Genomic DNA, 281,841 nt, shown 5'->3' with positions numbered 1-281,841 from the left:
GCCCTGAAAACCATGGACAAAGTAATGGGAACATGATGTGCAGACGAGTGTGCTCCTGCTCAGAGCCTGGGAAAGGGCTGAGTCCAGCAAAAAAGGAACCACGATGCTTTTGCAGGAGCACTGCTGCCTTCCCAGTGCCCACACCACACACCAGGGTTCCGGGCTGGGAGCCCGGCTGAGGAAGGGATGTGTGTGAGCAGAGGGTGACAGTGACATGCGGATCCTCCTTATCTGGCTGCTAATGCACTTTTTATCTCCTCCCTCAGGTGCGAGCGCTGTGACAAGCCTCGTACTTGAGCGACCTTCAGAGCAGCCTCCTGAGCTGACGGTGCTGTCCTCACACATGGCAATTTATTGTCCCTCATCGCCAGGTTTGGGGGCGTTAGTGTGGCTTGGGTTTCTGGTAATAACCCTGAAACAACAACCCCAATCCAGCGCAGCCTGGAGGAGACTGAAGTCAGACCTCATCAGGGGCTCCAATTTCTGTGAGCAACGACAGCTCCCAGGGAAGGGCTGGAGCTGAGCCAGGGGAGGATCAGGTTGGATTTTGGGAAATGTTCTTCCCCCAGAGGGTGCTGGCACTGCTCAGGCTCCCCAGGGAATGGGCACGGCCCCGAGGCTGCCAGAGCTCCAGGAGGGCTTGGACAGCGCTCCAGGGATGCCAGGGTGGGATTGTTGGGGGGTTTGGGCAGGGCCAGGAGCTGGGCTGGATGATCCCCGTGGGGATCAGGATATTCCATGATTCTGTGGATAATAACAACAGCACAAGGCAGAAGTGCTGAGTGTTCCCAGTGGACCCTGAGCAGGTTGCGACTGGTGGCAAACGGGAGCTGCAGCCAGTGCTGCAAAAGGTCAGAGAAATCAGTGCCTTTCTCAGAGGCGAAGGGAAGAGCCATCTCGCTCTGTTTGTTCCCAGAAAACACTCAGACACACTCACATTCCTGAGGAGGGCGAGTAGCACACGGAGCAGCTTTCCCAGCCCTCTAGTAACAGGGAGGTTGCTTCCACCTGAGCAGGTGCAGTGGGAACCTGAGTGCAGGGGCCGCACGTGCAGAGCTGCTGCTGCCAGGGCAGGGCCCCCGGGGCAGGAGCTGCACAAATCCCACTGTACAAACCCTCCTGCACAGACCCTGCACAAACCCCATTGTATAAACCCCATTGTATAAACCCTCCTGCACAGACCTTGCACAAATCCCACTGCACAAACCCCACTGTGCAAACCCTCCTGCACAAACCCCACTGTACAAACCCTCCTGCACAGATCCTGCACAAACCCCACTGCACAAACCCCATTGTACAAACCCTCCTGCACAGACCCCACTGTGCAAACCCTCCTGCACAGACCCTGCACAAACCCCATTGTATAAACCCTCCTGCACAGACCCTGCACCAACCCCATTGTATAAACCCTCCTGCACAGACCCTGCACAAACCCCACTGCACAAACCCCATTGTATAAACCCTCCTGCACAAACCCCACTGCACAAACCCCACTGCACAAACCCCATTGTATAAACCCTCCTGCACAAACTCCACTGCACAAACCCTCCTGCACAGACCCTGCACAAACCCCATTGTATAAACCCTTCTGCACAAACCCTCCTGCACAAACTCCACTGCACAAACCCTCCTGCACAGACCCTGCACAAACCCCACTGCACAAACCCCATTGTATAAACCCCCCCCCTGCACAAACCCTGCCCTTTTTCTGCAGCTGGGCCACAATCACGGCCCTGACTGATCAGAGCAGCCTCCTTTTATCTCCATCTTCTCCCACCACTGCTCCAGCAGCCACCAGGCTGTCCCCAGGAGGAGGAGGAGCCCCAGGCAGGTCACATCATATCACTCACCCACAGAGATAAAACCCCAAGAGGGCACCCAGGGGAGCTGTGTGGCACCTTCCCATTTAAATCCCACTGGTCACTGCCTGGCCCCTCTGGGACAGGGCTCTCGGGAGGCACTGCCCCAGCTGCTGGCACGGCACAGAGGTTCAGAAGATGATGTTCTGGGGCAGCTGTTGGCAAATCCCTTTAATCCCTCCCTGCATCTTCCCCCCATAAAAGAAGGATAACACCACTCAGGGAGGGTTGGATGGTTGGTATTTAAAACTGGCCTAAAGTGTCGTGAGTAGGGAAAGGGTTATCAAGCAACACATCCCCCAAAACAGCCCCTGCATTATCCTGGACTCTTCCTGTGTCAGGGTCATGCTCTGGACACAAGCCCAATCAGGTTAAATTTTCATAATGTTTTTTCCATGGCTGAAATATCACAGGGAGCACAGATTTCCCAAGGAGATTTGGAGCCAAAACGCATTGATCCTGACCTGAAGAAAAGCTTTTTTACTCCAGGCAATCTGGCTGGCAATGACCATAGTAATGATTTTTTTTTTAAATCACAAACATCTGTCTCTGCTGAGAACTGAGCTGAGGTTCGCCCACTCACTCCATGCCAAGACCACCAGGCAGGACTAACCCTCAACATGTGTTATTGGCCTGGAACCAAAACCCTTCAGCAAAGAGAGGTTTAATTCCCTTAAACTCCCCCCCCTGGGCTCTAGGGACAGAGGGTTTGCACTGTGAGGTGGCTGGCAGGGCTGCATGGGGCAGCTTTCCCAGAAGAAATGGGGAGGAAGATGCTGGTTTGCATTCCTCTCCTCTCCTTTGCTCTGCAGGCCCTGGAATAACCCAATACATGGAACACACAGAAATGAGAGCAGCCCCTGCAGAGGCAGAGCCCTGGTGAGATTGCCAGGGCACATCTGGGCCCAGCAGGTGCCTGTGCACTGCCAGGGGCTTGTGGAGATGCCCTCAACATTCCCTGTCCCCCTGTGCTGCCAAAAAGGTGCAGGAGACACCCTGCATGGAGCAGCGTGGAGCAGCAAGGATCAAACCCTTGCCAACACAGTGAGATTTTTAGTTTTTTCAGTCTGATCCTCAAAAAAAGAAAAAAAATGTATTTTCCTTCCCAAAACTCTGATAAATGCAGTAAGAGCAATAACAATCAGCTGCTTTTGTAGTTTTATCAGCAGATCTCAAAGCATTTCACAAACCTCAGCCCCCAGCCTGGAGGGAGCCCAGTCCCCAGGGAAGAGGAGGAATAGCCATCACAGTGGCTTAGAGGCTGTCCTGGGACAACGCCCCACATTTCCCAGTGCTCAGACTGGGTTTGTATCCCACACCTTTGGGGTATGTCCCTGCCCAGGGCAAGGGCCTGCAACTAGATGGTTTTTAAAGCCCATTCCAACCCAAACCACCCCGTGATTCTATGATCTCACCCAAAATTTGGATGCTCTGAGTGCCTCCCCCTCCGCTCTGACGATGCTACTGAAGAGCAAAGAGTTCCATTTTAGTCACTTCCCATTTTTCAGTGCACAACTCCTTTAAGGGCCACTTGCAAAATAACAAAACTTTGCTCTTTCTGTGAAGAACTGCTGAGTGATGTGACAGATCAGCACAGCTGATTCAAGTGAGGCTCCCTCCAGCATCACTTGAATCCTGACCTCGGATGACTTTGCCAGGCAATGTTCTTCCCCTACTTTTCCAGCATTTTCTCTCTCTGTAAAAAGCAGGTAAGAACACTGAATTCTCCCCTCAGGATGCTGAGGGAATTAAACAGGCAAATGTTTTTAAGGAAATTAATGCTCTAAAAACACAATTGTAAGGACTGAGCAACTCGATTGCAGCATCACTGCTCTCATTAGAGACAATATAATAAATTATGGACCCCCTCGTGCTGGGCCTGCAGAGACACAATCAATGCCTCTGCGTGGAACTTTTCACAGAAGCACAGAATCATTGAGGTGGGAATAGACCTCCAAGATTATTGAGTCCAAGCTGATTTGGTGATCCCCAAGGTGATCCCCACCGTGTCCCCAGCCCAGAGCACCGAGTGCCGCCTCCAGCCCTTCCTGGGACGCTCCTGGGACGCTCCAGGGATCCAAACCTCCCTGGGCAGTTCCAGGGCCTGAGCACCCTTTCCATGGGGAAATTCCTGCTGCTGTCCACCCTGAGCCTGCCCTGGCCCAACCTGAGGCCGTTCCCTCTCCTCCTGTCCCTGTTCCCTGGGAGCAGAGCCCGAAGCCCAGCTGGGGGCTGCTGTTCAGCCGCTGTCTCCAGCAGCCCCAGGTTCTTCTCCCAGGGTTTTCCAGGCGCTCTCCTCCCCGGCAGCGCCGCTGCGGGAATCCCCCGCTAGAGGGGAGCTTCTCCCCACGAACAGCCCGGGCTGCAGCGCCAGGAGCGGCGCATCCCGGGCTCCGCTGCGAGCGGGATTTACAAGGCTCGGCTTTCACAAAAAACGGTCCTGGTCCTCTTCTCTTCACACAAGAGAAGTTTTCCTCTCGGTTTAGCTGGCGGGAAGGGGCTTGCGGCGACTTCTGGTGGTTCCACGCACGCCCCCAGCCCTGCTGCTCCTCCCAGTTCATCTCCGGAGAGGAATCACGATGTTCTGGCTGCACAGAAACGATGGCAAGGCAGCCAGCAGCGGCCGAAAAAGGGTAACATCCTTCCAGCGAGCTTGTCCACGGTCCTTCCCAGACAAAGCTGAACGCTTTGATGTCATTAAAGTGTTTTGTAAGATGTCCGGAGTAACCACCGACCCTGCAGAGGGAGGGGATGCTGTGCACACATCCCTCCCCGTCTGCCTCCTGTGAACAACCTTCCCCGGACCGGAGAGGGCAGCGAGGGCACAAACGCCCCTGCTGGGGCCACAGCTGACCTGTCAGACACCGCGGGCAGCTCCACACACACCGAAATGTCATCCGATAAGGGCACGGAAAACCAAAAGGAAAAGCAAACCCGCGTGTCTGTAACGCCACGCGAAATGAGATCACTGGCAGTTCCCCAGCCTGGGCCCAGAGATTTGTCCCCAGAGCGGTCTGGAGCCGCGGCAGCCGTGGCCCAGCCCGGCAGAGGGCACAGACACACGGAGCACAGCCATGCAGAACCCTAATTACAGACGCGGTTCATCAAGTGGTACCCGACACCTCCCAGCCACAGCTCCAGGATTTACGGGGCTGAGCACCACGGGGCGATGTTTCTGTGTCCCTTTCCACCCCAGAGCTCGGTCAAGGCTGGCCATGCCCATTCTGGCCTGGGAGTTTTGTGTGGAGTGGATGCAGGCGGTGCACAGGCGCTGCCCTGAGGGCTCCGTGCACTCCCTGCAGCCTGTCCACAGCAAGAGACACTCCTTGGACCATTCATCCAATTCCCTCATCCACAAAAAACCTATCAGGCAGCTCCCCACGGCCCCACTATTGTGGCCTCACAACACCCAGGAATTCAGAGATGAGTGTCCCTTAAATTCAGCCTGGAAGAAGATTTCTGTGTAGGAAAACAGATCTTTACAGAGAGCACAATGAGCCAGGTAGCCTTACTGAAACTCCTGGCAGCTATTTATTTACTCATTTTGCCACAGCTATTTTAGAGTTTGTCATATGAGATGGAAACTAAAATAAAAAGAAAAAAAACCAAAAAACTTCTGGCTAATGTGGCAGCAAAGCTGGACAAGATGAGTCTCTCTGATTGTGACTCTCATTGACACAAGTTAAATCACACTTATGGAGGTTCTCAACTACTTTTCTACCAGAATGAAAATCCAGGTGTGCCATTTTCTCATCGTAGCTAGAAAATGTTGTTTATTACACAAGATACATCCCTCAGTGCCATGGAGGAGTGGGTGGTGCTGCAGGTTTCAGGGCTAAGAGTCAGCAACAGTTTGAAATGGGGCTGGAAGTCCAGATGTGTGAGGTGTCTGAGGGCAGCTCCTGCTTTGGCTTAGCATGAGTCACTCCATCACTCCCAGAAGCCACAAGATTTAGTGGACTCTCGTTTCAAATGGAAACAAATGGTGGAAAATGTGCTAAGGAATATTTCAGAGTGAGTGGAAGCTGCTAAAAGCACTGACGTTTGGTGCCTGGGGCCTGGCAGGGTTACTCAAGCAACCTGAGCCTGACTTCTTTCCATTTCCATCCCTCTCTCTCCTTCATTGACTCCTGGGTGATTTTTAACAGGTTGCTCCATGACTCAGTCCTCTCTGCCTTTTGTGTGGACGTGCTGGACACTCAGCTCCTTGATAAGGCACAGCAGGTTCTGCAGCAGATGTGACTTTGGTGTGAATAAGCCTGAGCTCACCGCTGGCCACCGCTGACGCAGCGTCTCCCTGGGTGACATCGAGTGACACCGTGCTCACTGCCACACCAGGCACTGCCCTGGTGGCCCAGCACCACCTGCCTGGCACGCCCAGACACCCCTTCACACCAGCACACCCCCTCAGGTGGCAGAATTTTGGTTGAAAAGAACCACCTGGGTTGGCTTTTTCCATCCCTAACTCTCTTTTCTCTAACAGGCTCCAGATGGCCGGTTAAGGTCCCATCGCACTCTGGAGGTGCAGGCCAGTGAGTCACAACCTGGTTTTCTCCTCCCTGGCTCTCTCTGCATCCAGGATTTCACTGTGAGTTGTCCAAGCTGTTTCCCAGAGCCCTGGGAACACACAGCTCCAAGAGCCCTTCAGTGACAAAAGTGACACAGAAACAGCACAGCCGGGACAGACCTCCCCCAGGGCTGAGGACAGGGCTTTGCTTTACCCAGAAAACGCCAGAAAAGTCCAGAAAAAAAGATCAAGCAGCAAATAAAATTAGCACTGTGGGCTACACATAACCTGCCAAGAGCTCCCTCGGTGTGGGAAGGGGAAGTGCTGGAGGTAGCACGACCAAGGAATGTGGGAGGAGGCCCAGAAGGAAAGCTGACCCATCCTCCTGCTTTGCACTGCTTCAAAATGAGAGCTGGCAGTCACTGCGTGCCCAGTCAGCCCAGGAGCACCAGGAGGACTCAGCTGTGTCTGCAGCACTTTGCCAGCCTCAGGATGCATGGCCAGGAGGGTCAGGAGAGCTCAGAGGTGCGAGCACATTCTGAAAGCCCTGCCTGGGCTTTTTCCTGTTAGTAATTATGAGAGCATGAACCTCAGTCCTGCTGCATGGTCACTCCTGGAGCTGTCAGCTGGACTGGTCAGGGCTGCCTTCACCTCCCTCCCTCCCTCCCTGGCCATGTTGTTCCCACTCCCAGCACAGGATCCAGGGTGAGGACTCCCTTCCCTGGCCCACTGCTGCCACTCTCTCATTGTTCTCTGGCACCCCAAAACCCTGCTCAGGCTTCTCCCAAAGGCTGTACAGAGGATGAGCAGCTTCCCTGTGCCCAGCCTGCACGTAGCCAGGGATCTGTCCTACAGCTCTGATCCCAGTTTCCTGGCTCTGGACGGAGCACTGGTACCACGGGGCTGGCAGGAGGTGCAAGGCAAGGTGCTGCCCAGGGAGGGCTGTGTCCACCCACACAAGGTCTTGTCTTTGTGGGTCAGAGTCCCCTCCTGAGCTCCCTCAGGCCAGGATTTGATCAGGATCCCAGGCACAGACACCCAGTTGGGCCCACTGCAGAGACAGATGTGACACAGATGGGGGTTTACGTTTCCCTGGAGCTCCCTACAGCTTTTCCCCTTCTTCTGAAGTGAATTCCAGGACTTAAAACCCCTTCAAGGCCAGGTTGGCTGGAGATCTGAGCCAGCTGCTCTAGCGGAGGTGTCCCTGTCTGTGGCAGGGGGGGTGGGAATGAGATGATCTTTAAGGTCCCTTCCACCCCAAACCGTTCTGTGGCTGTGAGCCCCGGTCCTGTGGAGGCTTGGGGGGACAGCAGAGCTGTGCCCAGAGGCTCCAGGCCGTGCCCAGGTGCAGAGAACAGGTCAGAGCTGGCAGGGGAGGAGGCAGAGCAGGACGGGCAGCAGCGAGGCTCCTGCCCTGCCTGCACAGCCGGTTCTGGGGGCCAGCAGGGCTCCCCGCCAGCCCAGCCCAGAGCAGCACTGCCTCAAACACTCCCTGATGAAAGGGGTGGGATTTCTCAGAGCATCCATAATAACCCTTTCACAGGCCCTCATCCATTTCCTGGAAGCTTTGCCCTTTTTTTCTGCGCTGTGAAGCCCAGGCAAGCCTGAAGAACCCGTTTGCTTTAGTTTCCTGTTGATTTTGTAGGATTTTTCCCCCCCAGTGGCCGGTGCCAGCGCTGCTGTGCCGTTGCTATGTTTGTGGTGGTTAAGCACAGCACAGCACGGCTCCCGGTGCCAGCACTGACGTGAACCCTGCGGCTCTGGAAGGACTCAAACCGGCCCCACAGCACCGCAGGGACAGCGTGGGGCCACCCCTGCCCCACAGCCCCCTCCCCACACCCCCAGAGAGCCCGGCAGGGGAGAAACAAAGAGACTTCAAAGAGAGCCCAACTTTTCAGGGAAGGCTGTGGCCAGCAATGACACCAAAACCGCTGCAGAATATCCACAGGAGTTCAGCTCAAAAACTTCCCAAGGGAATTTTTGGACCCTCCAAGCTGAGGCTGGGGTAAGGTGGGTGCAGCAAGGTGGGGGTTTGGTCTCTTCTCCCAGGGAACGGCCTCAGGCTGGGCCAGGGCAGGCTCAGGGTGGACAGCAGCAGGAACTTCCCCATGGAAAGGGTGCTCAGGCCCTGGAACTGCCCAGGGAGGTTTGGATCCCCATCCCTGGAGTGTCCCAGGAAGGGCTGGAGGCGGCACTCGGTGCTCTGGGCTGGGGACAAGGTGGGGACGGGGCACAGCTGGACCTCAGAGCTCTTTTCCAGCCTTCTGGATTCTGGAATTCTCTGAGACTGGAGAGCATTCCCATGGCTCTGGTAACCTGTGGGGACACAAACCCTGTCACCCAAAGCGCTCAGGGCTGCATTTTCTGCTCCACAAGGCAGAGACACACCACAGACCCCCGAAGTGGCTTGGGACTGACGCAGAGCAGGGTGCTGGGCTGTGCCCCCCAACCCTCCTCGCCCCATTGCCAGCACTGTGGGATGCCTGGGGCAGCTGGAAGGGGCTGGGGTGCTCCCCCAGCAGCTCCCTGTGTGTCAGGAGAGGCACAGGGCTGCTGCTGCTGCTGCTGGGATTGCAAAACCCTGGCCGTGTTTGAGGCTGGTTTTTGCCAGCGTTACCAGGGTACAGCAGTGACTAATTCTCTCCGAACTTTCAGTTTCAGCCTCAAGTACTGCATTTCAGAGGGACCTGGTGTGTGTTGTGCGGGGGAAAAAATCCCTCAGACAGCTCAGGGCTGTGGCTATCTAGGGCAGAAAGAGCCAGATCCAGAGATCAGCCTCATCACCCCGGTGCTGCACTGAGCTGGCAGAGCCAGACCTGCCCCACGAGGCAGGTGGGGCAGGGATGAGCACACTCTCCCCTCTCTGACTGTCCTACAGCTGCTGAAGTACTGCTGGCCAAAAACATCATCTGTGTTCCTGCAAAGTAAATGAAAAATGCCGCAAAAATGAGAATATTTGCCGACTGAAAGCGGAGCAAAATGCAGTAAGCAACAGATTTTTTAAAGTCACTTGTATAAAAGCAATCTCCGGACATTCATTAGGCCTTAATCAGCAATTAAGGAGCAGCAAGAGGGGTGAAGGCACAAGGACATGGATGCTTTTACTCGTGGGGAACCTGTGTTCAAGCACCCACCTGTGCATCCCTCCTGCTTTTCCAGGAGCCCTCAAGGAAGCCGTGGGGCTCTGTCCTGCACATTCTGGAAAAGTACAGCTGCTGGGAGAAGGCTCTGGATGCAGGCTCCGGGGCAGGGAGGGGGGGTTTGCCTCCACCCCTGGCGTGTGAAAAGGAACAGGGGCCTGGAAAGGTGCCATGGAAATGGTTTTCAATAACAGCCTCTGGAGAGGGAGCGGGGAGGGGACAGGGCCCCGCAGAGCTATGGCAGGAATGTCCCCTCAGGAACTCGCTGTTCCTTCCTGCAGCACCAACGACGTCACCGCTGGGCAGCAAGGCTCACAGAGCCCCTCTGCTGCAGGGATCCTGTGAGCTCAGCCCCACAAACACAGCCCCTTCTCCGGGGGAACAGGGGAGGAAAAGGAAATGCCTGGACGCAGGCAGCCAGCTGCTCCCCGGAGCTGATGTGTGAGCTAAAGAGAGGCCAGGGGTGCTCACACTGCTCCCAGAGATGGGGCCAAGGGTCTTGTAAAGCCCCCCATGGGTCATGTGGGGGGTTCCCAGCACAGCCAACACCTCCTGGCTGTTGGTGAGCATCTCCTCCAGCTTTACGTGAGAGGAGAAACCCAACACACCCGGCTGGTTCTTCTCCCTGCCGCTGCATCCTGGCAGAGGGGCGGGGTGGGCACCGGTCTGACACTTTGTCTACGTGGGCAGCAGGAGGAGGCTGAGGGGTCCCACACACACCCAGCCACGTGCAGGGGGAGGAAGGAGCCAGCCACGAGCTCCTGGGCAGGCGGTGATCCCGGAATCTCTGAAAATCAAATCCAGCCTGTGCCACATCCCCACCTTGTCCCCAGCCCAGAGCACCGAGTGCCACCTCCAGCCCTTCCTGGGACGCTCCAGAGATGGGGATCCAAACCTCCCTGGGCAGTTCCAGGGCCTGAGCACCCTTTCCATGGGGAAATTCCTGCTGCTGTCCACCCTGAGCCTCTTCTGGCACCACCTCAGGCCATTTCCTACTGTCCCATGTCACTCGCTCCCTGGCAGAGGAGCCTGACTCCCACCTGGCTGCACCCTCCTGTCAGCTGGGAGGGATAAGGTCACCCCTGAGCCTCCTCTTCTCCAGGCTGAAGGCTGCTGGCACGGGCAGCACCTGCAGAGCTGCCCCCGCGGCACCCACGCTGCCCAGCCAGGCTCTGCAGCCCCGCAGGCAAAGCTGCTCCCACGGAGTGCTCAGCACAGCAGCTGGGCCGAGCCGTTTTATAACCAGAGAGCTCCAGCGCCTCTCCTGACCCCGCAGCACGAGGGAACAGCAGCTCCTGCAGCTCAGGGAGAGGATAAACAGATCACAACAGCCGCCAGGACACGGGACAGACAGCGCAGCCCCTCTGCAGACGCCGCCCCGCGCCTTTGGCCGTGACAAGCAGCAGCTCAGCTGCCACCACACTCTCCTTGCAAAGCCATTTCTCATCTCTTCAGCTACCTTTCAGAGACCCTGGCTGCAGGGGAGGAGGAGGATGAAGAAATTGATATCTCCAGGATTGGTGATTTGGTAGAAAGCCAGGTCAGAAGGGGACCAGCCCAGAGCAGCTGGTGCCACTTGTGACGTGGTGATATTTTATCTGCACTTATGTCACGGTGGGAAGGGCAAAACAATGGGGAGTTAGCACTTCTTATCCAAGGGTTAAACTGCGGCCCTGAATGGAAACTGGCTCGTGCAGGGGAAGGGGGAAAGGCAGCAACAAGCCAGCCAGGGCTGGTGAGTGGCCTGGGCAGGCACCATGACAGGTTTGAGGCTCCCCAGTGCCTGGATCCTTCATCCACCGACATCAAACTCTCGGCTCTGCAGCTTCACCTGCACCCAGCTGCTCCTCCCCTCTGCATTGCTGTGCCTCCCCCTTCCACGAGGAACAAAGTCTCAAAAGCTGGAAGTGCTGAGGCGCCACGTGCAGCACCTGCCCGTGGAAAAGTGTCCCAGATTGCTGTAAGAGAGGAGAAATCCATCTGCAGCACTGCACAGCTCAGCATGGAGCACTTTGTTGGGAATGGAGACCTCCCAGAACAGTCCTTAGAAACAGAGAACTCCCTCCCTGAAGGAGCCTGGCTGGACATGAGTGCCTGGCTCTAGGTGAGAACACAAGTCAGAAGCATTTCACCCAGTCTCAGAACCACTGAAGATTCCTCCAAAAGAACATCACAAAGAAAAAAAGCTGTCAGCTTTGGAAATATCAACTATTTCCACTTTGAATTTATGGCTGAGGAAAAGCCCTTCCTGGTGCACAGGTGAGTGGAGGTAAGAGAACAGCAGCTTTCAGGAGCAGGACTTGGATTAGCACCGTGACATTTTTTGTGCCACTTGTCATTGCAGCGTGGGTTCTTAGAAGGCACTGAAAAAGTTAAGAATGGCAAATTCTTCTTAAGCCTTGAAGAAAACTCTTTCACATCCTTTTCTATCTTCTCAGAAGCCCTTGTGTCACCACCAGCCCACCTGTGTGTCAGAACAGGAAACACTCCAGACCTCCAGTTTCAGACGTCGCACTGGCAGAACCCTCAGCCACGAGGAGTCCAATCCATGGCCCTGCACATCCCTTTCTGCCTGGGGAGCAGGTTCCTGCAGTGAACAGCCTGGCAGGGCCTGCTCCATCACCTGGAGGCAGGAGCAGAGCTGTCTTTTGCTACCCCAGGAATGTCACATCCCCTCTCTACAGCAGCCTGCAGTGCTGTTCGGAGCCTCTTGGGATCGCTACAAGGCGTGCAGTGAACCAACAACTCCTTTTGATTCTTTCCAGGAATTTCTTTGAGCCCTGGTGGACAAATGGCATTCTGCTCCTCCTGAGACCTGGAGTGAAAAACGGGTCCAAAATTGGCGAAGGCAATCAGGGAGTTTATGGCTCTGCATTTAGCATCCCTCTTCATCCCTCGCAGCCTCGTTAAATGTTTTGGAATCTCAAACTTGCCCAGCAGCCCATTTCAAACAAATGCAAAGCCCTCCAGCGTCCTCAACAAACCCCAGCTGCAAACCAAGCCCAGGCCTTTCTGATTCCTCATCCATGAGCAAACCACTGGCAGGGAGCACTGGAGAGCAGCGCTCTCCCTCTGGACCAGACCTTCACGGCCACCAGCTCTCCCTGCTTCTTCTCGTGCTCCTTTTCCAGCTGTGCCCAGCTGTTTCTCTCTCCCCCTGCCTCCAAACCCATGAGTCTCGTACAAAAAAAATCCCCCCACCTCCCCCCCACCCAGGAAGATCATTTTGCACCAGAAATAGAGCTCGCTATACTTGGGATGCAGCCCGGGCGCCTTAAAAATAGCAGCTGGCGGTGCCAGGCGGGGCTGTGCCAGCTGCCAGGACAGACGGACAGGGTGCCAGGGGGCATGTCCTCCCCTCGCAAGGCCATAAATGACCATGGCGCTGCCCAGCAAGCCAATTGCCTGGCAGGGACAGCAGGGTGGGCAGCGCGGCGCTGCCGGCTCCCTGCCGCCCTCGCCGGGACCCCTCTCCCCACGCTCCACATTCCTGCGGCTCATGGAAGGCATTAACACCAGATAAAAGCACACGGGAGCCCAAATGGAGCATCCTGACGTCAGCCATCCCCGAAAGCCTGGAAGGGAAGCTGTAAACAGAGGAACAAAAGGAGTTCTAAACACCCATCTCCACTGGCGCCTGCAGACAGGCGTTTAAAGGATCCGGAGAAACGAGGGAAAGGTGCTGAAATTTGGGCGCTGCTCAGCGCTGGGAGGAAAATCTCCTAATGGAGTCGGAAGTGCGAAAGAAAGACCGAAAGGATTTTTTTTTTTTTTCCTCCTTGCAAACAGCTTTGTTCCCTTCTGTTCCTCCCCGTCAGTAGGAAAGGGTGGGAGCTATTGTTCGATCCCGCTGCTCAGCTGGCTGCTCGCACAGCTCCCAGGGCAGCCAGAAATCCTTGGGCTCGAAGCGTCCTGGTGACGCAACAGAGGCTCCAGCCGAGCTGCAGCAGCCAGGAGAGCTGCAATTTTCGCCAGTTCGGCTGTTCCACTCACCCTGTGCTGATCTCAGTGGGTGCTACAGATGTATTTATGCACCTTGGAAAGCCCTGAGCGCTCGGGTTCCTCATTCTCAGCATCAGCGAGGACTAAAGGTGTTTCCAAAGGTCATCTAAAGGTGTTTTCTAGTGGTCGTCTCCTGCCCTGAGGTGCTGGTGTGACCCACCCAGAGCGGGGAGTGGGAGAAGTGGCCGTCACACAGACATGGTTACAGGGGCATAGAACGGCCTGGGTTGGAAGGGACCTTAAAAATCATCTCGTTCCCCTCCTGCCATGGCAGGGACACCTCCCACTAGCCCAGCGTGCTCAGAGCTCCACCCAACCCGGCCTTGGACACTTCAGGGATCCAGGGGCAGCCACAGCTGCTCTGGGCACCCCGTGCCAGGGCCTGCCCACCCTCACAGGGCACAATTTCTTCTGAGTAACTAACTGCGCTAATTTTCCCCTCCAGGCTGGCATCCAGACCACCAGCAGGAGCCCTGCTCCCCCAGCAGAGCCCAGTGACACGGGGCAAATGCCACATGTGCCAGACACCGCCCGAGGTCACAGCTGATGCTATCGCGGCTGACACGTGGAGGACTCCAGACTTTGTTTTAACAACAAAGACCAAGAAAACATCCTGTAATGTAACACTGAAACCAGCACCTACGCGATTGAAATAGAAAGACCCACCAGCCACAGAGTTTATGCCACTTGTTTTTATCAGCAGCGCCTCTGGCGAATGGCAATGAGTGCTGGGCACTTCAAAGCGCAGAGATCCCATCTTTCCGTCCTGTATTTTATATGCAGGATGGATTCTTACAATCACTGAATATCCCGAGCTAGAAGGGACCCACAGGGATCTCCTGGCCCTGCACAGACCCCCCCAAAATCCCACCCTGGCATCCTGTCCAAGCCCTCCTGGAGCTCTGGCAGCCTCGGGGCCGTGCCCATTCCCTGGGGAGCCTGGGCAGTGCCAGCACCCTCTGGGGGAAGAACCTTTCCCAAAATCCAACCTGAGCCTCCCCTGACACAGCTCCAGTGGTTCCCAGGGTCCTGCCACGGAGAGAAGACTGGACATGCCTTTGGGACAGCAAACAATTGATATAACTTTTTGGTCATCACCCAAAAATCCCTGAAATACATCTCTGCAATCATCAAGATTTCATTGCAGAAGACGAGAAAGGACAGAAGTTACCAGTGTTACAGAGTATCAGGAAAGACTGTCAGAGTTAATGCACATGTGCAGTTTATATCTTTCCTAAATTAGCAAAACCTGCCATTAAAACCACATGGTGCTATGACCCAGCTGCCAATTAACAAAACCTTAACAAGATTTGAAAGAAGAACAAGATACCGATGTGTGAAAATCTTACCACAGATCATATTTTGACAAGAATTTTGAGAATACACTGAAAATAAAACACTTCTTCCCGGTGTGTAAAAGACCTGAAAAAAGCCATTGTTAGCCATCTCTACCACAACTGCTGGAGAACAAAAAAAAAATTCCTTTCAAATAAAATTAAATTGTCTCAGAAATTAGAAATCTAAAAATGACACTGTATTTTATTATTTGAGTAGAGGTGGGAGTTAGATTTGGCTCTGAGACAGTCTGCAATTCAAAAAAAATACATTGTGTAGTAAGAACCTGATAATTTGTAGCCAACTGGTTACTGAGTTAGAAGGTAAGTACATCATCTCAGAGTGCTCTGGGAGTTTCTTTTTAAAGATAGCCTATAGTTTAGGGATGAAAACGTATTGATATGAGAGGGGCTGGTGTCACAGAGAACCCTTTGATGAGAAATAAAGCATTTTCTGTGGCCCTCGTGCTAGCCCGACATGGTGTGGACAATGAGGAGACTGGAACGCACGGGCTGATGAAATTTCTGTTCCCACAGCCTTGACTCACCCAGTCTGAGCACCAACCAAAACCCGGGTGAGATCTAACGGGGCTCCTGATGCCCAGGGTGCTTCACCCCCTCCCATTCCCCAAATACCCCCACGAGCATCCTCTCTGCCGGCTCCCAGGACACCTCCAGGCCCCAAACCACAGCACGTGGTGGCTGAGTGCCCACCTGGAGCTCAGCCGTGCCCGGAGCTGCCCACGGTGTCTGAGCTCACCCCCTCCCCTTCGTGCCAGGGCTGCGAGGGGAAGCCCAGGGCGAGTCATCAGGAAACGCATGCAAATGCTGCAGCTTGAGAAGCCCGCTCAGGAAACCCCCAGCCCAACCTCCCCGGGGCTCTCAGCCACCCTCAGCCCCTTCTTGTGGCCCAGCACAGCCAGCCTGGCACTGCCAGGGGGCACAGCAGCCTCACAGGGCAGCTTCAGAGCCCTGGGAGTGAAAACTCCCACGGCATGGGGGGAAAAAAAAAAATAATCAAACCCACACCTGGAGGACAGGCTGCTCACACCATATAAAGACAAAAAACTGCGTTCTGTCCTGGTTTTGGCTGTTTTTCTTACAATAACAGAGCCAACTCGCTCTGTGCCAGGCTAACAGTGTCAGGTCCAGGTGGGTCCTTGGCACTGCTCTCCAGACAGGCACAGGTTTGTGCAACTGCACTTCCAAAGTGGGAACCAGCTCTCCAAACCTGGAATTCTTCACCCAGCCCAGCAGCAGAGCAGCTCAGCTGCTTCCCTCAGGTACCTGGGTTCATCTCTTGGAGGTTGTGCTCAGGGTCGCAGGGCCACAGCTTTGGTCAGGCAGCTCCAAGTCCTCACAGCAACGCCAGAAAATTCTGCTTCTCCCCAGTCTTTCCTTTAATACCTTGGTCCCATTTAACCTTTCACACCCTTGATTGGTGCTAACAGGACCCACCTGGGCCGTGCCACTCCTGGATTGCCAGCCTCCATCAGCTGTGGCCTCTGGCACTGCCCTGTAGTAATCAGAGTGTTGTGAGGAGCCACACACGGCACAAATCTCACTCATTTGTTCTGTCAGCACCAGTGGATTTGAGCCCGTGTTTGAACTGTTTTCCCCAGCTCCCACCAGCTTGGATGGGAGCAGGTTTGGGGAAGCCAAAGCCCTGGGCAGAGTCTCCCTGGCTGCACTGAGTCTGTCACAGGCGCTGCTGCTGGAGCAGCAAAAGGATAAGGAAGAGGTTTAGATGGGGTTTGAGGTGTCGTGATTTCTCACCACACTGTGACAGTCACACACCACGACCTTTTCTCCTTCCCCATCCCGCTGTGACTGTGGAGCTGGGGAGTGGGCTGCACTTAAACATCACCTCCAAACAGCTCTCAGTGCCCTTTCTGCTACCCTGGAGCCAGGCAGAGGAAAAAACCCAGGTGGTAACCAGGCCAGTAAGAGTTGCCTCTGTGTGATCTGGTTGTAATGTTCTTTTTTTTTTCAACGTGATGGCATCACACATCCTTGTGGCCCTGCGAGTCTGATCCTGGGGTGACTAATTCAGGATAGTCCCTAAGCCTGAGTACACCCTGCACCTCTGCGGTGCTGATGACAACAGGCCAAAGCTTTGAGACAAGGGAATTACCCAAGACACATCTAATCTGGGGCTCTGTGCCTGTTTGTCATGTGATAACTGGGTAGGCTGTGTCCCCTGAGTGTTGCATCTTGCTGGGGGGAGTACTCAGGGCTCCTGTGCTGTGTCCCCATGGGGGCTGGCCGGGGACACCCCTGGGCTGGGGGGACACATCTGTGGGTGCTGTGCTAAGTGCTGCCACGACTTGTGTCCAACTTGGGGTGTTTTGGTGGCATTTTGGGCACCCGAAGGGCTCGGCTGTGTGTCCCCATGGCCGCTCCGCAGGGCACAATGGCCATTGTTTGCCTTCGGGGCGGGCGAGCAGCCTCTGGCTTGGGAGGAACAAAGCCCGGAGCCAGTTCCTGCAGACACAGAACATGCCTTTTTATCACTTCGTGACAAATTGGTTTGTCAGCAGCAGGAAGTGATGTTACCGCCGTCCTCAGCGAGGGGAAACTCCTCGTGGTTTCCATGGGGATGTATGCAACTGGAGAGCTACAGATTTACAGACTGAAAGCCCCACACACGCCTGCTGCGAGCCAGGATTCTGGGGATTGGATACCACGGGATAGTCCCAGCTGAGTTCTGCTAGCACGGGGGGGACAGCCAGCTCATGTTGGAGGCAGAGAAATGGGAATTTAAAGCCCTAAACCGGGGTGAACTGTGTGTCTTTAATACTCCAATCAAACAAAGCAGCAGAGCTGGGAGAATAAATAAGGGGTGGGAAGTAAAGATGCTTCCACGAAGTTTCATCCTGGCTGTGCCACCAAGGCATCCTCCTCCTCTGGCCCTCATCCTGCTCCTTCCCCATCCCTCCCAGCAAACCCCCCGGCTGATCCCATCCATCTCCCCAAAAGGGTCCCACTGAGGTGACATTTGGCAGTCTCACTCTGATCTCTCTCCCCCCCACATCCCCCCCCCTTCACACCGGGAGCAGTTCGGGATCTGGGTGCGATCCCATCCACAAAAAGTCTGCAGGAGTCTGAGACTGGGCAGCGCCAGAGTCGGATTACAGGGAACAGCAGAGGGATCCCGATAAAGACTTGGAAAAGGGCAGTGGATGTCAGAGCTGGAGGCGCTCGGTGCTGGCTGCAGGGACCGCAGCCCTGCTGCCCGGGCTGGCTGCTCGCAGCAGGCTTTGTGCTGAAGCAGCTCTCTTTTGCACCCCTCTGTCAGGTGCCTGCTCAGGTTCTAAAAGCTGATCTGCTGCCAGGTAATGAGTTTTATTGTTCCAAGAAACACATAAACAAGCTCCCGCGGCTGTCAGGGAGCGGATTTCTGTTTGAATTGCGATTAACAGGCAGGATTTTTTTTTTTTATCAGTTGCATGGCCAGGGCTGCCAAGGTTGTATTTTTCCACTGAACAAGCTCTGCTTTGCTTTGAAGGTGAAAGTTTGTTCCACCCTTTACTGCAGGTGCAAAAAGGCTCACGTATTCAGAGACAGTCTTGCATATTTAATCAGGACAGCAATGGCAGGTTCAACGTGCCAAGGGATTTTCCATGGACAAAGGGGTTCTGTAGGATTCGCAGCACGGGACAGGTTTTGGGGAGGACTTTATTTTTGAGTTTTGGGTGCACTTCAGGAAGATATGAGTTTCTAACGTCACTTCTCAGTGCCCAGGGATCTCTCCTCTTTTAGCTGCTCCATTTTTCCCCCTCCCTCGGTGTCAGGTTGAAAGTCGGTGAGGGCTGACGCGCGGCGCTGACGACAGAGCTGCTGCTTCGGAGGGGCAGCTCACGTGGAAGAACTTCAGAGGCAGCAGTGCATCATCCCGTCCTTCAAGGGCACCTTCTCCCAGGAGAACAGTCCTGGATTTTAGCACCATTAATACCCCAGGTAACTTGCAGGATTGCAGCAGGAGTTTGTGGTGCTTTGCTCATCTTGCTGCGTGACGAGAGCACAGCTGCTTTATGCTCACAAAAACCTTCACCTGGTACACTAAAGATCACAACTGCTTAAATTCCTTGATTTTACAGTCACAGCCTGCTGTGTGTGCCCGAGCACAACCCTTTTTGATGGGTCAAACGTTGGATTTGACTCTTTGAATATCAGATATGCAGGAACTGGTAGCTCCCTTCCGGGGTGAGAATGGGAAAGCCAAAATCCTGCTGCTCCCCCAGCATCCCTCTCCCTGTTACCAGCATTGCCCTGGTTATGAAATCAAGCTTCCAGCTGCATCCCACAGCCCTCAGCTTCCCTGGGAAGGGGCTGTCACAGCAGGGATGCTGTCCTGCCCCACAGAGCCCATGAGAGGTACAGTTCTGTCACAGGAACCCTTTGCTGCCCATCTCCCTGCTCCTGCCCCCAGAGCTGCTGCTGGAGCTCCCCTGGCTGGCTTTGGCTGTGTTACATCACCTCTCCTCATTGCCTCAACAGAAACACCAGGTCCCAGTCACTCTAGTGATAATCTCCAGCAGGAAAGAATTTATTTGGGTCTGGGCAAGAAAAATCAGCGAGTTGCTGGTTACCCGATCCCTTGCCATGCCCCGATTTGTTTACAGAGATAGCCCAGCCAGCCAAACACTTCATTCCAGGCATCAGAGGCAGTTTGAGTTGCAAAAAGGATTTAAGGAGGTGGGCCAGAAAAGCACTTTGTGAGTTTGTGCCAAGCCTTAGAGATCTGTTACTAACAGGTTAATTTTTAGACTTAACCTTTCAAGCATTAGAAGTAAACAAGGAATAAGGAAGCTTATTCCTCCTTCTTAGGAGAAGCACTATTTTAAATTCACTGTAGCCCAGTGCCCAAGTCTCAGCTGGTTCTAACTGTTACAGCCACCAGGGCAGCCAAACCCACTCCCAGCTGAGAAGCCAGCCTTGGCTCCCTGCCACTGCACACAATTACATGGGGACAAAGAAAAGCTCAGGTTAAGAACCTGCAGTAGTTTCTAGTCAATTATGTTGTTTAAATCCATTTTTCTCAGTCAAGACCCGAGGCCAGAAGAGTTGAAAATTAAAGCTCCTCACCCTGGAGCTTCACATGAGTTTTGTAACTATGAAATGCAGTATTTTAAAGAATATCTAATCCAGGTGAATAGAAATATCATAATTTATTCCGTTTGTATAAAAAAAGTTATAATCATGTAACAAAACTATGTCTTCATAAGAAGAAATATATTATTTCACATCATAAATAAATCAGCAAACATACAACCCTTGGCAACTCAAAAAAAAAAAAAAGCACTCGCCTGGTGCTTTCATGTCAGTGCTTGGGAAACAAGAAGAGCTGACAGATATACAAACACAGGATTATTGTACCAAAAAATACTGAGGTATTTGGTTTCTCTAGAACTGAAACTTTACGTTTGTGAAGGCAAAAAAAAAAAAAAAAAAACAAAAAAACCCAACAACAATGCACTAATGTAAAAATAAATAAATAGGACTGTCATATAAAAGGGGACAGCATCAGTGTTGCTCAAAGTGTCCAGGAATGGGAATACTGGTGAGCATGCTACTAAACACAGAGCAGGCTTGGGACAGACAGAAGACAAGGAGGGACAGCTCAGGAAGAGCTTTTGATCTCTGTGCAGACATCCAGACGTTTGCTTGAGAAGTCAGAAACACCTGGTTTCTCTGGCACTGGGTGAGCTCCTCTCCACTGACGACACCGGTCTGGGACACGCAAATGACTCCCCACAAAACACGAGTGACACTGTCCCTGTCGTTATTGCACATCTGAGACAGCAAGTCTGAGAGCCCTGGCCACGCTTTTCAGCTGCTTTTTCAGCAGCTCGGGGAAGTAGTGATGGGGCTCTGAAGGTAGTTTAAAGCACTGGACGTGGTGTGAACCGGGATGGAGACGGGGAAGTTGAAGACCGTGGTGGTCGATGCCCCTCTGTCCAACACTGACATCGCGGGGCTCCCGGCTTCTGCTGAGCAGTTGGGGGCCAGGACCTGCGACTCGAACTGAAGCAGCTGCCCCATGAAGCTGAAATTTGGGGAGATGATGCTTCTCCTCTGCTTGACAAACTCGAAGGCTTCGTCCAGTTTGACTCTGTTGGTCCTCATGAGATAAGCGAGGCAGATGGTGGCTGAGCGGGAAATGCCAGCCTGGCAGTGCACAAAGACCCTTCCTCCCTCGTTCTTCACAGAGTCTGAAAGAATCAAAGCACACAGTTAGCAAACAAGTCCCACTGCTTCCAGAGGTGGGAAAAAGCACAGACTGCTGTTTTACATTTCTTTAATCCATCCCTTCCTTAGCCTAATAGGTGCACCCGGAGCTTTTGAGACAAAGGGAGTCTTTGTCCCGAGGAAAGCAGCTATTTTCACTGTGGGCTCCAATTCCAATTATACTAATAGCTCCTCCAGGTCACTTTAGCAGTCTTGCAAGATTACGTTAATACTGATCCGCTTAAATTCACTCTTTCCTGCAAGACCAGTGCCTCTCGAACCAAGATTTCCAACCGCTTTACAAAGCTAAGGTTATGCCTGTGAGTAGGATTAAACTAATGGAAACGGTCCCCGAATTTATCTTCCCACTGGAATGCTATTCCCCAATCTCAAGCGGAGGATTTACTGAGGAAAAGCCATGCCAAAAAAAAACCCCAGGGGACATTAACCCAGAAAAAAAGCGCGGATTGCAAAAAGAGCTCATTTACCGATGAAATCGATCGCCTCGTTGAACCAGGAGCTGATATCCGCCTTGTGGTTGTCCTCCACGGGGATACTTTTATACTGGTAGTGCCCCTCGAAGTGGTTGGGGCAGTTGGCCGAGACGTTGATCAGCGCCGTGATCCCCAAAGCGTCCAGCATGTCCTTGCGGGAGGCGTGATAGGCGCTTCCCAAGTACAGGAACGGCAGGATTTCCACGGGCCCGCCCTGCAACAGAGAGAGGAAGAGCCCCGGTCACGGCCGGCCGGCGCTCCGCGGCAGCGCCCGCTCCGCTCCCCGCTCGGCGCGGCGGCGGCTCCGCTCCCCGCTCCGCTCCCCCCGGCGCTCACCTGGTCGTAGAGCGGCGTCCCGCAGGAGCTGCAGCCCGAGTCGGCGCTGCCGGGCGCGGGGCTGGCGCTCAGGGGCAGGCTGAGCCCGGCGGGGGCGGCCGGCTTGGTGCAGAGCTCGGAGCAGGCGGACGCGAAGGCTTCGTAACCTCCTGCGGGGGCAGAGCGGAGAGAGGGGCGCGGGGTGAGCGCCGCGCGGCCGGGGGGCGAGCGGGGCGGCCCGGCCCGGCGCCCCCGTCCCCTCCGGCGCCCGCGGGGCCACTCACCCTTGAGGAAGCAGATGCGGGCACCGCGGGCCTCCCTGCACAGGGTGCCGAGCGCCAGCAGCATGGTGCTGTCGCGCTTGGGCGCTTCCAGGTCGGCGCTGCGCTCGTCCAGCAGCACCACGGTGTGGAAGAGCCCCTGGCGCAGGCGGGCGCGGAGCTCCTCGTTGGGCACGACGTGCTCCAGAGCCAGGGCGCCCTTGGCGCGGCGCCGCACGATGGTGCTCAGGCGGACGTTGCAGGAGCCGCGGATGTGCGCGGCGTTGAAGGAGAAGAAGGAGCGGCAGTCGAGGACGAGGCACTGCGCGCCGCGCTCCTGCAGCAGCGCCCGCAGCGCCTCGCACTCCAGCGCGCACACCCGCAGGTTCACCATGGCTGGGCTGGATGGATGGATGGATGGATGGATGGATGGATGGTGGGAAGGGAGGGAGGGCAGAGTGCGCGGAGGTGCCGCTGTCCCCGAGTGTCCCGGTGTCCCGGCCGCTCCCGCGCTTATATCGGGGCCGCGCCGGCGGGACGGCGTTTTCTCAATGGGGCCGCGTCACGTGGGCGGGGGGGCGGGACGGGCTGGGTGACGTCACCCTGGCCGCGCGCCAGCGCGGGCGCGCCCGGCCCCGCCGGTGTGACGTCATCGCCCGCGAGGCGGCCGGGAGCGCGCCGGTGTGTGAGTGTGAGTGTGAGTGTGAGTGTGAGTGTGAGTGTGAGTGTGAGTGTGAGTGTGAGAGAGTGAGAGAGAGAGTGAGAGAGAGACCCCCCCACTGCACACCTGCACACACCTGCACACACCTGTACACGTGTGTCTGTGCGTGTGAGTGAGAGAGAGCCCCCCACTGCACACCTGTACACACCTGCACACACCTGCACACACCTGTACACACCTGTACACGTGTGTCTGTGTGTGTGACAGAGTGAGAGACCCCCCACTGCACACCTGCACGCACCTGTACACACCTGCACACACATGCACATACCTGTACACACCTGTGCACACCTGTACACGTGTGTCTGTGTGTGTGAGAGAGTGAGAGACCCCCCACTGCACACCTGTACACACCTGCACACACCTGTACACACCTGCACACACCTGCACACACCTGTACACGTGTGTGTGTGTGAGAGAGAGAGAGAGTGAGAGACCCCCCCACTGCACACCTGCACACACCTGCACACACCTGTACACGTGTGTCTGTGTGTGTTAGAGAGTGAGAGACCCCCCCACTGCACACCTGCACACACCTGTACACACCTGCACACACCTGCACACACCTGTACACACCTGCACACACCTGTACACACCTGTGCACACCTGTACACGTGTGTGTGTGTGTGAGAGACCCCCCCACTGCACACCTGCACACACCTGCACACACCTGCACACACCTGCACACACCTGTACACACCTGCACACACCTGCACACACCTGTACACACCTGTGCACGCACAGACGTGTGCACGCACAGCTGTACCACACACACCCCGCCGATATAAATGCATATAAGTATAAAATATTATATAAAAATATAAAAATAACAATACAGATATATAAATATTTGAATAAATATATATTTATATATTTATATATAAATATATATTGTATTTTTGTGTTTCTATATACATATATATATATATAATGTGAAAATATGTTTTATATGTAAATATATATAAATAGATAAATATAGAAGAACATATAAAATATATAAATGTATAAAATATGTAAATACACAAAAGTATATAAATATATATGATACATACATATACATAATATATACATGTATATATACATATATACACATGTGTAAAGATATACATCTACATTCACATATACATGTGTATTTTTATATATACATTATGTATTAATGTATATATAATGTTATATATTAATTAAGTATATAATATAATTATATTAATAATAATATAATCATTAATATAATGTTATGTATTAATAGGTGTGTGTATGTATATATGCCTATGTCTATGTGCATATGTGTGCCTATATATTTATAAATATGTATATATATATACATATACCTGTATATGTATCTGTATGGGGATATATATATGAATAATTTTGCATTTTAAAACATATTTGTATATTTATATAATGTATAATTATCTATGTATAGATATATTTATATATTTTTATATTTAATATATAATTTTATATTGTATATATATATATAAAGTATATATAAAGTATATATATATATAAAGTATATGTAAAGTATATATAAAGTATATATACCTCTATACATATAAAAGTATATACAAAGTATATATATGACTATATATATAAAAAAAAAATATATATATAGATATATAAGTATATATAAAGTGTATATATATATAAAGTGTATATATATATAAAATGTATATATATATAAAGTGTATATATATATATATATATATATATATATATATATATCCTAAGAAATCCCCCGTGCCCTGGGCTGATCCCCCAGCCCAGGCAGCAGAGGAGGGGGGGATTCTGCCCCTCTCCCCGCTCAGGTGAGAGCGTGGCACAAGATGATCTTTAAGGCTCATTCCAACCCAAACCAAGCTGAGACTCTCTGAAAAATCCCATGTTCGCACCCGCGCGCTGTGTCCGGCCCCCGGGGCCGCAGGGACGCGGTGTGGCGGGGTTTGATGGTTGTACTCACTTCTCTCGGGGGTGTTTTCCGAGCTGAACGATTCTGTGTCTCCGCACTCAGCCCACCCAGCACGGCAGCGCCCGGGCTGCGTCCCCTCCCTGCTGTCCCACGGCTCCATCCTTCCACCCCCCAGCACTGGCTGCTCCCTCCTTTCCCACAGAATTCAAGGCAAGGAGCAGCAGCGTGGGGATGTCGAGCTTTGGATGAGGGTGTGATTATTCTCCTAAAATATATGTATAAAGGAACGAGCATGCACATACATACATTTGTATTCGTGCATAGGCATATCTGCATGTACAGACAAACCCACACACACATAAATATATATGTGTACACATATATTTGTGTATATATTTATAATGTAAACACATATTTGAGAGTTCCCATCATGTTTCATGGCTATAGAAAAAAAAAAAAAACAAACGTAGCAGACCCATACAAAGTTCATTTTTCCCCACTGAGAACTCCCCCAGGGGTCAGGGCTGCCCAGTAACCGGCAGGGCGCTGGTGGGAGCTCTCTTTTTTTTCCCCCACTCTTTGGTGCATCAGCACTTCCCAAAAGTTTTCTTTTTTTTTTCCCGTGGATGACTGACTTCCACCGAGCCACTCGGGTGTTTCTTACTCAGGGCTTCCAGTCAGCGCTGCTGCCACTTCCCCTGCTCTGCTCTGTGGGTCCCCTCTGGGTGTCCCCAGCCCTCCTGGCCGCTCTCTGCCCATCACCCCGTCCCTTTCCCCAGCAATTCCTGTTCCCCCCGCACTGCCCCGCTGCTCCCAGCTGCTCCTTCCTCGCCCCATTCTGCAGTTCTGTGTTTTCACTTCACCCCCCCTCCAGCTGCTCCTTTTTGGAGGAGACCTCTGCGCCCACCCACCCCTCACCGCAGGGCTCCTCTCCCCCTCCTGCCCCACCAGGCTCCCACTCCTCGCATTTTCTGTCTCCCCCAAGTCCCCCCGGCTGTGACCACCTCAGCCCAGCTGGGCTCTGTGTCTAACTGACATCTCCAGGGTTTTCCAGGTGCCCAAGGGGGTCCAGGAGGAGGGGGATGGACAAGGGCACGGGTGGGTGAGTGCCAGCTCTGGCTCACCCACAGGATTGTCTCTGCTCTGCTGAGCACTGGGTTTTTCTGCCAGAACTGCAGCCTCAAAATGAATCTGTTATTTCAACACGTTCCTTTAAAATAAACACAGGATTGCACTTTTCATTCCGTTTATTTATTGTTGTTCTTTTAGCGGTGGGCTGGAAGCAGATTGCAGGAGGAACACTCACACACTCGGGTGCTGGGAAACGACTCCTCTCCATCACAGCAGCCCTGCTGGCAGAGGGACCCCTCAGGACCCACCAGCTGGGCAGGTGACACATGTCCCACCACAGGGACCTCACCCCTGGTGGCAGCAGGCCCAGCTGCCCTCCTTGGATGTGCTCCCAGCCAGCACCTCAAAAGATGAGATATCACCGTGCCACCGAGCTCTGGTGACCTTGCACATCATCTGTCCAACACCAGCCTGCCCAGATTGCTCTAAGGAGATGAGCAGCAGGAATTCTCCACGATGGATTCCTTGCCAGCTTCTCGCAGCACAAGCCAGCACCACAGATGGCCACGGGACAGGGCTGTGTTCATCATTTTTCCCGGAGGAAATGGACCTCAGACACGGAGCTTTCTGTGGGCCTGTACCCAGAAATTGTTTCACGTTTCTCCTTTGGAGTGTGATGTGGGAGCGATTTAAGGCATCTCCTGGCAGGGGCACGGGAGAGGCAAAGAGTCTGTCCAGCCACAGTGGAGAACCCCTGTGGGATTAGGAACTGGGGACATCCCTAGAATAATGAAATCACAGAATGGTTTGGGCTGGAAGGGAATAAAGAGCCTCTATTCCACCCCATGTCTGGCTCACAGGTATCCCTGTGCCACTGACAGGCTTTTCCCTCCTTGTCCTAAACCCTTCTCAGTGTCCCACAAATCTGAAAAACAGAGATATTTTATCCCCGAGTCTGGCATCTTCAATTCTTCCCGAGTTTAAAGAAATTTCCAGGCCTGCCACCTGCCCAGCCAAGGGACTCTCAATGACATCCACTTCTCTCACCATGATGTTAACCAGCACCACACGAACGTTGAACACGAGCCAGGGGCCTGGGCCAGGTACCTTGGCTGCTCTGAGCCAGTGCAGGGATGACACCCCACGGAGGCCTTTGCACAAAGGGAATTTATCTCCACAACAATGATAATTGCTTTTCGATGCACTTATGTAACTGTGAGGCTTTGGAATCTGGTCTTGTTTATACCCGGTGTAAATCAGGAAGAAAAAAATTCATCACATGTGGCAGTGTGTACTTAATCACTCACAATCCTGGGCTGGCTATTTCCTTGCTTTATTTTTGTTTTCTTTTCTTAAATAAACCTGCCGAAAGAATGCAAGAAAGCAGAATACAAAACAGGCCCGAAGTGGCTTTTAGAAGCTCATACCGCCTTGAATGACTTGCTAAAGGGTTCATTTTCCTGCCCTAACAAAAGCCAGGAAACACAAAATTAACCCCTTCCTCCCAAACAATCCCTTTTGCGCTGGGGCCAGGACGCCTTTGTGAGGGTAAGAATAGAAACATGAGCATGGAGTGTGGGGGTGGGAGGTGACGCTTTTCTGCGAGCAGATGGGACCCACTCCCATTATCCCCGGGGCTTAAGCAGTTCCCTGTTCCTCTGCCAGAACATGTCCGAGGACATGAGGACATGTGAGCATTCAGGACTTCTTGGGAAAATGACTTCATGGATCATGGCGCAGCTGAGTGTGGGTTTTTTTTGGTCTCAGCAGGACCTGAGACCTGTCCTGGCTCCTCCAGGGACCAGGGGTCTCCCAGTGCAGCCTGGCTGATGTTTTTTTGGAGGTGACAGAGCTGCAGAGAGCTCCTGCTCTGCCTGACAGCGATGCCAGTTTGTCCCAGCTTGGTGACAAGTGAACCAACCCCTGGCCTGGAACGGGCCCATTGCACAAACCAGTTACCCAGTCCCACTGGTTATTCAGGCTTTTTAACCAGTCACCCATGGCCAAAATCAAATGGAAGCACTCCAGAATTACGGCACCCCTGGAACAGACCCCAGCCTGGATCTCGCTGCCTTTTCAGTGCAAGTTTTGCCTGAATAAAGGTACGAAGTATCAAGCCCCAACACTTGAGACACAGGACAAAAATGCATGTGGGAACATTTGGAAACCGTGCTGGATGCATTTCTTCAGCATGTGTAACATTTTCTCTGAATTCAGTTTCACAACCCAGCATTTCCTTTTGTAAATATTTGGACAGATTTTACAGAGGCACGGATTCATAAGAAACAGGAGGAAAAAGGAAGGAAAGATACATAGGGAGAGAGAGAAATAAAAAGAAGCGAGTGAGCAAGGAAGGAAAAATGGAGAGAAATAAAAAGAAAGAAAGGGAAACAAAAAAAGGTTTCAGAGATGAAAGGTCATGATAAAGAGAACACAAACAATATAGAATTACTGATGACTCACACTTCAATGAAAACATTCTTTTTTATGCATTTAAATCCCAAGATTTAACCCTTTGGCCAGGGTTTGGCTGAGCTCAGACTGCCTCAAATCCTTGTTCTCAGAGCTGATGAGAAGGGGGAACAGGGTGGCAGGAGGGTAAGTCCTAAGAGCATGAAAAGCAGCTCTGGGTTGAGGTCTCATTCCTGGAGAGCCTGGCTGGAAAACCTGGTACGTTTATTTCTGTGGGCCACGAGTGGAAAGAGTTGGCGTCAGAGCTTGGATATTTCAACTGGGGACACATCTGGACCCTGGTGGACTTTGGGGAATATGGAAAACCCCTTTGTCCCAGCCCTGCCTGAGGAGATCTCAGCTCCCTGCTCTGCTGGCTGCTCCCAGGGGCTGGCACAGCCGGGGCTGGCAGCACTGGGTGCCAGTCCTGCACAGAGAGGAGCACAGGGGGCACTGCCTGGACTCCGGGCTCCTCACCACGAGCTGCCTGGAGCTCCCATCTCGTCCTGACGCTGCGGGCAGAGAGCTCCAAACGCTCCAAAACGTGAGGCTCCCGGAGCTGCAGCTGGGCTTTGCCACCAGCTGTGCCAGCAGCCAGCGCCGTGTGACCCTGGACCCGTGTGTTCGCCTGTCACAGCGCCCACCACATGCTTGTCACGGCCTGAAACGCAGGATTTGCAGCGTGGACAGTGCCCCATCCCAGTTCTGCAAGGCTCCACTCTGCTTGAGCAGCTCCTGCAAGGCAGAAGTTCTGCTTTCTCCTGCGTGACTCACCGAGCTGCCTCGGGCAAGTTGCTTAGTGCTGCGTTTTAACATGATTACAGGCATTACAGAGCCAGCCTGGGATACCTGGATTTGATATTCAAAATCCTTAAATACCTGCCTGCAAAGGAAAATCTCCGGGAATTAGTGGCACTGATACACTTCACAACCCTGGGATCAGCTTAGTAGGGCAAATGGTTTAGGCAATTTAATCTTACATTTAATTGCCTCTATTAATCTGCTGTGAATCATGCCTTGCACTAGGCATAAGGGTATTTATTCAATAAAATCGCTGTATTTGTAAAGTTCTCATACTTCAAGATGAAAGGCATTAGATACACAATAAAATACACTTATGGGAAATTATTCTTCCTATCGCTGGGACGGGTATTTTCTCAATAACATCTCTTGATGGCCGGTAGGGCAAGGCAAGGCTTCCGTGGGAGGAGGCTGAATTTGAATAGAAAACAAATGACGTAGCTCGCACCAAGGAGCAGGGAGAGGCGTGTTCTCCTCCCCAGAAACATGAGCCTCGGGTTTATTGCCTGTCAGGTGATGTCAGCGTTTTGTGGGCGCAGTGACTCTGTAAGAGCTTCAGATTCCCAGAACCATCCATTCTCATAAAGATTGAGATAAGAGCTGCTGAGGCACTGCCATTTGTTCTTCTGTTCTTGTTTCCAGCGAGGTGAAGGCTCCATAAACGGACGTGGCACACGAGAGGCTGGTGTTGAGCCTGGAATTACTCTGCCCATGAGGACAGGACAGAACTGGAAGGGGTAGAGCTGGAGTTTGGCCTCTTTCCCCTGTCCTGGAGCCGCCACAAACCTGTTCTCCACTCGTTTGTAGCTTCCACCAGGAAGGGTCTGTAGAGCCAGTGACCAGCTGCTGTGAGAAGGAATTTCATGTTCACACAACACACAAATAGCTTTAGGTGGATAAAGCCACCTTGAGATAATACAGGAGTTTTAGGGCTGAAAGCTGCAGAGCTGATGGAAATGGCATTTCTGTCTCCTCCTGAAGTCCCGTGCTAAGTGCAGGAGTCAAGGGAAATCCTCCTGCTGTACTTCCACTGCTCATCTCTGCCACTTCTGCCACCCTCCAGGTCTAAATTTGTCCCACATCTAATGGTGTTCAAAGGGGACAGAAAGGGAGGATGTAACAGCAAAAGCAACTGGAAACTGTCGGAAATAAAGTGAGGTTTCTGTTATCAAAAAAACCACAATTCCTGCATTCCTGGACCATGGAGTAACTCAGTGTGGGGACCCAAGAGTGACCCTTCACGAGAGCACATCAAAAAGTAAAGAAACTTGTCGGGAAGAAGGCAAGGCACAAAGAAATTCCAGTGGATATTACACTGCACATGCTCCAGCTGAGTCCCTTTGTTACTCTTGGTCCTTTTTCCTTGCTTTTTTTAGTCTGAGCTTCCAAGGTGTTTATAACCAATCGTGGTGTTTAAACCATAAGCGTTCAAAAATCTCCCCCCCTGTGTCGGTAAATCCAGAGCTGCTTATTCATTCTGTGCCCTGCAGTTTGTGACAATGTTTGCAAAATGACACGGTTCCCTCATGTGATGGAGGGAGGTGGTGAGTGTGTAATAGCGGTCAGTGAAAACACAGCATTACTCATAGGGGAGAAGAACACTTGGCTCTTTGGGACATGAAAACCTCCAGGCTGTGGAAAAAGCCAAGCTTTGGCCCACGGTGTTGTTTCCAGGAGCACACACGGGGCAGGGTGAGTCACCTCTCTGCCACTCGAGGGGGACAGGGTGTGAGATGCAGGGGGGATGGATCTGATGATCCATTTCTCTGTCCCTGAAATGCCTTGTCATGACCACTCCTGACCCTCCCACGTTGCTCATGGGCCACTTGATAAAACGCAGGGCTGAGCTGATGTCACGGCCTTGCTGTGAAACCTCCAGGTGAGGCCAGGTTCGTGCTGTCCTCTGAAGTGTTGGACAGAATGTTTCTTGGTGGGGATGGATGAGGAGTGAGGTCACACAGCAGCATTGGCTCAAACGAATTTGCCCAAACATGGGACGTTTCTCCTGAGGGGTGGCCACATGTGTGGACAGATGCCCCGTGGCTCTTGGAGCCTGTCTCCAGCTGTGATTTCACCTTGGCCGCCGCTCAAAATCCAGAGCTCTGTTTAGAGAGAGGCCCAGCCCAAGGGATGCTCTCACGAACACACTTCTGCGAGAGGGCTTCTTACAGCTGCTGTGCTGTAAGAACTCCATTGCCATTAAAATCCCAGAAAAGCCACCCCTAAAAGCATGAGGGGAGCCCTAAAATGGAAATGGTTGAAAACTGGGGGAGACTTTCCTTTGAGTGAGGCATCTCCTGGAGGGCACGAGCAACCAGAGAGTCCCACGATGGTCCCAGCCTCGCCTGGATCATCCCAGCCTCACATGGATGGTCCTAAACTCATCACCTGGATCATCCCAGCCTCACCTGGATGGTCCCAGCATCACCTGGATGATCCTAAACTCATCACCTGGATCATCCCAGCCTCACCTGGATCATCCCAGCCTCACCTGGATGGTCCCAGCCTCACCTGGATGGTCCTAAGCTCACCTGGATCATCCCAGCCTCACCTGGATGGTCATAAGCTCACCTGGATCATCCCAGCCTCACCTGGATGGTCCCAGCCTCACCTGGAGGGGGACCCTGGTTCTGGTGAGGCTGGCAGTGAGAGAGGGAAGGCAAGAGATGCTCTCTGAGTTTAAAACTGATCTCACCACTGAGAAGCACAGTGTCTCATGGAAATTGAGGACAAGAGTCCAAGTGTTTTCCCACAGCCTGTCACAGTTATTTCCTTACGTTTTTATGTATCTCACAGCCATCTCTGAGAATGCTCTCGTGTAATCAGGTCAATCAATAATTAACACTGCCATCCCCCAATTAATGGGTTGAGCCTGTCACAACTATAGCCAGGCTGGAGAAGAAACAAATTTGAATTGAATAACTGAATAAAATAAGGGAATTCTGTCCAATATGCAAAAGGAAAAAAAAAAAAGTTATACTGAATATGTTCGAGCACATTTATTCCAACACAGCCCCTGACTTGAACACACAGGATTTCAAAAATGTGTGAAATTTGTGCCAGGGGCTGAACTTCTCAATTTGGCCTCTGATCAATTTAATAATCCAAGGCATTTTTTTCCTCTTTTATTCCTGTCTGTCCAGTTCAGGTTTAGCTCACCTGCCATGCTCACCAGTGGGATGTGCCTCATCGATCAGCAATCGCTTTTGTTTCTTCTTCGTTTTGTTTTTCTTGAAAAAGAGGAACAAGAAGTGAAAATAGCTGAATGAGTGGGGCACATTCTCAAATGGTAAATACAAGAGGAGCATGAATCATCCCCTTATAGAAATGACGAGAAAAGATGAAAAAGGTAACGGTTTGGGAGAAGCAAGTTATGTTCTACATGGCTGATTCAGCTCTCTGGAGTGAAAATGAATCATCAGAATATTTAAATCATATTACCAGTATTAACACACACAAAACCCCCAAGCTCAGGAAACCTTTGTTATGAAACAAATTTGATAACAGGCAACAGAAGAACAAAGGAGCGCTGGCTAAAGCCCCGTGCTCAGTTCTGCTGCGTGTCCCAGCCCACAGAGCCTCGGAAAATCGGAGTTTGCAGCAATTGCCATCACAATGCCCCACTTAAAGCAGAGCCCTGAGGAGCCTCACAGCCCCAAACCCTTCAGAAAAAAACCAGACAGACTCTCCTGTACCTTCCAGAGCTTTTACACTGGGGCAGTGACACGAGGTTTTTCAAATGAAGGAATTACCCAGTGGAGAGTGCATTCTGCGGGGTAATTACTGCTCAGGAAGGATTCATTGCACCAGGAGTGGATGGTTCAGACAGCAGCTCCCAGACCCGAGCAGGAGGTTTGACACCTGAGCTTTTCTTATCTAACTGAACCCCAGCCCAAGTTACAGCCTTAATGAAGCTGTAACACATCAGATTTCAGGCAGGCTCCAGGTGGAGATAACAGAAAGGTCAAAGGATGGTTTTAAATCCCTTTATTTTCCTCCCACGGTCTGGCTCAGCTTAGCTTGGCTGGGACAAAAAGTGACCCGTGTGTGTGGGGATGTTTTCTTTGCATAGGAAACAGGCAGTACCAGGATATGTCACAGCAGAGGCAGCAAAGCAAACCACAGGACTCCTTTACATAATGATTTGCAAAGGTTTTCTAGCGAGATACCTTGTTCAGCAAAAAAGTACATTTGTGTATTCCGTAAACGTTTGTCACATTTGAATTTCTCAATACCAAAAGGAATGTGTCTGTTCAATAGCTGGAATCCTCAGAGGGATCAAGATGAGGTAGAAATCCATCTCCAACTGATTTCTGGTTTGTTTTTTAGTCTAAATCCTGTAGCTTCTTTCTCAAATCTCCAATTTTGTCTTTCAACCCTGGCACTAAGGAACAAAAGCTTTCATTCTCTGCTGGCAAGCAAGAACCCTAACGAAGATTAGGCAAAAAAATCCTGAGCAGCTATTTTTAACAAAAAAAACTTTTTACTGAAGGAATGTATATTCCTGAAGCAAACATGGACAGGAAAGGCAGAAAGGGAGATGACAGGCAGGGAGACAAACTCTGCTCCACAGAGGAGCCTCTGAAACATCTGGAATGTTGCAGTGAAAGGTTATTTACCAGCAACGTCAGCCAGGCCCAGTGCAGATGGTTCTCATTAGTCTGAGATCAAGAGACCAGCAAGGCTAAAAATATGTGTTTGCTTTTTTAGAAACTGGACTTGGTTTTCTGTGCTTCAAAAATAATAATCAGCCTTACGCAACTCCTGTAACTTAGAAGTATTTTCTTGGAATATTGTTTGGCACGCTGGTTGGGATGCAGACTCTGCCATTGCTATTACTCACACAGCCCTTCCCCCTGAGGGTTTGGTGATGTATCTTTTACTTAGAAACAGGAGGATGGCACATTACGCTGAAAAACGATGACTTTTGTTTTTAAAGTGACAAAATAGCTGAATTTCTGCTCTGGACCAGGCTCTTGCCTGGAGTAAATGTGTGCAGCTTCCCTGGAATCCAGTGGAATATTGGATGGAGTCACTGTGGGGGCCAGAGAGCCACTGGCAACAGCACATTCCATGCCAAGCACTGCACCTGGAGCAGGTCGGGAGTGCTTGTGGTTTTCTTGGGAATCTGTTTGGAAACAGTTGATTAAAATTGATGGGAAAATTTAGAGTTGCATCAGGCAGGAGCCTGGCTCAGTGAGAAGGAGAGCAGGCAACTGCAATTCCAAGGGGAGATGAGAGGTTCTGATTTCTGCTGGGTAATGAGGCCACCTCCCCAGAAATCCACCTGCCCTGCAGGCACTGGGGACTTCAATAAGAGAAGCAGCTCTTGAATTACCCATCACAACACTTTTTGTCCTGGAAGCTCTGACTGTCAGCCAGCAAAGCACGGGGAGAAGGAAATGTCAGAGGTTCTCAATGGGCTTTTGCAGCTTCCATTCAGATTTTGAAACCATGGGAAAAGAAGGGAAAGGAAAAGAAGGGAAGGGGAAATGTGAATGTGGTCTAATGAACAATTCTTAATTAAAAGATTTGAGCTCTCAGTGAAAATACCAAAGAAAATTGTTCACATCTTTCTGATACAGCCAAATTGAAAAAAACAGGTTGTGGAAGAATGCGTTTGATGAAATGGCTCCCGCTGCCATGGGTTGTCCAGTTGTGACCAATCCAGAGCAGAAGAAAGGCACAGGGCCTGCAGGAACCTGTTACTAAATCCAGTATTTTAGCTTGGGAAATGGAATTTGGGATGACACAGACTTAAATTTTAAGCCTGGGTACAGCAAGGTAGTGTGACCACCAGCAGAAAGCTGATCAGATGATGGATGAGTGCACTCTGTCACTTAGCTTTGAATCACTTCCTTTTTTTCGTTTGTTTCCTTGCGGTCAGCACTGCCAGAAAAAATAATATTGTGAAGGGGAAAAGTGTGATCACTGCTTCTCTCATGGGATTTCAGTTCGTGAAGGATGATTTCTCAGAGAGGCTGGCAGCAGTGGGAGATGCTGTGAGGTTTGTCCTCCTGGACAGGAGAGGTACAAAAATGACTTTGTGGGCTTTTAGTAGAGTTTTTGGGGTTTGGACTTTTTTTCTGAGCAGGGCAGTAGAAAAAGCACCCCTGGTGTCTTTCTGTCAGTGAAGAACAGTTCAAGCAGGCTGCAAGGAGAGCAGGGAACTCTCTTGTCTCCTTTGGAAAGCAGGGACAAAAAGCAATGGATAGAAACGGATACACCTGAACACGAGGAAGGAGTTTTCCTGTGCAGTGCCCAGCCCTGAACAGAGAGCAGAGAGGGGATGGAGTCTCCCTCACTGTGGATCTTCCAGAAGTTTCTGGATGCAGTCCTGTGCCCTGTACCCTGGGATGGCCCTGCTGGAGCAGGGAGGTGGCACCAGGGACCCTCTGTGGTCCCTTCCAAGCTGGGATTTCTGTGGAATACCAGAGGCAGCCCCAGCAGGCAGAGCAGGGGGAATGTGTCCCTGCCTGGGCTGGATCTCCTGCGAGAGGGAGCACTGGGGATGTAGGGATGTGTAGGGATGACTTCTGTCACCTCCCAGCAGCATCAAACTCACCTCAGGACAAGAACAGAAGCAGATGCAAAGCAGGTGAGAGTCAGAGCTAGCAGGAGCGTGATCAGAATGAGTAAACAATCCCTGAAGTATTCAGTGACAAATTCCGCTCTCATACACAGAACTATTTTTTTTTTTTTTACTATTATTTTTTGAGCCTGGCACTGAGCATTTCTTGAAATAACATCAGCCCCCCTGTCCAGGGCTGTGCTCTGCTCAGCAGGGCTGTCAGCTTGGCAAGTGGGCGACCTTCTGTGTAATGTATAATTCAAGTATCCAATACACAAATGATTGCAGCAGAGGCAGAGAACATGCAAATGATGTCCCATATCCTGCTGTTAGTCATCCTCGGGGGGGAACTCACCCCTCCAGAGCCAGGATCCCAGAACACACTGTATGTTTGTTAATCCTCACTTTTTAAAGTGTTTCGACAGCAGCAGCAACCTCCCAGCCCTCCTCTTGAAAATGACTGTAACCTAAAACTCCTGGAGTAAAAGACTCGGTCCTTTCCCCAAAAATAGCAAATGAATTATCCATATTTCATTTTCCTGCTGCAGTTAGAGGTATTAATTTAAAAAATGGTAGCAAATTACACAGAATCTTTCATCAGAGGGGATCAAAGCACTTTGCATATTAATTACATTTCAGAATAAGTCTCTGAGCTAAGCTTTATTACAGGAGATAGTGAGTTCTAGGGATTCATCTGGGTGAGAGGAAATCAGGACACCTGGGATTTACTGTCTGTGACGCGCTGCCTAACCTTCCTTCAGATCCTCTGTGCCTCAGTTTCTCTGTCTGTAGAGGAAGAATGGTTATATTTAACTTTGTTTTCAAAGGCTGAGGAAGAAAATCCTCTGGCATCAGTGATGTCTGAGAGTTTCCGTGGCAATTACAGCACCAGAGCAGTCCATGCAGGAGGAAGGGAGGTGGAGTGACAGATGTACCCAGTGGAGTCCTAAAGCTGCTCTGTCTGCCAGGAAATTTCCCACTGGGGCTTCCTTGGAGGTGCCAGGATCACTCCTTGCCCCTTCCTCTGTCAAATATCCTGAAGGCACCACAGGGGCCACCCGAGCAGCCCTCACACTCCCAGCCCTGAGCATCTCCTGGCCTTGGGAAGCTGCCACTTTCACTGTGACCTTCTAGGAGATAACCTTCTGTTTCTATCTGACAGCTCAGTGCACTCTAAAGATGAGATCATCCAGGTTTTCAGGAGCTATCAACAGGAAATGGGTAGCAAAGCTCCTCCAAAATTTCTAATTTCAGTTGAGAGGGATCTACAGGCTTCAGGCTTGTTGCTCTGCTTGTGCTCTGTGTGCTTGAGAAACCTTTCTAGAAGAGACCAGAGGGACAAATCCTGCTCATTTCTTAGAGTATCTGGGACAAAATAATTCATGAGAATGAATCTAGAGTCACGTTCTAGCAATAATGACACAAAAAATCATCTCATTTTACAACACTGATAATCAGCAGCTTGCAAAAAAAAGAATCAAGAGCAAATACCTTGAACAAAGGTTGTTTTCCTTTATACACAGTTTAAATAGGCCATGTGGAATGGCAGATGTGACTAAACCTGAGAGCTGCATGTCACGAGACCAAAGATAAAATGATGAGAATCAGCAACAATAAAGCAGCCCAAGAGTGAGAGGATGGGCCAGGCAGCATTTGGTTCCTCGTTATCAAACATGTCAAGAATAACCAAAACAAACATTTAGAAGAATAACCAAACATAACATTTAACAAACCCAACCTTGGGTGAGTACAGGATTAGATAGGAGAGTGCAGAAGGTTATTGTGATCCCAAATCATGGCAAATACCAACTTCCCTTTGGACTTTAGCAGGAAGGATGTTTTTGAGAGTTGCCTGTGTGCCCTGAGAGGTGCTGGACTCTGTTTGCTCTCACACAAAGTCCACGGGCTGGGGGGAGACCTGCCCTGCAACTGCCAAAGCCAGGTTATCTTGCTTAATCATTTACTGGAATTCAATTTGGTGCTGCCTGCAGTGACAAAGGAAGGGATCCTGTGGACAAGCTAGGGCACTGGGATGGGTTTGTTCCTTAGAAAGGAACTGGGATGGGTTTTTTTTCTCTTAGAAAGGAACTAGGATGGGGTTTGTTCCCTTAGAAAGGAACTAGGATGGGGTTTATTCCCTTAGAAAGGAACTAGGATGGAGTTTGTTCTCTTAGAAAGGAACTGGGATGGGTTTATTCTCTTAAAAAGGCACTGGGATGGGGTTTGTTCCCTTTGAAAGGAACTAGGATGGGGTTTGTGCTCTTAGAAAGGCACTGGGATGGGTTTGTTCCGTGGGAAAGGCACTGGGATGGGGTTTGTTCTCTTAGAAAGGAACTGGGATGGGTTTATTCTCTTAAAAAGGCACTGGGATGGGGTTTGTTCCCTTTCAAAGGAACTGGGATGGGTTTGTTCTCTTAGAAAGGTACTGGGATGGGTTTGTTCTCTTAGAAAGGCACTGGGATGGGTTTGTTCTCTTAGAAAGGCACTGGGATGGGGTTTGTTCCCTTGGAAAGGCACTGGGAAGGGGTTTGTTCTCTTAAAAAAGAACTGGGATGGGGTTTGATCCCTTTGAAAGGAAGTAGGATGGGGTTTTTCCCTGGGAAAGGCACTGGGATGGGTTTGTTTCCTCAGAAAGCAGAATGGCCTGTACAGCACATGGGAGGAAGGGGAGCACAGTGGGTCCCATTTTCCTGGGAAGAACAGAGCCAGTGGAAGCTGAGGGACTGGAAGGAAAGTGTTCTGGGGTGCGCCCAGACTTTTGCAACCAGTGCAGTGCTCCCCACGGGGCTGCCCTTCCTCTTTTCTACGTGGCACTGCCAGCAACAGGAAAGGCACCAACGTCACCGTGGATGTGCTCCCATCCCGTTCAGCACTTGGCACAGAGCCCCCTCCCCAGTGCTGCATGGCTGGGGCAGGTGATTTCTGCAAACTTCATGAAGAAGCCCTTGGCAAAGTGCTCTGGCAGAGCTCCAGTCCCCACTGGAAGCAAACAGATCCACTCACTGACCCCCATCTCTTCCCTGTGCCCCCCTTGGCTCATCCCCATGCAAACAAAGCACAGCAGGAGCAGAAAAGGAGAAACCTGGAGGCTCCTGGGCTGCCACTGCCACCAGTGTCAGCACTTGACAGAGCTGTTCTGAGATTTGGCTTGCTAATGTCCAAGGAGTTGAGATGAGAACGATTATGGAAATGAGAGACAGAAGTCTGGGACAAATGCTGATGGATTGCTTCTTATGGGGCATGTTCTCATCTGCAGTCCTTTGTAATTGCAAAAAATGGTGCCTTGCAGATACCTTGAAGGGACTGGAGACAGACAGATGCATCTCCTCATCAGGAAGTCTGTCCTGATAGGCAGCCAAGATCCGAGGGGAGTGTGCACTATTTGCCATTATCATCATCATCACCATCCCTAACCTCATTTCCCTGGAGATTTGACTCCAGTGGAAATGCATGAAGGGCTGTCCTGGGGTTTAGGCTGTGTTTGTCAGCCATGCTGCCACACAAGTCCTTCCCATGGAGTTTGTGCCTAAGGGATGGGTCACACACTGCCCAAAGCCCCCTGAACGTTGCTGGGTTTTTACTGCAAGCTGCACTTGAAAGCCATAAGAGAGCAAAAAACTGGGAGTGCTGTGAAACACCTGGCTCCCCTCAGACACCAGCTCCAGTGGAGGAAAGCAGGACAGCAGAAAATCAGTAGCAACGAGCAGAAGTTGTGTTTGTGCCAAAACGGAATGATGAACCCTTTTTGCATATTGCATGTGCAGGAACATGATGTCAACAGCTCCGTGCTGCAACAGGAAACAGAAGATAAGACTTGGTGAAGCTTCAGCTCTTCTGAGAACTGACCTGCCACTGTTTTCATTTATGTTGTGCTTTACAAAGCCGAGGTTACCAACACAAATAATCTTTTTTGGCAACTTCAGCCTTACTTTTATTTTCCAAATACATTTTAGGTGATAAATTTAAGGTGATTGCCAGTATGTCTTTTATTTCTAAATACTTGCCTGATTTTGAGAAAGATATGTGTGTACAAATGCTGCTCCATCTGTAGTTTGGGCTGTACAGCCACAGCGTGGAACTTCTTGACTGGATGACAAAGAGGAATAAAAAAGAAAAGGAAAAATGATGTGCTAGTCATAATTACTAGGCATTCCAGAATATATTTCTGGAGAAGTTATTTGTCCTAAAGATTCATAGGCCTGCTTTATAATTGCCAGATGACTATGCAAACATTAGCAGTGACATGACAACAAATGACATCCCCCCACGTATGGAAATGAAGTGAAATCTAAATTTACGCACCACTCATTTTCATTATTCATCTAAGCCTAATCACAAGCACTGGGAAATGTCACTGTAAAATCCAGTGAGGTTTTGTTTGTTTTTTTTTTTTCCTGAAGTGAAAATCAGAGGGCTGTTTCTTTACTCTGACAGCTCACTGAATTTAGCACCTGCTGCCCCTGTGTGCTCTCAGCCAGGGCAGCTGAAATTCCTCTGAGTTTGTGGGGCACTGATGCCTGAGAGCTCAGAGAGTGATGCTCCACGAGGAAAACTGCTCCTGAAGGGAACAGAAGCCGGCACAATGGAGCCACTGATTAAGGAGAACAATCCTGGAGGATTTCCTATTATGCCAAGCTTCGGGAGGAAACTGCGAAGCAACGCAAAGGAAATGAGTGCATTCGCTCAAAATGAAAAGGTCAGCCAGCCCCAACTTTTCAGCTTTGATATACACGTACCATTCCAACTCCCATTTTTATCGCAGATTATAGCTTCCCAAGGCCCTCAGGAAGTTGACAGAGAGATTGTGAGGTTATTGGGTGGTGTGAGAACGGAACTACCTATGATTTGCAAACTTGTCATTGCAGCACAGCCACTTCTGTGCAACGAAGAACAAAGCAACCACCCAACAGCATCCCTTTTGCATCCTCATCACACAGCTTTAAATAACAGCTGCAGTCAGCAGCAGAGAGATTCAGACTTCCCCCTTAAAACCCTCTGCAAAGGGAGTTTGACAGAATGCAACGTGGACAGGCAAAAGCTGGTGAGCTGCAACTCTCCACAGATTCTCCCAGATCTCCTTCGCATGGACATTGCTCAAAGTTAAACAGCAGTGACTGTAAATCACAGCAAAATCTTTGATGTAAAATATTGTTCCATTTGGGAAAAAAAAACATGAAGGACTCCTGGGTTCCATCCACAATAATCCCATTGCCTCCCTATCACAACTTCATCTCCCCTAAATTTAATTCCCTTATTTATAAAATAGAAACAATAATATTTAACTTTCTGTCGTGGGCCATTGTGAAGTGGTGAATTTTCACTGCTTGTCTGAAGGAAAACCAAATTATTACTGCCTGAACAAATGGACTATTTCTATTAATGCAATTGAGGCAATGGGATTCATATTATTTCAATTATGCCTCAGCTTTCTCAGCTTTTGTACAGCTTTGAAAATCAACTCTCAGCTCTTTATGTCTGTTGAAAACAGATGCTGAACTTGCTGATGCAGGTGTAAAAGGGTTTTTATGGGATTTCAGCTAAGGAAGGACACAGCACACAGAGTGAAACTGTGGCACTGCTGAGGTTAATGGGAATACTCACAGCATATAATACAAACCAGCTCCTTGTACAGCATCTTTTGTATCTCAAGAGCCTCACTGAGACATAACTAAAATACCAAATCTAAAAGGCTTCCAAACACTACCTAAGACGAGACTGGTAGAACAAAATTTCAGCCCATGCTACTTGAATGTATAATGAAAAATCCATTAGTGACTCACTTCTCCTAAGGATAGAAGGCAGCATCCTTATGAGTCAGCTTTCTGCTGAGAAAAAACTCCTGCCTTCAATGGAGCAGGAGCCACACCACTGAAAAGAGCTCAATTATCAGTCATTACACTGTGGGACAGAGTGGGGAACAGGTAATGAAAGGAGCAAAATCACACGAAGGACTTAGCTCATGGAGGACCTCTCAGCATTATAAGACTGACCTTTAAATTCAGTGAGAAATGAGAGTTGCATCAATCCATCACCTGCCTGGGAAGTTCACTGCAGACCTCTCTGGAAGTCAAAGCACACATGGGTGCTGTGGCTGCACTGCTAACAGGGGTGCGGTTAAAATAGGTGTCTGAATCAATTAAGGGAAAAAAAAGGGTAATTAAATTAAATGTACTGAGCATTATCAAATTTGGATGACTGTAAGGGATGAGAAAACTTTTGTAGAGTGTGACAGATAACATCTACAGATAAACAATCCTATGTAAGAGGAAATGTGTTGAATACTGGCCAAAAAAAAGGTGATATGGGTTCTGAAATGATTTAAAGAAAGTTTCTTGCATGTCTTTTAGAGTAAATGAAGGGAGTCACTTCTGTGAGCAATGTACCAAGGTACATTTCATTTTTCATCTCCCACTTCAGGTCCTAAGTCCTTACTCAAGCAAAACTCCCACTGGAGTCAATTAAATCTTCTTTCTGATTTGAAACAACTTAACCAATGCAAGAGAAATCCTTTCAGGCTTGTCAGCTTTTTCACACCTCTTGGCTGCCTGCAGTCATCTGCAGCAGTGCTGCGTCCACATGAATCACAGCACCTCAGAACCACACAGCCACAGGGGCCAGCCTTTTGGAGGCTGGCATTCTCCCTCAGATTCATTCCACACTAGATTAATTCCACTGTCTCCAGTAAACTTCAGTGTGATTTTTGTGGGGGTGAGTCAGACAGTTTGGTCCTCCACCTGAAATAATATTTTCTGTGGTTTTGGATGGACACGATTCCACTGTGCTGCTTTTTCACGCTTCCACTCCTCCCCCTCAGTGCTCCTGCCTAGGATGTGCTGCCCACACAAGGCCACCAGGACAGGGACTGCAGCATCGTGCCACTCAGCAGCAGGACCTTTCTTTATTTATTCCCAAATAAGTTTCTCAGCTGTGTCACAGACGACCCATAAATCTTACTAAAACTGACTGATTTCACAGCGAGAATTCTTTACTTCCCCCTTCTCTGGCTCCCCCCCAGCATTTACCATCAGTGGCTCAATCACTTTTGTAATTAGCAGCAAAAGGCAACAGCAAATTTTCTCCAGGCACTGCTGCTGGGAAGGAACTTTCCCTTCCAGGGGGTCACTTTCAGCTTCCCACCAGTTTTGACCAATTATTGCCCTCTCTGGGGCAACCACAGCCACCTTACCCCATTTCCCTGCCCCGCCTCAGCGGGGACATGGGAACACAATGTCACTTACGTGAACTTTACGTGGCCCCACGGGCAGCAGGGGAACACCAGAGGTTCCTCATTTACACAAAGCAGCTCCAGCCATGACTCATGTCTGCCTTGTCACTGTGACGAGGCTCCTGATGGCTGCGTCCTCCGTCACTCCCGTGTCCCCAACGTCCAGGCTCTCGCAGAGCCTGCAAGTGGGGAAATAGCAAAATGTAAAATGTGCCTGGGAAATTTCCCTGCAGCGTGGGAAAGCTGAGCTTCTCCTACTTCATCTCCTACATCTCCTCTGCAAGGCTCTGCTGGCTGTAGCTTGGTGTCCACCAAGTGTCCGTCAAATCTCTGTCCTCCTGGAGAAAGGTCTTGTGTGAATTAACATCATGGTTTACATCATTTCCCATCCATCAGCCAAGGCTAGAGGACTGCTTAGAAGATTGGAAGAGGGCTGAGGGATGTTGTCCTGCACCATAAACCAGTGGTTACTCAACTGAGAACGTCCTTCTCCATGTCAGGAACAAGTCCACAACATTGGGATTGGGTATCTGACTGCTGTGACTCCCCTGAACAAGAGTGGGTTTCAATCTCTTTAAGATTTGGAGTTTTAGGCTCAAGGAGTTAATCTCTGTGGACAGCCTGTGTCCTCCAGGGTTCTGACTTACCTCTGGAGGAGACCTTTTCCTGCACATAGGCTTGAGAGGGAATCCAGGAAAATCGGTTTCATTAGGCTAATGTTAGCCTCAGTGGCTGCCTCTGTAATGAAGTTTTCTTCTTCCTGATGCTGTTCACACCATTGTCACCAGCAAAAAAACATCCACTGATATGGAAAAAGGACATCAGGGAAATTCCATTGAAATAAGGAGAATTGGAAAGTTTTCTTTTCTTTTTTTTTTTTTTTTTTTAATAGGGTTGTTCCCACGATGATTTCAGGGAAGAGAGTGAGTGAGTAAGAAGATGAGGAAGGGGCAGGGAAACTCCAAACACTCTCAGTGTACGCCCACAAACAGTGAAAGAAATTTGAAACCAGTAGAATGGAAACATTTGGGATGAAGAATGGAAGAAAGTGAAACACAAAGGATGAGAGACTAATGTTTCAGTGCTGGAAAAGTCATGATGAGCAGGACAGTCATTTTTACGTGTTTGTTATACCCATACAACGAAGCCAACCAAAACAGAGGGGGCTAAATATTATACCCAATATTCCAAGGTTTATTGCCTACAGCTCAGAACTGGAATAACCAGAATCTTTGTACAGATTTCAGAGTTAGCAAAGGCCAAAGAATTTCCCTGGGCATCATAACTTTGGCAACCAAGATTGCAGAATGCTAAAACGGGAACTTCAAGAGAACACGTTAGGGATGTTTTCTAGACCTTCTTCCTCCCAGAACCTCATCCAGTGCCTGCAGATTGCATGCCAGGCAATCACAATCTGCCCAAAAGCCTGACATGTTCCTCTTAGTGGCCTCTGACACCAGAAATGAAAGGTACAGACGTATTTACACCATAGGATGCACCAGAGCCAAGGTGCATTAGCATATGGCAGCTAAGATGAATGTTTGGAAGTAGCCCAGTCTCTGAGTCAGACTGATCCTTTCCGTTCATAAACTTTAAAGTGCCAGGAAAAAAGCAAAAAAGTCCAATTAAAATAAATCCTGGCTAACTCCACTGCTGGCTTATCATCGCAGTGTGAGGAGGACAGGATTTTGTTCTTTCTCCTGTGAGAAGCTTGAGCAAGAAGCCATGAAGTGGCCTCAGCAGAGACAGGGTGAGAGGAGTGTTCTTTGGTGGGGGAGAAGTCTGGAGACTGCTGGGCCTGTGCTCTTCTGAAGGCTGGAGGAGTTTTCTGGAAGGGTTTGTTTGTTGTAGTGTTTGTTTGGTGTAGTGATTTCTGATTTTGCACGCCATCATTTGAAAGGAACCTTTCACTTCATTTCTGACCCTTCAGCTCCCCCAAGCACATCTCCTCTTATCTTCTGTCTTAAGCTGGATTTATCCTCACCTCCAAGTTCCTGCACAGGCCTGCCTACATGTGTGGTCTGTTTGTTCCCAGTTCCCTTCTGCTGGGAATTCCCTTCTCCAGCAGTTTCTCTCTCCATTTATTCCTATCTTTCCACACTCCCTTGCATGCTCTGTGTCTTACAGCACTCTCCTCACCCCATCTCAAGCCAACACTTTGAGACAGTTTGGAGTCTCTGTTTGGCCAAGTGGTGATTGCTGGAGCTGGCACCAAGGTTGGATTGGGTCACAAGGCATCTGGAACTGACCACCAAAACTAACCCCACTCCAAATCTGAGGATAGATACTGTAGTGACAGGACAAGGGGGAATGGCCTCAAACTGAAAGAAAGCACGTCTAGATGGGATATTGGGAAGAAATTCTTCCCTATCAGGGTGCTGAGGCCCTGGCACAGGGTGCCCATAGAAGCTGTGGCTGCCCCTGGATCCCTGGAAATGTCCAAGGCCAGATTGGATGGGGCTTGGAGCAACCTGGGACAGTGGAAGTTGTCCCTGCAGACCAAACAAGGCCAGAGAGAATGATTTCTGCCTTAATTCATTAGAGGGTTAATAAAACATCTTTATAAAATATTTTTCTTTGGCCACACCCTGATTTCTGCAACAGATTCTTTAGCACTGACAAAACCTCTCCAATCCACTGACCATCACAGCAGTGCCAAGAGACCGAGTGAGAACAAGGAGAACACAGGTCTCATTTGCAGCAGAGGCCGCAATTAAAAATCCATATCCTTACTATGAAAAAGATGAAAAAAAAAAAAAAAAAAAGGTATGTATTTCTTGTCTGTAATGTCCCATTGGGCTTACTCAGCTAGACAATATCTGGAGGAAATCGCTGAGAACGCTGATAAGGCAGCACAGAGGACATGCCAAAAGCAAGGCAGGGAAGTGCAGTTCAACATCTCACGCACAGGGCTGGCTCCAGAGGGTCAGAGGATGGGAGAGAACCCACTAAGCTGCAGTAGCAGGACTGGCTGCCCACAGCAGGAGCTGGCAAGTCTTCCAAGGAAACTTCCAGAGCCTTGCTTGAGAAATTCCTCCTTGTCAAGCTGTTGTTTGGGTTCACTTCTGTGCTACCTGAGGGCCTTTGTGATGGCCTAGCGCTGCTGAATCCTCCCATGCTCGTTCTGCTGTAAAAAGCTCATTTCCATGTCTTGCTGGCCACAGCAGAGCCCGACAGAGACCTGACCTTGCACCTGGGTGCCTGAGCTGGCTTGCACAGCTCCCACCTGGGAAGAAGCCACCCATTCAGGGAGGTCATTGAGGCACAGCATCCCCATCCCTGCTGAGCCTCAGTGCCCACTGCAAGCCCGCCCGTGCAGCGGCGCTGGGAGGCATCCAACACAGCACTCAGGCACCAGAGTGCAACTTCTGCAGACTGCTGGCGCCTGTGCTCGTGAGAGCAGCCCAGGAAAGCTCTGCCTGCCCTGCTCAGCTATGTCAGATGCTCTAAGTGCCCACAGCTCCTGGGGAACGCTCCCCGAGGCGCCGCAAGGTCTGGCGCCTTGTCGTGCCCCACTGCTCTGGGTGGGCTCAATTCCCTCAGCTGCTCCTTGCCTCCTTGTCCAGAAATCAGCTGGGGCTTTTGTCAGGAAGCCCTCCAAGACCCAATTTCCCAGGCATGATGTAGGCACCAGAAAGGAAGTCTCAGGAGTGCTTGCAGGTACTGAAAATCAGTGAGTCAGGGACCCCTCCTCCAGTATCCAAGCACAGTCACTGTTTCCAAGGTAAAAGCCCTAATTCAACTCCAGAAATTCTGCACTTGTGGTTACACAGTGGCTCAGCCTTCAGGGGCTGGGCAGAGCACATTTTTCTCCCTTCCCCTGATGCCCTCAAGTTTCTCACACACTCTGTGTCAAAGGTCCACACCTGTCTTCCAGGGAAGGGCTCTCCAGCACTCGGTGAGTATTTAAAGCAGAGGGGTGGCTCATCTCCCAGGCATATTTTCACTGACAACACTAATTTAGATGTGGATGCCAAATGTGTTGTCTGAGCCCAGAAGCAAACAATTTGTGGCCCTGTATGAGTTTCACAGTGAGGTATTCAGAGGTCCCCTTCTCCTGAGTATTTCCCACTGGCTGATGTAGGAATCTCAACCATCAGTGTACAGGCTAAGGGCACTCGAGTCCTTCAAGTCCTGGTCCTGAACTATTCCTCTCCAGTGTAAAGGGAATTTAAGGCATTTAACTCACTACAGAGCATTTAGAATCAGGTGTAATCCTCAACTCTCCTCTGCTGCTAATCCCAAATCTCCTTGAGATCCGGCCCTCTTAGTGTTCAAAGTCCTCTCTCCAGGATTTCACCCTGGTTAACTGTTAACTTGCATCTCCCTTTGGCCATGACCTCTGGTCAGGTGTTTGCAGTCTCCTGAACCACACTGAGCACTCACCACCACAGGGGTGCTGTATAAAGCATGAGGTAAGCCTGGGACAGGGGCTGCAACTTCCTTGTGGCATTCATTTCCACAGTGGAAAAAGAAATAAAACACAAAAATACGAAAAAAAAATGTTCTGCTAGCTGTGACTTTCCCATAGTAAATTCCTGGCACCCAAAACGTGCCAGGAAACAGGCTTGAAAACAGGCAGTTTGTATTAAAAGCAGGGTAAATTTTCTAGGGGCTTTAAGAGTGGCAGATTCCCCTGAGCATTTGCCCACTGTCACAGGATAAGGGAGAGGCCATGTGGCTGCACAGATCCCCTTCTCCACACTCATAAACATCAGCTGTACCCGTCCCTGTGACTGAAAAATAATCAGATTATTTCTTCTGCCTATTGAACAGGAAGAAGAGAGGTGGTTGTTTGTCTTCTTAAGGAAAGAGTGTAGCTATTCAATAAAGAAGGAACTTACACAGTAAATTCAGTAGATATTCATTTATTCTATTGTGTATTTTAAGTCCAATCTCGCAAAAATAGCTGGACAGCATTACATGTGGTAATGATAAACAAACCACACTGCAACAAGACTTTAAGACAACATTTAAAGCTTGCTTTTTGTTCCCTGGAATTTGGGAAGTACTGCCAACACGTAGCTTATCCAAATCCTAAGAGGAAGGGCTGAACTTTCATTACTGATTATACTTAGCACAGCACTTGAATTTGAATTCTTCACCTCCACGCGCATCCTGTTCCTTCGGCGAGATTTCCTCAAACGCCGTTATTTATATTTTGAAAACGCTTTATACCATTTTTTCTCTTCATTCTCCGCAGTGTTTTTTCCTTTTCCTGAAGGGCAGTTGTGCTCAGGGCTCCAGGCCACACCCTGCAGAACACAACACATACTCGGGGGCACCCGCCCTGCGGAGCAATGCGCTCACTCCGATTCCCAGCCCACCCCGCCACAGCAGCGCTGCAAACCGAATAAAATCACCCGGGGCAATGGCCTGGGGTGGGCCCTGCCTCACAACGTGCCAAACAAAAGCCACGGGGCAGCTTTTGGTTGTGTTTTTACACACCTGTGTAGCAGAAGGGGAGTAAGTGAATAAGCACTGCACCTTCCTCAGAGTCACGGCACATTCCCCATTGATGAACGAAGCCCAGCTGACCCGAAGGATGAGTGTGTGTAACTCATCTGGCTTTACCTTTGGCAAACAGTGCTGCTCATGACCCAGTCACAGCACCCACACTAAGCTCCCAACGCAAGAGCTGTGGCAGGAGCCAGAGGCTGAAACAGAACTCAGCCCTGTGTAAGGAATCACAAACAGAACAAAAAAAAGGGAATCGTATATGTGAGTGTTACAGGATGTGAGATCAGCCCAAACCGTGCAGGACAGGTAAGGATTGAGGCTGCACTTTTCTGGGAAAGGGAAAACTTTGAGAGTACAAAATTGAGATAAGTGAAATCCAGAGAATCATTGAATATGCTGAGTTGGAAGGGATGATCCAAGTCCAGCTCCTGTCCCTGCACAGACTCCCCAAAAATCCCACCCTGGCATCCCTGGAGCTCCGGCAGCCTCGGGGCCGTGCCCATCCCCGGGGAGCCTGGGCAGTGCCCAGCACCCTCTGGGGGAAGAACCTTTCCCAAAATCCAACCTGATCCTCCCCTGGCTCAGCCCCAGCCCCTCCCTGGGTCCTGTCCCTGTCCCAGAGATTGGAGCTGTCCCTTGGGAGGAAGCTCCAGGAGACCTCCCCTCAGTCTCCTCAAGGCTGAATTATCAAGGATTAATATAAACTCTGTAAATTGACTTTATTAATGTTAACTCAAAACTTTAAAATAGCATATCAACTGGAGATGAAGAATATCCCAGACACCTGGACATGAATCATTTTACCTGCAAAAACAAATTTATTAAATAAATAACCAAGAAGATTGCTCAAATAAAGCACTTTTTGGCCACTATTTTTTTCATAGGAAGGAGGTACCAGTTTTGTTGTTGTGAGACATTAGTCAGGAATTCAGATAGACTCATCCATGATCTGATTTATCTGTAACAAAGTGATCTGGAATGAGAAAAATGCTCTTTTTTTGCAAGAAGAATTATGAACATGAATTGGGACCGAAGGGATTTGTTTGCTAATTTAGAACTGAAGCTGATCTTACTCTGTAGTCTTAGGTGAGTCAATTCAACCTCCTGCTTTGGTTTCTTGGTTGTTGAAGAGGTCTGAAAATATTGGTGTACTGGTTTCAGAGTAGCAGTTTGGCTCGATGAACACTCCCAATGCAATTTGGAGAGAAATGATAATTTTAAGGCTGCTGTTGTCAGAAGAAGGCTGACTTATTGCTCCCATGAGAAAGAAAGTTAACTTTTCCATCAGTTGTCAGTATCAGTTCGCTCATTCCAGTTCTAATGGTGGGACAAGCACCTCAAATGAACCCCTTGCTTTTGGTTCCCATTCTGACACACACCATGAGCTCAGCTGCCCCACCCAGTTGGACTGGGGACAAATTCCTGTTCTTATCTCCAGCTCGATGGAAGCCTTATGCAATTAAACAATATTGTGACGAGGGTCTTATCTCAGGGCATTAACTTCTTCTTCCCTTGGCAAGGATGTGAGCGAGCTGCAAAGCTGCTCTGAGCCCATTGCTTTCCCCAGTTTGACCTTTTAGTGGGAAAAAAAAAATAATAAAATCCCCACAACGCGAGCTCTTGCTGCGCTGTGTTCTTGAGACTCGAGCTTGCAGGAGAAGAACTCTTCAAGGCCACCTCCAGATTTATCTGCTGTACAAGTGAGGAGTTTTAGTAAACCCTTCAGCACTCTCTTGGCTCCTGAGAGCTGATGCCTCTGCACAGGACAGTTAATAACAGCTAATGATGTGGGGGCCTTGCCAGGAGCACTCGGTTGTGTAACCACCTCGTCAGGCACTGTTTGTTTTGGTTTTTTTCCACAACGATCCTCCCCCCCTGGCTATGCCTGTGCAATGGCTTGACCTCATGAGAGATGAGAATTGTCTCATTAATTTTACTGGGCTGCTCAGTTTTGGAGCACAGTGTGAAGTGCAGCAGGATTTTGTGGCTGATCTGTTAGCAATCTGCTGAATGTGCTCGCACAATGCAGTCGGATAATTTAGGTGTCTGACATCAAAAAAAACCCAAAAAACCAATTATTTTTATCTATTCCCTGGGGGCTTCTGGGGAATAATGCTGTGTTATCTCATACTTGGGATTCCTCCAGTTCAGTTTCTCATATTCCCAGCATGAATTATTATCTCTTTCTTTGAATGAAAATGGTATCGATTAACAGCTCTGACTCTTCAGTAGTTTTGCCCTGCTTGTTTCAATCTGAATTTCTTTTTGTTCTAACCAGGTATGGGCCTAGTTTCTGTGCGAAGGGGAAAAAATGGAAAGATGTGAATCTCTAAGTAAAGAAATGATGACAGCAGGAGGAGGAGGAAGAAAGGTACAGAATCAATTAGAAAAGCAGTATATTGCATACTCAGATTGCTGTCATCTCACTCTTTCTCTTGCCCTGCTTTTAGACATAAAGGCAAGAATAGTTGTATTTTGTTCCTGCAGTGCAGTCTAACCTGCACTGCTTGTGAGTGACAGCGATTGTGAACACAGCAGCAGTCACACTACAAAGCATCCCTGAGGGATACTGCTAGCTGGTGACAGAATTACGGCAAGGAGCAGGGATGGTGCATGGAGCAGGACAGGATTAGCCTCGTGCACTGCACTGGACCTGCCAGGGATGCAGCCAGAAAAAGGCATGCAGGCAAAACGGGAAGACTGGGGAAATGCCTCATCTAACGAACGGGGAGCTTTTTCTAACTTTAATCCCTTGTCTCCAGTAAAATTGCACAAAAAAAAAAAAAAAAAGAAAAAGATTTTCAAAAGCAGGTGAAAGGGCTGTGCTGGCCCTTAAAGGAGCTTATCATAGAATCATGGAATGGTTTGGGTTGGAAGGGAGATTAAAGCTCATCCAGTGCCACCACTGCCATGGCAAGGACACCTTCCACTGTCCCGGGCTGCTCCAAGCCCTGTCCAACCTGGCCTGGGGCACTGCCAGGGATCCAGGGGCAGCCACAGCTGCTCTGGACACCCTGTGCCAGGGCCTGCCCACCCTCACAGGGAACAAATTCTTCCTAATATCTAAGCTAAACTGAAAAGGTGCCCAGGGATGGATGGGTGGCTGCTCTTCCTTCCTTTGAGGGCACTTGGAGGTGTGAGACCTTCCCCTGTCTGTCACCGGGGCCAGTGAGGCAGCCCCTGACACACGCGGTATTAGCGTGATGCTGAGAGTGCAGAAGATGCTGGACAAAGCCTGAAACACCTCCACACTCCGGCCTGGAGCACCAGGAGCAGCTGAGGGAGCTGGGAAGGGGCTGAGCCTGGAGAAAAGGAGGCTCAGGGGGGCCCTTGTGGCTCTGCACAGCTCCTGACAGGAGGGGACAGCCGGGGGGGTCGGGCTCTGCTCCAGGGAACAGGGACAGGAGGAGAGGGAACGGCCTCAGGCTGGGCCAGGGCAGGCTCAGGTTGGACAGCAGCAGGAATTTCCCCATGGAAAGGGTGCTCAGGCCCTGGAACTGCCCAGGGAGGTTTGGATCCCCATCCCTGGAGTGTCCCAGGAAGGGCTGGAGGTGGCACTCGGTGCTGTGGGCTGGGGACACGGTGGGGATGGAGCACAGCTGGGACCCGATGATCCCGGAGCTGTTTTCCAACCGAAAGAATTCCGTGATACCGCGCTGCCAGCGCCCTGAGAGCCGCGGGGGCTGAGCGGGCCACGGCGAGCGGACCCTGCAAACTGCGGCATCCCGCATCCCTCACCCCGGATCCCGCATCCCTCACCCCGGATCCCGCATCCCTCACCCCGGATCCCGGCTCCCCGAGCGCGGTGCCGCCGCTCCGTAACCCGGCGGCGGAAGCCCCGGCCGGCCCGGCCGCCCAATGGGCTGGGGCTGCGCGGCGCCGGGGCCGGGGCCGGGGCCGTCACTTCCTGGCCCTGCAGCCGCCGGCAGCGAGGCCACAGCCGGGGCCGGGGGCGGCGGCGCCCGCAGCCCGCCCGCCACCACCACCGCCACCACCATGCCCTTTGACTTCAGGAGGTGAGTGTCGCCGAGAGTCGCGACAGAGCCCGCCCGCCCCGCGGGGACCGCCCGCCGCCGCCCCGCGCCGCTCCCCGCCCGAGGGTGCGCGTGGGATGGGCGGATGGATGGATGGATGGATGGATGGATGGATGGATGGATGGATGGATGGATGGATGGATGGATGGATGGATGGATGGATGGATGGATGGATGGATGGATGGATGGACGGACGGACGGACGGACTGTGCGCAGGGAAGGGAGCGGGGAAGCTGTACCCAGCTCCATAATGCGGTTCCACCAAGCCAAAAGGGGTGTGTGCACTTTGGGTTGCCTGGGCAGGACGGAGGGAGCAGCAGGACCTGCGGGGTGATGGATGCGGGTGTTGGGGTGAAGGTGCTGGGCTGCTGCTCCTCCCGCAGGTGTCCGGGGGTCTCACTTTTTGTGAGAGGGGTCACTTTTTGGGGTGGGGCTCCTGCAGCACCTTTAGAAGGTCATGGTGCAGCTCCTACGGCAGCTTTAGGGCCATCATTCCTTACAGTGGCGTTCCCACAGCAGCTTTAGAGGGTCATTTCTTACGGTGGGGTTCCCACAGTAGCTTTAGGAGATCACAGTGGGGCTCCCACAGTGGCTTTAGGGGGTCACTGCTTAGGGTGGAGCTCCCAGAGCATCTTTAAGGGGTCACTCTTTGCAGCAGGGCTCCCACGCGAGGCTCCGTGTGCCAAAGCTGTGCCATGTGTCTCATGGCTGGGGACCAACATCGACGCCTCCACCTCTGGTTTTGCCATTTTGAGCAGGTGCAAGTTGTAGGATTGGCCTTTCTGCGTGGCTCCTTCATCCTCTGGGCCATTGCAGGCAGTGTCAGGTACCAAAGCAGAAGTGAAAAAGACCCCTCTGACTTCACTGGAGCCGAAATAGCAACTGCAGGTTCATCTTCTTTTTTGAGCTTTTCTTGAACCAGCAATTTGCATCTTTCCAAGTTCAGAGATGCCAAGGGGAAGATGCACAGATGAGTTTTCTAGTACAGATTTTACTACAACGTTAATAGTACAATAAAAAATACATTCATTTTTGGGAATATGCAGTTAACTACAGTTAACAATATGCAGTCCTTTCCATGTAGGATCATTTTGACCCCTACATGTGCACCCCTTTGAGATGGGAAATGGTGATAGTGCAGTGTTTTATTATATTCTTGCTGTAATTCTAAACCAGGCCTCTCATTTATACAGGCTAACAGGATCTTGTGTGATCCATGGGGCATTGTTGAACATGGAGGCAGTTGCTTCTGAATGAAAACTTGCTGAAGCTGGAAACAGCATCCTCTGGATCATGTGGGATCCGGGGCCCAGAGCCTCGTTTCTGCTTTTGTGTAAAATTTGATAGAAAAACTCTTCTTTGGAGACATTCTGCCAGCTGCGAATCCTATTGCCATCCATTTTCAGACTTGTAAAATACATGAACAATAAGAGATCCTGGGCTGTGGCTGTCACTTTGTAATAGCAGATAAAGAAAATGTTATTTCTGATGTCTTTGAAAATGTAATTTCTGTTGGGTCTCAGAATGTGCGTGTGGAAACACTGGCTCACCAAGAGCATAATCATCTTAAGAGACAGCACTAGTGCTTCACTTTGGAATGGAAAAAAGATGTTCAGTAAAAGCTGAATTGCAGGGTTTGTGTTAATGAGTTACGAAAACAGAGACATCAGTTCAGATCTGCATTTTAAAGATTCACAATTGCAAATAACTTCTTTGTCATTCAGAGTGGAGGATTAGAAATAGACACTTCAAAGCTCTTTTCTCAAATAACATAAGCTCACTGAACTTCAGCTTTTCTGCAAGGATGAATTTTTCAAAAGCTGCCATTGATAACAGGAATTTCCTATCTAAAGTACAGAGGAGCTATTGTCACGTGCAGCAAACCACTTTCCTGTTTTAGAAGCATGAACAGAATTCAGGACCAAAAGGTTTGAAAAGGTTAGAGCCCTTTTTAGCTGTTGTGGGTTTTGTTCATAGTGCAGGCAGTGGAACAAAATCTGCTGAGGCTGGAAAATCTTACTGTTGTAGGTAAAATATGATGCACACATTAAAAAACCCACACAGGTACTTCTGACAACTCTAGAACTTGCAATACAAAGCTCTTGGAGAAATAAGGTCACCACCCTGAGTAAGTTTCTGAATGAAGAAATGACATTTTCACTGTATAAATTTCAAAGTTTTTCTCTCAGAGTTTTCAGCAGGATGTTCCCTTTGGCAGGTACAGTTTCTACCCTGCCTTTTACATGCCTGCGTGTGACTAGAGGTTTGGATTGTTAAGAAACTTTGAGAAATGCCCCTGCATATCTTCTAGAGTCCAGAATTCCATGTGGAAATTCCATGTTGTGTTCAATTCCATGTGGAAATTCCATGTTGTGTTCAATTCCATGTGGAAATTCCATGTTGTGTTCTTCTGGAGGCCACACATTTCACGTTGCATCTGAAGGAATTCTGGCCTTAGCTGCTCTGCCGAGGACATTTGGGAAGGCAAGGTTTTGTTGTTTCTGTATCCTCCCCTTTCCTAGAGCTTTATTTTTGGTATTTTAGGGTGGCAGGATGTTGATAGCTGGCACCAGGTTTAGAGAGGGCATTGTAGAGCAGCTGCAAGTTCAGGCTTTGAGCTCTGTTTCCACACAAAGTAGCTCTAGGAGGAATAGGTTGCCCAAACCTCATCTGGAGATGATGAAGACACAAATGACAAGTAATTAAAGCAGCCCAGGACAAAAATGTCCCTTTTCTTCACCAGCTAAAAGTCAAAGAAATAATTTACTTCCATGGGACTCAATCTCTTTGCTCTGTCTTAAACTTAGCTAGATTGAAGAACTGAAATGGCTTAAAAATCTTTCTTGGAAGTTGTCTCCATCAGCCAGTCTGATATGGAAGTAGCTTGGTTTGTTATATGTACTTTTTTGGTACAGTTTTTTTTTTTTTTCTATAGGACTTCTGTTTTCTTGGCTTATCAGTGGTTCCCTTTCCTACTACAAACTTCATTTAATTCATAAATAAACCAATATTTTCACAGTAATCTCACATGAATAATAATTATTCTGTGTCAAGTATCTTTAGGGTTTTAATAGTACTCAGAATTTACCTAATGCTTTTCATTTTTCAAAGCATTTAATTCAGACTAATCCCCCTAGTCCTGCTGTGATATTGGTACAGAACCAAGTTTTCAGCTTCCAGATTGAAGCCTTCAGTACAGGTCTGCTCAGTGCATGTCACAAGAACCCAGCCCTCCTACAGAACTACTAAATCAGTTTGTATTTCCAGAAGGCCTGCTTCTTTCCTATTTTTTAACACCCATTTGGCTGAAAGAGAGAGACAGATTTTTCCCTTCTTTCCCATGTCCTGGTTTTTAGAACTTGTGTCAGCAAAGCAGCTTTGCATGTGTTTGATGGGGGGTTTTGAGTTCTCTTACTGGAGCTGAAAGAGTATTTCCCCTTGGAGCCTTTAAGGTCTGGTGTCACCTGCACACTTGCAGCCTCTGAGGATGGTTCAGATCATAATTAGATTAAACTCTAAGCCTGGGTCATCTTGAGTGGTGATTGTGAGCCAGCCAGAAGGGATCCCACATGTTGTGTGATCCCCTTAGCAGGAGGCTGAGCTGGTGCTGGGACTTCAAACTGCTCAGGTGTTGAGAATGGCACAACTAAAAATGAGAATTACAGCTGCAGGAATGCAGTGGAGGAGGACACGGTGGGGAGAAGCACTGCTGTGAGTTCTCTTGACTCTCTCTGGTGGCTTTTCTTTGCACCTGCCTATTTGCATGGAAGAGTTACTGATGGGTTTGTAAGATACTGAAACTTCTGAACCATCTTGGTCACTTTAGTTGGTTACACCAAGAAAAACTAAAATAGACCATTCTGAAGTCAAGTTTTTCTTCTAATCCTGGGTAATTCACAGTTGTGCCCTGGCCAGGTGTTTCACACAGTGGCAAATGTCTGTGAATCCTTATTTTTATGTTTAATTGAGAACTTCAGGATTTATTTCCCACACTTAATCATTGTGATGTTTTCATTAGGTTGTTTTTTTTTTTTTTTTTTTTAATGTTGTTCCTTGTTTGGTTTTGGGGTTTGGTTGGTTTTTTTTTTCACAATGTGATAAACCTGTATGAAGTAACAATGTGCTGTACCCGGATTTTAGAGGTCATGGGAAAGGAGCCAGGCTTAGAAAGGATTTAGATTTAAATGCTGATCTAGAGTAGAAGGCAAAAACTTTTATTCCATCTGCACAGTATGACAGGCTCCCACTGTCAGCTGTTCTTTGGCATATCTGTGATAAATTATATTTTAGTGTGGGTGTGCTGATTCAGACCTATGGATCATTTTTATTGTTTTGGGACACAGGCAGGTCTTTACTTTAGTTCCTGCAGGTTTTCATTTAAATCAAATTGTTCAATCTTAACCAAAGCTGACACACTCCAACCTTCCTGCTCTTAGCAAAGGGAGTTTGTTTGGTTTTAAATTAGACCTAAGCGTTGTGGTGGTGAATAGACAAACTGATGCTCACTCTTGTGACCAGGCACAGTTGTGAAATCAATTCCTGACCAAAAGAAAAATGAGGCGACCATGAAAGACTATTTTGTTCCTTCTGTTCTGAAACCCAAAGACTAAAATCAAGTTATTTGCCTTAACAAGTGAATGAGGAGGTGTCTGAGGGGTGCTTAATTTGGAAAAGATTTTTCTCTGTAGACTCAAAATCACCTAAAATGCCCTGGTTTGTGCTCATTAATCTGGGCAGGAATCAATTTCACAACTGTGCCAGGTCACAAGTGTGAGCATCAGTCTGTCCATTCCCCATCACAACTCTAAGGTCTAATTTAAACCCAAACATACTCCCTTTGCTAAGAGCAGTAAGGTTGCAATGATTTTGTCCAAAATACTGATTCCTGTATGTGATTGAGCTGGTAGCCATCACTTCCTAAATTAATGTCTGGGGGCCGTAGCACAGCTCTGTTTGGGTAGTTACAGATGTACAGAATTACAGAATGACAGAATATTCTCTTGGAAGGGACCCACAAGGATCCGACCCCACAACCTTGGCATTATTAGCAGCATGCTCTGACAAACTGAGCTCGTTTCAGCAGTAACTGCATTTCCATCCCCACCTGCAGCCACGTCTGGAGCCTGTTCCAGTTCACATTGTGCAATGCCACTGGTAAACAACCCTTGCAAGTGGTATTGCTGCCACCTTACGTAATGACCAACGTGGATTTGGGTGCCAAGCAGTGCCATGACTAACTTTGGCTCAACAATAGCCCTTTGAGGGCACCTGAGAAATTATTCTGCAGTCACAGCAGTCAGATGGGCAGGCAGAGCTGTACAGACAGAGTCTATTGATGTTTGTGCCACAAATAACTGATTATACATGGTGTGCATGTATGTAAATATTTCTTTCTAAGTGCCCCTAGTGCATCATTTCTCTCAAAATACCAGCGGAGCAGAGATTTTTTCCCTGAGTAAGTAGGGAAATATTAAAGTCTGGCTTTGTAGGAAAGTTTTGCATTGTTCCTTGTGAACTTTAACTGTCCTCCTTTGTTCAGTCCTTGGTGACACAGATGCTTCCTTCATGCCATCATGGTTCATTGCTGTGAAAATGACTGAATCACACTGTAAACAGAGCTGAAGCAATGCCACCAGCCTGGACGGGGAGCTGTGGACGTTGTTGAGCTCGTATTTTGAAGTGTGCTGGTGTATTTTTTAGGCATGTAGTTCAAATGGTGGAGGTGGTGAGGAAAGAATAGTCTTGCAATGAACGAAGGAGTGGGGAATCATCTGTTTTTCTTGTCTTCTGTCCAAGTACAAGCCCTGAAGTGATGTCTAGGTATTCCTGTACAGAGCCAGCTGCTCTCGAAATGGAAAACTTGGTCTGCCAAAAAATTAACCGCAGCCTTGCCACAATCTACAAAATCTTCCTTATACTGAAATGCCTGCGTATTTTAGTAGTAAATCTTCTTTTTACTGAAATGTCAGAGTATTTCAGTAATAATCATGGCAGACACACAAGATGTAGTTGGCCAGTGCAACTCACTGAATTGTGTTTGGATGTTTGCTTTTCTGTTTGGTTTTTTTTGAAGGATGTTTCCAAATGAGATGTATTTCATTTAATTCAGAGATGCCAGAAAGATTGGCATGTAATAGCAGAGCCTTCAAAATGCTCTGTTAAAATGTGCAGGCTTGTATTACTGCTGAGAGGATTTCAGGAGGTCATGATTCCATAGTGTTTTATTTAATTATATCCTAAAGCAGATCACCTGGCTTCCAAACTGTCCCTCTCTGCAGACCACTGTGTGCCCCTTAAAACATCAGTAATGTAAATGTGACACAGTTAATCAGTTGATGTAAATGTAATTGTTTTCTGATAAAGGTGAAGTCTTTGAGCCTTGCTTGGATTCTGTCTCATTCTAAATGAAACATGGCCCAGCTGCACTGAAATCTGAATGTGGCTGCTGCATTATAACTGGTTATATCTGGACCAAAAACCAGTGGTAAACCTGCAAGTGGCAGCTCTTGAGTCTGTATCAGTTATGTTTATTTTAGTGAGCATCCATACAGGTATTTCTGGGAAATTGTATCAAACCAGGGACTTGACTTGGAAGCTGGGCAATGCAAAAGAGTTGTACTTGCTTGTAGGTAACACACTTAAATGCAAATAAAAAGCAGGACTGAGTTGTGGAAGCTTGTACAGAAATTTTTGTCTTCTTGGATTGGAATTTAAATAGGAGAACCTGAGCTGGTCACTGCAGAGTTACTGATATTCTGAAAAAGTACAATATATTTTAATCCTTTGTATGGGATAGGAGTTTCTCTTGCTGATATGGAGAAGTATCTCTCTGCAGTAGGTATGGATTGGCCTGTGTGTTTTTGAGGGAAGCCTTATGAATATGGAGTTGTTTTCTTCACATATCACCCTCTCCCCCTTTTTTTCTTGATTCCCCAGATGTTATATTTGTTCATGCTCTTTTGTACCAGTCTCTGATTTTTGTGCTGAGCAAGTGCAGCTGGCACTTAAACCAGAAAGTAGCTTCCCCAAGTAAAACCTGCACATTTCTGATGCTAAAATATTTGTTCTCAGATCTTGTCCCAGGGTGTTCAGCAGTGCAAGGCAGCAGCAGAACCTTAGTGTTTTGTGATTCCTGGAAGCTGTGGGAAAGACTATGGTACAGCTCTTTTTCCATAGCTCTTTGGTTGTGTGCAGGTAAATTCTTGGAAATCACAGTCCAGCTTTGAATTTTGTTCAGTGTCTGCTGCAGATCAGGACTTTTGTTTATTTGTGGGACGGGAATGTTGCAGGAGGTTGAGGACCCTGAGCTGGCAGGTGTCCCACTGGGAAAAGGAGAAATGTTCACCACCAAGGGTGGAAGTGCTGGGGAGCTGCAGGAACCAGGATCTCTGAGCTGAAAAGGCTCTGGGCCAGGAAGGTTCCAGTCAGCTGATGGCATTCAAGTATCTGAAAATCTGCTTGGATTGGGGAGCAGCCATATATATGTGTTTCATGCTCTTCCCCATTCTCTGTGTTCTCCAGAAATGCTGCTCCCACTCAGCAGTACAATGGCTCTTACAGTCCAGCAAAGGGCTGGATCCCTTTAAATACCAGTCCCCTTACTTGAGCATTTTTATTTCGTGACACTTGCCTCCTGTTTTGATGAAGCAAAGTGTAATTTGCTCACTTTATTAAAAATACATTTCTCTTCCATCCTTCATTTTGACACCTGCTTCACTGCCTAAAAGGAAATAAAATGCTTGCTGGCAAGACTCCACCTTTGAGTATTTGAGATTATACTTTCCTCCTCCTCCTAATTGCCTTTGGAATGTGTTTGAGCCTAACATTTTATTTTGAAGGAAAAAGAAAAGTGATGTACCGCTTCCTGTCTTCCATCCTTCAGTGTCACCTAAAATAGTTGCACTTTTGGCATATTGCAGCAATACAATTGCTGAGTATACTCCTGAGAGAACAAGGATATGCACTGGAAGAATAAAACCACAAAATTTGGCACGTGGTTGACAAAAAGGTTTTCTGCAGGACAGCATAATAGAACCACAGAGCAGGCAGAAGGGAGGAGAAAAGAGAACTGGAATCAATCTAAGTGTGAGCAGAATGTATGAATTCTCGTGCCTTTTTTTTTCATCAGCTGCTGTGAGAATTGGAAGTGTTTTGTCCTAGAAATAGATGGGTTTGTTTTTCTGTCCCTATGCAGATCCTGTACCTGCTAAGTAACCAGCAGGCCAGATGACATAATGTGCTCAGGCTGGTGCCTCCAAGGTTCTCTCAGCCCCTCTCCCTAAATGTCCAGTTACCCAAAGGCTGGATTATATAATTAATGACAGTCCTCCTGGCCTAACCTTGTTTTCTTGTTCTCAGTACTCCTCCTTGTTTCAGACACTTCCTCTGTTGGTTTCATTATGTTCTTGGAACTGGAATTAAGAGGGAGGAGCTGGCTGGCAAGGAAACCTATTCCAACATTTCACTCCTGGGTTTGTAAGAGTGGAGAGCCAGCAGGTCAGAAAAAAAATCCTGCTTGCTTTGAAAACTGGTGTGATGTTGTGAGTGAGAAGTCAGTCATACAGCACTTGAAAAATTGCAGTCTTCACCTGCTTGCAGTCCAGATAAACTGGTTTAAAACTCCATCAGCCCCTCCACCTCCTGTCTGGTCCTTCTCATATCAGAGCTTGCTCAAAGTAATTGAGGATTAAACAGTTTCTGATGTAATTCTGAAGCCTTGAGAGTTTCTCCAGTAAAGCTGAGGTTGTGCAGTGTGTGTGTGTTAATGTCCCATTGTGTGTAAATGAGGCCTGGCCGATTGCTTAATGATGTGTGTAATTTATCTGCTGTTCCGGGGGTGTTAATGTTATAAAATGTGTTAATAACTGCTTGGTATTTACAAGTATCGGCTTATTGGTCCGGCTTTGAATCTGTATTTGCATCTCCAGCTCACACTCAGGTCCAGGCTTTGGTGTTTGTGTATTCAGTGTTTATTTTCTGTGTGAAACTGCGATTAGCAGGATCACTTATCTTACTTTGCACATGCTTCAAAGTTTGTGTCCCAATTCACAAAACCATCGGGGACTGTTCACAAACTGCTCTCCAGGCACAGCCCTGGTACTGAACCAAGCTCGGCTCTTGCAGAGCACATCCAGTTTGTTTTCCTAAAGCCACCTTCCTGCTGCTTTCCTTGTACAGACCTTCAAAGAACCAGAGAATCACAAAATGTTCTGAGCTGGAAGTGACCCACGAGGATCATTGATCCAGCTCCTGCCTCTGGTACAGACACCTCAACAATTCCATCTCGTGCATCCCTGGGAGTGTTGTCCAAACTCTCCCGGAGCTCTGACAGCCTTGGTCAGTGCCCCACGACCCTCTGGGCAAAGAACCTTTTCCTAATATCCAACCTAAAACCCCTCAAACACAAGCCCAGCCATTCCTCAGGTAGAATTTGGAGCTCTGCTGGTTTAGCTTCAGATATTTGCAGCTGTCCCATCTGTAGATTGCCACGTGCTCGAGGAGAGGTGGGCAGATGTTGCCAGGTGCTGCTGTGCAGAATGAACAGGAGCTGAGGAAGAAAGGTTTAATTGAGTGGAACAGGAATTACACAGTGACAGAACAAACTCAGGTCTGTTGGCTCCCACTGCTCATCCCGGGATCGCAGCCTGGCTCTGCCAGAGCTGTCCTGAGCTGCTCCCTGCACATCATGTTCTCATCTGCCAGCAGACAGGAAACATAGAAATGTCATCTAAACAAAGAATTAGCAGAGTGAAGGGCTCAGAGTCAGTAGTTCCCATTTTCTGCCCCTGCTACTGACTTCCTACCATTGTTTTCCCATTCATTTAAACAGATTTCACCTACTTGGTTGGACTGGGGAGAAGAGTGATTGATTTTATTGTCTGTGCTGGGTTGTAGGAGCTAAGTGTTCTTGCAGAGTTGTCAGAACATGCACTTGCCTTTGGGTGGGAAGAAAAACATCTAAAGAAAGGATTTCAGAATTAAATCTTGCACTAATATTTCTCAATGAAAATAGAAAAATCAATGCTTTCTATACGCATGTAGAGTAAGGTGTCAGAATAAGGCGGCTCTACTGCTTCACCTATTTTAGAATTAATTTACCATGTGTAGAAATTCTTCTTTCTTTGCTAGATTTGTGAAGCAAAATTGGAGATTTTTGCCCAGCACAGGTACAGCAAGGAGCACAGGAACTGAAAATGCAGAGGGTGTTGGAACTCGGCACTTTTTTAGTGTCAAGTGAGAGAAGCTTTGCTTTAAAAGGACAGGCTTTTCTTGATGCTTCCCCAATTAAAGCCCATCCTTTCCTAGTTCACAGACTTGCTCCAAAATGCTGGTTCAACCAGGTCTGACTTTTTTCCCTGTAGCAGCTCTCAAGCACCTGGGGAATAATCCAGCCCAGGGCATTGCTGAGCAGTCTGTGTCCCTTGCCCAGCCTTCCTTTTATTCCTCTTCTCACCAGTCTGGTGATGCCCAGCCCCTGTCAGGGTCACTAAGCAGAGGGGAGCTGTGTCCTGCTCGTGCCTTCTCTGTGTCTCAGATCCCAGCTGTTCTCCAGGGCCATCTTTGCTGGTTTTTTTCACATATTCGGTCCTTTGGAGTGGGGTAACTGATCTTTCAGGCCATCTCTGCACACCCCAGCTGTTACACTGCTGAATAAAATCAATTTAAGAAGTAAAGACGTTAATCTTTTTATCTCTGGTCCTTGGGCACAGGAGTTCTAGGGATGGTTTCAACAACTGTGAGCAGTGAAACTCCCCCCAGCTACTTCCGACAGGCGTCTGGGATTTTATTTTTTAAGTAAATGGTATTTTGCTAATCAAAAGAGTGCCTTGTGTGCAAACCTGACACAGCTGTGCTGTTTGTTCTACCTCTGTATTTCCCCTCAGCTTGAGCTGTCACGTTGAAAGCTAAATTGGTGGCTTTAGATTTATCCATTTTACAGAAGTAACAGCTTTGCTTTTCAAGATCTTACCACGAGTGTCTGATGTGCTTTGTAGGTGGGAATGAAGCCAGAAAAGTGTGTTCTGATAGAAGTTCCTGCCTGCCTTTGGTGGAGTGAGACTGTGCCTAAGCCTGCTTGGTTTGATTTAGAGCTAGGTGGCCTCTGAAGAGCTTAAAAGCCACCTGATGGCCTGCGCTCCTCAGCTGGTGTGCTTGGGCTCCTGGTGCCCAGCAGCTTTGCTGACAAAGCAGGGGTGAATTGTCCCAAAGTCATTGTCTGGGAGCAGTGACCCAAGGAAACAGAGGAACAGTTGCTGCCTGTTAAACAGCTTAGAAGTGATTGGATTTTTATTTAATTTTTTTTCCAGTAACCCTGGAGTATTCTGTATGCCTTCTTAGTTTCTCATATTTTTTTGTAGCCCTATCTATTTTGTGGGGTTTTTTTTCTTTTTTTTTTTTTTTTTTTTTTTTTTTTTTTTGTGTGTTTTTTTGTTTGTTTGTTTTTTTTGGTGTTGGTTTTTTTTTTTTTTTTTTTGGTCTGTCTCAAGAGATAAGTCTGGGGACAGCAGTTTCACAGGGTGGGCCAGGCTGGAGGGGCCCACGGAGCGTCACTGGTGCCACCTCCCTGCTCCAGCAGGGCCAGCCCCGGGCACAGGGCACTGCAGCGTGTCCAGACTGCTCTGGAATGGGACTCCACAGCCTCTCTGGGCTCTGCTCAGGGCTGGCACTGCCCAGGGCAGCAGTTCTGCCTCCTGGGCAGGGGAATTGCTGGGCTCGGGCCCTGCCCGGGGCTCTGGGGCCATCGCTGGGCCTGGGGCAGAGCTGGGCCTGCTCTGAGCTCTGCACACAGGGACAGACAGGGACAGACAGGGGGACACAGGGACACACAGGTGACACAGGGACAGACAGGGGGACACAGGGACACACAGGGGGACACAGGGGGACACAGGGGGACACAGGGACAGACAGGGACAGACAGGGACAGACAGGGGGACACAGGGACACACAGGGGGACACAGGGACAGACAGGGGGACACAGGGACAGACAGGGGGACACAGAGGGACACAGGGACAGACAGGGGGACACAGGGACACACAGGGGGACACAGGGACACACAGGGACAGACAGGGGGACACAGGGACAGACAGGGACACACAGGGGGACACAGGGACAGACAGGGGGACACAGGGACACACAGGGGGACACAGGGACACACAGGGGAACACAGGGACAGACAGGGGGACACAGGGACACACAGGGACAGGGGGACACAGGGACAGACAGGGGGACACAGGGACACACAGGGACAGACAGGGGGACACAGGGACAGACAGGGGGACACAGGGACACACAGGGACAGACAGGGGGACACAGGGACACACAGGGGGACACAGGGACAGACAGGTGACACAGGGACAGACAGGGGGACACAGGGACACACAGGGACAGACAGGGGGACACAGGGACACACAGGGGGACACAGGGACAGACAGGTGACACAGGGACAGACAGGGGGACACAGGGACACCCTGGGACCCTCAGGGACACCCAGCCCCTCTCACTGGGGCTCCTCTCCAGGCTGGGCAGCCCCAGCTCCCTCAGCCTTTCCTGGGCACCGAGATGCTCCAGGCCCTTGCTCAGCACAGCAGCTGAGGAGCACAAGCCATCAGACAGGGGGACACAGGGACAGACAGGGGGACACAGGGACCCCCTGGGACCCCCAGGGACAGCCAGGGCTGAAGCCCCTCTCACTGGGGCTCCTCTCCAGGCTGAGCAGCCCCAGCTCCCTCAGCCTTTCCTGGGCACCGAGATGCTCCAGGCCCTTGCTCAGCTCCACAGCCTCCACTGGTCCCAGGATCTCCAAGTCTCCATTCCTGATCCAGAAGCTACAGCCTGAGGATCTGGTTTACTTCATATTTACGTGTTGGATGCTGGGGAGAGGGTGGGGAATGCTATCCCTGGGTGTTCCAGGGGCTGATCACAGACCCCACCGAGCTGGAGGGAGCCAGGTTTTCTCTGGGGCATTTCTAATTCTCAGGCTTTGCTGAGATGAGCAGAGAAGCTGCCTGAGAAGTCAACAGAGCACACAGAAATGCTCCTTGTCACTCAGCAGCATGCCTCTGGTGGGAAGGTTTCTCTAGAAATACCACTGGGGATTAAAGCCAGGGCGTTTCCATTCGTGTCTCCAGCCTGAATGATCCTGCTCTGACAGCAGGCAGAGCTTCCTTTTGATACCATGAATTCACATGGAAAATAACCAACATGGCCTGGGTTTTTTCCTCCCCTTCTGCCTCCAAGCTGCACTGATTTGGGGAAGGGGAGAAGGGAAGCTGAGACAAGATGGTTAAACACTGTTCTCCCCTTTGTAACACCAGCCTCTTCTGAAGTGTTCCTGGAGAGATAAAATGGAGTCTGTTTGTGCACAGTCATCTTTGAATGTCAGATGGACTTAATCCAAGTTATATTTACCATGACTGAGTTTCTCTCTGCCTCCCATGTCCTCCTTAAAAATGATGAAGTGTTTTATGCAAAGTGGATTCTCAGCTGTAATTGGTATCTCTGCTAAGAGCCTTAATAGTAGCAGCTACTGAATGAATCATAGTCCATAAACTCTTCTGCTGTCTCTAGGAAAGGGTCTTCCAGAGGTGGGAGCAGCAGGAATATGAGGAAACAAAGCTGTGTGGTGGGATGGGGGAGACTCTTCAGAACCATTGTTGCAGCTCATTTCATGTGCACTCAGACATATTTCCTCAAGTGGGGCTGAGGTTTCTCATTCTCTTCTTGCTTCACACCTGCCTTGGTTTCCTGAATTGCCACTGCAGCTCTTCTGTCGTGAAATGAAACTTCAAAATAGCCCCAGTTATACAAATCTTGTGGGAAGAGCTGGTTGTCTCTGCACCAGGTCTGTGGGGGAACCCGAATAAAGGGGATGGAACCAACCATCTCTGCTCCCTGCTCAGTAAAACAACAAAAAGGTTCAAGGAGGCAGGTAGGAAATGGTAAGAGGAAGAACAGAACTGTGTTGAGTGACAAACCCCAAGGTTATGTCCTTGTCTCCAGGGAAAACTAATCCTCAGAGCTGAGGATGATTCGTCTCTTTAAAGGCACTTAAATAGAAATTGTAGTTGGCTGGATTCACTGATATCTACATGAAGTAATTAGAGAGGCTTGTGTAATTCTGAGGGATGTGGCCTAAAAATGAATTTGTTTAGAATGTCTGACAGACGCTCTCAAAGAAAAGGCAGTGGATGTTTTCAAGCCTGTTATCAGACAGACCTGCTTCAAAGTGACTCTTATCAAAAACCAAATGGGTGCTGGCATAGGCTTGACTGTCCAGGGCTGTGTTTGGCACCTGCCTTGCTCTCTCTGTGTCTTCCATTTTTGTCATCAAAAGCCATCTGGGATTGTTGTTTTGAATAAATGTTCCCAGAAGTGCACAGTGCAGCAGTTTTTCTGTCCACCTGAAGAAGAAAACCAGTGTAACAAATAGAGTACTTTATCTTCTTTTGGCAAAAAACACCTTTTTTTTTTTTTTTTTTCAAGACTGAGTTTTTTAAAACTTCGTGTCTGCATGGGCTGCCTGTGTGTCATTTCTTGAACATGACAAGTACAGTGTGTAACAGCAGAAATTCTCTCTTCCACGTTGTAACTGGGTTTACTGGTGAGTGTGTCATGAGTGGACTTTGTAAAGAATAGGCAAGCTCTTTGTTTAGTCAGGAATTGGTGTGTGTGGAGAAACAGTGACCTCATGCCTTCTTGGCTTCTTGAGATTGGAGGTTTGCAGCCATGCTCTGATCCCCTTTGCAAGGAGGACTGGACAAATGGGGGAAAGCTGCAGCAACTTTTCACTGGAGTTTATCTCCAGTTTGCAGCTCCTTGCTGACCCATGGGGAGGGGCATCACCAGCAAACAAGCAGAAGGGTAAACAAGGTTTGGTAACTGCTTTAACTCGCTTGTATTCCCTGTGCAGTGGCAAGGAAACAGTTCTGGCATGAAAAAGCTTCTCCAAGGCCAACTTAGTCTTCTTTCACTTTAGAGAGCAGAGAAAATTGCCTAAAAAATGCAGTGTTAGCTGCTGTGCAAGGTTTAGAGCAAAAAAAGGAGAGTGGTTTTGGTGTGACAGTCATGTTTTCAAAGGGGCTGTGCAAAGACAGACTTGTTCCTGCCTCGGGAGTGAATTAATTGTACTGCAGATACATAAATTCTGTGTGAGATGAGGGATCTCCACAGAAATCCGAGTGGTGCTGCCCAAATCAGCCTCCCACTGAAGGGCTTAAGAGAGGGGTTGTTGTTTCTTTGCTTCTTTGTGCTCTTTTTTCAACTGGAGCCCTTGGTTGAGGGTTTTTGTTGATCAGGAAGCCATCTCAGCCTGGAAAGGTGAATTATTCTTTATTTCCACCCCATGTCTATGTGTTGTAGTTGTCTTGCCTTTCTCTTTCTCAACCTGCAGTCCATCTGTTTCTCAGGGAAGTCATGTTTCTTACCAAGAAGGAAACAATCAGGGATGGCATTCCTACTGACCCTAAACCCCTTGTTTCAGAATCACAGAGTCCCAGGATGGGCAAAGGACCACAATGGGTCACTGGTCCAACCTTTTACATCCAGACAGTTCTGGAATATCCCCAGCGAGGGAGACTCCACATCCTCAGCGTTGACTTTTTCTCTCTGTATTTGATAATTCTCCCAGTAGTTCAGTCACTTCTGCTGTAGAATTGCCAGGTGCTTGATTAACTCCATAGTGAATTCTGTTTCTGCTGGAAAATGTGTTGTCCCTGCAAGTCACTTCAAATTTTTTGTTAGTGAAACAAATTCAGCAGCACCAGGCTGTCTCATTTGTTCAAAGAGATCTCAAAGCTACTGATGTGTAATAAAATTAAGGTAGTTGTTCACTCCACACTGGACTCGTTACTGAGAGTGAGTAATGTCACCAGGAATTAGTGACCTCAGCTCCAAATGTGGTATCTGCTGCAAAATAGATGTCACTTCTCCAAGCTGGTGAACATGGGAGGTGGAGAACCAAGTGTTGTTTCAACACCCACATTCTTCTGGGTGAATCACAGCCATGGACCCTTTCTGCTGAGCCAAGATGACAATGGTGTATTTACACCACCACTGACCTGCTAAAAGTGGAATGTCAGCCATGATACTGGTTGAGTTTTTATTTTTTTTTTTAAATCATCTTTGACATCAAAAATGTAATTTGTTGTAGGGAATGCTCACAGCCTCTAACTTTCAGGACGTGCTGAAGTACCTACAATAGAGCCAGTATGCTTCAAAAAGAAGACTGATGTTTAAGTATTTGGTTCTCCTGGGGAAAAACATAATCTGCCTGAAGAACAAAACCATTTTTCCCCTGTCTGTGAGCATTAATTTCTGGAAAGGGACAAAAATGAATCTTTTTGCTGCGGATTTACAGTGCCCAAATTCTGTTCTGTGACCAAGTGCCAGATGAGAATGTGTTACAGTTCTGCTTGATTAACTGGAATCCAAAATACAGTGCAAGAGCTCCAAAACAGCCTTTCCTTGGCCCCTCAGGTAAATCAGGAAAACCAGACCTTGCAGAATGGTACAGGAGAACATTCCACTGCTGCTCACTCCAGAGCTTCTGCTGGGTCTTTGCAGGGACTCCACGCAGGCATCAGTGATTTTGGGAGAAATTCAGCCCTGGGTGCCATGGCCAGTGCATCCCTCCTGTCTTTGTGCCAGGGAGGGATGGGCAAATGCTGGGAACTGGAGGAGGAATTAGTGTTTTTCCTTCTCTGATATGAACTGCTTTGGGTATCAGTTTCTCTTAGCTAAAGGGCATTTGAATTTAACCATTGTCTAGTTAGTTCTACTTAAAAGTTCTTTGGTCTTTTTTTATTGCCTCACATTCTTTGCTTCTTGCTCATGAAAAACATAACAGCATCTTACAGAGTTGTTAAAAAAGCTCTTTTCAGATTCCAGAGATGTCAGAGAGGATTCTTCTGTTTGGAGGTGTGGAAATCTTCAGTGAAATAATGTATTTATTACTTCATTTCCTGAAATATTTCGGGTCCAAACTTGAAACTGTTCAAGTGTACATAAAGCCCTGGCAGGCAGCTCCTGCTGAGGGAGTGAGCTCATCCTCTGCTCAGGAGAGGCAGCTGAAGAATCAACTCTAGAAAAAAAACCTGCAGTGTTTGGGTCCCCTGCCCTCCCTGCACTCACCCAGCCCTGGCAGTGACAGCTCAGGTGAGTCCCACCTGCAGAGCTGGCCCAGCACAGCAAGGAGCTGGAGCTGCTGGAGAGAGCCCAGAGGAGGCACCAGGGGATCAGAGGGATGGAGCAGCTCTGCTGGGAGAGCTGGGAGTGTTCACCTGCAGAGGAGAAGCTTTGGGGTGACACAACTGTGGCTTCACAGTGCCTGGAGGGAACCCACAGGACAGATGGAGAGAGAGAATTTACAAGTGACAGGACAAGGGGAATGACTTCAAACTGACAGATAGTAGGGTTAGATTGGATATTAGGAAAAAAATTCTTTCCTGTGAGGGTGGGCAGACCCTGGCACAGGGTGCCCAGAGCAGCTGTGGCTGCCCCTGGATCCCTGGCAGTGCCCAAGGCCAGGTTGGACAGGGCTTGGAGCAGCCTGGGACAGTGGAAGGTGTCCCTGCCCGTAGCAAGTGGTGGCACTGGATGAGCTTTAAGCTCCTTTCCAACCCAAACCATTCCATGATTCTATGATAAGCTCCTTTAAGGGCCAGCACAGCTCTTTCTCCTGCTTGTGGAAATCTTTTTGGCTGCCCTGGAATCCCTGGAAGTGCCCAAGGCCAGGTTGCTGCCTGGGATAGTGGGAAGTGTCCCTGCCCATAGCAGGGTTTGGAATGAGATGCTCTTTAAGCTCCTTTCCAGCCCAAACCATTGTGTGATTCTATGATATACTTCTGTCTGAAATAAAAATCTGAGTAGCAGCAGCCCATATTAGTGTAGGTACAGATTTTGAAATCCTTCTGACACTTGCTGGCATTTGAAATGTGCCACCCTTTTGTTTGGCTCCTTGAGGTCACCACCTAGATCTCACCTCACTCTTTCCAAGAGGACTGTGGCACTCCTGTCCATCAGGGAGCTGGAGTTCTGCCCCAGACCTGCCTTAATCACACAGAGATTTGTGAATTCTCAGTTTGAGCCTGGTTAGGAATGACCCTGCTCATCTCTGTGATGCTGTTTTACCAGTTTGTTGACATTCCCACCAGGAAGGTGAGAAAGTTTTTTTTTGCCGTGTCCTTTCAACTCTTGGATTGATAAAAAAGTATTGTAGCATTCCCTCATGTTATTTATGGATGTTGGTTCCTGCAAACCTCTGACATTTCCAAACGGGCTTTTTTTATTTCTTTGTTTGCAACCCTGCTCTCCATTGAAAGAAAAGACACTATAGATGTGTCAGGAAATTCCTTTGTTGTACTGATGACAGCCTAATTCTATCTTTAGCCTCATATTCTGGAATTGCAAGGCCCAGCCTTCCCTTTATGAGAACACGTATGACCTGGAGGAAGAACTTTCCTAGCAGCAAGTTTGTTATTTCCACTCTGAAACGATGTTAATTGATCAGCTCAAAGATACAACTTCGCCTTACAAGTCTCGCCTTTCTGAGGGCAGGAAGAAACTTGCCAACAGCTAAATATAAACAACGTGCAGTGGAAAGTGCACATGTGCCTGCTGTGGGAGTGTGAAGTGATGCCTCCCTCCCTAAAGCAGGATGAGCTGCAGGTTAAGGGAGTTCACTGAGCAGTTGGAAATCTACACACTGGTTCCTCCTGGTCACAAAAGATGACTCCCAGACCCTGGCAGTGGCTGCTCAGGGTGGCACAGGGTGTGTGTGCCCTGTGAGCTGCCAGGTGCAGCCCCTCTGCACATCCAGTCTCCCTGCAGCATTGCTAACACCTTCCACTGCTTTGGCTACAGCAGCTCTTGCAACAGAGCACAAGGTTCCTCTCTGTTCCCAGGCTACAAATACTCCTCCAAGTGACCAATGCCTCAGGAACCTGGAGGCTTGTTGGAATTTTTACTGCAGGTGCTTGCAGAACTCTGACCTGAGGGCAGGTAAAACCTGTTCCCCTCTGCCATGCACACAGCTCCACTGCCTCCTCCCTCCTGCATTACAAATCATCTCTGGTGTCTAATCCTCATTCTCTTCTCTTCCCAGCACAGTGTAAGTGCTCTCCTGGGATTGCTTTCAGTTCTGGGAGGTAGGCAAAGAGCCAGTGGCAAAAGGAGAAAGGTTTTTCTAGTGGAGGCAGATTTTTAACCCTTAGGTCTGATAAGACCTGCTACAAATCTCTCATTTCTTGGGGCTTTGGGTCTCCTGTTAGAATAACTCTAGGTCTGATAGGAGCTACCACAAATCTCTCATTTCTTGGGGCTTTGGGTCTCCTGTTACAATAACTCTTGTCAACTTCACAGAATTGTTTGAGACGTTTGCTTGATTGACTTATTTCTATAATTATATGTAATTAATGAAGCCTTCTTTGGGCTTCTGTCCTCATTGCTAGCATTTGATCTCTGGTGACTCCCCAAACATACTTTTCAAGCTGTCATTGAATCCTTTACATTTCATCTTTTCTTCTAACTTGGAGTTTAAATAGAGTGAAGAAGGTGGCTCTTTGTCCTGGCCATGCCATCTCCCATCATTCTTCTCAAACTTTGGTGCCATTTGGGTTTCCCCCTTGCCCTTCTCTGAGTGCATAAACCCCACTGCTGTTTTCACTGACAGGGATCAGACTGAGGAAATTGTATAAATTGTGACCAGTGTCAGGTGAGAAGTTGCCTGGAACCCTGAGGACTGTTGTTCCTGTGCCAGACTAGGAGCCCTCCTAGCTCAGAATGTGTCTTTTCCAAGCAATTGATTGTTCTGTCAGGGGACTTGCACAAATCCAGTCCTTTTTCTTTTGGGCTGGTGATCTTTGGATTTGCTGGTATCACACATCAGTGAGCAAAATCTAACTAGCAGCGTTTGCCTCTTATCCCAAACTTGTCTTTTTTGATTGATGTTTTGATCATTCCAGCATCCTTGTGCAAGCTTTAATATACCTTCCCTCCTTCCCTTCCCTTCTGCTTAGGTCAGGTTCTGGATGTCACCCTTCAAGCTTCTGCTTTCATCCCTAAAACCTTAATTGAGCACTTTTTGTAGTATCTCTGCCTAATCCAAGCTTACTTAGGCCATGGAAAAGTTAATTTGTGGTGTTGGGTGTTACTTATGTGATGAAATGACAATCTCAGAGGAGAAAACTCTGCCTCATATGACATCAGCTTTCCAGTGAGTTGTTTAAAAAGCTGGATTTTTTTTTTTTTCTTTTAAGCTGTGATGGGCCATCATTTCAATACTAGTAAATATTTCTGATGGTGGGAACAAACTTCCTTTTATAGTATCCACACGCTGCTGTTTTTACTGAATCCAGCCTGGAGCTGTTTCCTATTTCTGAGTGTTGGCTCACACTCAGCAGCTCCTGGTGTTCACGTGCTCTGTCTCCCTCTGTGTCTCTCTCAGCTTTTTTAGCCTTGTTGATCTATTATTGTGACTTTGGCCAGACGACGCCAGCTTTCAGCATTTAATGGGCTGGGAGAGCAACAGCTTCCTCTGCCTGTGAGACCATGATGTCATCAGCTACTTTGGGTTCTTTCACCATCCTGATGCTTCGGTGGATGTGGAAAGAATGCAAACAGCACTTTCCAGATGTTCTCGGGGCAGCTGGAAAACCATACATGGATTGTTTGCTTGGGGAATATTGCTGGTCTGTTTAGGAGACAGCAGGGAGAAGGGTGATGAAAACACAGCTCCTGTGCAGCAGTGCTGTCAGGGGTCTCTCAGAGGGTTGTTGGGGTGTTAAGTGATGGCACAGCTTATTCAGGACTCCAGCTGGGCAGCTGAAATATCTTCCTACCTGCTCTCCATTCCCTCTCTTCCCTTCCTTCCTCCAGCTTCAACTCCTGAGTGAAGCACAGCATCTTCTGATCTCCTGCAAGGCAAATGTTTTGTTCATACAGTTCCTCAGAGTTATGTCAGCAGTTGAAGACTAAAGAAAAGAACAGTTATCTAGTTTTTAAACTCCCAGTAAAATATTTGATGTAGTAGGAGCTACTGAATAAACACAGGGGTGTTTCATCTTGGTGCAGTGTAGACTGGGAATTTGGAAGCCCTGTCCAGGGCTGGAAAAAGCATCAGCTCTCACCCACTTGTGGCATATCCAAAAAAGTCTATTTTTAGGGAGAACCGATCACTTCCTTCTTTAGGGTGGGTGGGTGGGTGTTTTTAATGCATTAATTAATTTTTATTGAGTGATGGAAAAGCTGATGTCAGAGCTGCATTGCGGTTGGGCGTGCAGGAACACAAGGTGGTAGGAAATAATACAGCTAACACATGAGGGCAGGGAGAGTTTAACCATGGGCAGTTTAAAATAGCAAAGCTGAGTCCTGTGGATATTAAAAACTATGACTGAATCAAAACAACTGGCTAATATTAAACTGGGCTTAGCTGGGGGAGGAACAAACCTGTTGGGTTAATTTCTGTTGTGGTATCCAATGTCCTAGGGATTTTTTTATCTCAACACCTGGATTTCTGACTTAGGGGTTGTCTATTTTTGGCTTGGCAGGATACAAATGACAAGGGGCAATACAGGTTGTGTTTTACTGGGGTTTTTATTCAGGAGTCTGAAGAGTATCCTTTTCTTTTTGCAGTGGTCTATAAACTTGTCCAGCATGACTTCTTGCCTGGCTGCTCTCACAGTTCAGATTGCACAGATCCACAGCAGGGAGGGGGAGGGAAGTGCTTTGGAAATGGGAGCCAAGACAGAGCACAGTTACATAATTGTACAAAAGAAAAGGGTTTTTTGTTTTGTTTTTTCCTTCCCATATCCTCCTGCTTACTGAAAAAAATGTCGTTGGAAAGCTGGATGGAAAAAACTTCAGCATCGTTCATCCCTGTGGGGGCATGAAATGTATTGAAATGTTCCACCTGTTTTATGGCTGGTGCTTTTCCTCTTTCAGGTTTGACATCTACAGGAAGGTGCCAAAAGACCTTACACAGCCAACCTACACAGGGGCCATTAGTAAGTAACTTCTTTTTGATGTCCTTGCATAGCCCTGGTCTAAAATTAAAGATTGTTCGGCCTCCCTGTCTGCAGGGAATTCTTTTAAAGGGATGTTAAGTGTTGGAAAGGGTGTTCTTTTGTTGCTGAGGCAGCTTGTTCTGCCCATCAAACAGTGGAATAGTTTGTGTGAATTCAGAATTGTAGCATGGTTTGGGTTGGAAGGGGCCCTAAGGAGCCTCCAGCTCCAAGCACTGATAGGGATCCACTCTCACTCCCATGTATCAATACACAGACTTTGGCTGATACTGATCTCTTGCCTTGGGCCCCTTTTCCTTCCTTCCTGCTCCTGAGGGAGGCTGGAGGCTGAGTAATGCCATTTCACACAATTATGTGCAGCGAGCTGGCTGGGCAGAGGGCTTGGTAAACATTGATCAGGCTGATCCTGCCAGACCTGTCATTACCCTGCTCATGCAGCTTTCCTGTCCCTTGGAGCAGGGACTTCCTTTGATCAGGGAGCTGTGCCCCACTCAGCCATGCTGGTAGATGGGTCAGTAGTCTTGTGTGTCATTGCTGACGTGAGTGATGTCACATCCCTTGGTGACAGCACGCAGGACTGAGTCAGTGCCAGTGAATCAGGACACAAAGGAAAGCCCTCTGTGAGCTGGAGAAACTCCTGGCTGTGAGCATGGTCGAAGAACAGGTTGTCCAGGGTGGTGTGGAGTCTCTGTCCTTGGGGATGCTCCAAGCAACCTGCTCAGAGCAGGGGAGTTGGACAGGATGGGCTCCAGAGAGGTCCCTGCCAGCTTCAACTGTCCTGTGCTTCTGTGAAGATAACACATTTCCCTAAATATTTACTCAGAGTCCTTGTCCCCTGAGTTCTCCTGGCCACTGAATTACTTGTATCCCAACTCCCATTTGGGTTTGTTGAAGTTGTGAACAAAGAGCTTGACTCAAACTGTTTGGGAATTCAGGGGAGGGTGAGATTTAGTGTTTTGAAAGAACACTTTGAACTTGTGAGTGATCCTGCTTTCTCTTCTGTTTTGGAAACTAAGAGTTCCCACACTGCCACTGGGCTCCCTTTGAGAATTTCTCTTGTTATGAATCACCTGCAAAAGAGTATTTTAGAAGCAAAAAAAAACCATCAAAGGCCACTGAGTTTAGGCTTTCAGATCTGCAGTAAACAGCTCAAGTGATAAGTCTGTTGTGGGAAGGCTTCAAGGTTGTGACTCTTCCTTACAATTATTAGCTGACTTATTTCTCTCTATTGTTATTTACAGCTTCTCAGGCTTTGATTTTCTTCTCTGACTGGTTCTCCTTCTTTTTCTCAGAGTGTTTTTAGGCAGCCTGATAGAAGCTTCTGAACCACACAGGCAGCAAACAAGCTGGTGGCTTTGCCTGTGAGGATCTTGTGAGCAGCTTTTTAATGGGCTTTTTTCTGTCTGACCAAGCCTGTGGCTTGTAATTTGAAAGCCACTAATCTTAGGTGTTGTAGGAGGCCGTGGATGAGACCAGCCCATTGCCAGGCCAGTTGGAAGCCTGGGAAGGTTGCATGACCTGGTGAAAAATTGCTTTAGGGAAGTCAGCCTTCGTTAACACTGGGGGCTTGAGTGCAGGGGAAGGTTCTGCCTCTCAAAAAAGCTTTTAGGCTTTAGTAGTCATGTGGAATTACTGTGACTGCAACTTTATTTTGGCTTTCTTTAAGTCCTTGAAGTTAATGATATTCAACTATTAATTTAGGCCTTTTCCATATGATTTCTGCTGAAACCTTAGTTCAGTATCACTTCTGGTGCTGAAGGCTTTCTGGAATAGGAATGGACTTACTGCAGGGTTTCAGGGATTGTATAAAGGTCTGTTTTCAAAAAAAAAAAGGTTGAAGTTTATTAGGGAAGGCACAGATCAGATTACAGAAGAAAGGAGATGGAAAAGAGCAGCTTTGCTCCTGACACCAGGGCTGAAGAGGCCAAGGTTTTTAGGGAAGAAGCAGCTAAGGGAGAGTGAGTGTTGGGGGATTTTGAGGGAGAAGAGCAGGTGATCTCGAACATGAGCAAGCTCAGAAGCCAGCTGGAGTTATTGAGGCTTTATTAGGTATGGCTTTTTAATTCCCAAATTTGTAGGCAGTGAACGCTGCATACAAGATACTTCAGATCCGTGTGGCAGCCACTCAGCTACAAACAATTTTTTTAGGAATGAAGGAACCAAGAATTTACTAAGAGTGATGTTTGTCCAGAACAACAAAGCCACTGCTGTGGAGTTCTCTGGGAAGTGTGTAGAAGTTACTCATTCCTTTTCCTCAGTAGAAGTCCCTTTTTCAGGCAGCATCGCTGTCGTGCTGTTGTCCCTCTTCCACCAGTTTTTGCAGGTCCTTCCACTGTGTGCAGCATGTCTGTGGTGCCACTGTGACAGACGTGGTGACAGCCTGGCCATGTTTGGGTACAGAGGCAGCAGCAGCAGCACTCCTGGCTGGCTGACAGTTGGCATCTGGCTGGACAGGAGCAGTGGGGCTCTGGAGAGGAGCCTGCAGCCCAGGCAGCTGCTATCACCATCCTGCTCTCCATCCATCAGTGTGGATGCATAGCTTGCATGCACATGTTGTATGCACACATGGAAACGTTGTCCAGAAATACTCTGTGCTGTTTGGGGGCTGGAGTTTTAAATACACATCAGGAAATATCGAAGTTATGATTCACATGGCGCCTGTAACAGGACCCGTTCCTTGTGCTTCTTAGCAGTTTGCTCCAGTGAATAATAAATACTATTAATTTTATGCCTTAATATAGGCATGGCTCCATGTTCTCAGTCTGTGTGATGTGTTAAACACTTTGCCTTTCTCTCATTTCTCGTGGGGTGGGGAGGCAGAGCCAGGAATGCACGCAGACGGGGTTTGTAGTGGAAGGGATAAGTACAAAAAGGTTAGTGCAGGAATAAAAACCTTGGCAGAGTTTCCCATCCTTTTGGGATTGCATATTAGCAGTGTGTCTACACCAGCAACCTTTGATACATTGATCATGTTATCATATTAGAGCTTTAAAAAACCTGTCTCAGATGTTGTTGGAGCTCTGTGGGAATGTCACCGTGCTCTTGCAGTTAAGGAAGCTTTATGCATGAATTGTTTGATTCTGTCTGATCCCAGCCTTTAATCTACTTTTCCAAATATAATACACTTGTCAAATGTGGGTGGTAGGACTGCCCATTTGCATGGAAGCAGGTAAAAGCCTTCACTGTGAAACAAGCAGCTGAAGCACCCCGTGCATAAATTCCTGTGCTGGGAACGTCGTCTGTGCCTGCAGCTCCAGGCTGAGAGAGGAGCTCCTGTTCTGCAGCTGAGGAAATGCTGCCTCTGGAGAGAGTAACTGATAATGCTGTCACATGAGTCTCATGCCAAAAACTCCCCCTGCCCTGGAAATGTGTGTGTATAGGAAGAGTTTAACAGTCCAGTGTCCTCTTTCCCAGAGTGTCGGGCAGCAGATGCCTAAGAGCAGGAGGGGCAGGTTAAACACTTCACCAGGCTTTGCTCAGTTGGCTCCTGAGCTTCCTAAGCTGGAGTTGCTTCCTTTGTGTTTAGTATCCCTCAATGGATTTCTTCCTCAGGGCATGTATGATTCCTTTTTGTAACCTAACAGGTTTTATTTCTTAAGCAACCTCAGCATCTGTAGTCAAGAATCCTCAGAATTCAGTTGTGCAAAGGAAAAACTCCCCTTGTTTTTAACCTCCCCTTTCCATGTAGTTCCCATACTGGAAGAGACAGTGAGTGGTTGTTCCCCACTCATGTCCTTCAGGCTGCTCATGATTTTATATCCCCCTCTCATGTCCACCCTCAGTAATCTCTTTTACAGCTTCAAAATTGACTCCGTGGTTTGAGGACTGGGAAAAGCATTGAGGAGCTTTGAAAGTCAATCCCTGCCAGGCACTTCAGGGCATTCTTGCAGGGTTTTTTAGATATAGGTTAGTGGAATTTTACTGTGCTGTGTTTGGTAAGTATTGTCACAAACCTTCACTGCAAGAGCTGAAGTGAAAATGGACTTGAGGGAGCAAGTACTGGAAAAGAAGGTATTTTGATTATATAAGTGGCAGAGAAGGAAGTTTAAAAATTGGAAGAGAGAAGAAGCTCTGGGAGAGAATTTAGTTAAGAGAGTTAGTAGTAGCTTTCCTAGAAGTGCTTGAGAGCAGAGAGGTCTGGCTGATGCTGTGGAAAACCTTTATGGGATTATAACAAGCAGCAAGGAATATGGGAAGCAATTAAAGAAAAAAGGGTTGTCTATGTCAAACACTGTCCACTGCAAGTGCCAGAGATCAGAGATCTCGTGTCTCCCTGACAATGATCAGCACTACAAACACTGGATCTACTCGTGTGCTGCCTTGGTTTCTTTTTTTGGGCTCTTATGTAGGTGTGGATGTTCTCACAAGAATTTGCTGCTGTGCTTTGAGCAGACCTTTCTCCTGGTGCCCTGTGCCAGGGGCTCAGCTGGGTCACAGCCCTGGTGACCTTCTGTGTCCTGACAGCCAAGACTTGGGAGCAACTGTGTGTCCATCTGAGCTTTCTTTTCAGGAGTTAATATCCTTCTTGCTTCCTGTTTTCCTACTGCTCTTCAGAGGTTTTTTTTTTTTCCCTCTCTTTACTCATTCTAACTAGTGGATTTTTTGGCATCTCTGTTAATCCCTTGCACTTTAGAGTGGGTCAATAAATGAATCCCCAGTTGAAATTATTCTGATGAGGAAGGGGAAGCAACGCATTTCTCTTTCCTCAGAGCTGGAAGAATGAGGCACAAGGCTTTAGGTCACTCAAGGCTCTGTCTCAGTACTTGCCCTCAGCACCTCTTTCCTTCCCTTGCCTGTCCCATTCTTTACCAAGGGAGTGATAAAATTGTTCCCAGCCTGTTGTTACTTGAGCTTCCTGAAGGAATGGGCAGTCAGGCTGTACAGGTCATGTGGAGTAAAGTTGAGGAACGTGGCTTTTTTTTTTTTTTTTTTTTTTTTTTAATGTATTTCTCAACCCTAATTAGTGGCTCTGGTGAAGTGGTCATTTCACATGAAGAGAGCTGTGCTGGGATGGAGGGGTTGTGCTGGGATTGTGCTCTGGCTGTCACAGCCCTGGAAGAGCCTGTCAGTTCCTGCTTTGCCCTTCTGCGAGTGATTCATGATGAATTTGGGTATTGTATTTAACACAGAGACACACTGCAGCCCTGTCCCCTTGAGCTGGCACATCCTTGCCTGCACCAGTCATCCCTGAACCATAGGATTTACAGCTGTGCTTCCTTCCAGCCCCTCCTGTGTGGGTGACTGTCACTGCTGCCTCGCTGTCCCTGCTCAGGGGTTGGAATAATTTCCTGGTGAAGAACAAACAGTAACATTCCAGTTACTTTGGGTTCCCTCCATGCCATTCCAGGTTGGAATTCCTAGGAATTGTTGTCTGGGTACCTCACAATTCCTTCAGTGGGGATTTTCCCTCTCTGCAGAGTCAATTTGTCAGCAAAGGGAGAAATGAGAGAAGTCACTGGCTGCACAATTCCAGTATTGCCACGTCTCTGCTGTCCCAGCTCTGAGGTGCCTTGCACAGAGCTTTGGAACCTGACAGAGAGCCAAAGTGTCTCCTTATCCCCAAAACACTGTGTGAGGGGACTGTGTGCTTTCAGACCAAGGAGGTGCTGGTTCTTTTTGCCTTCTGGAGGTTTTGATAGTGATAAAATTGGGGGCCAAGGCTCCAAAGACGTGATGTTGTCAAGCAGCTGTGTCAAGAAGAGGGAGTGCTGGCAGACCAGCTTGGTGTGCTGAAAATGGAGAATGCAGGAGCTGAGGGGAGATGGAAATCATGACAGAAAAAGTGGCCCAAAAGTGGAAGATTTCCCTGTTCTGGGTCATTAATTATTAAGCCAAGGGATGCTCATATTTTCACTGCAAGAGGCAAAGAAATTAAGATGAGGCTTTTCTAGATAATCTTGCCTTGAGCAGAATTAAGACATGCCTTTGCTAAGTCCCAAGGGTGGGGATGCAGTGGTCAGGATTTTATGTGAACTTGAGGGCTTTTATTTTTTTTTTTTCTTGTGTGCAGAATCTTTAGTGTTTGCTCAGTGGGAAAGACACAAGTTTGGTATTTATGCATTCATAAAATAATAGAACTTTTAATGGTTCCTCAGGATGTTTGGATTATTGGCATGGCATTCAAGTCACTGCTCTGGTGGGCTCCTCTGGGTCATAGACTTGGTCATAGAAAATTGGTCATAGACTTGGTCATAGAAAATTGTTAATTCTCAATTGTGAATGGGTGGCATATCCATAGGGGCAGTGATATGGCTGTGTGAAAACAGTTTTTGTCTTTGTTAGACATACAAAACTAACCTTTTCCTCTCCTTGCCTCCGTTCCAGTCTCTGTCTGCTGCTGTCTCTTCATATTGTTTCTCTTCCTGTCTGAGCTCACCGGATTCATAGCCACTGAAATGTAAGTAAAAGTCATGTTTTCCCCTGTTTGTGTGGATGTGAATCTTTACAGCTTTACTGTTATCTGAGAGAAATATTCCTGTAATTTCACTAGGTCATTTAATTGCCTAATGGCTTTGGGATTCCTTTAGGTTGAGTCCAAATTCTCAGACATCCATTCAGCTTTTTAATTTGCTAAAATTAATAGGCAAACTTGGTTCTGAACTATTTTTGATAGAGGAAGCTGTTCCAGACTTGCTTGATCCTTTATTAGCTGCATGCTGGATTGCATAATTAGCAGCATGGAGAAATGGATTGCATAAAATAAGAATTATTAATTTAATATCAATAATTGCTTTTTTTTATGATGTCAGAGCTGAATCTCTGATTCATACAGGTAGTTTTATTAATGTGTGAATTTTTTCTTCTTTTGTTGAGCCTTACGAGGAAACCTTATTCACAGGTTTTGTGCCTGAGAACAAGTTGTCCCAGGTAGTGACAGCTGTGAGAAAAATTGAAATAATTTCTACTTTTAAAAATTGTTCATTGAACAAGTGTGAAATACTTATTAACATCGAGTTAATCAGATTTTTATTTTTTTCCCCCTGTTCTCATATTCTTCCTGCCTCAAAGTAAACTTGTAGTAACTCTTTAACACACCTACCTTTGTTTTGGGCTCTAGGAAACCTTCTCCATCACCCTGCTGATGTGGCAGTGAGCTCACTGAGTGTGAGGCACAGTTCCTGGATAGCTGGGAAGGGTGGAACTTCTGTCAGGCTCACATGATGGTCCTGATAGCAACAGATGTCAGTGCTGAGCTAAAAGGCTCTGAAACCTTGCTTAGATTGGCCATTTTGATAACCAAGAGGCTCTCATTGTTTTTGTGCAGCTCTGTCTTGGATCAAGAGTATAATTTCAGGACTAATGTTAAGGTTGACTAATGTTTAACCGAAGGCAGGAGTGTAATCCAGCTCAAGATCATTTTTTGTGCCTGTTGCACGTTTACTTCAGAGATGGTATCACAGATTTCTTGCTTGCTCACTGTTTCTTTGACTTCAGTTCCGTGTGTTTGCTTGTGAAATCCGGGGTCACCTTATCAGCCACTCCACAGAGCTGAGTTTCCTTGGATTTCTTGTTTTAAAAAACACAGAAAAGCTAGAAAGACTGCTTCAAGTCAAGCACTGCTTTTTCTTGCTCTCCTCTTAGATGTCATTATCTTGCCTGGTTTTCTTATTTCTTTCAGTTAATGCTTTACAGGAGGAATTAGTAATATTTACCTAGTTTTGACCCAGTTAGTGAGAGCACATCTTTATGTAGTGGCAGTTTCCTGACTAGAAATTCCTTTTTGAACAGCACAATTGCATAATTCTCTGAGACCTCTTCTTGCTTTTTCCTTAAGAAGATGATGCATTTTCCACAGAAATATTGGGAAGTGCTGTAAGCACACTCAGCTGACAAGTTCCTCATTAAATCCTCAGAGAGATGGTGAAGTGCCTTTCCCAGCAGGAGCTGCGTGGGGAGGAGATGTTTGCAGGCAATAAGGGAGTAAAATTTGAGAGAGGCATGTCACACAAGAGTCTGGGACAAATGACTGCAGGAACCTGCTTCGTCATGGACTGTCCAACACAAAAGCTCACACAAAAGAGTAGGACAGCCTCCTTCTGATGAGTTACAAGTCATCAGACTCTTGCTGGGAACATTCACCCCCAGCACTTGTGAAAAGGCTCTCCCAGAACAGTGGAAATACTTCAGAAAGTCACTTCAAGTCCTTCCCAGTTCAGCGACTTCGAAGGCAAGAGTAAACTTTTATTTTCCATTTCTTACTCATTGGTTTCTCTTCTGAGAAACCCAGTACAAGTTGTTGTGAGCCTCTTGTGGTTCCCTTTCAGTCAGGTGTTACTGGCAGTGTGTTGTGAGGCAGCAGAGCCTCATCACTGGGAATAATAACTGGGAGCTCTGCGTGGTCTGGAACTTGTGAGAGCTCTGTGCTGCCATTAAACTGGGTAGTAGCAAATAACAGGGGAAAAACTGTCTCAAAAAGGCTTTTGAGCCTTATTTTCCCATGATCCAAATACTTACAAATATATGGAAGATTCCTTATGTGCAAACTGTTCAGTTCTCATCAACTTTTATTGCAAGCTTCAAGGGTTTTTTTTTTAGTATTAAGAGTCTCCTACAGCAGATACCTCACCCAGATTGAAGTTTCCCAATGCCAGCCAGGACCTGAATGATTACAGGTGTGCAGTTACTTTGTGAACTTTCCTGCTTTGTCACTGCCAGCTGTGCTGTGAGACTGCATCACTCTTTCTCCTTTTGTGTCATATTTCCCTTAAAGCACTTGACAGAGCCAAGCTGGGTGGGGAGAGCTGCACAATTTTGATGACAAGGTAAGCACTTGGCCTGGTGTTTTACATCAGAGACGTGGCAGATTCCCTGCTGAGCACTTTTCAGAGCCCTTTTCCACCGAGTTTTTGTGTGTGGGGTGTGTGCAGGGACAGCTCCTCCAGGGCAGTGGTGCCCACAGGATTCCCTGTCTCACTCTCAGCACCCAGAGCTTCCCTTGGTGGCTGCATTTCAAGCAAGAGGTTGGTGTGGTTTGTTGAGCTCGTGCTGCAGCATGAGAAAAGAAGGTCTGCTCTGCGCCACAGTGACCCCAAATACTCACTGGCTCCTGCCCACTGCTGGACTTTCTTCCACGTTCACATGAGTGCAGCAGCCCCAGTGCCTGGCGTTACTCGAAATCTCGGTTTGGCCGCTCTTGCCCAACTTCAAAGCTGTTTTTCCTTGACCAGCCCATTGTGGTAGCATTTACAGTCTCAGCTGCTGAAGGCTTGTCTGGGTGGCAGGGAGCCAAGAAATGACAGCTTCATCTCGAGGATCAGAGTCACAGCCCTAAACCCAAACATTACCTGTGTGGGGAGGACGGCAGCTGTGTCAGAACTCGTGTGGGCATTTCTAATGAGCAGCCAGGGCTGTGTCTGGGCACAGGAGCTGACTCCAGTTAGGAAGTCAAACCAAGACACTGCAGGAAGCTCATGGAAGAGGTAACACACTCTAAAGGCATGTCCTTTTCTGCTGCTGACGGGTTTCCTGGGGAGACCAGCCCTGAGGAGGGTAGAAAACTCCCAAGCTGCTCATCTTCCAGATTTATTGTGTGACCCTAACAGGCTTGTGAGCAGCCATGAAGGAAATCCAAGCTTGGCACTTAGGTGGGGCTGCATCCTTCCCAGGAAAAGCACAGTCAAGTCGTGGTGAGGGAAAAGAGCTTTTTTCTTTTCTCAGTCACAACCCATCGTTGCCATTAAGGGGAGGGTGAGTTTAACTCTGGAAGTCAAGGATCTGCTTGATTTTTAGGTTTTTTTAGTCCAGACTAAGAGCAACTGAAGACATAGTCCAAACTTCAGGCACTGGAATGTCCCCATCCCTGGAGGTGTCCAGGGAACACCTGGATGAGGCACTCAGTGCTCTGGGCTGGGTCACAAGGTGGGGATGGGTCACGGCTTGGACTCAATGATCTTGGAGGTCTTTTCCAACCTAAGTGATTCCACACCAAGAACCTTGATGAATCTCCTCAGTTCTGCAGAAGATAAAGAAAAGGAGGTCTGTGCTCCAGTTTGAACATCTGAAAGCATCAAACACTCTTGTCCCACTGAGCCAATGACTCAAATGGTTGAAGAAATTAAGCTAAAGGGTTAAATGTGTCTGGTTTTTCCTGGGCAAGACCAACAGTTGGTTGAGTTGAGAGTAGTCTGAGTGCTATAGCAGCCTCCTCATTCCTCTGCTGCTGTGCTGCAAATCAGAAGCATAGAAATCACCCATCTCTTTTCTAATTAACTCAGATCAGTGCTAGACGTTAATAGCTGGCAAGATGATAATCTCACAGTTTTATCACCCTAATTAGGTCATGAATTATGTCCTGTAAGATCAATAATAGTTTTCCAAGTATTCCATCATTAAGGATTAAAGATGTAATTAACTAATGTAGTCTGCCTTGCATTGGCAGCCAGGGGAAGGGGTAGGAGGGTATGAATGTGGTGCTTGTGGTATGAATGTTTGTGCTCAACACTAATTCATCTGCCACAGCACACTGTAGGAAGCAACAGACTGTTCCTGGCAGTGTTTGCTTTTTTCTTTTTTTTTTTTTTTTAATGTAATAACAGACAAAAACCTATCTGAATTGACAAGTTTGCAAATTGGAAAGCTGAGCCCCCCACAAGGCAATTAATTACTTAAGCAGAATATCTGCAGTAAAATTACTGCCTTTTCATGAAAGCATAAACCATGAATCACAGAATCACAGAATATCCTCAGCTGGAAGGGACCCACTAGGATGATCAAAGCCCAATTCCTGGCCTGAAACAGGACAGCCCCAAGAAGGCTGTCAGGAGTGTGGGAGGAAGCAAAACCCCAGGAGTTTCAGGGAGCAGTGTTCCTTGTCCACACTGGATCCATTTGCATGCCCAGGACTGACCCTGCAGAGCAGCAGGATTGTCACCAGACCTGTCTTCAGAGGCTTTTTATCCCACAGCTCTCCAGAGCGTGTGGGGTGTGTTTTGTGGCTCTCAGCCCGTGGAAATGGTACCAACCAGCAGAGTGTGATCCTGCTGCAACAGGGGTTCCTTCTGCTGCAAACCCTAACCTGGGAGCACAAGCCAAGAGATGCCACAATTCCTGTGCCCTGCCACTGAGCTGGAGATGCACCTCCAACCCCGCTGGCTCAAACATTTGAGGCAGATGAAAAGCTGGAGCCAAGCAGCCCAGCACAGGCAGCAGAGCTTTGTAGGCAAAGGAAATTGGAGCTGTAATCCTGCTCCTGCCGCGGACTGACCTTGAGACAGAACCTTTTCTGCAGAAGGATGTAATCCTTAGCAGCTCTGAGAGAGGTAGGCAGGTAAGAAGCTTAATTGATGTTTGCGTGGCAAGGTGGAGATTACCTAAGAGGAGGTGTTGGAGGTTTGTGCGGGGTTGCTGTGCCCTGTGTGGGCTTGCAGGAAGCGGAAGGTCGTGTCATGATGTCATTTGCAATTCCTGACTCAAGTCTACATTGATGTCTTTCGAACCCTTCTCCTTCTTCCTGTCTCCTGGAGAGCTGTAATCCCTTCCTTTGTAGGGCAGCGTGTTTGCTGTGCTCCACAGCTGATCTGGGACAAGCACCTTCACACTGAGGAGCTGACTGGGATGCAGAAGATGACAAATGTCAGAGCAACAGACACATGACGCAGCAGAGAGTTTGCTGACCTGCTTGTTGTTGTTTCTTCAAACAAATTGAAAAGAAGATTTGTCTAATGCTCTCTGCTCTGGCACCACTGAAAATGTGGTGATGCAGGAATCTCAGCACTGGAGGGTTGTGTCTCTGGAAGGTGGTTGATTAGAGCTGAAAGGGCAAGTGGAGCCAAGAGGGCTCACCTGAGAAAGTCTTTTGAGAAGCTTTGGGCTTCCTCAAGAAAGAATAATTATTTTCCCTCTTAGGCACAGGGTCCTGGAGATGAGAGGGTGCCTCCTGGGAGTTGGAGGACAAGGTAAAGTGCAGCTTTCTGGAGTAAGTGGCTGTATTTTCTCTGTGGCTGATGACTGAGGAGGAGTCTGGCTGATTGTTTGCTGTGAAAGGGGGAGAAAAAAGGCTAAAACCTGAAGAAGGGACTTGGGACAGGGAGGACAGAGGACAAGGCAGATGTGTTTAGAGGGCACCCACGCAGTGTGTGAAGCTCTGGGAGGTGGATGCAGTGCCCACCCTCTGATCCAAAGGGCTGCAGGCTGTTGAACTGCTGAATTTAGTGGCCAGAGCTGCTGGGTGGAAAGAAGTTACTGTGGAAGTTTTGTTTCTGGGGAAACGAAGCTGTTGTGCCATAAATCTGAGACCTAAAGCACAAGGAACAGGACTTTCTTTGGATAAAACCCTGAAGCCATGGCGTGCCCTCTGGCTGCTGTGGCCCCCTTTCCTTGGCTCTCACGTGCCATTGGCATGATCTGGCCAAAGGGTCCCTGCAGCTTTTTGCGTGGAACGCTGGAAGTTTGTAAGCAGACAGAGTAAGCAGCCCAGCAGCATCACTCAGGAATGTGAAGTATTTCCAAGTGGCTCTTTCTAGAAGTGAAGCAGATTCCTGATGTGTGGATCATGGAGAAACTTCCCTCCTGTTCCTCGGGTCAGTGGTGGGAGGCTCTGTGGGGGTGGGAGGTCCAGCTCTCACCTGTTGTGTGTACTCATTGTACTTTCAGAGCTCTGCACCCTCACCCTCCTTCACTGTGCTGCTTTTATTCAAATATTCCTTAGTAGCAGCCAGGAAAACACCAACTCCTACATGTTTGGAGAAGGTACACCCTGCCTTTGGAGTCACGATATGACCAATATCACTGCCTCTCTCTGCCTGGCCTCAGGTTTTATTTCTCTTGTGACCATCCCACATTTACTGTTAAGGCACTTTTACTCCTGGGACACTTTGTATTCCAGGACAGACAGCTATAAATTAGAGTCAACTTTTTTTCTTCCACCAGAGACTTTATTCCTTCAGGGAGAGTGGCTAGAGGGGGTAAATAGTGCTTTTTCTGACATCCCAGGAGAGTCTGATTTAATAGTAGGAAGGGTGAGTGCAATTTGGCTTCGTGGCCATGGGGAGGAGGATGGCAAGGGACGTGTGAGTGCCAGCCCTTTGCCACCCAAACCTGGGTGCCAGTGGCTCACTGGAGGGAATAGCCTTGACCCTGGAAATTTGCATTACCTGTGAGATTTCCAGAATTCCAATACTCCAAATATTTGAGGAGAGAAACGGCCAGTTTGTTAAAAATAACCTTTCTTGTGAGGTTTGCCCCACCAAGTGCAGCCTGTGGTGTGTTGTCATTGTACCCTTGGTTCCCCATAGTGAGAGGGAATATCAGTGACACAAAGGATGCACTTGGGGGCTGGATTTGTCAGCTGTCAGAGCTGATCATGCCATGAGGAGGCAGTGCCTGGAGCTGGGAGGGAGAAGCAGGATCCAGCTGGATGGGTGCTCCATGGAAGGTGATGCTGCTGGTTCAGATGAGGGGAAGGAAAGGAAGGATCCACTGTCACGAGCTGCCTGATGTCTGTGCAGTGATGGATTGGGTTGTGAAATTTGGAGCATGAGTTGGAGAGGGGCAGGGGGCTACTGGGTGAGGAGGAGGAGGAGGAAGTGAGCGTGAGCCTTGCCCAAGGGACAGGCTGGGAGCCACTGGTCCAGTGACCGGACTGCGGGACAGGAAACCAGTTTCCTTCACCTGCAGCTAATGGGCTGTGTGACCTGCACAAGCTGCCCTACTTCTCTGTGCCTCAGTGATCCAGCAAGCAGCCAAGTGACCTCAGCACTTGCCTTCCTGTGTCAGAGCTCCCACGGGCTCCCCGTGAACAGTTCATCCTCTGATTTCGCCCAGAGAAATCAGAAATTTCTTTCTCACTCGCTCATCACCAAAAGGTTCCCGACAGGTTCAGGGTTAGAAATCAGCAAATACAAACACTGACCGTGCTAGGGCTTTTCTCCAGAGAGCTGGGATGTTGAGCTGAGCTGCTGGACCTGACTGTGCTCTGCCAGCCCTGCTGTGAACTCTCCTTTAGCCAGGAGCGCCCAGGTGCCCGTGGCACTGCTGGGCACCTCTGGGCATCTCGGCCAGCACGGCGCTGGGAAGGAGCCAGGGGTTCTGAAATGGGCTGGCTGGAGCTGGGAAATGGATGGGAGCACTGAGAGGTGCCTTGCTCTGGGGGATTAATGCCCATCCTGGCTGGAGCTGCTCCTCCCGGCCCTATTTGGGTATATGACTTAATCCAATCTGCCCAATCTGTCAGTAATGAACACGTAGAGGAGAGAATGCATTCCACCCAGGAGGAGAGGGCTCAGCCAAAAAGCTGCTAACTAGGTCACTGATGAGCAATCTTTCCCCTCCCTCTGTGTCATTTTTATTAATCACTTGAAAAATAGGTTGAGTAATGATTGCAAGCAACTTGTCAAGCCAATTAAAAACAGAGAAAGGTAGGGCTGTGAAGCCGAAGACAAATGCTGTGCTGGTTTTAAATGAGTGTCTGTAAACCCCACTGACCTGTGAGTAACTGCCTCCAAAAAACCTGGCAGCAGGTGTGTTTCTCAGTGTCAGGGTTTGTTTCTTCTGCATCCACAGGGCAAACAGTTCACCGTGGCCCAGAGATGTATCACCAAAGCAAAATCACTTTGAATCTGTCTCCTAGCTGCCTTAGTCTGCTTTGACTCTTAGCATGTGGACTCTCCAGTGGGGCTTGTCAAAGAGTTAGTGCACTTTGAATGTAAAATAAAAATGCTGCAGAGCACTTACTGGTTTTATTTTATGTAATTTGCCTGAATCTAAGCTCCCATAGCTTTATAATCTGCCCAGCTGGAAGATAAATCGTCAAATCTTATTTGTTGAACAAAAGAGCTTCTAGGTAATCTCACCATGGTCTCAGTTCAATGGGGTGAGTCTCCCCAGAGTGGATCCTCCAGGACCATTCAGCACATTCAGCACTGGGGTTGTTTTGGTTTATTTTTACGTGTGGATTGGATTGTATGTGCCAGCAGTAAATATTTATACTCCTGCATTGCTCTGCCTCTCTATCTGTGTTTTGTCTCCTGTGAGGTGCGTGCCAGCCCTGTGGGTGCTATGAGACAACATTACTCTTTGGGAGGCTGGTGTAGAGTGTGTGAGATCCTGCTGTCCAGGATGTTTCTTCCCATCTGTTCCTGGCTCAAATCCCCTTCTCCTCAATTTTAGTCACCACTTTAGGTTGCCATTCATAGACTGGAATGTGATATTGAGGAGGAGAATACAAATATGTCATGCTGCCTTCCTTCTCTTGCTGCTGCTCTGTCAGCTGGGTGGCAGTAACAAAAGGCAATTAGTGACACAAATAAGCTTTCCTGGGGGTAGTTGAGAGCAGCCTTTCTCTAGAACTATTTGTGGAACAAATGGAAAAACACATGATTCCCTCCTGCCTAAAAGGAGTAGCAGCCCTGGGGAGGGGAGGGTTGGATCAATAACCTGCCATCTCTTCAGCATTAGGCTCTTGTTTTGTAGCTCCTCTGAAACCCCAGGGTGGAGAAGGGTACAGGGAGCACAGAACAGAAGTTTTGGTTTTTACTGGTGCAGAACTTGTTTAAAGCCTCCTGCACTTGGCAAGCAAAAAATCAAATTAAGCTGTGAATTGCCCCCGTTCCATCCTGGAGAGCTTTCCCTTCTCTCTGTAACTCCGTTGTAGCCATCACACAATCAAACCTCCTCTTTCCAGTCTCTTTTTCCCCTTCCCCATGCAAGTTTTTGGGTTTTCCCTGTGGGAAGCAGCCCTGTGCCTGAACCACTTGTGTTTTTGCCCTGCAGAGTTAATGAGCTCTACGTGGATGACCCAGACAAAGACAGTGGAGGGAAAATAGAAGTGAACCTGAACATCAGTTTGCCAAACCTGCACTGTGAATGTGAGTACCCCTTCACTTAGCAGCTTTTCTTTGTGCTTTGAGTAATACTTGAAATGGGCCCAGACTGGTACAGTGGTCCTTCTTCTGTAACAGGATGGAAATAAGTGGCTGCAGCCTCTGCCAATATCCCTTTGCTTTCTGTTCCAGGCCAGGGCACCTGTTTTCTTGGACCATGTGTTAGTGGCTGATCTTCACTGGCTTCTTTCTGAATCTCATTTCTTTTCTTTCTTTTTTTTTTTTTTTTTTTTAATACCAACCTTTTTGTGTCTGGGAGCAAGAAACCTCCCAAGTTCCATCTGAATGCACCAGCTGGTTGTTGGCTCTTCCCAAGTCACCTGCCTTGTCTGCCTGAAGTTTTTCTGTTTGTGTGATTGGGATTGCAGGCAGCTGGCAGGACATGGGAAGTGTGTTTGTGTCAAATAGGCAGCGTGAAAAGTTTGGTTACAAAGCTTTTGGGGTATAACAATTTTTGACAAAGGACATTATCACCTCAGTTTAGTCAAATGTCAGGAAAAAAGGTGTGGATTTTTTTTCAAGTAAAGGCAATACATCCTTTTCCTACACAACCTTCCTGTTACTTATTTTGTTTGATTTTTTTTTAAAATTGTGTTCTCCCTCCCACCCATGCAGTGGTTGGACTGGACATCCAGGATGAAATGGGAAGGCACGAAGTGGGTCACATTGACAACTCGATGAAGATCCCTCTCAATAATGGGGATGGCTGCAGGTTTGAGGGCCATTTCAGCATCAACAAGGTGAGTGGCAGTGACACTGGGTGAGGGTGTGCTGGCTGGGGAAATGCTGGCAGGATCCATTTGTAGAAATGAAAATTTGGAAATCTGTGTCTCTCCTGCCGTGTGTGTGTTTATGACCCTGATCAGACAGAAATTCGAGTCAGTGTGGGGAGAGGAGGCTGCATGGCCAGTCCCACAGGGAGTGTGTTAGATCAGGGGTTTTCTTCACTCTCCAGAGCAGGTAATGGAGACAGAATTGCTGAACAGAGAGAGCAGCTCTGTGCAGCAGCCCAGTGTTCAGGGGATGTGTGAAAACCCTACAGATGCCAAAGGGCTTCTGTGTTTACTCCTCACGACTCCTGCAGCTCCAAAACCTGACTCTGTGTGGAGAGGTCTTTGGCAGTGGCTGCATCCCAGCTCTCCTTTGTTCTGAGAGCTGCAGAATGACAGGAATGTTCCCTGCTGGAGGGTGCCAGGGCTCCGTGCTGGGATGTTTGGAATACAGCACGTGGCCCCACGCATGCTTGGTGGGGATGCTCTGCTTCTGTCTCAAGGAATGAAAATCCAGGCCTGGAGGAGGCTCCTCTTTGGGATGGGTGTGTTCAAGATTGAATAATCTTGCTATGTAATGCTGGAGATGACTTGCTGGGGTGGGGGAGGCACTGGTGGGACCCACTGATGTCCTAAGAAGGGCACACCCTTTATTCACTCCTCTTGGTGTACCACAGGCTGCAGAATCCTACTTCCTTCTTTTCCTCCCAGGTCATGTTAAAGCACATCTAAAAATAACAGACAGGGCCTCTTGCTGATTCTGTGGAAAGGATTAGGGATTTAAAAAGAGGACTTTTTCCTCATCTCCAAGCCACCAGGATCGCTGGCAGCTGGTGGTACACAAAACTGGGAAAGGGCTTCTGGAAAGGTAGTTCTTGTCCAGACAATTCCCAGAGCACAGAGCTGAGATACCTGGGGTTTGTCTGCTGCATGTGGTGTGTCCTGCTCACAAAGCAGCTCTAGGAGGGGGTGCAGAATGTGGCAGTGAGGAGCTTCCTCCACTGCTGATTTGTGTCTCATTTAGTGGCTGGGACAGCTGTCCCAGGCAGGGGAGCTGACCCAGGACTTCTGGCTCTGGAAACCCCAATCTCTTGTGTGTGACCTGGAAGTCTGCAGTCCCTTGGCAGGAATTGGACAGGCTGAGCTGGGAGCTGGAGTGGGACCTGGCCAGCCTTGGAATCTTGACCAAGGCTTGCACTTGGGTGTTGCTGTCCCAGCTGCTGAGGGAGGACAGGGTGACAGTGAGATGATGATGGTGTGTGCTGCTTGCTGCAGGGCCTGACGCCCTGTTTGCTCAGCTTGTTTATGACACAGCTTGGTGTCCACACCTGAAAGTGTTCCCAGGAGTGCACTGCTGCTCCTCAGGTCATTAAATCAGCTTTCCTGAAAGCACATGGAAGGGCATGTGGCCTCCCATGGCCCTGCTGGTGAGGTGTCTCTGCAGAGAGCACGCTGGGCACCAGTTGTATAACCACCCTCCCACTCCTGCCTTCAGCCAGATTGCTCCTCAGGGTTGCTTCATTTCACAACCTTTTCTCAATAGGAAAATATTCTTGCACCCTCTGTGACAGTGATTGAGCTGAATCTGCTGAAGGACTTCAGGGCTAGTGACCTGAAAAGTGTATGCATGCAGAGTGGTGCCATCAGAGAGACACCAGAGCTCATTTTCTGCCTTGGAATTGAGTCTTTAGGTGAAACTTGTGTTTTTCAGTTATTAGTATTTCCCTCCATTAAAAAAATTAAAAGGAAGGCTCCTGCTGGCTCCTGCCAGGTAGAGAAGGGGAAGATCTAGATTGGTTTGTATGGGGTGCCCTCTTCATATAAAACTCACTCGTGCACACCATCTCAGAGGTAAAGTTGCTCATGACTGGTGCCAGAAGAGAAATACATCCCAGCTTCCTGGGCTGCTCTGCAGCAGTGGGCCCGTTTGCAAATGCCAGATGTGGGAGTTAGACATTGAGCAAGAGAGACAGGAATTTTATTTTAATAGGGATGAAAGACATAGCCTTAAGTGCTGGGAATCCCTGGAGCTGGGAGTGACCCACTCATCCTCTCCTGGTCAGGAACATCAGCAGTGTGGGGCTGCCAGACTCCGGGGCTGCAGGACTTGAGTGTGGTGGTGGTGGTGGTCAGCTGCAGGAAGGTATCACACATTCTTCCATCTTCCTGGATGGTTCCAGGCATTCCCATGTCACATCACAGAGCCCAGCAATGCCTTGAGGGATAAAATGTGCAATCCTGTCTTCCCTGTCTTGGCTAATTTTAGGTCCCTGGTAACTTCCACGTGTCGACGCACAGCGCGACGGCGCAGCCCCAGAACCCCGACATGACTCACGTCATCCACAAGCTCTCATTTGGGGACAAGTTACAGGTGAGTCCTGAAAATTCCCTGGCTGTAGGGGAATGCAGTGAGAGTGGTTTAATATTAGACACTTTGGTTTTATGGAAGGCCTGTGTGTCCCTGCAACGTAAGCTCAAGTCTGGAAGAGTTCACAGCTGCCACCAGCTCGGGCAGGAGCAGTGTCCAGTCACAGAGCAACTGTGCTGTGTTCTTCTGAAACTCAGAGTGCTTTTGGAAAACTCTGTGGCTGTCTCTCTGCAGGGAGTTAGAAGTGAGGGTTTGTGGCCCAGCAAAACCCTGGTTTTAGCATGAACACAGCAAACAAACCTTTCTGCCTTTGTGGAGGAGCAGTGATGCACTCAGGGAAGATGTGTGCTGGCTACTGTGTTCACCACAGCAGCAGCCAAGCTCTTTCTAATTCACTTCACTCTACTTGTATAGCAGACACCTATTAGTCAAATTTGCTCCGTGAAACACAAGTTAGACTTAGCACTGCCAGTTCCCTGCTGGGAAGAAGCTGAATGCATGCACTTGCCCAGTGGATAGAGTTTCACCAGGTGCTGCAAGTTATGTAATATTACCTGATTTCTCAATAAGGACAGATTACAGCACTTCTCTAGCCTACTTCCAAGGAGCTGGCCTCACAGGTGGGAGTTCCACATGTGCACACCCAGCTTGAGACTCACCCTAAACATTGCTTACCCATAGTCTCTCTGTAATCTTCTTTCCTCAGCACAGACGTCTCATTAGTCTGCTCCTTGTACACCCACTTCCAAAACCCTTTTTCATGCTAACAAGTCTAAGCGTTGCTTTGTAGTCTTCTGATTCTGCTCCCGGCTTCTTTTAGGAATTATCTTGTGTGGGAACGAGGAAATATTAGCGTATAAATAAGCTTGGCTTAATGTCTGTAAAGCACACTGAGATTATGAAAAATATGAGGTGAGTGGTAACAGGGAGTTGTGCAGCCTGCGTGGGAAATGGGTGCTCTGAGGAAGCATTCCCATTGTTTTATCATGGAGTGCTGGAGTAAGGCAGCTGGAGTGTGAATCAGCACGAAGGAGGAGCCTGGAGAGACAAGCAGCAAGTGTCTTCAGTTCTTGTGGTGAGAAACCTGTCTAGCAAATGTGGAGTTGGCTCCTGACTGGGACAAGTTCAGATGAGTATTTTCAGAGTTCAGGATAACTGCTCCTGGCTGAGTGCTCAGGGAGGGAGCTGCAGGCAAACAGCAGCTCAGCAGCACAAATTAAAGAAGGATATGTTCACCAAACAGGTGCTACCACGACTCAGCAAGCAGTGAGAGCCAGCAAGTGTGGGGAGCTTTAACTCTGTCTTGGTGCACCTTTGAATATTTCAGGTTGTCTCCACCTGCTTTGATGTAATAAAAGCTCATATTCCTTACAGAGTGAGGAGCTTCTCATTCACTCGTGTCATGTGCTGGGAGTTTGTTCTTTGTGGGTTGGTACTGACTCTGCCACTGTGATCCACGGAGGGACAGGCTGTGTTCTCCAGAAAAACCAGTCTCTTTGAAGCAGAGATTTAAATATCATCTGGCACTGAATGAGCTTTGAGTCTTCATCAGTACTTTGTGCACAACAGTGGCAGACTTCCTGTAGATTTTTCATCCTCATTGAGATGAGATCAGAATGAAAACCTGCAGAATTAAAACTCATGCAGTGAGTTCCTGCATGTCAGGTAATCCAGTGAGGAGAGGGATGAGGAGAGCAGCACATGATGCCTTTTTACTGTCAGGGGCAGATGACTCTCCTGACAAGGTTAAAGCCAGGATTATTCAACACCATAATGGAGAACTCAGTAGAAATTATGACTATTATTATCTCCCATTTCCACATCTCTCTCTTTACTGGGTTACCTGATGGCTGGAGGTAGGAACTCATTGGTTTGAATTTTGGTCTTGATGAGGGGAGAATCTACCAACATTTTGAAGTGGACCTTAAAGACTCTGGCCCAGATATTCTGTAGGAGACTTCTTAGCTGTATCAAGAATGGAACACAGCACTGTAGCCCACTCCAGCGGCTTCTTTTCCTTCTCATGCCTTTTACAGTGAATAAAGAATGAGCACAGCCTGCAGATGTAGTTTGGGAATGGTCGAGCTTGTGTGAAATTCCAGCAGAGCGCAGTGTTGGGAACAGGGAGATGTCCATTAGGATGGGACAGACACATCCACGTGCTGTCAGTTGTTGAGAGGGTCTGGGAAGGAGATGGCATTGCCCTGTTGGTGAGGTGAAACTGTCACACCCATGACCAAATCCTCCTTCCAAGCTCTTCTTCCCTGTTGTCTGACTTAAGGTCAGGAGTTTCTGGGTTGTGGAGTTCTTTGTCCTTTCTTTGTACCTTGTGAGCAGCACAACCTCTGACCTACAGCTGCTGCCATGGGCCTTTCCCTGTCTGGAGAGTTCACACATGGATTATTCTGTTGCTGGAGATCAGACTCCAGGTCACAGCGTGTGCAGGGCATGGAAATCCTGTTACTCTGGGCAAACAGATACTCACAGGTCTGGATTCAGCTGCAGGAAAAGCTGAAGGGATGTCAGTGTTGGGATGTGTCCTTCCCATCTCCAAGGCTGAGTTGTACAGACCCAGCTGCTCTGACATGAGCCACCTTTAGAGGAGAAATCTGAGTTTTAACCCCAGTGTGACCCCCATCTGTTTCCCTTTCAGCCTGATAAAATTAATTTCAGAGTTAACTCTGCAAAGCTCTTAGGAAATACCTCACGGTGAAAATTTCACAACTGGCCTCTTCCAAGTGCAACTCCTTTAGCTTTGGAGTGGTTTTGGAATTTCATCTTGTAAGATGTTGTGAAATCAGCTTTTTCACTTGGAGCCAACCACTGTGATGATGGTCACTGAAAGATATTTGGGGTCATCTTTTACTGGGTTGAGGCTTTGTTTTTTGGAAAGGTTGAATCAGGCTGATCCTCTGGTTACAGGGTAGGGAAGCAAAGGTCAAGAGTATCAAGTCAGAGCAGAGTTTCTTCATCCTCCTTTTTGCTTTCCAGGTCCATAACGTTCACGGAGCATTCAATGCCTTGGAGGGAGCAGACAAGCTCAGCTCAAACCGTGGGTATTCCTGGGGATTGCAGCTCTCAGCCACCCTCTGCAGGAGGGGAAGCAGGGCCATTCATGCAACACTGCTGTATCCAGAAGTCTTTCATTTGCTTCTTTAGCCAAAATGATCCAGACATTGCTGGCTGACGTTTCCATTTCCTCCAGTGCTACAGAAAAGGCTTAGCCCAAAAGGTCCTTTGCAGTCCTTATGGAGTTTTTTATCCATATCCTGTTCCTGCAGTGTCCCTTTGCTGCTGTTACTTCCACCAGAACTCTGCCTTGTACTTGTGTTGCAAATTACCTTGAAATTTCTACTCTGTGGATGGCAAGAGGGACATTTTCATGGCCCAGCACAAAAAGGAAAATTCAATGCATGCTACAGTTCAGTGTAGAGAGTTGTCTCTTAAATGTTCAGGCTCCTCCAGGACATCAGTCCTGTCCATTTCTTGGAACAAAATTTCTATGGCTGTTCCTGAAGCTATACAGTTGTGGTTTGGGTTATTTTTTTTTTTTTTACCTCCAGGAGCCAAATGTCATCGTGTTACACTTGGCTAGAGGATCCTTCAGAGATGTCATTTAGAATTCTGTTTTAGAACTGTTTTAGCAGACACAAAAACCAGAACGAGTCATTTAAATAATGGGGAAAAAAAAAAAAAAAGTTAAGCAGCTGTGGGAGAAGGAGGATGAGAAAGCAAGAAAGAAATGGAAGTACACAGGTTGTGATACCTCAGGTTTTTTAGTCAAAATGATCTCAGTGGGCTGCAGCCCTAACCTCAGCCAGTTCCTGATTTAACCAGGCTGTTTGTGGTGGTGATAAAAGTGTTACCATTTATAGTGGCAGGCAGTTAGGAAGGTTCGAGTAACCCAAACCTTGGGTGGGTTGTGGTCCTACAGAAGTGGTGGGCGGCTTCTGGTGTCACCCAAACACCTGCCAGAGTTCTGAACAAAGGGCACAAACGTGGGATGTGGAGCTTTGTCCCTGAGATAAGGAGGAGGGAGACACCCTTTTCTGTGGCTTGTTCTGTGGGCTGGCTCCTTTCTCTCGGTGCTAACGTGTCCTTTTTTCCTTCCCTGAGCGCAGCCCTTGCCTCTCACGACTACATCCTGAAGATTGTGCCCACGGTGTACGAGGACATGAGCGGCAAGCAGCGATACTCCTACCAGTACACGGTGGCAAACAAGGTAAAGGAGCAGCTGCCTCTTCTCTGCATCCCAGGGGATGCTCAGCCACCGTTCCTTCCCTCCTGCTCCTCTCTGTGCCCTGTGGGTTTGTAGGTGAGCAGTAGCCTCTGCTGGGAGAAGGAGGAACTGAAGCTCTGCAGAGCAGGGCTTTTCCTGCTGCTGGCGTTTGCCAGGCTTGGGGTTGTGAGGGCTCCTCAAAGCAGGTGGTGCTGGTGCTTTCATTCCTCAGGAAGGTGTTCTTCCCTCCTGGCGTTCTCGCCTGTCAGTTTAGCTGGTGTGGATTTCTGTAAATTGAGTGGGAGGTGTTTGCAGGCTGCAGGAACTCCTGTTGTGCCTGGCAAGATGCATCTGAATGGGAACTGGAATGCAGCTGAACACACTGAACATCACTTACACCTGGTTTTAGTAACAAAAAGACTCAGTTGTGATGGGTGGATGAGACAAATAAATCAGCGGAGTTTTTAGCTTTTTACAAATGTTGATTTCAGGCATGCAGCCACTGAGCTGTAGCAGCAAATATGTGCTGGTGGAGTATTTCACAGACCCTGCATTATGATAGTGAATTATCACAGAATCCATTAGTTTAGAAAAGATCCAAGATCACCAAATTCTACCAGTGACCAATTCCCACCTTGTCACCCATCCCAGAGCACTGAGTGCCACATCCAGCATTTTAATAACTCAACGTATTGAATTTTTTTTAAGGGAAAAAAAAAAAAAAGAACCTATTTACTTTTTACAGTAGAAAGCACCTTCCAGCTGAAAATTACTTGCCATTCAGGTGCTAAATGAAAGTCCAAAATCTGTTTGTAATATCTAATTACTTCTAGTTTGCCCTAACTGATAATTAAGCACACACTCTCCTGGACTAGTTCTCAGATTAATGTTCCTGACTGGTGACTTTTGGGCTTGCTTGTATGGTGTGTCCCAGGGATTTGGACATCTCCCTTTGTTCAGATTACAATGTATTTGTTCTGCTTAATGTCACAACTGCTGTTCTGATAAGACTCCTGTGACAGGAGTTCTGAAAGTAATTTGGAAAATTGCAGGAGCTTTTGACACTTCTGTGAGCTTGGCTGCAAATTGGGGCATTCAGCCAAGTCTGACTCATTAGGGCAGGATTGCTGGTGGGGAGGAGGGGAGAGGAAGGAAAAAATGAGGTCAATTCTGTCAAAACTGAGGTGCTGAAAGCACTGCTGCCTCTGTGCTTTCTCCTCGTGGTGCTTCAGTCCTTTACTCCACACTGAGCAGTGGGAAAGGGAAATGGGAAGCGCCTGGAACAGTCTGGCACAGAGTGGCTGGGATGAGGAGAGTCTGAAGGATATAAACTCTGTCTCCTCTCTTAGCTCCTCTGTTTCCTCACTTCCCACATAACCACTGTCCCAAAGTGAGCAGCAGAACTCCAATAAAAGCCTGACAATTACATGACTGGGGACATCTGCTTCTCTTGCCATCATGGGAGGAACCACCTAAAAATAGGGAAATTTGGGATTTATATGAGATGATTGAAGATAAACACTGTTTCACCAGCACACAGAGAGCAAAAGTAAATTTTTTTGTGTCGTGCTCATGAGCATCCTGTTGCTTGCTCTTTTTTCATCTTTCTGAAATATTTGAGGCTGTCTTTGCCTCTTTGTGAAGGAGAATTGAGGCAGGAGAGGAGATGTGAGCTGCCAGCTTGTCACAGGGCTGAGGGAGGGAAGAGCAGCTGTGTGGAGAGGCAGCCTGTGCCACGCTGGGCTCTCCTTGGACTGCTGGGGCCCAGCCTGCTTTCCTGGGATTTGTCTTCACCCTGTGAATGTCTGAAAACCGATACCTATCTCCACGGACAGCACAGACAAAGTATTATCTCAGGAAGATGTGTTTAGTTACCAAGCTGGCATTGCTGTTGGTACTGGGCAGTGTGTCCTGCTGGGTGCTGCCCTGTGGCTGTGGCTGGCAGTGGACCTGTTAGGAAACAAGTGGGTTAAAGGAGAGTGGCACTGGAAATCTGGAAGGTGTCTCTCCCAAACCAGCACTGGGATATTTTTTGAACTGTTGCCAGTGTTTTTCTGTATACAGTTTCATCCTGGCTTTCAGCAGGAGTTCTAAACGTGGTTTGACCATGGTTGCAGATGATTCATAAGAGGGCAAAGCATTCCCACTGCCAGTGGGGAGGGGGCCTGACAAAGGAATGCAAGCACAAGGAGGGATTTTCAGGTTCTTACAAACTAAATTCCATTTGTTTGGTGAATGATTTATATACAAAATACAGAATACATGTGATTTACAGAGCTAAAGCTTCACCTGCAGCAAGGCTGTTTGTATTTAAACAGAGCAGATCTAGGATGGAGAATCAATAACAGCCTTTCTGTTTAGTCCTGTGACTCTGAATGAAGGTGAGAGTAATCACCATCACTCTGTCCCCAGCTCTTTCACTATCAGGCTGTACAGAGATTGTTTTCCTCTTTGATAAGGATGGGAGGTGAGCAGTCACGCAGGAATTCACTGTTTGCTTCTTTCCATCTGGTCACTGCTACAAAACAGTGGGGTGAAGGCCAAACCCACGGAGGCAGTTTTATGGCAGACACTCTCTGGAATGAGACTGCTCACACTTTGTGCCATTTCCCCCCTTTTTTCCCCAGGAATACGTAGCCTACAGCCACACCGGCCGCATCATCCCGGCCATCTGGTTCCGCTACGACCTGAGCCCCATCACAGTGAAATACACAGAGAGGAGACAGCCTTTGTACAGGTTTATCACATCGGTGAGTTGCCCTAAACTCTCCTTCTCCCTTCCTCTGCCTGCCTTTCATGTCCCTCCCGAGCCTTTCTTGTCCAGAGGAATTGAATTTCTGCCTCAGGGCGTGCTGGAGTTAAAGCAGCACATCCCTGGGGTGGTGCTGGAGTGGGAGGTGAGTCCAGTGCTCTGACAACTGGATTTAATAGTTGGGCACAAAAAGTAACCTGTTCCAGAAGTGCCAGGCTCTGTCTAGGCAGGATGGGCTCTATTGCAGCAGGTCAGAAGCTGGGAAGTGAAGCTGATGTGGTGAGCAGTAAACTGCCCAGTAATGAGATCAAATGTGCAGAGAACCTAGAATGGTTTGGATTGGAAAGAACCTTAAACCTCATCCTATTCCACCCCCTGCCATGGGCAGGGACACCTTCCACTGTCCCAAGCTGCTCCAAGCCCATCCAGCCTGGCCTTGGGCACTTCCAGGGATCCAGGGGCAGCCACAGCTGCTCTGGGCACCTGTGCCAGGGCCTGCCCACCCTTTTCCACCCCAGAGTCATCCTGGTCTCTCCAGAGGGTTTTCCTTTGTTCAAGTGAGGGAAGGACAACTGTTAGATGACACAGAGCTGCCTTGTCCTTGCTATCTGCTGGTATTTGGGTGATTTTTACAGTAAATAGGAAGAAAACTGGCAGTGGAGTTTTTAACAGCACCCACTCCTCTCCTCTCCTACAAGACACTGAAGATTTTTTTTTGCACTGTGTTTTACTCAGTGCTGCTGCTTGGCTTAATAAGGAGTGCCAGTTCCAGGCATTTACTGCTGGGTAGAAGTGGAGAAGAGCTGCATTATCAAATTCCAGAGGTGTTTTCCTGACGAGTTCCATTTGGATCTGTCCAGAGAGCATCCTGCAGTCCTGATCTCAGCATCCAGAACAAAGCTGTGCTGGCCAAACTGCTCATTAGGCAAAGAGCTATTTAAAGATCCTCCAGAACTTTAAAAAAAATGTGTCTTCAGGGAGTTGGCTTAAAATTGAAGCTGCAGTGAGCTGTGCCAGTGAGGCATGGTGGAATGTGAAGCAGTTGATAACTTGGCTGGAGTGAAGACCTCAAATTCTGATTTTTCAACTGTTTGACTGTTTTAACTGGAATTCACATCAACAGTGTGGTGGAGTTGCACTTCAAGATTTTGATTTTGCAACTTCTGATAAACAATAAGTTCCTTTCACTGAACTTCAGACAGAGAATAGAATACACAAATAACCAGATAAGGGGGCTTGAAGTAAAACCTAAATGTCGTGGTGAAAGACTTTCTCTTCTTAGCACATCCACTTGGCTTCAGAATATAATCCTAAAAAAGGTCAAACATCAGCATTTCGTGACTTGGCATCTCATTCTGCCTCTGCTTCTTTCTCTAAAATTATGCTCCCCAGAAGTTTCTTACACATCTTGTTGGGGGTGAGGATGTGGAGGTGTTTTCATGGGAAATGATTTGATAGCTGGGATTATTCTTTATTTTTATTATCAGCATTGACTCACTGCAGATCTGCCATTATATGCCTGTAAAAAGCATCTTTTTTGAATGATATCCTGCTTCTGAGGTGACATAAGGGACCACAGGAGAGAATTTCCTCCCTGGTTGCCACAGTGACATTTTGGTTTTGTATCATTTGAATTTGTATCCCATAACCTCAAAACCTGAAATGTGTGTTTCCTACTGAGAATCCAAAAACGGAACCAAAAATGGATTCCAAAAAAGCAGTTCCAGTTCTGTTTCTGTAAAGATTTAAAGGTTGATTAATTTTCATTAAATAAGAATTTCAGTTTCTCCTCTCCCCCAGAATAACAGTTCTCTCCACACACCATATTCCTCCCTGGACTCAGTCTGAGTGTTGAAGCACTGGCCCCAGGATGAATTTTGCCCTGTTCTGTCTTTAAAGGTAGCCAGGCACTTTCTGGCTGCCTAAGGAGAGTTTTGCAGTTGATTTTTGGCTGCTTTGTTTGGTGCTGTAAATGGCTGTGGTGTCAGGCAGCTCCCTGGGGGCTGTTCCAGCTGAATGTCCTCACTCTGGGGGATGAGGATGATGCTGGTGGCTGTGTCAGGATGTCACATGGGGGTGACAGACACTCCTGGTGTGCAGGCAGAGCCTTGTTCCAGGGGCTGGACCCTGGCTCAGCCTGGGCCATCTGGCCCTGCTGAGCTGCTCTGGCCTCCTTTGGGCCAGGATTGCTGTACAGGAGAATTGTAAATGCAGGTGAGCCCAGTGGGAAGAAATGCTGATGCCTGACTCCAGTTCAGGAGGCTGAATGATTTCTTTATTAGAACTATGCTAAAATACATTAATATACTATTTAAAGGAGATACTAAAGCTACAAACCTACTTGTTCTAACTGCCATATCTAACTCACAACTCGTGACCCTCTCTGAGAGCCCAGCCACAGGTGGGTTGGATTGGATTGGGTTGGATTGGATTGGATTGGATTGGATTGGACTGGATTGGACTGGATTGGGTTGGATTGGGTTGGGTTGGATTGGATTGGATTGGATTGGATTGGTTGGATTGGATTGGATTGGATTGGGTTGGATTGGGTTGGATTGGATGGGATTGGATTGGGTTGGATTGGATTGGATTGGCCACCAGGCCCAAACAATCCTCACCAGAATCCAACCAAGCAATCACCCCAGGTCAACAATTCCCCAAACACATTCCACATGGGAAAAACAAGGAGCAGAAATAGAAATTGTTTTCTCTTTCTTTCTCTCTGTGCTCCTCTATGAAAAAATACCTGAGAGAGGGAGAAGAATGTGCCTGGCACACGGGAGAGCAGCCTTGGCTCTGCATCACAGCCTGCCAGGTGGCACTGGACAGCTTGGGAGGGGGAGCAGTGCTGCAGAGGATCTGAGCACCTCCAGCCCTGCCCTGTTTGGATGACATGATCTGTTCTTTAGCCCCTTCCTGTATCTCCAGCCTGGCCTTTTGCATCACAGTTGCTCTGGAGACCAGTTAGTGCTGGCCAGCACTGGGCTGAGAGCCAGCAGGGATTGGGCTGGGGCGTGTGGAGTCACTGCCTGGCCATGGAGAGCATCAGCTTGTTCTGAGCAGCTGCTCAGTTTAAAAACCACAAGACAGGCTCTGGGATAGGGGCTCCTTCAGTTTACTTGGGCTCCCCTGTGGCTTTCAGTGAATTCAAATTACTCCTGGCATGGGGGGTGATCCTGGGGACTTCAGAGAGGCTTTGTGGGGTCAGTGATGGAGGGGAGGACACACTGCTGAGGGATGATCCCATGGAGAGGGATCTGTGCTGGCTGCTCAGCAGAGAGCCAAAGGCACCTCCTGCTGCTGGCAAGGTTATCTGATGCTCTTTGCCTCTCATGGCTTTGCCCTCCAAAACCTCAGTGCTGTGAAGAGCAGCATTACAGCCCTGTAGCAGCATTCCCACATCCTCTCTGTCCCCATTCTAGCTCATGCCTGCTCCTTAGATCTTCGTGGTGTGAAGAATTACCCTAATTTTCTGTACCGTGTGAGAGGTGCTTCCTGTGCAAAGGCTTTGGTTTAAAATAAGTTTTTTTTTACTTTCCATGTCAGCCTCGAAAAAAATTCAATACTAAATAAGATTTTATATTTCTTGTGGGTCAGTGCTGCTGCCTCTGTCACTGTTCCATGAGTTTGCCAGGGATCCTGGAGTTAACCACAGACACTTGGCAGAGTTAAACACGGGGGTTTTATTGCCTGTCAAACTGCACTGCTTAAAATCAACTCATCCCTCATGAAGAGAAGCCATTCAAGGCCTCCTGGTTGAGGTTATGGAGCAAGGGGAAAAGTTTCACTGATGCAAATTCATGAGTTCCTGTAAGTGGCTAAACTGAAAGAAGGTTTTATCATGAGATCAGTGTAGGGGCTGGGAGAGGAGAGCAGGCAGAAAAGCAGCCAAAGTTCTGCTGAAGCATTCAAAATCCAAATAAATTTTTTTTCCTGGTATGAGAGGACTCTAGGTGTGAAATAAACTGGAAATGATGGAAGGTGGGAACTGGAGCAGAGTGGTTACAGGCAGAGTAATTTCAGCCATGGGCGCTGGTACTGACAGGTGTCACAGATTCAGTCCTGTGACATTTTTAAAGCCAAATAATGCAAAATGTGCTGAAAATCTCTGTGTGGGATTCTCCAGCTTACCTTCCTAGGAATTGCCTGAGGGTCCTACTGGTCCTCTCTGACTTTAGAAGTCATTTTCAGACTTTAGGACATCCCAGAGGAGCACAGTCATGTGTCTGACCCTTGCCTTTCTGTCACCTTGCTCGCAACCTTGCCTCCTCCTGTGTGTCCACTCGTGTTTTCCTTTAGGCACGAGCCTGCATCCCACTCTGCTGTGATCTCCTTCTGTCCAAGGTGCATTCCTCATGCCCAGAGGGCTCTCATTGCTGGGATTATTCCACTTCTGTGTCTCTTTCCCTTCATCCTTTCATGGCTGGGCCTGAGTCCCACAGACCTCACGGCAGATCGTTGCCAGTAATTCATTCCATTAAATCTGGAGAAGTGCCTGATGCCTGCCTCCCCTGCGCAGCAGAGGTGTGATGATAAAGGAACATTTGGTGCAGCTCCTGTGCTGACCTGGAGCCCAGCCCTGGTCACAAGCACTCCAAGCCCTTTTTTCGTCACCAGGACTCAAAGCTGTGTGTGCAGGAGGCCCCGAGCCAGTGCCAGGTGTGTGTGACTCATCCCCACTCAGCACTACAGAGCTCTGCAGATGAATTTATATATTTTTTTTTTTCTATTCCCCAGCCCCTTGTGCTGCTGCACTGAAGTCAGATTTTCCTGCCTGTGATGCAGAATCTGCGTGTTGGACGGGGTTTGTGTTTGTGGTGTGACATCTCCCGTCAGCTGAGCTGCTCTGAGCTGAAAAAACCCAGCTCCATGGTGGGCATTTCCCTGGGAAGTCACCCTGTGTCACACCCCGAGGGACAGCAGGGAGGGGGTACAGGAGCAGGAGCTGGACTTGTTCCCCAAAAATCCTGTCCCTACCTCAGGCTGGAGCTCTGGTTTGAGCAGCCTCGACCTGCTGGAATGCTGAGTGTCCTGCAAAAGTCACATTTCCTGCAGCTCCTTGTTTCACTGAGCTCACTGAATGTTCATATCTTGGTTATAAATGCACATGGAAAGGAGCTGCAGCTCTCAGTGCCTTTGTTCACCCTTAATGAGCTGTTTGTTCCTTCCCCTCAGTGCTGCTGCTGCTCTTGTGTTGGTTTTTTCTCTGTGATTTTGCCCGTGGGGTGCTGTGTGGGAGAAGAGACGTGGCAGGGTGTGTGTAGTGTGGCACCAGTTCCCTTCTGGGCCAGCCGTGTTGCACTTTTATAACGTTTATCATGGAATTATTTAGGTTGGAAAAGATGTATAAGGCCACCGAGTCCAGCCTGTGCCCCATCCCCACCTTGTCCCCAGCCCAGAGCACCAAGTGCCACCTCCAGCCCTTCCTGGGACACTCCAGGGATGGGGATCCAAACCTCCCTGGGCAGTTCCAGGGCCTGAGCACCCTTTCCATGGGGAAATTCCTGCTGCTGTCCACCCTGAGCCTGCCCTGGCCCAGCCTGAGGCCGTTCCTTCTCCTCCTGTCCCTGTTCCCTGGAGCAGAGCCCGACCCCCCCGGCTGTCCCCTCCTGTCAGGAGCTGTGCAGAGCCAGAAGGTCCCCCCTGAGCCTCCTTTTCTCCAGGCTGAGCCCCTTCCCAGCTCCCTCAGCTGCTCCAGACCCTTCCCCAGCTCCATTCCCTCCAGCCCCTCAGGGTCTCTCACCATGAGAGGCCAGAGCTGGACACAGGTGTGACCTCAGCAGAGCCAGCACAGGGGACAATCACACCCTGCTCCTGCTGCCACACTATTTTTGATAGAAAAACATCTGAGTTCTGCTCAAGACTGGCTGCATACAAACCACCTGGTGGGGAGGCAGAAGTCAAGCACCACAGCAGGGGAAGAAAGTCCCAGGGTGCCACCAGGCAGCGTGACACACCACAACCTAACCTAAAAACATTACCAGCCATGTTCTAATTACACAGTTCTAACTTCCCAACTCCCACATTTTTTTACTTCTTAACTGTGATGCTCTTTTCATTTGGTCTTTCACGTTGTGTAGGATGAGGTGGTTCTGAGAATAACAACGGGGTTGTGAGAAGGGGAACAAGATCTGGAGCTTATCTCCTGACAAGGACCTGCCTGGGAAAAGGGGGATTTGTTATGAGCTAGGAGCTGAAGGAGAGAGTGATCCCAAACCACTGAGCCATTGTAGCAGGGAAATATTTTGTGTTGTTGGTCTCCTCCAGCCTAAATGATTCTGTGATTCTGTTTCCACAAAGATTCTGGTTTGACAGAATACACAGAATATTTCTGTGGTTTTGTAGCACTTGAGAAGTGAAGTGGGCTGTTAACGCTAATCAGGAGATTCATTTTTTCCCTAACTCTGTTCTTGAAAGTAATAATGTGTTTTAATTTGACCCAAGACCTGCATCTGGTGTGGAAAACTCTGTCCCACAAAGAGTTAAGCTGGCTGCTGTGAGCAGCCCTTGTCATGGAAAGTGTTAGGCAGAGCTGTGGTGTCACTGGGAGCTGGGTTTCTCTGTTAACCACTGCCCTTCACATGCTACATCAGAGTCTTTTGTCTGTTTGTAAATTATTGTCTTGTGAAAAAGGGGAAAAGACTTACAAGACTGTGGTGTTTATAACAGAAAACAGCATAGGAAGATGTGAGCAACACAGAGCTTCTAGAGAGCTGAGTTAGGTGGAGTTCAGCCCAGAAGGGAGCAGGGTTTGTGCTGTGGCAGCTGGGATTTGTGTTGGGCTCAGGCTGTGAAGAGTTCATCACTCATTTCTTCCACTGCTGGGAATGGTTTTTGTGAATGATCCTCATGGAATTCCATCCCCAGTGCTGTTACCCAGTTCTTACTGTGCTTCCAGCAAACACCCCGGCAGCAGGCTCCCTCCTCCAGTTCAAGCTGTGTAAAAGTTTCCCTCGTTGTTGACAAACGTGTTTCCTCTCTCTGTAATTCCAGATATGTGCCATCATTGGAGGAACATTTACTGTAGCTGGGATCCTCGACTCCTGCATTTTCACAGCATCAGAGGCCTGGAAGAAAATCCAGCTGGGCAAAATGCAGTAGCAGTGAAACTCTACCCTCGACTCCAAGGACAGGAGCAAAGATTGAGAAATTTACCACTACCTGTTTTTGTCTTTATTTTCTATTTGATTGAATCAGTATGGGTTTTTTTTTTGTTTTTTTTTTTTCTAATCAGGCTGTTCAGTGAAGACAAATCAACAAATCAAAGAAATCTCCATGCATTTCAGAGCTCTGAGAGGGAAAAATCAGTGGAATCAGGGTGTGGATTTTGATTCCCTCCCCCCAGAAAGAGAGGATGAAATGCCTTATCAGATCTAAGTAAGGATGGCAGTCTGTCCTCTGGGAGGTTCCTGTGGCAGTGTACAAACTAGGGAGTAGATGGCAAAGAGCTGAACTGTCTTGTGGCACTTCTTGGAGTTCTGTTGGATTTGCATGATCAGACAATCGACTTTTGTATAGGGCAAAATTACACATGAGGAAGAAATTCCACCCATGGTGCCAAAAAGGTGATGTATCTGTTGGTGAGGAGTGGAAAGTGTTAGTCCCCACAGCAAACCTAAGAGACAGAGGGCAGAAATAACATCAAGAAATGTTTTGTGCTTCTAGTGAAAGCTCAGTTGTTCAGATACAACCTTTCTAACAAAGTGAAAAAAGAACAGGAAGCCTTCCCCAGCTACCTTTTCCTAGGTAATCTGTGATCCCAGCAGTGGAGGGCATTTCTTTTACTCTGGGTGTAAAAGTGGTTTCATTCCTTCCCACTAACTGAATATCCAGTCTTGTGTTTACAGGTGGCATGAAGTAAAAACCAAACTGAGCAACACAGTTTTATGTGGCCTTTGCTTTGAAAGGGAATAGTTGTCTTTACAGCATTAGCTTTTCTTTCTTGTTTCTAAACACAGACCACCCAAAAGTCTGTATTCTGCACTTGTTGTGTTTTTGGTTTTTTTTTTTTTTTTTAATTTTTGAAAAGAGGTTTTATATTCTCTGTGCTCAGAAAAATGGTGCAGCCCTCTGGGTGGATGAGCACAGCTTCCTCTCTTGCTTTGTGTGTGTGTATTCAATACACCTGTCAAACACAGGAATTCTGACTTTTCAGGATTTAAGGTGCCTCCCTTTTCCTTTAAAACTCAGTCAGGGCATCTTTTCGGAGCCCTGGACTGACACTGTTCTCCCACAGGTACCCAGGGCAGCATTCCCACAGGCTGACCCTTGCTGGGAGTTTTGTTTGATCCCTTAAAAAGATTCCTGAGCTTCCCTGTCCATTCCTTCGAGCCTTGTCTTCTAGAGCCTCCAAAAAACAGAGGTGTGAGGGGAAAACTCCTGCCAGGGGGTGCCTTGCATGTCGTGGTGGGCGTGAGGTCTCAAAAATGAGACCAGGTGCCCCCCAGTGCATTTTGCAGAGCCTCATCAATGTTCCTTGAGTAGTGACAGTCGCAGTAATTCAGCAATTCACATGCCTTGTGAATGTCTGAGCTGAGGATACACAAATTTTAAGGCTTTCAGGATGGATTAAACAGAAATAACCATAAAATAAAGGTCATGCTGTAAATTCTAAGATGGGTGCAGGGTTTCTCTTGGATGATATCCATTGCCTTTTCCTGGAGGCAAAATATCCAAACTTTACGCTGTGATGATATGAATTGTTGAATTTTCAGTGTTATTGTTAAGAGTCAGATGCATTTCAGAAGAATTCCTGATTGTCTGTTGAAATTGTCTCATTGCTCTGGAAGCAGGGAAGGTGCAGCCAGTTTTATCCACCCACCCAAAAGAAGCAGCCAGCTCCTCTCCCCCTGCCATGCTCTGCCCTGTGTGACTTCAGACAGCATTGGAATTTTTCCCTGTTCTTCTCTGGACTGATTGCTCTTACTTTAGGTGTAAACTGGATTGTGTGACTTCCTGTACCCCTTCATCTATGGGTAGATTTTTTTACTCTTTTTTTTTTTTTTCCTCATTTACAAAAAAATGAACTTTTTCAATGAGATGTTTGTGATCATTTGGGTTGTGTGTCCTTGTGCCTGCGAGTGGAGCCCTCTGGATGTGGGATTTTCCATGGCAATTGCTTCTCCTGCTGGCTGAAGGATTTCCTCTAACCCACTGTGACCAGCTGAAACTCACAGCTAAAATATCCTCATTTTTCCTTTTGGATTTGGTGAGTCTTGGCAACAGTGGATTACAACAATGAGATTTTTAATATTTTAGCATCTTCCTTACACTGAGATTTATTTAGTTCATCCTGAGCTGGGCAAGGGGAGATCTTTGCAGCACAGTTCATTTTCTGAAATTTCTCCTCTGGTACAATTTCTTTGACACAAGCAAAGGGGGTTGCAGATTCTTTGTGTCCCCTGGTGTGTAATTCCCATCCTTCTCCCCATTCCCTTAAACTGCCTCTTGTGCAGTCCAGGCCAGTTCTCTAAACCAGACCAGTGAAATTGGTTTATTTGGGATGGGGTTTGTTTTTGGTTTTGTTTTTTTTGTGGTTTTTTTTTTGGTTTTTTTTGTTTTGTTTTTTTGGTTTTTTGTTTTTTTTTTTTTTTTTTTTTTTTGTGGGGTGGGGTTTTTTTTGTTGTTTTTTGGGGTTTTTTTGGGGGGGTATTTTTGCTTTCTTTTTTGTTTTTTTTTGGTGGGATTTTGGGTTTTTTGTTTTGTTTTGTTTTGTTTTGTTTTGTTTTTTTGGGGTTTTTTTGTTTTTTTTTTTTTTTTAATAACACACTTCAGCGTGCCTGCTCTCTCTGCCAAAACATCCCCTGCAATAAGGTAATAAATCACTTTTTTTGGGTTTTTTTTTTTTTTGCGAGATGTGGAAACCAAGTTGTACTCAAGTTCTGGCAGGACAAACAGTCTGTACCTTGGTTCTCTAAGCCAGGTCTAAGCCTCTGAGAGCTGCCAAGCCAAGGCCACCTTCTGGGGCTGTTGGGATTTGTGGTGAGCTTGTCCTGCAGGGTCACACCTGGTTTACAGCAGAATCTGCTCTTCATCTCTCCAGACGTGGAAGCAAGGCAGTCACTGCCTCTGCACCCATGAGATCTCACTTTTATTCTGAATTTTCTGAAGAGGAAATGAGCTTAGCCGTGCTTTTAAACGGCCTTGCAAACAAAAGAATTTCACGTCAGAGCAGAAGGAAACCCTGAGTTGTAGGGTTCTGATTTTGCCCTTTCAAGTCAGTGTTTTGATAGAAGTATTTGGGCTTCCAAAAAAGACATCCCTGTAGGAAATACCTGAAACTCCCATTTTAAATTATTCCCTGTGACTCCAGACTCCACCCTACGGTGAGAACTTGAGGCATTGGATGCTTTGCAGTGGTGGAGTTAAAAACTTCTAGCTCTAGGGAAAGTTATTAGCTGTATTCTAGGCGGTATCTGGACTGCTGAAGAGGATTTTTATAAGGAAATAAAATGGAAAAGGGGTACAAAAATCCGTGAGAGATGAGCCTGTGAATGTTTGATGTGATCACTCAAATACTTGCATTTATGTGCGCTGTAAAAAATGAGATCTGCGATGTCGGTGGCCCTGTCTGCCACCAGCTCCTGGGTATTTCTCATTTATTTCTCTTTCTCTGCGTGACACACGGGCTCTTGGGGCTGGGAATGGCTGTGATGAGTCTCTGCTTTACTGGAGTTGTTTGAATTTGCAAATTGGGGACGTCAGTGAGGGGTTTGTCCCTGGAATGTGGGAGAGAGGGGCAGGGAGGAGGAGCAGCCCTGCCGTGTCTGGTACAGCAATGTTTAAAGCACAAGTCTTCTACATTTCTACAGTGGAGACTGTTAAGGAGTTCTGGCATTTGTCTTTTTTAATTTGCAACCTTATGTTAATAAACTATTAGCCTTTTTAGTTCCATAATTAAAAATAAAACTCTTACGTGTTTCAGTTGGCTTCTTGTTGCACTCCTGTTGCAAAATCAATCCAAAGGGTTTTTTTTTTTTTTTTTTTCTTTTGTTTTTAATTATGGTTTCAGTGGACTGAGCGTTATCACACAGTGAAATCACTGGGAGCTGGGTCACTGTGGTGAAAGTTAGCACGAGGTTCTTTTGTAATGAGCCCTGAGTCATGTCTGGACGTTCAGAGCTCAGTTTTGTACAGAACCAAGTGTCCCAACCTCCCTTTTTTTTAAGGAAACGTGGAAGGAACGTGCCTGGGACTTGCTGGGTTTGGCTTTAGTGCTCCCTGGTATATGAAATAACCCAGATTTTGTCCCCCCCTCCCCCCTTTAATGTCCACTTAGCCTTGCTTCATAACTATTTAGAAATAAGTGTGTGAGGCAGTTTTTAAAGATGGAACAGTGGAGGGTTACAGCACAGTGAGTTTGGGCCAAGATATCTGCACCACTGTAAGAAACCAATTCCCTTTATGTTGGTGTGGGCCAAGCAGATCTTTGTGAAGGAAGAAATCCTGCCTGTTCCAGTGACTGGAACTCACATTTCCACAAGTGATGGGGTGGTGCTGAAAGTCCCTTAGTCTGCAAATGACAAATAAAGGCTCTGGGGAAGGTGTTTATTCAAATCCCAGCCCGCTGCAACTCAGTCCCAAACTTTTCCAGCCTGTCTTTATAAAAAACCCAACCCAAACCCAACCAAGCCGATTAATTGCTTAATTTGTACCAATTTTCATTGAGAATAAATGAACCTGTGTCCTGAAAATATGTACTAGGGCCACAGCTACCTGAAAAGGAAATGGTTTGTGCAGGTGAGCTGGGTTACAGGGGCTGGGATGGAGGTGACAGTGACACAGGAGCAGGGGCTGGGCAGGGGAATTGGTGTCCCTTGGGGCTGGGGGACAGGGGACTGGTGTCACTGGTGTCCCTTGGGGCTGGGGGACAGGGGAATTGGTGTCCCTTGGGGCTGGGGGACAGGGGACTGGTGTCCCTTGGGGCTGGGGGACAGGGCTGGTGTCACTGGTGTCCCTTGGGGCTGGGGGACACGGGGCTGGTGTCCCTTGGGGCTCGGGGACATGGGACTGGTGTCACTGGTGTCCCTTGGGCTGGGGGACACGGGGCTGGTGTCACTGGTGTCCTTTGGGGTTGGGGGACACGGGGCTGGTGTCACTGGTGTCCCTTGGGGCTGGGGGACATGGGACTGGTGTCACTGGTGTCCCTTGGGCTGGGGGACACGGGGCTGGTGTCACTGGTGTCCCTTGGGGCTGGGGGACACGGGGCTGGTGTCCCTTGGGGCTGGGGACAGGGCTGGGTGGGGCAGGAACGGTTTCACCCTCATTCATGGAGAGAAGGAGCTGCTGGTGACCAGCAGGGCAGGAGTGACGGGCCGGGGGTGCCCAGGTGGGCACCGGGGACAGTGCCCAGATGTGTGCCAGCTGTGTCCTGGGTCTATCCGAGGGGTGTCCCAGCTGTGTCCTGGGACTCACGAGATGTGCCCCGGCTCTATCCCGGGCCTATCCTGGCTCTATCCCTGCTCTATCCCGGCTCTATCCCGGTTCTATCCCTGTCCTGTCCCGGCTCTATCCCCGCTCTATCCCGGTTCTATCCCTGCTCTATCCCAGGCCTATCCTGGCTCTATCCCGGGTCTATCCCCGCTCTATCCCGGTTCTATCCCTGCTCTGTCCCGGCTCTATCCCGGGTCTATCCCGGCTCTATCCCAGCTCTGTCCCGGGTCAGTCCCCGCTCTTTCCCGGGTCTATCCCAGCTCTGTCCCCGCTCTATCCCGGGTCTATCCCGGCTCTGTCCCGGCTCTGTCCCAGCTCTATCCCCGCTCTATCCCCGCTATGTCCCGGCTCTATCCCCGCTCTGTCCCGGCTCTATCCCAGCTCTATCCCGGCTCTATCCCGGCTCTGTCCCGGCTCTATCCCGGCTGTGTCCCGGCTCTATCCCGGCTCTGTCCCCGTTCTATCCCGGCTCTGTCCCCGCTCTATCCCGGCTCTATCCCGGCTCTGTCCCCGCTCTATCCCCGCTCTGTCCCGGCTCTGTCCCCGCTCTATCCCCGCTCTGTCCCGGCTCTATCCCCGCTCTATCCCGGCTCTGTCCCGGCTCTATCCCGGCTGTGTCCCGGCTCTATCCCGGTTCTGTCCCCGCTCTATCCCGGCTCTGTCCCCGCTCTATCCCGGGTCTATCCTGGGTCTATCCTGGCTCTATCCCGGCTCTATCCCGGGTCTGTCCCCGCTGCAGCGCTGCCCTCCGGCCGCCAGGGGGCGCGGCTCCGTGCCCGCGGCGGCGCAGGCGGAAGCGGAAGCGGAAGCGCTGCTGGCTCCTCTTCCGGGCGGGCGGCGCGGCGGCGGCAGCGGGTGAGGCACCGGGAGCCGCCATCCGCGGCCATCCGCGGCCATCGGGGCCATCCGCGGCCATCTCCGGCCGGCCGGGCCTCCGCGGGCCAGCGGCGGGGAGCGGGAGGGGGCTCGGGTGGCCGGGAGCCCGCCCGGGGCTGCGGGACGGGGAGAGCTCGGGCCTCCTTCGGGCTGCGCCTTCCTGGTGCATTACGGAGTTAACGCAGCCCAGCCCGCATGGGGGGTGCACGTAAAAGCTGGGGAGTTGAGCAAAGCCACCCTTTAATTTAATTTAATTTAATTTAATTTAATTTAATTTAATTTATCCTTGGTTTAATTTATCCTGTGCTATCAGGATCAGCGGTGCCCTGACAGGCAATGCCGTAGCGCAGCTGTTAAAAGTTTAGGAAAGGCCAGAATTCTCTTGGATTTGCAGACGTGTTACCCGTTCCCTGCGGTGAGGAGCGTTACTGGAGGTGCTGGAGCAGAGCGAGTTCTCTCTGCAAGCCCAAAATACACATTTTTAGAGCTGGATGTGAGGGAGAGCGGTGTGACTGCAGGGCAGCATCCAGGTTCATAAGAACCTGAGCGCCGAGAGCGGGAGGAACGGTCTGGTGTGCGCGTGTGTCAGTCAGGGCAGAGGCTTCAGCTTCTTTGGAGTCCGGGATATCAGGATTTGTTGACCAGCGGTGGGATTAAAAACAGTTGAAATTGCTTTTTAATGCCGCGGCGGATCTGTGGGCGTGGGTGCCGGGTTGTAGTGTGTGTGTGTGTCCCTCTCTAACTGCTGGGGTTTTTCTTTTTTTTTTTTTATTTTTGTGCAGCCAAAATGAAGTTCAACCCCTTTGTGACCTCGGACCGCAGCAAGAACCGCAAAAGGCACTTCAATGCCCCCTCCCACATCCGCAGGAAAATCATGTCCTCGCCGCTGTCCAAGGAGCTGCGGCAGAAGTACAACGTGCGCTCCATGCCCATCCGCAAGGACGACGAGGTCCAGGTACTGCCCTGCCGCACCTGAGCTTCTCCCCGAGGAGTTTGCAGCAGGAATTTCCCCGTGGAAAGGGTGCTCAGGCCTTGGAACTGCCCAGGGAGGTTTGGATCCCCATCCCTGGAGCGTCCCAGGAAGGGCTGGAGGTGGCACTCGGTGCTCTGGGCTGGGGACAAGGTGGGGATGGGGCATCACTTGGATTTGATGATCTTGGAAGCGTTTTCCAAGCCAGCCCACTCTGGGATCCTGTTTTCATGTGGAAAAGGGAAGGATGAAACTCATATTGGTGCCCTCAGCATGGCAGGAATGGTCTAAGTTAATCAGTTCATGACTTGGGCTGTCAGGTGTTTCTCAGATTCACTTCAGTGACAAGGATGATAGCAGGAGCACAAGTGTGCTGGCAATTCTGCTGCACTTCAGCCACGTGCACTGATCATTGTGCTGAAATGAGAACTTCAACAATAAAGCACAAAGCAGAGAATTGTTTCTTTTTTATAGACTGTTTGCTACCTGTGATATTTGGAAGATTGGATTAGAAATGAGCCCAAGCTAAGTGGCTTTTTTATATAAAACACAATGATAGGTGAAAAATTAGGATAAAAACTGTTAAAAATTGGAACTTAGCTGCACAGCTGCAGAGCTCCCTCATTAGGGTTTGCTGCAGAGAAAGTGGGGGAGAAGCACAATCCTGATCTATGATGTGTTCCATGCTGGTAATGCTGAAATTGTTTGTGGCTTGAGCAGCTCAGCTGGGTAATTCAGCCATGGGTTGTGTGTAGTAAAAATGTGGTGAGCTCCGGATGTGGGGAAGAAATGCTGATGTCTGGCTCCAGATCAGAAGGCTGAAGGATGGCTTTATTAAAACGATGCTATATTACATTAATATATTATTTAAAGAGATACTATCCTATTCTACATACTTGTTTCTTATTTACCTAACTCACTCAAACTGTGACTCTGCTGAGAGCCTGACACAGCTGGACCCCACTGGTCACTGACCCCAAACAACCTTCACCAGAATCCAGCCCTGCAATCCCTGCAGGTGAACAATCCCCACACCACATCCCACATGGGCAAAACAAAGGGGCAGAGATAAAGATTGTTTTCTCTTCTTCTCTCTGTGCAATCCCGAGATACAGAATTGTGTCTGTCTGTGCAGAGGATGTGAACGCCACAGGTGTGAGATGGGCTGGCTGCCCCAGGGCTGGTTTTGGAGCTCAGTGTGTGTGTGCTGTGTGCAGGTGGTGCGGGGACACTACAAGGGCCAGCAGATCGGGAAGGTGGTGCAGGTGTACAGGAAGAAGTACGTGATCTACATCGAGCGCGTGCAGCGCGAGAAGGCCAACGGCACCACCGTGCACGTGGGCATCCACCCCAGCAAGGTACGGGGGCACCTGGGGCTGGCACCTGGGGCTGGCACCTGCCAGCAGAGCTGGGGACAGATGGCTGCTCTGGGATTGGGTGGGACTTGTTACCAACTGGTGGGAATGCACCTGGGTCAGCAGATGGAGGAGAAGGATCTGGGGGTGCTGGTGGGTGAGAGCTGCACCCCAGCTGGACCCCCATGCCCTGGGCTGATCCCCAGTGGGCAGCAGCAAAGGGGGTTGTGCCCCTGTGCCCCCTCAGGTGAGTCCCACCTGCAGAGCTGACCCAGCACAGCAAGGAGCTGGAGCTGCTGGAGAGAGCCCAGAGGAGGCACCAGGGGATCAGAGGGATGGAGCAGCTCTGCTGGGAGAGCTGGGAGTGTTCACCTGCAGAGGAGAAGCTTTGGGGTGACACAACTGTGGCCTCACAGTGCCTGGAGGAGCCAACAAGATGGGGAGAGAATTTTACAAGGGCCTGGAGGGACAGGACACAGGAGAATGGCTTCAACTGGCAGAGCAGGGTTAGATGGGATGTTGGGAAGAAATCCTTCCCTGTGAGGGTGGGCAGGCCCTGGCACAGGTGCCCAGAGCAGCTGTGGCTGCCCCTGGATCCCTGGCAGTGCCCAAGGCCAGGTTGGACAGGGCTGGAAGCAGCCTGGGACAGTGGGAGGTGTCCCTGCCCGTGGCAGGGGTGGAACTGGATGAGCTTTAAGGTCCCTTCCCACCCAAACCATTGTGGGGTTCTGTGGAGATGCTGCCTCAAGGAAATGTTAGTGTGTCATGAGCAGAGATGTGAGTTGAAACCACAAACTCCTCATTGTTTCTAGGAGTAGAAACTTTGGAATCTTGCTAAAATTCATCTTTGAAGAGACTAATGGTTTCAAAGCACAAAATGGATCACTTAAAACCATCTCTCATCTTTGCTGTGTGGCACTAACACTGGATGAGGAGGTGCTGGAGAGGCTTAAATAGATGTTCAGAATTATGATTGTTCTTTAGGAAATTGTGAACTGAATTCTTCTGAACCTGGGTTTAGCCTGAGGTATTTAGAGCTGGTGAAAACCAGGCATAGCCTGTTTAGATCATAACAGGAAACATTTCAAACTAAACACAAGAACTTGACAAAACCTGGTTTGAAGCAGATGAATTCAGTCTGCTTCAGCCTTGCCACGTGGGCACAAAGATGGAAGTGTTGGTGGAAAAAATCCAGTTGTAACAGGTTTTCTGGTGTAAATGGTTGGTGTGTTCAGCAGAGGCAGGGCAGAATTATTCCAAAACATCACGACTTGTGTGCAGCAACAATATCTGACAAGGTGACATTGTGGTGGAGCCAGTGCATGTATCTGTGTGCTGAATAGCAGTGAGAGAAACAGAATTTTCTGCTGGTTCTTCACTCTGGGAAAATTTTCATTAATTGGGAACTAGACCTCAATAAAGCTTTGCATAAAGATTCTGGTTATTAATGCAGAGAGCAGAGGGATGTTTTGTTACAGGCTTGCACTGTGTGAACACTTTGTACCTCTCCTGGGCAAAGAGGTGGGAATTACAATTGGGACCTGAATGCACAAGAATTAAGGAGAAAGTTTGTGCCTATATGGCATTTCTAGGATTTGATTGTTAGTTCTATTTTCCAGATAGTGCTTTCAGTAATACCAGCACATGAATTTCTTTGCCAGTTTGAGGAGGCAGGAACAGGAATTGTTGGATAAATTCTTCTTCCCTGGGAGGGTGGTGAGGCAAAGGGTGCCTGGAGAAGCTGTGCCTGTCCCTGGAAGTGTCCAAGGCCAGCTTTGGCTGGTGGGATCAGCTCTGTGCTGTGCCTCAGGTGGATTTGGGATTGGCTGCTGCCCTTCCCTCTGGACAGGGAGCCTGAACTCCCTGTGCTCTCTCCAGGTGGTGATCACCAGGCTAAAGCTGGACAAGGACCGCAAGAAGATCTTGGAGCGCAAAGCCAAGTCCCGCCAGGTTGGCAAGGAGAAGGGCAAGTACAAGGAGGAGACAATCGAGAAGATGCAGGAATAGGTGGTTTCCTGATTGACACCATTAAAAACCTGCTAAAATTCAACCTGTTGTGTGTCTTCTTTCAAAAATATTGATGTGTCCTGCTCAGCATTTAAATATTCCTGCTTTTCTTTCGACTTTGTAAAAAATACACTAAATTAAAAGCTTTTTGTACCTGTTTTTACTGTTGAGAAAAACATTTTTTCCCTGTAAAGAAATGCTTCAACCAACCTGAAAGAGCAGTGCAATTCTGAAACATCCATCTTAACAGTCATTGTGTTTCTGTCTCTTCATTAGATGTGCCATGGTTTTTTTAATATTAACATGTTCATTCTGTGCACTGTATATGTAATTAATTTGGGTAATGAGGACAAAGAGATTTATGAGCAGTGCTCACGAGGCAGAGCTGACTGGTTTGGGAAGGGATGGGGTGAAGCAGTCTCGGTGCTGTTGGTGATGCTATTTGGGATGAATTTTCTGTGAGAGATCTTTCCTGGCACTTTGTACCTGACTGAGAGCTACTGCAGCATGTTGAAAACAGCCCTGCAGTTTGGTGAATTTACTGGCTCAGCGAGTGGCCCTCTAATTGCTGCCACAGAGGGAAAGAAATTCAGCTGCCTGAACAACAATGGAATCCAAAAAAGAGGATGCTGGCAATTGGAGAACATAGTTTTAGAAGCCATGCTTTAGGTGGACTGTGAGCGATCCTGAAGGCTCAGAGGTTTTGTCCCTCCAGCTTGTGCTGCTTAGCACAAAATTTCTTCACCTTGAGTGGGTGTTTGAGGAATTCCGTGAGGTTTGTTCACTACCGGGACCTTTCCAGGTGCGGAGCTGCCCTGTGGGATCGTGTCCCACATCCCCAATTCCCTGAGGAGCTCAGAGCCAGCCCTTACCCAGCAGGAGCTTCGTGTCCCCGTACCCGGCAGCCTGATGGGGATGGGGCTGGGGAGCACCGGCCGGGCTGGTGATCCTGCGGCAGTCCTGATCCCATCGCAGTCCTGATCCCATGGCAGCCCCGATCCCATCACGGCCCAGATCCCATCGCGGCCCCGATCCCATCAGTGTCCTGATCCCATCGCAGCCCGGATCCCATCACAGCCCGGATCCCATCACAGCCCCGATCCCATCACAGCCCAGATCCCATCGCAGCCCCGATCCCATCACAGCCCCGATCCCATCAGTGTCCCGATCCCATCACAGCCCCGATCCCATCACAGCCTGGATCCCATCGCAGTCCCGATCCCATCGCAGCCCCGATCCCATCACAGTCCCGATCCCATCACAGTCCCGATCCCATGGCAGCCCCGATCCCATCGCAGTACCGATCCCATCACAGCCCCGATCCCATCGCAGCCCCGATCCCATCGCAGTCCCGATCCCATCACAGCCCCGATCCCATCGCAGCCCCGATCCCATCACAGCCCCGATCCCATCACAGCCCGGATCCCATGGCAGTCCCGATCCCATCGCAGCCCCGATCCCATCACAGCCCCGATCCCATCACAGCCCCGATCCCATCGCAGTCCCGATCCCATCACAGTCCCGATCCCATCGCAGTCCCGATCCCATCACAGCCCCGATCCTATTGCACGTGCACCGCGCGCTCCCGCGGCCCCGTGGCTCCCGCACCGCGCGCCCCCGCCGGGCCCGGTGACGTGGCGGGCGCTGATTGGCGGGCGCCGGGCGGGGCGTGGCGGGAGGCACCGCCGCCGCTCCCCTCAGAGCGCGGCCATGGCGTACGGCGGCCTGGCGGTGCCCATCATCGTCATGAGCGTGTTCTGGGGGGTGGTCGGCGGCGTCCTGCCCTGGCTCGTACCCAAGGGGCCGAACCGCGGGTGAGTGACCGGGCGGCGGCGGGCACCGGGCACCTTCCCTTCCGTCGCCCGCGGGTGTGGGGGGAGGCCCCGGCGGAGGCGGCCCCGGAGCCCTGAGGCGCCCGGAGGTTGCCCGGGCCCGGTTGCGGGCGCGGCGCTGGCGCAGCACGGACGGGCCCGGGCCCGGCCGAGGTGCAGCGGAACAGCCGCCCCTGCGGCTGCCGGAGCAGAACCCCAGAGCCCCTCGCGGGTTTGGGTTTCCCCTGAGGCCCTGGCACAGCGTGCCCAGAGCAGCTGTGGCTGCCTCATCCCTGGCAGTGCCCAAGGCCAGGCTGGATGGGGCTTGGAGCCACCCGGGATAATGGAAAGTGTCCCTGCCCGTGGCAGGGGGTGGAACTGGATGAGGTTTAAGGTCTGTTCCAACCCAAACCATTCTGTGAAACCTCTGCAGGCGGAACGTCCTGTGTCAAGGTGGTTCATTGTCAGGCGGTATTTGAGCAACAACTTCCTCTTTCTTTCCTTACTTGACCTTTCCTAGCTTACTCCACCGCCCTCTGGTTTCCCACTGGGTGAGACTGGAAAGGCTGCAGTGGTGGGTTTCTGGGTTAAACGTGTGTGGTGCCCTTGTAGCTGAGGACAACAGCAGGGCTTCTAAGCTCAGGTTTTTCCTGCAGTGGTTGTGGCTGCTCTGATTAAAAAGCAGACAAGTTTTTGTCTTTCTCTTTTCTCTAGGAGATAATGGCTTCTTAATCTCTCTTCCTCTCTCTGACACTCCCTGTACTCCACAGGTACCAACTGTCCTTTCTCTCAGTTCTCTATCTAAACCCTCAATATTCCTCAAGCTCTGATGTTTCCTGCCTAACTTTCAAGCCTGATGTGTGTTTCATGCCTGGAAATGTGCCTGTCCTCAGAAATACCTTGGAATAAAATGGCTTCCAGGCATGGAAGTGTGGGAATTCTGTGCCTCACCAACAGAAGTTACTCACCTACAATGAGGTTTTGTTACTCAGTTGGGAGAGGAAATACATAGATGGAAATGCCTTTTTATAATTTAAAATAAAAAAAAAAAAAAACAAACCACTTTACCACCGAGTTCCATGAGCTGCAGGGATCACTGTTAGAAAATCTCATTTCCTCTCCTCCAGTTTCAAGCCCATCTGTGTGTGTGTAGCTGCAGTTTTACCATTCTCAGTTTCAAGAGCTTGGTTCTTCCTTCTTTTCAGCTTTCCAGTGGTTTCTGACACAGCTGTGTTTCACCAAGAAAGGAAAATTTTACACTACAGCTTTGAGGTTTTATTTTGTATTCCATTTGTTGACTCCTCATTCATCACATAAAATTAAAAGTGACGATTTGACACTAAAACTTTCTTGAAGTAGAATTCTGCTAAATGGAGAAAGCATCTATTGTGTGCATCCAGCCTCAGTGGTTCACTAATGTGAAGGACACTGCATCAGATTTTGCTGCTGTCCACAGTGATTGTGTTAAACGCAGCTGTAAACTGGCAGAGCTGTGTCAGTCCTGCAGATCTGAGCCTCTGCAGTTCACTCAGCTGGAAGAAGCCAGAACATTCACGTTGAGTCATCTTTCATATGATCACAGTTAAACTTGTCCTTGTTTGCTGTGGGGTTTTCCTCTGTGGATCTTGTGGTCAGTCACAACACCACACCTGATCACATTTCTCCTTCCTCTTGGCAGAGTTATCAACACCATGCTGGTGACCTGTGCTGTTTGCTGCTACCTGTTGTAAGTACAAATAATGTCCTGCCTCTTAAGCAAGGCCCACTCCTGTTGTAACCACCAGTTCCTTTTTTACAGCCTCAGAGCAGTTAGAAGCTTTTTGAATGTGTCACAGAGATTTAGATTCGTTCTTTGACAGCTCTGGAAATTCTGAGTTCTATAGACCTTCAGTGTGCTGAAGAAATTTTCCCATTGGAAAATGCTGAATTAAAAGGAACCTGAATTCCTCCTGTGTCCTCTGACACATAACTGTGACCTGTCCTCTGCATGGCCTGGCTGCTCCTCCTCTCCAGTTCACTGCCTCATTTGCTCACAAGTATAATGACACTTGGTCAATTCTAGATTTTCCTGATTCTTAGGCTTTTTTTGCCTTTTTCCTTTCCACTTTATATTTAATTCTGAGGTAATACTAACTCAAACCCACTGAAGAGTTTTGCTTTTAGATTCCTTGAATATTCTGAAAATCTGGTAGAGTGGTGGGTGGAAAAGCTGCTGCATGGTGGGTTTTTTAGTGAGACTTCGATATATTAAGACAATTTCTGTTTAAATGCACAGTGTATTTTGAGGCTGCCTCCTCCTTTCTGTAGGAGATGTAGTAGCAATTACAAAGTGACTTGCTGAGAGCTCTTCATATAATGGTTTTTTATCAGGATTTAAGGCAGCTGTAGCTGGAGACTGCAAGACAAAGCTTGCTTGTGTTTCTCTCTCTCTCTCTTTTTAAAGATTGATCTTGTAAAAAAAAAAAACTACTATGCAGAAATAACTTTGAAAGAATTTGTTATGGAGAGTAAAGTGGTACAAGTCTGGTTTGATCTTAAGGGTTAACTTGTTATAAAAATTATTTGGAGTTCCATTCAAACCTGAGTAGTATTTGTACTTTCTTGAACTATTTAGGCATTATTTATGCTATTCAAATGAATTTAAAATGAATATTTAGAGAAGTGCATCTCAGTGTTGACATGTTCCAGGAGAGGCCTGTAGGGTTAGACTGTGGTACAAGTAGCACAGGTTTGGTTTAGGTTAATAATGTGATATTCAGGGTTAGTATCAGTTTATACTCCACAAAACTTATTTCTGTTCAAAGTATTTGATATGTGAACTCTTAAGAATTCACTCTTGCTTAACTGTAAAAGTCCAGCAAACTTGGGTCTGTTTTGTATCCACAGCAGTTTTAAACTTTAAGTTTTGCTGAGTGGATATAGAAATTTGAGAATTTGTGCAAGCATCTTGAATTTGGGAATGTAATTTGGGAATCTCAGTGCTGTGAAGGTCTCCTTGCCCTGCACATGAAGTTTGTAGCAGCCCAGTCTCATAACAGGTCCCAAATGTTGGGCTAAGAAAGGACAACTTTTCTGGTGATTTTTACTGGGTTGCTGCATTTATGTTACAGTAAGTTGGGTGGTTTTTAATTAGGAGGAGGATTGAGCTTTGTTTTGGTTCTGTTTAAATTTCAAGTTCTCACTTGGGTTTTTTTCTACAGAAGCAATGTCCCACTCTTCTAAAAAACCCTTGAGGTTTGGTGTCTGTATGGTTTGAAGGAGAGTTTTCCTTGAAGTAGAGGCCATGTGGCATCTGCAGCATCCTCTGTGAAATGTGCCTGTTGTAGAATTTCTTAACTTTTGGCTAAATTCTGTGAACTCTTCAAATGTACAGTGGTATGTGACTTGTAGGTTTAGTTGATTATTTTATCTAAACAGACCCATTATAAAGCCTACATGTTTTATAAACTGCTCTTTTGCACATCCAGGGGTTCTTTGGTAATTTTGTGGGCTCTAACTTGTTTTCTGTAAGCTAAATTTCCTTTGGCTTTCTCCAATTATACTTTGGGGGGAAAAAAAAAGCAGCAAAATCTTAGAATGTATTCAACCCTTGGTAGTTGTACCCAACCACATAAATTGCATTTGTAGTGTCTGCTTGCCAGAATGCAACAAAAAGCAGATTTTTCTCATCGTGTTCCAAGGCAGAACTTGCCTCATCACACAGTCTTTCTCTTTTTATTTGCTCATTTATTCTGTATTAAATTGCAGAACAGCCCTGTTTGGAAAGGACCTCAAAAGATCTGGTCCAACCTTTTTCCTCTGTTTTATTCAAACATGTGGAAGTTTATTGTTCTTGCTTTTTTTTTGTTTTGGGGGAGGAGGTACTGAAAACATTTAAGACCTTAATTTTGGGTGGCTAAAGAAAATGATTAATTTTTTATACCAGCCTTGAAAGAAGCCCAAAGAATTATTCCTGGGATTTCTTCATTAGCTATGTTAGGATTAAAATAATTTCTGCTGTCCCGGGTATTTGTGTGTCCTTAGCAGTGGCTGGTGCTGTTCTGTGCTCCTCTGTACAGCTGTTTAGTCTCTGCTAGACCTGCTTTTGTGCTCTTTGAGTTACCTTCCTAGTTGAAAGTAGGGAAAAAACAATTTCCTGTCTTCATTAAACACCATTTGTTTGACAAATTGACAAATTAATTTGAAGTCAATCATATTTCAACTTAAAGCTGTTTCTTCTGTATTTAGATTTAACAGTGATAATTTTGAATAACCATATTGATTACATGGGATTCATTTGGTTGTTCTGTGGAAGATATTTGCATCTAATTTGTGTACAGGTCCTGTACCCAGCGGCCTTTTGAAGAATAAACCGTTCCCAGGAACCTCTTAAAATCTAAGGCAAAGTCCAAGGAGATACTGCTGCAGAAATTAGAGGTTACACCATATTGGGAGGTACTGTCAGAGTCTAAATCTATTTTGCTGTGCACAGAGCAGTTCCTGAACAGTGTCATCATGTCCTAACAGAGGACAGGGTGCTTGGAAAATCGTATTATTTGCTACTGATTCTAACAGGATTAAAATATGGATGCCCAAATTGACATTTAAACAGAGATAGCAGGACCTTAATTTGTAACACGAGCACAGACAGATGGCAGTTGTGGTGGGAAGACCTTTTAAAAAAATCTCTCTGGTACAACAGAAGGGACTTTAATTTCCTTGTCTGAGCTGGATAATTAACAGTCACTGTTCTAAGTGGGATCTGGTAGAATGTAAGGACCTGTGGGTGGCTCGAATGCCACACCTGCTTTCAGCAGCTCTGGAACATTGCATCTTGGATACAGAGGTTTGTTTTACTCTGAATGCTGCGTTCTGCTGTGTGTTGTCACGCTGGATCACTGCATAAAGCAGCATCACTTAAGCAAAACATGGGAAAAGCTTTTCATGACTTACCTTGAATGCGAGGCAGTTGCAGCCTAACAACTGCTTTAAATTCCTCAGCCCTCGCAGGGCAGGGGGGAGGAACGTGCTGCTGCCCTAGTGCCGCCCTGGCTCCGAGCTCGGGTATCCAGCACGGCCCCAACAAACGCCTTTAGAAACCTCCACGCTGCTTTTCCCAAAGCCTGCTTCCACAGGCTGAGCTTCTCAGTGTGCTCCCAGCTCCTTTAATTCACAGCCATGCTGGGCCTGAGCTCGGGAAGCAGCGAGAGGTGAGAGATTCGTGCAAGGAGTTCCTTCCTGCTCTGCAGTGACAAAAGGAAAAATGTGCTTTAACAGGCTTTTAGTGTTCTACCCTCCTCCCACTTGTGTTACTTCAGGATGCTGGAGGCAGATGGCAGAGTGCTCTTTGGATCTGTCTGTTGGATCTGAAAAATTAACCCTCACAAAAGAAATTCCCTGATAATTTTAAGAGCTAATTTGCTTTTCCCTTAAGTAGATGTAACATCATGGTCTCAAAATACATTGTTGTCACTGCTTTGGACAGCAAAGTAGAAACGTGTCAACCGAAAGGTTTTTGGCTGTTCTCAGTGGTGTCTTGCTGATGTTTTAATTCCTTTGTAGAGCCTGCTACGTGTTCCAAGGCTTGTGTGACTGATGGACTGCTGCAGGCTCAGCTCCTTGTTTTAGCTGGGGTTCTACCCCGTGCAAAACTGAAAGGGGCATTGCAAAAAAATATTGGTAAATTTGAGGAGGATTGATGTGTTTTCTTTAAGTCTGACCCACATCTTTTGCCCGTGGCTGTTGCAGGCAGCCGACCTGCACTTGGTTTGCTGGTCAGAGCATCAAGGTTTGTGTGGAATTTTCCATGACTGCCTAAGCACTCTGATACATTTGTGGCAGCTCCCATTACAAAGCTGCTCTGCTTTTTCTCCTCCTTACAAAGCATTCTAGAAATAGCAGACAGATGAGCCAGTGTGTTCACTAAATGTGTTTATATAGTTAGTATTTAACATAGATTTAAATCCATGGAAGCATCCATTGCTTTTTCTGATTCTTATAACGTTTATAAAGCAAATATATCTTTTAAGAGTGGAATATTTATTTCTGTTTAGCTTTCCTGGATATTTTCCACAAACTACATTCCTCTTGTTCTCAGTTCTGGCCATGGCTTCTGCAGTGTTAGTTTGTGCTCTGCTCCAGTGACAAGGCTGCTGTGCTGATGATCTGGGGTTTGTGTCATATTGGGGTTGTTCTTGTGGGGTTCTTTTTTGGTCTTTTTTTTTGGTGTTCTTTTGTACCCTTTTGCTTCAGGTCCCTGTTACTTGACCTCTGTGCCAGGTTTAAATTCACTTTTGTTAAGTCTCTGAAAAATATCCCATGTCTGTCATGCACTGAGAAGCAAATGAGAGAGAGGATGTTTCTCAGAGGTTGTTGTTTAAAGGATGCTTCAAAGGCACTGAAAAAAGGTCTGTCTCTTTTATGTTTCCATTTTCTGAGCTCCCAAATACCTGAGTTTCATGTGTCTCAAAACACTTTGCTGTCAAAAGAGAGGTGTGAGGGCAATGCTGTCAGGTGGTTTTGTGTTGCTTTCAATTGAACAGGACAATCTATTTCAGCTGCAGGATGATTTGGTGCCATAACTTCATTGCTGGTGGCTGGTCCTTGTGTATGAGCTTGAGCAGAATTTTTATTTGAACCTAGACCTTCCTAAGATAGCCTTTTCTTCTCTGATGGTCCTCGTGTTTGGACAACCTTTCCATTGTCACAAGCTGTCATTTGGCTGATTTGTCTCTGTTGGGTTGGGGGGGTGTCTTGCAGTTGGCTGATTGCAATTCTGGCTCAACTCAACCCTCTCTTTGGGCCGCAGTTAAGCAATGAAACAATCTGGTATCTTAGATACCACTGGCCTTGAGGATGTCTGTGCTGTGCTGCAGTTCATTGGCAGGTGAGTATGATCAGATTTATTGGTATATTTGGTGTGTTAAAGCTTCAGGAGAGATTGAGTAGTAATGTGAGCCGTGTGCTCAAACTACTGTAGCTCTTTTGTAGGAGAAATCTGTCTTTCTGTAGGCTGCAACGGAACATTTTGGATGTTAGTCTTGATTGGATACGTGAAAAGCTTGAACTGAATTATTGACACTTATTTTTCTTTCTCTCCTGTCGTGTAGTGCTGTGTTCAGGGGGTTGTAAGGAGAAGAAAACATTAATTCCAAAAAAAGATATAATTGAACTGGGGTAACATAAGTGGATTTCCTAATCTTTACCAATTGTTAAACCTCTCCTCAAGCCTGCTACCATTTCATCTAAGACCTGTCCTGATTTCCAAGGCAACACAGCATTGCCCTCATTCATCTGGGAAGTTGGAATGGGAGCTGCCATTAGAATGTTCTTTATCTCCTGAGCTCACAGCTTGATGGTTTATTTTGTTTTTAATGACAGCCTGTGTGCAGCTTTAATCCCAGCTGAGCATGGTGGTTGCTATCTGGGCAGTGCTGCTGGAATGTGGTTCTTGCAGTTCCTGGGCTTTTGACAGGGCCAGCAAAAATAAAGTGTTATACTAAAAGTACCTTGATGCTGTTGGGCTTGTTCAGGAGGGCAGCATTTGGAATTGAAGATTCAAATGAAGGAAATGTGGAAACAAGCAACCATGATTATAGTTTTTAAGCCGGTAACTGAATAATTAAACACTTTTTTTTTTTGTCCTTGTACAACACAGTCTCAGCTCAGTGCAGCAGGCAGTGACAGTTGATGTTATAGCTCTGTTAAATGCTTCCTGGGAAGTGTCCTGGGCATTTGCTCCCCAGTTTCAGAAAAGGCTTCCTGTGAACTGGGATGTTGTCAGGCTGGGCCTGTGTGTGTGTCTGCAGCTCCTTTTAAGCACCAAGCAGAAGCTAAAGGTAGACTTGGCCCTGCTTCAACTCCAGGCCTGTAATTAGCCAAGTCAGTCAAGCAGAATTTCCTAGGAGCATTTTCACTGCTTGGGTGCTAACATATAATTAGTTAGCTAAAACAGAGAACAGTGTGTTTTGGTAATGGGCACAAAGATCCCTGAATCCCATAGGATGATTCAGTTGCCTGGGATCTGAAACTGGAGTTATCTGGACATAAAAATTGGGTTTCAGAGTCTGTGTGTTGAAACCGGCAAGGACAGGCAGGAGGTGAGACACAAGCTCTGGACTCCTGCTGACAGAACCAGTGAAGGATTTTCCAGAGAACTGGAGATAAATTTGTACCAAGGAAGAGAGGGAACTTGTGTGTTTGAAACTGACTGCAGAGTTTCTGAGGAGCAGTAATTTTAAAACTTATTAATGGAGCATTTCAGCCCTGCATAGCACACGCTGTTTTGTTACATGAAGGAGTTTGTTTTAACCTTTCATCTGATTTTATTGGCTTGATTTTGGAATAAAATTAAGGTTGTTGTCTCTGAAAAAGAAAGGTTTAGAAAAGTGAAAACATATAATAATCCTCAGATATCTGTTCTTTGTTGCTTGAAATGTGCTGTCCCAGGTCACACCCACTGCAGTGTTGTTTGAGTGCTGTTGCAGGGCTGAGGTGCTCCACGTCCTGTCCTTGCTCCTGTGGAGTTTGTGCTTAGACAGGAGCTGTGAGTGAGATTCCATCTGATAAGAGCTGGGATATCTCTCTGACACTGCATGGATTCCCATCAGTGTAGCAACCAGTTATTTCTGGATTTTCAGCTGTGCTTTTCCAGCATTCAGGGGACATGTACTATACTTGTTTCTGCCTCCTGTTCCTTTCAGTAGAGGTTTGGGTGGATTAGTATGGGAAATGCAAAGAAAATGAAGTGCTAACTCCCAAAGTAGAAAGATCCTTAAAAATAAGGATGATTAAAGCAAACCCATTTTACTTAACTGAGCAGCCTGAAAATGCTCCAGTGAGCTCCTCGTGTTCTGCTGAGGAACTCTGCATATGCTGGCTTGATTGATCTGTGCCAAATTCCACAAGTTTGCTCTGTGTTTTCAGGCAGTCTCCCTCCCATCCAGGGGATGATTTTATAGCAATTCAGTTGATACATCACCAAGGTAATGGCTTGGATGGCAGCGTGTAAGAGCACACAGAGCTCTGTAGCCGTGGTAAATCCAGGCTGTGCACTATTCCAAACTGTGATCCAACACTGCCTTTTCTCCTTGGCTTGGTGAATTCACAGGCTGTGTTCTCAGAGCAGGAACTGTCTTTGTGCAAGTGGAGAAGGGCTGTCATCCAGCTCACTGGGTGCTGTTACAGCAGTGAAAACATTTGAGGGAAATAGTTGTTCTACCAGCTTATAATGTAACTAAAACTACTTGCAGAAATGAAACTAACTTCAGAAATGAAACTGCCAAGAAAACATCCACACAGACGAATTATGTCCACTTCTTGACCATTGCTCAGTGTGTTTGTGGAATGGAAATAGCTGTGGTTAACAGGCAGGCCTTCAATTAGCAAACTGTCTCCATGAAAGGAATAATGAGGTTGCCTCTTGCTTTGCAGGTGAAGAAGAGATGAAAAACTCCCCTGACCCAAAGGTGCCCTTTCTGTAGCTGCTTGGATATGAAGCCTGCAGTAATGCCTTAACCTTTCTAATGTTCTTCAAGTTCTTCTTCTAAGTCCTGTGTTTTTTCCTACTGTTCCATTTAATAGAGTGCCTAATGCAATTTATACTCCTCTTTGGTACTGTCAATTTTTGACTGTTAACTCCAGATGTGATGAAAATTTCTATTTTTACGGGTCATGGAATCACATTTCCTGTTCATTTTATCTGTAATAACTCTTTATATTTGCAGGTCTTAGTTTGTCTGTCATTGTGCTGTTCACCCCTGTTCTGTTTGCACTGGACAGAAATGTGTGCAATAAACTGTGTGAGGAGAGGAGAAACATTGGTACCACATGCTAATGGCAATTTTTTTTTTTTTCCAAATGAATTGTATTCTTGAGAAATCTGGCCTTGAATTTCTCATGCCTGAAATAAAACTAATCCTCTGCTTGATACAAAACGTTCTCGTGCCATGTTTAACAGTTCTTTTTCTGTGGGTTTAATTGGATACTTGGAGTTGAGCTGAGGATATTCAGATGATGTGGATAAATTGTAATGAAGTTAAATAGTAGGAATAGTTGGGGGATTGTTGCCTGTATCGAGACCTCTGGGGTTTATCTATAATAGGATTAAATTTGCAATTTAAAATTGCTGAAAGGTGCAGGAATAATGTGCTTGGCTTGAGAGTCTCTTTTCCAGGAACTTCTCATTGTCTGAGAGGTACTCAGAGTAGCAAAGGTAACTGGCTAATTTGGATGAAGCCTTCACAGTGATTTTGACAGGAGGCTGATTTAATCCCTGGCACATTTGGAGGATATTATAGGAGCAAATGGTTTGAACTGAACAGCAAACATTCCAGCTGTTTTGTACTGACCTGACCCTTGCATGTGCAGTTGCAGACCTGGGAAAGCACATGGCAATGTAGGCAAGGGGTTCCTGAGGCTCCTCAGTGTCAGCTGAGTCCGTGGGATTGGGATGGATCTGGTCAGTTGTTTGCTGAGGAGCAGCTTCAAAGGGAGTAAAAGCTGCTCTCTGAATGCTTCCTTACCTCATATCCAGATAAATTACACTTATTCCCTTTATTGTTGTGCACAAGGACATAATGGAATGGTTAATATTTCATTAGCTTTTCCCTCGTGGATAGCACATGAACTTGTTCAGTGGGACAGCACTCATTAATACACAGGAAATTCCAAGATCCTGACAAGTAACTTGCAGTGATCCACAACTGGACAGTGCGACTTGCAAAAGAAGGAAGAACGTGCCCCTTATTAAAAATAAGCATAGCAGCTGTTGGGAATGGAATAGTGAATTTTGTTGTCATGTTGCCTTCTAAGAGCTGTATTTTACCATGCAAGATGTTGTACACTGTCATGTTACACAGTCTGTACCAAAGAATTCCTAAGAAAATTGAAACCAAGTGATCATATAAAAACTTAAAGTTGTTGTTTGATTTTTGAGGTGGAGAATAAAATATGTTGACATTTTATGAGGAGAGGGAGAGAAATACTCCAAGATATCGTTGACAGATTTGAGATTTAGAATTGTGTTGATCTGCTTGTCATATTTAGCCTGAAGTGAAATACCCCAAGAGAAAACACTCAGTGACAAGCAGTGCTGTTTATTGTGTTACCACTGTCTTTAACAAGCTTTCTATTTTAGGTTCTAAGCTATCCCTTGCTCTAGAAGAGAGAAGTAAAAGAGTTCCCATGGGATGTCTCACTGGTGCTGAATTGAATGGAAAGAGCTATTCCAAGCCAGGACAAAGAAGCCATAGAGCAGTTTCACCTAGATGCTTCCCAGAAAGACATTCCCCTTTTCCAGAGTGGTTAATATTTCCTCTGAAGCAGATGCCAGGTGGTAGCATGACTGAAGAAGCTGAAAGAATAATGTTTCGTGTCTGTTCTGCTGGATATTGCATGGTGGTTGGGGAATGGTCTGCTCCTTGTGTGCCAGGGATTAATGCTGCTTGGGATAATTTCTTTTTTTTTTTTGCATGACTGCAGGAAATGAGAACAGAGGGATTCAGCCACTGGTGTTGAGCAAACAGTGCAGGTACCAGAGCATTTATCACACATGCCTCTGTTGTCTGACAGCAGAAGAGAATGCAGAATGTTCAAGTATAAAAAAAAGAAGTTTGTGCTTGAAATGGAAAACCTGTGCCTGTGTTGAAAGATACTTGGGTAAAAAATGAGGAAGGTGAAGGAAGTTGACTCCACAGTCAAGTTGTGAATACTTTTAGGTCATAAACTCTAGCAGTGTATACAGCAAGAATTCAGGTCAGGGTCATTTCAAAACCCTGTAACTGCTTTTGTTCATATTGTTTAGGAAATGCAAATATCTGCATCTCTGCCTGCCCCTCACAAGACGTTGTTCTGCAAACTTTATAGAAGTTTACTTTTCCTCTAGTGGAAATCATGGAAGCATTTTATTCCTGTGAAGGGCTGAGTTATCAGAGGTGGGTGGCTGCTCCCTTGTTTCCAGAATTAAATGTCATGGACTCTCTGGGGCAAAAATAGAAGAAATGGGGTGAAATGCAAAAACTTCTTTAAAGAATAGAAGACATTCTTTACAAATAAGAACGGGCGGGCCTATTTTTTATTGTGTTTATTAGTAATAATTTCTCCAGTTGCGTCTGAAGCAGTCACCAGGCCAGCCACCTGTCACTGTGAAAGGTGGTTGTGCATGTAGCTAATGACAGTAGGAAAAGTGCAGAGCTGCAGTAGGAGACGGACGGCTGAAGGGGGTAAGTGCGCGAGTGGGGCCGCGGAGCAGCAGGGCCGGGCTGTGGGGACGCGAGCCCGGCACGGCCTCGGGAGCAGCGGCCGCGCCTCCGCCCCGCCGCGCTCTGCCCGCGGGCACCCGCCTCCCCGCCTTAAATAGCCCCCCGCGCGCCGCTCCGCCGCCACGTGACAGCGACAGCCCGCTGCTATTGGCTGGCGCAGACCCCCTTCCCCCCGCCCCCCGCGCGCGCCCGCCCCCTCGGGCCACGTGAGGGGCGAGTCACGCGATTTCCGGGAACCCGTCAGGAAGGGACATAAACAAACAAACCCGGGGCCGCATGGAGGGGCCGGGCCGGGCCGCGCGGGGCTGCGGCCCCCGCTGAGCGCCGTGAGTCGGGGGCTCGGGGGGGCCGCGGGGCTCCGGGGGGCTGCAGGGCACCGAGGGCGCCGGCGGCCGCGGGGCCCGGCTGCTCGTGTGGGAGGAGGCGGTGTCGGCGGGCAGGGGGCTGCAGGGAGGGAGGGAGGGAGGGAGAGCGGGACGGAGGCGTCTGCCCGGCTGCCGAGGGCGGCGGGACGGGGATGGTGCCAGCGGCCCGTCCGCTCCGCTCGCCCGCCGGGGGGGTGTGGCTGCCGCGGCCGCGGGAGAGCAGCGGTGCGCGGGGGGTGTCCGGTCCCGGAGCGGGGCTCTGGGGCCGGGCTGGGGGCGATGGGAAGGGGCTGCAGGGACGGAGCGTGGGCTGAGCCCAGAGTTGTCGGCGTTGCCCCCTCCAGCCTCCGCCCGGCAGGAGCGGCCCGTGCCTTTAGAAGGAAAGCGAGTCTCGGAGAGGAAAGCGCCGTCCTGCCTGGGCAGTCCGGCCGCTCTGGGTGTGCGGGCGGAGGGGCTGCCCGGGACGGGAGAGAAGGGATCGGCATGTCCTGCACTCCTGCCTTTCGGGCTCGTAGTCGCCTCCTCCGTTTGCGACCTGTTTGAGTGCCCGGGACGGCCGGGGCTGACCGGTGGGCGTGCGGGGTCTCTGTGCCCGGGGGTGTTGGTGCCCGACGGGCGGCTCCGCTCCGAAGGCTACGGAGCAGAGCTGCAGGAGAGGGGTCACCGCTCTGCGAGTGCGGGGCAGGACGGCACCGTCCCCGCTCCGGCGCGGCGTTTAACTAACGACAGAGCGGAGGGACTGCTGTTCGCTGCTGCGGGAAGGGGCTTCTCTCGGGCAGCGCGGGTGCGCTCCGGCTGCCCGCAGCCTTGGCGGGGGTCGCCGGGCGGGGGCCGCCCCCCGCGGGACACGGCTCCCTGGGCGGTGCGTGCTGCACGGCGGGGCCGGGGGCGGCCGGGCGGGTGCCCGGAGCGGCGGGCGCGGCTCGGGGGTCGCGGGGCCGCGGCCGGGGCGGCGGGAGGGGGTTTGTTTACATGTCGCCTCACCCTAGCTTGAAAGGGCCGCTGGGCGGGTGAGCGGCGGGCGCGGCGGCCAATGGCAGCGCGCGCGGCGGGGCAGCCAGCCAATGAGCGGGCGCGGAGGGCGGGGCGGCGGCGGCCGGGGTAGGCTGCGCTGGGCGGCGGGGCGGCCATGTTGGCCGGAGGTGTGTTAGTGGGTCAGGGCCGGGCCGGGGGGCGCCGGGGGGACGCGGGCACCGCGCGGGGCCGTGGCCGCCGGGGCCATCCCCGCGCCGCCCGTCCCTCCGCAGCGCTTTGCCTCAGGGCGGGGCTGTCCCACCTAGGCGTGGGGACCGGCCCGGGGCGGTGCCCGCGCTCACGGGGTCCCGTGCCCCGCGCTGAGGGGAGGACGGGGCGCGTTCCCGTCTCCTGCTCCCCGGTCCCCGCAGATTTGGGTTATAAAACATCCGCGAGTTCCCCGGGCCGCCTCAGGAGCCGCCCGTGGGTCTCAGCGTGTCCCCACGCGGTGTCGGACACCTCTCCGCGTCTGCTCTAAGCTCACGCAGCTTCCTAGCCGGGAACACCATGATTAAAGCCCCCCGTGTCACCGCAGACTCAAAGCCAATCTTTATTATTTAACTTTTGTCCCCAAGGTCCCCACCCTGGGCGTTATTCCCCACCCGCGGCATCGCTGCCGTGCCCTCCCCCGTCCCTGGCAGCCCCGCAGCCCACGGCATTTCTCGGGTATCCAGGAGAATTCCGCTGCCGCTGCCGGTGTGAGACACGCGGGGTTTATTCTGCCTTCCCCATGCAACAGGCTGGAGCTTGGAGCACTCGGCGCTGCCAGCCGAAATGTGCGGTTCTCACTTAAAAGTGATCCTGATCTTTCTGTTGCTGCCACTCGAGGGGTGACTTGCTGAAATCACGCTCCACGTAACAGAATCAGATACTCATGTTGTCTTTTGAACGCTTCTAAATGTTTTAAAGATTGTGTTTAAAAGGCCTCTAAGGTCGCCTCAGAGCATTCTTGTGGGGTAGGTTAATTATAATTTTTATTGAATGTGTTTTCATAGTAAAAATTACAGAGAGGCAGACACAGGTGCTTTAGAAATGTGGTCGATTTCTATTGTTGGCGGCTTAAATGAGAAGTCCGAATTTCTATGGAAAATAAATCGTAGAATCCCCGAATGGTTTATGTTGGAAGGGTCCATAAAGATTATTTAATTTCAATGCCCTGCCATGGGCAGGGACACCCTCCACTATCCCAGTGTCCAGCCTGGCCTTGGACACTTCCAGGGATCCAGGGGCAGCCCCAGCTGCTCTGGCTGTGATGGTTCTGCAAGAAACCTTTCCTGCTAAAATAATCGCGGTGAGATTTCCTTTTTAAATGCATAAATAACAGCAGCTCAGAGACCTCAGACCTGTCCATAGCCAGTAGCTCACCTGAGCCAAGAAGGAATTTTATTCTGTGTTTGGTGGGAGTATTCCCTGGTGAGAGCAATCCGCAGCAGAGGCATCAGGCCCCCTGAGCATCCTCCCCAGGTGGTTTTTAAATAAAGACAGAGGCAAACAGCCTGTGAAGGACAGAGATTGAAGTCAGCATTAGCAGGAATTAATTGGGAACAAACAGAAGCTTTTGTCCCATTAATAGACTGATGGGGTAAATAAGGGAACGCACAGGTTTACATTCCCATGGCCTGCCTGTCCACGCTCTGTGATTTGGGAAGTTTAACTGAATGTTTTAACATCAAACCTTGGCACTGCATAAGAAGTGCTTGAGAGTCAGCATTGGCGTGAAAGTTAAACCAAAAGTTTTGTTAAAATTGTAAATTTAATGCTTGGACCTTGCTATAAAAATCTCCGTGTTTTTTTGTTTTTTTGTTTTTTTTTTTTTTTTTTTTTGCAATCCTTCTGTTTTAAACTCTTAAGCCACGGGTTTTTTTACTTTTTGGACAATTTTGACTGATACATTTTTTGAATTTTCTGCTGGCTTTGAAGTATTTGGTATGGATGCCCCATTTCTAAATTTCTATATAAGAGTATAATAATTGTAATTTCACAGTACGAAGAGTAGACCAGACTGTACCGTTCCCTTCATCATAAGACTTGTGTTGCTTTTTGTTTTTTCCTGGAAACGACAGAATTAATTTTTCTCTTATTCTGAAAGACTCTGTCAGAAAAAAAAAATACAGGAACAGCCATCCTGTCAGGATGTAGAATATTGCTGGAGATTGGAAGCTGAATCGTTGTTTAGTTTTGCTTTTGTTATTTGCCTTTGCTTTCACCACACTCTGCTTCAGGGGAAATATACAACTTAAAAAAAAAAATTAAATGTTAGTTTTTCTACTAATTCTCATGTGCAAACAACTCTCCTTGCTCGGCAGTGTTATTTTAATAAGTTTTATGCTATGACTATTTTAAATTTAATAATTTTTAAAAATTATTTTAAATCTGTTAATATAGTTTTAATAAGTTTAACATGCTGCACATCCCACTCTTGGCACTAAAATAAAGATAAAATCTCTGTTCCAGAACATACAGAAAAGTCCTTCTAGTAGGAATATATCGATCTGGGCGTAGTTGTTACAAAATATGTGGATGCAGAATGTTTGTTAGTATAAAAAGTAATCATTTTAATTTGCCTCTGCTCCTTGCATGATGGTCAATATCAGTGCAGGCTGGGATATAAACACAGGCAGGGACAGATGCAAAGATGGAGCAGCCCTGGAGAAGGATCTGGGGGTGCTGGTGGGTGAGAGCTGCACCCCAGCTGGACCCCCATGCCCTGGGCTGATCCCCAGTGGGCAGCAGCAAAGGGGGTTGTGCCCCTGTGCCCCCTCAGGTGAGTCCCACCTGCAGAGCTGGCCCAGCACAGCAAGGAGCTGGAGCTGCTGGAGAGAGCCCAGAGGAGGCACCAGGGGATCAGAGGGATGGAGCAGCTCTGCTGGGAGAGCTGGGAGTGTTCACCTGCAGAGGAGAAGCTTTGGGGTGACACAGCTGTGGCCTCACAGTGCCTGGAGGGAACCCACAGGACAGATGGAGAGAGACAATTTACATGGGGAATGACTTCACACTGGCAGAGCAAGGTTAGATGGGATATTGGGAAGAAATCCCTCCCTGTGAGGGTGGGCAGAGCAGCTGTGCCTGCCCCTGGATCCCTGGCAGTGTCCCAGGCCAGGTTGGACAGGGCTGGGAGCAGCCTGGGACAGTGGAAGGTGTCCCTGCTGATGTCAGGGGAATGGAACCAGATGATCTTTAATCTCCCTTCCTGCCCAAACCATTCTGTGGCTCTGTGATTCCATCAGTTTTTGGGATCTGCCTGTTTGCTGACACAGCTGGGGCACCCCCAGAGCTGGGAATTGGCATTGGCATGGGGGGTCCATGAGTTCTGTGCTCTTCTGGGGGCTCATGGGCTCTGCTGCCTGAGGTGGTGTGTGTGTGGTTGCAAACCAGAGCTTCTCTTAAAGGTATCACTTCCAGGTCTTGAAGTCTGTCTGCTGTGGGCGAGTAGGATTGGAAAAATAACACTGGAGGGGGAAGGGATGCTCAGGGGAGGAACAGGAACAGAGACAGTGAAGTAAGAGTTTCCCTCTCCTGAAGGGAAGAGGCTTAGAAGAAGTGAAAGAAGTATCTTTAGTTCTTTTAAGTGGCAATGCTCCATCAGACTCAGGGTCTGGGGGTTTTAAGCAGGTGTAATTTTCTCTCCAGGACAGAAAAAGCAAAGAGCATAATGCCTTAGATGCTTGTGCTGACATTTTAGTAGAAATCCTTCATCGACAAGGGGCACTTGGCTGCTTTTGTGAGTCCAGGAATGAGACTGTGGTGGGTGGAAATACAGGAAGACATTTTAAAAGAGTGTCTTTGCTCACTGCTAGGAAATAATAATAATAGTACTGATAAACTTAGTGTCTTTGTGGTGGGGAGAAAAGTAAAAGAATTTTTTAAAGTCTGGATAATCAGTGAAGAATCATGTAGAAAGAAAAAAAAAAAAAAGGAACATTATTCAGAAATAAAAGTAAGAACCATAAACATTCATTGAGGTTGGAAAAGTCCTCCAAAGCCATTGAGTCCAACCTGTGAGTGATTCCCACCTTCTCAACCAGACCAGAGCCCCGAGTGCCATTCCCAGATGTTCCCTGGACACCTCCAGGGACGGACTCCACCCCGGGCAGTCTGCATGTTCTCAGCTTGAAGACTGCCCTGAGCAGAGGCTGTTCTGTAACAGAAAACAAGTTGGCACAAACTGTGGAAGGAAAAAAATGTTTTAAGAGACGTGCAGGAGAACTTCTTGCATCTCTAACTCCAGTATCTCATGAAATGTCCAGATACAGCAAACAGTGCAAGGTACGTAATGGTTCTTTCCAAGCACATGGTGTAGATTTTGTGCTTTCTCTGAAATTCAGAGCTGGCCATTAATGTTTCAGCCTGAGCTTTTAGGTTTAGTACTGGCAGGCTCTCGTGAGCTATTTTTTAATACCTGCATCAAAATTGTGACTTTGACAAGCTGTGCTGTGAGATGCAGTCACCATCGTGAAAGTGTAATTGTTCCTGTAATGCACTTACAGCAGGCATTTAGCTGCTGGGATAATGAGCACTGTGCAGCCAACAAAACAGCACAGCCACACTCCATGTGCCTTTCCAGTGGTACAAAGCACACAGCTGAACTGGGCCAGAAATAGCAACTTGTGTTACAGCCACGGTACAAATGATTCACGCAGGTGACCGAGGAAGACTTTCAGAGGTGCTAAGCTAAAAGCTGAATTTTTGAGTTTTCTCTTCGAGAAGAGGTGTTGTGTTGGAGAGGAGGGTGTTTTAGTGGCCCAAGAGGCAGCACATGCACAGGAGCTGCACTGTGTGTCCCAAATGCTTCATATTTGGAATTTAGCTCCTGCTGCAGGCTGGGTTAGACCAGTAATCCCAGGTGATGCACCTGCTGCTCCCCTGTGGGAAATCTGGTCGTCCTGGGCATCCTGGAACCACTGTTCCTCTTCAGAAAGTAAATATTAAATACAGGGGATCATTTTTAATTAGGATTTGTCATTAGATTAATTAGGTGTTAACTCTACAGAACAGGCTTTGGTTCCTTGTTGATGGCTGATGGGATTTTAACCAATGTACATGTGCATGCCTCCATCAGTAGCCCAGATTCTTAACACATCTGTTCCCAAGATCACAGAATCTGGAATGGTTTGGGCTGGATGGCACCTTAAAGATTATTTCATTTTAACCCCCTGCCATGTGCAGGGACACCTTCCACTATCCCAGCTGGCTCCAAGCCCTGTCCAGCCCAGCCTGGAGCACTTCCATGGATGGGGCAGCCACAGCTTCTCTGGGCACCCTGTGCCAGGGCCTCACCACCCTCTCAGGGAGGAATTCCTTCCCAATATCCCATCTGACCCTGCTCTGTGTCAGTTTGAAGCCATTCCCCTTGTCCTGTCACCCCATCCCTTGTAGAGTCCCTCTCCGTGTGTGTTGCAGGCTCCCCTCGGGTGTCGTGCCCCTCCTCAGGCCCCAGTGAAGTGGAGCCTCCTCCCAGGAGCAGAGCTGGGCACTGATGTGACTCCAGACCTGCAGACACACAACCAGCTCCGGGCCTGGCTCCTTAATCACCTTAATCTGATTTCCCTGCAGGCTGCTGCCAGAGGAGCCGGCACCCTGCCCGCTCTTGGGGCTCCGTATTCCACCTGTGCCTCTGCATTTGGGAAGGGCTGATGGAAGGCATTAATGGAAATTGTCTTGAAGTAGAAATTCCTGCTATATTTATCTTCAGTAATTCTTCGTGCTCTGTACTTGAGCTCTGCCACAGCTCTTTTAGTTCATTCAGAACTGCATTCATTATAGATAACACAACAGCTGGACTATTCTTTTCTAACTCAGTCTTGGGCTGAAAGTGCCAGTAATGATAAATTCTGTAAGAATGGGACTTCAACTGCAGTCTACAAATTACTTTCCTTCACAGCAAGTTCCGATTTGACACCTGTGCTCCCATATGTGTCACTGATTTGTGCCTTACATCTTTATTTACCAGTTTGTGAAGAAACACTGGTAGTTAGGTGTAAGCAGCAGGAGGCTTTTAATGATGACCTTGATCTTTCTGGGAAATTTGGAAAGCAGTTGGAAGCAGGGTTGCTTTGTTTGGAGCATGAAGGATATCTGGATTGTGAGGCTCCCTGAGGCAATGTCTTTCTTTTCATGGCCTCACTGTGTTTTCCCCCTCCACAAAGCTGCTAAGAAAAATCCTACATTGTGCAATGGCTGACTAGATGCTACTGGGATTCAAGTCACATTTAAATGTTAATATTATAAAATGTCAAGAATGAAATACAAAGAGAATTATGGGAGTAATTGGGTTAGCTGATACATTGCATTGACCTGAGAGGACATGCACTGGCATTCTTAAATAGTGCAAGAAGTTTATCACTCCAGTTTTGGAGATGGTAAAAGTACTCTGAGCCTTGAATGTTTGTTTTGTGGATTTGGAAGTGATCCAAAAGCTGGCACCTGGAAGTGTTGGCTGGTTGTTCCTGAAATCAGTGTCAGTAGAGATGGTCTCACCCCCTTTGCTGGCTGTGTGTGGAACAGTTTGAGGCTCGTGTTCTGACAGAAAACATGACAAAGACTAGCCAGTGAAGAAGCAGCAAATGTTTCCTTTCTTTGCCCTTTGTGTCACGGAGAACTCTGGCAGTCTCCTTGTGAATGCAGGAGGTGGTTTGGTAGTGATGTCAAAGTATTAATCTCATGTGCTGATGAAAAAGGCATCAGTCTGCATGGAAGGAAAATGTTCAGGTATTTAGAATCATAACCTTGCCTCTCTCTTTGTGTCTGAGAACATCCCAGTGTTTGTTTTAAAGAACAGGCCCTTTCTCCTAGCCCAGGTGAAGTGACTCAGTCATTCCTGCCACGTCCCCACCCGGGAAGGACCATCCTGTGTGGGGTGGCCTTTGCTGGGCGAAGGGAGATGGGGCTTGCTGAGGCACAACTTCACTTTAAATGTCACTTTTAAATAAGTAAAGGGTTCCCTGGAGGTTTTGGAGCTTTTCTCACAAGGAACTGGCTCGTTCTCCACAGGGCCCTGTGAGGAACGTGCGCTCTGGCAGGGGTAGCGAGGGTTCAGCTGAGAACTCCTGTGTAACTGGACCTGGAACTGATGTTCTTTATATGCCAGCTGCTCTTTGCAAAGCAGGCTGTTTTGATAAGTAAAGGTTTCTTTGCATAGTGTCTGTTTTTACCACAGTCTGATAGTCCATGTGCTAAAGAGGACAAACTAGCTGAGATACCATCTGAAAGTGGGAATAATCACGGGGATGCCGTCATGTGCTGCTGGGGGAGGGTTCTGAGCTGTGGGAGAATACTTAGAGTTTACTATTTGTTTTTCAAAAGAGGAGAATAAACACAGCCTGAGCAGATTGCACCAAAGTCTGACTTAGGAGCAGTGCTGAGTGAGGATTTTCCTTACACTGTTCAAAAAGCTCAAAGGAGTGATTAGACAAACATCTGAAGTAGAGCAGGCCAGTAGAATCTCCTAAACTAGTAAAACTACCAGTAGATAAATTGGTCCAATTTCAATATATGCCTTACTTGAATTAATAGAAAAGATATTTTATTAGACAGCTGTGAATTTGGCAGTTTTTAATTTGTTCTCTTGGGGAAACGTGTCCCTTCCACTCTGCTGCTGGATGGTTTCTGTGATCCTCTACCACTAGATGTTGCTGTGTGAGTGATTGATGTAATCTTATCTGATGCTGGATGGATTCATCCCTGAAGAAAAGGGGGAGATACCACTGAAACAGCATTTCTGCCTGTTCTGAAATTTGTATTTTGAGACTTTTGCCTGAGACATTTTTAGAGTTTATTGGCTCTGTTACATTAGTCATAAAGGTTGTCTCTCTCTTGGATACCCAGCAGTGTGCTGATTATTGTTCCCAATTTGGCAGGGTTTTCTCTTCAGGTGTGTCTGTAGAGCTGCTGGCCTCAGCAGAGAGGAAAAAAGGCAACAAAATGTAACTTGGCCAAAAATGTTTTTGCAGCAGCTCTGTTCTGTAGCATCTGTGGCTTTTCATTCAATGAAAGATGTCAGGGGAAGAAAATTTATATATATTCCAGCATGAGAAAAAAATCAATTTTCAGGGAATATTCTTGCCTTTGGCTGTCTTTTAAGCTTTCACCTTGTTGGTGAAGGATTACTCACCTCCTTGGGGGTTTGCTGTGTTTATTCTGCACAGAAGTCGACAAATAGAAAAGCTCCATCAGGGTGAACTGAAGTTATCCTAAGGAAAAATTTCATTGCATGGACAGTGTAAACTCCCTGAGACTGAAGTAAAGCTGGAAAGGAATCTACAAGTGAATAAAACAAGAAGTTTGGAATTGGATTTGGGGAATCTGGGCTTGGAAATGCCTCAGGTAAGTCTGCTAGGATTTTATTTGCTCTGTAAATAATTTTGCCTCTGTTTAAGAACAAATTTCACCAGCTCTAGAAGGGAAGATGTGTAAGAGATTAAAGGCTGTATATTTTGTAGGGTCCCTGTAGTGTCTGTGGTAGAAGCTGTGCTGCTGCTCTTGGTCCTGTGTTTGTTCAAGCTTCATCCACGTTGTCTCTGGGTGAGGGAGGATGCCTGGAGAGCAGAACAGCCTTTTATTACTGCAGTGATTCACACTCAGCACACTGAATGACTTTCAGCAGCACAGTGTTTCTGCCTTCCCAACCCTCAGGGTGAGAGCATCTAGAAGAGAAATTGAGGTCTGCAATTAAATGTAGCAGAAGGCCTTGCTGCCCGTTCCCTGCATGCCCAGTCATCCTGCATAATGCTTTTTTTGCCAAATTTCACTTCGTTCTTGAGAGAGAGGTAACAATCTAGATTTAGTTGTCATAAATTTTGCTTTCCTTACAATTTTTTATGGAAGTTTTATGAGTTCCAATGGCTTTAAACACAGTCAGCACTGCTTTAGTACAAAATTATTTGTATTAGAGAGACTCCCAGATCTTGCCAGTACTGGCCCTCATCTTCTACAAATGCCAACATATCCCAAAATTTGGCAAACGTAAGACTTTGAAACCAACAGGGAAGAATGAAGGAGCGCTTGCAGCTCTGTGGTGGATAGAAATGTGTCCTTTGATTGCTCCTGCATGTTGTCAGCTGCTCTTGAAGCATTCTCTGGCTCTGGGGAACCATGTGCTTATCTGTGCTGGTAAAAACCTTCTGAGACAAGGAGGAATGGTGATCCTCTTTCTGTTTGTTGAAGAAGAAAATGTGCCTTTTTATATCATGCTTGAAATGTCTGTCCATTGTGTTGTAGCCCAGTGTGAGTGGAATGGACCCTCCTTTTGGGGATGCCTTTCGGAGCCACCTGTTTTCAGAGCAGACTCTGATGAGCACGGATCTCCTGGCGAGCAGCTCGGATCCAGACTTCATGTATGAACTGGTAGGTCACCTGTGTGTGCCCAGAATTTCATCTCCTTGACTGACACCAGTTCTTGTAGGAATAAAGGGGTGTTGGTTCAAGAATGCTGGAAAATTATTCATTATTGCTGGCTGCTGATTAGGGAAGAGCTGGACTGCTTGTCTGGCAAGTGTGATGCTTCCTCAGCAGGCACTTCTTCAAACAGGCTCAAATCCAGCTTCCACTAGTGCTCCAAGCCCATCCAACCTGGCCTTGGACACTTCCAGGGATCCAGGGGCAGCCACAGCTTCTGTGGGCACCCTGTGCCAGGGCCTGCCCCCTCTCACAAGGAAGAATTTCCCCCCCCTGTTATGTTCTGCTTCACCCAAGCTGTGAATGCAGGGGAAGGAAAATAAAAGTTGACTCACAAACTGCTTTATATGAGCATTCCCTTTTTCATTTTCTCCCTGCTTCAAAAGGAGAAAGGTCACTCATGGTCATTAATTGGTTGTGTTAGAATGAGGTTTTCCAGGAACTGGTAAACTCAAGCATATTCTGTTAAGCACACAGCAGAGTTTGACCTAGATTATAGACATGCCTGTGATGTCTTTCATATTTTAAATACATGGATATTGGTACTGGTTTAGTTCCTGATGAGCAGATGGATTTGCAATAGCAGGAAAATACAGTGTTACAGGAAGAGCAGTGTCTTAAGAAAGACCTGTTGCTGAAGCACAGGAGCTGAACTTCATTCTGACCTTCCACAGAAGCTTTTATTGGAACTTGAGGTTTCTTCCTATGTCACCACTCTCTCATACTTCACTGGAATTGAGCTCTCCATACCAGATTAAGTAGAGGGAAGAGATGATGGATACTTTTTTTGTATTAACTTTTAACTTCTCTTACTGTGCACAGGACAGAGAAATGGACTATCAGCAAAGCTCCAGGGACAACTTGCTTTTCATGGAGGACTGCAAAGACCTTGAGAACTTGGAGTCTTTTACGGACATCCTGGACAAAGAAGCTGCTTTCACCTCCAAGTGGGAGCAGTGGGATACCTACTGTGAAGACCTAACTAAGTACACTAAATTAACCAGCTGTGACATCTGGGGAACAAAAGAGGTGGACTACCTGGGCCTTGATGACTTTTCAAGCCCATACCAAGATGAAGAGGTGATAAGCAAAACACCCACACTGGCTCAGCTGAACAGCGAGGACTCCCAGCCTGTCTCAGATTCACTCTATTACCCTGATTTGCTCTTCAGTGTAAAACAAAACTCTTTAAATTCTTTGTTACCTGGCAAAAAGATGGCGAGCAGAGCAGCGGCGCCGGTCTGTTCCTCCAAGAACGTGCAGGCCGAGGCCGCGCTGTCGGACTGTGCCCAGAAGGCCAGCAAGCCTGGCAGCCAGCCTGCTTCCAGTACACAGATCATGGCCAAGACCAGCGTGTACAGCAGTGAAAAGGTGAACATTCACGTCGAATGTAAAGACTATGTTAAAAAAGCAAAAGTAAAGATCAACCCCTTGCCGCAGAGCAGGCCCGTGCTGAGCCAGGCGCACGCCGACGCAGCCAAGGAAAACACCTGCTACTGTGGGGCTGTAGCAAAGAGACAAGAGAGAAAAGGACTCGAGTCCCCCCATGGTCACAGTACAACTCCTGGTTTGCCTTTCAAAGAGACTCAAGAGCTGCTCCTCAGCCCTCCCCAGGAGAGCCCAGGGCTGGCCGTGGGGGAGAGCAGCCTTTCCGCCAGCGCGTCCGTGTCGGACTCCTCGCAGAAGAAAGAAGAGCACAACTACTCTCTTTTTGTAACAGACGCTTTGGGTGAGCAGTCAGCCAAAGCAGAGCCTGAGGAAGAGGAGGAGGATGAGGATGATATTGAAGATGAGGACCACGATGAAGGCTTTGGCAGCGAGCACGAGCTGTCTGAGAACGACGATGAGGAGGAAGATTACGAGGACGATAAGGACGATGACATCAGCGATACCTTCTCCGAACCAGGTACCAGCATGGTTGGGCTTTGGTAACGTGGGGGTTGATGGGTTTGTCCTGTGAGTGGGAAGGAAAGCTTCTGAACTCCTGGTAGTTACAGATGAGCAGCACTGATCTTAAGTTGTGAACTCTCCTCCCACGTTTTCTAAGTGCTTTGCAAAATGCAATTTATTCGAAGTATGCAAAGTCTCTGTTGCCCTATTTCATGAAAAACTGCATCAACTGTGGTCGTGCAACAAAAATAATAGAGTACAGGAAGCCCAGCTGTAGCCTGAGGTTTGAGCAGCTGCCTGCAAGTGTGGCCTTCTTTTTTTATTGTAGCTCTCTGGTAGGATGTGCAGAGATTTCTAGCACTTCTTGTAGCTGTGAATTTATCCAGAGTTGGATCTGTCAGGATGAAATCACATCCTGAGTGAAATGACTTCATAATTATTTAAGTCCTATTTTCAGGTGCAGCTTTTCCATAGAATCCAAAGAATGACTGAAATTAATAGAGTAATTTCTAGGTGGTTTTCAGCAGTAACACTTAGTGGGGCTTCAGAAGGATACTGAATTCCTCTCTCTCCTGCCTTTAAAAATGGAGTTCTAAGAGCAGGAATAAGAACTAACCTTCACCTAGAAGGTAACAAAACAGTAACAATGTATAAAAATAAAATCTGCACAGGATTGCAACCAAGTATTAATTTGACTTCAGAAAGTATTACAATAGTCACATCTTATAAATGCCCTGTAATAAAGAATAAGAATTAAAGTATTCAGCCATTTGGCAATATGTTACTTCAGGGGGATAAAGCAGCTGAAATTTTTCCTCGTTGAGAACAGCAGCTTCCCTAAAGCTTGTCAGTGTTTGTCATAATGAACTCTCAGATGAAATTATTTTCTAATTAGATTTCCTGCGTTGGCATTAAACTCGTTAAGCATTCTGCCCTTTATGCTACTTTCACATGCACACAACACATTTTTATTAACATTTTGAAGCTTCTTCCTCCCTTCTGGAGTGAACTCCCTCTGCTTTCTGGGGCCCTGAGCAGCTGTTCCAGCTCTGCAGCCCATGGGGGATGTGTTGCACTGCGAGCCTGGGATCCCTGAAGAAGAGAGCTTGTGTTAAATACTGTGGGTGGAATGAATGAATTAATGATTTTACTGACCCAACAATCCACATTCTGCAGCAGTAGCTGAGGATCTGGGCTTATCCAAGCTTGCCAAACCCTTCCATGAATGAAGCTTAAAACCATTCACCTCAAATGTGGTGATATTAAAAATTTTATCATATATTTTGTCTATTTTAGGAAATAATATCTCCAGCTATTCCAATTATGTCACTCTTGTATTTTGTGTTGCTTTTTTACCTCTAAAGGTAAATACTATGGGTAAAGAATCTAAAAATAGGCACAGCACAGGAAAATTAAACCTTCCACAGGTCTGAAAGCAAAATCAGTTGTTATTTTGAGTGTGGATATAATTTACTGAAAGGACAAAAATCTGCTCGTTATTGCTGACCCTCTGATGGTTTCCTATACATAATTTGCTTTTGGTTATTCTTCATGCATGCTTTTAGAGTGAATGAAATGCTTTCTTCAAGTATTATCTGAGGAAATATTTAGATATAGTGAAGGAGAAATAGCTAAACATGTGCCTGGCTCTCAGGCAAGTTTGGACAACAGTGTTTTTATTATCACCATGACACAGATTTAGCAATTTTGGTCCCCTGCAAAGGTAGTTTATTATGGGAATTACCAGCCCAGGCCTTTTCTAGCATTATATGTGGTGGTTTTGCTAGTACTGAGTTTATTTTTCCTAACTCATTTAGTAGAAAGACTTCTAAATAACTGTTCCTGCCATCGAGCAGTCAGGAGATTCCAGAAATGGGAAATGCAGCAATTTATTCCATTGTCAGTAGCACTGGAGAAGAAATGAGTGAAAAAGTGCTCCTAGAGTCTCAGATTGTTTTAAGAAGCTGCATTAGGTCAGTCTGAGCACCTGAACCATCAGCTGGGGGAAGAACACTGGGAATGATTTGCCAGAAGCCCCTGTGGTGAGGTGGTGAAGAGGAGGAGTTCTCTGGGTTTGTTTCAGTGGGGCTATTTTTGGGTTTCACCTGGTGAGATGCAGGAGTCACGCGAGCGCCGTTCTCTGTTCTGCTTCATTTAACCCTGGTGAATTTAAACCCGAAACCACGGGGAGGGATGTGAAGGAGGGGGGTTCTGAAGGGCTTCAGAGTTAAATACAAGAAGCCTTTCAGATTTCTTAGAAGCCTGCCCTGCTGTGTGATCTTTGCTAAGGGGAGGAATAAATACGGTGCAGAGCAGCTAACCAAGGTTGTGTGTTAGGTTAGGACACTGCACTGGGTTCTTTTATGTAACTTTATAATGGCAGCAGGGCAGCGTTGGGCTTGCAAGGCAGGATGTATTAAGTCAGTGTAATTGAAGTTGCTAACTTAATTACAGCTTGAATAAGCAAACAGGAAGTCCTGATTTTAACCTTGTTGTACATTTGTACACTTCAGCTCTTACAGAGATTTGTTTTCATTGCTTGGATTCATTCTGTGTTATCATGAAGATGGGTTCAATTTATGTATTTCTGTATAATGAGTTACACAGCTTTTTTTAGGTGGAAAGTCAGTGGGTTTTTTAAGTGTATTTTGATACTTATGTCAAACAGCATTTGAGTAAAATGGAGCTACAGTTACAAATATTTATGGTATTTGAAACTGTATTTAATGTAAATTGTCAATAATTTTGGCTATACAGCACAAATGTTTTAAAAAGCATGTTTCATTGTTCGGTTTGCCTTTAAAATCCTGCCTTTCCAACAAACCAGAGAACCCAAGTAAATGAATTGATGAAATTGTGAGAAACAGAACTTCAGGATGGATTTCATCCTTCTGCATACCTGACTTCGTGCTTTGGGTTATGATGTGAGAGTCAAACCAAAGCAAGAAAGTTTGTTTTTCCTCTTTCAACTGCTTTTTCAAGTGCAAACAAACTAATTGAATGGACTGTTTTAAAAGGAAGAAAGTGTTCTTTGTGCTGCTGGAAGATGAAGCAGAGCTGAAGCATATGGGGTCAAGGCTTGCTAAGCCTGCAGTCCATGCGTGGGTGGCTTTTCCTTTAGCTCATCACAGTATGTGATGTTTAGAAATGCTCCTTTTTTGAGTAAATGTAAACTAATATTTAGCATTTCAGCACAAAAGGTCGTGCAGTGGTTTGAGGTTTTTTTTAACCTTAGTATAGATTATTTTCTTAAGCGTATCTGGGGTTTGAAAACCAGTGGTTTGGGTTTACATAGTTATGGTAAAATATTTCTGTGATGTGAGCAGTGGCATTACAGTTTCCATGTCCTTCATGAGCAAGTCATGATATCAAGTGCATCATAATTCACCACTAAAATATTGTACAGCTTTACTGAGGGTCATTTCTTCCCATCCCACTAAAGAGGAGGAAGAGGTTGAACAGTGGATCCAGATCCCTTCAGCTGAGATGGTCCTTTGGTCACTGTCCTGATAACAGAGCCCCTTTCTCCAGCCTAGGAGGGATCAGTGCTTGGATTTATTCCCTGCAGGTCTTTGGAGCCAAGGAGCAGCAGGAGCTGGACTCGATCCTGTGGGCTTCTTCCAACTCAGAGTGTTCTATAATTGAATAATTTTTTCTTTATTGTCTTTTGCTAATCCATCTTTATTTAATCTGCTTCTCTTTCCATTGTTCTTGTCAAATGTGGAGGTGAGTTAGGATTGTGTTCCTGGCAGTTCATGGAGGAAATTGTCAGGATGGGTGAACGTGGTCCAACATCTGCTGTCTGTACCTGGCACTGCTGGGACTGTGGGGGACTACAGCTTAGAGGGTCAGAGAACATAAAGGGACTTCAAATGCATAAATAATTTTGTCTTTTTCAACTAATGAAGTTGCTCAGTGTCTATCCTGGACTTAAGGCAAGTACCCAGGAGCAGTTGATGCTGGGAACCAAGTGTTAGATAATGCAAAACAGAGCTGGCTGTGGGTTTTGCTTTCAACTTGAATCCTCAGTCCGCTGCTGAAGGGCTACAAACAATTCTGTCACCAGCATATAAACAACCCCCCTGCATCCTTTTAGGGTATGAAAACGATTCTGTGGAGGATTTAAAAGAAATGACTGCAATATCCTCTCGGAAAAGAGGCAAGAGAAGATACTTCTGGGAGTACAGCGAGCAGCTGACGCCGTCCCAGCAGGAGAGGATGCTGAGGCCATCCGAGTGGGACAGGGACACCCTGCCCAGCAACATGTACCAGAAGAATGGGCTCCACCATGGTAAGAAATCCTCAGCCTGGTCACAAATGACTGTCTTCTCCTTGTGACACCTTCAGCAGCCAAAATCCCCTCCTTGCAAGTGCTGAGAAGTTGTGTTTTGGCCATGAAAACTCCAGCACTGTAAGTCTGTTACTCTGCAGTGCCCAGGGAAGGCACAGTGAGCACACAGTAGGGACTTTCAATGTGGTTTCTTCCAGAGGAGTGTGGATGAATTGAGAATTGTGACTTCCAAGGGCTCTCAGTGGAAACCCCAAGAGTTCAAAGCTTTCTCAGTGGGATACTGTAAATATTGGATGGTGACTTGACTGACGTTTGCTGCTCGTGGCTGTTCCTGTCAGTGCTGCCTGTGTTAGCAGGAGGCTGGGAGGGCTCTGGGGTGCCAAGTTCAGGGGACTGGTATGAGCTGAGGACAAGCACTAAGGCACAACTGTCTCTCTCTGCTCCTCCCTCCTTGTTTTCCCCCTGTGAATGCAGCACAGTGAAGCAGTTACTCCTCTGGGAATAAACTATTTCCTTAAGATGCCCTCTTAGAAACTTAAACTAGTTGCTCTAATAACTGATTTATTCCCAGTGAGCAATTACTGCACCACAAACATGATTAACATCATCCAAAACAAGCCACTCTTAGGGGTATTTTTGTTTTCTTCTCACAGGACCTCTTTTAGGCTGCTCCATTTGATTTTTGGCTTTGAAGGAGCAATTTAAACCACCTTCCCTGGTTGTAAGGTTAATGTTCCCTTAGAGTTGAAAATTACTGCCTTTAACATGGCAATTGGCCTTCTCTTAAATCAGAAGGAGTTTTTTGTTGTTGTTGCTGTTACCTATAGATTTATTCAGGGAAGAAAGCATTTTTTTTCTTTGAATGTCCTTATTTTTTAAAAGCTGTAGTGAAATATCAGCACCTAAAGTCCCTGTCACTGCTCTTTCTCATGATGGAGCTCTGAGCAACCTGGTCTAGTGGAAGGTGTCCTTGCACATGGCAATGGGGAGAAAAAGATGAGTTTAAGGTCCCTTCCAACCCAAACCATTCTGTGATTCCATTATTTTATATTTGGTATCCAACACCAAATAACCAAACAGGCTCTGAGGACTCAAACCCACCAGACACTTGGCCACTTGACCTTTAAGTCAAGTGCAAAACCAGGCCTTAAATAGCTTAGAATACATATAATAAAAGGGATTAACTGGCACTTATGTGGATCATTTCATCTCAGCATTGCTGAAGATTTTTTTCAGCACCAGGCCTCAGCACTCTTTCTTAGAACAGGACTTTGGCAATAAGATTATTTAGGAGTTTAATCCACTGGAGTGTGCAGGAGGATATTTTGGCTGCATATGAGTTAACAAGTTTACAGCTGGAGCAAAACAACAGAGTTTGAACTTGTGACATACATTTTTGAGCAGAGTTGTGTATGCTCTCTGTCACATCCAGTGGCCTTGCCAGCAGTATTTGCTCTTATCTGATCTGGATAGAATATGAATTGTACAAAGCTCTTTGTGTGGAAATGCTCTTTCTATTGTGAGAGGCCACAGGGATCACCTGATTCCGGCCCATTCTTCTGCAATGAGCAAAGGGACTTAAACTGCACCCAAAAAAATGCCTGTTTTAGAGTGCTTTCTCACAGGTTTGTGTATGCATTATGTCACTTCCCTACCCATTTTTCTGCATGTTTAAAACAGGAAAATATGCAGCAAAGAAGTCACGGAGGACTGATGTAGAAGACCTGACTCCCAACCCCAGGAAACTCCTCCAGATTGGTAACGAGCTGAGGAAGCTGAATAAAGTGATCAGTGACCTGACACCTGTCAGTGAACTTCCCTTAACTGCCAGACCCAGGTCAAGGAAAGAGAAGAACAAGTTGGCTTCCAGGTATGCGTTGGGTAAAGCTGCAGGGATGAGAAAATTTGGATTGCTACAAGTAAATTATAAAGATCTAAGCAATCTTTAGTAGTTTAACCTGAAGAAATTCTGCTTCATGTGGCAGCTCCTGCAATGGGAGTGGGAGTTCATCAAATGGGAATTACCAGTTTATCAAATGGGAATTACCAGTTTATCAAATGGGAATTACCAGTTTATCAAAAAGGAGAGCAGCTGCCACCTTGGGAGCTGTGGTTTGCCTGTTTCCTAGATAAGGATGTGTTTCCACTGGAATTGGCTTCCTTAGCTGTGGGGCAAACAGCTGGGACAGTGGGAAATTCCACAAGTGTCTAATGTGAGCAGATGCAGGTAGCAGAGTGTTTCCAGTGCAGGTGAGTGAGGATGGATGTGTTTGTGCATCACAGCTCTGGGAGGGTTGGTTGATGAGTTCATGTGGCTCTTACTACTCTGGAATTTCTGGTAGTGCTCTAATTCTTCCCCTCTTCTTGCCATAGGGCTTGTAGACTAAAAAAGAAAGCCCAGTATGAAGCCAATAAAGTTAAACTCTGGGGTCTCAACACGGAATATGGTAAATACAACTCTTCACATCTTAATTTTCCTTTTGTTTGGGCAAGTCTGTGTTTTGCACTATGATGTAACTTGGGTCGTAGAGAAAAGAGTTGGTACAAACCCAGCAATTCTGTTCTACAAAACCAGCCCATTGAATAAAGTGAATGTAAATTTGGTTACCTGCAATGTTGAGCTACTTTGCAGGTGTAAATTATGTAAATGTATGCATGTTCTGTAAATATCATTGAAAATATTGGTCATATTTGATGTAAACTATTACATTCAGTTTTACAGTAAGTGTGATGTGACACCTTTGACACAGATAGCTGTGTGTGGGTAACTGTGAATCCCTTCCAGGGGAATGTGATGTAAAGCTAATCCTTTTTTTTCCTTTGCAGATAATTTACTCTTTGTCATCAACTCCATTAAACAAGAAATAGTTAATCGGGTGCAGGTACCTAAAGATGACAGAGGAATCAACATGGAACAAAAGTTGAACATACTTATTAAAGACACTCTTGGTAAGCAGTGAACTTTGTGTATTTACCTGGGTATGAAGATACAGAATCATAAATACCCCGAGGAGCACCAAAGCTCATCCCATTCCACCTGAGACACCTCCCACTGTCCCAGGCTGCTCCAAGCCCTGTCCAGCCTGGCCTTGGGCACTTCCAGGGATCCAGGGGCAGCCACAGCTGCTCTGGGCACCCTGTGCCAGGGCCTGCCCACCCTCACAGGGAGCAGTTCCTTCCCAATATCCCATCTAACCCTGCTCTCTGGCAGTTTGAAGCCATTCCCTCTGTCCTGTCCCTCCATCCCTTGTAAAAATTCTCTCTCCATCTTGTTGTCTTACTCAGGCACTGTGAGGGCCACAATGAGGTCACTCCAAAGGCTGAACAATCCCAATTCTCCCAGCCTTTCCTCCCAGCCCTCTGATCATCTTGGTGCCTTCTCTGGGCTTTCTGTATTTGATTGCAAACAATTTCTGATCTAGAGAAACCAATGAACCCTTTCCTGATTGCATTTGTCCCACCCAAATTGTCCCCTGGTTTGTGTCACCCATAGTGATGCCTTGGGAAGGCTGGCCTAGAGCAGAGGCTGGACAGAGCTAAAGAATAAAGCAGGGATTTATCAAAAGGCCTCAATGGATCCACCTTGGGCAGCACAAGAGCCCAGCCAGGGCTGCACCCAAGATGAACCAAAATGGCACAAAATGAACCCAAGATGATCCAAAATGTACCAAAAATGAATGGCTGGTCATGAGGTCTCACTTTTATAATTCTGCTCCATTTGCACCTTGCAGTTCATTGTCCCATTCCAGCTTTAGCCCAGGCACTCCCATCCTGCTTGTTTTTCTCTCTCCAGCCCACGCTGTTTGTGCTCCTGGGCCTGAGGTTTGGATCATTTGTCCTTGGTGCCCAGCTGGAGCAGGAATTGTTTTGTCTCCCTGCTCTGTGCACAGAGCTCACCATCCCCTCATGTGAAGCTCAGACCCACACACTAAAGCAGCACAGAATGTGAAAAATAGAAAAGCCAAAACCTGAGGCATCAGTAGGAATGTGCCACGAGCAGTGACCTGAGAGCAGCTTCTCTTCCCTCCCTTCCAGGACTTCCTGTAGCTGGGCAGACGTCGGAGTTTGTGAACCAGGTGCTGGAGAAGACAGCAGAGGGAGACCCCACGGGCGGCCTCGTGGGGCTGCGGATCCCCATGGCCAAGGTTTAGGACAGGACTGGAGCTGCTCTGGGGCAGGTTCTGCCTGTGCTGCCGAGTTCCTCGTTGTGATTCTGGTCTGCATGTCAGCTTAGCACTCTGTAAACACTCACCTGTAGGTTCCATTGCTTTCAAGTAACAGTGTAGGAAAACAAATCACGGCGTGGTAGAAAATGCTGCAGAGCATTTTTGGACCATAAACCAGATAGTTTCAAAGCTGCTTCAAGCTCAAGGGCAGAAATGAGAGTTCTCTTTCAAATGATCTAGGACCAGAATATATCACTTTTGTTTTAGAAGCAAAAACATGGGTTTGCTAGAGAAAATAATTTAGCATTTGCCAGACATTGTGACAGGTTTATGGTCCAAGTGAAGTAAGAGGAAGCATTTTTTTGGTGAAGCTGTCAATGTAGGGAGTTTTTTGTTCTTTTTTTAATTTTATTTTTAAATAATTGGATTTTCTTTCCTTGTTCTTAAAAAAAAAACACAGTAAGCTTTCTGTGCAACCATTAACTTGTACATAGCACACGCAGCATTAGAGCTAGTGTGCCATATAAGACTTTAATTTTCTGAGCTTAATAGAGTATTTAAATGTCTGTGCAAGCAAGAGAAAAAAAAAGTATATTCTTTGTGCCTTGTATTTTGTGGGGAGAGCTATCAGTATAAGCTGGTAAAGTTTTGTATGAAGAAAACCCTGAGGGGCAAAACCGAGCTGTATAGATGGTGAGATTTTAGGTTTTAATGTATTTGTTCCAGCTCTTAAAAATTTTTGAATGTATATAGGAATATGTTGAAAATGTAGATATATGCCACAGAGTCTATGTATTGTATAAAAGATGGCTCTAGAAAACTCAATTTCGGTACTTTGGCCGGAAGAAAACAAATACTTGCACATTAATGCGATTGTTTATTTTTGTACCAAAGACAAATGCAACTGATATGGCGAACTGCCAGTCTAAGTAAAGTTTTGCACAGCTTATATGATACTGTACTGAATGTAAAAACAAAAGAAAAAAAGAAAAAAAATTAAAGGTCAGGGTTAGGGATCTTACTGAACTGTGAATTTTTTTGTTTGGGTCCAATTATCTACAGAAGGAGCATTCATACATAACAATATTATTTTGCTGTTCTTGTAGTTCGCTTCCATGGTAGATAAGTTGGTGGCCGTCTTGGAGTCTTTAAATCTTTTTTCTCTGCACTTACTGTAGGAGATTTTAATATATTTGGATTTTAGTAAGCTATTGGTAAAATAGTTTTTGACTTTGAGAATTTAAAAAGTATTTAGCTTGTTGTAGTATACTTCCACCAAACAACCAAAATAAAATTATTTTTATTGTAACGTGTATATATGTAAAGAGGAAAAAAAAAAAAGAGCTACAAATATCTAATTCCTTAGTTGCCACTTTTCCAGTTGATGTATTATTATGCATGTGATGTTTCCAAGGATCAACACAGGCTTCAAACAAAACAAAAAAAAATTTATAGACTTTTATATTTTTGTACAGGTATTTCGAAACTAGCTTCTTCAGACTTATATGTGACTTATTCTTGTTAATTCAGTAGTTTCTATGATTGAAGAATATTAACACAAAGTTCTTATTTGCTCTTCTGCTAATAAGAGTTGGCTTTGTAGTCAGTGTTAACGTACAGATTAAAAGCTTTAGCCTTTGATGAGAAAGTCCTTTATCTCAAGGCAAGATCATTCTCTGGTTTCATGGACCCCCCCCTCCTTTTCCTCCCTGTTCTTTCTCTCCCTATTTAAAGATGACAAAACACTGTTTACTGAAAATAGAAATACCAAATATTTTCAAATGTAGCTGCTGAAAAAAAAAAAAATGCAAAAGTCCATGAAGGCTTTCTCCCCACTCCCTTTGGGGAACTTCTTCACTTTGTTTCCAGTTTGTCTAAGTTTGTTTGTACTGTGATTCCTTTTTGTTTATAAGTAGATTATTTTTATATCCGAGCTTGTACTATGAGAGAAAAAAGCCTGAATGGGTAACAGTGCAGGAGGAGTGGCTGGTGAAAGTGGTGGCCCTGCCACACTCACAGCTTCCTTTGCACCTAAATATTTTGGAAGACTCAAAAGGGAGGAGGAGGCCAAAATACCACTACTGAGCTGTACAGAAAGTCTTTCCTACAAGAGACTGAACAAATACCCAGGGCAGTTTAGGCAAAACTTTGTAAATCCACTTAAGGCTTGCAAAATCTGAGTGGAATGTGGGTGTTTTCCTTTGAGGCCTTCGTGGTGGTGGTGGTGGTGTTCAGGTGAGGTGAGAGTTGGCTGCTGCTTTCCACAGTGGGTCTGGTGTATTCCTCTTGTTCTTGTGGAGCTGCCCAGGGCCCCGGAAACCCCGGCAGAGAATGTGTCCTGTGAGGTGCAGGCTGTGCCTGAGCAGGGCTGGCACACAGAGCTTGTCCCTGTGCTCCATCCAAACCCTGCAGGCGAGGCAGCATCTGAGCACTGAGAGAGAGCAGTTTGAAATCAGGTAAAAGCTTCTGGGACAAATTCAACTGACAAGGCATTTAAAAGCCCCCCCCCCCTTTTTTTTTTTTTGCTGCCTGGGAATCCTGGGCAACACACAACTTTATAGCTTTTTATTTTTGTCTGAAAACCAGACTATGATTTTGGTCTCGCATTTCAAAGTAGACTTTGAATCCATAGTGAGTTCCATACCCTCGCATTTCAGTGTTTCCTATGTATTATTTTAAGTTAAAGCTTTGAAATAGTTGAGCTTTTTAATGTTGACACTTTATTTTGTAACTATTTATATGTATGTATATCTTAGAAAAGCACTTTGTTTAAAAAAAAAAAAAGAGGAAAAAGAAAAAAAAAAAAAAGAAACTGCGTTTTATATGATTCCTGCCACTTGCTGCTAACTCTGGGCTGGTCAGAATGCTGCAGCGATACTTGAGATAAATAAAACCTGGCAGTAAAATGTAGAGTAAAGATAAGACCTTTTGCTGGTTTAACTTTATCATAAAGGTGACATAGGCAAGCTGTGCAGCTTTACATTTTAACCAGGGGACTCTGTGGCATTTAAACCGTCTAGAAATGGTTGTACTTTAATGCCAGTAACAATCTGCTTCCTCTAGTGTCATTAAAATATATACATTTAGTGTATACTTATCACAAACAAAAATCTTATAAGGGTATAAAAACCAACAAATGTACATGTTCTGTTTTTTGGCAATTGTGGCATGCGTTTTGGGGTGATCTTTAGAGAAGACCATTTTCTAAAGATTTTCAGTGTTCATACATAGTATGTGGATCTTAACGAAGTCCTGGGGTTTTTTTTTTGTTTGTTTTTGAGTGTAGGCATTGTGAATATTCACTTTTAATCCTATATCCAAAAACAATGATCTATTTTTTGATTTAATACAACCAGAAAGCTCTTCCTTTTTTCTGATACACTGGATTCTCTAGGATTTGTTTCCATATTAAAAGCATGCTGTCATAACTGCTCTTGTCGAGATCTCGTCAGTCTGAACGTAGGTGCCACACTTGGAATCGATGGGCTGCTTGTTCTGCTGTACCATGTATGACCCTCGTCCTTCCCCTCCCTTCATGAACAGATGATGATGTGGCTTTATATTGTGCCTTACTTGTACATCTAGAACTAAGTGTTTTTCATTCCCTCTGAACTCGTCAAAGCTCCTGAGGTGGAATCAGAGCTGATTTAAGCGTGCTGGAGCGAGTGTGGACAGGGCTGATTGCAGTTTCTCTCAGTAGTCCTTTTGTATTTCTATGGAAGAACAGTTTTTGAATGGCCTTGCAAAACGTGGGGGTGCTCCTGAAGGGTGTTTTTAAACCCAAAACCCCTTTTGCTAACGCTTACTTTTATGGTTTATTGAACACATTTACTGATACTTGGTGAGTACTTTATGTTTTTTGGGATGAGAGAGACTTACTACTAAAGTTATGTTTACGTGTGGATGGGCTGGATTTTCTTATCATACCAGTTGAAATCATTGTGATTTAATAAAGTTGTATTGCTGTAAAGCTGATGTGAGAGTCAGGCTCAGCTGTGTTCAGTTCCTAATTTATAGATTGACTTTTTTCCATACTAAGAGGGCCAGGGAAAAGTTGGGGTTTTTTTAAAAAAGCAAACAAACAAAAAAAACCAACCTAAAATGGATGAAAGGTCTTTTAACTAACCTAAAAGCAAACAGGCACTTTGGAAATGTAGAGATGTCAGTTTAAAATTTATTTTTAAAAGACACCCCCCAATATTTATCTAATATTTGCCTTCATTAATGAAACAGCTTATTCACAGCTATAATGACTGGATGTGCTTTTCCATAAATCATTTAAACATAGCTATTTTTTTTTTATTTTAAAGACACTCTAAAAGGTTTTATCGGGAGAATTTCCAAGGGTTGTGTCCAAGCTGCCTCCAGCAGAAATAGCAAATGCAGTTCTGCTCCTCAAACGTGCTTGCTCGTCTTCCTGAAATTCTGCTGAGGCACAACCCAGTTCTGGACCGTGAATGTCAGGATCTGTATTTGGCCTTGAGACCTGAGTTTCAAGAGTGCATCTAAGCATGATTTGATTTTCTTTTGGAGTTGGAGGCTTCAGTTGGAATCACCCAGTGGAGTGTGCTGCTAGATGTGGTCTTGGCTTGTTGACACAGCCTTGCACACAGCTGAGGTTTATTTTGTTTACCCCAGGGATGGTGTGAAGTACATTTCAAACAGTTGCTGCCTCAGTGACTGATCCTTCTTGTAACTGTATTAAGGGCATTAGTCTGTTGAGAAAACACCACTCTTGAATATCTCCCAATGTAAATTGGGATTCTTCAATGTCATTCATCAAAGATGGCACTTTCAGGCTGTATCTTCTTTGCAGCAAACAAAAATCTCTGTCTTTCTACAACTTGCATTTCACAATATGCCATGTTTTCCCTCCAGTGCTTCGAGAAGGTGTCTTTGCACTCTGGATATAATCCTCAGCCTCTTAGACATCCATGAACTTCCATGGGAGCAAATACTGACTCTGAATTTATTGTTTTTCTAACAAGCTCTGGAGCTAAAAGTGGAACCAGAGCTCTTTGAAGCCACACTTGCATTTTGTTTTCCCCCCATAAAAAAAAAATTCCAAGTTTTTTAGGTAACATAATTGTTCAGAGTTTTTCTGGAGTTTAAAGTAATTTTTAGTTGGGTATATTTAAAGTCAAATTTGGGTGACTTAACTACTACTGTAAGGAATACTTACGGATTAGATTTAGTATTGGAAAAAGTGCATCCCACCCTATCAAAATCTTCTGATTAGGAAACAGAACCTAGTAAGAAAACTTAATGTTAATTTCTCTTGTAATGATGGATATCCACGCATTCTGATTGGAATCATCTATCTTCCCGGAATATTATATATCCAAGGAAAACTTTTTGCTCAGTATTTGTAGTTGGGTGAATTCTTAAGGCTGATGACACACGCAGATGCAAAAAAAAAAAAAAAAGGCATTTTAAATAAAACATGGCATCCTGTTCTGCCTATGCTTGGGGTCATGATTGTAATGTTGTCCTTGATATTCTATAACCAACTTCCAACTGGAGCTCAGAAAAACGTACTGAAAGTCTTGTCTCTGTTAGAAAATAAATTTACCTTGTTCAAAGCATGATCTGTTAAGAGTTGCAATGTTAAATGTTGGTTAATATTTGTGCAGTTTTATTTTTTTGAAAAGAGGCACAATTAAACTATTGACTTTGTTTACTCTGTCACCCTTGATCCCTAGCACTTCTATTCAGATACAAATTCATCAATGTATGCAACATCCTTTGTAATTTAAAATAAAAATTGTGGAGGAAATACTGTCTCGAGTCATTGCGTGTGTGGAATGATAGCGAATGGCTTCTGCTGCCTTGAACGAAGTCCCCGGCCTCCCGGTATTTCCAGGAACTTTCCTTTGGAATGGATGACAGCTAGGTAAGGAAATATCTGCTTTTTCCTTCCTCATGCTCAGAGCTGCCTCGCAGCACTGCTGGGCCGCTGTGGGGCCATCTGGAGAGCCTGGGCTGGTGCCTGGAGAAGCTCCCTGTGGGCAGGGTCTGAGGGCAGCGGGGGAAGGACTCGGCACCAGGGGCAACTCTGTGGGAAAAGCAAAGGGCATTGCCCTGCTTCTCGTTTTTGGGGGTGCAGAGCTCGTGTTCCCCACCCTGCTCCCGACCAGAGTCAGCCCGGCCTGCCCAGGAAGCCAAGGAGGCTCTTGGATGTAAACCTGGAACTGCTGCGGGGGAACCTTCTGGCTCTGCGCAGCTCCTGACAGGAGGGGACAGCCGGGGGGTCGGGCTCTGCTCCCAGGGAACAGGGACAGGAGGAGAGGGAACGGCCTCAGGCTGGGCCAGGGCAGGCTCAGGGTGGGCAGCAGCAGGAATTTCCCCATGGAAAGGGTGCTCAGGCCCTGGAACTGCCCAGGGAGGTTTGGATCCCCATCCCTGGAGCGTCCCAGGAAGGGCTGGAGGCGGCACTCGGTGCTCTGGGCTGGGGACAAGGTGGGGATGTGGCACAGCTGGGACCCGGCGGGTTTCGGAGGTGTTTTATAACCTCAGAGACCCTGGAATTCTGTTCATCCCCGCGGAGCAGCGCCTTCCCCGCCCTCGGCCCCGCCACGTCCCCTCAGGCCCGCGCGTTCCCGCCCGCCGCCCGCAGGGGGCGCCCGCGCGCGCCCGGCCCTGCCCCGCCCGGCCCGGCCAAGATGGCGGCGGCGGCCGCGGCGGTGCCGCTGCGGGTCTGTCACCAGGAGATCGTCAAGTTCGACCTGGAGATCAAGGCGGCCGTGCAGGTACCGCCGCCAGCCCCGGGACACCCCGGCACGGCCGCGGGGCGAGCCGGGCCCGCGCTGAACGCGCCGTTGTGTTCCAGGACATCCGGGACTGCCCGGGGCCGCTCAGCGCCCTCACGGAGCTCAATGCCGCCGTGAAGGAGAAGTTCCGACACCTCCGCGGCCGCATCCAGGTGAGGAGCGCGGCCGGGGGCTGCTGAGGGCAGCGAGCTGTGCTCCGGGCCCACCGGCTGTGGTTTAGGGCTGGAGGATCCTGGCCATGGGTTCCTGCGCGTGTTTTGGGGGATCCCGGCCTTGGGTTTGGGGGGGTCCCGGCTGAGATTTGGCGAGTCGCAGTCCTGGATTGGGGGTTTATCAGATAAATCTGCTCCGAATCCACTCCCCGGCCGGGGCTGGGCTGTGCGAGTTGCGGGTGGCTGGTGAGGTTCTGGTGTTTGTGCTGTCCGCCCAAGGAGCTGGAGCAGATGGCGAAGGAGCAGGACAAGGAGTCGGAGAAGCAAGCCTTGCTGCGGGAGGTGGAGAACCACAAGAAGCAAATGCTCAGGTGGGTCTGGCAGCTGGGGCTGTTCCCCAGCCCGCTGGACGCAGAGATTTGGCTGACTTTGGTGCAGCCCCTCTCGGAGTCTGGTTTGGAAGCACGCACACTGACACGTGTTTTGTCCCAGACCAGGAGGTCAGGGACAGAAAGGGTACAACTCCCTTCTGTCCTGACATCCTAACTCTGGTCTGTCCCTTTGAGCTCAGAGAAGGTGGCTTAGGAGTCTGTTGTTTGACAGCTGGCACACTTTTCTTCTTCCCTTGGTTCTTAAATGCTGCACTGAGGAGCGGGAATATCAGGATAGAATGTTTTTGTTGTGTGTCGGAATAGAGAGAAAGCGAGGGGCTGAGGGAGCTGGGAAGGGGCTCAGCCTGGAGAAAAGGAGGCTTGGGGGGGCCCTTCTGGCCCTGCACAGCTCCTGACAGGAGGGGACAGCTGGGGAGGCATCCAGGATGAGAGGGAAAATCCTCAGGCTGGGCCAGGGCAGGCTCAGGGTGGACAGCAGCAGGAATTTCCCCATGGAAAGGGTGCTCAGGCCCTGGAACTGCCCAGGGAGGTTTGGATCCCCATCCCTGGAGTGTCCCAGGAAGGGCTGGAGGTGGCACTCGGTGCTCTGGGCTGGGGACAAGGTGGGGATGGAGCACAGGCTGGGACTGGATGATCTTGGAAGTATTTTCCAGCCCAAGTATTTCTTGATTCTGAGGGCCCTTGCATGTACCAGGGGCTCCCACTTACAGTGGTGGCTGCTTTGTGAAAATTGTCTGTGCTTGCAAGGTGTTCCCATCACATTACAACACTCTGCTTTTGTGATTTCAGCAACCAGGCAGCCTGGAGGAAGGCAAATCTGGCCTGCAAGATTGCTATTGACAACTCTGAGAAAGATCAGCTGCTGCAGGGACGAGACATCTTAAGGCAAAGGTATTGGACTGTCCCACTGTACTGTGGGATTTGAGCAGTGTCTCCTATATTAACTCATTTTAAATGAAAGTGACATCATATTTTTAATTTATTTAATTATATCACGTGTAGCTTTTGTTTTTGAGTGCATTTCCCTTTTGTGGAGATTTGGGCTGTTAAGGATTGTGATGAATTCAGGTTTTCTTGGCATTGGCATGTCTAAGCAGAAAAGGGGATAAATTACCTTCATAGTTTTTCATATTGTCTTTTACATTAATTCCAGATAGGTTTTACCCAAGATCTGGGTCATTATCCAAGCTGTTTTCACATCCAGACCTGGATGTGAGTGTGTGCAGGCTGTGTATTGTATTGAAAGCAGCAGCTGGGATACTCAGGATGATAAAATGGGTTTGTGTTGGTGCTCCCATAGCAGCTCATGGAGTTACACAGTCCTGGGTGAGCAAGTGGTGAAGTACAGGCCCCTGTGGGATTCTGGGCTGTTGTTTGGTCTCAAGACTTTCTTATTTTGTGACTATTTTTTATTGTTTAGTGAAAATAATCTGAATTTCTCATGCAGTGAAAACCAGATGTGTCTTTTGTACACTGCAGAGATGTTTAGTGCCAGTATTGGTCTTGTCTATCAGCAGCATTTTCCCAGAGCATCAAAAAAATAATTTTACCTCTTCCTGCTTTTCTTTTTTCTCTTTTCAGGAAGACCACAAAGGAAAGTCTGGCAGAGAGTGCAAGCAACATCACAGAGAGTCTGATGGGCATCAGCAGGATGATGTCCCAGCAGGTGCAGCAGAGCGAGGAGACTGTGCAGACCTTAGGTACAGCTGGAATTTGGGCATGGAGGGGGTGCTGGAAGCACCTTTGGTCAGTTCTGTCAGCCTGGGGAGAGGAGCAGAGTAGGAGAATGTGCTACAGTGATGATTAAAGGAGTGGCCAGCAGAACTCCTCTAACAGCTGGACATAAACAGGAAATATCAGTGTTCTTCGTGTGGAGTTTCTGTTTCATGATCGTGAGAAGCAGAAGGGGTCAGGATGAGGTTTAGTTTCTTGTAAAATCAAACTGAGCTCACCCAGTGCCCAGAGTGTGTTCGGTGTTACTCTGTGCCACTGTCCTGGCACGGATCTGGGGATAGCAGAGGAAACAAAAGCATGGATACAAGTCCCTGCACAGAGGAAGGAGTGTCTGGAGGGCTGCTTCCAGCCAGGCTCCAGCTGGGATGGCTGAGACACTGAGATCAAGTGCCTTGAACCCGAGGTCACTTGCTCTGTCAGCAGTGCATCAGGGACTGTGAAACCAAGATTTCACCCAGTTCCTTGGCTTGGACTCCTAAAACAATAAATCAAGTGACCTGTCAGAACTGGTGATTCATGGAGCATTCAGGAGTTGCTGCCTGGGCCTCTTCCTAGCTGTGCTTTTGGGCAGGAGGGAACTTTAAAGACAAGGACAGATAACACAAGTTTGCCCTCTTTGCTTTCTGCCCCATCTGAGGGTGGCAGCTGGGCACAGTTTGTTGCTGCAGGAGCAGCATGTTCCTTCTCCCATTAAAAGGACAGTTTGGCAGGCACTTCTTCACCCTGTTTCTGAATGAACAGCACTTGGAATTCATCAAGGGAAAAACTACCAAAGGTCATTTACAAAACCCAGCTGCAAATCCTGAGTTAGTAGTGGGAATTCCTGTTTCCTGAGCATTCCCTATGATGCAGTGAGTGTTTGAGGCTGTGGAGCAGGGAAGCTCTGCTTTGTCATTAACTCTGGGAAACAAGGATTCTGTTTTCACTTGGATCAGGATGCCTCTTGAGATGAGACAAAGTGTTTTGCAAAATATTGCAGACCTGTTTCTGCTCTGTTTTTGTGAACCAGGCAATGCTGGATTTGACCTTTCTGTGAGCAACCAGGGTGATGCACTGTCCTACAGGCTGTGCTTTCTGTAAAGCAGAAAAAAGGGCATTCCAGGGCTTTTGCTTTTGTTTAGCAATTTGTAAGGAGCAAGGCTGAGAAGTTTGGGGCATGTGTTTGTTTTCTCACACACTTCTAGTTGACCCTTCTAATTTTTATTAGGCCAAAAATTGCTGTGTGTGTCAAAAATAACTATTACAAACTATTTGAGCTGAATAATTCTGCAACCTCACACTGACTTACTGCTGGGGCTTTGGGGAACACTTTCAGTGGTGCAATTAATATATTCAAATATTGCCTTGTCCTGCTGCTGCTGGTGATTTCTCTCTCTAGCACCGTTCCTGTTTCACTCTGCTTCTAGCAGTGCTGACTGAAAAACCTGAACTAGATTTGACCTGCTAACCCAAAAATTCAAAATTCAGGAACTTTAAGCTTTTCAGTGCTCTTATTTCACTTTGCAGCCCTGAGCTGTGAGAACTCTCTGTGTCTGTCTCACCCACAAGTCAGCCTGACCCAGAAGAATCCCTCAGGCACTGTCTGTGTTACCAAATCTCACCCTTACACACTTTGCTGGGCATTTTTAAAGCACAACCTGCTGATTTAATTTTTTTTTCTCTTTCCCTTTAATTTCAGCCAATTCTTCCCGAACCATCCTGGAAGCAAATGAGGAATTCAAGTCCATGTCTGGCACCATCCAGCTGGGGAGGAAGCTGATCACCAAGTACAACCGCAGGGAGCTGACAGACAAGCTGCTCATCTTCCTGGCCCTCGCCCTCTTCCTGGCCACAGTGCTCTACATCCTCAAAAAGAGACTCTTCCCATTTTTGTAAAATTCCAACAATCACTGAACTATTAAAAAAAAAAAACCAATCAGAACGAGATGGTTGATAACGGTGGGGGTTTTAAATGAAATAATAAAGGGATATTGCAATAGCTGGAGGAGTGTTATAGTAGGCAGGAATTTGTGCTGTCCCCATGGAGCTGGGGAGCTGCCTCAGAAGAGATTGATAGATCGTGCTGTGGAAAGAAGAAATGCCAGTTTGCCTGTGGGTTTGGGGAAGCAAACACTTCAGGGACTGGGCACTCAAAGGTGCCAGTCTGAACTTCCAACCTCTCACTGATTTTTGCCTTGAAATGAAGTTTTGTCCTTGGCTTGGACTGGAAGCTGCTCTGACATCTGTGCATAAGGTGGTGAGAGTAAGAGGAAGGATGGAAGAGAAAAACACATTCCATTAATAAAATATTTATTGTATTCATGTCAACAGAGTTTTCTTTAAAAACAAAGTCTGATGGCTTGAAAGAGCCTTTCAGTGTAAAAATTCTGCTTTTTCTTTAGTGCTTGTTTATGGATTGTTTTTCTGGGAGCTTAACACAGCCTGGCTCTGTCCCTCTGGCCTTGGGAGGGCTCTAAGCAAAGCAAAAATGGGAACCCCATTTGTTACTATGAATTCACACAATAGTTTAGAGAAATAGATTGGCAATCTGCTAAAATCAAAAACCCTTTTCCTCCTTTTCTTTATATAATTTAATTTCATGCCTTTATCTTTACAAAGTTACTGCCAAGGTGTGCATTTGGAAGTTGGAGTGTTCTACTCCAACTTTTTGTGGCCCTGGAACAGCCAGACTGGACAGAGTGGATGTGGTTTCCATGTTGTTCATTTCTTGTATTTCAGGGCAGTTCTTCCTCCCAGCCTTTCCTGAGATACAGAATTGCATCAAGAATGAAATAAATTGATGATGTGCACACTGGGGGTTTGAATAAGAGAAATTACTCAGCTTAAAAAATCTAATCTTTGTAAATAAGCCTACCTGCATAAACTGTCAATGTACAGAGAGACAATTAGAGACAAAGAAATTAGGGGAAAAAATAGCAAGGACTACTGGATTTTTTGAGAGAGGGAAAGGGGAGAAATTCCAGGATGCAACAGATTGTTCACTTGGCACTTGAATAATTTCCTTCCACAGGCAGCCAGGAGTCACCCAGGCTCCTGATGGGCCACAGACCTGGCAGGAAACAATCAGTGGAGACAGCAAGATAAATGTTACTTCTCTTTGGGGTGAGAGGGGTGATTTGGTGCAGCACCTCAGGAGGTGCCTCAGCAGCCACCCCGGAGCAGAGCACAGCTGGTGGTGATTCCCTGGCTCCCTCCTGGCACGCTGGGATGCCACAATCAGCCCTGACAGTGCCCAGCTGGGGCTGGCTGGGTGGTGCTCAGATACCCTCCCTGCACACTCACTCTGGTCTCTGCCTTGCTCCTGGTCACAGATTTGGCTCCTGCAGTGACGGTAGGACTTGATTTCTCATTTTTTAGCAATGTAAGTAGGAGCAGTATTTTTGGGAAGAGGAAGGGGTTGTTCCTAACTTTTTGCTGTCTGATCCAGGGAATGTGGAAAGTTGTGCCTGGGCAGTTTTTCTGTGTCTGCAGAGGGTTTTATATTTGCACTCGGGATGTTGTGTCTCGGGGTCTTGCTGCTGTGTGCCCAAGGTTGTGTTGTGGAGGGTAGAAAATGGCATTGTGTTGGTTTTCTGAAAAGGAGTAGCATTTTCTGGGGTGTCTGCCTTGCCAAGTGCAGCAGAGCCATCAGGGATGGTGAGAAGGGAATGGCCTCTGCATTTTTAGTATTGGGTATGGCTTGGGGGCCAAGGGCTGGAGCCCTTCTGAGACCAGGGACTGCAGGAGCAGAAAGTGTTTGGGAAGGAAGGAAGAAACAAGCCTCTGGAGAAGTTTTGAGGGCTCATACACAAGTGAAAGCAAACAGGAGTGCTCCTGTTCCTCCTGGGCCATTCCTCCCCAAAAGGCAGCAGGTACCTTCCTTACAACTAGAAGATTTAGTGTCACAAAACAATTGCAGTAAAAGTATTTTTCTTTTGAAGAGCAACACAACTTTAAAACAAGGAGAAGGAAGCACTAGGGGTTTAAAAAGGGCTGAAATCTTGCTGTGGAGTTGTGGGGCTGAGACACACAGCTGGCAGCAATCAAGTAGCTGTGGGTTAATGAACTCCTGCTCATTAGCTGAGTGGTGGTTCATTAACTGTGTCCTGCAGGCAAAGGGGGCTGCAGCCACTGAAGGGACCGTGGGTGTTTGGCTGAGCAGCTGGAGCCACTTAGGGATGAGGATGGGGCAGCTCTTCTGCCTCAGCACATTTAGAGGTTTGGAACTTGGAGGCTTGTGGTGAATTTAAGGTCCTGCTGGGGAGTCCAACCCACTGAGAGCAATTTGCTTTGTCTGAGCACCTGTGGAAAAAGGGGGATATTGGAGTGTCAGGAGCCAGGCAGTGCTGTTGGATATTTGGCTGCACAGGGGTGGTGGGCTGTGGGTGTAGATCCAATCCTGGTCTCCATTCCCACGTGGCCATGGTGGGAAGCCCGTGGGAAGGAGCAGGTGCCATTACATCCCTGAAATCTGCAGCATGAAGGTCACTTCCAGAGTGTTCAGTTAAGTTTGTATTTCCTTTGAAAGTTGCCTTTTAATGGTTGCAATAAATGTGGACCTGAGGAAAACTGGAAATTTAACATGCACTGTAAATGTGCTGAGAGAGACTGACTTGATCTGACTCATTTTATTACTGATTGTGGTGTTATCAAATACAGAAATATTGCAGGATAACTCTGGGAAAACAAATTAAGAGGATAATACTATTTATTCCCTCCTCCCCTCCAAGAATCAAGGGGAAATGAAGTTTGTGTTTGGAGTTGTGCTTTTGAAATGCTTTCCACATAACTGACTTCACCGAAATGGAAAGGTGAATTCATAGCTTGGAGGTTTCTAAAAATGTCTCTGCCAAATGTGCGTGGCTGCTATCACATGCCAAGTGGCCCGGAGCAAGCCAGGCAAGTCAGGCTGGAATCTTTGGGGGCTGAGAATATCCAGGGGACATGTGCATGCTTGTCTGCAAATATGTGGGGCTCTCCTTTGGAAAAAGGGGAGGATGGAAATCGGCTTTAATATTGCTTTGCCACCCTGTAATGGTCTAATTCTCACAGAAGAGACTCTGAAGCAAATGTTTTCCCCAGATGTGGTGTCTTGGTGACTGTACATTGCTGCAAAGCCCTTTCTGTCCCTGAGTAAATGCTTGTTGTGTTTCCTTCCCACAAAGGTGAGAATTGCTCTCCAAACAGGCTGCAGGTGCTTTGTACCACAACCAAATGCCACATCCAGGCTCTCAAGTCTCCTGCTGCTATTGAAAGCTGATTGTGGAGTTGTTCAGGCTGAGGCTGTTGAATGAACACAGCTTTATTATCTGCTAGCTTATATAAAATGTTACAAACTCTGTGTCACAAAGGGAATGCCAGTTCCACCGAGCTGAGGTTCGGTTTTTCTCACAGGAACAGGTGCTGAAACTCTGCCAGTTTCTGTGGGTGATGGATTGAGAGAGGTGGTGGCTCACTGTACCTGTGCCTCGAAGCTTTAATCCTCTCCCACATAAAGAGAGCTGCAGTCTGAGGAAGGGACTGGGATCTTTAGTGACTTAATTGGGTTTAGAACCTGGCTCCTCTTGTGTTCACTGAGATCTCCACTTGGGTTAGCAGCTCCAAGTGTTGCCTTGGGCACTGAAATGCTGAGTGAACCATGAGGCTCCTGCAGCCTTGCAAAGCCGCTAAAAACAATTGGGCTGGAGCTGGTTGGCTCAGCTGGTGCTGATGACTGGGCCATTTACTCAAGAATTGGACTTGATGATCTGTGTGGGTCCCTTCCAACTTCGAGTATTCAGTGACTCTGAGTTGAGAAGCAAATCTGGTGAAGGCCACCGGGCGCTGCCCCAGGATCCATCCAGCCCCGCCTGGGCTCTGCCCTGGCTGCTCCTGCTCTGGTGCCACGGGGCTGGCAGTGACCCTGGCCAGCTGGGGGACAGTGACCCCCGCTCCCGTGAGCGCACAGCCTGCTGTGACACCTCGCCATGCCTCGGACCGCTTCCACTTGCGCTTCCTTGTATTTTTACCCTGCGACGGAAAAATATCCTTGTATTTTGAGGCTGATCAGATGCTATCGCTGCCGACCTTTGTCCCCTGCTGCCACATCAGAGCCGGCTCCCGCATCCCGCTTATCGGGCGGGGCCGGGGCTGTGCCGGGCCGCTGGGGAGGCTCTGCCCCGCTCGGGGTGTCGGGGGCGGCATGAAAGGAAAATGCCACTCGGCTGCTCTGAGCCTGGCCCGGCGATAACGCCGCGCGTGTCCCTCGGGGCCGCGATAAGCGCGCAAAGGGCAGGCGGGGAGAGCGGCTCCGCGGGCATCAGCGCACACCAGCCCCGAGAGATAGAGCCGCGTATATATAGAACCACATGAAAGCTTCTCGCTTTCTTCTTTTCAACAGCGGCAGGGCCGAGTGTCACATCCAGGGACGCTTTGGGGCCTGACCCCGCCGGGGTCTGGGCTCGTTGTCCCCGCGAGTTGCTGAGCTCGCGTCAGCCGAGGGGACGGAGATGCGAGCCCGGCCGCGCTGCACGTTCTGCCCTCCCGATAAAGCCTCAAAGAGCGGGCAGGGGCGGCTCGCCGTCCCTTTATCTTCAAAATGGACAGCGGGACTCAACTTTCCTGCTCGGGTTATTGGCTTTTCGTAGGTGTCACCCAAGCCCTGAGCGGTTTTTGCCGCTGCTGATGGGAGATAACTCTGTCAGAGGCATCTGGGTGCTGACATTATGGCCAGCCAGCCTGAAAGCAAGATAAGATTTTTCTATATTGAGTAAGTCTATTGATCCGGTCGGCCTCCTGTCCTGTGTCCGATGATAACTTGATGTTTCCAAGACAAACAAGGCTCCCCTCGCTCAGTATGTTCACAGAAATACAGTGTATATATGTTTAAAATATATATTATAATTTAAAATATATATCTTAAAAATGATAGCGTCAAATATAAGCAGGCCTTCCTCTGTCCTATATGTTGATATATACATCTAGAAATACATCTAGAAATACATCTAGAAATACATCTAGAAATACATCTAGAAATACATCTAGAAATACATCTAGAAATACATCTAGAAATACATCTAGAAATACATCTAGAAATACATCCACCAATGCAGCGTTTGGATTAAACAATGAAGGATTCCTTTCTCAGCCGTGTTCTTAAAAGATGCTGCTTTTGCTGCTTCTCATTTGCATATTCTTAGCAGTATTTGCAATTTCTTCATCCTATTATTCCCATTTGTTTAAATGACAGAGATGATGCTTGAAAGTAGCTACAGCAAAAATGAGAATAATTTAATATCAGTGGCTCCTGGCTTTCACTGACTGGCTTGTGCCAGTAACCTGCTTATTTGAAACAAACCAATAAAAAATATTTTTTTTTAATTGAGAAAGAAAACCCAAACAATAATTCTCTTTATCTGTAGATTTGTTTAAAATAGTTTTGTCTTTGGTCTTTTTGACCCAAACTTTGTTCCTGATCTTTCACAGACTTCATGTTAAATAACTTTGTAAGCAATAAATAAGGTAATGTTCATGCTGAGAGACAGCGAGTAGGAATTTACATTCTCATTACCGAAAGTTAATTAATTTTTGTGGAGATGTGGGTTTATATTTAGGTTTTGCACATCTCAACGAAAGCTTCCTGGTCTTATCACCTTGTCAGAAAACTCTGTCTGTCAGAGGATTCCAGAAAAGATAGTGAGGAAATGCCGGTGGAGAAAGCCTCACTCCAGCAACAACAAACAGTAAACATAGGAGAAAAACCTTTTATGTTCCGTACTTAGCTGCAGATGAAAACTTTGCAAGAGGGGCATGGCAGCAGAGCTGTTTTGGTGGATTAAAGCCAGAAGGTAGCAGCAGCTCTTGGTGCCCTCGCGGGGGCCCTGCCTTCAGTGGATGGCAGCAATGAGCACCCGCGCGTTGTTAATTCGCGTATCTCAGCCTCCTCCCTGGGAGTTCCTCGTCCCTGACCCCCCGGCAGAAGTTCCTGGGGGCGAGCAGAGCCCGGGGTCCCTCGGAGCGTGTCCGTCAGCCCCAGGCACTGCTGGTGACAAATGACATTTTCTGTGCCTTTGTACTCTGGGGCACAAGATGTGACGTTTACATCCAAGATCAATTATTTTTAACTGAAGAATGATAGCCCTGCGTCGGAATTATCTCGGGGCTTAATTCACGTCAGTTAAAGCTTTTCAAAGGCTTATTAAAATTCCTTAAGTGTGTCCAGCTTATCAGCAGTTGAGTGTCGATGGCATTATACAAATGCTGCTATTGGAAATAACTGTTAAGTATTGTTTGGCCATATTATTCTCATATATATATATTGTGCCTGGGACTATTAATACTACTTAGTACTTACACGATTCCTTTCATCTGGTGATCCCAGGGAAGCAAGGGCTGCTCTCTCCCTTCTAAATAGAGGAAAACTGTCAGGTCCAGCAGCTGTGCCTCAGGCTTGGATTTAACATCTCCCACTGCGTCCTGTCAGATTTGAGCAGGACTTTGTTAATTTGTGCTGCTGCACCTTGTCTGCTGTGGGCAAACACAGGGCAGCAGAGCTGCTCCTCTGCCAGGGCACCTGAGGTGCTGGGAAATGTATGGATCGATGTGAAAATCCATCTAAGCTGGCAGCAGGAAGGAGAGGGGACCCTGAGCAGAAATTGGTGCAGCAACCCCCGTTATGGGGCAAAGGAAAGGTCGAGAGGTGGAAGGGGGTTTGGAGGGGAGGAGGATTTGTCACTCTGAGTGTCCCCGTGCTGGCAGAAAATCTGAGCACAGAGCTGGGTTCCCACCGGTGCTGTGGGAGGAGGAGAGGGGCAGGGACAGGCTCTGAGGAGCTGTGGGTGCCTCTTGCTCCCTGTTCCTGTGCCAGTCCCTGGCAGTGGTGAGGGAGGAAAAAATCCTGGTGGTTGCACAAACGTAATAATTCCTTTCCTGACATCTGACAGAGCTGTGGGAGGTTGGGATGGGGTTGTTGATGTGCATGAATATCCAGTCAGAAACCCTAGGGATTCGTTTGCAAGTGTATTTTCCTTTTTTTTCCCGTGTTTTTTGTTTCTTTTTTCCCGCCTGTAAATTAATTTCAGGCAGAGATAGAAGTTTAGATTTTTGTCACCTGTATTTACCCCACACTGAGGTTCTGTCTGGAGGAGCATTTTGAGGAGCTGATCATTTGTTGCAGAAACCACTAGGTAGCACTGTGAAATAAAAGTTCTGCACCACATCCTGCTTCCCTGAACAAAGACCTGCCAATTCCAGCGTGGCTGGGCTCAAAATGGAATAGAGGCAGCAAGGGTGGGTTTGGAACTTTCTCCAGTCTTGGGTTCACAGTCAGGTGTGGGAGAAATGAAGCTCTCAGGGGAGGGTTAGACTGGATTTTAGGATAAGGTTCTTTACTCACAGTGCCTGACCACCCTCTGGGGAAGAACCTTTTCCTAAAGTCCAGCCTAACCCTCCCCTGACACAGCTCCAGGCATTCCCTTGGGTCCTGTCACTGCTCACCAGAGAGGAAATGCAAGGCACTGATCTTATCTTGGTTTAATATGTTAAAGGGTTATTTTTCCAAAGGAACAGAATCAAGTAAAAATTTGGTTTTGATCATTAACTTGTTTTCATCTAAACGACTTCAATCTTTGACTTATTAATCCCCCAGAATTACTCAAATAGGGTAACTTATCATGTTTATTTTGTCCCTTTTGGGCCTCAACAAGCTTGCAGGTTTTCCCTCTGCATTTGAACTCTGCTCCACAGTCAGTGTACAGCACCCAAGCTGCAGAGCAGCCTCTGCCCATTTCTGTTCCAGTTCCCAGCAGCCAACTGCAACGTGTGTTCCTGCAGCAGCCCCATATCGCTGCTTTTTAAAATTAGCCCTGGCTTTGGCTGCTGCAGGGAGAGGAGACATGATAAAGGGATTGAGCATCACGCTCTGCCAGAGCTGCTGGGCTAAAATCATCCAGTTACAGGAACCCTGAGCTGGATCTGCCTGGCCCCTGGCTCCGGGGGTCACGGGGGGTGTGTTGGTCACTGGCAAATGCTTTGGGGACCTTCAGCGCTGCCTGAGGAGCTGAAAATTCAGAGGAGGGGGTTCTTTGTATGAGTCTGCTGTGGGTGTAGCTGATGCAAGGGGTTTTCTATCTGCAAAATCAAGGAACTGGATGAGATGGTCTCTGTAGGTCCCTTCCCAACTGAGTTATCCCATTCTAAAATTATTCTAGAAGGACATGGAATTGTTGGAGCAAGTCCAGAGGAGGCCACGAGGCTGATAAGGGGAATGGAGCACCTTCCCTTTGGGGACAGGCTGGGAGGGCTGGGAATGCTGAGCCTGGAGAGGAGAAGGGTTTGTGGAGACCCCACAGCACCCTCCAGGAGCAGAGAGGGAAAGGGACTCTGCATCAGGACAAGGAGGAATGGGCTCAAATTGAAAGAGGGGAAAGGTAGGTCAGGTACATGGAAGAAATCCTTCCCTGTGAGGGTGGGCAGGCCCTGGCACAGGTGCCCAGAGCAGCTGTGGCTGCCCCTGGATCCCTGGCAGTGCCCAAGGCCAGGCTGGACAGGGCTTGGAGACACCAGGGACAGTGGAAAGTGTCCCTGCCATGGCAGGGGTGCAATGAGATGAGCTTTGAGGTCCCTTCCAACCCAAACCATTCTGTGGTTGTACAGAAAAGCACTTTTTGAGGTGGGTATAATTCCCCACTGTCAGGGAAATGAGGAGAGTGCTGACCAAAGAGGGCAAAGTGTCTGTACTGAGGCTGCCCCCAGTCCTGAGCAAGCCAAGACCCTGCCAGCTCCAGCTAAAACAAAAGAGCTTATTTGGCCCTGACAGGAGCCTGAATTGTTTGATGTTTTCACCTTTTTATAGCTTTGGCCACCCTGGCTTAGAGCAAAATAACGTCGTGGCCTCACCTGCTGCTCTGTTAACACTTGCTGGGCAGCTGCTTTCCTTTATCTGGCTCCTCCTGCGACGTCTGCAAGAGACTTCTGTGGGATTTTCATCCCCCGAGGATTTATGGTGACCTCTCGGGGACCTTCATCAGAGGATCAATACTCTCCTGACACCTGTAGATCAACATAAACTTGACCCTTGGTCTTGACAGATCCATCACCACGGTGCCCTTCCTGTGGAGCACCCTGGGCTGGGGGGGTTTGGGGGGGAAGCAGCACTGGTGGCACAGCAGAGCCCCTCCAGCCCAAGGTCAAAAGTCAAAATGATAAAGGAAGGCCGAGCCTGTGGTACCCGGGCAGAAAATCAGGGTAATAACAAGGGAGGAGCTCAGGGAAGGTCCCTGCAGCACAATTCACCCTGTGGGTGATGCTGGAGTGGAGGAAAAGCTCTGTGGAGCTCCACATTCTGTGGAAGTGCTGCTCCCTCCCAGGGTTTGTGATAAGGAGGGATCTGCTGCTTTAAAAAGCTGCTGCTTGTGCTCATCCTATCTTTAGCTCAGGGCAGCAAAAGCCTTCTCTCTTTTGAAAAGTCAGTTCCTCTCTGTGCAAAGGCTTCCCCTCCGTTTTTTTCCCTCCTCCGTTTTTTTCCCTCCTCCGTTTTTTTCCCCCCTCCGTTTTTTTCCCTCCTCCGTTTTTTCCCCCCTCCGTTTTTCCCTCCCCAAGCACTTCAGAGCAGGAATTTCTGTCTGTCTTTGCAGCCTTTCCAGGTGATGCAGGATCCTTGTTCCTCACTCGAGTTCTGCCTCTGTAATGCCATACATGAGGTGGAACGACCATCTCAACATTCCACAAATGTCAGAGCTACAATTAAAATTGGCTTCTCGATTTCAAGACCTCAAAACTCTTGAGTTTATCAAAAAAAAAAAAAAAAAAAGGCAAAGCAATCACAAGCACTCTGCAGAGCTGGATTTTCCCAGACTGATTTTTTATTTAAAGGGTTTTTCTTTTCCCCCAAGAAAAAAAATCCACAAAATGTCAGTGACTCAAAGAAAAAAAAGAAATCCAGTGATCAATTCTGTATTTAAGTAAAAAAATAAAAATACAGAATGAAACCTGAAGCCCACACTGTTTCTCTCAGCTGATTTTGAACCTCCTCTACTTTCACTCCCCTCGGAAGTGAATAGGATGTTGTTATCTTGGTTGATAAAACAGGAATGATCTCAAAGAGGACTTTTTGAAAGCATTGGGCTAGGGAATTTTGAAGGCCAAAATCTGCAAAATTTGTGGTCTTATCTTAATAACAAGATGGTGTAAATGGGAATTAATTAATGGGAAATTAATGGATAAATGGGAATTAATTGCTTAAATGGCCTCTCCATTCCCAGCCACCTGTGCCTCAGTCTGACTCCTGCCTTTCCCCGAGTTCAGCTCCTGTTTCTGGATGTCTCATTTCCCTCGGGTGTGAAACGCTGAAGGTCCCAGGGGCTTGCAGGGATGCTGGTGCTCAGATCAATAACTCTGTGCGTGTGGGTGGCTTAGAAAAATCTAATCGGGAGGACCTGGGGAAGCGTGGGTAGGAAATCATCACTAACAGGACCCAAAGCAGGTCCTGGGTGGCTGCAGCTGCGGGATGCTGTTGGTGCCCTGCTGATCCCGGCCCAAGGACAGGGCTCTGCCCCACAGGAGGATTTTTGGTGGCTGTCATCTGCACAGGCACTGCCCCGAGCCATCCATCATCTCCCGCTGTGACCTTGCACCACCTGTCTGTCCCCGGCAAGGCCGGCAATTAAAACGTGAGCTAATGAAGACAGCGGGACATGAAAGGGCTTTGCAGGAGCTGATCAAAGGGGCAGAGCACAGCGTTCTCACTGCCAGAATACCGAGGCAAACAGGACTGGAAAGGAAGAAAATTGAAGAGGATATTTAGAAATTAACCTACAACTGTTCCTCTTGTTCCGTGTGCTGCATGGGGAGGGTCAGTCTCTCGTGTGCTCTTATTTTGGGGGTTTTGGTGGGGAAAAATACTGAGTATTTATGTTCACCTTGTTACATGGGAAGTAATCTTTGTGTGTGCAAAAATGAAATGCTGTGGGTAATGCTACTGCTGAGGACTTGAGTGGAAAATTGATTTCCAGTTTGAATGCCTCCTTATGTAAGTTATTTATGTTTCTGTTCTCAAGGTGAAATATTGGTGGGCTCTAAATTGGTGCCTAACCAGGCAAATGGTCAGCTCTGGCCTGGCTCTCAGAGAAGCCAATAATCAGCAGCTCTCACTGGTTTTGGGGGGTTTAAATTAATTTTTCTCTGTGTGCATCTAGAAGGGGAATTTTTAATCCCAGATGGACACACTGGGTGACTGGGAGTGTTAGATGGCAGATAGGGTTGAGCACCTCTTCTTACAGCAGCAATGATGCTTTAATTATGCTTTCATTTCTTCAGAACTATGCCTAAATAAAGCAATTTTTTTTTTTTGTCATTGCTTGGAAAAGGCTGTTCCTAAATGAACCTGCATTCTGAGCAGGGCTGGGTGTCCATGGCTCCAGGATGGGGACTCCTGCAGTCCCCAGGGGATGCACTATGGATCATTTCCTGCGCATGGAATTGGCCTGTGAAGCTCAAATAAAACCCAGAACAAGCAGGACAACGCCTCTGACCCTCAGAACCAGCAATAAACAGCAGGAGGACACCGGAGCCTGGGCGTGGGAGCGTGCCAGACATGAGCAGGGTCAGCGTGGCTGGCTGCTCCCCCAGCCCTGCCCGTGGCCCTGGGGAGCCTCCAGTGGGATTAGCCACGTCTGTGAAGTGTGGGATTGCAGGCTGGACCTGGAGCTGGCTCTGAGGGGTGTGCAGAGAGGGGAGCAGCAGCTGATGCTGCACAAGGCAGCACTGGAGTCAAGTGAGATTTAAATTTTCCTGCTTTGAAGCAGCATAAATCGTCTCCTTAACACCATTAGGTTTGCTGAAGTCGAGGCAGTAGGTTTTCACCCTGATTTTTTTTTGTTGTTGGTGCTTAAAAACGTGAGAAGCTTGCTTATTTGACTGAAATGAGTATGAATTGGTTTTTGTGACCTGTTTTGGAATGGCTCCTCTTGCTCCCCGCCAGCACTGCCCATGTCTGTGTGCTGCTCCTCCAGTGCTCTGACAGCAGCTTTGCTTCTCACTGAGCACAAAAACACCCTGGGCCAGGAGGGTGGGATCTGGGGACAATTTCTAGGAGTCAATATTGTGATTATTTCCAAGCTTATGCTGGAGGACAGTACTTAGGAAGTGTCTGCTGTGCTAACATAAACTCTGGTGTGTTCTTGTGGCAGCAGAGAGCACCAAGTCCTGCTCCGAATGCACAGAGCCCCTGGAGAACGTGTGAGAGCAGGTGTTCTGAACTGTGGAAGTCAATAACCTGCTCACCAACCAGATTTGTTGGTTCTAGGACTAAAACTCTAAAATGCCTTTCTAAATTCTGTTTGTTTCTTACTAGCTAGTTTCGAGAGCAGTTCACAGAATTTGAAATACTCGGCAAATCTGCTTTTCTTTTTCCCCCATTTGAGCCTGTTCACTCCTGACCTTGCCCACTCCACAGCAGTGTCATTCATGCCTTCAGCTTACCCATGTCCACAAGCAATAATTTATCTCCAGGATGTCTCCCCAGGATGAATTAATCTTAATCAACCCTAAGAAATAAAATTATTTTGACCACTAAAAGATTTATTCCCATTTACAAGGGTTGTGGTGTGGGTTTTTTTGGGTTTGTTTGTGTTTTAGTGGTTTTTGTCTGTTTTTTTTGTTGTTGTTTGTGGTTTTTTTGTTTGTTGGGGTTTTTTGTTTTGTATGGAGGGGAGTTGTGGAGGTTTTTGTGGCTTTTTGGCGTTGTTTTTTTGGGGTTTTTTTTTTTTTTTTTTTTTTTTTTTTATGGACAACTTATTTTTCCAGCCCTCCAAACCGAGCAGGTATTGAGTGAACTCTCCAATGTGTGTGGGAGAGCCCCTGGACTGCTGACAGTGGGCAGGACTGAGCTGAACCTGCTGCGAACACTGTGCCACTCTTTTTGGGCTGGGAAAAAATGCCCAATCTCCTGGCTTTGACCTGTGATGTAGCCATTTGACCATGATTCTTTGTTGACACCAAAAAAATATGTTATTCTACGCAGGGCTGACTTTAAGAGCTGTGTTACATCAGTGGGGTCGGTGCTCCAGCTGCTCACACACAGAGCTGGTTTAAAACCGCTTTGCTCTTCTAATGTGGATTTCTCTTCCTGGGCGCTCCGTTTCTGGGAAAGAGTTTATTTACTGTCTCAGCATCTTTTCATCCACGCTCCATTGAGATAATTTCTATTTCATTTGAGGCTCCAGCAGCTCCTTCATGCAAAGGCAGAGGAACTCACCCGTTTTTTGCTCATCTCCGCAGCCCATCAGCTCCAGCCCCGTCTGTGCAGGACAAAGGGAAATGTGGCTGATGGGCTGCTCAGGATCATCCTGTCTCTAAATGGGTCTTTTTGCTGCATGAAACGCTGGAGTGGCAGCGTTTAAAATGACTGCAGGAGACAGGTAGAGATCTTCAAGTAACGTATTCTGTGTCACTTGGCTGAACCGTGATTGATGAACTTTCACAAATGCGCTGCCGCTGCTTGATCTGCTGGGAGAAATCTCGCCTTGCCGAAATGCGGCCTTAATTTCGTGTTTTGGGCAATAACAAACCACCCAGGAATGAAAAATCGGGCTCCAGCCTGAAAGCCCATCCTTTCTCTCTTTGGAGTGGCATTTTAAAGGTGTTGATTCTTCTTAATAATCCCCATTAACAAGAAATCACTTACTGCTGATACTGATCTAAACTGATGTCAGTGAGATGAATTAGGGGCTGGGGAGAGAGGGTTGTTGATCTGTTGTTTTCCTGCCGAGCTTCCCAGGAACATTGGAACACTTAATTCCTGCCAGGACCGTGTCCTGTTTTCAGACTCCAGAGAATAACTTCCGACGTGAAAACCCCTTGAACTTAAGGAATAAAATTCTGGCACTTTAGGAGCTGCACTGGTGTTTTTTTTTTTGGGAAAAACAATTACTTCAGCTCCTACAAAACTGCCACAGGCAAGGGATTTGGTATCAGTCCCTTACAGCTGACAACTTGTTCCTGTACAAATTCTGTGAATTCCAAAGGGTTTGGATAAACTTGCCATGTGCAGTTTGTCTCGAGAAGACTGAGCTGCTCTCACCCTATCACCTTCAGGTGGAGCTGGGGCACTGAATTCTCCAAAAAAAAAAAAAAAAAAGCTGGGTTTGAACAGAGCCGTGAATGCCAGTGCCAGGCTGCGTAATCACCAAAAAATCTGAGGGAAGAGATCAAATCCAAGTGCAAATCTTATTAAAAGCTTTTCCCCTACACCCCTTAGCATGCCCCCGGGCACTGGGAGGATCCCTGATTTCAGATTCCCTGGGGAAACGCCAGGATCCTGCACTTCCTCGGATCGACCTTTCCTAAGCACAGGCTTTTCGTGCAGCTCTGGAGATGGGAAACGCTCCAGGCTCAGACAGGACCTGGCCAGGTTTGATACGTGCGGGGTTTCTGGGCCTTTCAGAGGGCTGGGCTCACAGCCCCGGTGCTTCTGGAAGTCCTGGGGGGACCTTTTGCCCCCGCCTGACCCCGTGGGCTGAGCTGCTGTGGAGCTGCAGCTGGAAATGGGGCTGAGCTGGAATAGGAGAAATGGGGTCTGTGAGCACAGGGAGCCCCCTGGTACCAGCGTGCTGGGGGTCCTGATGCCTTGGGAAGGCTGGCCTAGAGCAGAGGCTGGACAGAGCTAAAGAATAAAGCAGGGATTTATTAAAAGGCCTCCATGGATCCACCTTGGGCAGCACCAGAGCCCAGCCAGGGCTGCACCCAAGATGAACCAAAATGGCACAAAATGAACCCAAGATGAACCAAAATGGCACAAAATGAACCCAAGATGAACCAAAATGGCACAAAATGAACCCAAATGTTCCCAAAATGCACGAGCGCTCCCAGGGGCTCTCACTGGGATCAGCTCTGCTCCATTTGCACCTTGCAGTTCATTGTCCCATTCCAGCTTTAGCCCATGCAGTCCCATCCTGCTTGTTTTTCTCTCTCCAGCCCACGCTGTTTGTGCTCCTGGGCCTGAGATTTGGATCATTTGTCCTTGGTGCCCAGCTGGAGCAGGAATTGTTTTGTCTCCCTGCTCTGTGCACAGAGCTCGCCATCCCCTGATATGAAGCTCAGACCCACACCCTAAAGCACCTCAGAATGTGAAAAACACAAAAGCTGAAATCTGAGGCATCAGGTCCTTCCTCCTGTTTCTCCCTGCACCTCCCATTCACCCAGCTAATGGAAGGTCTTTAACCGTGGCTGCTGTGCCCTGGCAGCGCTGCCCCCTGGCCTCAGCCAGCTGTGCTCGTGTCCTCTCCTAAATCACTTTCTGAGCCGGCTCCAGGGCTCCAGCTGCTGCTCCGAGCCCCCTCTCACCCTGCCCTGCATCTGCTCGTGCTGCAATTCCCGCAGGAACAGGGGAGCCTGGGGAGGAGGGGAGTGTGTGAGCAGGAGCTGTGGGACATTCAACCCTGCTGGGAACGAGCACAGTGCAGTCCTGGAAATCAGACCAGACCCAAAGCTGGTGCTCAGAGCAGCCACTGCAGGGAAAATCCCACTGGACAGTCGGATTTCTTGATAGCTGTAGCTCCGAGTTATTAAGAGAGGAAAATAAACATGTTTGGAGAAAATAACGGTGTCTGAGGAAAGGAAAGGATGTGGGGAGTGTGTGAAAAGGGTTCTGTGTTGATGTGGGGAGTTACTTTTTCCTGTGGCTTTTTCTGAAGTTTCACTGCTGTCTGTCTTGTTTGCCCACTTAGAGAAAGGCTCTGCTTAGGGCCGGTTTCTGGAAGTTTAAGTTTCAGCTAACTCTTAATGCCTGCCCCCATGGAAACTCAGGACTTGTCCTTCTTTTGAGGGCTCCCCGTGTGCTCTGACCCTGGCCGGGCTCTGCAGTGGTGACAGCAGGAGTGGCATGGTGGCACCATTGTGACCATTTGACAGCTCAGGCAAACTGTGGCCCCAAACTGTGACTGCCCCCACCACGCATCACTTTAAACCCGGCTTTCTCCTGCCCCTCTCCAGCCTCTTTTCCTGGAGTTCTTGGGACACCCGTGGCTCTCTTCAGGCAGGGCGTTTGCTCTGCTGCCTCTCTCCCATCTGGATCCTGTGTCCTCCTAAGGCAAAGCCCTCATGGAGCCTTGGATGGTTCCAAACGAGGGGAAGTGGCCTTTGCTTCCTTCTGCCTTGCCCAGGTGCCCTGTCCCCCTGCTTCGGGCTGGCAGACTCGGGTCCCCTTTGTCACACACCCCATGTCCCGGTGGCTCTGTGGGACGAGTTCCCCGAGGCAGATTCCCCTCGGGACGAGGCCGAAGGTCCCTCTTTGCCCAGCCCTGAGCCCCAGGCGGGTCTGCACTCCGCTCTGCATTAGGGGCTTGGTGGGCAGCACCCGGCGCTGCTCTTGCGTTCGCAGGGACTGGAAGGAGGTGGGAGCTCCTTATCTGTGCAATCCTACCTCGCGGGGTGTGTGGGGTTGGGAGAGAGGCTGCAGGCAGCTTCCATTCCCCGGCAGCCTTTCATCCTCTGTCCCAGGGCCACAGCCACCCTGTCTCCATCCCTGTTTACTGATGGGGCCGATAGGGCCGAGGCAGGAGGGGTTGCAGGTCCCCCTAATCGCCCTGTCACCGGCCGGACAGCCTCAGACACTCTCAGAGGATGTTGTGACTGCGCTGAATTACAATGTTTGTTGTTTCTCACTCCCAATAATTGACATTTGATAGCGACTACCGTAAAAGCGGCCGAGGGGCTGGGGCTGAGGCAGAGGAGAGGCAGGAGCCGGGCGCTGGGGAGCCCTGCTCGCTGTCCCTGGGCAGTTTGGGGACAGGCGGGGGGTCCTTCGCGCCTCTCCCCATGGGGACAGGATGTGCAGGAGCTGTGGAAACCTCCCGCGGATGGGCTGGCGGCAGTATGGGGGCTTTGGATTATGACTTGGGGTGTCGGCACTTCTTCTTGCAGTGATTTCTGCACAGGCAATAATAAATCAGCCCCGAGCTCCCGGAGACTGGGAACGGGGACACGGGCCGCTGCTTAGCCAGGCTGGGAGCTCGAAAAGCGGCTTTAAAATAATTTTTAAAATTCCTTAAGATACAAATACCATTTGCAGGCGGCAAAACGGGAATGCCAAGCGCACGGGCGGGCCACACAAACCCGCGGAGGGGGGCCCGGGAGAGCCCCCGGGCCGGGCGGCCCCGCTCCCGGCGTGTCTGGGATGCGCAAGAACGCCAGGGACGCCGAGGTTCAGCCACTCTCTTTAATGACAACTCGCTGATCTCCGTCAGCTTGTACAGCAAAGGGCAACACGTACGAAGGGGCGGACAGTGCATTTCCATGCTAACTCACGTTTTAGTGCAGAACCCTACGGGACCTCGGAGTGTCTGTGTCCCTCGGGAGTCTGTCTGTCCTCATCCCTGCCCAGGCCGGCAGTAGCAGCCTTGCAAGGGACACCTGGGGGTGCCGAGATGCCGAACTGACCGAACAGCGGGGACCGTATGGGAAGTGCAAAAATTAAATGTGGATGACAATAATAATTAGTATAGAGTAAAAGTTAAAAAAAAAAAAAAAAAAAAAAGAGAGAGTTGCAGGGCTTGGCTGGGTGTTGTTGGGAACAAGTCACGCGAAATTACCGGCTGGTTTGTAGGAAGGAAGGAGGGGAATTATCAGGGTGAAGACAGGGGTGGAAGGGGGCCGGGAAATGCGGGCATCCCCGCGCCGGTGCTTGCTTGGCCCCGCACGAAATACCGAAACCCGCCCCGTCCACGGCCACCACACTGGTGAGATCCGCCGGGATGCTCCACTGAACCGTCCCCAAGCCTGGAAATGTCCCGAGCCCGGCTCGCAGGCGCGGCCGCAGCCCCTCCAGCCGCGGGGGCAGCGGGCTGGGTGCGGGGCGGCTCTACCAGGCTCGGATGCCGTGCAAGGTGGAGATGCCCGCGTTGCCCTGCGGGATGGGCGTTTGCACCGAATTCAAGTCCCCCACGCCGAAGTTCATGAAGTTGTTGGCGGGCGCCGAGGGCTGCATGGGCTGCATGGAGGGGTAGTTGCAGTTGTAGTTGGCGTTGCAGGCGGGGCTGTTGTAGTTGGTGTACGCGGGGTAGGCGTTGTAGCTGTAGGGGTTAATGCTGACATTGTAGGGCGAACTGTAGGGGGAAGATTCCCCCAGGCAGGGCTTCCCATCGCGCACCAGCACCGGCACCGCGATCCGCCGCGGGGGAGGGATCCCCACCATTTCCAGCGTCTGGTCCTGTCTCTGCCTTTTGCATTTGTACCTTCGATTCTGGAACCAAATTTTCACCTGGGTGGAGGTGAGCTTTAGGACGTTCGCTAGATGGTCCCTCTCGGGGGCCGAGAGGTATTTCTGCTGCTTGAACCTTCTCTCCAGTTCGTACACTTGGGCTTGAGAAAAGAGGACGCGAGGTTTCCTCCTTTTCCTCTGTCTGGGGCGCTCGGGATCTTCCAGGTCTCTTTTCTCCTGCTCCAGGCTCTTGTGTAGGGAACACAGCTCTGCAGCAAAATAAACGGGCGAAGGAAAAAAAGGGGTAGGAAAAAATCGTGAAAAAAATTTATAAATCAGTATTTAATACAGAGGGTACAACGAGCCTTGGCTCTTCCTCGGCCTCGCAGGCCGCTGTGGCCACTCGCTCCTGCAGCAACGGGACCGGCCCGGCCCCGCTCTTTAGGTACCTCTGCAGCAAATTTTCCGTCTTTTTTGTTTGAAAGCAACGGTGCCCCGTGCACTGATGCGAGTCCCGCCCGCCTGTGCCCCAGCCTGGATTTATCGCTCGTAGCTTTGTGCTGAAACCCACCTCGACCCCCCGAGCGAGTCAGGAATCGCATTTGTCGCCTGGTTCCTATCCAAACGCGAGGCCTCGCGTGTCACCCTGCAGCTCTGCCCGTCCCCTTGGGGTCTCCGGGCCGGGCTCAGCGGGACCCTCCCCGCGCTGGGGTCAGCCCCGCTCCCGCAGGGCCCGCACGGGATAAAGATGCTGCCGCTCGCCGAGCGCAGCCCCGCACTGTCCCCTGTCCCCCGCAGCCCTGGGGACCCCCGGCCGAGGGTCCAGCCCCGCTGGGGGATCCCCGTTCTCCTGCCCTCCCTTGCTCTCCGAGCCCCGCGCAGGCAGCGGCACTTGGCTTTACCTTTCTTGTCTGCCTTGGCCTCCTTGGCCGAGTCCATCTCCACGTAGCTTTTCACGTAGTAGGAGCCGGGGAAGGCGGCCGTGGTTTTGCCGGGGGGCGGCTCGGGCAGCTCCTCCCGCAGGTCGGGCAGGGCCGGGGGCTCGGCGCTGAACGCCTCCTGCTTGAAGGTGGCCAGCATGCAGGACGGGGAGGCCAGCGACGCCAGCTCCATGGAGCCCAGGCCGCTCTGCTGCTGCTCCAGGTTCAGAATATCCTTCACCGAGAAGGGGGTCGTTGTCACAGGGCTAGGAAACATTGCGGAGGACAGCGGGGCAGCGGCCGCAGCCCAGGGTCATGGAAAAGTAGGTGGGGAGCAGCCAAGGTGGAGCAGTGGTGGAGCGTGGGCTCCCGGAGGGGGCACATAGCATTCCCGAGAGTAGCCCTGACTTGTGCACTGCGGCCAGGTAGGAGCGGACCATAAGGCGAGGGAAGGAGGGACTAGGCAGTTTTTGGGTGACTTTAGCTTTCTATTGGCCAACATTGCGGTGATGGTATGAGAGATGCAAAGTTCCATGTCACCTAATATAGTAATACATCTCAAAAACAGCTCCGCTCTTTTAAAGGGGCGGCACTGCATTTATCCAGCTTTGCAGCGGAGGGTTTGTTCATCCATTTGAAACAAAAAAAAAAAAAAAAAAACCAAAAAACAAAAAACCCAAAAAAAACCAAAAAAGAATGGCCTAATGCGTACAAAGTCACTATCTGATGCTATCTATCATACAGTCAGATTAAATAAACAGGCCGGGAGGAAACCATCAACCAAATATGTGCTGATTTAATATTTTTTTTTTAAGCGAGAGAACGGAGGTTTCGTTTTTAGTATTCTGCAATATCCGATGGCAGGAACTAAAAAACGGGAGTTCACTGCTGTGTGAAGCGCGCTCAAGGGGAAATCCGCGCTCAGGGTTTATACAGATTTTCTAAAGCAGCACAGTGATTGCAAAGTCCAGCTGACAGCAGAGACCCTGAGCAGCCCCTGCCTGGCTTTGGAGAGGGAAATGCCGATTGGGTTTTCCTCCCGTTTGTTTGTAAAACTTTCAAACAAAAATTGCAGCACTGTCTGGGGGGGGAAAATTTTAAAAAGTCAATCCAAAACAAGCGCGGGTGAAGGTCTTGCAAAATCCACAGGGGCAAGAGAGGACTAAGTAAAGCAAGGGGCCGCGGGGCTGCTGTCCCGGCCGGGTCCCCGCAGCTCGGGTGGGCGATGGCCCCGTGTTCACGCGGCAGAGGTGGGGCTCATTCATTTAACTCGCGTGGAGCCGCTGAAATAAACCTTAGCTGCAAAGTCGCAGGTTGCGGAGGGGCGGTTCAGGGCTCTGTGGGTTAGGGGGGGGCGAGAAAACAATTAGAAATAAATAAAGAGTCTCCTTTAACGCTCCAGCGCCCGGCTGAGAGAGGCACGGGACGGGCTCGGTGGGAGCAGAGCAGAGAAACCCTAAAGGGCTGCGGTGAGTTTGGGGGGCCCTTGGCTGACAGGGGTCACAGCTGTGCAAATCCTTTCTCTTCCCGCAGGAAGGGACCCTCCGGGGCGGGTGGAGAGGTGAGCGCCTGCCCACCCCCAGCAGGACGGAGCCGCCGCTGTCCCCCGGGGTTTTGTGTCTTGGCACCCCCGGCTCTCTTCCGGGGAGTTGAATTTCGGATGTTTTTGCGGGCGGTGCTGCCCGGAGCCGCAGCATCCCCGGCGCTGCAGCCGCTGGGCTGTGCTGGGAGCGGTTTGTTGGCGAACCAGCCCCGGATCTGGCGATGACAGTCGGAGCGATCCCTGAGAACGGGGGAGGCCTGAAATATTGCGATTTAATGAGGGGAGGGGTCGGCCAAGCGGCCAGCTCGATCTTCGCGGCTGCGTTTCCTGCAGGCTTCCCTGGGAAATAACTCCGGGGGATGGATGTTCCTCTGCTGCAGGAGGAAGGGTGAAGTGCCCCGGGAATGTGGAGGCAGCCTCGGGAGAGGGGCATGCGAAGGTACTTTGCAGAGTGTTTGTGGCATCCCTGGCCCTCCGCGGGCTTTCTGAACCTCGTTGCCTCCTTTTTATTACGAGCTTAGAGGGAGAGGTTAGATACGGGCTGAAACAACGAATCGATCCCGATCCTCCCCAAGCCCAGTTCGCCTTGGCGTCATCCCCATCCTGCGGGATGGGAGAAGCGGCTTCCAGCCCTCCCTTCCTTTATCCCGGGCCAAAACGCCCTTCCCGGGTCAGGCTTGGAGCTCGCACGGCAGTTCCTGCCCTGGAGGTTTCCCTGTGCCCGGGGAACCCGGCGGGGTCCGGACCTGGGCCCGGAGCGCATCCCGGCGGGGCGGGAGGTGCCGGCCGCCAGTCCGGGATTAATTGAGGATTGCCGGGCTCCCTCCAGCGCCCCGGTCACACGGCGGCTGCCGATCGATGTGGGCCCGGCTGCAGAGGGTGGAAGTGATTAATTGAACGATAAGCCGGAGCTATCATTTGGAATGTCATTAATGCGTCGGGGAGACATTCATTGGAGACAGACAGCGTTATCTCCGCTTTATCTTCAACAATGCATCACTTTTAATACTGCAGTTTAGAAACAAATGGGGGCTTTAGCCTTAGCCCTTCTCTTGGTGTTTATATTTTTGGAAGAATCACAACTAGTGGGAGTCCCGGGCTCGGCCCCCTGATAAATGAACATTAGCACTTTTTAGAACTACTGTATCAACAAAAAGAGCTGCAGGGCCGCAATAATTGGTGAAAAAGCAAACACTCCGCAAAGAGAGGCCAGGTCTGCTCTGTGTCCGGCTGATTGATGAATAAGTTACTGACGTAGAGCAGCTCACGGACTTTCCGGGTCGGGGCTCAGCACCCATTCCTCCCCCCTTTCCCACCCCCTCTCTCCCTTTCCCGGGGCTCTCCAGCAGCCCGCTGAAGCCAGGCTCCGGCTGTCCAGCATAAGGGACAAAGGCGACAGCTTCCCCCAGCTCCGGACACTGCTCGAAGCCCGCAGGGTCCTGCCCAGCCCGGGGGGACCTGCCCGGGTGTCCCCGCGGCTGGGGGCCCCGAACTCTGCCGCATCACTTCTAACTTTTGCGGACACGTTTTTGATCGCGTTTAAATAGCATTAAAAAAAAAAAAAGGGGGGGGGGTAAAGCGAGCCAGGACCCCGAGGCGCGCCCTAAAACACTTTCTGCAGACAGACCCAGGCCCCAGGAGTGTAAGTGGGGGAGACAGAGTGAAAACTCGCTGCTATTTTTTCTGGCTGTCAGGGGAAAGTGGGGGTGTCCTGTTCTGTCCCCCGCTGGCTTCGCTCTGTTTGCAGGTTGCTCTCGCTGCCCCCTCGGGACTGAGCCTGCCCTGGCCTCTCGCAGGAGAGGGTTGTCGCCCACAGCCGCTTGTTGCTTCTCTCCGGGATTGCTAAATGTGATTAATGTTGGGTTTAGTGAGGGTTTTTTTTTCTTTTTTCTATTTTTTCTTAAAAAAAAAAAAAAAAAAAAAAGACACCAAAAACTTTTCCTGCTGAAACCAACCAAACAAAGAGAAAAAATTCCCAACCCCGCAATTAGCTCCAGAGGGCACATCCTCTGTCTCTCGGAGCTTTCGACACCTCGGACTGTTTAGAGAGACAGAGATGGTACCTTTTAAAAAAGTTTTCCTCTTAATCCCAGTCGGTTAAGATGTCCAGAGCCCCCTCCCGTTCTAATTCCCAGCTATCTCCCGAGGACTCTGTTTATACCTCGCCAGTAAACGCTGGGGTTTGAAACCTTGTCACTAATTGAGTGCTAACACTTCAGGTGCTATAGATTTGTTAAGAGCCAGTAGTCCAGAAATAGCCTATTAGGGTTTCCTTGCGAGAACCGGTGCCAATCTCCCGCTTCCCACCGTGGCGCCGGGAGCCGCCGGGACCCCGGGATCTCCGCGGGTCCCCGAGGGCTCCCCAGAGTCCTTTGGGCAGTAATTCTTTCCAAGCCACTGGGATGGCTGCAGCGAACCGGCGAGCCCCGGCTGAATAAATGCTGCCGGCGGGATCGCCGTGCGTGTCGGGGTCCCCCCGGGGCTCCAGGAGGGCGTTTGAGGGCTAGCGGGGCCGGCTGGGGCCAGGGAAGGTTTTGCTTTCTCTCCTCTGGAATTCTGCAGAGAGGAAAAAAGGCTTCGGAGCTGTCCAGGCACTCCACTCCGCCGCAGCTAAAACCTCCTTTTTTTCCTACCTTTTTTTTCCCCCCTTCAGTTCCCCCATTTAAATTTTTTTTTTTTTTTAATTTTCTTCTTTTTCCTTGGTCCTTTCAAGCTCTAACGAAGCTCGCCTTTTCCGGCCGTCAAAAAAAAAAGTTTGGACCTTGAGGCGAAGCCGGCCTTGGAGATGGGCCTCTCCTGTGCCCGGTGCTCGGGATCGCTGCGCTGCCAGCCCGGGGCTTCCTGCGGGACAAGCCCGGTACCGGGCGGCCGGGCCGGAGCCAGGTGGCCCCTGCCACCGCCCCCGCCACCGCTGCCGGCTCCCAGCCCGCCCCGCCGGGCATTTAGGAAATAATCGTGCCCCTTCCCTCCGTGCGAACCGGAGGGAGAGCGCGGATGCGGCCGGGTGTCGGGGCACAGCACCAAGTGCAGCAGCCGGGCAGCACCACCGAGCCTTGCCTTTCTTACAGGACAATCGGGGCTGAGCCCGGTAAAACCTCTCCGGTGCTGCTTCGCTTTGGGCGCCCCAGCCCCGCTCCCGGGCAGGCCGGGGGGGCGCGCCCGGGGCTGGCCCGGTCGCCTCTTTCCGCCTCCATCGGTGACTCGGGTGGGGTGATTCGGGCAGGAGGACTCGGAGAGCAAATGCCTCCGTGGAGTTTCCCCTCCTGCCCTGGGCTCCGTGCCTGGAATCTGACAATTCAGTGGTTCTTGCACCTCGGGTGCTGGAAGTGTTTTCCCCCCGTGACTGAAGCGAAAGCTGGGAGCTGGACAGATAAATTAAAAGCTTTAATTTTACCCTGCCTGTAACTTTTTTTTTTTTCCCTCTGCTTGTAACTGTGCTGGGTTCGCTGGTGAACAGAGAGCGATGGGGGAGTTCTCCGACCTTCCCGTCGCCCTCTCCCCGTCCCCGGGCAGCGGCCGCGTTATTTGCTCTTGTTTCGGACCCGCCGGTTTTCTGCGCTCCAGAAAAAGTTTTTTTACGCGTCCAGGTAATCCCCAAAGCGCTTGTTCGTTACGTTTCCATGGGGAACACACTCAGGGCAAGAGCCATACTGTGTTTTTTAGGGAGGAGGAATTAAACGACCGACGAGACTTTGATGTGACAATGCTTTGTCACACGCGTCCCGCGGCCGGGACGCACCGGTGTCCCGTGATGGACAGGAAAACAGTTTCAAAAACGAAATACCTTCCGAGCACTGGAAGTCTGGGCTGCTTCGAAGGACAAAGCTCTAAACACGGCGGGGCTTTGTTCCCATCCGCCTCCCGCGGGCAGAGGGGTCCCACCGGCACCGGAACGGGAACGGTGCTTGGCCGGGAAGCCCGAAACTGCCGCAAGATTTCAGGGTGTTTGCGGCTTGTCTGTCCGCACGATGCTTTCCAGAGGAGATAAAGGTCTGACTTCTCGGGTACTTCCTGCTGGCCGTGTAAAATCCGATCCGTCTTGCGATGTCACCGTGCGCGCTTGGCGCTGCTCGGGAGCCCCGGGGGGGCCGGGCCGGGCCAGCGGGCAGGGCCGGTCAGGGGGAGTCACGTTTAACATGAGAGGGTGTTCGGGCTTTAATTTGTCTTAAAAGTGTTCTGTCCTCGCCCGCACACACCCGCAGAGGTGAGGGACCGGCCGCGTTCCGGCATCGCCCTGCCCGGGGGTGCCGGCTCAGCCCGGTTTCGCCCGGGGACTGCGCGTCCCCCCGGGGCTCCCGCAGCAGGATCCATCCCGGCCCCTACCCTCTGGAAAAGCCCCTTCTTGAGGGATCAGCTCCGCCGAGACGGATGGCAGGATGAACCCGTGTGACTTGAGTTACAGAGCCCTGACCCCCGGCTCCTCTCCGGCGTCTCCCGGCCGTGTCCCCTTTGCCCCCAGGCTGTGACCCACAACCGGAGAGCCATGAAATCGGCTGTCCTGGGGCAAGCCGCGGGCGGGAGGGCTGTGTGTCCCTGTCCCCTTCCCTGTCCTCTTCCCTGTCCCCTTCCCTGTCCCCTTCCCCGTCCCCGCCGAGCTGTCCCCGCCGCTCCCGCGGGGCCTGCTCGGGATGGCCGCTCTGCCTTTCCTGCCCGTCCCCTTGCTCCAGAAAAGCGAATTCTCGCTTCGGCCCCGCTGCTTTTGCCGCACTTGGCGCTGGGCTGCCCCGAGGGAGCCTCCCCGCTGCCCTGGGAAATGCTTTTCCACTGCCCAGGGTGAGCTCCTGCTTGGAGCGCCGCGCCTCTTTCAGGTAATAATAAATAATTAAAAAAAAAAAATCACAACAACCCCTCCTCAAAACCCAACACCCCCTCCAAATTCAACAAACCAACAACCACTAACATAAAAAAACAAATTAAAAAAATGAAGAAAGGAATACCCCCCGCTACCACGGAGCTCTCGGACCCGCGATTATTTTTGCCCTGAGATGCGTTTGCAGAGCCGGTTCCTCCTTCCCCACTCCTGAATCCCGCAAACGGCGGCACCAGGAAAAGCTCAACCCTGCCGGAGCAGGAACAGGACTTTGAGCCGTTTTTTTTTTTTTGGGAAGCGGGGAAATTATCCATTGTTGGGTTTTGTAAAGCTCTGATGGGGAATGGATCGGTTTCTCCGATTTGTTTCATTTTTGCATCCTCTCCGGAAAGCAAAAACTGCGGGTGCTCCTGCGGCTTCTTTTGTAGAAAGCAAATGTTTGGGAAGTAATCCCTGCAAAATTAAAATATATAAGAAAGAGAAACCGGTAATTACTCGCAGGAGAAAGGGTTTTCATCAGCGTGATGAATCTATAAGTTACCGTACATAAACCACAGATATTTCAAGTGCATGGCAAGAAGAAAAGGGTAGAAAGAAACGAAAATCTTGTAAAAGTTATTCAAAGTTTTTACCTTGTTCTTTTTTCTCTTTTTCTGTTTTTCCTTATTCTAAGTAAAATTTTTCCTTATTCTAAGTAAAATTTTCAAGTTTTGGATATTTTCACGAGTATTATTATTATTATTTTTTTTTTTCAAAGAAATGTAGCATAAATAAAACCAGATCTGAATTTTTATTCCCTAAATTTTGCCTTAATTATCAGCCCGTTTTTCAGCGGTAGAGGGGGAAACACCCTTTAAATGGCAGCTTTTTTTTTTTTTTTTCCTTGTAGTCCTGGAAATCCAACAAAAAATCTGGCGGAATGGAGGGAGAAGTGCCCGGGTGCTTTCCTCCCTACCAGCTCTGTGCGATCCCTGCCCGGATCAAGCCCAGCCGCCGCCGCCTTTTCTATTTGTCAATTAAACAACAAAAACAACAACAAAAAAATTCGAAGTGAAACGCACAAAACGTTAATCGCCCTTTCATTTCGCGGGCAGGGTTATTTGTTGTAGAATCGAAAGGATTTGGGGTTGGCTGTTGCCACTTTCTTGCACTTCTGTCCGCTCTTCTCCCGGGCGGTCCTTTGGAGTTACTTTTGGTTTTTGATGACATCGTATCTGCCGTGCCTGAAAGCTAAAATTAGTGCGAGGAGCCGGCGGGGGCCGCGCCGGTTTTGGGAAAGGAGGAATCCGAGGGAAGGGATGAATCCCGAGGAGCTGCCCGGGAGAAGGGGCTGGGGTGGATCTTGGCTTTGGGATGTGGGGTTTGTGTCACCCAGGGGCAGGGGGACAGCGGCGTCCCTTCAGAGCTGGTTTTTAAAGCCAGCACGGGGATCTCCAGCCCCTGGCTGCGTTCTTGATGTGCTCAGTGTCCTTGCAACCCTCGGCTGAGCATCCCCAGGGTCTGTGTGCCCGCAGGAGAGCACATCCCTGGGGCAGCACCTGCTGCAAGTGGAGGGAGGAGAGCACGGGGATGATGGTGCTGGAGAAACAGCACTCGGGCCCCATCGCCAGGCCCTGTCTCTCCAACTTTCTGATTTGGGAAAAGGTTCCTTGGGGAGGCACTGCAGCTTTTTGGGGCACCTTCACATTTAAGGTGAGAGCCAGAGTCAGAAAAGATCCTTTCCTCTGATTTCTCTTGTTTTCCTGACCCTGGCCCAGCGCAGTTTTAATGTTCAGCCTTGATCAGAGCTCAAGAGGACATTTCCTCCTCCAGTGTTTCTCTGGGCAAAGAGGCACCACCAGATTTTTTCCATAATGATGAAAACATCTGGCCCTCTCCGAGCTGTCAGGCTCTGCTCTGCTTCTTCCCAGATGCCTTCCCCACTCCAGCCCTGCAGCTGCCCCAGCACAGCCCCTCCGTGCCCAAGGAATTCCCGACCTCCAGCTCAGGGATACTCGACACTGTCCACACAGGGAGACTGACTCCTCCAGCATCTTCATTCCCTGGCTTTGGATTTTAGGCACAGCCAGCCCAGGGAGGTGGAAATCTCTGCCCTGAATTATTTTCTGAGTTTTTTTCCCTTCACTGTGTCCAACAGAAGTTGTTTCCATCACTACCTCTGTGTGTGTAGCTCAGGATTAGCTGCTCCATGGCTTCCATCCTGGAATGAGGGGGTACCTCCATGCTTTCAGCCACTGATTTGCACTGTCAAAACATGCTTTAGTAATAATGTGCTCTTATTTTTGTGTGTCAGAGTTAGATCAGGCACCCACTTTCTAAAAAAGTAAAAAGATCATAAACACCCCATAGAGAAATAAAGAAATATCGAAGCACTGTTTCAATAAGATCCTAAAGTGCTGATCAAATTTTAAATATCTGAATTACAAGGATCCCTCGTGTGCTTGAACTTTCATAACAGAACTGAGGTGAAAAATGAGAAATTTTATTGACATATTGTGTTTTAAAAGAAAGTCACGAAACTGAACTGCCCCTGGAAAGTGAACAAAGGTACATCAAAGTGGAATGACTGGAAAAAGAAATATGTTCTTAGGCCACAAGAAAACACTCTGAAAGATGCATTTGGCTCCAAGTAGTCAGAGCAGCCTGAGCCCTGTCTAGAGCAACTCTCAGGATTTCAGCATATAAAAGGAAAGGGGGCGATGTCCTGTGTTTAAAAATATGACTTTACTTAGTCCCAAGGAAGAATAAACAAAGCAAAGCCAAAATCCTCAATGTCTCTAGAGAAAAAAAAAGAAGTGTTTAACCACAATTCTAAACTATCCTTTTCCTTGTCCCTCCCCACTTTTTAAAAAATGGACAAATAACAGTGCCAAGCCCCAAAGCCTTGTGTCATATTCCAGCCTCTCCAGCTTCACTCTCATTGATGCCAAAGTTCATGGAAGAACAATAATATTTACAAAATATGAACCTGATCCACTAGTTCACATTCAGGCAGCGCTCTGCACTTAAGGTGATGGAAGCTGTGGCAAAACAGAGCAGAAAATCCCAAAATTCTGTCCCGGGAACTTGAATTTCATCAGGGATGGGAAAGCTCTGCTGGCTGATCCTTGGCTGTGCTGGTGCAGAGGGTTTTGGTGCTGTGCAGGAGGGGGCAATGGGCAGGGATAACTCCATGGTGGAGATCTAATGGAAAGAGATTCCTGTTCCCATTCCTGTCCTCATTCCCAGCACATTTATTCTGAACCACTTGTTAGCATTGGCTGGATTAAAGTAGCAGTGGGATAAAATGTCCTGCAATAGGGATTTCTGCTCTACGTTTCGAGGGCAGTAAATGCTGTTGTCTCTGTGTACGTTTTTATTGTAAGCTCCACTGGCCCTGGAGTAAATCCTCATTTTGCAAAAGCCCCTTGTATGACTGGAGTCACTCTGAGCTGCTTTTTATACGAGTCACACGTGAGCAAAAGTGAGGGGAAAGCCAGGCCCTCAGCACTCAGGATGTGACTCTGTTGTCTACATTCCCTGTCAGGCTTTGGGTTTATTTCAGCTCTGCCTTTCTCCCCTAAATCCTGAGTCTCCCAAAGTGCAGGGGATGCACAGCGCTTGTGCAGCAAAGTAATAATTCAATATTTAGTTTTATCCCTGTTGTTGAGCTCCCAGCTTTGTTCCACAGCAAGATCCTAAACCTCAGAGTTTTTCAGCTCCTCCTTCATTTCAGGGGTGTCCAAGTGCTCTGAAGGTGTGAGAGGTTCTGCCTTTGCCTATCCCATGTGTGGGGAGGAAATAACCCAGGAGTTTTAGCCCTGGATTTAAGGTGCAGAGTGTGAGGTTAAAAGCATCCATGAATTTGGGGTACTCCATGTGAGATTGTTTGAGTGTGAATGAAAAGAATTTTGGAGGTTAAAAGATGCTACAGCATTCCAGGCATGGAGGAAGCCTGGAGAAATTGCTATTAAATGGGGGGTAACTTGGTTATGTTTAGGTGATTTTCATGTAGATAAGAAAAATTCCTGGTCCTGGTGCAAAGGTGAAATATTTTCCTAAATGCACAGATGTGTTACAGTCACTCAAAGCAAAAAATCCTCAGGATTTTTCTGATGCACTGTTTCTCAGCCTTGCTCTCCCCTGAGGTTTTCCAAATAAAGCAAGTAGACACAGGTTCCAAAAAGAGGCAGGTGCCTTTTGGCTCAGCTGCTAATAAGTGTTCAGCACGTGAAAATAATGGAAATATCAGTCAAGTCTCCATTAGGTGGAGAGCCAGGGATGAGAGGCTTCTCCAGCTGGCCAGTTTGGAAAGCTTTTGTGCATGAACAAGAAACAGGGGGAGAAAAAGGACCTTGTCTTGGGTAAATGCCCTGAACTGGTAGTTTAAAAATTGTCCTCCCACTCAGGCAGCCCTTTCTTTGGGATGAGAAAATCTGCTGAAGACAGGTGCCACCACCACGTGCATCTGCTCCACCTGCAGGCGCTTGCACCGTTCTAAAGTTAGAAAAAAGTGGAGCTCCTTGCTTGCTTTTTGCTTACTTTCCATTTTGTAAATTTAAATCCATCTAAGTACGGTTCTTCAAGTGAACAGCCCGTTTGTACAAGCTTGCAGCACCCTGCCTTCCTGCTTTTTACAGGGAATGCTATCTCAGCCTGTCGGTATCAGCTCTGTCTGCTTTGGGACACCCCATCCTTGAGTGGCTTCACTTTTATCAGCGGTGGTGGGACATTTTTCTGCTGGGAAAGGCCATCCTTAGGAACAGAAGCTGTTACCTCATCAGAAAGGTGTGAGGTGGGCCTGGCTTTTGATCACTTGCTTAACTCAGACTCGATGCGAGCGCTGTGGCAACTCCACGGCCGGAGCACCAAGGCATCCTGTCAAACCCATCCCTTTCTCCTTCCTGCCATCCAAGGCTGGAGATAAGCAATAGTGAGATGTCTGTCTGGCTGATGGAACCAGCAGTTTCTGGTCTAATCCGTGCTGGGCTGCAGTGCAAGTGTCTACCAAGGATCACAGAGTATTATGTTTTATACAATACATACTGGTGGGTAAATTTAGAGTTGACAAGTCCCTTCCACAATTGGAGGACTCAAGGACAGTCCTATCAGGTGGCAACTGGCTGGGGGAGTATTTATAATCCATTTGCTGACTGGAATTAATATGAATCTGTCATCCCTTGTGCCACTTGGGAAGCCACGTAACCAGGGGCTGACGGTGGCAATGGCTGTGGGAGATCTTTTTTGGCAATAGCTGGGTGTGTTTTTCCCAACTGATTTCAGAAAAAGCTGTCACTGAGATAAAGCCCTGTCTGGATCCTCTGTTTGCTGAGCCCTGCAGACTTGGGGAAATGGGACATTTGACACGGGCAGTAGATTGTGCTGTGGGGGCAGCCAAGGCACGGCTGGTGTGTCCCAGGAGCTGACAGCTGTCTGGGGAGCAAACTCAGAGCTTCTGGCAGGGCAGGGCAGCATCTCCTGCTGCTGTCTGATTTTAGCAGGTAATGCTCCCTGTTATCTGTGCCCACAGACAGGGAACTGAGGCTTCCTCTGCTCTAATCTGGTGAAATACAGCCAGGCCAGCTTCTCCAAGCAAGGGAGGTGTGTGCTGTCAGCTGGAGCCACAGATTCACTCAGTTTCCCCAACCTGTTTGATGTGAATGCCTTGATGGAGTTTCTTACCTCGACCATTTGATTTTTGTGTGTGTTAAAACCGGCTGTGAGTGTTATCCACAGGAGTTCTCTGCTCCTGCAAGCACCCAAGGGCTCCTGTTCAGCAGCCACTGCTGGGCTGGAGCTGTGGCTCCCTTGGGAGCAGTGAAAGCTGCGTGTGGAGGTTTCCTGACAAATTACATCCCTTGGCTGTGCAGCTGGGTGATGTAGATGTAATAAATGACAATAAAAGTGGGGACTGTTACAGCTGAAAGGAACTGTACAAAGCAATTAATTTTCCCCAGGTTTTGATGTTTATTTTTGCATTTCATTGTGTTCACAAAGGCACAATTTCCCTCCTACTTTTCCTCTACTCAGACACAAACCTCTTTCCTTGGAAATATTTAGCCACATTTTATCTCCAAGCAATAAAAGCCAAGTTATTTTTAATCCCTGAAAATAACACGCTGCAAGACCAGCCGCCCAAATTTTAGACGCAGAAAGACAAAACCTTTAAGAAAAAAAAAGTGTTTTATTCAGTCAGGGTTTCCTGGAGACTTTTCTGAGGAATAATGGGAGGCTGGTGGCATTCCCTAGGGATCCATGTGGCTGTCCTCTGCCTGATCCCCTGGTGCCCCTGAGCCTGCAGAGCCCAGCTCCCCCTCCTGCTGATGCTCCCCCAGGCCCTGGCTGTGCAGCTCCTTGCCCATCCCAGATGGACACGGCCAGGTTTCAGAGCTCTGTCATTTGGAAAAAAGATCAGAAATCTGCCCTGAAGTTTCCAAGCAGGGAATTAGGTTTCATTTCCTCTTTTCTGCCCCCACACTGGGTGGAACTGGGGCTGGATGGTTACAGAGGCAGTGCAGGTCATTAGAGGAGACTTTTTTTTTTCCCCTGCCCGTGTCTCCAAGGCCCTCTGTGTGCACTGATGGCTGAGCCCAGGCACTACAGTTTAGCTCTTAAAAGTTTCACATGTCTCTTCTAAAATGAGCACAGAGAGAATTGTTCTTCCTTTAGGACAGTCCTTCTAGACTCCCACACTCTCCTGAAATGGGAAGTTTTGCCCCTGAGACCTCTTGGCTTCTTGCAGAAGGATTTTATTCTATTTTTAAAGAAAATTTAATTGACTGTAATTGTGCCTGCTAAATCTGAGGAGGATCTTGAATGCTATAGTTCCAAGTCAAAGTTCCTTGGAGTTTTAAATGAGAGTTCAGGCAGGTTTGATATGCTTAGGGTGGGTAAAATAACTGGGGATAATATCCAGAAAATTTACCATTTGGCCTGAGAGCGCAGGGAAAGGGATGCAAATCTCTCTAGTTTGGCACATTGCATGCACAGAGAGAAAACTGTGCTGCAACCCACAGCTTGCTTCACACCAGATCTTTTCACTGTCTGAATTTGACTCCAAGCCCACGCACGTTTCAGAAGAGAACTATATTCTGCATCCCTAAATCACATGAACTGCTGGAAGTTGGCACAGGTTTGTCCCCAAACAGAAACCAGAGAAAAGGCTTCCTTCCAGAAAATCTGTTGCCAGATGGTCATTTTGAGCAGAAGGAAAAGAAGAGAATGTTAAATACTGCTCTGCTTTGAAGAGTGGTTTCATAAATGCAGCTTCATGCACAGCAATGTTATTGGCTGTTCCTTCCAAAGTAGTGTCAAGAAGTGGATGTGTGTAATTTATCAATGTGTCTGCTCCCTGAAATTAATGGAAAAGCCAAATTTAAAACCTTGGATTCTTAAATTCTTCTGTATTGCATCTCCCTTTGCTCTTCTCCTCTGCACAAACCCCATTACCACGTCCCACTCGCTACCGACCATTTCACAGGCCCTGCTGCTCATTTTGGTTTCCTCAGGTATTTATTCCTCCTGGTGCTTTCTCCTGGCATCACAGACAGGTCTGTAATTGCCTGGCTGCTCTCAGCCCCTGCTTTTGAGGACAGGCAGTGCCTTTGCCCTCTGCCCGCCTGCTGTATCTCACCTGTCCCTCACAAGTTCACTAATGGCCGAGATAAGCAGCTCCAGGAGGATCCAAGGATAAAATTCCCCGGGGACGGCTGATTAGGAAATGTCCCACTTTGCAGCTGGTTCTGGCCCCACTCAGAACTGAGCTGTCCCTGCTGTTGTGCTCACTGCCGGTGCTTTGGGTGAGGAGAGGAGCCAAGGCAGGGGTTGTTTGTTCTACATTTGTTCCCCTGCAGCTGCTGATCCTCTTCCAAGGCTGTGGGCAGAGAGGGGTTAAACCACCTTCAGAGGAATGACATGGAGAATCAGCAGTGTTCAAATATTGATTAATCAGATTTTACATAACTAATTAAGCTGTTTTTCCCCTGTGTCTGAGCCCTGTTACACCTGTGGGGGAGGGAGGGCTTCGGGCAGGGCCCAGCAATGGGAAAAGAGGAATGGGCAGGAACAGATCCCGGCAAGTTCCACCTGGATATGAGGAAAACCCTTTTTCCTGGGCAGTGCCAGCCCTGAGCAGAGCCCAGAGAGGCTGTGGAGTCCCATTCCAGAGCAGTCTGGACACGCTGCAGTGCCCTGTGCCCGGGGCTGGCCCTGCTGGAGCAGGGAGGTGGCACCAGTGACCCTCCGTGGGCCCCTCCAGCCTGGCCCACCCTGGGATTTTGGGATCCCTGCTCTCGGATTATGCTTTTTTCTGACTTAGAGATGGGGCAACTGAGAGGTGTTTAAAAAAAAAAAATTATTCTATTTTTAGTCTCATGTGAAGGGTGAGATACTACAGATGTTATAATTTAGGCTACCACAATCAGAAGCTAATTATTTTTTTAATTACAATACATTATAAGTATTTCTTGGCTTCTCAGCTTTACACCATGCTGTAAATGCTTTAAAGCTAATAATTTAAAATTACCCCTCGGGGGTCTTACTACTTCCATGGGGCAGGCTGGGTGGAAACTCCTCACCCACCTTGGCCATATTGCTGTGCCTTTTCTCTAAAGTTCTATTTCTCTAAAGTATCCAGTCTTTTCTGCAAGGCCATCCTGAGCTTTGTTTCTAGCTCAATTTCCCTCTCAGCAATGTCTGTCCTGTTCCCTGGCGTTTCTCAGTCAGCATTTCTTATCTCAAGGTTTGCATACGGATTTATGCTATGCGAGCCTCCTGTCAGGCTTTGAGAATTTTTTTATAAATCCATTTCCAGCGGCCTGCGGTGCTTCCCCAGCCCCTTTCTCTGCCCATGAGCAGCGCAAGGTTGCCTTCAAGTGAAAGCAGAAAGGAACTGCAGGGAGGGAGGGATGAGGGCTCTGGGAGCTGCACTCCCAGCTGCAGCTCCGCACTTCAGAGCACAAGAGAATTTATGAATAAAAAAGACGCAGGAACAAACTCCCGCCGCGATAATTTGACAAAAAACGTCCATAATTTTGGTCATCCCGACCGGAATCCGTGGCCTGCACGGCTCTCAGAATTCACAGGATTTGTACTCCTCTCCCAGCGCCGCACCAAGATTGAGCTGTGGCTGTGTGGGAAAGGTTGGTGCTGCCAAAAGGAGTCAAAGCTTCCCCTTTGAGAGTCAGCACCTGACACGGGGGCTGCTCTCACCCTCCTCTGGTTTTCCTTCAGTAGAAATAAGTTTTTATGTCCACCCACTGTGCCTGACACAAAGGGCCAGATCCTCCCTGAGTGTGCAAGGGGATGAGCTTTGCTCTCCCTCCCAGCAGCCCATTGTTCTGCTTTCCTATTAATGGAGAATTTAAAACATCTCATGTCTTAGTGACAGGCAATTTTGGTCCATTTGGATTATTTTTCTCCTAAAAAAAGAAAATGCAATTAACTTCAGAACTAATGACACAAGTGGTCTGAGTGTAACTTTGCTGAAAACAGCCTTCTTAAATTTTACTTTCTTCTACTGAAATAGCTCTTGAAATGATATCTCAGAGTTTACTTATAGTTAATATCAACTTTCCACTGTTTCAGAGCCCAGCATCCATTTTTTTGGATGGTTCTAAATTAATATTATTTTTATTTTAAGTCCTTGCACCTCCTCTGCTGTTACCCTCAGAGTTATATGAGAAACTGGATACTGACAGGAGAAAACTGAACTCCTCCCCAGAAATGAGGAGACCTAACTAAGGAGTGTCATCAAACAAATTGGAAACCTCCAGCTGCTCTGTGTCCTCTCCCCATCCTTGTGGCTGAAGCAGTTGGGAGGTAGAAGAGTGTGAAGGGTTTTTTTTTTTTTTTTTTTGTCCTTTCAGATGCTCTAAATCCACATGGGAGAGAGTGTGGGAATTCTGGGGCTGGGGGACAATATTGAGCCGTATTTGGCGTTTTAGGCTCTGGGCAAATCGCTTTTGTTTCACATTTCCTTCCTGTCCTGGATGTGGCTGTGCAGGGCAGGCTGCTGGGAGCAAACTCAGGAAGAGAATTCGGCAGATAATCTGATTTTTAGCTGGGTGCAAAGCAGCCCAACGCTGCATTTCTGTAGGCAGAAAAGGGGCTGTGAGGGCTGTAAAACACCGAATCCCACAAACCACTCCCAAGTTTGGTGGTGCTGGGGATTTCCTGGGGGGGGCAGGTCTCCCCAGCCCTGATCCAAACCTCCCATCTGTTGCTGTTTTGCTCCTGCCTGGAACCGCAGGTCCTTCGGGTCCCGCCTGCAGAAGGGGTTTTCCTCCCTCTTGCTGAAGATGGTGCTGCAGAATAGGGAATTGTGGCTGTGGGAAGGAGTGTGGGTGGGCAGTGCTGCTGGGGGCCAGGGCCTCCTCCTCTGCCGGAGCTGTGCCCGCGGCTCTCGGGGCTGCCGGAGCTGCTGGCAGCGCGGGGGCACCGCTGGGGGACCCCGGCAGAGCCGGGGGATGCTCCCGCCCCTCCTTCCCAGCGACAAGCGGCTCGCTGGGGATGCTCCCTCCTCCTGCCTGCCCCGCAGGGGTGTCGGGGCAGGCTGGGTGGGAATTCCTCACCCACCTTGGCCGTATTCGCGCGCAGCGGGGAAGGTTTGGGCGCGGGGCTGCTCCAGAGCCGAGGGGATTCACTGGCAATATCAAAATATCCAAGTTTTGAGTGCCAGTCCTGGCCCAGGCTGCTGTGGGATGCAGTTCTTCCCTCGCAGGGATCCTGGTTCACACTTTGCAGTCAGATTTCCTGGCTGATGTGCTCTGGGCAATCTCATGGCAGCAGTTTAGGATATTACTGCCCCAATTTCCCCACCCTGGGGAAAGGACAAGCTGTACTTGAAGTTATCCAGTCTGAAAATTTGGTTCTTGGTTTATTTTTTTTTTTTTTGGGGGGGGGGGGGTGGGCGGTGGTTCTTTTTTGGTGAGGGTTTTTTTTTTCCCCCCTTTTTTTTTTTCTTTTTGGGGTTTTTTTGGGTTTTTTGGTTGGTTTTTTTTTTTTTTTTTTTTTTTTTTTTTTTTTTTGGTGAGGGACAAACTGCCCTTTGCCAATGGCTTCAGCTGATGCACCAAACTCCTCTCGAGATGGAGGTGTGGGTCCCATGGGGCAGGTTTTGCTCCAGGAGTGGTGACCCTCAGCAAAATCCTGTAAGGATCCTAAACTGGGCTGCTGTGGTTGACCAGAGAATGTCAGTCAGAGCCATAAATACTTGCACTACATTTGTTCTGGATTTGCCATACCTGTGTACATTTACTTTGTTCCACTTATCAAGTATTTATTCAGATTTTTAGGAGGACAATTTAGTCCATAAGAAGATGATGCAGTTTTTCTTTTTTTTTTTGGTTTTTTTTTTTGTGATTTATAAAATTTATCAGGATTGAGATAGGAAATCAGAAAAGACATGAGAAGGAATTATTATCTAAATTAAACTGTCTGATGTCTCAACTACAGATGAAAAATAAAAAGTATAAAAGCCTGTTCTGTGTATAAAGGTGACTTGTTGAGGGAATTTTTAAGTAGGGAGTGAAATGAAGTAATTTTGCTGGTCAAGGTCTTCACAGTTTTAATAAAAGAATATATTCTGGACTTTTTCATGGCTAGAAATGGAAAATAAACTTTCCTGCTTTTCAATTCATTAATTAACACCTGAATGATAAAGTACCCTACTCAAAGCAATTGAAGAAATCAGAATGAACAATTCCGATAACTTTTTCTGTATTTGCAGTAAAAGCTATTTTCCTCAAAATTTGTTGAGTTTTTTTGCCATGTTCAGGTCATGCTGTGTGCCTTCCACCATTTCAGCAGTTTGACTTTCCTTTAAAACCTTGCCATCATGTATAATTTGTGCAGTTTTTCTCTGTAGTGCAAAGGATTTCGAGCCATGATGGCATAATTTTGATTCTATTTCTGATGTCATTTTAAATTCAAGTAGGCAAAATAAAAAAAAAAAAAAAAAAACAAAAAACCAACTCCAAAAAGTAATAATTCAATGTGAATCTCCACCAAGGGCCCCACTGGCTGCCTGTGGATAACCCAGCAGGTATTTTCAGGCTGGCACTGGTTTTGTTGGCATTGATCTTGACTGGGGAGGATTTCTTATTTTCTGCCCTCACCCTCCAGACATTTATTCCTGAAGCACACAGCTCTAAGAGTTGTGGTGAGGGGTTTGGACTTTTTCCATCTGAGCCTAAAGGATTCTGCTGGAGATGTTTTGCCAGTGCCCAGAGCTGCAGTCTGGCATGAGCTGGGACCCCCAGCACTGCTCTGTGTTAATTTTGTAAATCCAGGAGTCCTGCTTGGCCTGCAGGAAGCCACCAGCACCCCGGAGGCTCTGGGCCATACCTGAACCCCAGGTATGTGTGCCTGACACAAAGGGCCAGATCCTCCCTGAGTGTGCAAGGGGATGAGCTTTGCTCTCCCTCCCAGCAGCCCATTGTTCTGCTTTCCTATTAATGGAGAATTTAAAACATCTCATGTCTTAGTGACAGGCAATTTTGGTCCATTTGGATTATTTTTCTCCTAAAAAAAAAAAAATGCAATTAACTTCAGAACTAATGACACAAGTGGTCTGAGTGTAACTTTGCTGAAAACAGCCTTCTTAAATTTTACTTTCTTCTACTGAAATAGCTCTTGAAATGATATCTCAGAGTTTACTTATAGTTAATATCAACTTTCCACATATATATGTATATGTTAATATCAACTTTCCATCCAGGTGGATGTCTTGGACAACAAAACACATATCAGCTGGCTCCTGACACCTGTATTTTGGCAACAAACCCTTGCCACGCTCTGCTAGGCACTGCTGTTGCTCTCCGTGGTTTTGGGCCAGTCACTTCTTTCATCCTTTGCTGTGGCTGCTTCCAGCGTCACCTCCTCGGCCCAGGGACTCTCGTACCGTGTATTTACCTGGGTGTCAGGAGGGTAACAATCATCAGGGCCACCTGCAGCAGGTCTGACAGGTCCAGCTGGCCGAGCACAGGGCACAGCACGTTCCCTCCTGCCCTGTGCTGGGCACCGCGCAGGGCAGTGCCCGCAGTTCCTTCCTGCTTGAAGCTGGGGCTGCCCAAAATCTGGCAGCTGGCTAGGACAAGGGAACCAGAGAAGGGGTGCAGGAAGAGCAGGATGTGGTGGCAGTGGACGCAGAGTTATGTGTCCTGGCTTTCCCCTCCCGCTGGACAGGCACATCCCTTGGCTCTTGGGGCGGATTTTGGGGACCAGAGCAGCCTCCCCTCTGCGCTGGGCTGTGCGCACAGGCTGAGCCTCATTAGCAGCTCATTAGTAGTCAGTGGAGAGGTAATGTCTCCGGAGTAATTTCTGCACTCCCCGTGCCTTCCACACAGTCCCAGCCCCTCCTTGCAGAGGATGGGTGTCCTCAGGGAAGGGTCGAGCTGAGTTTGCCTCTTGAAATACACCCACAGCGAGCAATTTGTCAGCTCCACTCCCTTGAAACCCCTGTAAGAGGGAATTGTGGAGCAGCTGAGAGTCCCCATTTGCCTTCTCATCTTTCCTCATTTTCTCTGTTCCTCCCCTTTCTGTCTTGGCTGTTCTTACACTTTCCTTTCCTCTTGTTCCTTTCCTCTCTCTTCCTTTTTCTTCCTCTCTCCTTTTTACCCCCTTCTCTTCCTCTCTCTCTGTGCTGCTGGATATTCTGAGCAGTGACAGCAGCTGCTGGGAGCTGGAATCCAGGGAGATAACAGCACGGCCATGAGAATCAGCCTGCCCAGCCACAATTAGCCCTGCTGATATCTTTCACCTGGGCAGAGCTGCCTTATCGTTGCTACTTCTTGGAAAATGAGGGGTCACAGATACTGATCGCGGGCTCCGGCATTTCCTTCTGGTTTTCGTGTTGCTGGAATCCCTTTCTGGCTCCCCTCTCCCCAGGATTAGTTCTGCATCCCTGTGGTTCAGCTGTGCTGCTGTCAGATGGAAAGCAGGCACTGGAGCTTCCCAGCGCTGCTGGCTGGAACAGAGACCCCGGCAGAGCCCACCTGGTGTGAGCGACACCACAGCCAGGAGCCCTGGAAGGTCCTGGAGTTCAAAGCCAGGAGTAAACTAACACAGCAGTGCTCCAGGGCCTCTCTCTGCCCTGTCTCTGGGAACTGTTGAAGGGCACGAGGCAGAGCTGGAATTGTTCCTGTGGGGCTGATCCAACCCCACCCCGCTCCTGCCTCATCCTGCAGTTCCTCACTAGGGATATGGAGATATTGGCAAATACTCCCACAGGTTTTTTTTTTTTTTTTTCCCACCCTGGATGGGCTTTAGTATCTGTTTCTAAAGCCTGTAGACAGTGGGGTTGTCCTTCCTGGCCTGTGTTTTGGTGGCAATTTCACCTATCTGATAAAGAGAAACCAGAGCCAACTTTGTGCTTTTGCGCTGTTGTTTCGTGGGTCGTAAGATTGCAATCAGAATAATTTTTGGTTTATCCCAGTGACAGACTGGAGGCACCAGCCCTCTTGTGACATCAGTGTGGCCTTGCCAGTGCCACAGGAGGGTCCCTGGGTCTGGCCCTGCTGTTTTTCTGACAGAGGAGTGAACGGTGAGTGTGGGGGTGTGTGTCCTTGGGCGTGTTAGAGCAGGGGTTGTGCAAGCCTTACTACGGGTGCAGCTGCACCTGTGGCACTGCACTGGCAGCCAGGGCCCTCGTGTGGGGCTGGGGCATCTCCTGGACTGAGCTGACCCTGCCTTTCATGTGCCGTGCCTCCAGCGAGCCGCGTGTCACCGCGGTGCTGCTGCTGCAGCTGCCAGGCACATGCCGTGCCTGCTCCGGAGTCACCGCCCTGGAAGAGCCCTGCAAAAGCTTTCCCTGCATCCTTTCCCTGCTGCTGTGGCTCCAAAGCGAGCCCTCAGTGGCAGCACCTGCTTTTGCGACCCCTGAAAGGTTTTAAGTTTGCCCATTTTCTCGTCCTGTAGAGAATTGCTAAGTTAGGAAAATATTTGTGGTTTTCATTCGAAGATAAGGATGGGTGTTGCACTGGGGGTTTTGTTTTTCCTGTGAAGTCTGGGCTTCCCATTTCATCCTCTGCCCTCTCTGCCCTGCCTGTGCCTCGTGCTGGTAGAGAACATGATCCTCCTGTGAGCTGCCCACAACCCTTTGTCCCGACAGAAGAAAACATAGGTGAGTCGCCAGAGGAATGTGAATCCAATAAATTGCAACATTTGGATGTTTATCTGACCTTCAGTGTTTACAAGGTTGGCTGGCAGTGGCACGAGAGAGGGTTTGACCAACTTGTTGGTCAATTTGACTGAAATCTGTTCTTGTCTGGTCAGTCTGGCAATGCCCTAAGAACAGCTTGTTCCAAGCAAGCTCCTAAATGAGTTTATGTGCTGAACTGGCATCATCACATGTTCTCACTACTGTCTGTGCTCCTTTCTCACTCCACCCTTTCAGGTTTTAGATTTCTATGCTATTTCTCTGAATAATTACTGTATTTCCCCCCCCCCCCAAATGGTCTGACCCTGCTACCGTTTTCCTTGGGGAGGTACAGGTGTCTTTTCTCCTTTAAAGAGAGGGCCTGACTTTTTTTCCAGGCTGTGCAAGAGCTGTGATATGTGACCAGCAGGAGGAAAGAGTAGGATGGCCAGAATTCAAGCAATAGGGTATATAATGTCATAAACCTTAGTTAACTTTATTGCAGATTTTTAAAAGCAGCATTCAAGACTTATCTTTGTCATACTTAAAGCGTTGTACAGCTCTGGATTATGTGGAAAGGCAATTTGGATTTCCTGCTTTTCCATGGTTTGCAAATGCTCTGTGCTTAGGGAGTGCTGCATGAAAACCCCGTGCCTCAGATCAGGCATTGCTGAACGTGGGAAGTTTGAGGACAGATTATTTTCAGCCTCATCTCTTTTCTGGCTCTGACAAGACTGTCCCTGATAAGCCTATGGAGTCAGGAAAGCTTCAGTGATTAGGAAAAAGCCTAATCCTAACGTCCTGCTATTATTATCAGTGGGTTGTTAGAGGTTTTGAGGAACCCAAGATTGGGCTTTTAATTACTGTCCCAGACTCATTGCCCAGCCCTGGGTTGCTGGCTGTGGCCAGCCTTCCCCAGTCCATGTCCCACACAGAGCCACATCTCCTGTCCCAGGAATCTGCAGAGTCAGCTGCTGCTGCCATGGGCTGCTGGGACTCTCAGGAGCCCTGTCTTGCTGCAGAGCATTTCCAGCCTCCCTGGGCATCCCCTGCCCCCTCCAAGCCATCCTGGCTGCTTTAAATCCCTCTTTCTGTACAGGCTGAAACGCTTTTAATGAGCTTCTGCAGACTCATCATCAGTTAGTGGCAGCTTTTGGGTCAGCGAGTGTAGGTGGGAGAAAACCACGTAATTCCTGTCATTGCTGTTGCAAAGCATCTTGTGCAGGCAGTTAATGCTGAGTGCCCAGGCAGGCACTATTTCATTTTCTGCATGGGGAGGCAAAGAGCAATGTTTCCTTCTACCCATGGAATCTTTTTTTGGCCAAGGTTCTCTCCTGTGACGCACGGATCAGTAGCCCCAAGGTTGGGGCTTGCTGACAGCCAGGAGCTACTGCAATCATAAATAATAATAATATTTTACAGAAGGCTTCAAGCATGTGCACTGCATCCCTCTGCAAACTGATTTTGTAGTGACTTGGTTTCATGTCACTTTAGCAAAATGCTGAATGTGCATAGTTCCTCTTCATTTTATCTTAAAATAGGACATCTAAATAAGGAGCTCTGTAGGCCTTTCCCAGTCTCTCCTGGCTGTCAGCTTTCACTGAGCTTCCCCACACCTCCCACTGCATTTTTCTCCAGGGTAGGAAGAGACTCTGCAGTGTAAGTGGGATTATTCATGGGTGACAAATGTAGCCCGGTGTGACTGTGGGATATAGAAAAGCAGCTACAAACTGCAGAGAATTTGAGAAATGGAAGCAGGGTTTCTAGCAGGGATTTTGTGCCATAATGGCTCGGCTAGCAGAGGGCTGATCCTGTGCTGGGTTAAAATGCAGCCTGGTTTAGCTTTTCCATGAGCTGCTGTTTCCAGTGGCACTGGGGAAGCTGGTGCTGCCTGTGCCACGGGGACACTTTGCTCCTGCACTGTGTCAGCCAAGCCAGCCCTGCTTTCAACCCTGCTGAGGTTCCTCTTGCAGAACCAAGTCAGAGCTGGTGTCTGTGGTGTCACCAGAGCCACTGAGCTGCGTGGCAGCGTATCCAGCACTGCCCCTGGGGCGCTTCCTTCCAGCAGAATTCCTTAGAAAAGCCTCCATCTACATGGAGAACCTCACAGCAGACTCTCCAAAGAACGGTTTCTTACTTGAAAAGAATTTCTAAATAAACTCCAAACCGCGTTTTTATAGGGAAGGATGGTATTTGCAGAAAAGGTTAAGGCTGTAACAGGCAGTATTCTCAGAGATAGGAATTCTCAGCCCCTGCAGCTTCCCATAATTTGACATGTCTCTAACCCTCGAGTCCCCATTTCACATTCCCAGTCAAGAAAGACCCCGGGTTTTCATTTCAGAGTGCAATGCTCCACTGGCTGGGAGGTTCTTCCCCTATAGAAAATGTACAGCAACAAAAATGGTGAGGATTTCATTAATTACAAGGTTATGCTTAGCCCCAGCCCCGTGCCAGGACCTGTTGGTGCTGCAGGAAGGACCTGGGAAAGGCTTTGGGAGGCACCGGTGGAACTCCTGCTTCTGGGGGGGTCCAGCTGCACCCCCGGGCATCCCCTCTCCATAATTCACTTTGGGCATCTGCCCACGATGGCTCAGGCTTTGCTCAAGGCTGGAGATGTGCTGAACTCGTCCCTGGAGGAACAGGCAGGAAAATCTGTGCCTCGAGCAGGTGTGAGAGAAGCCTTTCCTGCGAGAGTCTCCGAGGGGAGCATGGAAACACGAACATAACTAGCAGTGAAAACTGAGTGGGATTTGTGTTTCTGGTGAGATGTCAGGAAATAGCTTTAAAAATGCTCTGCTGAGAGGCTTCCCAGCAAGCTTTTAACTATTTGCTCACCTGGGAAGATGGCTGGGATGGATTCCTCAGGCGTGACGCAGCACGGAGCTGCTCTGGAGCTGCCTGGGCTCTCCTGGCATCCCCAGGCAAAGGAGGAGAGGGAAGGGCAGCACCTGGGAACCTGGGAAGAGCAGGCAGGAGCGCTGGCAGCAGCTCTGACTCAGCTCACCGTGTGGGCTGACATATGTAAATTGCCATATACATTTGTAAATGTTTTGGTATGCCTGAGCAAGCCAATATCTGGAATTAATTTTGTTCTTTTGGGAGGCAAGACAGGGGAGCCCATAAAGAGGATAAGTCCAAATGGATCACAAGTATGAATACTGGAGGGGGTTTGTTCAGCTGGCTGCAAATGTGCATTTGCAGTTTGAATTTTCTGGATTTGGTTTTCCTCACCTCACTTGTAAAGGGACTCGGAGCAAATTGAACTAAGATCACTCCAGCCTTGGAGCAGACTTGCAGCTGGTATTAAACATATTTTAGTGGGTTGTGCAATGCAGAATCCTTGCTCTGCAGTCTGTTTTAGTGTTTCTTTTTCTCCCTGTGCTTCTGCACTTTTTAATGTCAGCACTCTGTTACTGACTGTGCTATTTTGTGAGACGTGATGCCCTTAGGGGAGCTGGGGCTCGTTTCTCCATCACTAACATTTGCCACTTTTGGGAGCAGGATGCAGGCTCACCATTTTACTCGTTAGGAGATGAAGAATAACTTTTTTTGGTTGAAATTGTGGGGAGGATGGTAGAGGCAGAATGCAGCTGCACCACAGCCATGGTGAGGAGCAGCTCCTGCAAAAAAAAAAAAAAAAAAAAAAGCAAGCACAGTGGAGGGTCCAGCACAAGCTATTCCTTCCTTGGCTGTAGGTTGCTCTGAGCTCACATCCCACCAAACTCTGTGACAGCTCTGCTGGCAGGGTGCACTCTCCCGTTGCTGTTTGACAGTCCATGACAGGATTATAAAGAGCTGCTGCACCTACAGGCAAAGAAATGCTACAGGTCCTACATTGCTGCAAACCACACTGAGGCTTGTGAAGCCCATCTCATCCAAAGGCTTCAACTGGATTAGTTATTTTTAAACCCCACAGAAGGAGTGTTAAAAATGTGCTTTTTCATGCAAGCAACCTTTAAAAAAAAAAAAAATCCGTGCTTTATGTTCTGAGGTGCTTTCTCATAATTTCCCCATGCCTTTGCTGCCTACACCCCGACACAGTATGAAAATGACTTTGGAGACAACACAAAGGGCTGTTTCTGCAGCTTGCTTTTTGTAAACCTTAGGATTTTGCTTTTCTCCTCTGCTGAAACTCCAGTAAGCATCTAAGATTTCGATGTCTGATTTAAGAGAGAATTACAGCTCCTGTGATATCCCTGTAGAGAGCCACTGGCTGGTACTTACTGATAGGTTATTAATAGCTGCCAGTGGGGAGTGAAAATGGATGTCCTCTGGTTTTAGGGTAAAATCTTGAAGGGGTAACTTGCTGTGTGCCATGAACTGAGTCTCTCATACGTGCAGGACAAATCTTATCAGCTCTTGCAGCTTGCAGAAAGGCTGGCTGTCGTATTTGTTAATGGGTCTGGCTGGAATCCAGCACTTGGGGCTTTGGGGGCTGCCAACACCTTGCCCACAGGCAGGTGCTGTGGTCAGCCACAGATCCCCTCCCTGGCTCCTCTGGGATGCACTTCGGGATGCTGGGCTGTGCCTAAAGCCAGCCTGGCTGAGCACGGTGTGCCAGCTCCCGAGGGCTTTGGGAATCCGGAATCATCAGGGCAGTGAGGAGAAACCCCCAGCAGCTGCAGCCCCTGCTCCTTCCCCAAGCTCAGCCTGCTGATCTAAAGCCACGAGGTGGCTCTGACAAGCTGCAGTGATGCCAGTCCATGATGGGAAAACCTCCTGGAGGGGCTTTCTCTGAGCTGGAGAACTGCAGGAGCTTCTGCTCCCCGTTTTCCGCCCTGGAGTTGATTCCGCATCTCCCTTCCTGCCTCAAACCAAGCTCCCAGGTCCCAGATGAGCACTGAGGTCTCCCTCTCCTGGGAATAATGCCACACGAGGTGTGTGCCCTGCTCCAGAGGGAGGGTTGGCTCTGTCCCCACGTCCCTCTGCCACCGCCTGCCTGCCTGTGGGGGACGAGCAGCCAAATCACCCCAGCCCTCCTTGGCTGCAGCTGCTGGCTCAGCTTCAGAGGGCTTTTCCTACCCCCCTTATCTCACAGCAGCTAAATTCAAACAAAACCCAGCCACAGACTTATTCAAAACATTTATTAGTGTTTAAGGAAAATAATAGTGTGTGAAAGGTACAGAGCTTTGTCTAAAGCCATATGCATTTTCTTTATTTACAAGCTTATTTGGCTGCAAACTCTACACGAGATAAAACTAGTATGTTTTTCTCCCAGAGATTTGGAATTAAGGACAGTTTGTCTTTTATTTATTTATTTTTATTTTCTTTTTCTCCTTTTAGTTCAGCACTGTAAGTTAGGACAGCATTTTCCAGGGTTTACTGCTATCTTTTTTTCCTGTAGGCGTTTTGCTTCTCTCGCAGTATTTTCATTCCAGAACAAGGCTCATTCCAGATGCAAAGCATAAAGGAAACATTCATACCTTGGCTTTTAAGCTAAACCTCCTTCATGAACAGCAAGTTCATAAGGAATGTTAATTAAAGCATCATACAGTATCTAAATGGACTTTTTTTTTTTTTCTCCTTTTTTTTTTTTATAAAGAATTAAGGCTATGTAGATGTCACAATAAAATAATCTCAGGTAAAACACACCCTATCTGTTAGATATGAAAGAAAGGTTTAACAATAAATAAATGATTTATGCTGTCAATAACATTATGGAACTGTATAAAACTATATTTACGCAGCTTTAAACATAAAAAAAAAAACATACTAGTGGCATGAATATATACAACACAGGTCATGACATACGTTTAAATTATCATAGCCAGCAGTGTTCTTTTTTTAAATGGGGACACTATAATAAATAGAAATGTTAAATATTTACAATAATAGCATATGTGGAATCAGTAGATGAACACATAAAATCTTCACACACAGAGAAAAAAAAAAATGATGCCTTATACAAAAATCCCTCCCACCCACAGCTTGTCCCCCCCTCCCCAATTTTCATTGACTAAACAAGGGGAATAGACAATTTTCCCCACAGAACCAATGAATACAAATAAAACTGTAGGCATGCTGAGGTGATATGTTGACTGAGACATTCAAAGATGTAGATCTCTGTTTGGTTCCCATTGATGAATCAAGACCTCTAATGACAGAGGGATCTTATTTTAGTTCAATGCAAGAACATTGGTAGCAAGTTGCTGTTTCTGGTTTGTGTTAGCTTTTTTTATTTTTTTTTTTTATATTTTTTTTTTTAATTTTTTGTGCTAAAATGCTTGGATTGTCTTTTTGGTTTGAGCTTGTTCTTCGTGGTGGGTTCTGTGCCACCAAGGGGGAGAGGACACTTGCAGGAAACCCACGGAGGCACACGCCAGAAACCTTCTTAGGGTACCAGCAGCAGGTTTTTGGAGCAGAGGAGGTGGCCAAGAGAGTCAGGCCCAAGCCAGGGTGCTCTGTGGGGCAGGCTGGGTGCCCCAGGGGTGGCTGAGCTGTCACCAGCCCCACGGGGCAGATGCCACACTCACTGCACCATCACCGTGGTCTTTGCTGCTGCAGCACCTGGCCTGATCCCAGCTCTTCCCACTGGAACCAAATGAAAATTTCATCACAGAACTTTGCTAAAATCGGGCAGGATCGAGGCCACGTCTTTAAGCAAAGACCTGGTGATCCCAGAGACACCTTTTCAACTGAACTGTCCCCTCTTGCCTCCTACGTGGCTGCTATTTAAAGCAGTGCCTCCAAGTTCTGCGGGTGGATCCCTGCATTAAACCCTGAATGTAGCTATTAGGAGCCGTGCTCACTTAGCAGGAACTGAAATCTGAGTTGGAAATTGTAGCCAAATTCCAACACCCTCCTCTCCTGTTTATGCAGCTCCTTCCCACCATGCAGCAAGACGTACGTTAGTTCACTGGGTACGTTCTGTCTCTGCTGAACTGCCTTCCTGCCCCCACAGCTTTCCTCCCAAACTTTCTAAATGAGAAGGCTCCAATCCCCGGTGTGATTCCCACTTTCTAAGAAAACCTCCCTTTTTCCTCTAGAGGAAGCTGAGAGCTCACCCTCCTGTCCCTGTGGGTGCTGCAGCCTCCACTTCCAGTACAATATCTGGGAATATAGGATTGCAGAGCTGCAACCTGAGAATAACAATTGCATAGGGGGTAGGAGAGATATGGCCAGACACCTCATTCACACTTGAAACTGCTTAAAGACAATAAGCTCTTGACACTCTTCACCTTCACTAACTCGTTCTGTGGAGATTGGTTGTCCTTACCTGCACAAGAATTAAAAAACCCAAGTCAATCCCCTCTCCTTGTCTTTGGCATTTGGATAAACCAAGCTATAGGCAGGTTAGAGTGGGGCTCCACATCCCAGCAAACCACACCATACTGCTAAGGAGAGGCAGGCTTCTGATGGGCCTTCAATGCAGCCCTAATAAGAACTAAATATATGGGGATTTATAGGGTCCTTTGCTGTCTGAGCCCACACCTGCCCCTTTAGGCTTGGGCTGTAAGGGTGGAAGACCTGTATCACTGAGGGGGCAGATGGAAGCAGAGAGTATGCACAGGGTTTTCAGAGGTCCATGAGAATACTTTTGGGGGTCCTCCACCCTGTGCAAGTCTTAACAGTCACATTGCCTTGTCTGGAAGCTGATTACTTGCCTTTGAAGTGACTGGGTATGGTTCTGTGATCAGCAAGTGTCAAGTTATGCAGTTGTTAAAAACTAACAGGGGGCACTTAAAACCAGGCAGCGTCGCCCAGGTGGGAACAATGGCTCAGAAGTTACTTCAGAGAAAGTGGTGGAGCTCCAGACCACACGGTTCCTGTGCCTGTGCCAGAGACGGGGCAGCTCCTTCATTAGAGAGCTTCACACAGAGAGCCCTGAGCTCTGGCGTTCCCAGCCACAGGCAGAAACCAAATCCCCCTGGAATTCAGCCATCTGCTGTAAGGGCTGTGCCCTGAACCTTTGGAGGTGCTAAGCCACAAGCAGCCACATGCAGCCTGGCAGAGCCCACTTGGAACCTTCTCCCTGCCAAGGAGACCAAAGGGGAAAAAAAAAAAAAAAACCCCAGAAGAAAAAAAACCAAAACAAAACCAAACCAAAAACCCCAAAACCAAACCCAACCCAACAACCCCCTAAACAAGATCCTAAATTTCAGATGATGTCCGTTTCATAATAAAAAAAAGGGGGGAAAGAATTTAGCTGGAGACATTTTGCCACCCGAGTGCCGAGTTTGCTGGATCGATAACCCATTGCCACTGCTCTCCCTTTTGCTACTATATACACACTGATGCCGAGGTCCATAGATATCTTGCAATGCCCTGTGCTTGACCTCTGAATGGGAAATGCTTTGGAATGTCCATAGACAGGAGGATGGAACTCAACGGAGGAGCGGGGGGGAAGGGGGAGCCGGTGCCTCTTTTCACCTCCGGATGTCGGAGAAGTCGGACAGTTCGTCTGCCCGGTCCAGGAACCCGTGGGCCCCTTTGGGACCGTGGCCCCCAGCTTTGACCCGGGCGTTGGAGTGGCCCTTGGTACCTCTCTCTCCCTTGGCTGCTCGCAGGCTCTCCCTGTGCTCGGGGTCGGCGTGGGCCACCATGTCCCCACGGCCAGCAGCGGCCCTGCTGCCTTCCCCCACCTTCCTCTCGGCCCCCAGGACGGCGTCTCCGTGCACGGCCGAGGTGCAGAAGCTCAGGATGGAGCAGAGACTTCCCCAGTTCTGTTCACACTGGGCCTGGACGCTCCTCGTTATTGCCTTTTTCACCTCCTCGCCACAGGTGAGCAGGATGTTCACTAGGTCAACGTAAGGCCTGGAGGGAAAGGGAGCAGGGAGAGGAAAAGTTAAAATCCATCCCAGGGAAATCACTGAAGAATCTGCCTCACCCTCCCTGGGCGCAGCAAATCCAGTGGTGTGAGTCTCTGGCACACCCTGACTCAGCAGCAATTCTGCCCACGTTAATTATGGAAAATCCCATATTCTAATCAGCCATTTCGCTGCAGGAAATGCACAGTGGCATCCTGTCAAAGCCTCTCTGGATTGATCTTGCTTGCTCTCCCCCTGGAGATACTCTGGGAGAACTGGAATGTTCACCAGAGAACAGATGAGGTCTTGCCTGGCGAGTGGAAGAGCTGTCTCACACTTTCTGCCTCCGTCTCTTTCCATACCCTCCCATCTTCGTTACTCAGGACACAAGGCAGAGGACACTTGCTCCAGCCCAGAGCCATCAGCTTCACCAAACAGGCTCTGCCTCTGGGTGAATGGCAGGTACAGAGCATTCACCAGCCCCAGTCTGCAAGAGGGAGGCATTTTCTCACCTCTGTGAAAGCAACAAATACTCAGCTAGAGATTCTCTGGCTTTCCTCATCATCTCTGGAGCACTGGGTGTTGATCTCCATCACAGGCAAGATCCTATCTGGACCCAGGATCTGCCTGAACAGAGCTCAGACAAATGGAATCCACTTTGGTGGCACTTTCTTCTTCCCACACCAAGTTTTAGTTCTTCATTTCCTTACAGAGCTTTCAGTATCCACCTTTTCCCAGCCGAACAAGGCCTCAAAACATGTCCTGGCTCAATCCCCTCTGTGCTTCCCACCCACCCCTGAGTGTCCCCAAGGCACCAGGAGCTCGAGCACAGGCACTTGGGCTTCTCAGCCACAGGTCACCAAGTGCAGCAATTTTAAAATAGTTGTGGTCACAAGTTTTGTGGGTCAATATTGATGTTGTCTATTGACACAACTGCTCAGCTGCTTGCAGGCCCAGAAGGACGTGCTTAAAAATCTTCCACGGCAGGAACCAGCCACAGCACAAGGGGAAAGCTGCCCGGGGTCAGCAGTCGTGGCTGTGTGGGGTGGGTGGTGGGGCTGCACCTCCTGGGCACCCCATCCACCAGCTCTGGTGGCTGTGGACAAGTCTAAATCTATTCTCATTAACTTAAGAGAGAAGAGATGAGGAAAACCAACAGATTATGATCAGTGTCTAACTTTACCAACTGCTTAAACTCATTTTGAATCGCTAATCTTAGAGAGCCACCTATTCCCCCTATCTCAAAATATTTCCCATGGTTGGATTGTTCCTGCTGCTCAAAAAAAAAAAAAAAAAAGTTACTTGGAATGCAGCAGGGACCAATCTGCCAAGGCCTGTCACCACTTCCACCATAGCAAATCAGCCTGACCCCCACAGCTGACTCAGGAGGAGGCTTCGCTGCCCGACCGCGTTCCGAACACTCATCGGGAGAGAACAGTCAGAGCAAAACAGAGAACAAGCCTGAGAGCTGCCACTTGCCTCTCTGCTCTTAGGTTTTTGTTTTAAATGTAAAGCAGGAGATAAGAGAGAGCTGAGCACGTTGCATACAAAGTGATCCAGCAAGAAGATATAAACCTCCCTCCCTCCTTCCCAAGAAATGAGGTCTTGAAGTTGGGCATAACCTTTGCAGAAATCTTTGTAAGAAAAAAGGTCGCTGGTATGACTAAAAAGTGGCTCAGCTGCCAAATATTTCAGGTATTCAGAGCCTGCCAGAGCCCTGTGGATTAATACTGGCCCATTTCTCCTTGCCTGTTTTACTTTCTGCATTTCAGCCGGCCTGACCAGAGTACCTGAACTGAGCACAAGGCTGCAAGTCAGCAGACGTGATTTTATTTCCAGCTCTGCCACACTTGCCTATTGATCTCAAACAAGTTCCTTAGTTCAAGAGCTTCAGAGATGGCCTCTAAATTTAGGGGAGGGGAGGAGGCTGGCTGGTTCTATTTGGGGAGTCCCGCATAGGAGAGCCGAGCTCCCACTCCGGGAGATGCTGGAGTGTAGGAAGCGCTAAATGAGCTCATGCAAATTATAGGTGTTCAGCTGAATGACCCTCTCTTCTCCAACCAACAACCCCCCAGCTCAGCTCCCCAGAAATAAGCAGCTGCCTCTGAGCATTCCTGCTTGAGCCTGTTCATAAAATAAGGATAACTCAGTCCTCCTCGGACAGGCTTTTGGCTCGCACGGTTCTTTTCATCCCCAAATGATGGGGGGGGGGTTAATTGGTGCCAAGTACCCAATTTGTAGCTGCTGACACAGCCCAGGCAGTGCTCAGAGAGGTGCTGCTGGGCAGGATGGAGCCCTGCTGCCCTCCTCCCTCAGCCAGCAGGATGCTGCCCATGGCCCTGGGCACGGCAGCTCTGCCCCCAGCCATGCCTTTGATCCCAGCCTCAGGAATGTCCAGGGAAAGGGCCTTGCTTTCAGGCCACCATGTCCAGCTTGAACAAACCACAGCGCAGGATTTATGTGAGCAAATTGGCATGGAAGCATCTCTCTGCAACTGCAGCTGAAGTATTAGTAGTGGGGGGTGGTTTTCAGCACTCAGGGAATCAGAGTTCCTTTGGGCAGTGAGGAAAATGAAATGCAAGGCTGAAATTCCCAAAGAAGTGATTCTGCAAAAAAATTTGTCTCTCATGACTGCTGGGATTTGGAGTTTCTGTGCTAATATCAAGGCACAGAGGTGTGGTAGGAAGATGCTCTAAGGTTAAGCATGATGCCAGGCTGTGGCTCAGCCTTCTTGTTTCAGGAGTGAGACGTTCACCTGCAAGAAAAACAGGCTCTGCTTTTTGCATTTGTGCACAAAGAGTCAGTGCAAACAGCTTGTGCTTGGTTTGTTGCTGTCATGTAGCAGCTTTGATCAATTCCAAGTAGGATTTGTGCCTGCCATTCCTTGGAGGACAGCTGTGCTCCCAGTCAGAGGAATTAAGTCCTCAAAAATCTGACTTGTGCCTTCATTTTGTACAACCCCATGTTTTATTAAAAAGCATCTGAGATTAATAAAGAATAAGATGAATGGGAGATTACCTGGGGGACTGCAGCTCTTTCAGGGACAATTAACTACAAGACATTTCAAAGTATGTATTTAAAGAAGAAATTATCATCTTGCTGACAACTTTGCATAAACCCTCTTCCCCCTTCTCCAGTTGTCACCTCTAACAGGATACTGAGGTCAAAATGATACCTTTGAGCTCAGAAAACAAAACAAAAAAGCATTGTGAGATGCCTCTGGAAATGACAGACATTGATGGTGTATTTGCCAGAGCACCAAGGGGACTGGCACATCCAACTCCAACTCATTTCACCTCCTTCCACAGTCACATCTCACCCTTGGTACACAAACTTCAAGGGGCCCTGCAAAGAGAGCTTCACCTTGGTGCTGTACATGGGAAAACAAGAGGTGCTTAAGGCCAGAAGGAGGTGAAACAGCTCTTGGGCAGATGCACAGCCCACTGGCACTCCTGGAAGGAGCTCCCACGCTCTGACTGCACCAGCACGGAGGCACTTACTCATGCTGCAGCAGGTCTTTGAAGTGAATCATCTCCACAATGACCTGGACGTTCTCCTTGGCAGCAGAGCAGAGGTCATGCTTCAGGTAGCACTCCCGCTGTAACTGGAACACCATCTCTTTAATGGCAGGGCACTTACGGCTGATGCAGCTGAATTTATGCCTCAAGGCATGAGCCTTACACTTCAGAGCGTCTTTAATGAAGGATTTTCCCTGAGAAGGAAAGAAATGGAGTAGGTCTGTATTTTTGTCCATTAAGCACAGCAGCTGATTTATGCCCAGCCAGCTGCTTCTCTGCAGGACAATGTCAAGGGTTATTACAGTGCTAAGGATATCACTTCATGGCTTTCCCCTTCTTCTCTGTTTCTCTGCTCTTAAAGACCCTGCCAAGTTACCCAGCTTTGCTATCCCAGTGGACCTGAAACACCCAGGGCTTCCTCACTGCTGCTCTGAGGTTTCCTCTGCCCCAGCAGCTGAATGCCCAACGAGGGAAAGAGCAAAAGGAAACACCTTGAAGTAATTCAGTGCTGGAGTTACTGGATTAATTTGCTTCCAGGGTGGCAGAACAATAGGTTCACACCAAGGAGAGGGCATCCTGCCATGGCTGAGCTCCTCAGGACCACAAGCAGATACCCATTCAGTAACTGCAAGGTTTTTTTGGTTTTTTTTTTTTTTTTTCATTTTAAAATTAGTTTACAAACTCAGAGACACGTATGGACGATCTATATGCACATGCCCTATTCCCCAGCCATCAGTATTTTCTTCCTCAGAGAGGGACTCAAATCAGCACTAATAATAATCATCATAATCATAATAATCCTTCAGTGTCTTCATGCCTGTTGCAAGAAATTCTAAGTGAGATTAAGAAAATCACACCAAGAAGCTACAAAATAAGGTGGAGGAAAGCTGCTTTAGCAGCATCTCTTTACCCACTGTGATTCCTTCACTCAGTTGCTTGGTGGGCATCAAACCTATCCCTTCCTTTCCTCTGTTATTGGACCCTGCAGCTACAGCTCTGCTCAGCCCCCTGTGCTTTGCTGAGAATAGGCCCATGGAAGCCCCCTGCACTGCCCCCACCCCTTCATCAGCCTCAGATTCTTTTATGCAGGTGCTCCATGGAGACCAAATCCTTGCTCCCCTTTATCCCAAAAGTGCACTGCCCCAGCTCCACTGACATTAAGTAAGATTCACCCAGACCTGCAAGCAGATGTTGTCCCCAAATTGTTTCAAGCCAGAAATGTTTCTTGCTCATCAAAGAGCTGCTTCACCCCTTTCTGTTTCCCATACCAAAGGCACTCCCTTGTCCTTCCCTTCAGGAACAAACACACACAGCCCAGTAGGCAAATGGGGACAAAGAGAATTCCTACATAAACCCAAACTGACATCAATTCTCAGGTTTCAGAGCAGAGAACAGAAAATGGCCAGTGTTAGTCTTGTCATTTAATGCAGCTTGAAATAACTGCATTAAATGATACAGATGATACAGAGAGGAGCTGTGAAAAGCCATGTCATAGCAGAGGCTAAAGTCACCTTCATGTTAAATAAAGCTCCAGGGGTTTAAATATTCTGCTCTGCTCTGGGGACAGCCTGGATGTGAAACAGGCTGTGTTTGATGAGCAGTATCTGGGGATCTGGCATCAATGGCTACTCTCAGCCTCCACAGGCACCAGTCCCTGCCTTCCCAACTTTCCTTCCCTACTCCTTCCGTCAGCTCTGCTCACTGACAGAAACATTGTGCAAAAATAAACGAGCGTTTTCTGGAAGCCACTTGGAAATTAAGTTGAAGGTTTTCAGATACCCACAAAGGCAGCAATTCCCATTTTAATGAGTAGCCAGGCCCTTCGTACATCCTTGAGCATTTGAACCTCAAGCTGCAGCACTTCAAAGAAGTGCTCCCTACTGGGTGGTCCCACCACCCCTCGTGGGACAGGCTGCATCCTGAGGACAGCTCTACTTTGTGCCACGCTTTTAGCAGTGCCATGGAGCTGGTGCTTTTAGTCAAGTTATTCTGTAAACTGCCTGGTCAGGCCAAACGCCGCTGGCCTGTCGGAATGTTCCCTTCCCTCCGCACTGAAATGGGAGAGGAGGTTTACAAGACATAATAACAGGATGTCTCAATGATGCATAAATGGTCTGGGGAGAAAATGAAGGAGACAAACTTAATACCACATACCACGGAAGTAACGTATTTTAACGTCAGTGCTCGAACCCAAGGCTTGCTTGAGTACAGCAGCTTTAGGAGGCTGACTGGGCTGGTTGTGTGCAAGTCTTGAGGGCCAACTTTAGTAACTGCCTGTTGGGAAATACTGAGATAATTCTAAATGAATTGGGAGCCCAAGCTGCATCTTAGAGTCGGCTTTGAACAAGCATGGTGTAGAGGCTTAAGCCGCCCAGGTTTCTTAAACCCACGTTTGGCTCCATGAAGGGTTCTGCTGCAGTTATCCTGGGCACAGGAGGTGGAAGTGATCCAGGCAGCTGCAGCTACAGCCAGCCTGTCTCCTAGGACAGGTTGCTGCTTTATTACTGTCCTGAGGTCCCGATTCTGGACCTTTCAACCAAAAAAATTCCGAGTGAATTAGCGAATCACGGCAAGTGGACCAGCTCTGGGAATTTTTTTTGTGCAAAGATGTGCTAAGGAGCTGCAGTACATGCCAAGTGTGTGTTAGAAGCAAGCAGACAGGTAGGACATCTGCCCCCCCACCCCCGTGTTACCTGGGCATCGAATTTTCCAGCGTTGTGCAGGAATGTCATGCAGATCTCGTGTAAGCCTCGGATCTCGCAAGAATTGTTCTCAAAGCACTCAAACACTCCACATCCCACATCGCCAGCATTTACCAGGCAGTGCTGGATTTCAGCTAAAACGAGTATTGGTTAGAGTTAATTTGAAGAACTCTTCACAGGAACGGGTGGTGGGTAGAGAGACAGAGTTGTTTTGCTACCAACATCAGTTTGAGAGAAAAATGCGTGACAATGGTTAATCGTGCCCGTTTTTCGCAGGAATTAGGCCAAAACTTGGGTGTATTACGTTATGAAAGTGATATCCAAGAAGTAAATGCCAAATCCACTATGCTTACGTCAAGCTATTTCACTTGAGAACTGTCTCATGCTCTTGAATTCCTCAGAAGCAAAGGACAGGCGTGATTTTTGCTCTCTGGTTTGTGCAACCCCCCCCCCCCCCCCCAGCAAATTTAAGTGCCAAAATGAGAAGCCTAGGACCCAGCCAGCCAAAATTTTTCCTTTTTGGTACTTTGAGCAAGTTTCTGGTCATTTAGCACAACGCTTTTTACAGACCACTGGGTTTTGCCTGTCAGGATGTCTGTCAAGTTAATGGCAAAACTCCCACTGATACGTAAAGTCCTTAGCACCAGAAGTTGTAGAAAAATGCAACTGTGTGCTCAGCTATGCAGAAATCAATAGAAAAGGTTTATATTTATATATGTAGTACATAAAATAGATATACTGGAGCTAGCAGTTACATGTGTGTTTATTCTGACCTTTCAGATGTTATGTAATACTGCAAAAAATGCTGTCTAATACTCACTTTCAAAAAAAAAAAAAACAAAACAACCAAAAAAACCCAAACCAACCCCACCAACCCAAAAATCGAATTCTTAACATGACAGCTTCTGGTCCTTTAAAAAAAAATGGATGTAGTAGTACTGCCAGAGGGAAGGTGGCTGCTCAAAAAGCCTGGGGATAAAGTTAAACAGGGGCAGCTTTTAGACCAGAACTGAGGATGCTAAGAATTCCTGTACTCTGTGCCCTGTGGTACCTTTAATTAAAGTTCGCCCTTGGGAGCCAGCCTAATCCCCCTGGAACCGCAGCGTGTTTCAGCCATCCCCAGCCTCCCCCTCTGCCATGCGGTCCATTTGCAAGTCTTTACAGCAACTTTCGGTCTAATTTCCACCCGCTGCAAGGCAGAGCGAGGAGCCGCGGATGGAAATGGAAATGCGGAGCCTGCCGGAGTTCTCACGACCCACCCCCCGCCACCAGCTCAAACCCAAATCACTGCCGCCGCACTTTTTTTTTTTTTTTCCTTCCCCCACCTTTTTTTTTTTTTTTTTTTTTCCCCTTCTACCTGCCCTGAAGTGCATCTGGGGGTGGCACAGGGGTGGGATCCAGGGATTGTCTGAGCCACGGAGGGAAAGCTGCGCAAGCACACCCGCACCGGGGTGGGGGGGGAAGGGGCACTGGAGCCCTTTGTGGAGCGCTGCGGAGCGCGGAGCCGGGCGCTCTCGGGGCCGGGAGCGCGGCTGTGGTGCTTGTGTTGGCATCCGGATGCAAACCCTTTGCCGGATCACATGTCCTGGCTCCAGCGTGCTGAGAACTGCACAGTGCCGTGATTCACATGTGGCAGTCCCTAATGGGCATTCGTGCATTCCTGCTCGTGTGTGTTTAAACACGTCTCGCAGCACGGAGAGTGTTAAAAAAAAAAAAAAAAAAAAAAAAAAGAAAAAAAAAAAAAAAAAAAAGCGGGGGGAAAGAGGGGGGGCGGGATGAAGGAGGGGGGGAAGGGAAGCGTCTGGATCCCGCGCTCTCTCTTTGCACGGCTGGGAAGCGATCCAGCCAAGTGCACGCCCCAACTCTCTCTTCCTAGGCAGATAATGCCCGGGGGAGGGAGCGCGGGGGGCGGGAGAGGAGGAGAGAAGCCCCCGGCCCGTTGCATCATTGCCCGGCTCCCTCCGGAGGAGGCAGAGCCCCGGTCATCCCCGGACCCTCCCGGCTGCCCCCGGCCCTCCACCCGCTTCCAAACGCTGCGCCGAGAAACTTTCTCGTCCCCGGGCTCGCAGCATCTCCGCGGGGCTCCGGCCGCGGGGCCGCGGCTGTGCACGGGCAACACGTGCTTGGCAGGGCCGGGCTTTAAAGGTTATTTAGGAGCGAGCACCGATTTCCTGCGATGATTTACGCCTGACAGTCGGACAGCGAAATAAAACGCCTGTCATAACTCGACGCGGCTGCAGCAGCAGCAGCAGCGGCGGCGGCGGCGGCGAGGGGAGGGGGACACGCAGAGGCCAGCCCGGTGCCCCCCCCGCCGTACCTGTGTTCTGCAGGGACAGGCGCCCCTTCTGCTGCGGGGTCCTGTCCTGCGGCCCCTCCGGCGGGTGCGTGGCCTCAGTGCCCGCGGCCGCCGGGGCGCTGGCCAGCAGCAGGGCCAGCAGCAGCGCCGGGGCCACCAGCTTTCCGCCGAGCTCCGCGCACATGGTCGCGCCTTCCCCCCGCCGCCGCCGCCGCGTCCTCCCCCGCGGGGTGCCGCACCCGGGCCCAGCGCGCTGCTCGCCGCGGCCCCGCGAACCGCATGTGCCCGGCGCGGCGGCGAGCGCGGAGTGGCGGCGGCGGCGCCGGAGGGAGCCTCAAATATCCCCGCCGAGCCCCGGTGTCACTCGCATGAGGGAGCCGAGCAGGTGTCGCTCCGCGCCGCGGCCAATGGCAGCCGCCGCCCCGCTCCGCCCGCCCGCCGGGGGCCGGCCCTGCCCCGCCGGCAGGTTGCAGCCGCCCGCCCCCCGCCCCACCCGCGCCGCGCCGGGGGATGGGGGTGCGGGGGGCAGCGGGGGGGAGGGATAGCAGGGGGAGGAAAAAAAATTATGTAGAGAAAAAAAAAAAAAAAAAAAAGGTGAAAAAGCGGGATTTTGACACGCTTTGGAGGGAGGCGGCAGCCAGCGGCCGCTTCCCCCACCCCCTCCCCGGGCAACTTCGGGGCGCTCCGGCCGCCGCTGGCCTTGGCGAGGAGCAGCGTGGTGCCCGTGCCCGGAGCCGGCTGCCAGCGCCGGCCGTCCTGCGGCACTGCCGCCTCATGGCAAGACTTGATTTCAAAGAAAAAAAAAAAAAAAAAATCCCTTTCCGAAGCAGCTATCGCAATGACTTTCTTGGAAACCTTCCACTCCCTCGGTTTCCCCCCGCCCCCGCCCTGAGATTTTGTACCATGCTTGCTGCGAGGGGATTTGGGCCAAACACATCACTTTACGGGGGAATGTGGTACCCTGGGTGCGCACCCGGATGGGCGAACAGGGACGGGCGCTGCTTTCCCCGGGGGGAAACCCCCCCCTTAGACCGCCAGCACCGTGGGGAGAGCATCACCCTTGCAACCCCCCCCCCCCCCCCCCAGCAGCTCTGGCTGCTCCCTTTTGTCCGGTAGCTGGAGCGGGGTGGGGGACACACACACCACAGCACGACGTAGGAAAATCCGTAGCAGGTGATGAGAAGTGCCGCGCTGGCTGGGGAGGGGCGAGCGTGTCTCCCCTTGCCCTGCCGTAATGCACATCAGATGTTTCATCAGACCCCGCCGGCCCCATGCGGTCCTGCCCCCCCTCCTCCCTTGCAGCCCCCGAGCCCCCGGCAGTGCCGGGGCGCGCTGTGCCGTGCCGGGGGCGGGGGTCCCGCTGGGGGGGGGCGCAGCTAGGAATGTCTCCAGCTGCTGCTGCCGCCCGCTTCCTCACAGCTGTCAAAATGCACTTGAGGAAATCCACTCACACCTCCCCGAGCAAGGGTCTCCTCGGCGGGACGTGACACCGCGCCGCAGGACCATGGCTCCACGGCTACGCACCAGCAGGCACGTCCTGACACCCCCTCGCAAGCCCCCGGCCTCCCCTGGTTTTGTCTCAGGCCCACGGGGCTTGTGTGCCGCGGCTGAGCCGTGCGAAGTTTTATTTTAATTTTTTTTTTTTTTTTTTATCCTTCCGGAGGGTTTGACATCGCAACGTCTTTTTTTTTAAGGTTGAAATTCCTAACGGCGGTGCCCAGCTCGTGTGGAAATTCCCTTTTATCAACATGCTGCTGCCTTCTTCGGAACGGCAACTTGCAGCTTTCCTCTAAGGAGCTGGCTGTGCCAGTGGGGATGTCTGCAAAGCCCCCGTGCCCCTGGGATGGGCTCTGCCCTTTCTGACAGCAGGGCTATTAAAGGAATAGTTTTCTTCATTTGTACCTCACCCAGAGTGCCTGGCCCTTCTTTTGTCCTTGTTCTCTTACTATTTATACTGCTGAAGAGTTTTGCTATTTAATTGCCTTTGCTAGGTCTAACTTAGCTCGAGCTTTCAAAGACCGGGGGCTGAATGAGTCGAACTCGGGCAGGAGAATTTAAGGGATGGCAGTTTTTCTTTGTTGTAGGAGATAACAGCCAATGCACTGCTTCTAACCAGGGAGTTTGTATTATATTTATATAAAATATTTTTTTTTCCTGGTGCCTGGCAAATGATGCTTTCTTGTAATGCTTTTTCCCTGCTGCTTTCATTCCGATGTCCTCCTGCAGCCATTCCTCATCAATCTTTCTGCCTCTTTTTAAAATCACAATTTTTGAACGTGTTTTACCCTTTTGACTTTTGAATTCTGTGCAGTCTCCATCCTCCAGACCCCATGTTCCTCCATCTGCTTGATTCCTATAGTTAGGTCTCCTAATTTCTCAGAGTGTGTCCTACGAACCCTGCAGCCCTGGCTGCTGTAGTGGGCTGCTCCTCCTTTTCAGCCCATATTGTATTAATCTCTGCAATCAAGGTTATTTTAACATCTTTTCCTTACCAAAACCGTGCCTAAAATAGCCCCTCCTCCTGTCACTTTGGGGAAGAAATCTGCCGGCTGTCAGCACATTGAGCATTTCCCATCTCCTCCTGCTCAGCAGAGCTGGGCAGCGGGTGGCACTCACAGCTGCTGGATTTCCCTGCTTTTCTCTCTCTCAGGGTGCTCCTGGGATTAGAGGACCTGGTGCCACCCAGCCCTTGCTTAGGGAGTCAGGGAGCTGTGGCTGCACTTTGGAGGCTGTGAGGGATCCACAGGTCATGCTCCAGCAAAATCTGGCGTCTCTCGGAGCGTGGTGTAACTCGCCCCCTGGCAGCACGATCGACTGCCAGGGGATTTTATGGAATAGTTACCAATTCCAGTGATTTAGGGGCTGGTTTCCAGGGCACTTGGGATGCCTGAATCCCAAAGGCACTGCAGCTTTGCTCCAGCACTGGGAGCTCGTGTGGACACAGGAGCCTGACTGCAGGATGGTGTCCTGCTGCGAGGCATTTGAGGACATATTTGAGCAGCAACACTTGGAGAGGATCATAACTCCTTCCAGAAGTTCTGGACACCTGTTGGCTTTCAGGAATACACTCTGAGCTGCCTTTAGTCAACATACACAGGCTTTTCTTTTTAAGAGTGTTTCATAACTCGATTGAGGCTTCATATGATCAAGCAGTGGCACGAGCGTTTTGCAACTGCCTTGAAATGGGAAGCATTTAATTGTTTGGCGTCTTTAGGGAGATGAGCTGCCCTCATGACTATTAAGAGGGCTGTGTCCCTGCAAGGCCGTTGCAGGCAGGTGAAGGCTGAGGAATGCTGTGCAAGAGGCTCCAGCACCTCTTGAGAGAGCAAGCACACCCAGTTCTGAAGGACAGAGAGGCCGATGACTTCAAAAGGGAAGAGGATGCTGCGGGGAAGGTGTGCCAAGGTCTGCGTTCTGGGCTTTCTATCTGTGACTAAACACATTTCACACTAGGGTTAGAGTGAGCTGTGCTGCGCGGCCCCAGCAGCGCAGTGGGATTTCATCAGACTTGAGAAAATAAGCAAGACAGGGGAATTTAGTGTTGCCTCTTCTCCTGGGTAATTTTCCCACCTCGAGGCTTAGTGCAAGGTGCTGACTTGCAAATGACACATCATTACGAGGCCAGCCCAGAGCTGCAAAGCCCTGCTGGGAACGTGGTCAGGAGATCGGGGGAAGCTGCCTCTTGGACTTGGTTGCTCCTGGTGTGGGACCTGCTCTGGGAACATGTTGATTTAATTCCCACAAGCTGGTTCTCGGATGGTGCGAATAAAGCTGCTGACAGTGACTGAAATGGGATTCGACACCGGAGAACCTGTTAGGCTCAGTAAATGTAGGTCTGTTGGGAGGCTTCAAAGGGTTGTATTTTAAGCCACTTTTCCCCTCTCATCATCGATTTTGAATTTCTGGTAACTAGTTTTTATGAGGAATGAGCAGAAGTTGACAATAAAGTCACAGAAAATGAAATGTATGAAAAGCCAAAGCTAATTATATTAAAAATGACACAGACATTCTCTTCCTGATTGCTTGTGTAAAAATCATGTATTTGAGAAATGTTCTCAACGAGTTATGCGCAGGTATAAAGCTGATGTGGCTTCTTTGATAAAATATGAACTATTAGAAAGATTTATAAGAGTCAGAAATGCTGCCGAATATTTCAGTATTTAGAGTGGCAGGAAACCACTCTGAGATATTTTTAAAACAGGTATTTACTCAAGTAATTGGTTACTTTTCATGTGGAATAAGAAAACCTGGTGCAGCTCTATTGGACTTGACATAAAAGACAGGTATGTAATTTGTGAGCAAAACAGGGTGGAATGTACACATTGTACCTGGGGAGGTATTTCAAGAAAGACAACTCCTTGAGACAAAAAGCCAAAACAACTGACACGCCGGGTTACATGCCAGAATTGCTTATTCCTCAGTTAATCAGCTGTGTAATGAGTGTCCAGAAACAATCCCTTCTGCCCAGGTAGTTTAAGTTTCAAACTTCGTCAGCCTTGTGGCCGTCATAAAACGGATTACATGGAAATTGGACGAAAAACACATGTTTCTGAGAACATTTTGGTTCAAATAATAATAATAATAAAAAAAATGTGGCAATGCCGGTGCCAACAATTTACTACAGAATATCTGAACCAGATGCTGCTAAACTATAATTCCAAACAATTTGCCAGAATTATATATTTACTTTATTCTTAAAGTCAAACTGAAGATATGCATGTTTTCTATTACTGGTGGATATAAACAAAAATGTGATGCGATTACAACTCATATAAGGCAGATAATGCCCAACAGTCAGGATTTCTGGGACTACTGCACGAGCTTAAGAGAAACTGGAAGTTCTGTTGGTAATTATGTGTGACAGGGTCATCAAAATGGGGCTGTTCTGACTGAGACACATCAGACTGCAGTCTGCTTAGTCACCACAGAAGAGCTTTGGCCAAAAATCATCCATTTCTCCCCTTTTCTCACAGTTGTACATTTTTTTTTCTGGCCTGAGAGAACGGGGAAGAGATCTGCAAGATGTGGAGAGTTACATTCTTAGCTAAAATAATCCATGGAAGGGTCTCCTGTTAGGAGATACTTGTAGGCCATCTCCAGCTTGCCAGTTCTAATGCAGATGAGCTGCTCAGTGACAGCTGAAATGACAGACCCTGACGTCAGAATCAGCATCTTGCACGGTCAGAGTGAGTTTTAGCAGGAATTTTTATGACATTGCATGTCATTCAGGTTATGGAGGCTTCTAGCTGGCACTCCCACAAGCTGAAACAATCTTTACCTACTGTCAAGAGGCTCTCAGAAAACCTCAAATAATTTCCTCGGGTGAAGTGGCTACCTCAGGCAGCTGCAGCCTGACACAGAGAAGTGCTGAACATCCTGTAACACCCCTATTCCCCGGGGGGATCAGCAGGGAGAAAAATCCGTCAGAAAAAAAATGGAGAGTTTCAAGAAGCAGCTTTGATTGAGAGAATTGTTCAGCAAAGTCACCAAAACCGAATCCCCCTGAGTGCTGTAAAGGCAAGAAGGATCTGCAAAAGATTTGCAGTGGAGTCTCTGGTTTCATCCAGACCACGGCCTGCTGGGACACAGCTCTGGCTCCCAACCCAGGGCTGCAGCGTGAGATCCAGCTTGGAGGAGCATGGAAACTCCTCACAGCTCTTCTGCAGAAACCCTGTTTGGTTCTGGGAAAGAAGAGAGCAAAAAAGCGTTTTCTGGGTCCCCCACCTGAAGACCCCACGGCACATAAAGCATTCTCTTTGTTTTATGTGAGTCAAGGCTAACATGGGCTCAGTTAAGGGCAGCATCGAATCCAGAGGTGAGCTGGGTTCCACGTGCAACACAGGATGGTTTTGAGTTTTTGAACCCACTGAATCCTGAAGCAGTATCTACAGGAGAGATGAGAATTACCACTGTGACATTAATGCCAAAGCCCAATGCAAATAATTTGATCCAGTGCCCCAGGTGACGTATTTATCAGACACACCCAGTTTTTGTGTGTTTGTGATGCACTTGCATGAGGCAGAAGTTAAAGACAGGCAAGATTTGCTAGTCCCTTCTCCTTTGAAGTACCAGATCCTTCCAGTGTTCTGGTTCCTCCATTCCTCCTCCTCCTCCTCACCTCGTGAAGGAGCCACAAGTAAAACTTGCAGTCACAGCGGACGTTGACAACGTTTTCTTTGCTCCGGGAGAAAAAAAGAAAACAACCTACCTTGGCATTCCTGGCCTTCCAGCTCACACTAAGGCTACCAGCTTGTGGCCAGACCAAAAGCAAAATGTTCCAGCCCATCGTGGTAGGACTATCAGAAAGCCAGGTCAGGTAACGGGACTGTAATTCCATGGGGCTCGCCAAGAAGGAAACGAGCCAATGTAATTAGAGAGGTAATTATAGCACCCGAGTCACCACCCACAGACTGCACAGAGCAGCGATTCCACAATCAGAGTCCAAACAATGCAGTGCTCTGGAGCTGCCCTGACTGCTCTCAGCTGAGCTCACCTGGGATCCACAGTGCATCTGCTGCTCCTGGGAGTGGCCGTGCGGAAGCCAACAGCTGGTGAAGAAATTTAGGCTCAGTTTTTGGTTTTATGTTGAACCCCAGAAATTCAGTGCAATCCTGCAGGGCTGGGAAGAGCGGTGAGAGTGAAAATCATCTCTGCAGTCTGATCTTGGGCTCTCACTGGCCTTCCATAACCACAATTCACTTTTTATGTATAGATGGTGTTCCCACTGCTTTGGGACTTCTCAGTTGGATCAGACAATAATTAATCCATAGGTCCAGGTGTTCCTGTGGCCTGGTAGGACCTCTCTTTTCACTCCTGTGGGATCTGGGCACATGCTCTGACACACAGCACAGCCTGTTGGCCATGTTGGCTTAGAGGTATTGCATCTGTGTCCTCCATGACACAATTTATAGGTTTTTATTCTTCCTGTGGAATAATGAGTACTGTGAGTTGAAATTCACATTAAAAAAAAAAAAAACCCACACTTCTAAGCAAATAGTTAATTGTCAGTTGAGGCAAAAAGATTCTCCAAATCTCAGCAGTTATGAGCCAGGCTTAGAAAAACCAGGGGTCAGTGTAGGGAGAAGAGTCACAGAGCTGTGGTCCTGCTCCAGCTACCAACACTGGAACAACTGACAACTTTTAAAATACAAATGAAGGTCCTGCTGCTATCATGGAACTCAGATGGATGCAGGAACTGCCTGAACCCCTCTTTCTGCAGGGCTAATGCTGGCATCTGTTTTCAAATTCATGTAGTGTTCATCCACCACAAAGTAACTTGCAGAGACTTTGCCACCACAATGTGCCTCTCGCCTGCATCGCCCCTATCTGTGTTTATTTAATGTATTTTTATGATAAATAATATTTGCTTGTGGTGGAAGCCTTTTATTTTGTGGGGCTGTGGTGGCGGGAGCCCTGTCCTGGTGTTTGTACCTTGCCGTGTGCTGGCTCTGGGGAAGTTGTATCCACAAATGTTCCCTCCTGCTTCCAGCAGGATCCCACGCCAAGGAAAACACATTCCTTGAAGAGATAGGTAATTGCTTGAGACTTTGTCTAATGTTAGAGCAAGACCAAAAGAGCACTTGTACCAGTTTAGTATTCATAATAATACGTGGTTCAGAGCTGACTAAAAGGCTATAATTCTTTTGAGGGGTTCCTCTGACATCATAAACCACCAGAGCTCAGCCAGTCAGCAGAAAGCAAAGATTGGATTATAGCTGGGCTCATCAGCATGGCACCGTACATGGCAGTTTCTCATGTCTGCAAAGGGATTATTTCAGAAGGTTTTTTCCTCCTCATTCCAAATTACTTTATAACCCAAAATGGAAGAATTGCTGGATGCTGTTTTCTGCGTGAAAAACCCTCAGAGATAATAGTTGCTGTCTTTTCTGTCCTGGTGTAATCAGATTTTAATCTGGAAATGTGTCCAGGAGTGCAGTTTAATCCTTTCACCCCCTTAAGAAGTTGTGGTGCTGCAGTACAGCTCTAACAGCAAATCTGGCTGGTGCACAAATGGCCCCTCATGAAATTGTTCCCCCATCTCCCCAAGAGTTTTGCCCATCCACGTACCAATCCCGGGCCCCATATTTACTGAAATATAATGTAAACATAATAATATAATGTAAACACATACATAATATAACATAATATAATGCAAACATAATAGATATGAAATATATTCTGCATATGAGTTTGGTGGGTCCTTTCCTGGAGGCTGTTTCAGCTACACCCATTTTCATAGTCAGTAGTGGGTTCAGTGTGCCAAGCATGCCTTGATTTTTGGTTGATGTCACATTGCATTCAGAAGTAGCTGGGGACCATTTCAAAATAGAGATCTGTTTATATAAATATTTATATGTAATTTTCTGATAGCCTCGGGAAACCAAGTCAGTGACTGAGGAAATAAATAGGCATGGAAAAAATCATAAGGGTATTGTTTATGAATATAGACAGATGATAATAACAAGCACAATGAATTCATTGAAGAGGGAGAACTGGCATGATGGATGCTAGCGTTAACACCATGTACTAAACTTTCTGTACATCTTGTTTCAGAATTCCTATTTCATGAAAACCCGCAGGAATAAATTAGTGTGTGGGTGAGAGGTTGAGACAGAGCCGACTTGAGGGAGGAATGTGCAGAACAAGACCACAGACAGGGTGTCCATGGCCTTCTGCTGCCTCCTGGGACTCCTCTCTGTCATTTCCAGTCTCTGTATTTAGCCAAGCGTCTCTTCAGATAACTGGTGGCACTTTGGCTGAGGTAAAAGTGTCTTTCGTGTCTTCTGTCCCCTGCAGCTTTGCTGGGTGCCCTGAGAGCTCTGAGGTTCCTCTGTGTCTGTGATGTCCCCAGCAGGAAGGTTGGGGTGGCTCTCCCCAGTGGCCTGTGTCACACCAGGCGTTTCATCCAAGTGGAAAACAGGCTCGGATGTGGAGCAGCCCCTGCTCCAAGGGCTCACAGCAGCCTGGAGCGGGGACAGAGCTCCCCGTGGTGAGTGGCTGGTGACAGGGCTCCGTGTCGACACGTGTCACCCTTGGGTGATGGAGAACGGGCACAGCAGCCTCAACTCTGCCCAAATCTTGTGGGGAAACTTTGCAGGGCACAGACTTGAGCCCAGCACAAACTGCACCGAGGCCAGCCTCAGCTTGAATGGCACCGGGCTTGGGTTGCCAGGAGGGTTTTCAATAATAACAGCAGCTGTCCCAAGCAGTGGCACAGTAACACCCATTTATATGATTTATGGGAACACTGTATGTAATGATTCCAGCATATACAAGCAGGACTGAACTCCTTTTTAGCCTCCTGAATAGAGGCAGTTGTGTAATACCCACAGGAGCTTAGTACTTGTAGGAGTATCCGGCACTGCCTGTGGCTGGAGGAGCTGTTTACATCCATCATTTCAGCTGACCCCATTAGGAGCTTTTGCAAGCAGCAAAAGAAATTTCCCTGCTGTTGAACCTAGGAGAGCAGGTAGCCTGCTATCTTCCTGAGGTTTCCACGTCCTCCTGCCTGCTTCTGTGGCATGGCCAGTCAGGGGGATGCAGTTTGTGTTTGGGTCTGGATTATCAGTGAGCATAGAGCTGGTATTGTCTTGGCTGGCCCATCGTTGTGGGCAGACTGGCTGACTACAGTGGCTTGAGTCCTGAGATCATACCAGCAATTCTTCTTCCACAGCCAGTCTCCCGTTATAGGCTGCTGGGACACACTGGGGTATTTCCAAATTCCATTTTTTTTTTTTTTTTTTTTTTTTTGCATCTGTCTAGGAGGGTTATGGAGTTCCCTCAGCGTTTGCCTCTCTTTCAATGAACATCTCTGGTGGTCTCAATGCACTAAGCAGGACCAAATCTTTAGGTTTGTATTTGCTAAAATAGAGGCTGTTCAACTTCCTCATTGCTGGGTAGGATTTGTTAGGTATGGAAACCTTGGGGTGCCCCTTCCAGAGCCCTCCTGACACAGGGAACCCTCGGAGACGTGTGGATACACATCTGTGTCCATACACATTCCTCCCCATGTGCCTGGAAAGCAGAGCTCGGCACAGATGTCCTCAGCTGGCTAAAGAGCACTGAGGAGAGGTTCAAAGTGGCCTTGTGACAGTGATTCACAAGAACAAGTCAGTCTTCTATGAATTACAGCTTTAAAAAAAAAAAAAAAAAAAGTTGATTGTGTTCTTCGCAGTGAAAAATAAAAGTTTCTCACAACATAATTCCACATTATTTAAAGAGGGTATTTTGTAGTGATTTACATTTTGGTGTTAAGTGTAACATGTTGGGCAAAGTTTGATAATAGGTGCTGGTGTTATTGTGCTGACTTTGATGGATCATCACCCCAGAGCAGCCATAAAGACCTAAAAGAAGAGAGCAGGATATGGGCTGGTGATTTAAGATCAGCTTGGTTTTGAAGTACTTTGAATTCAGATACATGAGAAAGGATTGTTTTAGGCAATTTTGATTGAATGTTATTTTTTTTTTTTCAGTCAAAAGTCTCTATTAATTGGCTGACATAATAGTTCTGTGCCTCTTCTGTGAAGTTTTGAACAAACCTGTATGATTTTTTGGCATCTACAAACAGCTCCTATGCCAAAATGTGTCTCCTGAAACAATCAGATGATTAAATCTCCTGCCAGGAGGATATGATTTCTCTCAAATTGATGCCTAGTCCCTGTAAATTTCATCTCTTGTCTCATTAAAATGATTTGGAGCCTATTATTCTCCTACCAAAAGTTCAGGCTGTGTTTTAAGGACAGAAACAACATAACCTAAGTGAGGATGTTTTCATTTCTCAAATCTCGGGTTAGACTGTGTGTCATTCTCTGACGTATCTCTTGAACGTTTATGGCTCTGAATGATGTTCAGCAGAGCAGGTTATCATCATTTTACTTTGATATTTGGGTGCTGTTTTAGTCTGATGGCACCATATCTAAACTATGAACATATTTCCCTTGGTGTGTCCTATCCTGGGTGTCTGCTCTGGGATAAAAGTGGATTTATTTGTGAATGAAGGCTTCAACAGACAATCCTTGTGCCCAAGTGTCTCTTGGCATCTGGCTCTGCTGCAGTTGGGTGTGCCGAGGGCACTTCAGGCAGTTCAGAGTTGCCTCTGGCTGTGCTCCAGGATAAGATTTTCTCTTTCCTTGCCATCTGACCAGTGTGATGATGACAGAGCTTCTGGAGGGCTCGCTCTGCTTTCAGTGCAGCCTCATTTTGGATGAGGCTCCCAAGTTCTTCGGTCCTGGAGAAGGGACTGGCCTTTCATGAGAGCCACATTACACCTTTCTCTTCTTTCTGCTGCTGCATCTGCCAGCCTTTACCTCACTGAGCTGTTTCAGAGCCAGCCTCCTCTCCTGTGACACCACATACGCCGACCTCTGTCCCCTGCGAGGTGACTTTCCACCAGACTCTACCTGATTATGTCATTTTTCTGCAGAATATGGTCTTTGAACCAGCACGACCTGGTATAAATGGCACAAAGGCCTGGAGGATCATGAATGGGTTTTGTGAACAGGATTCACCACAATTTTACTCCAAGTCCACATGAGGAGCAATTCATCTCTCTCAGCCTGGAGGGCCAGTGAGGAAACCATGAATTGCCCCCAGAGTCAGCAATTGTTCTTATTCCCACCCACTGGAAATGTCCAGGAAAAACCTGAACCCAGTTAACAGAGAGCTGAACCCCCTCCAAACCAGCACCTTTCTCAGTCAATGTAACTTACCATGGTACAACAGCAGCTAGCTGAAGTGACGGGTCACTCAGAGCCCCACAGCCCTGCAGACAGTGATCATTTTATTGACATATCTGTATAATTTATTATTATACAGCCATGAACTCGACTAAGAGCTGGATTTCTCCTGATGGGCTGATAATTATAGCTTATTTAGTTCTTGCAGTTCCATGCGCTTGAGGCATGCACGTTTTCCGTGGGACAGAGTTATTTCTGACCAGCAGTGTGGTTTCCAGGCTGTCACTGTCCCATCTTCGATGGCAGCTGAGTGGCCCTGGTTTTGTTTGGGCCTTGGGGACAGTTGGGGATGGGGACTCTGCTGCTTCAGCAACTTCTGGTTTCCCCCATGTGGTTTCCCTACACTTGGGCAATCCTGTCACAGGTGACCTTTGCCTCTGCACTGCCTGGAGATGGCATCTGGCCTCAAACCCCTGTGGGAAACACAAGGTCTTCTCTGAGCTGTGGGACACCCACCACAAGCTTGCACTTGGGCCTGCTCCAGTTTTCAGGCAGCTCGCTCACAATCCCTTTTGGAAGGGCTTCATCCTACAGAGAGGGTAGGAGTGGAAATTGCACACAGATGGGAGCTAACAGCTGGTGCTTTAACAAGACCCCTCTTTCTGCTTCCCTGGGGGAATCTGGCTCATTTACATTAATTCCCTACCTTCCTTTTCTTCACCAATGTAGATTTTGGATTTCCTTTGGTCGGTTGTTTGTGACCTGACTTTTTCACAACAGCATTTTTTAGTGGAGCCCTGGTATGAACAGGCATCTTTTCCTAGTATGAGTGTTGCATTCTGCTCAGTGCAAGCTGCTTCCCAAATCCATTGCTGGGCTGAAATGCTCCGTAGGACATCCCAAAGCAGTCTCCTCACTGCAGGTTTTGTGCCAGGTCCATCTCCTCCCTCTGTCTGGCATTTCCAGCAGTTTTCATTGTAGCTGTTTGCAAAACTCCAGTCTGTGCAGGCAACAGGAAGAAAAACAGAGGAAAAAGAATTTTATTAATAGCTATTGCTAAGGCATTTTGGTCTAAAGACCTAAAGTCCTTCATGAATATTGCAGTGGCTTCTCGACTGGCTTCCAGTCCACACAGCCCCCATCTGCTGTGCCTTTTCAGACTTCAGTTCATCTGCTCCCTCCTGCACGTCTTCACCAGTGGAATAACTTTTTCCTAGCTGAAAGCCTTTGCCAGCTGTGCTAATACTTGCTTATAAACTTGCTTACAGAGATTTCACAATTCCAGCAGGCAGGACTTTACTCTTAGCCCCTGCTTAAAGTGCAGGCTGAAATCCTGAACTTGGCCCTTTCTGAGAAGTCATTTCTTTCCCTCTGCAGACTCATTGCAGGGAATGCTCATTCCCCAGTTTCCCATGTAAACCAGGCAGTCTTCTATGAACGGCAGCTAAAAAAAAAAAAAATTGTATTCTTTGCAGTGAAATAAAAAGAACTTGCTTACAACACATTTCCACTTTATTTAAAGAGAGAATTTTTGTAGTGACTTAAAATTTGGGGTTAGGTGTATTATGTTGGGCAAAGTTTGATAATGAATGCTGGTGTTGTTCAGCTGATTTTGATGGATCATCACCCCGGGGTAGCCATTTACCTGCTTATTATGTTTTTCAACCATTTTCCTTTGAAGGCTCTGAGACGGGAGACTGGCAACCTCCTTTGGGCAGTGCCTGCACAGGCTGTGTTTGTAATCCCAGGGCAACTCCCAGTCACAGAATGGGCTGGGTTGAAAGGGACCTCAAAGCCCATCCAGTGCCACCCCCTGCCATGGGAGGGTCACCTCTCACTGTCCCAGGTGTCTCCAAACCCATCCAACCTGGCCTTGGACACTCCCAGGGATCCAGGGGCAGCCACAGCTGCTCTGGGCACCCCGTGCCAGGGCCTCCCAACCCTGACAGGGAAGGATTTCTTCCTAACATCCAATCTAACCCTACTTTTTGTCACTTTGGAGCCATTCCCTCTTGTCCTGTCCCTCCATCCCTTGTAAAGAGTCTCTCCATCTTACCTGTGGGCTCCCTTCAGGTGACCCCACAGCTTTTCTTTCCCGCTCTGAACAACCCCAAACCTGTCAGCCTTTCCTCACAGGAGATCACTGAAGTGCTGTTAAGAGCTGCATCAGTCCCAGATGCAGAACTGTGTCAGGAACAGATGCAGCACAGCCACCATCTGCCGAGGAGATGGAGCTGGAGGGAGGGAGGGAGCACGTTCCTGCTCCCTCCCGCTGCCCGGACAGCCCCTCAAGGCCAGCCAGCGCAGGGCAGGACGTGCCACAGCCTCCCGGGGAGCTGGGCTGGCTCTGGAGCAGCGTGTGTGAGAGAGAGCAGCGTGTGTGAGAGCAGCCCAGCCCCGGGAAGCACGGCCCGAGCTGCCCGCCTGCCGCTCCACCTGCACGGCTGCGAGCGCCGGGCGGGGGATGCGGAGTTCAGTCCTGCTGGTGTATGCTGGAATCATTACTTACAGTGTTCCCATAAATCATATAAATGGGTGTTCCTGTGCCACTGCTTGGGACAGCTGCTGTTATTATTGAAAACCCTCCTGGCAACCCAAGCCTGGTGCCATTCAACCAGTGTATCTAACCACAGAATGTGTTTTCTGAGCAACTGTTGAGTAAAACTCCCATAATTCTGCTGAGTAAGAGTTCACTGGGATTGATCTGCTCAGGGAAGGAACATCATGGGTGAAAACATACTGTTCCCTTACAGTCACAATACCAACACAGCAATAAACACAACCTTGCCTGGAAAACGAAGCTCAAAACAGCAAAATCCTTGTGCAAGTGGTGCACAGAAAAATACCAGAACTCCCAGCTTAAAATAGAAAGCTAAAAAGTAGCACAAGAGAGGGAAATATTTGATATTAATCCTCAGGACACTGATTCCTGCTGGGTTGAAGATCCAAATGAATGAGTGGGCAAGAGAACCTGATCCTGGAATTAAGCTGAGGCTGGCCTCGGTGCAGTTTGTGCTGGGCTCAAGTCTGTGCCCTGCAAAGTTTCCCCACAAGATTTGAGCAGAGTTTAGGCTGCTGTGCCCGTTCTCCATCACCCAAGGGTGACACGTGTCGACACGGAGCCCTGTCACCAGCCACTCACCACGGGGAGCTCTGTCCCCCCTCCAGGCTGCTGTGAACCCTTGGAGCAGGGGCTGCTCCACATCCGAGCCTGTTTTCCACTTGGATGAAACGCCACCTGCACGGCTGCGAGCGCCGGGCGGGGGATGCGGAGCAGCGATGGAGGAGTGAAGAGGAAGGGAGAGAACGGCTTCATACCACTCCTATTTTGTGTTCTGTCTCTGCCTCTCAGCTTTGGGATATTTGTCCATTTTAATAAGAAAAACGTATGGGTTTTCTTCTGCTCTTATAGGCCTGATTGTAGAAAAATGGAAAATTATCTTGGATTCGGACTCCTGCTTTTGTGAGCTTATTTCCAGGATCAGGTTCTCTCCCCCACTCATTCATTTGGATCTTCAACCCAGCAGGAATCAGTGTCCTGAGGATTAATATCAAACATTTCCCTCTCTTGTGCTACTTTTTAGCTTTCTATTTTAAGCTGGGAGTTCTGGTATTTCTGTGCACCACTTGCACAAGGATTTTGCTGTTTTGAGCTTCGTTTTCCAGGCGAGGTTGTGTTTATTGCTGTGTTGGTATTGTGACTGTAAGGGAACAGTATGTTTTCACCCATGATGTTCCTTCCCTGAGCAGATCAATCCCAGTGAACTCTTACTCAGCAGAATTATGGGAGTTTTACTCAACATTTGCTCAGAAAATACATTCTGTGGTTAGATACACTGGCTGATATGACCACACTTCAACAGCCCAGTCAGAGCTGACCTGGGATTTAGGGTTGTGGGATTGATGCAGAGCAAAGGCTTCTTGCTGCTTTATTTTGAAAGGTTGGGTAAAGCACAGGGGTAAAAATAAAATCATGCTTAAAAATACATGAAATTCAGAAAGAAAATACAAAAGTTATTCAGATTTTGGTTCTGTGAAGCTCAACAGTGTCCTTTTTGAGTGCCCTATGCCAAAACAACAAACCCCTGTGATTCTCAGGCTGTTTAAAAGGGCAGGAGACAGAGAACCAGTCCTTCCTGAGGCTCTGCCAAAGCCTCAAGTGGAGGCAGACGCTGATGTCAGAAAGCTGCTGGGATTGTCTTGTTTGCTATGTGATTGACAATCCCTGTGACACCATCCCTGTGCCCAGCACGGCTCTGTTGGAGTTTTCCACTGGCTTTGGTGAGAACTGGCTGAGGTCCTGCATTTGTCTGATGTGTTAATGTGTTAACTGTGTCAAAAACTTTGTGACACCCTTGCCTATTGTGCAGCTGATGATCTATGGGATGATAACTGTATCTGAGGAGGACAGATGACCACAGGAATTTCTCTCAGTGTCTGTTGCATTGTTATTAAAGACAGAACTATCTGTGGCCCTGACAGCACAATTGCATTATAACAACAGTAGATTTTCCAGGGAGTTAAATTTTGGATTGCCACTTAATCACCAAACCAGTGAAGTGTTGCTTGACTGAATGGAGAACATTTTGCCTTTGACTGGATGGTTATTATTTTTAAGTGCCACTGTAATTTGCTGTTATTATTTTCGGTCAAGAATTAAAAACAAATCCCTGGTTTGGGTGCAAGCTTTAGATAAAGAACATTGCAGCAGAAACTAAGGGAGGAAAGCCCAACATATCTTCTCTGATATTCCTGTCATCCAGGGCTTTGTTGTTAAGGGATGTGTGTATAACAGGATGGCTTAAACATTTAATTTGCATTATAATATTTAACAAATATGACATAAATATTTGTGTATTCAACAGCTACACTCCCTAAAAACCCTCGTAGCAACGATGCTGAACCCCAAGGTCCTTTCTTGACTCTGCCTCCTTATCACACTGAGCTCCAGTGGATTTAAGTGGGAGTTTTGCTTGAGGAGAAGGGTGGTACTTGGGATTTGGAGCAGGATGTTCTGTGAAAGGACATTCACCCATAACCTATATTGCCTTGACTTGGCAGTATTGTTTTATCTTGTATATCTGACACTCTCCCTTTCACCGCTTACGTAAGAAAATAGTTTGTACTGTCAACATCTCTGTTTAACCTTTAATAACAAAATTAGTAACTAAAACCAAGGGGCCCCAAGTCCTGAGGCCCATATTTGGGTACTTTCCATTGAAGCCAATGGTAATTTTGCCAGGGACAGGTCTGGAAAAGCCCTGAATTTTGAACTCACAGTTTACCCCAGCAAGCTATTTCAGTAGCCTCTGTTTGTACTCTCCAAAGAGCAACTGGGACTACAGTGGCAGGGAGAGAAAATGTTAGAGGAACCTTCCTGTACTTTCCATTTAATGACTTTATTGGACGAGACATCTGATGATACCAGGTTTTTCTAATTCCCATTTTTATAAGCGATCTAATGCGCGGAAACGTCAGTTCTGGGCATATGTTCCCGTCCCTGGAGTCTTGTTCAGACATTAGAGGAACATTTTCTGACTCAAAAGATAAACACTTCTGCTCGAGTTCAGGGACGGAAATTGTTTTCATCGCAGCAGGTGTTGCCCATTAGTTCTACTAGAACTGAAACCCTAAGCTGGGCTTTAAGGGAGATGCATAATCGAGCTCTTACATCATTGTGAGATGTACCGTACTTGAACCTTTTGCTTGCTGAGACTGTATTTCCTCCAAGAAACATCCTGTTTTGCAATCCCCCAAATTCCCCATGTGCCATACAGCATTAGGGATTTCATCACCTCCTGGGCACACAGGCTGTGCTTTCTGCACAAGACCCGTAGGGAGGGAGAGACAGAGAGCCAGACAAGCCAGAGGTTTCCATATTTCCTGATGGGACCATGTGATCCATGAAAGATGGCTTTATTTTCATTCCCCCCCTCCTTCACTTCACGCTGTTTCCATTCTAGACCTGCTGGAGGCTGCTGATTGCATCATGTCGAGGACAGGATCATGCTCTCCTCAGCCTTGTTCAATTGTTCCAGGTCCCATCTTGCTTTTAATGGCCTTGGCTGCTTTATTTCTGCCCTTCACTGTGTCATCTTTGAGAACAGAATATATTTCTTAGCGGTTTTTCATTTCGCACTGTCATTGTAAATCTTCATTTATAACTTTAGGACCTAGTTGGATTCATCTAAATCCACTGGGGATTGTTACTCTGGGTTTAAATAGAGGTTTGCCAGACCTCAGCAGGCTCTGACTTCCCTGAGTGGCTCCATCTGGGCACCCACCTGTGCTGGCAGGCCCTGAGCTGCACTAAAGCTCAGCCCTTGGGGATGTGGGGCTGTTGTGCTGAGCTCTGTCTGCACCTTTGGGCTTGGTTTGGGTTTCTCTGGGTCTCTGGAGCGTGGCTTACCCCAGATATGGCCACTGGACCTGCTGACCTCTTGCCCAGGCTCTGGGGGCTGTATCTCTCTCTGGTGATGCTGCCCTGCTCTCATCCTGCTTGTCTGTCCCTTGCAGAGCACATTTCAGTGGTTGTGGGATGAAGGTCCTGGCCCTCAGTTGCTGCAAACCCTTTCAGGAGCGTTTTCCCTAAAGACTGCTCACTTCTTATATTTTGTACTAAGATTTGAGACCTGCTTACAGCTCTGCTGCACATCCACAGGTTGTGCCACGACTGCAGTGCTCCTTGTTGAACAAAAATGTTTCACTTTTTAATTACTTTTCAATTATATTGGCCTATCTAATATATTTTTAAATTAGATGGATTAGGGCTGGGTTTTTATTTCCCGAAACAATTTTATTTGATTGTGTGTTTGGTATTTTCCTTATAACAAAGGAAAGGTAAATCATAGAATCATTAAGGTTGGAAAAGAACTCTGGTATCATCAAGTCCAGCCTGTGCTCCATCCCCACCTTGTCCCCAGCCCAGAGCACCGAGTGCCACCTCCAGCCCTTCCTGGGACACTCCAGGGATGGGGATCCAAACCTCCCTGGGCAGTTCCAGTGCCTGAGCACCCTTTCCATGGGGAAATTCCTGCTGCTGCCCACCCTGAGCCTGCCCTGGCCCAGCCTGAGGCCGTTCCCTCTCCTCCTGTCCCTGTTCCCTGGGAGCAGAGCCTGACCCCCCCTGGCTGTCCCCTCCTGTCAGGAGCTGTGCAGAGCCACAAGGGCCCCCCTGAGCCTCCTTTTCTCCAGGCTGAGCCCCTTCCCAGCTCCCTCAGCTGCTCCAGACCCTTCCCCAGCTCCATTCCCTTCCCTGGGCACGCTCCAGCCCCTCCAGGTCCTTCCTGAATGGAGGGTCCCAGAACTGGACACATCAATCCTGCTGTGACCTCAGCAGTGCCAGCACAGGGGAGTCAGTGCCCTGCTCCTGCTGCCACACTATTTTTGGCACAGAATGACACTTACAGCCACTGATTCCCTGGGTTATCACTGCTTGGTCCCCTATAAAAATGCTGTTAAAATGGCCCCGACCCTGCAGTGCAGAGCCTGTAAGAAAAGATTATCCCAGGAGTTTCTTGCAGAAGCTCATCCTGGCTGGAATCACCTCTCCGAGCTAAAACGCCTTTTTGATCCAGCAGAGTTGTGCAGGAGGGAGGATCCTCCCTTGCAGAGAGGAGCAGGGGAGGGAAGACGTCGCCATGGCCATCCCGGAGGAGCATCCTCTCGGTGTCCAGCAGCTGTCCTGCCGCAGGGTGGATCCCGGCCGGGAGCAGCTGGAGCAGCACTTTTCCCTCATCCCACTAGAGGGTGGGTGCCGGTTGGACAAGGCAGGCTCGGGCTGGAGCTCTGCCCGCTTGGCAAGGGCACAGCGGGAGCGAAGCATTAATTTATCACCTAACGAGGGTGGCGGGGCTGCCAGGACTGCCAGTTGGTACCTCACAAAATGTTCAGCTTGGGGGTGGATGCGGGAGTTTTCCCTCTCTGCTTCAGTCTCAGGAAATCAGGAGATGTTCTGAGTATTAATAATATATAAATTGAGAGAGCCAACTTTTTAAAAAAAGTTTTTTTTTAACTTTTTATTTTTAGTAGCTTAAACCAAAAATATCTATACTTGATTTCTAAGTTAATTTGAGAGTTCTTCATGTTAGCATGTTCTACCAGGCACAGCATTTAAAAAGTGCTTCTTTTAGAGATGGAAAAAAAAAAAAAAAGAAATAGTTCAGATCATATTTTCTTTGGGTTTAATATTTCCCAAATCAGTTGTTTTGCGACAAAAAGACATACAAATAAAACAGTCATCCGATCACCATTTCCACTTTTGAATTGGATAATGGTTTGTACTTTCTAATTAATCCCAGTTTAGAAAAGATCTGATTAATTGTATAGCCATCAGCATCTTCCCATCAACTTCCCTGAAGTCTACTTCAAGTCCAAGCTATTATTTCAGGGTTTTTAATTTTTTCACCTGATCTATCTGTCTGCCATTTGGGAACTGAGAATGCAATCTCTGTTCAGGACTGAGCCAAATAATATTGTAGCTGAACTATATAAATCATGTCCAAGACAAGATGGAATAAAGGTAGAAAAGAATAAAAGTTTATAAAGTCTGGAGGGAGAGAATTTATCTACAAAGAAATAGAATGGACCAACATTAATTTGGTGTTGAATAGGCAAGGAAAGGGATTAGAACCCTGAGAAATTGGGTAAGGTGAAAAAAATAATCCCATGCCTCTACTTCTGCGAGAAAAGATATTAATTTAGGTAAGAACAATATTTTTGACACAAAACTCAATTAATTTATGATGTCAAAGACTTGACTGAAGAAGAGGATGCTCAGTTCTATCAATCAAGCTAAAATAAAGACAGAACCAGAAAGGACAGTGGTCTGACTTGGACATATGTTGCTTCATGGCAGCCCCTGAGAGCCTTTCCTCTCTGGGATGACATATTGCACACTTGCATGGAACAGGAGAGTTTTTCCCTGGGTCAAGGGCAAACTATTGCACAACCAGCCCAGGTGCCTCGCAGGCGTCGTGGATCCATCTTTAATCTCCCGTTCCAACATCAACGTTGGCCTCTGCTGGAGACAGGAGGCAGGGGGAAGATGGATCACTGAGTCTGCTCTGGCGTGATAGCTCCTATGTTTTGTTCCATAGAAAGGGTTGTGATCAACAAAAGCTCTGCCAACGGAGGTCACTTGCCAGTTTATGAGCAATGGGATTGTTCCGCTGGTTTGTGCAGCCCCGGCTGTTTTTGCTGTTATTGAAATGTGACGTTGGCTGACAGCTCTGTGGGATCTCACATATGGAGGCTCTGCTCCGCGGGGATGGGAGAAACTGGACAAATTGTGGAGGGTTTTCACATATGGGGCCAATTCATGCCTGATGAACCCCTGTGGAAGCTGCTGGCGCTGCACCAGCCGAGAGGCTGACCCGTCACATCCACTGATTCATTGTGGTGCCGTTGTCAGGATTAAAACACTCGAAATTTTCCCCCTAATGGGGGACCACGCTGAGTTTCAGCATGTCCTGCTCTGCTGCCCGCCTGTTTCTGTTGTTGTTACGTCTTCTGGGGTTGTTTGTGTTTGTTTAAAAGGAGCACAGTGAACTAAGCTGGCGGTTGAAGCGGCAAATGTGGCTTAGTAGGATTATAAAGACATTTGACATTCTTTGCCACCTTCTTAAATGCGTGACGTGAATGGGTATGAGAACAGGCAATGTGGATAAAGAGGAATCAGATGACAGAAATGAGACCAGAGTGGTGGAAAGCAGAGGAGATGGGAAAACCACTGGGATTTATTTGTTCAAGGATGGTCCCAATCTGTCCTGTGTCCAAGTGGCTGAGGAGAAGGGATATGAGTGTGGAGAAGGTGGTACCCTAAGAAGATGATCAGGAATGGAAGGGATTTGTGGAACTGAGAAAAGAATTCCCAGATGTTTCAGCTGGGTTGAAAGATCTGTATGCGAGCAAAGGTGAGGGAAACTCCACCAGTGTGTTGTGCAAGATTAAACGTGGCCTGGTGGATTTGGTGGCCCAGATTTGCAGGGTGTTAGAAGAGCTGATGAGGGCATGGATGCAAAGATATGACTGTCCTGCTGTCTTCCCAACAATTTATGGCCATGGTTTAGAAAGCAATACAGAGAAGATGTTGGGATGAGTGATTTAGTAAAACCAAGCTCAAGTCTATTGTTACACACAGGCTCTCAGGGCATAATGTGGGGCTCACTTCCACTGCTTGCAGTGTGTTGTGGAGGAGGGGACTGGAAGAGGAAAAGTAAAACTCCATGAAAACAGGCTTGTGAAGCTTGAAAAGAGTAGCAGGGCCATGGGCCCTCAATGAGGAAAGCAGGGGCATTGCATCTGAATAATGTAAGATGCTTCAGAATGGGCTGAAAGGGTGAATAATAATCTGGTAACTAAAAAAAGAACTGTATGGGTTATTTTTATTTTATAGAGAGCTGGCAGTAATCCTATTTCCAACTAGGACTACCAGAGGAGGCAGCCTGGGAAGTGATGTGGGCAGTGAAAGGGGAGGGTGGCTCAGGTGGTGGAGAGAACTTCCTTTGCAAGCGGTGAGAGTCTGCAAAATAATGAGTCCCACCCCTCATTTCACTGTGTTTGTGCACTTGTTCTGGCTGTTTTGTGTGCTGCAAAGTTTGGGTGGTGGGAGCCACAGATCTCAAAAAGGAATGAGGGATTGAGCGTGGACCCCGGGCTGTGGCTGTCCCTGAGGTGCCACCCTCTAGTGCTTGCCTTGGAGCTGTCTTCTCCCAGCCTTGTCTAACTGGACAGGGACAAACATGGAGATGTGCAAGCAGATCCCATCATCTATCCAGGAAAACACCAGGCTGTAGAGCATTTGAAGACAATTTATTCTTTTGTGCTTAAATTTTAGCACACTGGAGCCAAGAGCAGCTGCTCTCTCAACAGGCTTAAACTCACAGGTAAATTTTGAACCAGAGGATCCCAGAATGGTTTGGGCAGGAAAAGACACTTAAGAAAACTTAGTTCCACTTCCCTGCCATGGGCAGGGGTACCCTCCACTACCCCAGGTTGCTCCAAGCCCTGTCCAGCTGTGTTTGAGGTAGAAGCTGGTGAGGTTTTAGCTTGGAATCCAAAGAAAGGACAGGAGGATGAGGCAGGGATGATGTTCCAGTAGGGCTAGTCTGGTTTCAGATGCACCATGAGAGAAGTGAAGAGCCACAAAAGCAGGTGGGTGGGCACAGTGGTGAGATGGAGATAAAAGGAAGATGCAGAGATGAAAAGAGGCTAAAACTGAGGGTATGGTTTAAAGTCAAAGGTTGTTAGAGACAGGAGGTTGAAGGTGATGGATATTGAGCTGTTCTGTATTAACACCTTCCTCTCTTGAGCTCTCCTCACTCTTTTATGGTTTTTTTTTTCGTGGTTCAGACTCTCAGACCCTGTTTCACACTCCTTTCACTGAGCACAGCCTTTCCCAGGCAAGCAGGGATGGGAATTGCTTGGACTGCAGCACTCCAGCCCCAAAACAAGTAGAAAATGCAGCTCCACACCAGCTCCACCAGCGCTGCTCCAAAGGCCAAAGCTACTCCTACAAAACTACTGATGTTACTCTTAGGGATGGATTTTGCCACTGTATTTGAGACTATGTCCAAGCTGGGCATCTTAAAAACTAGTAATAAAATTAAAAAAAAAAATTGTGTTATTGCCTTCCACATCTTGCTTGTGTAATCTGCCTGCAGAATGTCTGAGCCATCTTCTCCCAATCTGGAGGTAGTTTTGGTTTCACATAGATGGTTTTTGACGGGCAACCTCCGTCAGCCACTATGTTTTGGAGCTGTAAAAATAAGAAAAATAATAATTTTGCTCCCCAAAAGCCAAATCAAACCACAGTATATATCTGACAGCTGTCCAGGCAACTGAAAACAATCAGTCATAAAATGCCTTTATATCAACAAATAGAGAACCAAAGAAATAGCAAGTGAGATTAATCACTGTCAATTGTTCCAAGATTTTATAACAAAGGGGCAGGAGGAGGAATTAGTCTTGCAGATTTTGCACCCCCCTTTTTCTTTTTTGCATTTTTTTTTCTCAAAGGGCAACAGTTATCCAAGTCAGTAAAAATGAGGTAATTATATTGCAAAATTCTTTGGATGAGAATGAGACTTAGTTCTAAAATCTGAAGCTACATTTACCCACAGCAGAAAATTGCTGGAAGTCGGGTGAATAGCAGCTTGCATGTTTATTTTTCCTAGAAGAAAACAATTGACTCTTCAGAACTCGTTTGGAAGTGACTGAAAACAGATGGCAGTGGAGATGATTTGCTACCCAGAAGCATCAGGGTGGTTATGGATTCCTGGGGGCTCCTCTCCTGTTTGCCTGCCTTGGGCTTAAACAAATACAAACTGGACTGGGAAGCAAAAGGGGCTTTTCAGGAGTTCTCAATCACTGGTCCCTCATTCCGAGAGAATGGGAATGCAGCTTTGTTCTTCCCTCTGCTGGGATCAGTAGTTCGTTTGGTGTGTGCTAGGGGCTAGGCAGAGCTGCCACTACCTTCCCCAAATCCTGAAAAATTGACATTTTTATTCTATACCGGGGGACAAAGGTGTGCAGAGCTTCCAGACAGAAGCTTGATGAAGAGAAGTCCCTTCAGCGCTGTTTGTGGGGTTGATCTTCCTGGTGACTCTCTAGCAGAGTTAATTTGTCCTGCAGTAACTCCAGGTGTTTGTGACTGTAATTCAGGACTCCACCAATAAGGGGGAAAAAAAATAAATCTCAGTTTTGTGTGCAGAAGCTCTGAGTGGATCCCACAGTGGTTTTGTGGATCCCCTGTGCTAATGGGGGGAAATAAGGAAGGTGCTGTGGAGGTTGGTTTTCTTTCTCAGAATTAAGCTGGGTATTCAGTGTTTGTGTAAAGCACCTTTTCCTCTGATGCTTTTTCAGTGTTAATACACCAAGAACTCGAACTCTCTTTCCAAGCCAACAAGTAAAGGCATTAAATGGCAATTACGCTGTGTTTCCTCTAGCCAGAACACCCAAACCAGGGTTACTATTCCCAGAGATTAGCCACTGAAAACAGAGATATAATTACCCTTTTTCTATATCCTATATCCTATATATATATATACATATATCCTGTACAAGACATGGATTTTCAATGTATTTTATGCATCAGTCTTCATAATTTCTATATTTCTGTGAGTTGCTGCGTGATTTTTACACTTGTATCCATAGCATTGACAGAACCAGGTGTTGCTTTAATTAACTGTGCAGCCTGAGGACACCCATGGCAATACTTTGACTTATCCAGAAAAGTATTTAAGCAAATGTTTAATGATTTCAGATTGTCTGGGTTAGCAGTGTCCTGTGTTTAAAGGTGGGCACACACAGATCCCTGCTTTGGTGGATCGGGGAGCAGGTGCACATTTTCACAATGCCTTTTTTTTTTTTTTTTTTTTTAACAAATTTAAACAATGCCGTAGGGAGATTCCAGAGCAAACTCCCATTTTCGGGTGGGACCTGTAGCGCTGCGAACGGCCGGGGGTCTGAAGGTGGAGCTGTCCCTTTTTTGTCACTTTTCTCACCCTTGGTTTCACAGATGAAGATGGCCCAGGCTGAACGCCCCTGCTGCAGCCCCTGGGGCGGTTCAGGCTTTCAGGGCTTGCTGATACAAGGTTAATTAGTGCAAAGTTTGACCCCTTGCCCCCCACTTTCTCTCTCTGAAGTCACAGCTAAGCTCTTGTGCCTTTTTATTTACCTTGCATGTCATCTCCCTTTGTTCTCCCCTCCCCGGGAGCGCAGTTCTCTCTTCATGGCTTGAGGCTCTCTCCCTTTTCCCTCTCTTGTTGTCACGCTGGAGTTCTTTTTGCTGAAGAAAAGCCAGAGTGAAAAGCCCCCACAGCCCAGCTCTCGCATAATCTGATCTGAGCTTAATCCAATTTGCCTTGGCAGGGAGTTTTAGGGCTGGGATGGGCAGCCCCGGAGAGCAAACCTGTGCTGGCTGCACGGTGCCGTTCTCCTGCCGTGTTGTGTCACAGCTGGCTTGGTCCTGGCCAAGGAGGTGCTGTGGGTTAAGGTTTATAAGGTTTAGAAGTGATCTAAACATGGATGGTTGGCCTGTGCAGAAAGGACCTTGCAGAAAGGAAGAAGCTGGGACTGGGCAATTAAAAGCAGTTCAATGTGTGACTCCAAGGGCACGGAGGGAGTGACTGATTTCTCTGCAAGTCACTGGCCTTGGAGGTTTCTTCCCAGCTCCCCTCTTGCCAGAACCATCTCTAGGAGTTATCTTGTGGTCCCTGAATGATCTGGCTGCTTCTCCCTGCCCTCCTCTGAGGGGTGGAGGGATGTGACTGTTGGTGGCATCAGCTGGAAGCACAGATGGATTGATTGATTGATTGATTGATAGAAAAACCTTTCTACATTTTAATAAATCAGCTGCTGGAGCAGCTCTTGGTTACTGCCATCCACATTTTCCCCCTCACACTCAGTGACAAGGATGAGCAGAGCGATCAGACAAAGTTTTTATGGTTCAGGGGATGGGTCTGTCCCCACAGTCACTAGCAAAGCTTCTTCCATGAGTACCAGCATTCCTTTTCCCTCCCAGGAGCACTCTGAAGGATATTCTTCTTCACTGAAGGATATATTCTTTATCTGAAGGATATTCTTCTGCACTGTGCTCCTTTCAGGCTTTTGGGGATTTTGGTGGGAGCAGAGACTGAAGAGCTAGAGGAGGTGGTATAGAACTGCTGCTTCCTGGTAGTGTCAGAAACCAGAGTTTTCCCCCAACCTTCTAGAGACCTTAAACTTGTGCTGATGGTGGAAATGTGTGTCCATAATGCAGCTGGGGCCCATCTCTGAACAAAGTGTTCTTCAGGTGCTTGCTAATTTAGCACATGGCCAGGGTGCTTTGGATGTCAGGAGCATTTTACTCATGTTTACAAAGGCATGAAATAGTGTTCCTTGTGTTAATGGTCCATTTAATAAAGGCCTTCCAGCTAGGCCATTTCAAGGCATTAATTGAACTTCTTGGGTGCTCAAGGCCATTAACCTTTGATTGTAGCCCACACCAGAGGCAAACTAATCACTCCAGGTTCTCCCCAGCATTATTGCTTCAGCACAGTGCAGGAATGTGCTGCACGGCGGATAAATCATTCACCACGATATCATCAGGGCTGCTGGGCTGCCATCTAATCCTAGTGGGGTACAGAATGTTACAAACCATGGCAATTAGCATTTGCAGACACTGGGAAAGCTGCTTGAGTGATATACACGAGTTTTTAAAAAAAAAAAAAAAAGAGAAAAAAAGGGAGGAGGGAGAACAAGAGAAGCAGGGAGCTGAATGTTGGCAGGGAACTGCAGCCTTCCCCGGGGCAGGTGCCTCACCTGTGTGGTAGTTTGCTCTTATCTCTGCTGATCTGGACCATCTGCCAGGTCTTTTCCATCCCTGTGCTGGAGGCAGGGTTTGTTTGTGCCATAATGATGCCTTATAACGGAGAGTGCTGTGCACATATCCAGAAAATCCAAAAGGATCCAGAAAAAACACTGGAGACAGTTTAGAGCTCTGTATTAGAAAGTTTATTTTCTCTTATGCTTTCCTTGCTGTCTGGGGTAGTTCTCTGGGGGATTTGTATAATTTTAGCAGCGACTTCAAGCTGCAAATCGAAGTAGGTTTCTGGCTCAGACCAAAGCTGACAGTCCTTCCCAAGGTAAAACTCACCCTGGCTCTTATGGGACTTGTCTGAGGTGACCGTGTTCAGAATTTCCTTGCTGTTGCTTTCTGGACTGCTGTAATGAGCTCTGCTCTGTGAGAACACCAAGAAAACAAATAAAAAATTGCATCGACAACTCATTCTTTCCACAGAGTTGAACCAAGCAAATAAAAAGACCCTCCCAAACCTCGTTTTCCCACTCTTGTTGGTCTCCTAATTGCTTTTCAACGAGGGAGGCTTCCTCTCCTTCCCATCTGACTCCTCTGGACACCCTCTTTTCCTTGGCTCTCCTGCTGGCTGAGTGCTGAGCTATCTGCTCATCTGAACCAGCAGGAGCTGTTTGGGGCTTCTCAGACCTCCAGTGGTGGTTGCATCCCAACACAACTTTGGTCTTCCAGTGCTGAAACACAAGCAGAGACTATTCTGGGAAGGAAAGGGCTCAGCCTGTCCAAAGCCAGAGGCTGGGACAAGCCCTGAGCATCAATCCCTGCTGATTCCAAGAAGCAGCTTTGGACTGTTCTGGTGTGAAAAGCTGTCTCTGCTGCCCTGGGGCTGCACGGGTGGTAGCCCCCAATTACCAGTCCTGGTTCCCAAGGAGAGGGACTTTGGTCCCACGGACAATAAGAGCAGGATATTCTGTGTGTCCCTGTCAGTGTGACCTTGGAGCAATGGGACTTTGAGGGTGGAGTTCCCAAATTGTGTGGCAAGTGGCTCCAGTCCTGAAGGGATCCAAAACCCTCCAGTGTGCTCATGAGCAAAATGAGGAGGAATGTGTAGCTACTGGCTTGCTTCTAGGACACTGCAGTCCCTAAGTCTAGCCTAAACTCATTGCCAGAGCAATGAAAGAGCAGGGATGAGTTTGAGGGAGTGCAAAAGAACATGAGCTCACCCTGGAGGTCTTAAGCTGCCAAGGTTTTCCTGAAAAGGGAGCTGACTCCATGCAGACAGAACACAAGGACTCAAATGTCCCCAATAGGAAAGTTTCTATTAAAAAACCCAAATCCAGACATGTGCTTTTTTATTAATGAGAAAATTCTTCTGTTGTTTATGAGATCAACCCTTTAAGGGGGGCAATGGGAGGAGAAGAAGAAAAGAAGCTGTTTGTTAGCAAAACGAAATCCAGACAAATATTTATAGCTACTTTCAAGTGGCTTGTTCTAACATGAGTCGACTATCCTTAATACCTTCCCTTTAGCACCATTAAGCATCTCATTGGCAGTCAGAACAAATTTATGAATGTCTTATAAAAGTCAACAAGCCGCAGGAAAAAAATAAATAAAAAAGAGCCTTATGCAAACAGTGCTTCATTGCAAGAACTCAAACAAAGAAGGTCACATTCATCATTTGCTCCTGGAGAGGGAAAGCCAAGAAGACGGATGGATGATGACACAAGACCTGGCTGAGTTTAAATCCCCACCTCACAGGAGTTTCTGGAGGTGCTGCCAGGGTGGCCACACTCTTTGCAGGCTGCTCTCCTGCCACATCTCACACGTTCCAGTGATTGCTGTTCTCCTTCTGAGCTTTCGTGTGGCTGCTGGAGTCTGACCTGCAAAGCCACTCCAGGAGCTGAATTCCTGTCCAGTGGAGTGTGCTGGGCAATGGACTCAATAAAATTAAGTGGGGGTAACTTATATTGTTGGAGCCTGTCCATCAAATAGAGGGAAGGAGATCAGCATGGGGGAATTGAGGGGAAATCAGGTGGTCAAATGTGATTTCAGTGTGACCTGCAGGAACATTCCTCTTGGGTTAGGATATAATGTTAATTTTCTCAGCAACTTTTAAGAGTTGACATAAAAAGTTTTGGTAGTTGCAAGTGCTGGTTCCCAGTTGTATTCAAGCCCTGTGGTACACAAAATGGCAATTCATTATTAGGAGCTTGATGCAGTTAATGAGTCTTTTTATCAGTTCTAGAAAGCTCTGAAGGCAGAAGGGTGATTTCACCATGAAAATGCCTTTCTTTCAGTGGTGGTGACAAAGGGAGGGCACCTGCATGGTGGTCCCTAGAGGTTAAAGCTGGGCTGAGCAGGGGCTGGGGGAGGAATAAAGTTCAGTCCAGAGCATTCCCAGTCATCCACTGTACTGGGGAGATATTTGGGACCGGGCTCAGGAATGGGGCATGGGGATAAGCCTGGCTTTAGGGAAATGTTAAACCAGTGAAGAGATGGGGATTGTGGAAGGAATATGGCTTGGAGGACAAGAGATGGGGAAAGAGTTTAGTCTGCACAGAGTATTGTTAATCCTGGGTTAAACCTGGCACTGGAGGGCTTCTTTTGTGCATAGCTGGGGTTTTGGCTAAACAGTCATTCCAACAAGAAAACTCCTTTCTTGTGGCACCTGTGTCCTTTCTGATGAATCCCTGAATTGTTTCACAGCTCTCAAACCTGCACTCTATGTTCCCTCGCTTTGGGAAATCTGATCAGATTCGGAACAGAGGGGGTTTGTATTTTTTTTTCTTGCCACAATGGGGAAGAACAAGTGTGCACACAGGTCCCACCCTGGCACAAAACCAACAAACACAGAGCTGCACTCCACTGAAATCAGAGCCAGGTCCCACCAGGTGATCAGTGCACCAGAAGGGAGCTCATCCCTTTAGCCCCCAGAGCTGTGAAATTCTTTGAATTTTGGATAAATGCAGATCACAGTGTGCACTAAATTACTGCCGTTCTTGCTCTCCTGAACCTTGCTCTCTCTCTCTGCTGTCGTGCAAGGGATGCTGAGAAGCACTGCTCCTAAATATAGGTTGGAAAGTCACTGTTCCTTGATAGGATTAATGCTGCCTCCAAGTCAAAAAACCTCCGAGGGAGTGGGGCACAATTTGCTTGTGTCTGTTCTGGATTGTGCAGGGTGATAACCCAGTGGAAAAGAAGCTGTTGCAGGACATTTGTCATTTTTACCTGCTGGCTCCTTTTCCAGCTAAACTGGGAGGTCTGTGCCCATGAGAGAGCCTGCAAGTTCATGGCAAGGGGAGTGGGAAAAGCAACCCACAAACTTTTCATCACTCACACAGCAAAGAGCTAAAGGAACAAACAAATCAAGTGAGGGAGGATGAAAGAGCCTCATGGTTTTGAACAGGTTTTTTTAGGGTTAAAGCCTGCCTGCTGCAGAGTTAGACTTTCTCCTGCTCTGAAATCATGCAGAAGTTAAACAGTTCAAGAGTATTTGCTGTTGTAAATTGCTATCCAGAACCCCAGTGCTTTTTGCTGGGCTTTATCTCTCATGCATGTCTTTTCCTTCAATATTCAAGGTAGTTTTCCACTTTATGGCATGACACAAACAGATAACAAACCCCTCAATAATTTCTTTAACCACTTGTTTTCTTTCAAACATTTTGTCTTGCTAAATTATTGAGTCAGCTGGAATGACCTTGATGTAAACAAATACTTTTGAACTCGTGTGAGGATCAAAGAGAAAAGAATGTGAAACGGAGGCTGGAATCTGGAAATGATCCATGTGAGGTTGGCATCAGTCTTCCATCTTTTTTTCATTCATTATTTTTTTGTGATATGGAGCCCAGAGTAAATTTGCCCTGTTCAAAAGTGAGGAAAAGTGACTTTCAGGCAGCAGCACAATGGCTGCAACACTGGCATTTATAAAAATTAATCTGCTTTGTTTCGTGCTTTAGCATGATCATCATCAGTATAAATCATAGATGATGTGGAGTAAAGCCTCTGTTGTTTTCTGGTGGCTCTTTTGCTTGGATTCTATGATTGGACTGGAATTTTAGCTGGAAAAAGTTACGCTAGCACTGAACTGCAGGCGAAGTTCTTTAAGAAAGTGTGATTTTTCTGTAGAAATTCTCTCAGATTTCTTTAAGAAATGAAGAAAGTGGGAGTTCAACATCACTGTGTTAATGGCTTTTAAATTTTTTTTTTTTACTATTGCCAACTTTGAAACAAATGGATCAGCTGTTTGCCATTTCTAAAGGAAGCAGCCCAAAGTGCATTTAACAGTGAAGTTAGAACTTTGCTGCACTGCTCAGAAGAAATGAGGGGTGAGTTGTGCTGGCAGGAGCAGTTCTGCTTCACAGGTTTTCTGACTGCTGGCACTGGAATTGAGAGAAGGTTTTGTCATCTATTAAAAATGACATTTAGCTTTGCTTAAGGTGACTTAAAAGTCTTTAAAAAATGCTCTGGAAATTTCATGTGCTGCTGTGTGAACTGCAGAGAAATAGAAGCCCTTTTCAGAAGCAGCCTCTGATTTTTGTGAACCTCCCCTTTGAAATGCTTGGTCTCAAGTCCTTGAGCTGAGCTCAGGAGCATCTGCAGCTTTCCTTGGCTTTAGCTGGATAAGAAAGGTGATTATCTGTGGAAACGAGTCCTGCTTTGTCCCTTAGGTTGGACACTCAGGATGAGAAGAAACATTTCAGCACCTGCCTGACACACTTGCTCGTGTTCTGGGGGCACTCAGAGCTGAAATAACCCAACTTCCCAGGGCTCCTATATTTTATTTTGTAGTCTGCTCTTCCCTGTTGGTGGGTGGGAGGAACAAAATGCTCCCTGGGGTCAAGGACAAGAGTGGTTTTCTCCTTAAAAAGTTCCCCATATCCCCCTTGATGTTGAAATTAATAAAACCCCCACTGTAGCTGTCGCATCTCCTTTACAGGTTTGTTAGGTTTCCAGTGAGTAAAAGGTTAAATATCTAAGTTGATTTTCCAGGCTTTTAGTGGCATTAAACAGTAGATAGGTTTTTATGGAAACCTGATTCTCCAGAAGCTGTAAGTTCCTAACAGTAACAAACAAATAAACTTTGACTTTTTTTTTCCCAGCCACACAATCTTTAAAATATTGACAGGGTTTTAAATTTTTTATTTGTACTAGTAATCATTTTTCCAGCTGTTGAGCTGATCAATACTTTCATTTTTCTTCGCTCCCAGCCCATCAGACATTTTATTTTAGTTTTTAACAAGAAGGAAGCTGCGTTGGCTTCTTGGTCTTATTCCTAAAAATACATTTCTGAGTGCAATTAAAGGAGTCTTGTCACCAGTTCCTGGATTGCACAGAAGTCCTCTCTGATACTGCAGGGCAACATTTTGCAGGCATAAATATGGGAAAGAGACTGCTGCCATTGTGACATAGCACCGAAATACTTCGTATTTATTTGTACATGCCAGCCCAGTTCTGACATCAGTGGCACCAGTGTAGATCTAAATCTTCTTGGGACATTGCAGTCCTGCTCTGTGGCGTAACACTGGGACAGAAAAACTCCCAGTAACTTTCCACTGGCTTCATGGAGACCCTCTGCTCACAAAAAAACCCTCTTCCTTGGAAAAATGTTTTTTTTTAATTGTTTCTTTTGCTTCTGTTGGGACAGGTGATGCCAGTGGGTTGGGTGGAGCTCAGAGTATGGGAAAATGGCATTCCCAGGACTCTCCAACTCGTGTCAGACTCACTGCAAAAGAAACTTTACCCTCCATACTTTTTGAGGGATACAGGGAAGGTTCCTGAGCATCCCATCCTGGGGCTGGAGTGTGGGGACAAAGCTGGAGACGGGCCAGGATGGTGGTGCAGGGGAACTGAGCATTGCCCGTGCTTCCAGAGCACAAATCCTCTGGGACTGAGCTGGAGGTGCCCTTTGGAGTGGCCCCTGAGACCTTGGTGTTGCCAGAGGATTGGAGGGGAGGTGGAGAAGGAAGACTGGAGGTGGTGGCTGAGCACAGACATTGCCTCGTGTTCTCCAGAGCTTTTCCTGCAGCTCTGACACTCCTCTCATCTGCCTGGGGACATTTGACAGATCTGCCCTGATTTGTTGGACAAAACACTCAGCCAAGAGCATCAACTCAATCACTCCTAAGAGCATCAGCCACGACTTCAAAGGGGCAGATGAGGAAACCATTACAGCACTGCTGCTGGTAATTTTGGTCCTCTCTGGTTTCTAAAAGGAGGTGCAGCGGGGAAGTTGCACAATCTGGGAGCTTGAATGGAAAATGAAGAGGATTCACAGAATCAGATAATTCTCCTGAGGGAAAAATAAACTCCCAAGGAAGAGAGTGGCTGGGTATTTTGAGCACAGAGGTTCCCAGCAAATGAGCATCTCCCAGACCTGGCTGTGTGTGGCCCTTTGCTCTGCTGTGCAGCTCAGGGTTTAGAACATCCATCACTCGTGGCCAGGGGGGTTGTGCAGTGGAACAATGTGCCTTTATCCCTTCCCTGAGTGAAGCTGGGTTTGGTGGGTTGTGCTGATGATTCCTGTCTTGATCTCAGCACTTTTGCTAATAAAGTGTCTTTCAGCTGGTGTGAGGGGATGAAGCAAAGCACAGCCAAGTGACACAAGCCCCAGAGCCACCCAGTCCTGCCCGCTGCACTTCAGCTCCCGCCTCTTGCACAGCAGGTTTAAAAATAAGTTGACTTTCACTGATCCGTGTCTGGGTTCCCTTTCTCCTTCCATCTCCATTAAGCTGGCACTGGGTTCCTGGGCAGCATTCCCACATTCCTTGGAGGAGGCTGCTCTTCACACCTGCTGATGTTAAACACTTTGGGACCACGCTCCTGCAGATTCTCACTGTCCCCCGAAGACTGGTGTGGGATGAGATCCTGCTCTCCTTTGTTTAGTTGTTCCAAAGACTGGGCCTTTTGCTTGGACTGGTGCCCAAGCATTTTTACAAGTCCAGGCTTTCACTCTGCCCTTGAGAGCTGCTAGGGTTTTTTCCTCAGGATTTTGTTTATGTATATCTCTCCCTGGCCTGGTTTTTAGGGGAGAGAAATGCACGGGAAAAGTGCTAAATGATCTTGATATATATGATAATTAGTTATTATTTGTAAATGGAAAATCAGGCTCTCACTTTGGCCTAATCCATCAACTTCCAAATGTCGTTTCAGGAGGGAATGAATTACTATTTATTTCTAATCAGATTTTTGTTGTTTTCCCCTTTTACCTTAAATGCCAGAATTAGAATATTTCATATTATGCAGTTGGAAAGAGAACTTGTGGTGTCCAGAGTCCTGTTGAGGAGTGACATAACCAGATAATAGACACAGTTACCTGTAGAATTGCACTGTACACAGAGCAACCACAGCTTCAAAAATGGACAAAATTATTGCTACGACACCAAATTTCTATTCCATGTATTACTTACAAAATGCAGCTTATTCCTATTTGAGATGGAGTTCAGCTGATTTGTTTTTTATGTTGGTGTCAGAAAATGGAGTGTCCTTTGAACTCGAGGCTTGCAGGTGAAGGAGGATAAGCACAGGGATAATTTGTATTTGGTTTTGTAGACTCATTCCAGCATCTTTGTACCTCTTCTTCTGTGACAAGTTTTGGGGTGGCACAATGTAAACTGCAAATCTGAGATGAACCCAAATGGAAACTTCATAGGAAGACAATAAGCAACAAAAGCTTTTTTCTGATTTTTTTTTTTTTTAGTGTTTAGGGCCCACTCAAGGCACAAACAGTGGATGAATTATGCCCATGACAAGTCACCAAAATGTAGCAAAAGCCATTTATACGGAAGCCAAGGTAACTTAGATTTCCATAACTAAAACCATTTAATGTGAATTTCCCAATGTCAGAAATGAAGGGATGACTGAGAACATGGACGAAGGATCCACATTACTTCTGCATTAAAAATTAGGACAAATTAAAGCAGTTTGAACCCTGTCTTTTTCCTTACCTCTGCCTCCCTTTCTGCTCTGCTGGTTCTTGTGGCAGTGGAGCAATTCCAGCCACGTGCCCATCACTTTCCTGCTAACTCTGCCTACTTAAGATCCTGGTGCTGAGGATTTGGCTGCTGGGGAATATCAGTTTAATGGATTCCTACAGCTTTGTTAAAATGAGGATATTGTCCACAGCACCAGTGGAACTGGGCAGAACTGGTCACAGTGGTTTTTGGGGGGAAGGAATTTCCTCCATTTCTCCAACAATTTGCTCGGTTTCCCTGTGGGAAGTCTCCTAAACCTTCACAACAACTGTGACCACAGATTGGAGAATTCAAGCAGAGTTTTTGCAGGGAATTGCAATCTTTAGTGCTTGAGTCTGTGGGAAGGAACACAGACAGAGCTGTGCTGTGTCATCCCAGCAGAATTCCTGCAGCTCGGGTCTGATTTGGGTCACAGCATCCGTGTAAGGAGAAATCCATATCACAGCAAGAATACAGGGATATTTCCCTTGATTGTGCCTTCCCAGTCTACAGCTGAGAAACTTTTTGAACCAGAGATTTGTTCCTCTTTTTCCCCTCTCAGATCAGTGGCAGCTGTGGGCACTCAGTAATCTCTGAAGCCCAGACTACTATATTTAAGTGCCTAAATATAGACATAGAGGCCTAGGAGCCCATGGGTACCATTGAAGTGGACTGGAAATTTCCCATTTGCCTTTCTGAGGATTGGATCAGGCCCTATTTCAGGTAACCAGCTTGAGAAAAAAAGAAAAAAAAAAAAAGTAAAATTGGATTAAGTGGCTTGTGCAAGATGGTTGAACAAATGGGACAAATGGCTGGCAAGGCTCAGGAGCTCTGGATGCCATTCCTGTGCTCCCACTGCCAAATTAAATTTGTTCTTGTATAGAAAGAGCTCGTGCTGGTGAGCCTGTTGTAGAGGTGGAAAGGCATCTTAATTGCATCTTCTCAGGGAACAGAGCTGCAGGGGTATTTTGTGGTGCTCTTTACAGCAGGGTCTGGAGAGCAGGAGCTCACAGGATGCTGTAGCCTGGTTAACAAAGTGATTGAGACACAACCTCCATCTGTTGGGCCAGGAAGGATTCCCTGTTTTCAGTCCTTCTGCTCACCCTGAAGTGTACACGTGTATCTGGTTACAGAATTTAGGATCTCTGAAACAAAGGCATTTAGAGAGGGGGAAGGCAGGGAATTTGCTGTAATGGTAAATTGTATAATTTGGGGATTTCTTCTGTTCAGGCTACAGCTCCTAAACTGATGGCAGGGAGATGAGGTGAGCCAGCCTGGCAGGGAGCTGTGCCTCAAGCATGTGCCAAGGCCAGATCCCTCTCCCTTTGAAGGCAGGGAGAGTTAAACCATTGACTTCACTGCAGTTGGGTTAAGCCTGTACATAGTTCCTAACACTTGCATATTATTAGCTGCTCTCATGGCCAGATCTAAGCATACTTGATGTCTGGAGGAATTTGACTTTGTATACAGCCAGACATTCCTCATTTCTCATTAGCTGGGTAAACACATGTGCAGAGAAGTTGGGTTTGTCCTCTCAACACAGTTGCTTCTTCCTGAGAGGGTGATGAATGGCCTTGTGGAAACTGTGTGAAATACAACATTTCTGGAAAGAAATCCATAGTTTGTCTCACAATGAGCTGAGGCTGTGACAGCTGAGCAGGGGGGGCTCAGGCCAGGCATAGGTTGAAGTCTTTTGTGATGTGGGGCCTTTGGCATGTGCTCTGTGTGTCACAGAAGATAAGGACAGCAAGTGGGGGTTCAACAGCTGGGATGGGAAGCCAGGGGAATGGCAGGGAGCTGTCACCCATGGCTGTAGCAAAGGGCCTGGGAGAGGCTTTGGAATACTGCCTGTAATTCTGATTATATAAACTGATTATACTATTGTATGATTATATTAAACTTGTACAGAGCTATAGCGTGGTTTGTGTTGGAAGGGACCTTGAATTTCACCCAGTTCCACCCCCTGCCATGGGCAAGGACACCTTCCACTAGAGCAGGGTACTCCACGCCCTGTCCAACCTGGCCTTGAACATTTTCAGGCAACGTGAGGCCTCACCACCCTCACAGGGAACAATTTCTTGCTAATATTTAACCTGTTGTCCCCCTCTGTCAGTGTGAACCCATTCCTCTTCCAGGGAATGAAGTTTCCTGTCCCACTTCTTGTAGCATTTCAGGCACTGGAAGGGGCTGTGAGGCCTCAACACAACCTTCTCTTCTCCAGCCTGACCAGCATCAGCTTTTTCAGCCTGTCTCCATAAACTCCATCTCTTGCTTTTCTTCATCTTCTACTTCATCTCCAGCCCAGTTTTAAGCTCGTCCTTTCACAGTCATGCACTGTGGAGGCTCTCAGTTCAGTTGAAGAGAGAACAGAGAGAATTCTCTCAGGCTTTGGCCTGGGAAAGTTAGGAGAAAGGATTCAAACAATTATTATCTCTCTTTCTGTTCATGTTGTTTACAGATATGTTGTACCACAGTGTGCTCTTCATAGTGCACCAATAGTGTGAAAGGTTTTTACTTTGAGACCAATCATATTTCACCTTAACGAGTCCCATTATAAAAGAGAAGAGCTACTTCCATTAAACATCCTTTTAGCCCTCTGAACACCATGAAGTCATTTTGTCCATCCCTGACTCAACAGCAGCAATGCACCAAGAGAGTTCCCCATGGATTTCTCAGGAGGAAAAGCAACCAGCAGGTGCTCTGGCACCTCACTCCGGTGAGTGGGCTGCAGTGGCAGTGCTGGAGGAGCACCAAAAGCTGGAGGCTGGATCTACACTAAGGACACTCTCAGGGTCTGAGGTGCCTGGGCTCTCTCTTCCTCAGCCACCACAGGAATGACCACAAGCCTTTGGGACTGGGTGATCCAGCTGGGCCTGAGCTGGGAGAGGGCTCAGTGCACTGCAATGGTTGGGACAGGACAGGGACATGCCTTAGATAAGACTGGGCGCCTTCTCAGTTCTGCTGTGAGAGCTTCAGGCTGGGTTTATTACTTATTAAGTGCTTGTTTTGATCCTCGTTTCAACAAGGCCAAGCTGCTGTGCCTCAGTCCATGCAGTGCACTTGTGGTTCGTGTTCCTCTCCTGAGAGCTGAATGAGTTGCATCCTGCCTGATCTCTCTGGGCGAATTCCACGCAGAAGGCATTGGGCAGCCACACCCAGGGCCAGAATTTGCTCCAAAACACCAGGGGTTGGTTTTTCCCCCAATGCTCTGCATGCAAATGAAAACACAAAGCAATCCATTTAAATCTGCAGTTTCCCAGAACAAGGGTTTGGACCTGGATGTGTGGGCACGAAATGAGTCTAAAATTAGACTTACCTAACCTTCAATTAAGCTTGATATCTAAGCATCCGTGGGAATGATCCCCAGGCCTGGAGTTATTGCCTGCTGAGAGCTGGGCTGTTTCCCTGTCTGAGGGTAGTGCTGTATTGTTCTCTTAAGGGCTGTGTGAGTCACATTTTATATGAGTTGTTTTATCACTGTAATTAGTCTACATATTGAGGGGGAAAAAAATAAAATAAAAGAAGGGTATACAAAAGGATAAAGGCAAAACATATTAACAGCCCCTGTAAAATCCTGAAGCTCTCCATATGATTTTTATTTTTTTTTAGGTGAGAAATAAAACATTTCTAACTTCTTTCATTTAGGCTTCCACAGAAATGTCTCTCCCATATGTCAGTGGTGTAATCTACATAATGAACAAAACTTCACAGATGGACTGGCTGATGCAAGGGACATTCTTTGATATTGACAATTACTGAGCTTTTGCTTCCTATGTTGCATAACTTTAGAAAAGTGCTGTAGTTCAGGGAGGTGAGAATTTTTTCCAGAATAATCAGTGGCACAAAGTAGCTGGAGGAAAGGGTAGACATTAAAAAGAGAGGCCCCCAACCAAAGCCCTTTTTAGAATGTGTGGGCCCTTTTAAAAACAAATAAACAAGCAAACCCCAGTCTGATTTCATGCTTTACTTTTTGACCAATGTCCTCAAGTTAATGGGTTTTTCATCCCCACAGTTTATGCAGTGATACAGCTCTTCTCACTGTCTTGGAACTTGTTTGTGCCCTTGGCTTCTGAAGTTTTTAAAACTTGTTTTAGGTTTTATTACAAATGCTTTTTTTAAACTAAAGGCCTTTTAGGAATGCAGGAAAATATTTGTTTTGAAGTCCAGCTTTCACCTTCGTTGCTTTCCTTGGCCAAAACTCACCACTTATTCAAATTCACAAAGTTCTAGGACTTCAGATTTTATTTCCGTAACCCTACTTGGTAGGTTAGAGATGAAATCCCTTCTGGATCCTCTCTCTGTCTTTCTCCAAAGATGCTTGGTGGTGACGTGGTTTTAAACTCTGCTTCAATCTCCTCTCCCAGTCAGTTATTGCTGGACCAGAGAGGTAAAGTCAGAAAGGTTGAATTTACTATGACCGTGTGTCCAGCACTTGGAAAAGCTTTGTGGAAAACAAGAGTCTAGTTTGTATGAAAGAGGACATTTTCTTTTGCTGTTTTATTGAGATGTGTCATCCCAGCCAAGAACCTGGAAGACATTAAAGTCGATGTGATTGTCACAAACATTGAGGGTTTCATTTTTTTTCCTTTTTTTTTTTTTTTTTTTAATGACCCATCTACACTTTCAGAGAGCCTGAGGTGGAACAGCAGCCCACAAGGAGCTATGAAGGTGACATTTTGGTTATCCAGGAACAACAGTAACACGCAAGACTTCTCAGTTCTACGTGTGTGGGGAGAATATAAAATTTTATGAAGTGATGGTTTCCAATATAACGAAAGATATCTCACTCTTGGCGTGGAACTCAGACATCCACCCATCCAAAGCCTTTGCCTGAGGCCTCCCCAGACTCACACTCACCTCCTTTGTTCCCCAGAGCTGCCTGATTCCTGGGGCATTTATTCTGTCCCCAGGGTGTGTCCAGCTGAAGGTGTGGTCGCGTCCCTGTACCGGCAGAGCTGTGACAGCACTGGCAGCCGTTTGGTGGCAGATTTATTTGCAATATTTGCATGGAGAACGTGTGTTTGCCTTCCCTAAGGATTGTACCTGTCCTCAGGGAGGGCTGTTTGTTCTTGATTCAGATCAGCACCAAGCTGAAGACTTTCATGAGGGTTCCTCTTCCATCTTCCCTCAGGCTGATTTCAGGTACTGCACGTGATCATCTCTCCCCTCCTGCCCTGTTTGCTGGGACTGTGACCTCTGAGTGCCTCTCTCTCTCTATTTCAGGCATATTGTCCTGGTATTTTTTGGCCCAGAGCCTGCAGCCTGGCTGGAGCAGCTTCCCAGGGACTCGCAGGCAGCTGGGGGTTGAGCTGGGAATGGAGCCCCAGCTCCTTGAATCCCACTGGAATGCTCAGCCTGCTGTTGCTCCCTGTGCTCTTCTAGAGGATCTCCAGAGCACCAACATTCTGCTGAAGCTGTGGCTGGAACCCTGGCTCCCACAAGGGACATGCATCCCTTTATTTTTGGTCCTGTTAAGGAGGGCCACCTTTGGAAGTGATGCTTGTCCTCAGCTTCCAGGGTTGCACCTGCCTCTATTTTGAGGCAAATCTGAAGCCAAATATGGCTCAGAATAACTGCATCTATCCATTCTTGAACTTGGATAAATATCTCATCACTGTCAAACGCTGCTCAAGCAGCACTTATGCCTTGATCAATACGAGATTTCCTTGGGGAAGGGAAGAGAGTGGTCCCACCTCAGATAACCCATGGCAGAAGGAGGGAAGTGAGCTCCTGATTTATTGTTATTGGCTGGGTGTGACATGATGCAACTGCTGCACAATAGAAAATGTGGTTGCATTTGTAGACTGAATGATTCCTAGCTGAATTTCCATTCAGTTTTGGCCTTTCCTGCTCATTCATCACTGCTACACAGGCCATAATTTCCTTCAGCATATTTTAATTCCAGGGTAGCAACTGGTTTGCTAAGAGAGGTTAATCTTTGGGACTTTACTGACCTTTCTGGGCTCACTAATACCTAATAAAAACTCAATATCCAGATTATATAAAGTAACTGAAATTTGTTAAAGAATACACATAATGTTGTTATTTTCTCCTTGACTGGATGAGTGTGCAGCATTCCCAGAGTTAACAGGGATCCTCCATCTGAGGACTGAGACTCCACTTGTTCTTTTTCTCAACCTCCCTCAGAGCAAAGCAACTTTTCTCTTGTGTTTAAATGAAGTTTCCTGTATTTCACTGTGCCCATTGCCCCTTGTGCATTCCCTAGTTAACACTGGGAAGATCTCACTTTGTCTTCTTTTCTCTCCCTGTCAGGTATTTATCCACTAATATCCCTATTCCTGCAGCTATGCAATTTCCTGAAGTCTTCACTGTTCATTTAAAAATAGGATTTTTGCTTTCTCACTCAGAGAAATGCCGTTTAGCATTTCTCCTCTGGGCACAGGCACCAGGAGGAATGTGGCATTTGGATTAGAGATGATCTCCAGCCCTGTGCTCTCCCCTGCAGGACTGCTCTGCCTCCCTCTCTCCTCTACAAGGAGATAAGCACACCTATGGCACCCTGGTGTTATCTATCACAGCAGAATATTTAGCAAATGGCTTTTGTCCTCCTTGGACACGTGTCCCCAGTCCTTGGCATGAAGGGATGTCACCTGGGAGCTCCTGCTGAGACATTGTCTCACCTACCCCTCCTTTTTGTCTTACCCACCTTTTCTGCCTGATTATAACTCAGCAAGGGACAGAGCAAATATTGGCTTCCCTAGCTGCTTAGCACAGTGGCAACTCTTAAAAAAGAAAAAAAAAAAAGTAATTAAAAAAAAAATTAGTCCTAATTAAGGAGTTGTCCTCATGATTTGTGGTTTTGTATACTGGCAAGCAGGCCAAGGCTGTCTGATTTCATTTCTGTAAAAGAATGTAACTCCAGCTCCTTGCCAGTTTATACCATTCCCCATGCCGGGCAGTAGATAATTTCTCATGGTCCCAAAGCTTTCAACAATACTCTATTATGTTTCATGACTCATAAATGGGCTGGTGCCCATGGAAAGCCATGTGGCTCTGTGCAGGCAGCACAGCTCCCCGCAGTAGGTTTGAACTGATTTCATAGCCTCCAGACCTAGCATGGTTTATTATTTTTATGACTTGCTCACTGTTCTCATTGTTGCTAAGACCATATTGCATCAGGGATAAAATTCAAGGCCCTGATGCATTTCTGTGCGGAATGAAAAGCACAAATTTGTGGAGCTGCCATTGGAGGCAGGAGAAAACAAGACCAAACAACAGGCTGAACTCAGATCTAACAGCTGCTAGAGATAAGCAGCTCCTGTGAAGTGCAGGCAGCTGATAGATTTGATATTATCTTCACTGACTGAGCTCTGGGGATTATTCTTGGCTCACCTGTGCACTCAGGGCTCTGCTGATGGACGTTGCCCACCTTCACTCTTTTAAATCAGAATAAACCCAAGGGTTGGAAAAATAGGATAAATAATCCTGAGGCTGCTCCTGCAACAGAGCTGAATCAAAGCAGCCAACTGTGACTTGCAGAATTCCTTGCTGCTCTCAGCCTGCTGAGTGTGTGCAAACACCAGGGAAGGCACAGCCCAGCCCTGCACACCTGAGTGAAGGTTGGGAGATTTTAGTGCTGTGTTTATCCTACTCTTATTAATGCCCATGGAAAAAAACTGCTGGCTGGCTTCTGTGCTCAGGATTTTTTAATCCTATTGTGATTTCCTGGGGTTTTCATTCGGCTGGCGTGATCTCAGCAGCCTTGTGATATGGGGAGAGCTGGGGTGGAATGGGAGCCAAGAGGGGATCAGTGGAGGAGCGTTGAATGGAGTGGTTTTGTCTGCTGTTGTAAAGCTGTTTTGTAATACTCAGATAACTTATTGAAACTGCTGCCAGGTACTCTTGCAAGCATATGACTGTGGAAATAGCTGCTTGAGTAATAAGAACAATAGAATTTGAAAAAAAAGAAATATGATTTATATTATTATTTTTAAAAATTTAGCTTGGGTAATAAAAATAAACAAGTCAGTATTGCTTTATTTGCCTAGTTCGATCTGTTTTCAGATTCTTATATTCCAGGCTAAGACAACATTTAGGTTGTAATAATACAGGCTGAGGGCTTATTTATTTTTTTAAATATAATAATCCCTTTCCTTCACATGTTTGTTCAGTTTCTTGTGGAACCATTTATTCAGCCTCTGATATTTGAATTTTTTAAAAATTGCTTTCAGATTTAGCCTCAAAAGAACATGCAATAAAGCATTTAAAAATGTACCTTCTTATTGTAATTGCTCCTTGTTATATAATTTCCCATTTGCTATTTCTTTCTTCTAATTTAGCCAGTTAGGGAGTTTTTAACGTACATATTTACTTGAGAGGGATGAATATATTTGGTCTGGTGAAAGAAAAGTACGTTCCATAAACAGATCTGTTTCTTCAGCAGAGCTTCATCTGTTTAGCAAATTTTTATTTTTTTTTTTTGGAAGGAGTCACAGCATTAGCACTGGGAATGGGCACGGCTGCTTGAAACAATCACTGGGCATTTGTACAGAGAGCAGGGACTGGAGTCAGGGAGCTTTGAGAAGCAAAGCATGTGTGGATCTGCTGGGATGCCTAATGATTCATTTAGTGCGCCGTGCTTAATGATTCTAACGAGCAGATGTGGCAATCCTGCTGCCATCCTCACCACCTCCCTCACCCCTTTTCCTCCTCGCTATTTCCAAGCAAATAAAAGCCTGGGATCCAAGCCGGGCTTAGGCAGGCTTGGCTGGCAGCAGGGCCGTGTATTCACCACCCTGGGCAAGATGCAGAGCCCGGGTGGGATCCAGGTTTCCCACAGCCTGGCCCACGCTTGTGGCTCCCATGGATTTCCCACGAGCTCCAAGAGGGAAAATTCCCCGCTGTGGACCCCGCTCGGGGACTGCAAAGGGAGGATGCAGTGCCCAGCCGTAATTAAAAATGCCTTCCCATTAGTCCATGTGGCTGGAGCCAAAGGATCCGCGCTCTGATGCTGAGGGGGGCAGGAGCAGTAATTAATTAGCTGGATGAGCTTTTCCATTGCGCAGAGCCCGGTCCCATGACCCAAGACAGCTTTCATTGCGAGGCAAAGGGAAGATTTATTTATTAAAGCTCAAGGCAAAGGTACGGATAGATAGGTAAAGGTTTTGGAAACAACCTAAAATCCTCGTAGTGCAGAGCAGCCCGGGGAGCTGTTTACCCAATTTTCATGCAGAATGCCCTCCTTCCATCCCACCTCTGACCAACTCCAGACAGCCACCTGCCTAGACATGCTCCGTGGGGATTTTTCCCTCAATTCAAATGCAAATGCTATGCTGATCACTTGCTCCGGAGGTTGGAAGCTGCTCTGGAGCAGTTACATGAATGTTTTCCCCAGCAGCAGAGGCAATTTAGTTTTGCCCCCATGTTTGGCCACTTGCTCTTGGCACTGTCCCACGCAGTTCATTGCCCCCCAGTTGTGCTGAGGCAGCTCTTTGTGGAGATGTGAAATCATCCAAAATTAAAAAAAAAAGCCCAACCTGACTGCTGCTCAAAAGAATTTTCCCTGACCCAGTTTATCACAGAGCCCCACAACCAGTTGCATCAGCACCTGGAAACACGAGGTAAACTGAGGTGTAGGGATGGGAACAGGAGACCTGGGTCAGGCAGGAGAGTAGGAACTTCTAAAATTTGATTTTTTTTTTTTGCTGGAAAAGAGGTTGTATAAATACATCTCCTGGTTGTGGTTGTACAGTAGCAGACCTGTGGGTTCTAAAGCAGATCTTTAGGGTTCCTTCCAACCCAAACCAGTCTCTGATTTTATGGGAATCTGTTCATCTTTATGGGAATCTGTTGATCTGTATAGGAGCAGACCTGTGCACCCAGAGGCAGTAAATTGGTGTAGGTCAGGCTTGGGAATGAAGCTTTTCTGATAAGATGCAGAATCCATGCAGGACTAAGGAACAGCTGGAAGTGGCACTGAGTTCTCTGGTATGGTGACAAGGTGGGGGATTGGTCACAGGTTGGACTTGAACATCTTGGAGGTCTTTTCCAACCTCAGCCATCCTGTGGCTCTCTGTTCTGCCACCTTATTTCAGATTTATGCCGTAGCAGGAGGATGGAGAGCACTTGACCTGGCAGAAGTTAGAATGGTGCAGGCAGGTGGTGTTTGCCCTGGCATAAAGCCTGCTGGGACAAAGTCAGTGTGTTGAAATCTTTTGAACAAATTGGAGCTGACTTTACACCTTTGTGTCTTACCCACGTGGCATTTTCAGGCAGGATCCTGCTGTTTTTCCTAACCCATGGATGTGTCACTGCTTTTCCCTCATCACAGCTCTTTGCAGGAAGCTGCTGAGTTCCCGAGGGAGATGTTCCCTTCCTGCCTCCATGGTTTGCAGCTGGGGCTGTCCTGTGTCACCAAAATTGTGGTTCAGAGCACAAACACTTCTCCACACCCTTCCTTGGCTCCTGACAGAGGCTGCACGAGACCTTTAGATTTGCCCTCATGACAGCAGTGAGGCTGCAGACAAGGTACTTTCCTGGACACACAATCTTTTGGGATAAACCTGCCATTTCCTGCTGTCAGGATTTGGGATTCCTGAGGAAGGGGGAAGAGCAAGCTATCTCCCCAAAGGCTGAGGGAGGTGAAAGATAGATCTGTTGTTTGCATCACCAAGGTGAAGCTCAGAGTTGGGAGGCAGATGGAAAATGGGAGTAATGTGGAGTTAATGTTCTTGACCAGTAACTCCTGTAGTCATTTATCCAAAACACAGGGCTTTGCAACCCCTTCTTAGAGAATTGCTCCAGAAAGTCTGGCTGTTTTTGATGTTTCACTCTGTGCTGTAGCTCCTGGCCTGGCTTCTGGCTGGCAGATGTGGACAGAAGGACAGACAGGTTTGGGTTTGATGCCCATCAGGACCAGAGCCTCTCCCGTGAGGCTGCTGCTGAGGAGATGCAGAGCTGAGGGGCCAGACAGTGCCTGTCAGAGAGCAATTACTGTCAGAGACCAGATTTGCAGATGTAATGAGTTAATGCCTAAACAAAATTAGTTAGAGCCTGGTTAAAGCAGTGTGCTGTGTCTGAGGAGTGGTAGAAGGCAATGCCTTTGGGCATGCATTGAAAATGGATTTTTTTCCCCTGGAAAAGTGAGCTGCTGGCTCAGTACAAAGTATGGTGTTATTGAATAAATGTCAAAATCTGTGAAAACACAGGCCCAGAGACTGAAGCAGTGTGCGGTGCACAGCTGAGGATTGTTTCCAAGCACAAGGGCTCTGAGTCTGAGCGCATGAGGAGATCTGTGCAAAAAGCTGATTAGGTGCATTTTCTGGAGAGGTACCTGGGGTATATCCACAGTCCCAGTGCTTGAAGAGGCAAGTCTGAGTGTGAGTGTGAGCATTAGGCCTGGCAAAGTGTCTTTAATGATGAGATCTGGACACACAAGTCAACACACAATTACTTTTTTCCCCTTTTCCTCTACTTTTTTTTTTTTTTTTGCATGGTTAGCTGACGGTACCTAGAGGATGCTTTGTTCTGCTATAGCTCCCTTTCCCTCATTCAAACCAACTTACTGTGCTTTCCTGGACAGAAACCAAGTCTATATTTGTGCCAGCACCCCAAGCTTGTGCTGACTTGTTCCATTGTGGCAAAAACTGCTAATGAGTGCAAATGTGTTCCTGGAAAACCCTTGGTGCTGGAGAGGCATCTCTGGCTGGAATGATGCTCCTGGCTATGAAATAGCTGAACACCTGTTCCTTGCTCACTGCAAAACCCCCCAAAAACCAACAAAGAGCCATAAGACCCTCAGGAGCTCTGCTCCCTTTTTAATTTCTGAGTGCCCCCTGTCTGCCAGGCCTGCTGGTCAAACTCAGGTTTTTATTTTTATTTTTTTTTTTTGTGCCAATCACTCAGAATTGCCACATTCCTTTATCCACTCAGGAACAAACCCTGCTCACGTGTCATGATACAGAAGATTGAGGGTTGGCCATTAAGAAACATTTCCTGCAAGACCCAAAAGGAGGTAAGCTGACATTTGGAAAGCTGTTTGGCTTGGTGAGGGGTTTTATTTTAAGGCTGACTTCTAATCACATGAGTCCTGCCTAATCAAAACTGAGAACTGGGCTGGATTTATGGCTTAGGTGTATTTGTTATTTGCTTGCAGTGGGATTGTCCTGCAGTTTTACATCACAGCTGCCACCAGTGGTGCTGCACTGATGGATGTATTCAAACAGAGATGCTCCTTTGCTTTTTCCATCCCTGGAAGTGTCCCAGGCCAGGCTGGACAGGGCTTGGAGCCACCTGGGATAGTGGAAGGTGTCCCTGCCCATGGCAGGAGGGTGGAATTTGGGGTTCTTTAAGGTTCCTTCCAACCCAAACCATTCTCTGATTTGATGGAAATCTGTTCATCTTTATGGGAGCAGATCTGGGGTGGAAGAGGGGTAGGAAAAAGTATCCCTGGACAGCTTTATATTCATCTTTAAAACAAACAACAACCACAAAGAAAAGAAAAAAAAAAAAAAAAGAAGAAAACCTCCCACAACACCATCCCCCAAAGAACCCAAACAAAAACCTCCCTGACCAACAACTGCAATATTCCAACCAAATAAAAAGCCCACCCCACTTACAGAGTCAGGCTTTCAGTTTGTCTTATCTGCTCTCCCTGAGCAGTGGAGGAGCTGGCCTGTCCACACACAAACCCACAGCTGGTTCTCCCTTTCTGCAGTTGTTTTGCCAGCTGCCTGGTGGTTTTTATTTTTTAATGTTTTAAACAGCACATGAGTTGCATCACCTTCAGCTTTGAAGGTTTTGCTGATAATCAGAATGGACTTTCATCTCTGTCTGAGTCTTGAAGGAGATGAAGATTAAAAGCTCTCCCGAGCACCAGAATCATTTGGCAGCTATGGTTCATCTCAGGGATCCCTAACTCCTCCAGGGCTGGGAACAAACAGTTCTTGACTGTTTTCAAAATCTATCTCTACCAGGCACTTCATCATTTTGACTTTATAATACATGTGTTCACAGAAATATATTATATAGAACCATTTTAATAGCTTCAAGTGCTCTAGGTTGATCTACCCTGGTAGGTATTGGCAAAATCTGAAGCTGTTACTTCGTGAGCTGTTGTTCAAGAGACCTGGATGGGTCAGAGGACTGGAAATGGAAAATAGTTTGGTTGTTTTTCTTTTTCTTGGGTTCTGGTGTGAATTTTGATACCAAGCAGCCTGAATATTGCAAATTATGGGATGATTTAAGGTGTTTCAGATTAATTTCTAGGAAGCTGAAGAATCATATGGATTAGCTGTGTGGGGCAGGATGTAGGATTTTCCTTCTCTTATTCTGTCTTTGCCAGAAACAGTTGATCAGAATGGTATTAGAGAGTAATGAAAAAAAAAAAAAAAACAAGAGAAAAAGGAAAAGGGGGAACAGCAGTTTACAGCGGTTAGTGATGGGGTGGAAGGCAGGCAGTGGTTCAGGATCTTTTCCCAGCCTGAAAAGGTGCACAGTCTGTTTTTTGTGCAGCTCATTATGAGAAAAACGTGCCCCAAACGTGGCAGAGAGGGCAGGGGCTGACCCTGGGGTGGGGCTGCCCCTCTGTGGGTGTTTGGGGACAGCGGAGAGGTGACAGCGACCCTGGTGCCAGCTCTGTGCCCTGCTCATTGAAGGGATTTCAGTGCTGGGACCCCAAAGCAAAGCTCTGCTCCCCTCCAGGCTCTGAGCTGATGCTTCCAGCCTGGATTGCCACGGCCTGCAGCCAAAACCCCCGGGCAGACTTTGCAGAGAGAACACAATTCCTGCCTGTCACATCGAGACAGTCGCAATCCAAAGCAACACTCCACTTTCAGGAGGCTCCAAACTGCTTTTATTCTAGCATGCATGCTTTTTATACATTCTTATAAAGCTCAGAAGTTTACTCATTGGTCACGAGAGACAAACAAAGTGCTCATTGGAATAGACAGTTGCAGGTTTCTCTTATTTATCCTTTTTCTTTCTTGGTTTCTATGTCAATGAGCTTGGTAGGAAATTCTTTCAGGGGTGAAGATGGATCCTCTTACCAAACTTCTCTCTGGCTCACAGAAGTGGCTGCAAAACCTCTTCCACACCAGCCTGATGCAGCCACCTCTGAGGGAGGGCTTTGAGAGCAGCACTCAGGCACAAATAGTCAATATTTGTACGTTACAGCTTTAAACTGTTCTCAGTAGAAGAATAATTACCTAAAAGTTAACACACTCCAGCTTGGAAGTGGGAAGTCAAACCCTTTTTGCCTGCTGTTACCTTAGTTACCCTGTCTGTATGCTGGGGATAAAATGAGAACCCCCTACAACAGACCTGGGGAGCTGTTGCAAGTGTTAATAAACGTTTGCACAGCTCTCTAAAGTTCTCTGAGTAAAGTAATTCTGAACTTGTCAAGTGTTAAAGTCTTTTTGTAGGCTTGGCTGCAGTGAAAAATGACTGGAATAGAAGAAGCTGAGTCCTGATTTTGAGAAACTATTGCAAGCAGAATTTGAAAGAGGATGGTTATATGTTAAGCTGTAAAAAAATCAGAGATTTTATATATTTAGAGAAAGGCAGATCTTGTGATATTGACATAATATTTCTTTTTTTCCCCATTTTGCCAAGCCAAACCACCCTATTTCTTGGTAGAAATTCTGAGGAATATACTTTTATCTTCTATTTAAAATGTGCTTTAATTATTATTGCCCTTTACAGGCCATCAGAAGTACAGACAGAGATGTCTCCCATTGCAGCTGTTCAAGAGACTTACAGGGAGAAGAGTTCACAATTAGTTCACATAATCTCAGAATTAGACCCAGAACACCCTTTGCCTGCCCTGTTTGTCTCTTTTTAAAAAAATTTTCTATGAAAGACTCCAAGCTAGGCAGTGACTCTTATCTCCTTGTGGATGTTTAGTGTCCAGAGAGCCTCACTCTTGGCTTTTTGATGGCGCTGTGTTAAAAACGTTTAATAATAATAATAATAATAATAATAATAATAATAATAATATAAAGCTCCCAGTGTTAATGATAAGGCAAGAAAAATTGAAGTTTCTGGACTACCATTGGCTTTTATTCTGCTCTGCAGTAGCCAGGGGCAGCAGAGCCTCCAGGCCAAGCTGCAGCATCAGTTACACCCAGACAGCTTCAGACAGTCAGGGACAGGAACCTGGGTGATGTAGGTCTAATATCACCAAAGTGGGGAAAAAACAAAGCCAGGCAGCTGATTTTTATAATCCTAAATCTACATCTACATCTAATCTGTCTATATCAATATCTATCTATATTTATGTATATATATATATTTAATTTTTTTTTTTTATGGAGGGCCTAGATGTAATAAATCCTTAGCAGGCTGTTTAGGAAAGGCCAAGCCAAGTGCCAGACTCGGGAGGATGGGTGTGGGCAGGGCTGTGGAGGGAACAAAGTGGCCTGTCTGACCGTCCAGGCAGACTCCTGCAATTACATCTGAGAGAGGAGCTGCCCACGTCAGTGAAAAATGAAGAGTATTTCTGTCACCCATGGCTTGGTGCACAAATCAAAGAGGGGAAGCTCACTTAGCACTACATGCAAGAAACCCCAAAGCCTGGCGTGTTCCAAGAAGCTCAAATATACCCTGTCCTGACTGCTGGGAAGGGAAGCAAACGTCTTGGGTGGTTTGCACATCATGCCAGGGCTGCCAAGCAGAGCCAGGGCTACTCCCTGCCACGTGGAGAGGAGAATTATCAGGGGGGGAAAAAAAAATCTGGGAGAGCTTTTTAGCTGGGTTGATGGTGATAGGAGTGCTGGTGTCAAACTGGGGGGGACCTTAAATCCCGAATTGTCCGATGGGGCACACGTGGTTAAATACAGAGGAGCCTTGGGAAAGTCAGCCCTAACTCCTGCTGGCAAAAAGACACCCTAAAAAAGGTGGTGGTGCCCCTACAGGGTGTCCTTTCAAGTCATAAGAGCATTCTAGAAACTCCATAAGAGCTTTCCAGGGCTTCCCAAATGAACCCCTGCCCCAGGAATTTCACAACTTTCCGCAGCAGCCTCCTGGGAATTGCCTTGAATTGGCTCAGTTCTGAAGGGCAAAAGCAATTAGTGATGCTTTTGTCCAAGTGTCATGCAGATCAGGTTAATGACATGCAAAAATCCTGTTGAGAGATGTCTAAAGTTTGCTTGTACTTATAATTTCATTGACTGACAAAACAGTTTCATTTTTCTTAAGCAATTGTCAACATTCTTAAATAGATGGAGAGTGGCTTATAAATTGTAGTTCTGTCAGCTCCTTACTGACAGCAGCTAATCTTGAGGCTCAGTTGAAAAATAGGGCACAAGAAGACTGAACTGAGTAATGAGATTCCAGACTGATTTATTTTTAAAATGTATTTATTTAATTAAAAAAAGTTTATAAGGTACTTAAGCATAAATGTTGATTGTACATCAAATACCTTTAAATGCGAACACATAATCTCTAGGAAACACCCAAGATATTCCATAAGGGAAGATGAGAAAGAGAATAAATCCAAGATTTCCTGGTCTTATGGAATTATCTTCTAAGGAAAGTAGAGAACTTCCCCATGCTACTAAAATGAAACGGGGGAAAAAAAAAAAAGCAGCAAAAATGCTCTGACATACCTCAGTGGAATAATGCAGTGAGAGAGATAAGTCAGTGATTCCCAAGAGATCCATGGATAGTTTCCATCATGGACAACTTTAGCCAGTAAAGCAACTTTTGAGCTTGGATGAAGGGTGAAATTTTGAAACCCTGAGTCTGTGGGGGTGTGATTCACCTGCCCAAATACAGAGATCTCCATCTGTGCTCGTCTAGACTGCCTTTACAGTCAGCACAGAGCAAACAGGCATTTCTAGGGCATGATTTGCCTTTTCCTAAAATAGTCATCTGGGATATGTCAGGCAACTGCTTGGAGACAGAAGTCCAAAGATGACTTAGCAGTATGGAAATCTGTGAGCCAGAAAATCGTGTTCTGCAATTCAGAGCTCGCTTCTGAATGCCGAGGGCTTTTTTTTTTTTTTTTTTTTTTTTTTTCCCAAGACCTACGTGGAGAGCCATAAAACACGAGGTTTCAGAACCACAACCGGACCTGAACCACAATCCCTGGCTGAGGATCCATCCCAGGGAAGCTGTTCCCTGCAGGTGTGAGCTGGGGATGGGACTGGGATGGGACTCATGGTGCAGCCGGCCCATCTCCAACCATTTTGAAAAATTTCTTCCTGCAGAATAATTGGGTTTTCAGTGATTGTTTGCGGCTGATTTTTAATCTTTTCTTCCCACAGAAAGTGTAATGCCTGCAATCACGGAGGAGTCTGTCGGAATCAGCCAGAGGAGGGCACTTTTGAGCTTTGGGAGACCTCTGGGCCAGTGGGGCCGAAGGTGCTGCGTGTCCCATTAGTTTTATTTGCTGGTCACATCCTTAAAAGCCTCCAGCAGCAGGCTGGGGTCGGTGTCTGTCCCCTGGCACGGGCTGTGGTGGCTCCCATCCCTCCCAGACTTTGTTCTCTTGGTCGCCAGTTGTGGTTGTGTCTGTCAGGAGGTGGCAGAGAGCCAATGGTTTCTCTACGAGGGGTGATGGAATCCCAGGATCATTGGGGTTGGAAAAGACATCCAAGACCACTGAGTCCCACCTGTGCCCCATCCCCACCTTGTCCCCAGCCCAGAGCACCGAGTGCCACCTCCAGCCCTTCCTGGGACGCTCCAGGGATGGGGATCCAAACCTCCCTGGGCAGTTCCAGGGCCTGAGCACCCTTTCCATGGGGAAATTCCTGCTGCTGCCCACCCTGAGCCTGTCCTGGCCCAGCCTGAGGCCGTTCCCTCTCATCCTGGATGCCCACCCAGCTGTCCCCTCCTGTCAGGAGCTGTGCAGAGCCACAAGGGCCCCCCTGAGCCTCCTTTTCTCCAGGCTCAGCCCCTTTCCAGCTCCCTCAGCCTCTCCTGGTGCTCCATTCCCTTCCCTGGACACAGCCCCCAGTGTCCACCTTGCTGTGCAGAGCCCAGAACAGGACACAGCCCTTGAGGGGCCTCACCTGTGACAAACAGAGAGGGACAATCTCTGCCCAGGTCCTGCTGGCCACGCTGTTTTTGATGCAGACCATTGGTCTCCTTGCCCACCTGGGCACACGGACGGATCTGTGCTGCACAGTTTGGGTGGGGATGAAGGTGCTGGTGCCTCACTTCCAGGCTCTGGGAGCCAGGAGCATTTCCTGCAGGAGATGGCTGAGCCAGCTGATGCCCTGAGATTCTCCTGTGCTGGTGGACTGAAAAGGGCACAGCCTGGAGGGCTTGGGGCTGCCACACCACTGACTTTTCAGCTGTAGCCACCCTGGGGTCAAGCTGATGGCCTGGGCCAGTTATTGCTGTGCTGGGTGATGTCCAGCCCAAGACAGGACACGGATTCTTCCCTGCCACTCACCCAGGCCAGAGGTAATGTACACATCACCAGGATGGTGATATCCATTGCCTTGTGGTGGTTTGGAAGTGTGGGACCTGCTTGGCTTCCTTTGGGACACTCCTCCCCTGGAAAGGTCAGGCCTCCAGGCTGCGCGGCAGCGAGGTCGGAGATGGGCTCAGCAGCCGCTCCTGCACAGAAATATTTTCAGGGAAAGTATTTAAAACATGAGCAGCAGAGGAGTGGGGTGGAAATGGCAGGGAAAGTGGAATCCGTAGGTTTTGTGCATATGTTGGCTTTGAAGATTGGGGGACCCCTGCTGAGCTTCTTGGCAGGCGAGCCAGGCCAACGAGGACATCGGCAGATGGGTTCATTACTGAGGCATTTTCATTATCACCCTCGGGGCCAGCCCCTCGTGTCCTCCTGGTGGGAGCATGGCAAGGAACACCGCGTTCCCAACCCGGGATGAGAGCACAGGGGGAAGTGCTTGCCTGCGGGACAAAAAAATCCCACCACACGAGTTCACGTGAGGAGCTGCTGCTCCTAAAGCCCCTCCTTGCCTCAGCCTGAAGATGTAAATTCAAATCTGCCAGTAAGAACCACTAAGTGCCAGTGGGAATGTGGTTTATCTCCCCTGGCGTGACCCTATCAGGGCATTAATTCCAGTGGAGCTCACTGGGACTTGTACAAAGCCAACACCAGCAGACAGAACTTCAGCACACTGAGTAAATCCTGGTTAATCCAACATGAAGGTATTCCCTACTGAAAAGAGACTCCTGCCTCGAATTTGTTCTGATTTAGCTTGTAATGGTAGTTCTCTGAAAGCAGAGAAATGGTAATTTTTCAGCACTCAGGCTCCTTTAAAACTTCCTTTGCAGGAGCAGAGGTATTCAGTTGAACTGATAGCACTGCAGCTCTTTCCCAGGGAATTGTTGGGTTTTGTGCAGGCTTTTATCTTTCCCAGAAGTTGTGATTTGCAAACAAATAAATCCCTGTAAGGCTTTGCACCCCTTGCTCAGGCTGTAATGGCTGCATTGGTGCAAAAATTTGGTTTCTTCAGCCAGTGTTATTCTCATTTTTTCCCTCCAAGTGAGTGTGTGACCGTGGATTTGTGGAGAAATTTACTCTCAAATTGGAATGGAGAAAGGTCCAAAAGTGTGTTCTAGACCTGGTAAGGATTTTGAGCTGGGATTTGGTGGAGTCAACCCCTTTCTGCCCGACACAACCTCATAAACTGTGGAGAACTTGTGTGCTGGACTTGGAAGTGTGCAGGCTGGAATTTCTATCACCTCTTTCCCAATTATTATTGTTTATGCATGAAGCCACCTGTTTTCTTGGGACCTTGCCACAGTGAAAAGAAGTTGATTTTTTTTTTCCTATGTTCCCAAGAGAAGGAGAAGACAGATTAAAAAAAAAAAAAAAAAAAAAAAAAAAGAAGGCAGGCATTTTAACGTTTATGAAGAAAAAGCAAATATGTATTGCAACAGACCTGGAAGGGCCAGAATGGACTGAATGTTCCTAAACCTTTATGGTAATTTGCTCCAGTAATTTCCATCATAATTAAGAAGCTGATCGTGGAGCCATTATTGCAATGAGTCAGGCCTGCAAGATCTGCTTCCACAGCAGCCATAGCTGCAGGCTGCCCATATCCTGCATTTAAATGCTATTAGTTTAGAAGTGGTTACTAGAAATATATCTGTTAAATGGAAAGTTTAGAGCAATCCAGATATAGGAAGCTGATAATGAACCCCAGCTGCGGGGAAATGAGGAGGTTTTATGCACACCTTGTCTCTGCATCCACCTTTGCCTCCAGAAATACGACAAGAGTAATCGGGAGGGATTTTATATTTTTTTTTTTTAGGATGCTGTTCCCTTGCTGCTGGCTCTGCCTTTCCTCTGGTGTGGATGTGAGAAAGAAAATCAATCCAGCTTGGTGAAGGCAGATGCAGCAAAGATCACTCTTGATTTTTCTTATCTGTCCAAACAATGTTCTTTATCTCCTGCCCATGCTGACTGCTGGATGTCGAGTGGTTCTAAAAAGCAAGTTGTGTTACCCAGGTGCCAAAAGAGGAAGGTGAATTGTACATGTTTTCCCTCTGAGTGTTGTGGAGCTGTTATTAATGACAGATGGTTGATACAAACATATTTCAGCCCTGGAGTTGTTGCAAATTTGCTGGTCATCTTTGGTGCTCCATGATAAAATGACTGAAGGGTTTTGGGGTATTTTTGTTTGTTTGTTTGTTTGTTTGTTTGTTTAAGTGAGAGAACAGGAAATACTGAATAATGGTGAATCTGGTTCAGTTAGCAGCTCCCTCTGTGCCCCACAGACTGAGTTACTGGTAAGGAGGATGGCAATTACCCTGTGAACCCCTAGTGCAGGGAGTGCTCAGGACCAGCAGGAAAACAGGGAGCAAGGACACGTCTGGAATTTGGACAGTGCTCAAAATGTGCAACGCTGCATCTTCCAACCTTCCCTCTCTGCAAGACACTGATTGATTGTCCTCCCTGGGGCAGGTGTTTGCCAGATTTGTTGTGGGATGTGCCCCAGGTGGAGCAGGGAATCTCCCAGCCTTTTTTCCAGAGTGATCACCAGGGAAAAGCTGAAGGAGCAGCGTCGAGCTGATGGCTTCCAAAACCACAGGACGTCTTCCACCAGTCTTCCTGCTATGTGAGTGCCTGGCTTTCTGCTGGGTCATTTTATATTACCTTTAAAAATATTCAACCTTTTCAATCCATACCAAAAAGGGATAAAAAATGACTCAAGGAAAGGCCAGCCTTCTGCTCCTATCACTAAAGATCTACACCCAGTTGCTTCTTTTAGTAGCAGCCAGATACCCTGGGAAGGGAAGTACTCCTGCTTAGGGATTGAGTCCCATTTCCAAGAGGAACTTGGAGAGAACAGCCTGGCACACTCTGGGTGCTCCTGTGAGTGAGGTGGCTTTGAAGGGTCCTGTCCTTTGGGCAGGAGCTGGTTCTGTTTGCCCCTGGCAGCCTGGGCTGCGAGCACAGAGGTTCTGGGAGTGCTCTTTGAGCCCCATCCCTGATGTCAATGGTGCATTTACCCGACAAGGTCAGCAGAATCCCTGCCTGCACCCCCGTGAACGTGGTGGCATTTCCTGCCCTGGGCTCGCTGCAGATTCTCCTCCAGGATTTGCAGTCCTGGCACGTGCTGCCCGTGGGAGTGCTCCCTGCAGCACATCCATCCCTCCTGGCACACTGAGCCTCAAATATCTTCTTTGCACGGCTGGGGAAGAGCACAGGAGTGTAATCACTTGCTGGGAGAGCAAATGCAAGATATTATAAAAAGCTTTTGCAGGATGACTCAGGAACAAGAATTACTGCGTGCTGTCTAGTAAGAATTCTAAAGCCCTTATAACTGAGAGTTTTTTTTCCATTTTATGACTTACCAAAAGCCAAGGTTGACCTATTAGCTCACATTATGACTAAGGTATCAGCCACAGGATTATGCAGCAGTAGAGTTTAATGTTAGTCTTGAAGCTGAGCCCAAGCAAAGACGACGTTGGGATCTGAGCTAATTGTGACTGTAGAATAGCAAGAAATCATTTAAGGACACTCGCTTCCACAGCTTTGGGATGGTTCCTGGGGACATGAATGAACTGGAAATCTCAACTTTCCCTTCCTTTGGGAACTGAAATTCTAGGTGAAAATAAAATGTCGAAATAATTGCACAAGTCTTTCATGCAAGAATATCTGATAATTCACAACCAGACTTGGGCTTCTGATAAATTTTTCAGCTTTGCTTAGTGGAAATTCAGAAGAAAGGTCTTCATTTTAAATTAAGCAGGCAGGATAAAAAAATCCAAACTAACTTGGGACTGAAATCAAGTTTAAAAAAAGATGTTTAGCTGACATGTCTAGTTGTGGGGTTTTTTTTTTTTTTGTTTGGTTTGGTTTGATTTTTGTTTTGTTTTTTCCTTTTTTTTTTTCTTTTCCCCACTTTGGGATGTGTCTTTTTCAATGGAAACAATTTTCTAGAATTAATACAGAATCATGGAATGGCCTGGGTGGGAAGGGACCTTAAAGATCATCTTGTCCTACCCTATGTGCAGGGACACCTTCCTCTGTCCCAGGCTGCTCCCAGCCCTGTCCAACCTGGCCTTGGGCACTTCCAGGGATTCAGGGGCAGCCCCAGCTGCTCTGGGCACCCTGTGCCAGGGCCTGCCCACCCTCAAGGGAACAATTTCTTCTAATATCCAATCTAAACCTACTTATTTTCAGCTTGGAGCCTTGTCCTCTCACTTTAGGCTCTTATAAATTGTCTCTCTCCGTCTTTCCTGTAGTTCCTTCAGGCACTGGAAGGAATTTACATCCAGCCACCCTGCTGCTGCTGGTTTTATTTTCCTTCCCCTGGAGGATTTTGCCCAGTTCTACTCCCAGTCAGTGGCAGAGACCCCCAGCCTCATGCACAGGAGCTGGGCAGCTCTTAGGAGAGCACTTTTCTGGATAATCTCCCTCAGCCAAGACCCAGAATGAAGGGCGTGGGGAGATTTAGAGGATTGACCCCAGGAATGGCAGGTTGGAGCCGTGGCTCTGGGGAGCAATGGGAGGTCTGGCTCCCAGGAGCTGCTGGAGGAACAAAAAGTTCCTCCTGTCCCTGGCATGGGTTGAGCCACGGCCGGTGGTGAGCTCCTGACCCAGCACAGGATGTCTGTGGGATGGGAGGGAGGCTTTTTGGAAAAGAACTTTGAGCACTTCTGCAGGAAAAACTTCTGCAAACAACTGTGTTTAATCTCGGTCTCTGCTCAGATGTGGGCGCTCGTGGTTTGCAAAGTTTGTTCAAGAAGGGGTCAGCAGGGTAACTGCAGCATGATGGACACTGGAGATGTCTTACTCCTTTACAGAAAAAAGATTTGAACGGGGCAGGACATCTCTGAGCTGCCAGTGGAGTGAACTCTGAGCACTGCCTGGCCCCAGCCTGCGGTGGCTTCAGTTACAATAAATGTGTGTATTTTATGCTCCCAGTAATTACCTCATTAGGGGCACTTTGAAAGCAGATAGTGCTTGATCTTTTGGTTGAAAAGTTGTCCCAAAAGTGGAAACTAAGAGGAGAGAGAACAGAAGGAATTCTTTAGAGCTCACATCTTGTATAATGTGGGGACTGGGAAAACAGACCTTGGCTCAATAGGTTCTGACTCTCCTTTATATTTATGCCACTTCAAGCAGGATCAGAGAAGATCAATTAAGAAATTCTGTGCATACAAACTTTTGGAGTTCCATTTTCCCCCTTTATCTTGCTATGCAATATATAAAACATCTGTTAAAAACCTGTGAAGCTCTTGGGACCCCTCCACCTAAAATTATTATTGCAAAAACAAGTCTTGCAGGATTTTGCCCCATCTGCAAGGTCCCAGCCTGAAGACACTATTTGTGAGAAATAATTACACAGCATAAAGAGAAGGGTTGGGTAGGAAATTGTAGCAGTCACTGCTGAAAAATCTTGGGGTGAGAAATGTTCTGAGAAGGAAAGGACTGAGGAACAGCAGAGGAGATGGGACCTGTGGGAGAAGGTAGGATAGCAAGATGAAGAATGAGGGAAGGGTAATTGAAGTGTTTTATTCATTTAGAAGAGACCCCAAACCAACAAATACACAAAAAAAGGCTTCTAGTTGGGCCAGCTCCAGGGACCTGCAGTCTCATAGGTGACTCCAGGAGAAGACACACTCCTTGCTTTACTTGGAATCCAGGGGAGACAAATGACGAGAGAGAAAAATCCACACAGAGTGATAGGAAAAAGAAAGCAACCCTCAGCATGGAAGAGCTGTGCTGGGAAAAATGTGAACAACTCATGAGGATGTTGCTGTTATTTGTTCCAGTACTTAATATTCTAGACAAAGAGGGCTGTTCTCTGAATTTCTTCCTATGACCTTATTGTGTATTTGGATGTATTTGCTGCTGACCTGGAGTTTTGGATGGGCATTGGCTGGAAAATTTTTCCTTACAGAGATTGATTTCTTGTTTCATAATAGGAGAAGTTTAACCCTTCTAGGAAAGGACAGCTGGGGCCTTGTTTCTCTGATATTGCCAATAATAACAGTCACTGGTTCCTTGTCCAAACATTCTTTCGACACAAATGACATTTTGTACAGAATGTATTTTGTCCAGAGATATTTAAATTGTTTTCTAAATACAGTGGAAATTTTGATATTGATTTAATGGTCGTGGTATCTGGCCCTTGAGGGGAAAATGCAGTATGTTCTCCTTTGATTTTCTATTCATCTTCTTGCTCTTATTATCTTGATTTCAGTGGATATTTCCTGTGCAAGGATGGAGTTGCTGTCCTCAGAACCCCTGGTGGCCCTCCCTCATTTTGACACGTGAGCATAACTACATTTACTTTATTTGGCACATTTATACAAATCAGTGAAGCAAATTCCTCTGTGCTGGTGGCAAATAGAGACAAGGAAACCTCTTGTGACAGAAATAGGTGATGGAGTGGCAGATGCCAGGTCACTGTTCATATCATAAACAATTCTGGCTAATGTTGTTTGCATTTCTGCTTGTTTGTAAACCTAAATGGGTGAGGTGAACCCACATCATACAGCCAAATCCTCATTTTTGGTCACCTCATGATGTTGGCAGGA

The 281,841-nt window shown here is 47.9% G+C and overlaps 8 protein-coding genes across 15 annotated transcripts; 5 read left to right on the top strand and 3 right to left on the bottom strand.

The window, feature by feature from the left end:
- Positions 1-19,994: 19,994 nt before the first annotated feature.
- DUSP1 (dual specificity phosphatase 1) lies at positions 19,995-22,637 on the bottom strand. Of its 2 annotated transcripts, XM_053956297.1 has the most exons (4): positions 22,167-22,637; positions 21,904-22,052; positions 21,562-21,781; positions 19,995-21,057 (listed from the first exon to the last, which is right to left on the bottom strand). In XM_053956297.1, the coding sequence occupies exons 1-4, from the start codon at positions 22,534-22,536 to the stop codon at positions 20,687-20,689; spliced, it is 1,110 nt and encodes a 369-aa protein (XP_053812272.1). In that variant the 5' UTR covers positions 22,537-22,637; the 3' UTR covers positions 19,995-20,686. The 2 variants fall into 2 exon arrangements, with proteins under 2 accessions (XP_053812272.1, XP_053812271.1); XM_053956296.1 differs by having other exon boundaries at positions 21,904-22,637.
- Positions 22,638-52,251: 29,614 nt separating this feature from the next.
- On the top strand, positions 52,252-111,249 carry ERGIC1 (endoplasmic reticulum-golgi intermediate compartment 1). Of its 3 annotated transcripts, XR_008433569.1 has the most exons (11): positions 52,252-52,364; positions 74,320-74,381; positions 80,724-80,796; positions 90,108-90,202; positions 90,833-90,957; positions 93,254-93,358; positions 96,347-96,407; positions 97,477-97,577; positions 100,202-100,324; positions 107,320-109,534; positions 110,181-111,249. XR_008433569.1 is itself a non-coding variant. In XM_053956298.1 (10 exons), exons 1-10 carry the CDS (start codon positions 52,345-52,347, stop codon positions 107,425-107,427), a joined length of 873 nt encoding a protein of 290 aa, XP_053812273.1. In that variant the 5' UTR covers positions 52,252-52,344; the 3' UTR covers positions 107,428-111,249. The 3 variants fall into 3 exon arrangements, 2 of the variants coding, with proteins under 2 accessions (XP_053812273.1, XP_053812274.1); XM_053956298.1 differs by having other exon boundaries at positions 107,320-111,249; XM_053956299.1 differs by lacking the exon at positions 52,252-52,364 and adding an exon at positions 65,075-65,263 and having other exon boundaries at positions 107,320-111,249.
- A 2,298-nt stretch (positions 111,250-113,547) lies between these two features.
- Positions 113,548-118,009, top strand: RPL26L1 (ribosomal protein L26 like 1). The gene is made up of 4 exons (XM_053956300.1): positions 113,548-113,613; positions 114,417-114,589; positions 115,822-115,962; positions 117,838-118,009. The coding sequence occupies exons 2-4, from the start codon at positions 114,422-114,424 to the stop codon at positions 117,964-117,966; spliced, it is 438 nt and encodes a 145-aa protein (XP_053812275.1). The 5' UTR covers positions 113,548-113,613; positions 114,417-114,421; the 3' UTR covers positions 117,967-118,009.
- A 1,624-nt stretch (positions 118,010-119,633) lies between these two features.
- On the top strand, positions 119,634-129,691 carry ATP6V0E1 (ATPase H+ transporting V0 subunit e1). The gene is made up of 4 exons (XM_053956302.1): positions 119,634-119,780; positions 121,456-121,503; positions 126,516-126,642; positions 129,189-129,691. The coding sequence occupies exons 1-3, from the start codon at positions 119,677-119,679 to the stop codon at positions 126,607-126,609; spliced, it is 246 nt and encodes an 81-aa protein (XP_053812277.1). The 5' UTR covers positions 119,634-119,676; the 3' UTR covers positions 126,610-126,642; positions 129,189-129,691.
- Positions 129,692-132,277: 2,586 nt separating this feature from the next.
- On the top strand, positions 132,278-158,916 carry CREBRF (CREB3 regulatory factor). Of its 5 annotated transcripts, none has more exons than XM_053956291.1 (9): positions 132,278-132,342; positions 141,540-141,717; positions 142,612-142,737; positions 143,611-144,694; positions 148,775-148,969; positions 150,650-150,839; positions 151,343-151,416; positions 151,796-151,918; positions 153,005-158,916. In XM_053956291.1, exons 2-9 carry the CDS (start codon positions 141,709-141,711, stop codon positions 153,118-153,120), a joined length of 1,917 nt encoding a protein of 638 aa, XP_053812266.1. In that variant the 5' UTR covers positions 132,278-132,342; positions 141,540-141,708; the 3' UTR covers positions 153,121-158,916. The 5 variants fall into 5 exon arrangements, with proteins under 5 accessions (XP_053812266.1, XP_053812270.1, XP_053812267.1 ...); XM_053956292.1 differs by having other exon boundaries at positions 132,283-132,342; positions 141,543-141,717; XM_053956294.1 differs by lacking the exon at positions 132,278-132,342 and adding an exon at positions 133,745-134,351.
- An 863-nt stretch (positions 158,917-159,779) lies between these two features.
- BNIP1 (BCL2 interacting protein 1) lies at positions 159,780-164,480 on the top strand. The gene is made up of 6 exons (XM_053956864.1): positions 159,780-159,884; positions 159,965-160,057; positions 160,337-160,428; positions 161,239-161,340; positions 162,031-162,149; positions 163,862-164,480. The coding sequence occupies exons 1-6, from the start codon at positions 159,798-159,800 to the stop codon at positions 164,056-164,058; spliced, it is 690 nt and encodes a 229-aa protein (XP_053812839.1). The 5' UTR covers positions 159,780-159,797; the 3' UTR covers positions 164,059-164,480.
- A 17,516-nt stretch (positions 164,481-181,996) lies between these two features.
- Positions 181,997-183,532, bottom strand: NKX2-5 (NK2 homeobox 5). Its single transcript, XM_053956812.1, has 2 exons — positions 183,238-183,532; positions 181,997-182,604 (listed from the first exon to the last, which is right to left on the bottom strand). Exons 1-2 carry the CDS (start codon positions 183,530-183,532, stop codon positions 181,997-181,999), a joined length of 903 nt encoding a protein of 300 aa, XP_053812787.1.
- A 26,258-nt stretch (positions 183,533-209,790) lies between these two features.
- Positions 209,791-222,270, bottom strand: STC2 (stanniocalcin 2). The gene is made up of 4 exons (XM_053956813.1): positions 222,008-222,270; positions 219,682-219,824; positions 216,971-217,182; positions 209,791-213,477 (listed from the first exon to the last, which is right to left on the bottom strand). Exons 1-4 carry the CDS (start codon positions 222,168-222,170, stop codon positions 213,090-213,092), a joined length of 906 nt encoding a protein of 301 aa, XP_053812788.1. The 5' UTR covers positions 222,171-222,270; the 3' UTR covers positions 209,791-213,089.
- Positions 222,271-281,841: the final 59,571 nt, after the last annotated feature.

The sequence above is a fragment of the Vidua chalybeata genome, chromosome 15, assembly GCF_026979565.1.
Source record: "Vidua chalybeata isolate OUT-0048 chromosome 15, bVidCha1 merged haplotype, whole genome shotgun sequence".
NCBI lineage: Eukaryota > Metazoa > Chordata > Aves > Passeriformes > Viduidae > Vidua > Vidua chalybeata.
The sequence above is the reverse complement of the archived record's forward strand: the minus strand, read 5'-3'. Positions and strand labels throughout refer to the sequence as shown.

Coding starts and splice junctions, on each gene's coding strand:
- STC2 (XM_053956813.1), bottom strand. CDS start 222,170: ATGTGCGCGGAGCTCGGCGGAAAGCTGGTGGCCCCGGCGCTGCTGCTG. Junction 219,825..222,007: donor CCTGTCCCTGCAGAACACAG/GTACGGCGGGGG, acceptor TACTCGTTTTAG/CTGAAATCCAGCACTGCCTG. Junction 217,183..219,681: donor CTGGAAAATTCGATGCCCAG/GTAACACGGGGG, acceptor TTTCCTTCTCAG/GGAAAATCCTTCATTAAAGA.
- RPL26L1 (XM_053956300.1), top strand. CDS start 114,422: ATGAAGTTCAACCCCTTTGTGACCTCGGACCGCAGCAAGAACCGCAAA. Junction 114,590..115,821: donor GCAAGGACGACGAGGTCCAG/GTACTGCCCTGC, acceptor TGCTGTGTGCAG/GTGGTGCGGGGACACTACAA. Junction 115,963..117,837: donor TGGGCATCCACCCCAGCAAG/GTACGGGGGCAC, acceptor TGCTCTCTCCAG/GTGGTGATCACCAGGCTAAA.
- ERGIC1 (XM_053956298.1), top strand. CDS start 52,345: ATGCCCTTTGACTTCAGGAG. Junction 80,797..90,107: donor GGATTCATAGCCACTGAAAT/GTAAGTAAAAGT, acceptor TTTGCCCTGCAG/AGTTAATGAGCTCTACGTGG. Junction 97,578..100,201: donor AGTACACGGTGGCAAACAAG/GTAAAGGAGCAG, acceptor TTTTTTCCCCAG/GAATACGTAGCCTACAGCCA.
- BNIP1 (XM_053956864.1), top strand. CDS start 159,798: ATGGCGGCGGCGGCCGCGGCGGTGCCGCTGCGGGTCTGTCACCAGGAG. Junction 159,885..159,964: donor AGATCAAGGCGGCCGTGCAG/GTACCGCCGCCA, acceptor GTTGTGTTCCAG/GACATCCGGGACTGCCCGGG. Junction 160,429..161,238: donor CACAAGAAGCAAATGCTCAG/GTGGGTCTGGCA, acceptor TTGTGATTTCAG/CAACCAGGCAGCCTGGAGGA.
- ATP6V0E1 (XM_053956302.1), top strand. CDS start 119,677: ATGGCGTACGGCGGCCTGGCGGTGCCCATCATCGTCATGAGCGTGTTC. Junction 119,781..121,455: donor CCCAAGGGGCCGAACCGCGG/GTGAGTGACCGG, acceptor TCCTCTTGGCAG/AGTTATCAACACCATGCTGG. Junction 121,504..126,515: donor GCTGTTTGCTGCTACCTGTT/GTAAGTACAAAT, acceptor GGTGTCTTGCAG/TTGGCTGATTGCAATTCTGG.
- DUSP1 (XM_053956296.1), bottom strand. CDS start 22,536: ATGGTGAACCTGCGGGTGTGCGCGCTGGAGTGCGAGGCGCTGCGGGCG. Junction 21,782..21,903: donor GGACGCCGCTCTACGACCAG/GTGAGCGCCGGG, acceptor TCTCTGTTGCAG/GGCGGGCCCGTGGAAATCCT. Junction 21,058..21,561: donor CGAGGCGATCGATTTCATCG/GTAAATGAGCTC, acceptor TGATTCTTTCAG/ACTCTGTGAAGAACGAGGGA.
- CREBRF (XM_053956291.1), top strand. Junction 142,738..143,610: donor CAGACTTCATGTATGAACTG/GTAGGTCACCTG, acceptor TACTGTGCACAG/GACAGAGAAATGGACTATCA. Junction 151,919..153,004: donor ACTTATTAAAGACACTCTTG/GTAAGCAGTGAA, acceptor CCTCCCTTCCAG/GACTTCCTGTAGCTGGGCAG.
- NKX2-5 (XM_053956812.1), bottom strand. CDS start 183,532: ATGTTTCCTAGCCCTGTGACAACGACCCCCTTCTCGGTGAAGGATATT. Junction 182,605..183,237: donor GGCCAAGGCAGACAAGAAAG/GTAAAGCCAAGT, acceptor ATTTTGCTGCAG/AGCTGTGTTCCCTACACAAG.